Raw genomic sequence first — 262,609 nt, forward strand, 5'->3', positions numbered from 1 at the left:
GAACCAGAAAATATAAGGTCCAATTTTACACTAAATCTTTAAAATACAATTACATGCAACAAACATATTATTCTAAACAGTAAAAGCTCAAAGGGGCATCATGAGAGGAGAAGGCGGAAGATGTGTGCGTCAAATTATCTTCAACTTCTTAACAGAAAAGTTCATTAAACCATGTTTATAACATGTGCCTTATTAGTGAGAAAAATTAAACACAAAAAGCCTAATGAGCGAAAACCTCGGTTTCACATTTGCACTGTGATAGATTTCACATAACATTTCGCTTCAGGCCAACAGTCTATACATTATCCCACTGAATGAGCTGATGGCAACGGCCTAATAATTCTGACTGAGAAGGAGTCATTAAAATGATATATTTGGCAACAAAACACGACTTTCTTAGGGTTCGTAATAAATCTGGCCTAAACATAATCCCTCACAAAAGATCCTAATGTACATCCAGTTTAGAAATAATAACCTGTAATGGAAGGTCAATTCGTGACACCATCTGTGACTCATTTTGAGGAAAACATGAGGGTTTAATGACATCATCATCCGACACACATAGTGATTATTGTGATAGTGATATGACAGCTGTTACACACGAAACATTAAAAGTGATAATTTGTCGTATTCTAGTCTAGAGAACCATTTTCCATCAGAAAAAGCTCTTCTGCATTAGAAAGGTTGTGTGGACGTTAAAGGTTCTTTATGGAACATTTTATGGACCTTTATTTTCAAGTATATACTGTAGATCTCAGTTGTTACTGTATACCACTCTGCACACTAATGCATACACACACTACAAGTATGTACTTGATCAAGGTTAAGTACCGTACATCAGGGTTATTAAGATCGGCTCATGTTTTATATGTGTATTTATATATCATCCTTCATGTTAAATTACGTAGGTTGAAAATGAATCACAGCTGCTGCTGTTAATCTAAAAGAGTTTTCTGTGGACATGAATCGGCCAACATCAAAGTTGAAGAAGTATGAGTGAGACGCTTGTAAAATTCTGAATGATATTTATTATATCTTCATAGATAAATAGAACAGCCTATTATCTGCAGATGCTGACGGACGATCAGGCAATATGTGTGTTTGTCGTAAAAACAACAACAAAAGATCTAAACGTAGTATTATGAATCAGCTGAATATAATGATAATAACACAGATAATAATATTTGATCATTCGATTTCCTTTACATATCAGCGGTCGTTGTGCTTTGATATGATGCTGACAAATATGTCGCTGCAAGACAAAAGTCAAATAAACAATCAACAGCTCACGTTCATGAGCAGAATTCAAATGATGACAGAAAACAGCAGTCGAACCAGACGACTGAACCACCCACGCACACACCCACGCACACACACACATGCACACACACACACACGCACACACACACCTTCATCCAAACACATGTATGTGTGCACAGATAAATCTAAACACATGTGCACATACACACCTTCACAGACCCCAAAACACACATACGTGCAAACATCTTTACACAAAGAATGTGTTAATGTGCATGCACACAACATATAAACTTTCACACAATTTCACACAAATGAACACACACACAAATACACATACATGCAAACATCTTCACCCAAACACACACAAATGAATGTGCACACACACAAAACAAATAAACTTTCACACAATCATACACAAATGAACACACACATATGTCCAAACATCTTCACCCAAACACACACAAATGAATGCACACACACAGAACAAATAAAGTTTCACACAATCATACACAAATGAACACACACATACGTGCAAATATCTTCACCCAAACACACACAAATGAATGCACACACACAGAACAAATAAAGTTTCACACAATCATACACAAATGAACACCCACATACGTGCAAACATCTTCATCCAAACACACACAAATGAATGTGGCACACACACACAACAAATAAAGTTTCACACAATCATTCACAAATGTACACCCACATACGTGCAAACATCTTCACCCAAACACACACAAATGAATGTGCACACACACAAAACAAATAAACTTTCACACAATCATTCACAAATGTACACCCACATACGTGCAAACATCTTCACCCAAACACACACAAATGAATGTGCACACACACAAAACAAATAAACTTTCACACAATCATACACAACTGAACACACACATACATGCAAATATCTTCACCCAAACACACACAAATGAATGTGCACACACACACAACAAATAAACTTTAACAAAATCATACACAAATGAACACACACATAGGTGCAAATATCTTCACCCACACACACACAAATGAATGTGCACACACACAACAAATAAACTTTCACACAATCATAAACAAATGAACACGCACATACGTGCAAACATCTTCACCCAAACACACACAAATGAATGTGCACACACACACAACAAATAAACTTTCACACAATCATTCACAAATGTACACCCACATACGTGCAAACATCTTCACCCAAACACACACACATGAATGTGCACACACACACAACAAATAAACTTTCACACAATCATACACAACTGAACACACCCACACACACACACACACACACACATATGTACGTGCAAACATCTTCACCCAAACACACACAAATGAATGTGCGCGCATACACAACAAATAAACTTTCAAACAATTACACATAAATGAAGGTGCGCACACACACCTGTTTAGTATACCTTTGTTTGGAAACACACTCAGTACACACTTAACAAATCTGTCTCTCAGATGTATCATTCAATGTCAATAAAATCTATTTCAACATTCTAAGAACATAAATGAGATTTGTAAACATTCGCACATCCTTCTACATCAGATACATTTTTACAATTTAGATGCTGCTCATATGTTGATATTATGCAAGTCCAAGTTTGTCTCCAAATAAAACAACCAAGAGAGAAAACTGAAGAGCTTATTCTCGTTGTGTTTCAACTGTATTTTCTTCTAAAGACTCTTCATATATGGTGTTGTTGTCTCATCATGTTACAGTCATTTAGAGAAATTGTATCCACACACGCAAACTCAATTATGGCGTCTTCTTAAGCCTGTTTATAATGGTGGCAAACTGGCGATATTAATAATAATGATGATGAAATGTTGATCAAAATAAAACCATGCACAGGACGATCAGCATGCATTTACAGGATGAAATCAGAACGGCTGAATCTGAACTCTCCATTCAGAAGATTTACATTCTCATGAGATACTGAATGAGTGAGACTATCATGAGGCTACATACAGTGAGTTAAGCGCTATATTTATCTACTGATCTACGTAAGCCGCTGATCTGAGAACAGTTTAGAACAGTCGCTATGTACACAAAGGCATCAGGGTCCAGCTGTGAGAGGCTGATTCGATGTCCGAGTCACGATACAAGAAAGTCCTCGTCAGAAGATCCACCGTCACGAGGCTTCCGGGAGTTTTGAGGCAGTATTTCCTTTGCAGGTTCCGCGAAAAAGTTTGGCACATTTTCATGTGAATATATACGCAGAATTGGTTACGTGTTTTTCTTCCCGTGTTGTTCGGTTCCGCGTGTTTTGTAATGGTCGTGATGGGTCTGTGATGCTCTGATGTTCTGATCTCCATCACACGGACGCTCTTGTGTTTCTCAACAGGTGAAGTCTTCGAAGTTACCCTGACCGGGATGATGAGGTAGCATGTTGCCTGTGTAAGTCGATGGGGTACGAAGGTTGTCACAGGGAGCCTGAAAAAAAGGATAAATAGATCTAGATCTATAGATATAGATGTATAGATTGAGATCAATGGATAGACAGACGAACATAAATGATGGATATATGTACTGCATGTATAAATACAGAATTGATATACTGTAGATGTATAGATATAGACACATAGATAGATACAGATGTATAGATATAGATGTATAGATGTATACAAATCAACTGTATGTATATATATATAGATGTATAGAGATTTTAGACGGAAATAGAAATATCAATATAGAATTATGGATACGGCCATATATACAAGAATGGATATTGATGGATACGGATATATAGATAAATACATATGTTAAGATTTAGATGTATAGATAGAGATAAATGATATAGAATTATGGATATAGAAATAGACACAAAGATAGATAGAGATGTATAGGTATTGACATATAGATTGAGATTGATAGATAGACAGACAAATATAAAATTGTGTGTAAACTGTGTATATATATATAAATACAAACTTATATAGATATATAGGATATAGATAGATACAGATGTATAGATATAGACGTATACAAATAGATAGAGATTGATGATACAGAATTATAGTTGTATATCAATAGATGTTTAGATAGATAAATAGATGTTTAAGGATAGATACTGATGTATAGATTTGGAGGCATTTATAAGGACAGATAGATGGATGTATATCTATTTTGGAATAAAAAAACAAATACATACGCGCAATTTTATGTTTGTCTACAAAACTCATTTTAAGTAAACACAATCAGATCAAAATGTTTGTTATTCAAGAGAAACATTTCACTGGAGTGACTTTTAAAGAGTAGTGTTTACACACAGTAATATTAGGTTTTAGTGCATATACACAGACAGTGGTGTGATAGTTACTAACGTGATGCTTTACATCGTCCAGGCTGAGAACAGCTCCTCTCTCGTTGTTATTGGCCCTCTGCTTTTTGTTCTTGCAGCGACAAAATTTAAACTTGATCACCTGAGAAGAGACAAAACAAAGCCACATCTGAGACAAACCCCTAAACATGGTTGTTTTTTCAACTCAAGTTAAAACACACACTGTGAATGAACATTTCTCAACCTGACTGTGTGAAACAAGCAGAGACAGACAGAAACAATACATTATAACAGAGCGGGGAATTTTCTCCAGTTAGTCCCACGGGAGGCGCTCAACTCGTGCTTCAGGATGATACATGGCTTGTTATTGTCTAACAGCTGTCATGTTTAAGTCAACCGGCTAACAAACACACGAGCTGAAACTGACAGTATTTCTGCTTCGCTTCTGTTGCTGGATCTGACAGTTTGATCCATCTGTGTGTCCTCATCTCACCCAACGCACAACTTCCATTTATCAACATTACACTGAATCGATGCAGCTATTTATATTTTCCCATAAACATGGATTTCTGGGAAAAGACATTCAGACCTGTAAACCACGTTTTCCTGGAAGTGTTTGGTTTGGAGAGATGAATCAATATAAGAGCGTGTTCACACTGCACCGTATAAAACAGACGTCACTTCACTTCTGCTTGTATAATACACACATGTTATGAAACAGACACTAATAAGGCATCTATGTATCTGTGTATATATATATATATATATATATATATATATGTGTATATCTATGTATATGTGTGAACAGGGCAGAGGTGTTTGTGTGGACTCAGGACTTCTTTTAACATTCATTAAAGGAGCGGTTATGAATAAAAGAGACAGTCCACTAGCAGCTGAAGAAAACAGATAAGACAAAACAGTTCTCGCTGTCTCAGCGTTCTGCTCCAGTTATACATCACACATTCATAAAATGAACACACTGATAGTTTCTTCTGCAGACTGCTGATATTTCACAGACTCCCTATATTCTCATCACACCCAACGACTTAATACTAGAGATGTAGAGGAAAAAAAGGTATCCACCGATACAGATTATTCAGAGTGATATATGCTGATGCTAATACTGATTCTGGAGATAGAATTATATTTCTTATCTTTCTTAATGTTATTAAATCATATAAAGAAAATTGATTGAAGATCTTCCGATATATCGGCATTGGGCAATAAAAGCAGTTTTTGATCAAGGCCGATATATCCTGTCAATCAAAAGAGGACAAGAAAATACAAGGAATTTGTGCTCTGTATATACTGTAGAAAATCACCAGTTTGATGTTCAATATTAATTATAATTATATTAATAACATTTAGAAAGTTAGGAAATATTCATTCAATCATCAGAATCGAAAATGTATCCACCGATACCGATTATTCAGAGTAATATCTGCTGATATTTATACTGATTCTGGAGACAATTTATATATCTTAAATTTCATAATGTTCATATAAAGAAAATTTATCAGAGATGCACCGATATATCGGCCCAATAATCGGTAACGCTCAATAAAAGCAGTTTTTGATCATGGCCGATATATCCTGTCAATCAAAATTGGACAAGATAATACAATGAATTTGTGCTCTGTATATAGAAAATGTTAAGAAACATCATCAGCTTAATGTTCAAAGTTAATAGTCATTATATTAATAAAAATCAGAAAGTTAAGTAACATTCATTCAACCTTCAGAATCGATAACGACAGATTATAATCACCTATCGGTGTAGACATTTTGTATCGGTGCATCCATACTATTATTATTGATCATCAAACTGGTGATGTTTCTTAACATTTTCTATGTACACAGCACAAATTCATTGTATTGTAAAATCACTTATCAACCGATACCAATTGTTGGCCGATATATCGGTGCACATCTAGTTAAAACAGAAGAAAACATAAAAATGTACTAAACAATATGTGTAATTTCACTTTATTCTCAAGAAGATTATCTGCAAAAGCAGATTCTGTTTGGTACTAAACACACACAAAAAACACTTTTCAAGATTCTACAACGCCTGTACGAACTTATATGCAAATATCGAAAGTACCAAATATTGTCAAAAAGCCGAAAGCTACTGCAATAAAACTTCATAATTCATATTGGCTGGAGGAGAATGAGGCGTATGGATGAGAAATAAAGATGTTAATGACTGATGCCCGCGCACACAAATCATCACTTTCTAACGCCTGAAGCTTCTCATCTAAACAAACCCAATCGAGTCACACACAACTGCTGTTATCCCACAGTCCTGAAACACAATGTTCTCAATCAACACGTCATTTGATTTCTTTCACTTTAGGGTATTCATATATCAGAAGAAATCAAACCCTGAGCGAAGCTTTGAAGGGTGATAATACATTTACACTGGGAGAATTCCAGAATACTGATCTGAGATCTGAAGATCTTACCTCATACAGATAGTCAAAGAGCTCCAGTACGGTGAGGATACTCGCACCAATGAACAATCCCATCTGTCCACCGATGTCACCTGAAACAAACCATACGAAGAACAAATGACTCGAAAGGATTCAGCAGCAAATCGGTCTGGATTTGAACAGTTCAGTTCACTCACCCAGAAGACCGGCCAACTCGTACGCTGCCTTCTGCTCGATGGTCTCGTAGTTCAGAGCCTCAAAGAAGATGTCCAGAACCAAGATGTTGTCTCTAAAGGACAGAAGAAAGATGAGTGAATGTTTGGTGTGAATCTCTTAAGTTCTGCATCATGTAGTTAACGTATTAAAATCACAATCTAAGACATTCATCATACAGGTATGGTTTCAGTAAGGAATAATTATCTCTCTTTATTGTGTACAGATGGAGTGTGAAAGTCGCGGTTTTGTCCTGGATGAATGTATGATTAAGAGTGTGATGAAGCTGAAGATGACATCAGCGGTTATTTCACGTGCGTGCAAACACAGGAATAATGTTTCTCTAAACGACTAGTGATGAAAGACTGATGTCAAGTGAATGAGAAAACAGTATCTATCTCCTGTGAAACTCGTATCTGCTTTAGAAACACGGCTAGAAACACAAGCCGGGTGTGATTCACTTCCATATTTAAGAATCTTTTCGCATAAAACAATAGAAAATCAGTCAATGAGGTAAGAAAAATGGACAAATTCAAAGAGAAAACAGGACTATTCTTCTTATGACGGATGGTTTTTCTTTTTCTTTTTTTATGTAAGAATAACATCACTTAACGTTTTTCAGAAAACAAGACTCAATATTAACATTTTGCATGATTTACAAACGTTTTGATATTTGTACAGGAAAGCTAGAGAAAACTACTCAGAAATGCTTTTTTTTGGTTTTGTTTTGCTATGTAAATGTTCAATGATCTTGTAAACAGTCAGCAGTTATACACAAACACTCTTTGCTCTTTCTTGTTTAAGTGTGAAACTCAATGAGGCTGTTGTTGTTGTAGATATTTTCTGACATACTCCGTGTTTGTCAGTTCAGTGATGTGTTGCGAGCTTGTGGTGTTGGTTGAGGTTTGAGGGCAGATGAAAGATCAGCTTCATTACTGTTGAGCTGTTAAACAACTGAAGTGAAACAAGCATCACCAAACACACAAACACAAACTCCACCTCGCTGTTGATGTTAAAGTGGAGATGGTGTTCTAGTGGGTTAAACCACTGAACTGGTAATCAAAAGGTTGCTGATTTGATCCCAGCAGCCACCACCAGTGTGTCCTTGAGCAAGACACTTTACTCCATGTTGCTCCAGGTGGATAGTCCCTGTAATAAGTGCACTGTAAATCGCTTTGGATAAAAGCGTCTGCCAAATGACTAAATGTAAATGTTAAAGAACATCAGAACATCCAAATCATTCAGTCCTCACCAAATGTCACGTGACAAGTTCTTATTGATAACAACAACACAGCTAAAACCCAATGTTACATCAATATTAACATTTAACAATGGAAAAACATCACCTCTGAAAGAACTTTTCTTTTTGGCTGACGTCATAACGCCCCAAAACTGTAAAATTATTCGAACTATTGGCTAGATTAAATATGGACAAACCCAACTGTTGGTTTAATCGCATCTAAAAAATGTCCATATTTGAGACAACAATGGGTTGTAACCACTCACCCTAGGCTCATTTTAACCCAACGGTTGGGACTGTCCAAATCTCCAACCTAATTTCCTTTAAGCCCCAGTAGATTCCCACTTTTCTCATTAAATATCTTGTTTCTCTCACACAGTAGAGCAATACTAAACTAAATCAAGTTGTGACAGTGTTTCACACAATCTTTAAACAAGCCCAAAACCCTTAAGGGGGTGTATGGAGTCCAATGTGAATTCAACGTGGGCCGAGAAGCCAAAACCAAGTATCCAATCAACTTGCTTGTTGCACTTGCTCATGACACTATATCCAACATTTACGTTTGTGATCCCGGCCACAAAACCAGTCAGAAGTAGTAATAATAGCCAAAAATACACTGTATGGGTCAAAATGATCAATTTTCCCTTTATGCCAAAAATCAAAAGGATATTAAGTAAAGATCATGTTCAATTAAGATATTTGGTCAATTCCACCGCAAATATAAAAAAACGTTCTTTTAAGTCTGACTCCTAACCCAAAATCACGAACAAAAATAGTCGGTAATGTACAAATCTCAATTTACAAAACTTGACCCTTATGTCAGGCTTTGTGTTCCACGTTCACATTTAGCGACAAAAGAAAACAGGCAAACATTGAGTCAGATACTCACGCGATGTACTGCTCGGTTTTGTTGTACTTCTTTGCCAGATATTTAGCGGAGGCTTTGCTGGGGATCTTGACGAAAGAAAGCTCTTTGCTGTATCGAGTGCTGTTACAGGGCGTTTCGCACACGCAGTACGTGTTGTCTCTCTCCACCAGAAAATCTACAGACCACCAAAAACACTTTAATAACGTTCTGAAGTGAAGACAATAGCACAGTTCAGCCAATCAAAATGCATTTCAATTTCACATAATTCATTGGTGTGCATGCTTATATAGATTTCGCAACATTTAGCGTTCATAACGCAAACACGGCATTGGGTGAATTAACCCTTTCGGGTGAAAACCGTCTGTGTGAGGAAGTGAAATGAACAGTGAGGTGGAGCAGCAGATGATGATGAAATGTTTCGCGGGGTCATAAATCAAGCTGTCCCATCATGACCTGAGGTTCAGACGTGTGGAATGAGGAGCGGATGAGATGGAGAGGAATGATGGGAGTTTTCTCTCACCTAGAGCCGGATCGGCGCACTCTTTATACTGCTCCGGTGTGCAGTACGGAGCGTCTCCTGAAGAGAGAGACGAACAGAAAAACATCTCTGTGACTTCACTTCTAACGGTATAGAACGCTTCAAAATAAAAATTTGGCTTGCTTTCTTAATTGACACTATTTTCATCACAATCACAATTTTATTCCCAATCCTCATGACCGTTCAGATGTTTAGCTTGAACTTTTAATACCGTTATGTTCATTTCCATCAACCGTCAGTCTCATTCCTGTAATGCATTACATTAACTGTAGGCATTGTTACATGATTTGGACTGAACATTTCATTAATAGGACATTGTGTCTGGACAAGAGGATTTTTTATTGCATTACTCTAATGAGATTCAAGTGAACGAAACATCCTCGAACGTAAAAGGGTCCTCAAAACTCATTACGGTAATGAGAAATGAGCTTCATTGTCATTAGAATAATGCCACAAGGCCACAAATCTCAATGCTGCGCTTTTATTCACATGTTGCAGGTTCACGCATGAAGAGAAGACCTGGTTTGTAAAACAGAAGGTGTGAGCGAGCGAGTGAGGAACACAATGTTCTATGTTTTGGTGAGAGAGAACGGACAGCGTCTGTCCGGTAATTAAAGTGTGTGTCTGTCCATCACGATGCTCTAATCTGCTCTCAACCTCCTTATAAAAACTAACAAGCTCTTTAAATTCATTACATTCATTCAGCACTGCAGAGAGAGAGAGAGAGAGAGAGACTGCATTCATCTACACATTAAGAATTTTCTTACTCTTATTGTTCTTCATAATGTTACAATTTAATTTTTATATTTAAAAATTGTATTATATTTATATTACATTTTGATTATTTTGTTTATATTTTATTTTACTCCAATAGCACATTATAGTTTGTTGTTATTGTGATTGGCAATATTATAACTAAACACAACCATGCTAATAAAAACTAACATTAAATTGAATGAGAGAGAGCGAGAGAGACTTTCTCAATGGTTGTAATTCATTTTCTCTGTCGTGTTAATGCTGTCGTGTTAATGCCAATGCAAAATTGACTTTTGTGATGCCAATAAAGGTTTTTGAATTTAATGACTATTATTAAACTGATTTACTTACTTATACTCCTGTTGCTCCTGGTGCAAATATGACTCAAGACACTGATGTCACGATTTTTGTGTGCGGCACATTTCTTTTTTCATTTATTTAAAACAAATGTATGATAGAAAAAGCTCTTAAATATAAACAATTTAAGACTTAACCCCTTTTCAGATGGGACTAGTCTTGTAAACCAGGGGTTTTCCAACGGGGGTCTGAGGACCCCCAGGGGGGCTTAAAGATTTTTTATCTTTTAAGCAAAATGTATCGCGATTCATTTAAAGGTGCGATGAAGTGGTATTGTTAAACGTTTTCTACTGTTATATGTGGTCTACTTATGATGTTCAGGTAGTTTTTACATCCAAAAACATCAAAATCAATTAGTAATAGGCTTTCTACACAGGTTTTGAGGCCAGCCCTGCAAACGCTCGGTTTTAATGGGCGTGCCGCATTAAAGAAACTTGGAAGTAAACACCCACTGCTTTGATTGGATAACAGTTTGCGTAGTTGAAGCCTTCTGTGAATTTGGTTAGAGACGTAACGTTAGGTTACACATTAGCACCATTCACAGTTTTCACACGGCATCAGTATTATCTGGAGACCTCCTGTGATTCATAAATCCCCACATCAGAATTTCATCTGACGCATTCGCACGGGAAGATTTTACTCAAATCGACTGACTTATTTCCCAGATCTGATGAAGGCTTTGCGTATAGTTTGTATAGCCTATAGTTGTATTGCGTTTAATGATATATGACCGTACCTTTCAGCATTTGAGACCAGTGATCGCGAACCAGAATGATCACCGTCTCATATGTTACGAGAGTTTCCATGATAAACAAACAAACGGGAAACTCCAGGTAACTTATGGATATCACCAAGCACCCAAAATAATACCAAAACACTTCAAAACAGTCTCCATTATTCACAAACTGTGGATAAAACCTTGAAAAATGATATATGAGCTCACCAAATCACATAGATGGCGATTCGCACGGGCTTAAGATCACAGACAACCTCTGCAATTAACACAAATGACTAGAGGTCCCCAGGTAATACTCATCTCGTGAGAATAGTTTTCAGGACACATCAAGCGATCTCTAACTAAGCAATAGTGACGCATAGTACAACTTTTTTTACTCACATAAGATTGCTGCACCATTCCTATCGGCACTGCTTTTTACTTTTAAACTCTCCATAAATTCAGTGTCGACCTGTGCCTTGTTCACGAAGGAATCTTTGGAGAAATTAAACTAAGAAACGCTCCTTGTTTTTCCCACATGAGCTGGAACATCTTTTAAAATAAACTTTAACGCCGCATTACTTATGTCGGAATCTGAAGGAAGGTTTAATATTTAGCAAACTTTAACGGCATTTTTGTTTATTGCTCGCTCTATCTGGTTCGGGGCAAGAGAAGTAGTCATTGATATTTTTCTGTGTTCAACATATCAATGTTGTCATAGATATGTGCATTCCAGAACCTGGCGCTCACAAGGCCTGGTGTCAATAACAGATGTAATCTCAGTAACAAGGGCGTTTTTAGTTCTGACACATACAGGATGTTCGCATGAATACTATTCCCTCTTACATAACAAAAGCACGGGTTAAAAATGTGATTTTAATTAATTGCATCTTTAACATCACAACCTACTTGTATCATCACATATTACACGTGATTTTTACCCGCTCCCGGTGAATCGTCCGTGTAAACATATTTAATATAAGAAATATGTTTAATTCTTATGTCAAAAAGCCATCTTAAAAAGCCATGTTAAATAATCGACAACACACCACAGAAGTAGAAACCTCAAGCATGAATGCATCTCATGAGAGAAACACAAGAGCCCAGAAGCAGCTCACATTAGAGATTATAACTGTGAAGTGTGCGTGTGTGTGTGTACCGGGCATGTGCACCATGCGGCAGTTGCAGTTCTCCACCAGATAACGCGTCTCGCAGTCAATGCGGCAGGCCGTAATGCTGTACGAGCTGTAGAAATCTGAATCCATAGCTGATGATTTACAGTCGCCCCACGGCGGAGGAAGAAACGTCAACTACAACACAAACACACACAGTGAATAAACAGTGATATATTTCACATTCTCTCATGCATCAATTCATGCGTGCGTGTGTGTGTGTGTGTGTGTGCGTATCGCCCACACACACACAGTCTGTGTATGAATTTGGAGAATCAAAGAAATCTCTCGTCTTTAGATGTAGTCTCCCTTGAGCTGAAGACACATCACTATCAGCATCGCACAAACATCACATAACACTATAACACATCACATAAATGTCAACTGTGACTTTCAATGTATCCCACAATGCCACTGATAAACTTTAATAACCCTTAAAGAAATATAGCCGCATCAGAATCAATACACCCCAAAAAATGACTCTGTCATGATATCAGATCCACTTTGAGTGTGAAATATAACCAGAGCATCATTCTCTCATCAAACTCAAAATAAATGTTAAATAAATCTTTTCAACTTTTATGTTCTGTATAAGAATGTCACGCGGGTTCCTTTAGTATCCAAAGAACTGCCAACATAGGCGACCTGAAAATACGTCTCTTGTAGACAGCTCACTTGACTTTGTACAAAACCAACCGCGAGTATTTGTTTTCCCAGTTGAGTCTCACAAAAACACATTTAGATCATATTTTAGCCAATTTTTGAACAAAAATATGAAATATAGTTTAAATAAAGTACTATTAAGATGTATTGCTTCTAATTTTGCATCAGTCTCATTATTCTCATTGTTGCAATGGAATGTTTTTGTTTTGGTTCACATTTTGACTTATAGAAATGAGCACAGTCTGTGAAAAGTCTGTATGCCAAAACATAACCATATATTTTTTTACATCCACTTTAATTTTTTCCCGTAAAATTAGGTTTTCCCTGTTTTCTTGTATATCTGAAGTTTTTCTGTAATTTTTACCGTATTTCAAAAATACATAAAAAATCTGTAAAAAACAGTTAATTACGTACAATTAAATTGCCCTGTTTTCTTGTAAATCTGCAGTTTTTCTGTAGTTTTTAAGTTTTTTTTACAGTATTTAAAAAATAAATGAAAAATCTGTAAAAAAACGTATACATTATATAAAATTAAAGTTTTTACATTGTACATGGAAAATCTGTAAAAAATAACAGGAACTGTCTGTAAAATTACGTTTTTACAATGTACATAGATTGTATGTAATTCATACTTTACAATTTAAACAATTTATTATTTATTCTACATGACACTAGTGAGAATTTTCCACATTAGACTCATGACAATGTCAAAATTATCTTTTTGATTTTGGGTGATATACGATCTGATTTCATTTGCTGAGTCGTTTATGTTTTGTGTGTATAGTATTTTAAGTAATAATCATTTTGTGCACATCACATCACATTATGATCATTTCTTTATAGTTTTGCATGCAGTGTGTGGTTGGTTGGGTGGATGGGTGTGTACCCTCTGTTCCTGACAGGACACGAACGTCTGGAATCCGGGAGCCACACCGAATCCCAGCTGATCGATGAAGGGCGGCTCGTCCTGCGTGTGGAGCTGAACTTTAATCCCGGCCTCGAATGACGTTTCGTCTGCAGAGACAAAAACACGGATGCTCATTACAGGTCGCTATGGTTTTAATGGTATTCTGTTCTCTGAATACAGCTCAGGTCATCAAACTCTTAAAAAGTAAAGGTGCTTAAAAGGTTTTTCACAGCGATGAAATAGAAGAACCTTTTTTAAGAGTGCATGAGATCTTTCCACCTAAAAGTTAACTTTCCGAGTCTGAAACTCTGTTGAATAAATGTGTCATATTTGACAGAGAGAAGCGGCTGTTATCCTGAAGCTCTCTCTCTTTCTGGACGACTGAGCAAACACGCTCGAGTGCATTAACACAGATTTCAGTCTGTATTTGACATCAGCCCGGCATCATTTTAACACCTTAAATCACAACACATTACTGTCCTGACACGCTGCCAGACGCGACACTCTTCCACTGCACGCTCGACTCTCAACGGAGCCCAAATGAAACCCCAAAACCCCATTGTATGAACACAAAACCAGCGAGACATTTCTCAAAATATCGCCTTTTGTGTTCCACTGAAGAACGATTCAGGTGTAAGTTTTATCTGTGGTTGAAGACGGACGGGACACAACGAGCTCATAAATAAATCTGCTATACGAGTTTATGAGCAGATCATCACCGGTTCAGAGAAAGATTGAGGTCACAGTTTGACAGCATCATTCATCATCATCATCTCGCCAACAGTCTGAGGATTTAATGCACTTCATGACAAACTGCGCTGTGACCTGATTTCAATTGTAAGAATGACAGGAATAAATTCTCGAGGTGTCTTCATGTGCATCCGACAGGTGCACACATAGAAATGGAGACTTATCACTGGTCAAATATAAGATGCGTTTTATTTATAAAAATAAAAATGTTAATCGTTTTTATATGGCTGTGTCTCGAATTTATTTGATCACTATTCCAAGCACACGCCCCAGTGAAGCAGACACTTCTTATCTGAGGCTAAACACATCACCTGCACATCTCTTCAGGAAAACACAGCGGCTGTTGAAATGAGACGGGTGCGCCGGGGTCTCTCGTTCAATTACAGACCTGTGACATGTCACGTGATGCGGTCTGCAGCTGTAATGCGCTCGTCTATCTGTCTGCATCTCACAACTAATTGAACTTTACAGGAAAGGTCAGCGTGTTTCTCCTCGCAGCATCTCGACCTTCAAAACAGCCGGCCTTGACTGCTGATGTTGCTTACGGCGCTCTTGCGTATGTTTGTGTGTTTTTTTTAATCTGGAGTGTTAATATCTTGGATGGGATATTCTCATTTCTTGGCCCTTAACTGCATTTATGGAAGAGGGAGGAATGTAAAGGAATTTGGCAACTGTTGCATAGCAAACTTTTCAAAAAGTTATTTTCGAATGCATTTTTTTGCAGTGGTCTCATTAAACAAACAAAATAACAGAGTCGCTTGGAAATTAATAAGATCCTTTTTATTCAAATTAAACAACTAAAACAAAATTCATAAAAATTACAAAAGGCAAATTGGAATCACTACAAACTAAAACTGAAAAAAGAAAAATGTAAATAAATTATAATAAAAATGCAATTTGAATCAGAGAAAAAATCTATAAAAAATTATTGAGAAAAAAATGGATCCATGAAAACTAACGAAAAAAAATCTATAAAAATCATAAATATACATTTTAGAAAGATGAAAAAAAAACTTAATTGTGAAAAAATCGAATGGATATAGGGTAATGTAATTTTTGTTTATATCTCTGTAAAGCTTAAAGTGAACAAAACATACTGGAAAAAAAAAAGAAAGAAAAATAAACAATTGAAAAAAACTAAAGAAAAAAAAAACTAGAAAAATGAGAAAATAGAACCCAGAAAAAGATTGACTGTGAAAAAAAAGAATTTGGGGTAAAAAATGGATTTCATAGTGTCATATAAATAATTTGTTTATATTTCTGTAAAGATTAAAGTGAATAAAACATTCACAGATTATATGTCACATCTATATTTTAATCATTAATGAAAAGTAAACTTATAAAGGTAAATAAAAACAACAATTGAGCGTGTTATGTGTGTTGACGCTTGTAAGAGCATCATGTTGTGATTATCTGGATTTGCATGTAATCCGTCACGGCGGTGAGCTGTACATCATTATAAATGTTAATATCTCACTCTCAGTGACTTCAGTTTACCCTGTTTAATATTATTCAGACTAAAAGCCAATTTAACAACCAGAAATTGACATTAAACTGTACTCATAAGCAGCTTACATCCTCAGGGTTTTATGTAAATGTGCGCAGACGGATGGGTGGACGGGAATCATTTCATCACATTTCTCTTGAGAATGGTCTCGGCAGGAAAGTAAAACCACAGATGTTATGTGTGAAGATCTCAGCTGGTCGTTCAAACGCTCGGTTTAATCGCGCAGGAGGAATTTGAGCTCGCAGTATGCATGAGGAGAACCATCGGCGATTGTTTTTCGCAATTTAACCTTCAAATCTTAGAGGTTTTTAACAACTCTTGGTGTGAAGAAGCTGATCAGAAATATCGGAGAATATACTGAGGTCTCATATACTCAGACTTCATCGAAGATGAGTCAATAGAGAAACAATGGAGAGGTTAGTGAGACTCACCGGTCTCGCCCCACACGGGCAGGTACTCGTCCTGTTGGATGTCCAGCATCAACTCCAGGCCGTTCCCCATCCCGCCCTTCATAGTGATCAACAGATCCCGGCCGTCTTGACCGGAGTTAAATGTGTAGCATTTTCCATAGCGGGTGAAGATCTGTCGAAACAAGAACAGATACGATTCATGTCTTGTCACGAAAATATTAAATACAGTTTTGCATCTCAGTCCCAAGTCACGATTTTCATCACATCTGAAAAATCTAATCTGAGTTATTTATGTTATTTATAAGGTACGCAGACCTCTGGCATAAATCATGACACAAAGATTATTCTGAATGAAATCTTGTTTTTTCCAGGGTTTGATGAATAAGCGCACGTGTGAACGACTCATCTCATTTCTCTTAATTGAATCTGATCTAATGGAGGTGTAATCAGATCACAGACAGCAGGAGAGAGATGCGTACCGCCGCTCCGGAACACGATTACCATCACGGACAAATGAGAAACTTCAGACCGGAGGAAATGAAACGGGACAACTCTTCACTGAGCTTGTAAGGCGATAAGAAAACGGCAGATCTCCAGAGAATCAAAGCTTACAGAAAACAGACACGTCTCACAGATTTCTCGAAAAACTCATTTCTCTCTGAGATATCTGTGATGGTTTTAGGCTCGTGTGCTGTAAAAACACACAGACGAGTGGAATACATTAACATGCAGAGCTTATATGAACACGATTCATATATCTGTACATGACTTAATGTCAACAAACACTTCTGTGCATGTGAAATATGTCAACAAATAGCGTGACCAGTAAGAGCAGCGTGTTACATAAAAACAACAAAAACAGTATTGGAAAAATATAACAAAAAACTATACATATAGTATAAATACAATATTACTTGTAACAAATAAATTAAATAACATATATAAAACATATAATAAGAAATAGAAATAAATAATTCTCATAATTATTTATAAAATGTAAAAAAAATTGTATAAAAATTTAATTACAGTATTAATAAAACCTGCTTATAAAACATAAGTATATAAAATAATTTCTTATAGAAAATTTAAGAAGAATTAAAGAATCATCAATAAAACAATATTAAATTAAAATACATTATTTGTATTATTTATATATTATAATTATCATTCCTATTAACTATTTATATATAAATAATAGTATTTATAAAATATTATTTATCGAAACAAACTTGCTAATAAATATGCTAATAACAATTACAGAAAATATTTGTTGAGATTTCATATAAAATAATTTATAAAAACCTGCTTATATCAAAGAATAACTTTGTTTTAATTTAAACAATTACTTGTAGAAACCAAGAAAACATACTTACATGAAATAAAATAATAATTCTCATTTATATATATTTTTTCTATATAAACATATTATACATATTTTTTATATATTGATAACATTAATTATTTATTAAAAAAAGTTATTAACAGGATTACTTATAAAACATATATGAAATAATTACTTTAAGAAATTAAATAATTAAAACAATTATATTTAAAACAAATTAATTATAGAATTAAAACAAAAATATTGAATATAAAAACTTAAAAACAGAAGACAAACCAACAACATCATTTTAATGCAACATCCTTATTTCTTGCATCTATTAAATGTAGATTTATCTTACTGTTTAATACAGGTTTGGTTTAAAATGATTTCTGTGATTAAAAACCTAGTTTAAAATATTTCTATTAAATCTTGAGCTATATGTTGAATCCGGTCAGAAGGCTGAACATATTGAGCCATAATATATTCAGCCATACGCAACCTGAAATCCTCCAGAGATCTGCTCCTGATGAGATAACAACATGTAAAACATCCAGCAAACAGAATCAAGGTTGTTGCCAAGACGTGAGCGAGTTGCTGTGGTAACGGTGGTGAATGGGAAAGCGTTTGGTTCGGGTTCGGTTGACCTTGTGTGGCAGGAGAGTCGACAGAAGCAGAAGCGCTGTAGAGACTTCATCTCACAATGAACGAAGACATTAAACTACTGTGTGAATCACGGAGAAAGAACAAACCTTCAGAAAACATTCACAAAAACCAATCACAAACTGTCGGGGACACGCCGCATGCGTCTGAATATATTCTGTTATATTCAAGTATGGAATTGAATCATTGTTTACGTCCTCATGAGAAAAAAAACCAAGATGACATCTCAAATATTTCTTCTTGACATTTATAAGTATAAATGGAGAGCAAACAGTAACTTCTGAGCATGAACATCTCCTCTGTGTCTGAATGATATTTGTGTCAATTGTAAAATAGATTTCAATGCTTGATTTTTGTCTAAGGAATGTATTGGAAGACATCTCAAGTCGTGATGAGCTAGAGAAACATCTCCAGCAGGACAAACTCGATCAATAATTCATTATTCATTTCTGCCTTTTTGTAATGGTACTTAATGACAAATGAAGCCACTTGAAAAGTTTGTGAGGGAGCCCAGTCTAAAAGCTCTTTACAGTCCCAGCGGGTCTTCATCGGTTTTCGCATCTGATCACAGAGAAGCGTGTCGACTCATTCTCAATGCAAATCATGATCACATACGCTTAAAAACTGAACGAATGCTCTTGTAGACGGAAAGATCAAAATACAGCTGTGATTTACAGTCTGCAATGTGATAGAGTTGTGCTTTTAGTATTTTAACGTCCGTCTCGAATTTAACCAGTCCAAAAAAGGGAAGTCATGATATCATGTGTAAATGGTTATCATAAGCGAAACAATACACCATACCGGTATTATTGCAATATCTTTAAAAAAAAAATGAATTGCACTGTATACTGCTGTAGTGAGGCAGAAAGAGAGAGAGTTGTAACCAATGTAGCTCTTATGGCAAAAGTTTAAACAAGTGTTGAATTATTTACATATATGTAAAATTAACACGGTCTCGATAATTGTAGTATTTGATGTCACGGTTATCGCTAAAGACGGTGACACCCCTAGTAAAAATAAATCTTCCTTCATGTTACATTTACCAATATTGAGTCGGTTTTAGGGCTGTGTGATATAAACGAAAAATGCGATAGCATGCTAAATAAAACTATATTCGATATGATATTTATTTTCTTAAAATCTATTTAAATTGTTAAAGAATATATAGAAAAAATGATTTAAGCTTGGGGCTGCACGGAATTAACGAAAAATGTGATTTACAATAATTTGCTAAATAATTTGATTTATAAAATAATGGTTCACGTTTGCAAAATATATATTAAAAAAATAAAAAATGATTTAACCAACATACATATTTGACATTATTTCTGGTTATTGATCATCTTCCACAAAAGTCTCTCTGCAATCTGCATCAACCTAAACTTTATAGTCTATAGACCACTTTGCAGGATCTGAACACTGGTCCAGAAGCACTTCCGGTTTCAGTTGTATTTTTTTAAATCTGACATATACCATAAAATTGAAACTTTAAGATATGCATTAAACTATTTGATTCGGTTAAAAACATTCTGTCAGTTACGTTTTGTTCAACCATTGTGTAGTGTTAAAAAACTGAAACAGGAAGTTATTTTAGACCGGCTTGGGATCGGCTTTGTTTACATCTTCCAAAGTGATCTATACGTAACTTTTTGAATTTTTATAATAATTCAGTTCTTGCAAAATATTGCTATATAATACTGGAATATGCACATCTGTGATATAAATTTTTTTGATTTTTGCGGCAGAAAAGTGTCCTGTGTGCCGGAATGAAAGTAAAGAAAAAAGATTTTGGAGATTGCATGGTTTGATTCTATCTCGCTGTTTTTGTGACCTGAAACACCAGAACCAAGTCTGCATCTCCGCAAAAGCAATTCACTGTTTACATTTGCATCAGAGACAGAAGTAAAGACGACACGTCACTTTTAACTTTCGCTTTAATGTGGGAGTTTGCATATCTCCGGTGTCCCCCGAGCGTGACTGATATACCCATCAGTACCCATCAAGATCAAGACGATGACAGACGGCCCTTCTGATATGAATTATTCACTGAGATCTGAACGACGACCGGCTGAGGGCCGTCCGGGTACTAACACAAACTCCGCGCGGACGAAGCTGTATGTTAAAACTGTCACAGAGCTTCATAACTCACTCTTCGGTTTGGAAAACAAAATTAAATGTATGTCTCTCTTGAGAAAAAGAGTCTGTCAGTAGAGTTTGAGAAGAGATCTCAACAATGTGTCAAACTGAGCTCAGATTTGCAAGGTCTGCAATCAAAAGTGAAGATCTCAATATGAACTCAAACATTTCTCATCAAATTTAATGAAATCCAGATTATTTTACCTCTACAATCTACATTCATTTTACACCTCCATGCTCTACATGTTTACACAATTAGGCCATGTTCACACTTGACTTCTTTTCTGACATTGCTAGTGTCTGTCTTACATGGAATAAACTGTGTTTTCAAAAAACTCCAGAGCGCTGTTTTAAAACGCCAGCACCAGCTTTTTCTGCAGCTCAGAGCATCTTTTGAGGTTGAAAAAAAGTTGAAAAATTCTCAAAAAAAACAAAACAAGTCAAGCACCTTTCTCAGCTAACCAATGACAGAGAGCTGTCATTTTCATTACAAAATGCAAGGAACGTGATTGGTCGAGAAGGCTCAAGCTTGAAAAAAAATACGAAGCGTACGACGGAGGAACGTTTTTTATAAATGTAAATTTAATTTTCACTTTCAATAACTTTTGATTGCATTTCTAGCGAGAAATTAGTATTGTAGTTTTTAAATATGTATTTGGTTATTGCAAAGGCGCTCTCTGTTTATAATTCAAATAGAAAGTTATCTTTGAACATTAAGGGATGCTCTTTGTAACCACAATGCCATAGTCATCTTTTTCTTGTCAAGAGAGAACTCAAATGTGAACACAGCCTTACACACTTGATTATGTTTTTCTTTTAAAATATGCAAATCATCTGTATAAAGTCAGCTAATGAAGTCAGATGTTATTTCTTACTGAAGCGAATTTGTGTTTTTTGTTTGGGGGTTTGGCGGTCCCGGTGTGACAGTGATCGATACCGGCACAAAGACAGGCCACATGATGTTCCTCAAAAATCAATAACTCTTCCTCCATTGGCTGCCCGTCGGCCACATCGACAGCAGACTCTGTGATGAGATAACACGGTCAATTTAAGAGCTACGGTTGTGCTAAAGAGGGTCAAGATTTCTCTGTCAGGGGTCTCTGGTGGACAGAGTCTTGTCAATCTCTCTCTCTGGTGGGTCTCAGCATCAGGACCAGTAAGATCCTCATCGATTATCAATATGATCCAGTACTGCAGTGAGATTTGGGAACGTACACTGATATACACAAATGCACACACACACACACACACACACATTTAAACAAGTACACACCTAAACACTAACACACACACACACAAAAAAACACAAACAAGTAGACATATACAAAATACACACACATACAAAATATCTTTAAACAAGTACACACAAACAAACAAGTGCACACATACACAAATATTTCTGTTTCCCAGCACCCACAGAAAATACACCCTTTGAATGAATAAAATAAAGAAAATATTTAAATATTTGTATGCAAGCTAAATACAAAAACAGCAGTGAGAATTTAATTTTGTAATTGGTTGATTTCAGATAAATATCAAGTCGAAGGAACTAAATGGGAGAGGAGATACATGTATATACAATTTAGTAATAATGTTCACAATGATGCATCACAGTGATCTCTTGCTTCAAATCCTAAACCCACCCAAGAATAAAATCCCCGAAGTAACTCTGCTTAAACCACATGTGTGATGCTGCCACACCACCCTTCTTCTCCCATAACATCTCACCAACTCCATCAACAATCACAACGAGCCACATGTGAAATGATACACATGCCCACGACTCAAGAAGCCGATATCTCTGACTGCAGTTAACTCCACACGCGTCCCATACCGACCACAGCGCTCGCTGAAGCACAGCTCATGAAAATGAATCTCCTGCTAGAGACTGAAGAAAAGCAGAGAGTCGGAGAGCCGGGAGGCTGATAAATACAGACTTCTTCAAGCTCCACTGACGCCTCAGTGCTGAGAGTAAAAACACACGTGCGCGCTGTTTCCATCACATACAAACAGAACAGGGAAAGAAAACCACATTTCAACATATGAGCGACAAACACATCAGTGCTGCCGGCAATGAAATCACAGAATAAAAAACAGATATATTCATAGGCACTGCCCTCTTAAAACGACAGATCATAATTTTAACACAGAAAGCAACGCACCGCGTGCATTAAGCACCGAGCCAAATGGCTGTACACGCAAGGAGACTGCAGATGGGCTCGCAGAGGGCCTCGAGACACAATATATCATGATTGATATCCCTGGAGTCACATCATTGAGTGCCCTGTAAGACACCGTATTTGTTTACCGCATGACAAACGTAATTACACAAATAAAATGACCTTACAAACAACCAACAGAACGCTGTTCTCAATATGTTTGACTCTGAGGAACCCCAACTGTTCTCGACAATACTCCAAGGCCCCATTGCACACATTTAAAATTAAAATGAGAATTTAAGATTAAAAATCCATATAAAAATGGAAAAATAGTAAGAAATTTCTTGTATTTTGGTAAAATGTGTTTCAATGCTGATTTGGCCTAATTTTAAATGATTAGTCATCTTGAGGCCCCCCTTGGAAGTCAGCTGGGCCCCCCATGTGGCCATATCTATTATAAAAGCGTTCAGTTTCTAGCAGAGACCAATTGATTCGTTTTATAAGATGCCAGTTTAAAGTCACAAGGGGCAGGGATTACTTTTATGCTGAATGTTTTAGCGTCTTTGACTTTTATTAATTTGACTTTTATTAATTTAACCAAATTTCTTCATAAATATCTTCTTGCAAAAGCAATGCCACCGACATCTTGGAAGTACTGGGGGACTGGAGGTAAATTAACAGCAATTTCATTTTTGGGTAAACTAACGAATTAAGGAATAAAAAATACAATTAAAAAGACAATATCCCCTTTTAATTAAATAGACTGAAAAGCCACAAATACTGGATGCAATATTCTCATGCATGTTTTAAAAAACAGTATGACCTATAAGTAACGGCAACAAAAACAGAATAAAATGCAAAAAATATCAGAAATGCAACATAACAGAAGAAATGAGCATATTGTAAAAACTGGCCCGCATCCTATTTATACTTGTGGAATGTGGTGCTCAAAGAGTAGTTGAAGACCCTTGTACTAGAACATACACTCTTAAAAAGTGCTTTAAAGGTTATTACATGCCATAGAGAACCCTTAAAGAACCCTTAACATTTTCACAAAAGGTTCTTTGAGGTAAAAGAAAAAGATGGTTCTTTAAAGAACCCTTGGCTGAATGGTTCTTTGTTGAACCAAAATGTTTCTTCTGTCATAGCCAGAGACCATTATTTTTAAGAGTGTACCTTGAATACTTTCATTTTTAATATTTAGTATTTTAGTGTTCATGTCTAGGAGAAAAAACTGAGACATAATATAGAACCAACTGATTTTTCTTTCATGGGGAACTCATAAAATTTGAAATTCCTATTCATAATTCAAATACATACTTCATCAAGACTCAAACCCATGACCTTTGGGGTGCTGACACAATAGGCCTACACTAAATCTTCAATTAATAAAATGATTTCTTACCCAAATGAATCATGCTTTTGTATTTGTTTACTACACTTTTACTTCAATACCACCAGGTTCATTATCGTAAAGAACTCGAACCCTACTCGACGCGTCGCTGTCCACACACTTACGGTGCTGAAGTTGCGCGGTCCGCACATCTGGCCTTGAAAGCGGCAGTAAATCAGCATCTCCTCCAGCTGATGCCCCAGACGGTCCAGTAACTGCCTCATAGATGGCTGAGACTCACGCGGAGGGGGCAGAAAGTGGTTAAAGTCCAGTACGCGCGATAACGGCGACCAGAGCGACGCGTTCCCGCTCCCCGCGAGCGCCTCCCGGACACCGGCGACCACCTGCCGGTTCTTCCCGAGGATCCCGAGCCACGTGCCAGCGCTGAAGATGTCCGGCTTCTGCATGCGTCGCGGCAGGACGAGGTTCTGGTTGCAGATGGTGACGGCGGGGAACACGAGGCGCTTGGCGTAAACCATATGCGCTTTCGTGTACACCGGCGACGAGAGCAGGTACCGGACCCGGTTCGAGGACCAGGTGAAGAGGAGCGCCAACGCCGTTAGAAACGCAAGCAGCCACGCGACCCTGCGCGGGTACGAGCCGACGAGGAAGACGTGCCTGAGTCCGTGGAACGTCGTGTGCTTCAAAAAGAGCTTTCCCGCTTCTTTTAAAGAACCCTCCGCGCACGGGGTCGCTTTCGGCGCGCACATTTTGGAGAGCGTCGGACACCGCGTTAGCTCCCGAGGACGCCCGTTAACGCGCGCGTGGGTGAATACGCATCGCGCAAGTGTGCTCCTGTGGGCGTTTTACGCGCGGGTTCATCGAAATTGACTGAAATGTGAAGCTGTCGTGAAAACGACGGAAATATAGCTGTCTCGTGTTTGTCCTCTCAGGCAATGTCCCAAAACGCAAGGTTTTGCGGGACGCGTCATTTCACTCCGTTTTGCCCTCCCGTATCATTCAGGTCAATCTGTTGCGCGCTTCAGAAAGTTCCGTCTTCTCACGTGCTGTGGAAGAGATTCTCCGGCGAGTGCGCGCAACCTTCTGGTACCCGTGCGCGCTCTCCTCCTCTGTGCGCGAGCTCATCCCTCTGCTGTCTTTCACTCATCTTTCAATGTAAAACTCAATAATAACTCCTTTTTATCACTACTTCATACTGAAACTCCCTTATGTGTTTTGTTTTAGTGACTTTCCTACGGTTTCAAAATGTGACAATTTATGATTAAGAATAAGCACCGCGTCATGTATCAACGTTAGACTTTATATTAAACATCTTATTCGGCATTATTCGTTAGTAGTCGATCATTTTAAAAAGATAGGTGTACAATCTGACCACACAAGTGAAAACGGAGTTTGTTTATGAGCTCTCAGTGAATAGCGCGCGTCTATTATGCCTGTAGACGAGTGTCATCAGCGCACGTGACGTCAGCACACGTTCATTCTGACCTTTACACTGAAACGAAGTACAAACACTTCACAGTGATTTTAAGTGCTTCATTTAGTCCGGTAATTACACATCCTCTCTCTCTCTCTCTCTCTCTCTCTCTCTGCCTCATATAAGTGGACATATTCTGAAGCTTATTAGTCAGGTAAAGCGGTCATGAGGCCCGCCCGTCACACCCTATTTACCTTTAATAATGTGCTTTTTTAAGTCTGGCAAGGATGAAACCTCACAACGGATTCCATTAAATCTGTAAATAAGAGGACAGCACTGACCTATTTAAAACATCTGACAAGAAAGAAGATTTGTTCAGACCCCTCCGATAGAAGTCCCCAAATGAGTTGTTTTAAAGTACATCATTAACCCTGAGCACACAAAAAGCGAAGCTAAATCTTACCCATGTGTTTTTTGGTCACGGTTAAAGCTCACGAGAAGTGACAGTGTACGCACGAGTCTGTCGTTCTCTTGGTTTCCCGCCCACATGCTGAACAGTGACTGAAGCTCATACAGCACCCGCCAGCGACATCATGAAAGAGAAAGTGACTCTAGTGCGGTCTGGAGACATCTGTGAGATCATCTCACGCTGAGAGACATCAGCTGATAATTACCATCCACCAAAAAACACAGCCGAACATCAATTCATCACCAGAAACACGGCTGAATTAAGCATGACACTGTTCATCTGTTAATGTCGTCTTTAACCAAGAATACAGAAGCTGCTGGAACGTTTCATGAAATGAGATGAACGTGAACCAAGTTCCTGCAATCTTATAAATGGATTTGTGTGTGTATAGTCATACTAAAATAACAGAAAACTATTGGGGCATTAAGAAAAATAGAAGCGAGACCTTTTGTTCTCTCTCCCTTTCATGACTTTCTATCTGAAATTATTCTTTTCAAAGGTTTTGGTGTACGTTTCTTTTATCAAGGCAACGTTACATAAAAAGGATTGCTTTCATTATAGATGTTCCGGCTCTATTCATGCGTGTGTCCTCATCATCTTCGACTCAATGTTACGACTGGGATAATATAAAGTGTTTTATCGCATACATGAAACTGATACGGTTAAATTTAATATCGATCAAAGGCTCTGTACTGTATGTGTTGAGTAATTCTTCTCTTTGGTCAGCGAGGTTGAGAAAGTTAAACCTCATACAGAATCGTGACTCACTCGATGGAAAAAATCTGTAGCCTAAAATATCCTGATGTGTTCTGGAGTGATTTCGGACAAAGGAACAACAACGCAGTGCCTTTCATTCAGACGGCAAGGACACACATCAGAGCTTATTGATTTGTTAGTGCACCTCAAGCTTTTTCTTTAAAGTAATCATAAATCCAACAGGAATAAGTGTTTTACACATGTTCAAGTGACTATTAATATGCACTTGTAATCTTTAATCAGAAACATCAAGCTAATTCTCTCCCTCTCAACCACAACTCTTCACCACACGACGTCAGAGACAAAAGAGAGGTAGGACCATACTCACTGTCCAATGGCCAGGTGTTATTTAGCCCTCCCCTCCAGGCCCAATTTACAAAGCAATCAAAAAGGGATGGGCAAAATAAAGCCCCGCCCAACTTTTATTTTCTAATTGCAGAAGCCGTTTCACTTGGATATACGTCACGATACGGAAAAAAAGTCAATCGCAACTTCCGTTTTATGGTGAGTTTAAATAAATGTATGGAGAAATAGGAAATGCTATGAAATAAACTTTTAAATAGCGTCCATTAGGATCATCTGAACATGAAATAGTGAAGTGAATGTCAGCACGTCTCCTGAAGAGCTCATGAAGTGAGTAGCACTCGACTTTAATTGGTTCAAAACCATCTAGATTCGCAGAAACACTGCCATTATGAATACTCATGTGCTCTTTCACGGCTCGAATAAAAACTTCCACAGAAGAACAAATGGAGCTTGTAAAATACGTTTTCCCTTTTTTTCTTGTAAATTTGCGGTCTTTTTCTGTAATTTGACAGTAGTAACTCACTTCAGTTTTCACAAATTTACTGTGAGATTATTTTTTTACTGACATTTTAGGGAAACAGGAGCGCCAGAAATATGCCGTAAAATAAAAAAGAAGTCAGCATAAAATTACATGTTTTTTCAGTTGTTTTTTTTGCACATTTGCAGTGCTTTACTGTAATCTGAAGTTTTTACCGTATTTAAAAAATATGTAGAAAAACCTGTGAAAAAACTGTAAAATTCTTTAAAAAAAGGTCTTTACAGTGAGTTTCTCCTAAAAGCAAAACACAAAGAAGTCGATTGTTGACATGCAATTAAAGTACAGAATTAGAAATGAACATAAAAAATACACTTGAGATCATTTGGTTTCCAGAAAACGAATCAAGAAATGTTCATAATATATGTCATACATGTGGGATTTCTAGGATCTTCACTACAAGTCTATTTTTGCTTTCTAATTCATATCACTGCTCTCCATGAAAGACTTTAAGAATCTACAGATTTTCATTCGCCGTTCTTGTAATGCAGTGCAGTGGCATTGACTGCATTGTGCATACTAAACCTACAGATCAGCACCCCAACTAGTGTACTTTGTAGTCATTTGGACGGCTGCCTAAATCATCCTGCGCACCGCTGCCAAATGTCTTGTGAAACCTGCAGCTGTGCCGAGAGAGAGAGAGAGAGAGAGAGAGAGAGAGATGAGGTACTGTAGATTTAATGACAGACGGATATCACACAAGTGTTCAGTGTGTAGTATGTATAGTGTATTCAATCAAACAGTTGATGTTATGATATTTTGGCCAGAGATGGTGTGTGTGTTTGGCTTCTGTATGGTCATTAATGTGATTCTTACTGACCCAAGTCATAATAAAACACCTCCAGGTCGCTGCACACCATAAACTATATTGTTGGGTAACATTAACTTAGTTAAAATAACCCAAGATTTTTAAAGGTCCAATGTGTAATTTTTTGGGGAGGGTCTATTGACAGAAAAAATATAATATACATAACTTTGTGTTCAGAGGTGTATAAAGACATTACATATAGAACCGATATGTTTATATTACATTAGAATGAGCTATTTCTATCATACAATGCAGAATTCTCAATGTTGATTCTATACGGTAGTCCTAAACGGACAAACTGCTCCACAGAATGCATTTCGTAAATACGTTATCTCCTTCGATAAAGAAGCGAAAACGCTAAGACATCTTTGTTCTGTGTCAGCAACCGTACTCCTTTGAAAAGGAGAGGGGAGGCGTTGGTTGCAATTCGCAACCTCACCACTAGATGCCGCTAAAATTCATACACTGGACCTAGCGTATTGTATTCTGGTCTCTAGATGTGACTGAGTTCAGAAACATTCAAATGCAAGTTTTTTTTATTTGAACGAATTCCCATCAATCTTCATAAAAGCAGGTGGAGATCAAAGTCTCGCCCTGAGACACAATATTCTCATCCGCTGCGAGTCGTCTGAAATTTAAACAGAATTGAGTTCGACGCTTCTTCTCTTCAGGTGTCCCATGAGGAGTTATTATTATTTAAGATTCCTTTCATCTCAGAAATAAAAACTAGCCTTTGATTCCGGCTCAAAGAAACAAACGCAGTTATTGAAGTTTATTTATTTTCAAAGACTAAAATGTTATTTGTGATGTATTCCTGATTTAAAAAACCTGACGACAAAAGTTCAACTTTGATGTAGAAACAAAAACGACGATCGTCAAAAAGAACTGAGCAAATTTCAGGAAATTCCATCATAGCACCTGAACTGGAAGACAGCCAACATGTCAAACATTAAACACTGTCAATAAAAGATTTTTGAGCGTACACTTATAAAATATAAAGTTTGGACTGAATTATTTGCCAATATTTAAGTTGAAATAAAAACATTTTCATCAAGTCAATCCTGTAATTTCTAAAGTGAAGATACATTTTTTTTACCGAATGCATTTTGTCTCGAGTAACTAACTACAGAAACTAAAAATCCACTAATTAAGAAAAAGATTTGCATACCACAAAGTCCATGAACCCGAACCTGAAATGCTTTACTTTTCCTCCCAGCGGTGTGAATTGTCGGTTGTTAATGCTCGACTAGACAGACCTCATTCTCTCTCTCTCTCTCTCTCTCTCTCTCTCTCTCTCTGTGTGTGTGTGTAACTGATAACAGAGGTTGTCAGACACACATGTCGAGCAAGAGTAATGAGACAGGACATGTCAACCTCACCCGACAGGAGAAACCAGAAAATGAGAAGACTTGACCTTATATAAAGTATGTGTGTATACGTGTGTGATACTCCAAACTCCAGCCAACAGCCTTGAATATTATTTTAACCTTAAAACTAATCAACAAATACCAGATAATCTTAAAAATAAAGGTTTCAAAAAGGTCTTAAAGGGATACTTCACCCAGAAAATTTAATTCTGTCATTATTTACTCACCTTCCAGTTGTTGCAAATCTGTATAAATGTCTTTGTTCTGGTGAATACAGAGAAAGATATTTGGAAGTATGCTTATAACCAGACAGATTTTACATTGACATTATGAAAAAAAAAATGGTAACCAAAAGTGGCTCAGAACTGTTGTCCTTCAAAATGTCTTCTTTTGTGTTCAACAGAACAAAAAAATGATAAAGTAATTTTCCCACTATGGGAGTCAACGGGGGTCAAATTCTGTCTGTTCTGCATTCTTCCAAATATCCTTCTGTGTGTACATCAGAACAAAGACCTTCATACAGATTTGTCACAGGTCGAAGGTGAGTAAATGATGACAGAATTGTTTCCCTTTGAACATCTTTATTTCTTATAGTGTCCAGTTTAAATTTCCATTTGCTCTTCATTTCTATCTTGGATCTTCAGTGAGAAACAATTGATCTTTAATTTCTTCTTATTTGATTTCCTCTGTGATTTATTTCCTGTCTAATAGCGCAGCACTAACCACAGACGTTCATCTCTCCATCTACTGAATATATCACTTCATATTCCTTTAATACAACCGTAAGCTTCACATTTCTAAACCCTTAAATATAAAGGTGCTAAGGTTTTTCACAGTGATGCCATGTAGAACCAAAGCCTCTTTAAAGAACCATCTCTTTCTTGATTATTTATAATTCAAAGAACCTTTTTTTGACACAATGCAGAGAAAGGTTCTCCAGATGTTAAAGGTTCTTCTATGTCAACGAAGAACCCTTTTAAAGTACCTTTTTTAAGAGTTTAGTTCAAACTTTCCAGAACTCTTGAGCACCTCTAACTATCGACTCGCAATTTCAAACAAATTGTGATCACGTAACAAAATCAAAACTTTTATAACATCATGTGTAGATGAAGAAGTTCAGGGTCTGAGAACCCATCCGAGGTCTGAGCTTCACTTTTAACATGCGTTTCTGTTCTCTCCAGTAGATTTGAGCTGTAGATGTGACGTGTGTCGCAGTTAAAGCAGGTTTGATGTCACGAACACATTTAAGCACTCACTATGACATGATCTACAGGCTTTCAGGAGCTTAAAGACATCTAGAGGAGACTCTGAGAGAACAGATTCATTCCGGACTCAAGGACATGCTAACAGATGCATGTCGGTTAATTGTCTTTGGAATAATGCCACGCATGCATCACTGAAACAAGTCTGCTGCCTTAATAGACGGCTATGAAAACACAGAGTGAATGAACGCTCGGACTCAGAGACTCGTGGGAGGGTTAAACGCTCATCTGTTCTCCACATCGGGTTTCATGTGGAGGTCTGTGGCATCTTTCATCATGTTGCCCTTGGCGATGGACATCATCCGCACACCTCAAGCTTTACAGTAGCAAACAATGCAGTAGGCATTTATAAAATAACTTGCATCTCTTCTGTAGATGACACCGTATGTGTGGGTGTTTTACTTTGACTGAGCCACATTGTAAAAAATAGTCTGATGATACACAAAACTCACAATTAATTGACTTGCTTCTTAAGAAGATATTTTGAAGAACGCGATAATCAAACAACATTGAACATCATTGCATGGAGACAAAGCCACTACATTTCTCAAAATAGCTTCTTTTGTGTTTCACTGAAAGAGTCATGTATAGGTTCACAACCACATGAGGGAAAATAAATGACAGATTTTTACATTTGGGTCAATATAACAAAATAAAGGTTTTGAGTATCGAGTAAATTCTGCCTGTGTGAATCCCTCTGTGTTGTGGCGCCCCCTAGTGTTCACACTACAAAAGTAACAGACTGAATTTAACAGAATCACGTGACTCTCCGAAATCAATATTTTAATAAAATGTAAAAAGGAACCGCTGCTGGACATCTGGAATTTCTTTGTGGAGACAAAGTGTAGGATTGTGTTTTTTGTTGGCAGTTTAAAGCAAACCATGACTTGGAAATTGATCATTTTTTGAGCGTTTGGACCCGGAAACGCTATACAGTTTGGCCTTCCATATATGGTCCTGCGATACGTCAGGCTTAAAGTACTCTTGAACCGGAAGTTGAGATAGTTTGTATTTCCGCGTTCGGACATATTTCTGAGTGAAAAGGAATTTCAAAGGAGATAATGCGAGTTTTTCACTGCGATTTGATTGGATGTATAAAAACAGCTCTAGCATTTTTAAATGAAACTGCGAGCAGACTGACAGCTGAAGGGGAGGAGTTAACGGATGCTCCGCCCAGCCGTCTGATTAAGATGGATACTCATTTCAGGGCGGAAGTGCATTTTCAGATTTTAACTGAAGATTATGAGGTTACATGAATTTTAAAAAGAAAATGAGCCACATAAGCTATTTACTATAAACGCTGCAATATTGCATGAAAAAAGAAGAACTGTCTTTTTAAATTTCACTGGGACTTTAACAAAAATGTATTGAAGTGGGTTATAATACTACGGCTTATATCAGCAGAACACCTGAGATGTTTATTAAAAAATATACAGAGTCAAATTAATTCTTTGTCATTTTAAATTATGCATAAGTACAAGTCATCACAGTTAAAGAACAGAGGACGAGAGAGAGAGAGAGAGAGAGAGAGGTGCTATATAAATCACAGCCTTGTTAATATTACATGAGGTTCTGTCAACAGCTTCCGACTCTTTAAACCTGATCTTCAAGGTCACATTAAACACATCATCACACTCTCACAGATAAAACGATCCTGTTTTTTTCGAGGGGTTGCCAGGGTGTTGCTATGCAGATGCTGAGGTAGAATAAAAGAGCAAGAATAAAATCAAAATCATGCAGAACTTTGCACAAACATGAAGAAATCTTTTAAGGCTGCATACTTTAATCTGACCCAACATTACAAGGCTTTTCACGACATGACGGTGATATCGACCCGGAGGAAGACGAGAAACACGAGTCTTTGCTTTGACGGTGAAAAAGGATCGGGGTTTACTGGAGGTTCAGGAAGTGACCGCTGCTTCTATTCTGCCCCAGAAAATCAATCTGTCCGTGTGTTTGGCACATCCACATGAAACTCTGCGCTTTTAAAAATCTCCACTGTGGATCGACGGACAATCCTGATCCACATGTTTCTCCGGATTATTCGTTGAGGTTGATAATAAAGAGCACAGAGACTCACACATTTAAATCTCCACAAGCATTTGTATAAATATACTGAAGGGCTATGAAGCGATACTTTGGCAAATATATTCTCGGCCTTTAGAGGAAAGCAGAACATAATTCACTCAAGTTTATAAGAGTCTGACTCACAACACCGGCGAGAAAACCTTGAGATCAGCAACAAACTAAACGTCTCTATCGCAGGCGGCCAGCGCTTGTTTCATAAGCGAGAAAGAGCCGACTGGAACACTGAAGATTTTCAACATCACCAAATGAGAACAGACACAAAACTGTGGTTTTATTTTCAGAGGTACAATGATAAATAACTGTGATAAACTGATCCTCAAAATAACACACAATGCTGGTTTTGATTTGCAATGCTGAACATTAAGAATAAATGACTTCTGATTGGTGTTAGATAAAGAGAGAAGAACGCTTCATCATCTGTGATGCCTCAGAAACACCTTGTTTATATAGTCCATGACCCTCACAATAACACCACAACAACGATAAGTGATCTCCACAATATCCCCTCTATCTACCAAACCTCACTTTTCTCCAGTCTTCTCCAACTCCAACCGTATAATCTCATCTTTCTCCACACAGTCTCTCTTTTTCTCTTTGTTCCCCACACAACCTCACCTCTCTCTCTCTCTCTCTCTCTCTCCAATGATCTCAACACAATCTTCCTTGTCTACACTAAATCTCACTCTCAAACAATCTCAACTCTTTCTTCACATAATCTCACATTTCTCCACACAATCTTAACTTTCTCCAATGTTCTCCATACAATTCACCTCTCTCCAATGTTCTACTCAACACAATTTTACCATTTCTCAACACAATCTCACTATTTCTCAACACAATCTTACATCTCTTCAATAATCTCTACACAATCTCAACTCTCCAATGTTCGCCGAACAATCTCACCATTTCTCAACACAATCTCACCTCTTTTCAATATTCTCTACACAATCTCACCACTTCTCAAACAATCTCACCATTTCTCAACACAATCTCACCTCTTTTCAATATTCTCTACACAATCTCACCACTTCTCAAACAATCTCACCATTTCTCAACACAATCTCACCTCTTTTCAATATTCTCTACACAATCTCACCCTTTCTCAACACAATCTCACTATTTCTCAACACAATCTTACATCTCTTCAATAATCGCTACACAATCTCACCTCTCCAATGTTCGCCGAACAATCTCACCATTTCTCAACACAATCTCACCTCTTTTTAATACTCTCTACACAATCTCACCCTTTCTCAACACAATCTCGCCTCTCTCCAAACAATCTCACCTCTCTCTCCATTAAAGATTAAATATTTCTTAAAACAATCTCATCCTCAACACAATCTCACCATTTCTCAGCACAATTTTACATCTCTTCAATAATCGCTACACAATCTCACCTCTCCGATGTTCGCCGAACAATCTCACCATTTCTCAACACAATCTCACCTCTTCTCAATATTCTCTACACAATCTCACCCTTTCTCAACACAATCTCGCCTCTCTTCCACGATCTCCAAACAATCTCAACTTTCTCAACACAATCTCACCTCTCTCCATTGTTCAGGCCCACAGTCCTTCCCTGAAAACTTGCACTCGAGCAGCATGTCTTCCATGCGGTGACGTGTGCGGTTGTAGAACTCCGCCAGGCTGAATCGAGAGCCCTGTCGGTCGGGTTCCGGTGCCAGAGGTATCCCAGGGGCCATGTTGTCCTCGTACCCCAGCAGAGGACCCATGAAGAGCAGGTCGCTGTAACTGAGCTGCGAGCGGCGGATCATATTATAATTACATAGCGTGATGGCAGGGTAGGTCATGTTTTTAGCGTTGCGCTCATCCAGCATGGTGACGTGATCGTACTGGAGATAATAGATGACCCGATCGACCACCTGTACGACAAACATGGAGACGGCCATCAGGAAGACAACCGCCCACAACCCCTGTCTGACACTGAACTTATTGTCCGCCGCAAAGATGTGGTTGGCACCGTGGACAGAGCAGCCGTCCAAAAACGTGGGTAGACTGATATCGGGCACCTCCTCGTCTTCAACCCCGTCGCATGGGTCCAGCTCGTCGGGGTCCTCTGTGTATCGCCCATTATCTCCATCCTTTGACCACACCACCCGCTTGTAGTGGTCGTCGAAGCTGTCTTTGCGCGAGCCGTGGGCCGACTCGTCGTCAGTGCTGAAGGAGATGGTGCATGTGATCCGTACCATGACTGAAGGGTAAATCCAGAAGCCAAGTAGACAGAGTTGAAACTAATGCGATTTTGACTCCACAGAGGTCAGAATCCAAATCTTCAGCCTACCCACGATGTGAATAGAGTCGGAGGAACATCCTCATCTTAACATCAGGACATCTGCAGGATGTAATGTACCCCCGGCCCCTGAACTCCCTCCCATAGATAGGGAATACTCCCCGAGCACAGCCTCCATCTGATGTCAGCACCGGATCAACTTTCAGCGCCCGGCCTGAAATAATTGACCGGGTTTTAATTATGTCACAGGACACCGGCAACAATCCAGGCCATTTGTGTAAAAAGATTTAAACTTCAAGACCGAAGAAGGTCGTGGGATTTTTACTGACTGATAAGCAGCATTTACACCCGGTGTGTCTCAATAAAAAGTAAACAGCAAACGCAAAAAAATAAGCACAGATATCTGCTCATCAACAAACACACGAGGGAGTTTAAAACCAGGTTGTGATATGAAGACGGTTGCATGTTTAGTTCTGGTTTATTAAAGAAAATGTTAGATTTAAGTAAGTTTGTGTTTAAAACCAGCTAAAATAATCTGCCAATGGGGAAAGAAAAACCAACTTGAATTAAGTTTTAATTTTTCTTACTTTCCCAATGTTTATTTTTCTTAACATTTTGGCATATATCGCTTGAGATAAATGATTAAGTTGATGTTTAAATCAAGAAGAAAAATCTAAGAATCTTGAGAATCTAAAGCTGAGAAAGTGCAGTGTTGAGCTGAACTTCATGTTGATCTCAGATGAAAACTATACTAAGCTTGTTTAAATGTGCTGTAAGTGAAGTTTTCTTTCTGTACAGTAGGTTTAGATTTGAGACACACTGTCACCAATAGTGATCTATAATGTCTGCTCTGTTCATTGATGTCATTGACAGCTCTGATGGGTTTCATCTTCGGTTCTCTGATCGGAGAAAAATTGATCCCGTTTTACAGACTTCTACAGAAATGTGTGTGGGTGTGAGATGAACTCTGAGGTTTGGCTGATCTGTGTTTTGTGAGAACAGTTACGAAATCAAATGATGTAGAACAGATGAGTAGCCTACATGGAGTAAGTCTCTCTCTCGACATTCTCTCTCTCGCCCTCTCTCTTTCTCTATCTCTCTCTCCATCTCTCTCTCTCTCTCTCTCTCTCTCTCTATCTCTCTCTCTCTCTTCTCTCTCTCTCACCCTTCTCTCTATCTCTCTCACCCTTCTCTCTATCTCTCTCGCCCTTTTCTCTCTCTCTCTCTCTCTCTCTCTCTCTCTCTCTCTCTCTCTCTCTTTCACCCTTCTCTCTCTTTTTATCTCCCTCTCTCTCTCTCAACCTTCTCTCTCTCTCTATCTCTCTCGCCCTTTTCTCTCTCTCTATATCTCTCTCTCACCCTTCTCTCTCTCTCTCTCTCTCTCTCTCCCTCGCCCTTCTCTCTCTATCTATCTCTCTCTCTCACCCTTTTTTCTCTCTCTCTCTATCTCTCTCTCTCGCCCTTCTCTCTCTCTTTATCTCTCTCTCTCTCTCTCAGCACACTCTGCAAAAATGCATTTCTTACTATTTGTGTCTTATTTTCCAGTACATATATCTTATTCTTAAATCAAGAGCAAAACAACTTATTAATAACTTAATTTTTATTCTTATTATCTGAAAAAAAATTACAACACATTTTTAAAATAAAAAAATCATGAAATAAAAATAAACATAAAAAATACCATGTATTCTAATCCATATGTATGATAGATTTTATATTTCCGTTTATTTTTCTTTAAAGCTGCTTTGAGACAATGCAACATTGTAAAACAAACACTTCTAAAATAAACCTGAATTAAACCATTTAGAAAAAAAAATGTTTTTCATTTGTATTTACTGGCCACCATCAACCAGCAAACTTAAGCTTCAGATTGAAATGAAAACACTTTTTTGTGTGATTAGCAGCACGTCTTATTTAACAAATATCAACACTTTTTAAATCTTATTCAGCTGTGAATAATTCAACTATAATCCTCATTGTTTGTGTGTCCAGCAGATGGCAGTGTTGTCCAGCGTATCTGTGTGTCTCAGTGATATGTTTCTCTGTGTGATGATTTCACAGCACTTGAAATGCAATCACTCTGATTGCCTGAAGCCCAGCAGCGGGAAATGAATTCTCAACACCTATATGTTTCTCAGGTTACGCTCAACGGGATTCTCCACGGTACATTCAATTTCCCTTCACTCCTGTGAGAAAGTGTGAAAGCAAACAGTGTTTCTAAAGACGAGTGAACTAAAAGAATGCCATCACTTATCTGAAGCAAGAACTCATGCCTTGAAATTCCACAGTATCATTCAGACCACCCTAGCAACCACACTGCGTCCCTCAAATGGCCTTAGCAACCCCACATTATCACCCAGAGTGCCTAAGTATCCGCACAGCATCACTCACAACATGTGCAACATCAAAGCAACACCCATAATGCTTTAGGCAACAATGAAGCATCACTCAGAACGCCTTAGCAACCACACAGAATCAATCAGGAGGCATGTGCAACCACACAGCAACACCCAGAATTCTTTGTTGTAGACAAGACCAGCTCATTCGAGTCCGAAGTCTGACCGAGTCTGAGTCAAGACAGAGTCCAGAGAAGGTCGAGTGCAGGTCAAGACCGGGTACAGAGAGGGTTGAGTCCGAGTCAAGACCCAGTCCAGAGAGGGTCGAGTCTGAGTCAAGACCGAGTCCAGAGAGGGTCGAGTCTGAGTCAAGACCGAGTCCAGAGAGGGTCGAGTCTGAGTCAAGACCAAGTCCAAAGAGGGTCGAGTCTGAGTCAAGACCAAGTCCAGAGAGGGTCGAGTGCGAGTCCTAGGACAAGACCTATAGAAATGTTCAAGAATATGTTAAATGTTTGGTGGAAACAATAAATCTGCCACAGAGCTCATTGAGTGCATTAAATATACCATGACATATAAACTGTGTTTTATTTACTTAGACCGATATTAGTTTAAAAATATTATTAGTTGAGGGTAAAAAAGGCCACATAGTATGTCATTTGTATGTGTTGTTAATGTATTTTATTACAATTAGGACTTCCCCCTGACCAAAGAAATGTCGCATGTCGAATTTTCACATGGAAATAAATTTAAATGACACTCTGAGTTGAATGATTTGAAAACAGTAAGATAATGTAGCAAAGAAAACATTAAAATAATGATAATCGCATCAGTTTTGTACACACAATAATCAGCATTAATGTGATCAGTGTTTGCTTTAGTTGGGCTCTTGGACCTTGCCTTTTGTTAAATCAATTCGCCTGGGTTGTATATTAGTGTTTTAAAAACACTTGTGCATTGAGAAAGACAGAGATGCTTTTACAAAAGTTGGGGTTGTTCTCATGGAAATTGTCAGGCTGTCATAAAATGTTGTAGTTTTAAGCTGTATTTATCAACACTCGTCATAAAAACCCTCAACAATTGTGAAAATTGCTAAATAATTCAGATAAACAGATCAACTGCAATCACACCCAGCATGCATTGCAGCATGAAGCTTTCTTTTGTTGATTGTCATTGTTGAGTTTCATATGCAGATTCTTGATGTCGTTGTGTGTTAAAGTGGTTTAGCAGATTGGGAATATGTAAATTCCTAAAACAATCACAGTATATCAAACTACTGATCCACAGAGCTGACACATTAATAAAACAAACACAATTATTAACAGTGATCCAAACAACTTCAAAATGTATAAATTACCATTCAGAAGTTATCATCTCTTTACCGCAACTAATGTATTGGAACACACAGTTATGGCTGAAGGAAACCTTATTTAACTTTCAAATTTAAGAGCTCAACTAAAGCTAAAAAAGATCACAATAATGGTGCAGGTACAAAAGTGATACTGATTCAATGCAATGAACTTTGACAAATCATACATTTTTAACCTTGATTCAATGGTTGCTTGCTATATTACTGCAAATCATCAAATCATCTTCAAATTATTCAACTCAGTTTGTTTCAAAGTGTCTCAATTAATATATTTCAATGTGATATTGAAACTAGTCTGATTAACTTGAAATTTCTATTTCAAGTTATGAGACGCCACGAAAAGCCATAGAAACAACTTTCATTTTTGGCCCCTAAAGGGACGTATTTTCTATGTATTAAATATTTTTGATGGGACTCGAGTGGACTCGGGCATAATGCAATTCCGAACGAGTCGAGACCGAGTCAAAATGCACACAAGTCCATGACAAGACCAAGACCATAAAAACAGGGTCTCGAGACCGAGTTCAAGACCGAGTCCGAGTCTTGAGACTTCAATAGCAACACTCAAAACACCTAAGTAACCACATAGTACCACCCAGACCACCTTAGCAAACACAATTCTCAACATAAAAAACTTTAAGTATGCCATGCATTTTACATCTCATGTGATGCGATACAGTGCAGATGTGAGTGATGTCATCAACAGACACCAGAGGGCAGTAGAGACGCTGTTGCGCTGCGGCTGTCCCTCTAGGGCGGGTACCTCATTGAAAGCAGGAGGAGATGGACCATCATTTCTACTCATGACCCTCTCAACCAACAGCTATGATAGACCTGTCGTTACCATGGATACTGCCAGTCGAGTGAGAACGCGCACAGACCCATTACACACATACACACACGTATGTAATTTGATTGAAGTACTGCTGTGAGATATGACATCCACTAACATCTGACCAGGCCTGCTGGGCACTAAACACATTATTTAACAGGAGGAGGTGTGTGAATGTTTATGAACGCTGAATTAATGAAGCCGGCTGTTGTCCAGTGGCACTGATCCAGAGTCAGACACCAGACCAGAGATGAATGAACGACGCATCACAATCACACAACTCAGTACTGTAACATTACAAGCTAAGTTTGCACTTAAGTAAATGTTAAGTGAAATGTACTTTTATTTTTGTTAATTGTTTTAAAAATAGCAGATTATTCAGTTAAATCAATTTTATATTAAATTTGTATTTATTAGTTTTTCTATGCAATTCTATTCTAATAATATATTATATAAAGCTGCAAAATATTGAAGAAACACATAATTTGCAACTTCCTAAATAATTTGATATGCATATGTGACACTTTAAAAATTAACATTCGTAAAATAAATGTAATTCATATCCAAACATTACACATTAAATATTTTCATTTTTTTTATTTTATATTTAGTTAATTTTATTTATTAAGCTAAATAACTAATCAATTTTTCTTATTTTTTACAATGTTCCACATTTACATTGTGTACTTTCTCTTGAATTCGAACCTCTGTCCTCTGTTGCTACACAAACACTTTCAGTAATAATAGAAATGTGACTCTATATTTCATATTTTACTCTGTTTCAATATAATCACTTTGATTCAGGGATGTTTATAAACTGGGCGGGGCCATGGTCGCCCCCTAGTGGTCATCTTGAACTCTCTCCACTAAAGCTGCTGTGTTTAACATTCTTTAACACCGTCAGGTCAAGCAACCCATGGCTTTGGATGACCCCAGACTGTCTGAGGGCCTGACCTCAATAGAGTTGCGTTACAATGACACATTCCACTTATAATATTTTTCATTTTTACATTTTAGGCATTTGGCAGATGCTTTTATCCAAAGTGACTTACATTGCTTTATCCTATACATTTCACATAGGTATTTGCAATCCCCTGGGATCGAACCAACAACCTAACGCAATGCTCTTACCACTGAGCTACAGGAAAGCTATAATATAAACATCACAGAAGTTTTGAGTGTCTATTGCATTGCAAAGCAAACACAAACAGAGTTGAGGAGTGCAGAGACGATGTGATTATAAAAACATCTGCGGTAGGAGCCGCAGGGGACCCGTGTCGCTTTAAATGTGCTGCTTCGATGGCGTGGCACGCTCGTGATATGAACCTGTGCATTGAGGTTAGACATGCATCTTCTCAGACTGTCTGCCTCGGAAATCATAACAACAGCACAGTGTGAATAAAAAAACGAACGCTTACGTTTGCTCAACGTTGATTCAACGTTTTTTCAACGTTATTGATTATTCAATGTTACAATATAACACAAAAATGACTGTTATCAGAACATGATATATAATCACATATAATTTATCAGTTGCTTGTCCAGAAAGATTAAATGTAGCCGGTTAAAATTCCCTCTCATCTGGTGCAGCTCTCTCAAAGCGGCGGTAACACTGACAGCGTTTTGTATTTAAAGCTCTATCTATCAAACTCAAGCTCACTCGCAAACGCTTTCAAAGAAAAAGTGTGCTTGTCTACATCAATACAGAGTGTTTGTGTGCTGTCTGTGAAGAACATGCGGAGCGATTTCAGCTGACAAACAGGCCGGCGTCGTGATGGATTAAACAGAAATAACGTCGGTTAGTGTCGCGTCTTTCCTCACGTGCGCTGAAATCGATATCTTAATGGGGGATTTGTGTGATACAGGTGATGCTAGAAAGGATTGCTCATTGAAGTCTAAATGATGTGTTGCTATGCGGTTGACAAAGCGTTGCTTGGTGGTTGCTGAAGCGTTTTATGAGAAATCACACCATTTGAACATCACTCACGTTCGCAGGAAAAACGCTTTCTGGATCTTAAAGACATAGTTCACCTAAAAATAAAAATTCAAACATCGTTTATCAACTCTCATGTAGTTGTAAACCTGTATGCGAGTCTTTCTTCAGTGGAACACAAAAGAGGACATTTAGAGTAATGTCTTCATGCAATGTAAGTCAATGGTTGAACATTCTTCAAAATATCTCCTTTTGTTTTCTGCAGAAGAAAGAAAGTCATATAGGGTTTGACATGACCTTTACGACCTTCCGTAGCTATATGTGTGTAACGTCAGATGGATGAATTCGTTATTTCTGATCAGCTTTAAAAGCTCTTATGTAATGCAGAGATAGCAAAAATCTTCTCTCTTCTAACACTGGGCACATAAAAATCTCAAGAGCCCCACTACAAATGCTGAAATGTTGTGATGTAGTTAATGGAGATGATGACAGCGGATCTGTCCTGTGTTCTGCTTCTTCCAATGCAAATGAACATTTCAATGACATCGTTCTATCAAACCATATGATAATGGACAAGTCTGACGTCTGGACTCACGAGGGAAACTAAAAGCGCACGGCTTCCTGTTAAAAACATCAAAACATGTCAAAAACCAACCTCTTATTCAACACATTTCTAATCTGTATTGTATTACGAGTAATCCCTCAAATTGTATCAATTCTTTTTGTAACGCAGTGTGTTATTCGTCCCTGCGGCGAGCGGTTCAAAGTCAAACTCAATTCGTCGTACTCCACATCACAGTCACATCAGACTAATTCATCCCAGCACGACACCTGCGGGATTAACACACGACAAGCGGCGCGTTTATGATGGGATGTGCCAATTTCCCTGGAGAGTTTGTAAACATCATTCGTGGCAAATGAGCGATTAGCAGTTCAAACTTCATCAGCTCTCAACGGTAAGCAAACACACACGCTACTGAAAAAATGACATCATTACTAATCAATAAAATATATGATACGCTTCATTAAAACACAAAGAAATATCACACCGGATTCAATTCAGCTGCCTATCTGAATGACATTATAAGCCCGTGTACACACTTGACTTCTTTTTAGAGCTTCTAGTTTCGTCCAAAAACGCTTTTTTAAACGCCATCTCCGGCGTCTTTTTCTGCAGCTCAGAGCGTCTTCTGAGGTTGAAAAAAGTTTAACTTTTCTGAAAAGCCCACCCTACATCAAGCTCCTATTTCTCAGCTAACCAATGACCAAGACCTGTCGTTTCCACAACAACATGCGAGGAACATAGTTGGTCGAGAAAGCTCCAGCTCGAAAAAAAAAGGCGTCCGAAACGCCCGTCAAAACTTCTGATTGCATTTCTAGTGAGAAATTAGTATTGTAGTTTTTAAATATGTGATTAGTTATAGACGCTCTCTGTTTATAATTCAAATAGACTTCCGTTGAAGACGCCATGAAGTCATGGTGTTCGGCTGCTGTTTGTAACCAAAACAGCGTCTTGGTCAACTTTTGTTTCTCAAAAAAGAAGTTAAGTGTGAACACAAGCTAAGATTGCATAAAAGCACGTTAACTGTACTTATCAAAACGACTAATGTCAAGGTAAACAATGTCAAAAATGTTGAAAATTATTAGGTTTTAAAGATCATTACAAATTTAGACGAATAGCGGCGTTTTAAAATCAACAATGTAACAATGGGTTTTAACTAGTGGTGGGCCGTTAACGGCGTTAACGCAGTGAGACTATTATCGCGCGTTAAAAAAAATGTTGCCGTTAATCTATTCTCAAAGTTGGGTTGGCAGCTGGGTCTATACTACGCAAGCTATGACTTTCACCTTGATATTTTAGCGCGGATGTATACCAGCTTAACTGCACTGTACGGGGCGAGAACGAGATTTTTCAACTCGCGGAAGCAGAAGCCGCCTCATCATCTCATAACCAGAACTTCATTCGCGCGATTCGCGCAGCAAGTAGGTCTATTGGCTCTTTGCATTAACACATAAATCACTCGCGCTTGACACGCCATTCGCGTTTGGTCTGAACACAACATAACGTTACTGTGAAATTACAGCATCAAACGTGACGTGCTAACATGGATGCAGCTATGAAGCCGCCGGGTTTGCTTCAGGGAATATTAATTTTTAAGAAGCTTCCCAATAGAAACATCGACAAGACTAAGGTTGTTTGCACCTTGTGCAATGCGGAATTGGTTTTAAAAAAACACTTTCTCTCAACAGGTACTGGTCTAGCTTTAGTTGAAACCAGTAACTTTGTATTGAGATCTAATGTATTATGGCTCCTGTATGACATATCGCTTGTTGCTCCCTCACTCTTTGTAAGTCGCCACCTGGCTTGAGAAACCCGTTCTCAAAGACTTACTTTTAGTCATTATTTGGGTAGCACACATATTCTGAATGCCTTCGGCAGAATTCAAATGAGCCATTTTAATCTAGATTAATCTTGGAATTAATCTAGATTAATCTAGATTAAAAAAATTAATCTATGCCCACCACTAGTTTTAACGATCATTGCAAATTTAGACAAATAGCGAAGTTTTAACCACGACTATATAACAGTAACAATAGATAAGAATGATAATGTTATGAGCAGGTGATAAAACATAGACAGCCAATCAAAACCCGGGTGAAACTTGCGCATGAAACTTAAAAAAAAGCATTTTATTGTCTGTTTTAGTTTAAACGTGAATTCATTATCGTTTGCATTTGTAAATCACGAGCTTTGTTTTCTGTCCTTCTGTTGTTATTGAAAAACAAACTCAGAACGCTGAGACGTCAACCAGCTCTTGTTTGGAAACTGTCTTTAGGACACGTACACAAACAGCGGGTCGTGAACTTCAAATAAATCTCAATGATTTCCAATAGGGCACGGAGAAAGGGCGAGAGAAACGAGAAGGACGCCGCGGGAAGCGTTCGATGAGCCTCGCTGAACACAGCTTAAACTTTCGTCTGTTGGCCTTTGGCTGTGTGGACGAGGATGAAGCCCATTAAGAAGGGCAGAACCGCACCGACACTTATTATGCTCTAGTCTCCTAGCTTCAAAAGGCTCTTATCTCACGGGCTCGAGACGATAAACCCGCAGCACCTGAATGTCCTGCTTCATTTTACTCTTATCAGTCAAATGACCTCAATCCATTCGCCTCGCTCAGACCCGGCGCTTTTATACCCGCTGAGGGCACATAACGCTTCAAGAGACGTATTCTACCTGCTGGAGCGCATTTGTGTTTCTCCTAAAGTTAAATTAAGACGTAACTCGCGCCTAAAACTTCATTTATCTTTAATTTATCTTAATTTGTTTTTTAGCCCCTTTTGACCTCTACAGTAATGCAAATGAGCTCGGTTACGATTGGCTTACACCTATGTTTGAGAAAGGACACTCTAATCTTGTGACGGTATTTTAAGAGGTGTTTAATTTCGTATAAATCAGTTATTGCATTTAAAATTAAATGAAATATTATTCATATTTTTAATTAGACCTTATTGTTGCATCAGCAATAAGCTAGAACTGAAATAAAAAAGTTTGATTAAAAATAAATAGCTTAATAAAAAATTATAAGAAAATAACGAAGAGACAATTTTTTAAAATGTTACAAAAAACTAAAATTCAACTTATTTTAAATATTAATAACACTAGACCAAAGTTAAACCTAAAATAACATGATTTGCTTTTCTCGAAGTTAGATTTATTAATGTTTTTTTTCTAAAAACTATTTGCTTTAGTAGGGTTTTCATCGTATAGATTTACATGCATTAGACACTTCATGAAATGCTTGCAATTCACATGAAAACAGGTTGGAAATGACTTACAATTCAACTTTATCAGGCTGCTAAATATCGATCCTGTGCTAATGTATGACCACACGAGCAAAATATTTACATGTTTTAACAAATGTATAGGAACAAATAAACAACACAAAACCCATCAGAGGTTCACATCTCACTACTTTCAACATCTATGATGTTCTGAAGATTTGCTTTAAACATTGATCTGAATCAGTCTGTCTATGTAACGCCTCGTTCTTTAACACCGGCTCAGCATCAACGATGCCAACTCTACATGCCAACTAAATTATTTCACATGTACCTCCATCATGTCAATCATAGCCTGCTGGAGGCGGGGCAGCTGGTGTGCCCCTCCCCTCCTGAAGAGGTCTCTGTATAAGAGTCTCTCTGAGAGATTTACTCGCTCTGCACGCTTCAGAAGGACTGTTTGTCAAAGCGGTTTGGTATCTGAAGCGAGCGTTCAGAAGAACTGAGACCAGCTGTGATGCTAATGTCTCTGACTCTACAGGGGAGCTGTAATGACACCACACAACCATCTCAACAGTGTGTGTATACTGTAAAACATCAACATTTTTCATCTTGTAATGTGGGACAGTCGTCTTTTCCAGTACAAATTTCTAAAATATTCTTAAATCAAATATATAATATAATACATTAATATATCTAGAAAAGTAAAAAAAAAAAATGTCTTTGAGAAGAAAAATGACTTGATATCAAGTCTAGTTCAGAAAAAATATTCATATTTAAGATAAAAACAAGAAAAACTCTAAAGTAAGAATATAACTCTTAAGTAAGTATCATTTGCAAATATATATTTTTAACAAAACTCAATTTTGTTCACGAAGCCTGACTTGATATCTTTTATTACTGAACTAAATGTATTTTTAAATTGACACTTTATAGATAAACAATTTGGTGCAAAAAAGACAAAAATGCTAAGGTGAAAAAACCATAAGAAATGTATTAATAAATTTTACCAGATAAAAAGCAAGCGAAAAAAATCATGCCAAAATAAAAGTTTTCTTAATACTTAATTTTAAATCACCAATCCAGTTGACAAACAAGACTTTTCTTAAAAAAACAAAAGGCATTTCGGTCTTGTAAGAAATGCTGAATATTAAGTTTGATCTCTCGCAAGATTGAGCGTGAAGTTTTCTTTTTCAACTTTAGTTGAATAACTCAATGAACTACAGTAAAAGTTTGACCTATCCAACAGCTAAAAACTAAAAAAAGTTCACCTTAAAGCAAAATAAATTTAATCAGATTCACCAGCACCTGCGCTTAATGTGAACAACTGATCCATTACAACACACACACACACACACAACATCATCATCACATCAACCCTCAGGCAAAATATTTACACACTTCATTCACCAGCAACCCCATCTCGCCCCGTCCCACCTGTCATTCTATTTGTCTTGTCACATAATAAGACATTTGCTGGAGGCGAGAGGCGCTAACCGCATTACAGCGAGTCGAGAGGCTTCATTCACATGCAGCCGCAAATTAATTTGCCTCATTTGCTAATGTGTTCCTCCTCCAGACATCAGCAAGACGCCGCTAGACGCAGAATACTGTGCGTTCGAGCTTCAGGCGTCTCAACTGCATGTACGAAACGATAAACTGTTACGATTTCAGAAATAAATCACGGCAATTTGTTAGTGTATGCATTAAAGTGAAAGTATAGAAAGACTGCTGATGTGTTGCAGCGTTCAGAGTGAAATCTCAGCAGTCTTGTATAGCTACCGATTAACCCACTTTTTCCAGCGCGTGCTGAACAGGCAAGAAAATGTGGAGTAACGTACTATAAAACTATTTATCAACACGCTTTTAATTATAGCACGGGAAAACATCTTACAAACTCGCAGTGAGCGACGACGAAACACCTTCTTATACAGTTAATCCGACTGGTGTTTACATTCTGTTTTGGAAAAATGACCCTGATATTATAAATACATCTGGATGACGTCTATTTGATGTCGGCATTTAGATCTGCAAGCCGTCTCCTGTCAGATGTTCTGCAAAACAATGGACTATATACAATGGGGGCCTTACAACAAAACAGTTTGAGAACCACTGGTCTAGAAGACGTCTGTAAGATGTGTATGATTTAAAATGGATGTAAAACTGCTCTTTCTAAGATTTTTATTAGATGTTTTTACACAGCAGATGTTTTACAGATCCTTAACAGACATCTTACAAACGTACCTGTGCTAGCTGGGCGTAGGTCCATACCCTGATAGCAAACATATATCCGCAAAACATCTCTGAGACGTCTGCTGTCAGATGTCATATAGACGTCTAGAAGATGTCTGTAAGATGTGTATGATTTAGAATGGATGTACAGCAGCTCTTTCTAAGATATTTATCAGATGTTTCTACACACCATATTTTTCCAGACCTTTAGTTCTATCTGGGTATCCTTATGTAAATCTGAAATTTGACATTTTTGCTTTGGCTAAAACATACTTACAATCTTACAGTCAGTGTTGGGTGTAACTAGTTAATGTAATTTAATTACTTTTCCCATGAAAAAGTAAAGTAAGGAATTATTCTTATTTTTTCCGTAATTTAATGACAGTTACTTCTGATGTAATTCAAGTAAATACTGTGTGTAATATATGTGTGTGCAATAGTGGAATTGACGTATTAATGTACGTATTAATGTAACTTTCTCACATTGGTAAACTTAAGTCAGTTAATAATAAGAGATTATGTAGTTTTATATTATTTATTTGAAAGAATTAAGAGCCGTTAGATGTCTATCCTTGAATCACTTAACTAATCAAGGTTGATTCAGAATATAAAAAGTTATTAGTAATAAGTATTAAAATACTTTTTGGAGAGAGTCATTTAATTACAATATTGAATATGTAATCAGTAACTAGTAATCAATTACTTTTTTAGAGTAACTTACCCAACACTGCTTACAGTGCATTCAAGATACATATTTTTTCACATTTCTATGACAACTACAGGAGAACCTATTATGTATTAACGGTAGTAGTTCTTAACAGCTGACTTTCAATAAAAACATTATAACCTATGTTATAACCCCTGGTTGCGTCTTATATGCTTCCTTGTGTTTGAGTGTGTGTTGCAGGAATGGAGGCTATTCACTGGTTAATGGGTTGCTGCTTCTTATTGGTATGGCTGTTTCTTTATAATTAAATATAAAAATTGCGTCGCTATAGTCGTTTGTCTAATATTGAAAGTGCAGGACTTCCTATTGTTTTTTTGTGAACGTTGATTAAAGCGCGTCAATCTCCACCCAAGGGAGACGTATTGGCACTGAAGTATTTATTGATGGATATGGGGTGTCATTTCTAATGATGTAAAATCATGATTTTTCGTTTTAAATATGCTTCATAAATTTTGACACTTTCATCAAGCGTTTTAATCACTCTCTGCATTCACTGTTACCCAAAGAAAAACCAGCAAGCATCACTTTGTCTAGATCCAAATATTTTACTCGGTTTCAGATTGGATCACGTGCATGACAGGACTGATAATGATGAACATTATCGTTTATGTTTCTCATCATCCCTGCAGACATCTGCTTTTCTTACAGCTCTAAATGAGACTGAATGTAGAGATAAGTACACATTCTCACAACCACTCTTTAGAGAAAACTGCAATTAACCTTGTCAAAATATTCAACAGAGACAGAGGCTAAAGAAACGTCCATTAAGAGCTGTAAGAGATCAGATCAATGAGGAGTGGTTTACTTTAAAATAATAACAGAGAACTACAGGAAAACTCTGTGTTATTTTAAAGACTCCTATGGCGGTAAAGTCAACTTCCACCGGTTGTGAAAGTCTATAAAGATAAAGAGATCAGGGCTGAAGGATGCGTTTCCCACAGTCAAACAATAGCCCTGGATTACGTTTCCCATGAGCCTCTGCTGTACAGAATGAGAGTCAACCCTACAAGACATTTCAAGACAGATGAGATGGTGAAATGGGATCTGAAATAGTTTGCAGGAGCTCGTTCACACAGGAGATGTTGTTCAAGAGATCCCGGTATGAAATGTATAGATGCAGATGAGTCAACATTTCAGTTGCTGTCGTCATTTAGAAGAAAAATGATTGAGTTTTCTAAAAATCCACAACATTGCACGGCCTCTGGTTGTGAAAATGACGAAATTCAAATGTCTGAAGTCTTTTAAGTGAAGTAAAGTAAAGGCCCTTTTTGAAAAACAAACCAAATAAAATAAGAAACGTTTCCCTAGCAAAAATATGAACTGTGCTAACCATATATTGGGGAACTAAGATTATTAACAGAAAAATAAATAAAACAATGAAAAAGAATAAACTTAACAAAACAATAAACTAAATTATAAATGATCATAATTTTAATGTAAATAAATAAAATAAATGTTATTTTCTAAACTACAAATTCAACATATACACTCACCTAAAGGATTATTAGGAACACCTGCTCAATTTCTCATTAATGCAATTATGGTGTTGGTGTAATGGTGTGGGGGATGTTTTCTTGGCACACTTTAGGCCCCTTAGTGCCAATTGGGCATCGTTTAAATGCCACGGCCTACCTGAGCATTGTTTCTGACCATGTCCATCCCTTTATGACCACCATGTAACCATCCTCTGATGGCTACTTCCAGCAGGATAATGCACCATGTCACAAAGCTCAAATCATTTCAAATTGGTTTCTTGAACATGACAATGAGTTCACTGTACTAAAATGGCCCCCACAGTCACCAGATCTCGACTCAATAGAGCATCTTTGGGATGTGGTGGAACGGGAGCTTCGTGCATCCCACAAATCTCCATCAACTGCAAGATGCTATCCTATCAATATGGGCCAACATTTCTAAAGAATGCTTTCAGCACCTTGTTGAATCAATGCCACGTAGAATTAAGACAGTTCTGAAGGCGAAAGGGGGTCAAACACAGTATTAGTATGGTGTTCCTAATAATCCTTTAGGTGAGTGTATACCTCTTTTTAAAATTTAAAACAATAAAAATAAATAAATGCAATCATACAATTTAATACAAATAAATATAAACAAATTATTATTTTATATACCATTTCTAAAATAAAAACAATAAAAATATATACATTTAATTATATAATTTAATACAAACAAATTTAAATAAAACAGTGTTTTTTTTCTATATACTGTTCCTATTTTTTTATTTATTTTATAAATATAATCATACATTTTAATATAAATAAATATAAATAAAACAAATATGAATTTGTTTAATGAAAGTATTACTATAATTGATAAAAAAGACAATGAATAATGAATAACTCTTTTTTTAATAAACAATATGATGACAAAAAAATCACAAAAATGAAGAAAAAACAACCTTTAACAGGCCTGGCTTTATATATTTATACTCAAGATTACAGATGTTTAAAGTACGGTCACCTTCTAACGTTGTGTTAGCTAAAACCTTCTCGCTTTATTGTGTAATTTCAATTCTAATGTTTGCCTCTACACAACAGAACATACAATTTAATATTCATGCTCTTGTGTGTTCACAGACCGGTTCAATATGGCAGATGACTTACTGCACGTATACAGTAGCGACCTATAGAAACCGATGCTAATGAGGCATCAATGTATACATGTATGAAATATGACGTTGTGCGGTGTAGTGTGTTAGTATTTGCTGTTGTGTTGTTGTGCAGTGTGTGACGAGGTTAAAGCATCGGTGGTAATTGATATTCCTCAGGGAGAGATGTGATGCAGCCATAAGAGAGCGGCAAAAAACAACACCAGGAAAACCAAATGGATTACTCAACGTCAGTAATGACCATAAACACATAAATCACCCGCGGCCGGCGATAGAGCCGCACACAATAATTCATCAGCACTATGAGGGAAAACGGCGTACTAATGCTAACGCTAGAGAGCCCGCTACGATACCAGCAATTATCAGCTTTTACCAAGAGAACAAACCCCGTGTGCTCTTTACATCCACAGAGAGACGCGTACATTAACACCAATAAACCTGATTTAATACATGTGTTACTGCCAACTTTAAAAACACAAAGACTGACTTCAACAAATGAGTCTGAAGTTAGTGTTGAAACAAAACTTTGTGCTCCGAATTAGTAAAACAAAATCTTTCATAGCGCTGAATTTCATCACTTGTTCATTCAAACCTGTATGACTTTCAATCTTCGGAACACAAAAGAAGATATTTTGAAGAATGTTGATAATCAAACAACACTGATCTCCATTGACTTGTATGAACACAAAACCACTCAGACATTTCTCAAAATATCTTGTGCTGAAGAAAGACTCATGTGGGAGAATTTGGATTTTTGTGTGTACCGTCCCTTTAAGAAAAAGCTATTTTTTCCAGTTTGATTCCAGAGCATCTTGGTCAAGTCACAGAGTTCATGTTTCTATACAAAAGCTCTTTGCTTAAAAATATTTCAACATATTGCTTATCCGTTCCTCCACATCAAAATCAAAACACAGAGAGGCCTCCGGGTATAAATTGTCGCGTCAGTTTGGTGGCCCGGCCGCATCTATAATCTCTCTCGAGCATCGATACAGTTTCCCGAGTGTCTGGATGAACATCTGCCGTCAGATCCGAGAGAGCCAAGTCTTATCGCCGTAAACACAACAAACTGAAATACAGAATAATGATCTCACGACTGGACAAAAAACTCAAACATTTGGGTTTAAAACCAACGTTTACCTTTAACCGGATTGGACTTGACCTGTTGGAGAGAGAGCGGGTCGCTCTGGGGCGTCTGTGTCTGGAACGATGGGAAGGCGGGTGTTTGTTTCACCTCACCATGTCTCTTTGATTAGATTGTGTGTTTGAATGCTAGTCTCGGGGCGGTTGTGTCTTAATAGAAACTGAGTTTCAGACAGATCATTATTTAACAAACAAGAACATGATGTTGGGGTTTAAGCTCTGATGTTTTCTTTTCGCCGACTATTAAAACGCAGAAAATTACCCACAAATTGCAACAACCAAACTGTTTTCCACATTGACTCTGACATTCACATTGACCAAATATTGCGCAATCTAACTTTTTCAAATAAAAGGCGAATCTTCAGGAAATGGTGTTTGGTGTGATGTGTTTGTGATGGCATCAATCCGTCTGTGCCCACGGCACAAATTCACCCATCAAATAATAACAGTGACAAATGAGCTTTTCTCGCGTGGTGATGAGATAAAAAGCAGCAGCAGCCGGTGGGTCGCGGAGGCCGAGATTAACCCACCGCTTCCTGCGAGGAACATTATGCACACATTGTTTGTGTTATTGTTTGGTGTAAATGTGTGATATTAGCCAGCGGTGGGATTCGGCTCAATATCTACTCGAGTGTTAACGTGTCTCCTGACGGCCTCTGTGAAGACATCGCAAACTTATTTGCGCACTTAAACCTTTCAGCGCTTCAAATCACGTTTAGAATTCAAAAGAGAGCGGAGATGTTCGGATGCCTCGGGAGAGCTCAAGTGGGATATCGTGTCTGTCGAAAAACAATTACCGCTGAAGTTAGACGTTCAGATTTTCTGATGAAAGATAAGAAAGTGTTTGTCCAGCAAAACTAACAGACAACACTGAAGGAGATACTTAGTTTGTCTAAATAAGTAGCTAAACTACAAGTTACAAACCAAACGGCATTCAATATATCAAGTGTGATAATATATCTTAAAGCTACAATGATACCTATTTCTTCTCTATCGCCATCTATGCTAAAAACTAATACAATTACAGGTTACTACTATTACTTATCTTTTCGTGTCTTGATGTCAAATTATGATAGACTGATATTTCAGAAAATCATTTTCAACCTATGTTTTATGTACTTGATCATTTATTTTAAAGAACCTACGACTTAAAGTATGGCATTGAACCACGACAAATACATTTAAACTGGACATAATAATTAATGAGAAATATGTAACAGTTAAAAAACATATAATAGTTTGAAAACATTTGGAGGAATTAACCAAAAGAATAACCTTTTTTTTAAATATAAAAAGTCAGAATAAAAATATTATTAGTTCATATAAAAGTGCAAACATTTTTTAGATATTATTGAATGATAAAAGTTGACATAAAATAGCAAAAACATTGTTTAAAATATAAGTTATGTAATATATAAATAATAGCTCAGAATAAAAAATTATGGTTCACATAAAATAAAAAAACGTATTAAAAATATGTAATTGTTAAAAATAGAGAGATAAGATAAAGCAATAAAGAACATTGTTAATTCTGATTGGTCAGAAAAATGATGGAGGGACTATAGGGTAACATTCAGGTGAAGGGTGTCAGCCATCCAAACGTGAGCGCAGCTGCCAGTAATCGCACCCCCCTCAGGACGGAAGAAATCATTACCTTTACCTTCACGTCTTGTTAAAGTGAGTTCACAACTCATTTGCGTGCGCAGCCGTGCGAGAACGATGCGTTTCAACAGGAAACTCTCAACAGGAGAGCGAGAAGCAGCGAACGGGCATCTGTAGCTCTAGAGGAGACTCAGAACAGATGGCTCTCCAGGCAGGTAAAACAGAAGGTTTTCAAGAAAACGTGTGCATGTCCAACTCCCGCTTCCCGTCGCACCCTCCCACCGCTCCAGGGAATAACGGCTTTCAAACCCAAAATTTCCCTCGTCAACACAGAAAGCCCGAAACGGTCCTCTGCGTCCACCTTCTGTACGGCCCGCGTCCCCTAATGCTTTCTTCTCATCAAAACACTCACACGCTTATCCCAGCAAACGCATTGCTCACGGGAAGAGACGGCCTCCCGGGGGACCCCCGGCGGTCCAGGTATCGGCTCAGGTGGTAGACAAAACATCCCGTGCCTCTTCAAAAGTGGGACACGCCTCAGCGGGCCGCTGCCGGGGAAGTGTGAGAACACGAGATGGGAAATAACAAGAGGAAAGTGCAATCTGTAGGGATGAAAGTCTGAAAGTAAGATATGGAGGAGAGAATGTAATGAGAGGTGAGAACTAAAGCACACAGCTCAGGTGTTTCACCGACAGCTGGGAGTTGTACGTTATGACCTCATCAGAAGCTGTGATCACATGACCGGATGGTCAGAGCAGGTGCGATGTTCTGAAACACTTTGTTTGAATCACACACTAATTTTTTTCACATTTTCCACTTATTTCGAGAAACTGAAACCGAGACAAACACATTCGAGAACTCCATTCAAACATGGCGGCACGTTAAAATCCCACTTATCACGTTGTGAATGACATCAGGGTGAGTAAACAACTAGTACATCTAAGTCATTTTTAAGTGAACTACTCCTTTAGTTCAAGAATAAGTTCAGGAGTCGTCCGTCTGCAGAGTAAACAGGAACATTAGTGTGTGTTCGGTCCAGGCGTCTTGCCAGATACGCCTTAACTTAAAACACTGTGTGTGTGTGTGCCGCAGGCCTCATTGTGTTGTTCTGAATCCCGACTGTGCTTAGGAACAAGCTCTCATTGAAGGATACGTGCTGCGTGTGTGTTGGGGAAAACATCCTGACGGCTGCGGGAGTGCAGGGACACGCTGGAGTTCAGGCATGTGGCCGCTGCTCCGGGGGAAGTATGTGTTTGTGTGTATTTCACGCTTGAGCATTCCTCTCTATCTCTACGTCCTCTATCTCACCGTCTCGCTGTGAGACGTTTGTTTAGCGCGTTTCGGGACACTCAGAGGAGCGAGCGCTGTCAGGGCTCATTACGGTGGGACGGGTGTGCTGTGGACCCTCAGGGGTCTCTACAGTAACTCTGAACAGCAGATGCCCACCGTCGCTCTCACCGGTGCAGAGGGGATGCTTGACATCACTGTGATGCGCAGGTCAAGCAGGACAGATTGGAGATGACACCGCGGCTAACAGATGCCACGCTAAAGAAACATCATCATGCTACGCAATCGTGGACAAATGACGGTTATAAAATATATAAAAATGGCAAATATATACATTTATAAAATATGTCAAATTTACTGTGATATTGTAATCCTTTTTACTTGTTTTAAAGACAGATAACGATAACTTTTGCTGTTTATTTGTTTTTTTAACAAACACATTTACAAAGTGCAAAGATTTGACATGAACATTGTTATAGAATATAAAAAAGCAGATAAATGTATAATTTAAATTTATTTTAAAGTTGCGCTTTGTAACGTATCGCTCTCTATCGCCTCTCTGTTTAAAAGAAAATAAAGACCCACATATTACTTTTCCCGTGTTAAAAGTCATATTTTAATAACTGAATATTTATTTTTACGTGTTTAAGGTCAGATTTTAATAACAGGTTTTTGTTCATTATAAACAAAAAAAAAATCAGCTTTATTATTGGAATACAACCACAAAAATGTAAAAAAATTGATGAAACATAACTATTTACCCAGTACTCGTATGTTATTGATTTTTGATTTGGTGATAAACAGACACTGACAACAGAGATTAAGTGTTGTAAACAGTACACTTTAAAGTGGCACATTAATGGATTGCAGTAAACACTACCATTAATACCATTAAACGTACACCCAATAAAGTTCAGACTCTCTAATTGACTCCCCAGCGTGCATACGAGATTTTTAGTAGCTTAAAAAACGAGCAAGCTGAACGCTACTGAACCAAAAGTCTCTGCAGCAAACACACATAAACTCTTTAAACACCTTCACAATTACAGCCCGGCACAAAGCTAAAGGTTAGACTGAAAAACAGCTCTGTTAGTAACTTCAAAGAGCTCATCCGAGCGGCCCGCGGCTCTACGGTGGGACAGTGTATATGTCATTCTAATGGAAAAATACACACCGAAGCCCTGAAAGAGCTGCACACTGCTGTGCGAGTTTCAGAGAGTCATTAAAGAGACTCACGGCTGTTTAGACAAACTCTAATAGCCTTTATTAATATTGCACAGGTCATCCACGCTGGCTCTCCACAGTTTACCTACAAAATCTGTTAATATTTTATAAAGATTTTGCCATAAAAATATATATATATATACCACGAGACGGGAATCGAACTCTGGTTGCACACATGTCGGAGCTCTGCCCACTAGGCAATCGACTCCGGAAAAAAAAAGTAATGATGAATAGTTAAAGGAATCATATAAAGTAAAATTCTCAACTGTGAAAGGTTATCCCATTTCTTTGGCAATTTTTATCTTTGCAGTTTTTATAATTGAAATGTTGACCATTCCAAGATGGCAAACGGGTTGCAAATGTGGCATCTAGGAGTTCAAACGAGCATTTCCCAAATCCATAAAAAGCACAGCTTTCAAAGGCTCCTCCTCGAGCCAAAGGCTTTAAAAATATACCGTACCTCTCCACACACACTTCACACCCCATCCAACATATAAATACCCCCGATTCACTTCAACGCATCATCTCCTCACCGCTCGTCCCATTAGACGGCCTTCTGGTTAATGTCAATGTGTTTGCACTCTGACAAATGCGCCTCAATTACGGCGGTGATGTCGACTGTAATGCATCATATGTCCAGACATCGCCGGGACGCGTAACTCAATAAAGCAGCGGGAGGTGATAAACGACAGAGGTCACGCGTGCGTCTCTAGAATAGAGTCTGAGATGAAGACTGTACCAGCGCTCAGAGTTTACCTCATATTCATCACACACAGCCAGCAGGCAGCCGCTTTATCCGGTTATTTCCCACTAACTAACCGCCATTAGTCTCCGCCGCTGGAGTTCACATCTTTGCATCGACAAATATCTGCGGGGCGCTAGCGCGAGGCCGTCAGCCGCTCGAATTGCATAATCTGGTGAGCTCGAGGGAACGAGAGGAGCTGGTGAAGATGATACGAGCGATGACGTTTGCGGTAATTCACGCCAAGCGTGGGCGCAACCTGAATGAAATCGTTCTCCTTTGGCTTCAAATTTGCAACTCACTCCATCTGCAGGCGTTTAATATTCTGCCCTGAAAACACCTGGGCTCATGATCAATACCGCAACAAATGAATTCGATTCAACACAACGATTATTCTGGGATGTGAAAGCTAGCCAGATGTCTCATTTGTGAGGTCGTTTATTTACATGAGCGACGATCGGCGCTTTGTCATGACATCACGGGAAATTAACGATTGTTTACCGAAGGGCTTGCTGTAGAGACAGAGAATTTTAATTCGAGTACGAACACCAAAATATATCAAAACAGACCCTGAAGCTAACAGACATTGACCGAATGGTTCAAATGTCTCGGTTTAATTCTGTAAAATGATTTTACGGCATTTGTGTTGGGCACAGAAATCTATTTAGATCATTCTATTTGAATTATAAGAAATGATGAGAGTCAATTACATGAATGAAATGTTTACATTGGGCTAAAATTGTGGATTATGTTATACGTATCCTAAACATGATCAGTACAACAACACAATCCAGCTCTCAATCTTAATTTAATTTAATACAGATTTATTTCTATACCACTTTCTACAGTTTTGCAATGTTGCACAGCAGCTTTACATGCATACAAAATGAATACAGACAGAACAGAATTATCCTCTATAATATGATATAAATACATAATATCAGCGGTTCTGTCTCTTTAAGAAGCTCAACCGATAATGACTGAGAATGTGTTTGTGTTTGCTAGTGATTTTTACTGAAAGCATTTGCTGCTATTCTCAGCCCACTGATGTTAAACAGAAAAGACCTTTAGGTAAACGTGCTGTTTACAAGCTGTCGACGGCTGAATGCCTAACACACGCTGCTCAACATGATTTCACTCGTACGCCTGAACGACAGTTTGTGTAGGAACAGAGTTGACGCTCACGTTCAACCCCGGAGCGTGTTTGTGTAATGTGCTAAACCGAGTGTTGACTTGTTAAACACCTAACCGAGCTAACGGTGTATTAATCACTTTCTCCTTTACAGTAGAAGTGCAGTTAGTCAGTGTTAGCAGGTAAGGTAATATTTATGCCATTCTGTAATAAAGAAGTAATAAATAATAAAGGAAAAACAGATATTAAACAGAACTTTATATTTTTTACTCTTTATATTGCATAATGAGATTGAGTAAATAATGACGAAATTATTAGTTTAATTTAGTTAAAAGTTGAGATACAATTTTTTTTACAATAAATGGCTCTACAAATGGCGTTAAATATATGATCAAAAACATAGTTTTATCATAATTATTAATTAATTCGATTTTATTTTATTCTTTTTTAATTATTTGAAGCTGCATTTCATAACTTTTGGTTAACATAAATCGGTTCATGAACGAGGACATACAAATCTCTTCAAATCACATCGGCTCACAATGTGTTATAATTTAAGCAGTTGTGGATTTTATTTTATTTTACTATAACACAAATAACTTAAATACGTGAAGTAACCTCCAATTTCCGTTTCAAACACAGATGGCGACAGAGAGTTAAGTTACAGTCACTTGAATATGTGAAGTAACCTGCAATTTCCATTTCAAACACAGATGGCGACAGAGAGGCAAGTTACAGATTGATGTCGACATGCACCGACTACAAATACGCAAACCTTGCCTCTGTTATTTGTCACTCCCGCAGGGCTGTCAAAAGCCCTCGTGACAAGAAATAACAAACTAGCGCGTATAGAAGAGATTAGCATGCTATCACAGACAATATTTCACTACTGTCAGGCGAAGGTATCGCACGCTCTCATCTCGCTTTCCAACATCAGCGATGCAAATGCCGTCTCTCAGGTGAACGCTAACAGGAGACGCTGGACATTTGACTCTCACACAATCTCTCCAGTGATGTCGTCTGATGTCTAATTGAGAAATCGTTGATTCGGTTCATCGCTGCTGCTCGTGTTAACAGCGGCGGTCAGTGAGAACCTCTGGACTGGAATGAACTGGAACGTATAATTTTTTATTATCAGGAATGAATTTAACATTCATGTGCTCGCTCGGTCTATACGGTGTCGACTCATCTTGAATTACCCACTTCGTCCTGATGTCTACAGCTCTGAGCCGGAGGGCCTCGAGTCTTTACTCAACATTTGATCTAGCATCACATCTGACATGACATGACCTCCGGCGACGGGTTCAACACTAGACAGAGTCTGTATGGATTTAGTATTAATGACCTCTCTACAGTTCTGTTTACTAGCACATAATACTCGCTACAGGTGTTTGAAAGGTTACGGTGTGTGTTTATGAAGAGATGTTAACTCTGAGACATGTGATCAATGTAAGGGATCTGTGTGATGTCACATGAAGAAATGAAGTGGAGTTTTGAGTTTGAACTTCACGCTGCGAACGCTCTTGATCCGACTCAATAATTACAGCCGAGAGCGTCGAGTGTTTTACTCGCAGAGAAATTAAATCAGAGCTCAAGCAGTTTCATTATTATGATTCAACATGTCTCACATCACATCTGTCAGGAAGTGTACTTTTAAATTCATACAAAAATTACATATCAAACGACTCAACGTGATGTAAAATGTGTTTCAAAACTCATCAGAACTACACTCGACAACGAAATAAAGTGAAAGGATACACACATACACATGTTGTTTTTAGACACACACCAACACGGAGAGATAGACAAACACACACAACCACACACACATACACACACACACACAGACAGATTAATAGAGGAAGACAGAGAAAGAAACAGACAAAAACCAACAAATAAATAAGTAAAATAATAATAAAAAAGACACAAAGCGACACACTCGCATATATACACACATACACAAACCGACATACACAAAACCAAACAAAGACACATAGAACCACAAACAAATAGACACATGCACACAAAAAGACAGACACAGATGCAGAGGAACATACACACTCAGACAGTGACACACACATAAAGAGAGAAACAGACAAACACACAAACACAATCAGACACACATAGACTGGTGCACAAACACATACACACAAATAGAGTAACACACATGCACGCACGCACGCACACAGACAGACTAACACACACAAGCACGCACACGCACACACACACAAACAGAAAAACACACAGAGACACACGCACACAAACAGAAGAACACACAGAGACACAGGCACAAACAGAAAAAAAACACTAAGACAAACACACACAAACAGAAGAACACACAGAGACACAGGCACAAACAGAAAAACACACAGAGACACACGCACAGACAGAAAAAAACACTAAGACAAACACACACAAACAGAAGAACACACAGAGACACAGGCACAAACAGAAACAAAACACAGAGACAAACACACACAAACAGAAGAACACACAGAGACACACGCACAGACAGAAAAAAAACACTAAGACAAACACACACAAACAGAAGAACACACTGAGACACAGGCACAAACAGAAAAACACACAGAGACACACACACAGACAGAAAAAAAACACTAAGACAAACACACACAAACAGAAGAACACACAGAGACACAGGCACAAACAGAAAAACACACAGAGACACACGCACAGACAGAAAAAAAAACACAGAAACAAACACACACAAACTGAAAAAAATCACAGAGACACACAAACAAACAGAAAACACAAAGAGACACACGCACAAACCACAAACAGTTACACGGACTAAGACAAACACAATAAAAAACAGAAACACACACTCACACACACAAAATGATACATATATTGGTACAATATGAAAAGTGAATAATGTCACAATGAAACTGCTGTAATAAATGTCTCCATCGCTTTCAAGCTCTTAACTGAGAGTAAAATCATCACTGCAACAACAGGCCGACTTAAAAATCTCCATTAAATCTTCATCTTGAAGCACTATAGGAAAATCTCTCTGTATATAAATCACACTTTGGTGACTAGTGGATGTTTAATCATGTCATCATCAGGTCTCTCTCTCTCTCTCTCTCTCTCTGAAGGTGTTGGGGTTGAACGGGGCAGTGAGCAATTAAAAGTGAGATTGAGGCTAATGAAGAAAACCTCTGGTGAATTCACAACACAAGCTTCTCCTTAATCCAACTTTCATTGGCTCGCTGAACGCTGCAGAAAACGGACGTTCAGATAACGTTAGCAAAAGAAACGATAATTCCCGGCCGGGTCATTATCCCAGGCGTCCCGTGGCATGCTGGGATATCAGATGAGGAGCTGCCGGACGGACTGAAGCGTGAAAGCCTGAGATAAGCTAGCGACACATGCTCTGAACGGGCTGATGGTAATTACCGGACACATTTGATCAGCCTGTCATCCAGCCGCTGAATAAATTGGGCCCAATGGACAAACTCAGACATGAGAGACGCAAGTATGGAGACCAGATCTAATGTAGACTGACAGCTCTGATGAATGATGGTTTGAATTATCATACCTAAATAAAATCTCCTTTAAAACTGATATCTCACTGATAATGACTTCTAGAAAGTCATGAGAATAAATGAAGACCAATTGGAATCATTGATGAGAGAGAAACTAGAAGTCTTGTGAGTTTTACATGTGATCTTAAAGATGTCACACACACCACAGTACAGCACATCACTCATACACACATACACATACATACAGGACCCCCCACACAAACACACAATACATCCCACACGCACACAAAAACACACTGGTTTGTACAGATATCTTCATGAGGACATACATTGACGCAATGCAATCTCTAGCCTTGTACCCTAACCATCAGAACTGAGTACCTGACTCACCCTAAACCTAATTATAACCTAAACCCTAAAACCAGGTCTTGACCCTCAAACAGATCTTTAAAGGGGTCACGGAAAGTGAGGACCGGCCTCACTTTACTCTCTTAGTCCTCACTCTGCTGGTCTAAAACTCAAACTGGTCCTCGTAAAGATAGATGTACAAGTGCACTGGCACACACACAATACATCACACATGCACCTACACACGCACACACACACAATACATCCCACAAGCACGTACACACACACAACACATTACAATCAAGTCCGACACATACATCACAACAGGAAATCTCACACCCTGAACACAAACACAAAAATCGCACACAACATAAATCAAATCCCACAAGCACACACACACAAATACATCACATCGCTAATCACAAATACATCAAATTACACTCACACAGTACATTACAAACACAACAAATCACACAAAAACATCACAACTGCGCATCAAACACACGGAACACATTACACAAATACATCAAATAACACTCACACAACACACTACAAACACAACAAATCACACACACACAACATACACAAACAAATAGCACATTGCACACAAATCACAACACAAACATACATTAAAACACACACTGAATACATCACACACATACATCAGATCGTGCACACACGTCAATTTACACACATACAGTACATCAGATCACACACACATCAACATATACCATAACAAACACACAATATATCCCACACGCGTACACACACAATATATCCCTCATGCACGCACACACACACACACACACGCACACACACACACACACACACACACACACACACACACAGATATGCATACACACAAATTCACAAACATATGAACAGACATGCACACACACACGCACACACACACACACACACACGCTAGAGTTATTAACTGATAATTCAGTGAAACTCTCTGAGGTAAAGTTGACACCTAATGAAACACAACATAGAAGCCTATTGTAATTATAACCATCAACATCTGAACAATGAAAGTTTTCCTGTCTGGGCCTCTGTAAGCAAACAAACAAATGACAGAAAAACATCACAAAATATTACGCATCAACACAAACAAACATCTGCTAATAATCCACAATCTCATCACAGTATAAGAGTAAACACTGGCTGTCAGAGTCTGACACTCATTTCAGTGATGTGATTGTCATCGACTGCTGTGTTTCTCACATCGATCGGCAGCGTTTAACAATGGAGACCAACATGAAACTCTATTCTCGCCTCATAGCCTTAATCACATCTTTTGTAATTTCACAATGTTCTTTTGTGTTTCGGTGATTGCAACTAAACAGCGTGATTTTATTCTGCTGTAGCGTGTTTCCTGAAGGACAGGACTGGAAAAACAAGACGTGCGAAAGAAGATTTGAAGAGAGTGAAAAAATCATTAAGAAACTGAACTAAAGAGAAATGAGTTCGGTCCGGACTGACATAAGCTCTTAATCGACTGTTGTGCGGCCCGGCGAGATCCGTGAGGCCGTCACCGCGTCCCGTCTGACAGTGAGATTAGAAAGCGTACAGGCGGTAATGACTCGCTCCAGTATAATTACAGTAACGTCTTCACTTCTTATTTGCAGCGGTGCGTAATGAAGACATTTTCAATCGCTTTCGGAGCCACAGATAAAAGTGGTTCCGCATCTCTCACTTTTTCACTATATACCGTTAGAAAAGGACAATCTGAGCAGGGATTAAACATTATCTTTATCTTTCTATCTATAAACTAATCAGCATGTTTAATATTCAACATATCTATCAAAGGAAAAGTAATTTCGCAACAACAAACAAATCTTAGATGAAAAATAAACTATTCCTATTATATTTCTATTATATATTACGTCGTGTTTAACACGGTAATGTCTCAAACGTTTTTTTTATTACACCGTGGTTGTTTAAAATTACATGTATTAGCAAAAGCTGATAGGAAATATGGGAAATAAAAAGTTTCTTTGAAAAGATTAATAGCTAGTTGCATTGGGAACTGAAATCCGTGAATGGGAATTTTTACATGTATTTAAAATATTTTGAGATTTTTTTTATCCAAAGATTACGTCCTTAAAGATTTCTTCCATAAACGAATCTGTTTTATTTCACTATAAGCTGATGGTTTCATCAGACATACTGTACATGTCTGGCCTAAAGTTAACTTCTGGTCTGTGTTTGATTATAAAATAACAACTTATTTTAGATTACATTTTTATTCATATTAATATTTTATATTAGTTGTAATAAATTAATTTAAAACCACTCAGCGGTTATTGTTTTTTTGCCAAGGTCGGCTGGAAGATAAGTTTGGGCTACATAAAGTTTGTTTATGTTGTTAATGCTTAAACAGTTTATAATAAAAGAGACATTTACTTATACACAAATAAACGCTTATGAGTGCTACGTGTTTGTGTTGTGTATATGTTCTTTTTTGGTCTAAAATGAATCACGTGAGAGCAGAAGTCATGAAACTCTGAACGTCTGCAGCTGCGGTCGCAGGAAAACTGCACATAAACACTGTGATGTTCTTCTGTTAAGATTCACTCAAACATCCTTTATCAGCTTGATACAATTTTACACTGCTTCCCAACCCATTTCCCTCACTGACTTGCAGTTATTTATTGCGACGGCTGCGGGATTCTCGGGCGTGTTATCTGTACACGTTAGGAAAGTCTGTTCACTTTTAATGAGCTCCTTCTGTGTCTGTTGACTTCTCTGCCTCGGGCCCTTCAATGCTGACCTGATGCCATTTCTCTCCTCCTCCACCTCCCTCTCTCTATCTCTCTTTCAATCACTATGTCCCTCGCTCGCTCAGAGATTTGTCTCATGGAGGAGAAGAGTGTGAGTCAGCAAAGGGTGAAAGAAGGGAACGAAAAGACAAGAGAAGCTCATCCTGACAGAGGCCATCTGAAGAACTTCTGCACCGCTGTTCTCTGACCTTTATAACACAAGAACAAAACAAACAGACAAGCACTCACACAACTAAACAAAGAACAAAAGAGCAAAAGAGAGAGGAAGAAACATAGAGGAAGAAAGAACACAAAGAAGCAACCGGCGGGATTTTGTATTGTTTGCTTAAATGCTATTTTTAATTGTTTATTTAACAGAGGAAGACAGAGAGAGAAAGAGAAAGAAAGAAAGAAAGAAAGGAAGGAAGACAAATAGAAAGGAAGGAAGGAAGGAAGGAAGAGAGAGAGAGAGAGAGAGAGAGAGAAAGAAAGAAAGAAAGAAAGAAAGAAAGAAAGAAAGAAAGAAAGAAAGGAAGACAGAGAAAGAGAGAGGGAGAGAGAAGCGAAAGAAAGAAAGACAGAGAGAGAGAGAGAGAGAGAGAGAGAGAGAGAGAGAAAGAAAGAAAGAAAGAAAGGAAGACAAATAGAAAGGAAGGAAGGAAGGAAGGAAGGAAGAAAGAAAAAGAGAGAGAGAGAGAGAGAGAGAGAGAGAGAAAGAAAGAAAGAAAGAAAGAAAGAAAGAAAGGAAGAAGGAAGAAGGAAGGAAGGAAGAAAGAAAGGAAGAAAGGAAGAAAGGAAAGAAATAAAGGAAGGAATACAAATAGAACGAAAGGAAGAAAGAAAGAAAGAATGAAAGAAAGAAAGAAAGAAAGAAAGAAAGAGAAAGTAACAAAGGAGGACCGAGAGAGAAAGAACGAATGGAAGGAAGACAAATAGAAAGAAAGGAAGACAGAGAGAGAGAGAAAGGAAGGAAGACAAATAGAAAGAAAGAAAGGAAGACAGAGAGAGAGAGAAAGGAAGGAAGACAAATAGAAAGAAAGAAAGGAAGACAGAGAGAGAGAGAAAGGAAGGAAGACAAATAGAAAAAAAAGAAGACAGAGGGAGAGAGAAAGGAAGGAAGACAAATAGAAAGAAAGGAAGGAAGACAGAGAGAGAAAGGAAGGAAGACAAATAGAAAGAAAGGAAGACAGAGGGAGAGAGAAAGGAAGGAAGAAAAAATAGAAAGGAAGGAAGACAGACAGATAGAGAGAAAGGAAGACAGAGAGAGAGAGAGAAAGGAAGGAAGACAAATAGAAAGGAAGGAAGACAGATAGAGAGAAAGGAAGACAGAGGGAGAGAGAAAGGAAGGAAGACAAATAGAAAGAAAGGAACACAGAGAGAGAGAGAAAGGAAGGAAGGAAGGAAGGAAGACAGAGAGAGAGAGAAAGGAAGGAAGACAAATAGAAAGAAAGGAAGACAGAGAGAGAGAAGAAGAAAGGAAGGAAAGACAGAGAGAGAAATAAAGAAAGAATAAAGAACGAACGAACAAACGAGCGAAAGAAAGAAAGAACGGTGTCATTACTATAATGGTCAGAAGCACATGAGAGTGTAATACTGTAGTAATGTTGTTGTAATGTTGTGAGAGTGTTGTCTGGAGATCTTCAGTGTTAATGGACATCAGATGAGTGTGATGATGGACAGAGTTCATATCAGACCCATCATCTCTGACACCTGATGACAATCATGAGCTTTTAAAACATCTCACATCACCAACACGTCCACCACGACCGTCACATGTCCCGACTCCTCACAACTATGGAAATTATAACATCCATAAATCTCCTGAAGAGTTGAAAACAGATTGATGTGACACAGAATGACAGAAATAGCCATCAGCCGGTGGTATCACCTCCATCACGCTGCATATGTTCTGTGATGAATGAATCCATCTGTTCTCATCACGACGGGTGGTGACGAAGAAATTAACATCATTAACCATCGCTGGTCTTTCCCTGACTCTACGTCATCTCTCTCAGAAATATCAAAGCGAAGTAAACCTTCCCATCATCCCACACGTCTCTGAACTCTTCTGCCTCCATTAACAGTTTCTTTACATCACGTCTCGTGTTCTTACCGTGTGTCGGTCTATCAGGGCGAGTGTGAACGATTGCTCTGGGTTATACACGCTGTGTTCAGGTCAGCATCTTGTTATCGCTTTAACACACCTGCACACACACACATTCTAGGCTCGAACGGATGTGTGTGTGTGTGTGTGTGATAAGGGAAACCTGGTACATTTGAGAATTAAGAAGCGCTCGGACCATTTATTCATCCGTTCATGAAGTTTCTCTCTGAGTCTGAAGCTCAGATCATCAGGGAACCGCTCAGGTGTAGCGGCACCGGGAGCCACACAGAAATGTGTCCATCTGCACCTGACATATGAAATGAAAAATGTTTCCCATCAATCCCACTCTCTCTCACACACACTCACACCACAGAGCAAATATGGTACATCTACCAGAACATTATTTTGTCATCTTTCAAGAGTACACTAAAATATAGATCTTTTTGAAGCAAGCCACTTGAAAAATACTGTAGAACTATTTACTATGGTAAACTTCAGTCAATTGTAGTATACTGCACTGTAGTGTACTTCTTTACTGTGTAGTATTAACTATAGTAAACTACAATAAATTGTAGTATAATGTACTGTTTTGTACTTATTTAATGTTTAGTATGTACTATGGTCAAATTCAGTGAATTGTAGTGTATTTCTTTACTGTGTATTATTTACTATGGTAAACTTCAGTCTATTGTAGTAAACTGTACTGTAGTGTATTTCGCTACTTGTCAGTATTTACTATGGTAAAATTCAGAAGATTGCAGTATACTGCACTGTACTTCTTTACTGTGTATGTTTACTATAGTACACTTCAGTAAATTGTAGTATACTGCACTGTACTTCTTTGCTGTGTAGTATTCACTATAGCAAACTACAATAAATTGTAGTATACTGTACTGTGGTGTACTTATTCAATTTGTAGTATGTTACATAGTAAACTTCAGTAAATTGTAGTATACTTCACTATAGTGTACTTCTTTACTCTGCAGTATTTACTTTAGTAAACTACAATATATTGTAGGACACTGTACTGTGGCATTATTATTAAATTTGTAGTATGTACTATAGTTAACTTCAGTAAATTGTGGTATACTGCACTGTAGTGTACTTCTTTACTATGTAGTATTAACTATAGTACACTACAATAAATTGTAGTATAATGCACTGTAGTTTACTTATTTTTTTGTATTATTTACTATAGTAAACTGTAGTATACTGTAGTACATAACATTAACTAGTAAACTTTGTTATTATATACTATAGTATGCTGTACTATTTACTACATGATCAACTGTGCTAGATACTGTAGTGTACTTTATTATTTACTATAGTAAACTACAGGAAATTGTAGTATATAGTACCGTAGCATGCTTAAGTATTTACCATTTAGTATTGACTATTTAGTATTTAGTCTAGTATACTGTAGTACATTTCGTTAATGCATACTATATTATGCTGTGGTATTTACTAAAATGTAGTAAAACTAAATACTGTAGTATACTTTAATATTTATTAAAACTACTGTAAACTGTAAATAATGTATTGTAATATACTGCAGTGTTTGCAATAGTAAAATTAAAAAACAGTTAGTTTACTATAGTAAATATAGTATACTTAAGTATTGTTTCATTTAAGCAATATGAACTAAATCACATCAGGCTCATATTATTTTTATTTATGAATAAATTCTTTCTTTAAATGAGGTAGAGTACTTCTGATTTTAAAATGTAAAGATATTCATTTCAACATCTAGAGAATGATGATGAGAGAGATGAGAGGCAGAAGGTTTTTCAAGACTTGTGTCACACAAGCAGTGCACGTCCGTGTCAAACCGCATTAAGCAGAAAATTAAATGGCCACTTTTGCATTGCATTTCATCAGCCGCCTGGTTAGAAATGAGCATGGTGTGAGCGGAGGGAGATTCTGAGTATCCCTGTGCCACATCTAAAGATGAATCAACATCACAGACAGTAACTGTATCAGAGTTTGTGTGTAAATCTCTAACGCTGAACTTTCAGTAATAACAACATCGATTCCAGTGAATCACACAGCTTGTTGTGGAAAGATGTTATATTACTACTCTTAGCAGTCAGACTTACTGCATGATTTCTGCCTGCTGGATGATAAAAGCGACGAACAATCCCACAGACATACACTGAACCACACAGCCTTAAATATAACACACACTAGTGGACAGACTTTTTTGACTTCTATCAGTGAGCAACCGACCAAAACACCCGAGCAAAAACATATATCAAAGATTAAAAAAACACATTTCACCTTGGAAACCACACAGCAGCATCCTTACAACCATTCTTTAAAGTAACAATACGGGGTTTTAGGAGAATCTATTGACAGAAATGCAATATAATATACAAAACTACTTCTTCAGAGGTGTATAAAGACCTTACGTAATGAACCGTTATGTTTGTAATACCTTAGAATACACACTGATCCGAATCAAAGCAACCTCCTCGGGGATGATTTTAAGACGATCTTTCTCTCCAACAACTCTCTGCTGGAAGGTATCTCCATAGATATCTGGAGTATATCTGCTAAAAGTCTTAGTGCCGCGGGTCCTTACACGTCTCTGCTGGAAAGTCTTTATAATATTAACAGAGGTCCTTGCTCCTGCACATTTTTTCTTCTTTTTATACTTAAAACCCACAGACCTTTTATTTCATGTAATAAATAAGACATCTCTCTTTCTACAGTCTTTCTAATGCCCGTATGATCTTTTCCCTGCGGCAACATGAGAACGACATCTTTTTGTACTTTGGAGGCCACCGTCGTGTTTGGACAGAGCGATTTGTTGCAAATGCTATAATACAACGCTATTGGCCGCAGTAAATCAGAAACTGTGCCTTTAAGCGTAGAAACCACACAACAATACCTCTTAACAACCAATCATAACAATTTAGAAACCAAGCAGCAACCAAAAAAGTGTGCATCAATGCCGTGGCAACCCCTTATTAAACCTTAGAAACCACTTAGCGACGCACTGGCAACCATTCATTACCTCTTAAGAAGCACACAGCAAAACCCTGATTCAATGATTCAACTGTTTGTAATTGTGTTCATGTGGGTTGTCAAACATAGAAGGCATTGCTTTCGTTTCTTCATGCAGTACTGATGGATATAAAGAGAGAGACACAGAGGAGGGATGAAGACAAACCGAACGAGAATCATTCATGTTATCCTGCCTGTGATCCCTGTGTGTGAGTGTTTCTGCTCATCTCCATTTATCCCAGCAGCCTCCAGACACACTGACATCCCCTGACGCTCGTCCATCGCTCAACATCCTCTCCTCAACACTCCAGAAGAAGAACTGAACATAACGCTGTAAGAAGAGTTAATGCTGAGAACAGAGACACCAGACACTTCAGTGTGTGAGAGAACAGAGAAACCTCTGATCACCAATGTCATCTCAATACAATATCATTCATTCATTCAACCACAAAATAATCAGCTTTTACTATGGTAACAGCACAGATTTTAACATTTGGTGGTTCAAATACCCATGTGTGATCTCTCTTCAGATTTGTAATGCATTTGTTAAGACTGACATTTTTTGATGTTTAGACTCTATCAACAAGGGTTCTGTAAAATATAAGCAGATGGTTCAATATAATCATAACAAATTCATTCTCTGAGCATTTTTATGTCATGTCCATAACGCTGGAATTGCCCTCAAGTTAAATACGGTTTCCATGCTGATTAAAGTCTGTGAATACGCTCTGGCAGTTGCTGTCTGATAGCACGACACTCAAGATGCTAATATAACAACAAAATATGAGAAGGTGTCTTCGTCTAGACCTCTATTCCCAACCGGAGATCAGAGCGCTCACCGTCTCATCCCCAACACATTCCACAATATTTAAAAAGCAATAAAGCACGCCACAATCCTTCTGCCCAAAGTAATTGTACAGGGATCCCGCAGCGCACACGTACAGCCGAGTAAAAATAGCTGGAAGCTGAAAATGAAGATGCATCTGTAGCGGATAAGAGATGTGCGGCGAGCGGAGAGGTTTTCATGGCTTGGGTAATCTGCTTTCGAGAATGTGAGGTTATTGAACAAAGCTTGGACTTCTCAAGCCTGTGAAAGAGGTCGTGGATATTTCTCTTGTTGGCGAAATGAAAAAGAACTTTGCCGGGGGTTCAGATGACTTTTTGAATAGATTATGCGCTCTAGTTTCACTTCAAATAACTGCGAATATCACATAGAAATATACAGAGGATTTTTAAAAATGCGAAAATGAGCAAATAACTTTCTTGGATTTAATTTTTTAAGTTGTTCACAAAGTTAACATAACATAAAAAAATGAATTGCGTTTTATTAGCATAAACGTTTTTCGGATGTTAGTATTAACGTTAAGAATATCTATAGACTAGTGCATTCCAAAATTTGCGATTTGACAAAATTTGCGATCAGTAAACATAAACATTCAATACGTATAATCTTTTTCTTTGAAAGATAGGAATCTGTATGACAACATTCTGTACTTACAACCAGATTCCAGACAGTGCAGTAAACTAAACGCTATTGGTTATTCTGAAAAAGGGGGAGGAGCCACTCAAATACGTCAACAAAACTTTCAAGGTGCTTTAGTAAATCTATGGCGAAAAATTATTGCCTTCGTAATCGATCCTTTAACCTTTAAACATTATTAAATATTTTTATATTACTATATTCTGTGCAATGTAGTTAATGGGGCTAAACAAATTTTAATTCAAACATAAGTCTTAAAGGGATAAATACAAATGTTTTCGTAAAGTCAAATCTTTCTAAATGTGATTCTGATGTCACATCAGGCCTGTATTCTTTACCGTGGTATCCTCTCATGGTAAAGCTCATAGTTATAAGAACCCTAAAGCAAGTAAAGCAATTACACTACACACAGCTGTGCACAGATGGGTCGGGTGTGAAATCTCTCTCAAAACTCTGCACCGGTCCTCTCTTACTGATCTTTTATGTTTTAATCTAAAAAAATCCCCTGCACCTCATTTTTCCTCCCAATTATTTTCTCCCTCTGTTTAATCTTTGCTTCTCTCCTCTGGGACGCTGCGTTTGACAGGCGGGAGGGAATGCACCCTGGAAACAGATGACGCAGCCGTGCGCGCTCGTCTGTTGCAATTTATCGCACTTTCATATGGGTTTGTCCCTAAAGACACACACACACCCGAGAGAAATCCGATGGACTCGCTCGCTAATACAAAGTCATACAGATCTACAGAGAGCAGAACTAAAGAGCTGAACATATGGATGTTTCACATCATCCAAAAGCGACTACACCTGTGCTCTTGTGTACAGAACAGATACATCTTGCACGTAAGGTGGGTTACATGATCTTCACAAAAATAAAAGATTTCACCGTGAAGCCAGAGGAGGAGGGCGGCGAAGCGAAGCGAGGGGCCATCGCCCTCAGGTAGCCTACGAAAAGAGGCACATCCATCAGCACTCGAATCCAGTTTGAGGAAATTCGACAATCTGAAGTATTAGTTCATATTTTATGTATCATAACAATAAGTAGTGAGGACTATAAAATAATATTATGTTAGACTTGAGCGTTTGATGAAGCATTAGCAGTGATAGCGGCAAGTAAACACGGTCACTTTTGTTGCAGATTTGAGATGTTCAATACAGAAGCAAAAATATTTTACTTTGATAATTCATTCGGAAATGCGTTTGAGTAAACATGACTGTAACAAGGTTCAATAAAATGAAGGAAGGAGGTGGGAACCGACGAACATTTAAACCACTTTAATCAAAATAAATAAAAAATAACACGGAAGTAAAAGACCGGCAGCCACCTCACGGTCGACTGCCGGCCACAAGAACATAAATACGAACTTAAAACATATGTCCGGGCCCGGTCCTCTCATCAGCAGTCCCGTAGCTCATCCTCTTATGCTCCCGATTTCCTCCGTGAGATATGCGGGATCGGTGTGCGCACAGCTGATTCCATCTATCACTCACGCCACCGGCCCCGCCTCACGGCTCCCGTCCCGCCTTCCTCGCCACATTGACTCTATTACAGAGTTTTTTGACCAGATAGAGGGGTTCAAACGGACCAATCCCAGTCTGCGTTGAGTTGAGGCGTTGTTAAATTTTTGGAGATGGCGTCAAGTTACGGCGTAGGTCTTACGCAGGACTATAACTTATGCTTTAGGGTGACAACCGTCTCGCTTTATGTTACACCGCACAGCATTTTCACCCCTTGTCCCACACGTCGCATATTGGGAAATCTCCCGCATTTTCATCAGTTGGTTTTTAGTCGTCACATTAAGAAACTAGTTCTTTAACACCAAACCTGGATGAGAAGGTGGTTTGAGCCATTGTTTAATTAAATATTTAGTGCACACACATTTACTACATGTATGAGAAGTAGGCAGTGATCAGTCATCAAGAGTCTGCGACGTCTGTCGGCAAATCGAGTGGCGATCCTCCCATGTCAACTTGCCTTTGGTTTATAGGGTGGTGGCCAGTCACCCTAGTTAGACTGGGCTCTTTTGTGTTATAGGCGTTTGGGTTGAATAGGTGCATGTATGCGTTTGCACGGAACGTTTGTATACTTTAACCACCACTGAGGATAGTGGGGGTCTCGAGTCACTGGCACTGTTACTTTGGAGGTCGCAGCATGAAAAGTTTGGGAAGCTGTTCTATATGTCATATGATAGGAAACATCTCTGAGACGTATTGCAGATGTAAATGCAGACGCAAAATAAATAATGTCAGAGATGCATGTCTGCTATCAGGGTCGACACCACCCTGAACAACTTAGCAACCAAATAAAGCAACCCGGCAACAACTCAGAACAACCCATCAACAACCCAGCAATGCTCTAACATTAATTCCTCACCACGCAGAAGCAATGCTGCAGGAAACACCACATTTTCATTCCTCAAACTATAAGTTTTATAAATGTTTTTGAACCGTCTTTACATCCTGGTGTATTTTCGAGTATTATATTCTTCATTATAACTCCAAAGTACAGAAACTGCATTTACAGTCAACTGTGGTGTTTCCCTCAAATATCAGGCGCTAAAATAGCATCGACGTGCTCGGTTGTGCTCGTAATGAACGCTGCTGGTGAAAGGTCAGCTAACACGTTTCTTCCCGAAGAGACGAGTCAACCGACGCGAACCCATTACAATAACACCACAGAGAGAACGATTCCGCCTCAGACTACTGATTCAAACCCTCTCTCTTTTCCTCTTTTTATCAGCGTGTTAATGGCGTTTGACGGATGGAGAGAGATTCTCTTCATCTTTCCCGTGAGCAGGGGGAGTTCAGAGAGCTCAGTTCAAAGCGAGCGGCCCGCGCATGCTAACAATGTTAAAGGCCCTCGTAAATCTGGAAAAGTGCTGCGGTCAGCGTTTCCCACTGGTTATGTGAACTCCACCACGATTGAATGACTTCAAAGCTGCACGAGTAACTGAACGGAGATGTTATTCCTGTCCCGGAGCGGCGGAGGGGGTCCGGCGCATCCCGCCGACAGATATCTGTTATCGCAGCGGGATAAAACTCAAGCATCACGGACACATCACTCAAACGTCTATCAAACCAGAAACGCTCTCTAGAGACCAGACAAAAGAGAGACTCATCCCAGGACAAAACGCCTGCGCAGAATATTTCAATAGTGCAATTACTTAAACAGCTCTCAGATCAATAACCCTGAAAAGGGTTTACCGTCAGTAGAAGACGTTTGGATGATGATGATGAGGTTATTCCTTCTGTGATCTGACATCACATTTGTACACAAAGACATTACAAAAATAAGCTCAATAGTCTGGGCTGTATGATATCACTTCCTGAAAGCTTTAAGATATTATTGGGTCACGCAGGACGTATGAAGTTACGCTGACCACTCAGAAATGTTTTATTTAATATCGATTTCAATTTACAGGTAACAACTATAACTGTTCATATTAAATATTTATAGATTCAAGTGATTTATGTTGTTCAGTGTTGGTTCAATTCATTTAAATTGGTTTCATCCTCAACATTGTGTTTAGCATTAACCAAAATGCTGAAAACATGACACTTTTTTTCACAAATTCAACAAAACAAAACATAAACAGTTTAGGGAATTTAATGATTCTGACTTCCCAGATCTGAATTTATTTTGTCTTAACAAAAAACATTAAACGGTAATATAATTAGAAACAATCCAAATGAATCTAAACAATAAGGTTGTATAGGTTAACATCAGTGAATGCATTAGGTTACATGGACTAACAATGAACAATATCGCTTTTCAAAACAATATTAATGTTAGTTAACCTGAATTAAATTATTCATGTTAGTTCATGAGGCATAAACAAAACAAAACATAATTTCTTACACAATTTTTTTATATTTTTAACTAGCCAGGTTACGTTTTTAAGTTTAACAATGATCTTATAGAATACATTTTACAAAATGAAGTAATAAATGCATGAACAATAAATATCTGTAATTAATAAATATCTGCATAACGTTACGTTTCGTTACGTTTCGATACGATACGTAGTTTAGTTTAGTTTAGTTTCTCACTTCACCTTTTTCCAGAATCACAAAATTTTGCGAAAGGTAAAAAAATAGGTAAAAAGTAAAAATGTAAAGGTATTTTTTCTGGAAAAAGGTGATTTTAAAACACAAATAATTACATCAGTTTTAGTCACATAATACAGATGAATCTCCTGAAATAATTGTCCTTCACTCTTGTTTCTAAGGTTATATAAACACAATGTCATTTAATTGGTAGAAGATCTCACAGTATCCTTACAGGCAGTAACTTTAACTTTCTCACTTTTTCAAACTTATGTAACCCAGAAGCAATCTGGACAACAATCATCCTCCCGGCTGAAAAACACAACAACAGCTATTATGAAAAAGACTGAATTTCACAGAGAAATGACATCTGAAATAACACAGACACAGAGTCAGAGGAGAGCTTTCGAGTCCACTAATGTTATATCTGCACAAACAAATAAATGGTGTGCAAAAGACAATCCCGTCAACACAAACCCTCCTCAGACAGCATTATCTGCGGAGTGTCATGGGTCAATTCAATTACTGACAGATGAGATGAAGAATGGAACTTGTGATGAAACCTCTCGGTCACATCATCATCATCAGATCATGTCTGAGTTTAATAGGGTTTTCATCAGGGCTGTTAAGAATCAAATATATCTGTTAATATCAGGACATACACCATTGAGTCTCAGACAAATGCACTTTCCTCAATGGATCAATTTACAGAGAAATCAGACATTTGTCTTCTATCAGTGACTTCTATCATCTTCTAAGTTTTTCCCCATAACACACCTGCCAGCAACATAACAAACACCCGAGATATCCAGCTAACCTAGCAACATTTTACAAACCACAAAGAAACACACATAAACATGTGGATAGAAACAAAGCAGCAACTTTCACGCAGACAGAAATACCAAAACCCTGTTAACTAAAAATATGAAAACACTTCTGTTAATTGAAAATTAAATAAAGCATATGCCTAACTATTACTTAACATAAACGCATACATAAACTAAAAGAACATTAAAATGTTACCTTAGCATTAAACTGTAATAAGGTTATATTAAAAACTGAATATAATAAAAATGATGACAAAAAACCTGAAACTAAAAGTGGAATAGAAGTTTAACCTACAGTATATAACACTATAACAAATACATGTAAATAAATGAATAATAAAAAGCACATTGACACAAAAATGTAACTAAAATGAACATTAAAACTAAAACTTTAAAAATACAAACTAATTCCAAATATTAATGAAACAAAACAAAAAACAGTTAACTACATTACTTGAAGAAATAATTATTTTCTTCTTATTATGATAATGCTTATCATCATCATAATAATCATAATATTATTATTAATAAAACAAATGAATATTGAATGAATAAATAAATAAATAAATACAAATATACAAGTAAATAACAACAGCTATTATATTTATTATTATCCATTTGTAAAGCATTTTTTTGTTTTTATTTTAACCTTTTTGTGAAAATCTATGGGGTGTGCTGACACAGATGCACAGGACTGCTGCTGGATGCTTTAAGTTCAATTGAACATGATTGAACGGGGAAGCTGGATTTTTCTGCCAGCAGTTAGTGTGCCCTTGAAAAACGATCCAGAAAATTCATCTGAACTGGACAATTGATCGACAGAGTCAATGTGATTACGGCTTTAGCCAGATCTAAAATTTTCTACAATTGACTGAGACATTGAATCTCTGTTTTCGGCCTTAAACAGCGAGCGAGCGTCCCTCTCTCTACTGGAAACGGACTGTTTGACTATTTCACCAGCGTCCCCAAGAGATCCACTTCTTTAGCTCGGATCGCTTTTTTTCCGTTTTTCCTGCCGTTGCTTTGCACATTCACAGGCGATTAAGTGAGTAATTACACCCCGTACGTCCCAGTAAAGTCATGTGTGAAATTTAATTTCATCCCCTGAACATAAATCACAAACACAAGACTATCACAGCCGATAAAAAAGTCATGTAATTCAATTAACAACAATAATGCACTCCTCGCAATTCGCATAATGCACCGCATTCAGTATCCCTGCAGAAAACCTTCCTCTTTCCAATAAAAAACAAGCAGGAGACTTTTTTCTGGTGTAAATCAGTCACACATGGTTTGATCTGATGGTCGCTGATGTAGTTTGACCTCAGAGTTCATGTTGTCTGAATATTTAATACTGTTCAGAAAGTCTTCAGGATAGAGAACGGATCCGCAGACTCGTCCACTTTCAATCCCTGCAGATATTTTAACTCCAGACAAAACATGACATCTGAATTGACCTCGCTCATATCCTGAATGATTCATCCCCGCGTGTTATTCTCAAGAATATAAATGCGCTCATAAACTTTCATCAAAACAACAACTTTCTTCACCTCATAAGACACTTTTCTACCAGCGGAACACATGGTAAAGATCCAATAATAAACCAAAGCCTACATTTAATACTTTATGGCATTAAGTAATCCAAATCTATACTTTATTTAGTTTATAACAGAGGTTACGCACAACTTAATGTAATATATTTCAGTCTGAAATTGTATGACTGAGACGAAGACAACATCTTATTAGTATTGTTCTGGCGTGTCTCGTCTCTCCTGTCTCACTGTGGTTTTACATCGACAGCATTTCAAATTCAAACCCTCATTGACCCCGAAAACCAACCAAAAACCTCCCCAAACATAGACTCTGAAACTGGTTCATGTGTGATCAGGTGGACACGGGGAACGGAGGTGGGTGCTAAATGAGAAACCAAAGGACCTCGACCCTCCGGATGCCAATCAGGGCCCGGTGCATGAATATCAAAGCAGCCGCTTGATGGACAACTAAGACACGAGAGGCTCTCGGGCTGTAATGAGGTCGCAGGAAAAGACTGATGGGCTGGATATTATTACGGACGCATCTCGCACACGATCAAGCGCCGAAGGTCTCCGGCTCTCTGATTTAAGAGGGCAAAGCTGCGGGCTTAGCGGGGAGCCGCCGCCTCTAATTTATGTAGTCCCGCATGCTTTATCTTCTCGCAAGCGCTCATCAACTGCACGCCGGCCAAACTTTCTAAATCCCTCTATCCATATTAAAAAGGGAATTGGGGGTGCGAATATGAACATGGTAAATACGTTTCCGAGGTCTGATTAATGAACGCCGGCACCTCGGGGCCGGAGCGTCTCTGTCTTTATGCCCGTCTGGCCCCGTCTGACACAAAAGGACATTGTGAGGATGGCGGCGAGCAGCTCTGGAGATGGTATCGAGCGCTCGCTTCTATGCGTGTAATTATCAGTCAGAAGTGATAATGAAAGTCATAGGGAGGGGAACTAGAGTGCGAATTCTCAACTCATCACGACTTTGACTGGTGTGAAGTCGACTGTATTCATACGGTCAAGTCAGCAGGTGTAAGATCGCAAGCGTAGCATGAACTTTACATTTTATTACGAAAAGTTTAGGGAATTTAATGATTCTGACTTCCTAGAACTGAATTTATTTTGTCTATATACTAAACCAAAATATTAAACTGTAATATAATTAGAAACAATCCAAATGAAACTAAACAATAAGGTTGAATAGGTTAACATCAGTAAATGCATTAGCTAACATGAACTTACAATGAACAATGTCGTTTTTCAAAACAGAATTAATGTTAGTTAACGTGAATTTAATTATTCACGTTAGTTCATGAGGTATAAACTAATGTTAGAACGTTTGATTGTGGTTGTATTAAAGCTTAAATTAACATGAACTAAGAGGAATTAATGCAGGAAAAACATGTTGGCGAATGCATTAACAAATACAACCTTATTGTCAAGTGTTACTAAAATCGGTTCTTGAACCCTAAAACCATGTTCACACCAAGATAGAAAACAACCCAAACCAACATAATGACACACTTATCATAAACTCGCACGCTGCAGTTTCGCTTTTGAAAAATTCCAAACTCTTTAAACTTTGATTGCAAATGTTTTAACGTATAACAGGTGAAAAAAATCGTTCAAAACGATATTGCTTTTTTGTAAGAGTTGTTGCGTGAACTTCAATGATCTCATAAATATTAAAAAAAACGTAATAGTTATATGCGTTTAGTTATAAAATACCAAATTTGCCGTTTATTTACTGGGGTCCACCTGTCTAAGAGTTCGTAAAGCACATAATACCGAAAAGCGGCTCCTGATGACATGTTGACGTTTCGTGAAGTGACTCGCTCGATATTTTCATAAATTTGAAAGTCATTTTTAATAATATTAGCCATAATGTGCAGCCTCTGCACACTGTCGCAATCTTCTTCTTATAGTATTTGGTGGCGGACGGCATACCAGTGTCTGGTACGTTTAGCGCCACCTACAGAAAGGGAGTGTTAAGGCTGTACAGTATGGCTAGTATTATTAAAAATGACGTTCAAATTTATGAAAATATCGAGCGAGTCACTTCACGAAAGGTCAACATGTCGCCAGGAACTGCTTTTTGGAATTATGTGTTTAGAAACTCTTCGACAGGTGGACCCCATAGACTCCCATTATATGATTTACCAAACAATCTTCTTTATGGTTCTACTCAAGAAAAAATGTCACCTACATCAAGGATGGCCCGAGGGTGAGTAAATAAACAGCAAATTGGAGTTTTTGGGTGAACTATCCCTTTAACTCCTGCTACGTGGTTAGAAAAGAGTCCTTACACAAGCAAAAACAAAGAAAAATATCACAGAAACTGCTCTGGTGTTCCTGTCAAGTGCAGAGACGACTACAAAGCCATACAGAATAAAACAGATGATGAGGCTGCAGATCTGCTGCCACTACACACCGACCCAGTTCTCGTCTCGTCAATGAAGATTTTTAACATCAAAAGCCTTCAGAAGAAGCGGATCTGTACGGAAAACACTACAAAAAAATACACAGCATCATTTGCGGTAATGATACACAAAACCCGATGGAAGCTGAGACCATGATGAGTTTCAGATAGTGTGTTAAACCTCAACACAAGAGTTAACTATGACTGCTCTGTGTTCAAGTATATATAGCATAAAGTATATGAAGTATATACACAAAAAATATTTAACATTAACCTATATTAAATATAAAGACTAAAAATATAGCAATGAAGTACGAAAGGTCTCTTAATCAACATACACAACTGACGCTGGTCTATAAGCTCTCCTCATTCACAAACACAGGCTTCAATTAAAAAACGAATCCATGTGTTGAGACTACAGACAGTCAGGGGTTAATCCTCAACTCGCCAGTCCTTCATAATGATATATTTAGCCACGAGACGTGTATTGAAGAGCGATCTTATAAAACTGCCCTGTAAGCATCAGATGCGCGCCGGACCCATTAAGCCATTAATTCTTAAAGCACGATTCCTCACTGTTTACACAAATCAATAATCAAATCTGTCATCCTTTAGATCAGCTGTGGCGAGGACGATATCGAGCTCTCGCGTGGCCGAAGCTCAATCTCAGATCATTAGCGGTTACATTCATTGGAAGCGCTCTTGTTTTGCCGGCACGCGGCCGGTGTTTAATTGCATTCTATAGCGCACTTGCTGGAGAGAGAGTCAGGTGTCCCGAGAGCGCTCTGAGGAAGTGCTATCGACTCGTCCGCAGGGTCCGCTGGATTACTCCCACACTCGATATCTTGGGCAGCTGTCTGTGTATTAATAGCTCTCGGGTGTATCGGGCTTTACCTGCGGCTTGTCACAAAACACAATTAAGCCCACAAACTAATCTGCCGATACGGGCGCGAGCTAACGGATGACACCCGTATCTGTGAAGACGTGACGGGTGTCACGGCAGTGAGTGACAGGTATGCCGGTGGTTTTGGGTTTGTGGAGTACAGTCGCAGTTTTCCATCAATGCTAATGTGACAGCTTTTAAATGCCTTTTAAGTATTAGGAAGTGCAAACTCATGGCTTCTCCGAGCCTGACTTCTAAAGCCTGTTTTATACCATCAGAATTTTATCTTGAGTTTCCAGAGAGAAATTACACTGTGGTGAATGATTTTTGGACACATTTGGTCGTCTACTGCACGCATAATAAAGGCTCATTCAAAAATCCACCGTTTAATTTCCACACTTCAAAAAAACAACGAAAGCAAATTCTGGGAAAACAATATTTGGGGTGCACGCTTGGGTTTCTTGGAGGCAACAACGTAACAATAACGTAACAAGAACGTAAATGATGTGCAAGTGTTTGCTCATGTCAGGAGAGTGAAAACTACAGTAAGAAATACTGTATTAGAATCGTCTCTCAGTTGAACTTAATACTTAACGAAATGTCAATAGTTAAGGCTAATATAATACAACTGGATAATACAGCATAAGGTATACTAATAAAGTTCCATTTGAATCCTATTTTTGTTTAATAACGTTGATTATAAAGCTTCCGTGTGAAACAAAGTGATTCTTGAAAGTTACAACCAACAGATAACCATTACACAACCAATCAGAAACTGCCCGACACTGTTTTTAGCAACTCAGAAAAGCGTTTAAAAGGTGAAAGACCTGACAATGATAGTTTTGAAAAATATTGACTTTAGAGAACATCACACACACGGAAAAAAAAAACATTCACTGAAATCTACAAACCTGACTACCCAGATTGCATTGCTAACCGAGAGAGACATATAAACCGTTTGAAATTCTGAGTAAAAAATCGCTAGCGTGAAAGCCCATAAAAGTGTATTAAGATCGGCATCTTGTTTCAAGATGGCCGGGACACAAAGTTCCTCAAACGTTGGTCTGAAGAGTCTTTATCTGTGTGAGAAACAATCCAATGTGCAGTATCTCTACCTTTCTCTGAATTATTTCATTCTGATTATAAATGAAAAGAAAACGCACAACAAATGCTTCGCAGCGTCTCACTGGTTTCTTTGTCATTTGTTAAACTTCAGCACTTTCTATTATAATGAATTATGAATGATAAATCATATAAACTTTTAACCCCTTAAGACCAAAAGAAAATTTATTTTTACGATGACGTTGCGCAACGGCACATTTACTTCATGTTTTTGATAAAGTTCAATCTGTAACTATTTGGTAAAAAATCGGTAATTGAATTTGATGTAAACTGTGTTTAAAGGTTCTGTGTGTAAGTTTCAGAGGCCACTATTGGCGATGTAGGAAATTGCAACAAATAACCGTTTCTATTTCTAATAAAAAACATGACAAATACATTTTGTTATTGTTCTTCCTCTTCCTCTGCTAATCCTTCTATGTAGTGGTTTTGCAAGCTGCCTCCAAAACACAGCCGAAGAAGAAGAACATAGTCCCGTGCATCCTTCCTTTTACGAGGCGGTCAGTTTGTCCATGTAGTGCTACTATAGAAACATGGCTGTGCAATTTGATAAATTACATGTAAGGGTGTGCCCGCGGTGTATATACATAAAATGACTCATTGTAAGGTAATATAAACATTTCGCTACATTTTGTAAGGTATTTCTTCACCATTTACAACATAGTTTTGAATTATACATTACATTTTGGTAAATAAATCATTCAAAATGCTACACACTGTACCTTTAAAGCAATCCGGACGTTTCAAACAGAGATGGCGCCAGAGAGGCAAGTTACAAATGACGCTATAATATATAGTTTATATATGTTTACAGCAAATCAGTATGGCTCGGATTTGAGTTTCTGTATTGTGTCTAAACTCTTTCCCATGATTCTCTGAGGCAACGTGAGAACGATAAAACTCCAAAATAGCGTTTACTGTACAGCTGATGGGAACTTTGTCGCATTACAAAAAGTGATAAAAGACATTTGTTACAAAACAATCACTTTTAATGACATCTTCATTTATGAGCGTAAGCAGAAACGTCCCAAGAAGTCATTAAACATCATTTGGTACTTACTGTACGAGTTCACGTTCAGGCTAATAGTAATTTTGCTTTATTGTGAGCGACGAAGGACGAAGAGGTGAACGAACGATTCAAGCTTTAGATTCTGAGCAACAGAAGATACAGTTTTTTAAAAAGCTTGATTGAAAGCGGATTGTAGTTAAAATTTCTATCACACTTGATCTATATTTCGGTGAACGGCTCCACGTTTAAGGGAACGTTTTGTTCCGTCTGCTTTCTTTGATGTGAACACATTTAATTATTATTATTTGATCTAAGAACACGTCTAATCTCAGAGTACAAGACTGGAACCCTGAACTCTGGACGAATATTTGAAATGTTATTTCTCTTGGAGTGACGGCCGTCTGTTGTATATTTCACAGCAGGTGCGGTTGCATTATTTGCATTTTTGCAGGAAATGAAGGTGTGAAGTCGGGCGGTTCGGCTGGCAGCGCGGCTGCCTGCTGGATCTGAATCAACCGCAGTCAAGGACATCGCTGGAGTCTGTCGTGTGCTTTTGTATTTCTAAAAGAACAGAAGATTTCAGGCTCATTCATTTCGTTCCTCAAAAGAGCTGGAGGTGAAGGACAGCACGGATGTCAACGCAAAATATAAAAAATCTTATTCAAAATAATAGTTCAACACAAACTAAGATTTTAAATCTGTATGTGACTCTTTTTCAGTGGAACACAAAAGAAGATATTTTGAGAAATGTCTCAATGGTTTTCTGTTCATCCAACAGAAGTCAATGGTTGTTTGATTATCACATTCTTCAAAATATCTTCTTTTGTGTTCTGCAAAAGCAAGACAGTCCTACTAGCCCTTTAAATTGACCAAACACTCATTCTGTCTTTAAAAATCACAACCACGAGACTTTCCGAAGCCTCTGTGTACAGAATCGATCAGCTGCCAAAGCTTCATCAACAAAGAATAAGCCCACAGATCTGTTATGGATTCATTTAGAGATCATGAATATTTTTGCATGTGATTTTCTGAGCTGCACATCTCATACAGATAATGAAATTGAAGGCAACAGAAGGATAATATATATATCAGATATACGAGCGTACGGCGATATGTGTGCACGATTTAACACAGCGACAGGCATCAGCGTGGCTGAAAATATGGCCCGGTGTAAAGCCGGCACTCTTGTACACCGCAGGCCGCATTACTCACATTAAATATGCACATCATGTAGCAGTTTAGAGGAGACGTATTTATGGGGCACGACGACGGCGGAACGTGCCGACAGGAATAAAAGATGTTTAGAAACGGGGAAGAACGCGATGACAATCCGGACGTCTCCGCTAATAATCTGATGAACGAGTCGGATCAAAGATGCTGTTCGTGAAAGGCTTCATTACGTCTCATTTCTAAAGACCTGCTCAAATGTTTCAATGTTTTACAAAACACTAAATTAGTCTTTGTATTACGACAACATAAACACAGATGATTCTGATATCAAAAATCAAGAAGTGAATACAAACAATAACCTACAATATCCAGGGCCCTATGCAATCCGTTCTATTTTTTCCCCAAATATTTTTTTTACGTTTTTATTCTTCTGGATTCTGTGTTTTCTTTCTTTTACTGTACAATAGTAAGTAATGTAAAATATTTGCCAACATGAAATAATACAGTAAACTATAGTATTCACTTATAATCTATATTAAAAAACCTATAGTGGAACCATGCAAAGAAAAATCTGTAATTGGGAATTTAGTTAACTATGTCAATAAACCATCTTACTAGTACATTTTTCTACGTTCTTTTATTTACAGGTCTGCTTAATTGAAGTATTATTCTTAATAAATTAAGAAATGAATAACTTATTGAAGTTAACCAGAATTTTATTTTGACAGGTCACCACAAAGGTTGTTGAAGCTGCGATTCACATTTCGTGTCTAAAACTGCACAGAAAACGTGAACCACACTGCTTTCTCAACTCAACTGACCCCGCCGCTGCAATCTAAAGTATGAACTATTTTCATCTCGGTACGCCGCCAACGCTCCTAGAAAAATGTGACTCCGTATTCGAGTCTAACTGCATCGCTCCCTATTTGCGAAATTTGCCTATAACGAACTTGTGCACGCAAAAGATGCGAAATGTGAATCGCCCCTTAGAGTAGCTTCAATGCAGTTGAAAATGTCACGCGAGCACTACGCCTGCAGTACACGGAATCTAACCACTTTTAATACAGACAATTTACGCAGATTGTTTAAACCACATTTGAATACATCGAACGTTATTCTTAGCACAATTTGCATTTTGTCGGCAGTTCAGCGCTAGTTTCTGGTTAAGACGTCATACATTTGCCAGATTCTGTGCCATTCCGTGTTTAACAGCAAATTCAGTTTTTAAGCCTGGATTCCGCGATTCCGTATGTGTTTTCTGCATCGTGGGAATCGTAGTGCCCCCAAATATTCAAATTTGTAAAGTCAAAGTGAAATAATGGTCACAACTTAAATTATACAAATATGCTGAGATACTTTTAAGAATATTTAGTTGAATAAAACAGCTGGGTGAGACTCAAGCTAATTCATATGTTTTCATTGGACAGAGAAAAAAAAAGACATTATATTAATGTTTAACAAAACTTTAAATGAAAAAAATGAAATACATTTAAAAAAGCTGTTTAAGAGGCAAAGGAATTTTGAAGAACGATAACAAAGATTCTGAATAAAGAACAAATGGGCCTTTTTGATTCCATGTAGACTTCTAAAAAATGCAAATATAAAAATGTGAAACTTAGTTTTTTCCAAAAGCACCAGAAGTGAGTTTTGTGTGTTATGTGAAGTGGGTTGAGATGCTCATATAACAGTTTTCCACCCACCAGCTCCAGCAGACACACCAGCACACATCCAGACACACTTACAAAAACCCAAGAAACCAAACACTAAAATCATATGAATTTAACCTATATACATGAGCTATAAATCCATTATATATCCTCCCAAAAGATAAAAAAATGACCAGATAAACTCATAAAACAAACAAAGAGTCACAATGTGCAGAAATAGGGATTTTGATACTTGTGTGTGGAAAACTCACCATCATGCCATGAAAGTGTTGTGGGTGGTTGCTAAGGAAATTGCTTCGAGTTACCAGGATGTTCTGGATGGTTGCTATGGGTGGATGTGCACTGATCCAAGAAAAATAAAACACGCGTCTCTTTCAAGTCTCCTGGATTTTGCCAATGTCCTTTCATGTCTCATGCCAGCTTCTGTTTTAACATTACACAACATTACACCAAAACCAAAAACAACACACAACCACAAAGTCTCACAGACGCACGCAAACCAACACATATACGCACACACAACCACAAACTAAAACACACACACAAACAAACCAGCACACACAACGACAAACTAACCCACAAAGCAACGCACATACACGCAAATCAGCATACGCACAAACCTGCACTCAAACAACCACAAACTAACACACACATGATAACAAGCCCACTCAGACACAAACTTACAAACACAAACCAACGCACACACAACCACAAACTAACTGACACATACACAAACCACAAACACACAATTACAAACTAACAAACACACACAATCTAACACACACTAACTAGCGCACACACACATGATGACAACCGCACACAAACACAAACTAACAAATACACATAAACTCACACACTTGTAATCAGCGCACTCATAACCACAAACTAAAACACACACACAAACTAACACACACACGATAACCAGCGCACACAACCACAAAACTAAAACAGACACACAAACTAACACACACACGATAACCAACACACACACACACACACAAACAAACCAGCACACACAACGACAAACTAACCCACAAGCAACGCACATACACGCAAATCAACATACGCACAAACCTGAACTCACACAACCACAAACTAACACAACCACAAACTAACACACAAACTAACACACACATGATATCAAGCCCAGACACAAACTTACATACAGAAAACCAACGCACACACAACCACAAATTAACTGACACATACACAAACCACAAACACACAATTACAAACTAACAAACACACATAAACTCACACACTTGTTACCAGCGCACACATAACCACAAACTAAAACACACACACAAACTAACACACACGATAACCAGCGCACACAACCACAAACTAAAACAGACACACAAACTAACACACACACGATAACCAGCGCACAGACAACCACAAACTAAAACACAAACTTACACACACACACACACACGATAACCAGCGCACACAAACTAAAACACACAAAGCAATGCACACATGCAAATCAGCACACGCACTCTATGCAGCGCACACACAACCACAAATGAACTGACAAATACACAAACCACAAACACACAATTACAAACTAACAAACACACATAAACTCACACACTAATTGTAACCAGCGCACAAATAACCACAAACTAAAACACACACACAAACTAACACACACGATAACCAGCGCACACAACCACAAACTAAAACAGACACACAAACTAACACACACGCGATAACCAGCGCACAGACAACCACAAACTAAAACACAAACTAACACACACACACACGATAACCAGCGCACACAAACTAAAACGCACAAAGCAATGCACACATGCAAATCAGCACACGCACTCTATGCAGTGCACACACAACCACAAACTAACACACACACACAAACTAACACACACACACGATAACAAGCGCACACAAACTAACATACACAAACCAGCGCACATACAACTGGAAACTAACACACACACAAAGCAACGCACATCTGAATCAGCATTGAAGAGATGTCCTGTGAGATGCATTCACTCAGAGATGATGAGAAACACGTTCAGTGTGTCATAACTGATATTTACACTCACATTAACAGAGTCCTATAGGGCTACGAGTCGTACGGCTGACCCGTTCGGAGCGTTAAACTACTCAAAACTCACTTAACTGTTCATAATGAATGTCTACTTTAACATCTCTATCCAACCACTCATCATATTATAAAAACCTCTGATTCGTCAACGTCTACACTGGAATATCATTGAAACATTTCAATAGGTTATTTAAGAAAGCACAAACCGATAGAGAACCACAAGAGTTTGAAGTAGCAGTGCGTACATGGTTTATACAGATATAGTTTATTCTCGTCGTGTTGTACTCATGTTTGCATCTCAGATAATACTCGCTCCTGCATTCCCCCCATTGTTTTGTTTTTAGGTTTCCTGCTGATTTCTCACTTGCGAGATTACAGAAATAAAGCTGTCACGCCATCATCATCTGCTTTCTGAAGATAAACAAACACAAATATTGTTATGCGCTGATCTGTGTGCGTGATGAGTAATACAGGAGAAACAAAGCAAAAGTGGTTTTATTTCAGAGAGCAGTTGAATGTCGCCCACACTCACGCAGAGATGAGTAACCTCAGCAAACAACATCTATAGTGACTGTCAGGACAACTTCTACACAACACGCCCGACGTTACAAAGTGATCAATGCTGGCCATCATGCATCTGAGCAAAACCAACAGAAAATGTAAAAACTTTATACTCACGTTATGATTTTATATACACTATATATATCATTCAATAAACACTATATATAAATGATACATGCTCTATACAGTAAACTACACAATATATACAGAACACTACGATTCATATATACATTACACTGCACACTAAACACTATATTAACTACACTATATAAATTATATACCTCACACACTACATACAGTAGACTAAAATCTCTTTGGATACTCCACACTACAGTATATACTGTAGATAATACACACTGTATGATTTATACTGCATACTACACATCTTATATACACAAGACACTATACATGAATGCTAGATGCTATATACAGTAAACTACACAACATATATACTACACTGCAATTCATATATACATTACACTCTATATAATGCACAGTACACACTATATAAACTACACTTTACAGACTATTTACCTCAAACGCTACATACTGTACACTACAATATTATGTTTACTTGTTTTATAATATACAGTATATACACTACATACAGTACTCTACAATCTATATGTACATTTCATTACACACTATATAAGCTACACTGTATACTTATCATATTATTCACTACACACTATATAATGTAATATAATCTAGCACACTGCACACACTATAAACACAACACATACTTTACATTACACAGAATAAAAACTACACTATATACGCTACATGTTGTTCAATACAAACTATACTATAAATACTGTTGGCTACAAACTATACTATACATACATCAAACATTATATTAATTACACTATACACACCACATACGGTTTACGATACACCATATAAACTCCACTATACATACTTTACACACAATATACTGTAAACTACACTATAAATACAATACACACCATATAAACTACAATCTATATCAATATATACTATATCAATTACACTACATGCAATAACCCCGAATACACAAATCTACACACTATGTAAATTACACTATATATACACAACACACTATTCTGTATACTAAACACTATAAACATACATCATATATTATATACAGTACACCACACTCTACAAAATATATACGCATCACACTAAAGTTCACTATATAAACTACACTACACAGACTACACCATCTATACACACTATATAAACAATATACCTTACACACAATGTACACTACACAGACTACATATAAAACATGAAATTCAAAAGCATTTCCCACACTATTCATCTGCTCAATCCATTTCATTATCAAAGTAAAAATATATAGGCCTGTCGAGGCAATATTGAGAAAGCAGTTCGACTGCCTTAAGAGAGAGATAAAATCATGGCAGATTCTTTAGTACTGCCGAAAACAAGTGTTGAAAGAAGCATTTGATGATTGTGGATTACTTCAGGGTCAAAAACACTCTTATTAGCTTATTAGTGACTCTGAATCTGCTCATTTAGTCTGAACCGAACGAACTAAACAGACTATTTACTGCACAGAGTAATGAAGCTCTGAAGCCGTTGAGGAGGGAGGGGAGAGAAGGATTTACTCCTGAGATAACAGCAGCTCAGCGCTTTCTCAGCCCGCCACATTACACTTTCACTTCTCCCGGCGGCCAGCGACAGTAAATAAAGTCATTCACACACAAACACACAAAACACTGCGCTCTCAGCGCTCCACAACTCATTCCTCAAGCTTTTCCCTCTCCCTCCACTCACAAATATACAAACTTAACAATTTATGTGAGGAAAAATGATTGCAGGACAATTGACAAATTTCTTTACCGTAATAAATCCAGGAGTCTCTAATAACATATTTACACATTTCTCTTATTTCGCACCAGTAACTCAAGCAATTAAATGAAAACAGATATAATGAAGTCTGAAAGGAAACAGCTGTCGGTCATTCACGAGAAACGCAACGCTTCAGGTACAGATGTAGCGTGTCTCATTTGTTTCTATCTGTCAGGCAGAGAAAGACAAGTGAAGAAGCTGACAGCCTTCACAATCACAACACACCGGCTGTCTCAGCTGAAACTCAACCGCAGCTCTGTTAGCAGCTCACTTTAATAACACAGTCTCTCTCGTTCCCCGACACACAGCTATTAAACGTTCCTTTCGCTATTATCTCTTCTGATATTTCTAACGCTGTGGCATCCCAATGTACGGTGCATAAGAGAGCGCTGTCATTGTTGAGCATCCCTCGGTGCCGCCATGGCAACCGAGGTACTATGGCAACCACGTCCGGTCCCTAATTAGTAGCCTGGTGTCTGTTGAGGGTGGAGAAGAGCCAGTGGTCCACGGCAAACTGTGAATCAGGAATATGAGCGAGCGAAATGTTTTTAATGTGTGCACTGTGCAGTAATTCATACGAAGTGTGGTGGCTAATGGAGAGCGCAAGCTGCACATCGGAGCTTGAGCACCACTGAAATACAACTTCAAAGATGTTTTCTCTAGATTTTCTTGGTCGAAAATAAACAAATCGGTCGCAAAATCAAGAATATTAACTTTCAGTCTCTCTTGACCTTACCACAGTTTACAAGAGTAAGCATTAAAATGATGATTTTTGTTCTGTCAGGTAGGATTTGATACAAAAATTTTATATCATTCAACTTATGTATAAATTTTGCAGTAAAGTAACCTGCAATTCCATACAAAAAGTACGTAATAAGTTCATAAAGTATCCTGCAATTCTGTACGAAAAGTACATAATAAGTACGTGAAGTAACCTGCAATTCAGTATGAAAAGTACGTAATGAGTACGTAAAGAAACCTTCAATCCAGTACGACAAGTTTGTAGTAAATACGTAAAGTAACCTGCAATTCAGTACGAAAAGTACGTAATGATTACGTAAAGTAACCTGCAATTAAGTACAAAAGTTTATAATAAGTACATAAAGTGACCTGCAGCTCAGTACAAAAAGTATGTGATAAGTACATAAAGTAACCTGCAATTCCATAGGAAAAGTACGTAATAAGTTCATAAAGTCTCCTGCAATTCTGTACGAAAAGTACATATTAAGTACGTAAAGTAACCTGCAATTCCATACAAAATATACGTAATAACTTCATAAAGTAATCTGCAATTCCATACAAAATATACGTAATAACTTCATAAAGTAACCTGCAATTCAGTAGGAAAAGTACGTAATGAGTACGTAAAGAAACCTTCAATCCAGTACGACAAGTTTGTAGTAAATACGTAAAGTAACCTGCAATTCAGTACGAAAACTTTGTAGTAAATACGTAAAGAAACCTGCAATTCAGAAAGAAATGTATGTAGTAAGTGCATAAAGTGACCTGCAGCTCAGTACAAAAAGTATGTGATAAGTACATAAAGTAACCTGCAATTCCATAGGAAAAGTACGTAATAAGTTCATAAAGTCTCCTGCAATTCTGTACGAAAAGTACATATTAAGTACGTAAAGTAACCTGCAATTCCATACAAAATATACGTAATAACTTCATAAAGTAACCTGCAATTCAGTATGAAAAGTACGTAATGAGTACGTAAAGAAACCTTCAATCCAGTACGACAAGTTTGTAGTAAATACGTAAAGTAACCTGCAATTCAGTACGAAAAGTACGTAATGATTACGTAAAGTAACCTGCAATTAAGTACAAAAGTTTATAATAAGTACATAAAGTGACCTGCAGCTCAGTACAAAAAGTATGTGATAAGTACATAAAGTAACCTGCAATTCCATAGGAAAAGTACGTAATAAGTTCATAAAGTCTCCTGCAATTCTGTACGAAAAGTACATATTAAGTACGTAAAGTAACCTGCAATTCCATACAAAATATACGTAATAACTTCATAAAGTAACCTGCAATTCAGTAGGAAAAGTACGTAATGAGTACGTAAAGAAACCTTCAATCCAGTACGACAAGTTTGTACTAAATATGTAAAGTAACCTGCAATTCAGTACGAAAACTTTGTAGTAAATACGTAAAGAAACCTGCAATTCAGAAAGAAATGTATGTAGTAAGTGCATAAAGTGACCTGCAGCTAAGAACAAAAAGTATGTAATAAGAATGTAAAGTAACCTGCAATTCAGTAAGAATAGTACGTAATGATTACGTAAAGTAACCTGAAATTAAGAACGAAAGGTTTGTAATAAGTACATAAAGTGACCTGCGGCTCAGTACAAAAAGTATGTAATGAGTACGTAAGGTAACCTGCAATTCAGTATGAAAAGTACGTAATAAGTAGGTAGGTGACACAATGGGACAAATTCACATTATTATCGATTGTGCCTGCATAATGGACCACTTTATCTCCGACCAGAGTTTATTAGCTCATACTCAGAATACAAGTGTCCAATAAAATCTTGTTAGCCTGCTGGATCGTATAAAGTAACGTGCGATTTAGTACAAAAAGTAGGTAACGTAACCTGAAATAAAGTCTAATTAAGTATGTAAAGTAACCTGCAATTAACCTAAAAAATTATAAATCGCTGATTGTAACAAAATTATTAAAGTATTTTGTTCATAAAATTTGAATTATAACATAAAAAAAATAAACTCATGTAAATCGCTTTTTTCATTTGTTTCTGCTGTCTTACATTTTTAAGTACACTCAAATAGTCAACTATCTGAAATTAGTTTATGAACAATTAATATGATATTTATAAAACATAAACTGCCCCGTGCAATTCTTTGTGTAAGATAAACAAATCTCAAAGTCAGTTACTCTAGATCTGAAGGTGATGTGCTTTTTTTTAATGTCAATAGCGACTGGTTGGACCTGGTTGAGCGAGCTCTATTCTCAAGGCCTGAGGAAGTCTGAAATCTCATGTGAGGGTTTCATAACAGTGGGTGGGCCGGAGTTTGGTCCTGTAGGATGGCAGAGGGCCGATCCATTAGCAGAACTGTGAGCCAGAATCAGTGCGCTGTAACCTACACATGCAGCGATTCGAAGCCATCGGACAAGTGTAGATGAAAGTGCTGTACGTGAAGATCACTTCTTCAACCCTTCACAACACAAAGAGGTTTGCATGGAGTCCATTTAACTCGCTTCTGTTCCTTTTCTTTTAAGAAGCATCACGGAGAGACAGCGAATCACACGTCAACACAGGAGCTGTTACTCAATCATTTCGCTAGCATGCAGCCTTGAGACCTTCATCCAAGAGCATTTAAATACTGCCTGAAACACTTGAATAAAAGGTATTCTTCCTTCCCACTTTCTCAAAAACGTCTGATAAGCAAAGTTTGATTTCTTGATAAGCTCAAATGCTCGACAGAACAGACAAAAATTACACAACATGCACCAAAAAGAGGCAACAACTTTAAAACTGACATCAAAAATCTCATAGTTTTTACCAAAACAAACTATTAAACATTTCTGTTTATTAAAAATCAAATATACAAAAATGAAAAGTTGCCTAACAAATAAAATGGAATAAGAGTAAAATATTTAATATAATTATTATTAATTAAAAAATAAATTAAAAGAAAAACAAAATGAGAAAGTAAAATCGATATATATTTGCATAAATAAAAAATAGACAAAGACAAAAACAACGAAAGCTAAAGGTTAATTTTTTTTAATTTTAACTACAAAAACCATTGTTTATTTGTGCATTGTGTATATTTTTTGTATATATAAATACAAAAAACAAACATGTATATATTAAGGACATGTGTAATATAAAAAGTTATATTTATACTTAATTTAAATTAAATGTTACATATGTTTATGTAAATATATGTTATTTATATATATTATAACAAATAAATACAAAAATACATTTATTTTGGAATCTGACAGCACTTTAAATAATGAAACAAATGGAAAATAATTGTGTTAGTTTATCAATTCTAATATTTGTGTTTACACAACAGCACGTAACATTTGATATTCACACATGTGTATGACACAAAGTCTTACTTTTCATGTCAAAAACTAACACTTTAATTGACAAACAATAACAAAGCTGATGTACAGGTGCACAAATATTTGTGTTAGAAAACATCCTGAAGACCTCAGGGGTGAACGGTTTTGATTGACAGCACATTAAGTTTTCTGACACATTACTGCTGCTGGGCCAAACATTATTACTGTTTATCATTCAAGCGATGCTCTCCGTCTCTCTCTCTCACCCCTGAGCAACGCCAACTTCCTCCTGATTTCACTGAACTTCCTGTCTCTGGAAAGCCGTATGATCTCTTTTAAAGTGCTCATAATTGATTCTTTATGGGATAAGCTGCTCGAGATCGTTTCATATTTCAATAAAGCATGAGGGTTATGGGAATAAGTCTGAGGTTTGAGGGGCAGTAACCAGCGAAGTCATTATTTAAGGAATTAAACGGATTCTTCAGATCTTCACAAGGCCGTCGGCTCCCACAGACACAAAGACAAACCCGGATTCTCCATCCGTAATTAAAACAGCATTTGTAAAGCATGGGAGAGTGTGGAGGAGGGATTTGGCAAACGGAGACCCAGTTTATCTCCATCCCGCTGGGAAAAAGCACCTCAAAGCGGTCAACTGAAACTGTGACATCACCATATGGACCCAATCAAAGGTCTGAAACGAGTGACATCTGGAGGGAAACCACACCGGCACGGCTACGCTCTGTTATATCTGTTGGCTCGCCAGAAATAACCTACAAACCAAATGCTGACACCTCCCACCAGCAGAGGGTTCAGAGGAAACAAATCATTATGGTTAAGTATGCAATGAAATCATTTAATGATTCTTTCAGACAATTACGCGTTAATGAAACGCATCACGTCACATTGATTTCCAATGCTGTCATAGAAAAACATTGACTCGGCATCACGAGTCAATACCGTAAGACAAAGATGCACTTTCTGCAAGAAAAAACACATAACTGAGATCTCTTTAACGTCTCACTTGTTTCACAAGATAGCGAACATTTTATAAAATATTTTATTTTATTTAAACAGAATAAAAAAAGCATTAAAAAACTATTTAATTTGTAGCCTTATCATAATTCATATCTTGTGGTCAAAAGTTAGATCTCCACAGGAACTCAAATATGCCTCGTCCAATTCTGTTTAACCAACTAATGCCGTGAATTTTTTTTATATCTAAATTCATTTAAATGTATAGTTTTATAAAATGAATGATAGTATAACTTTTGAAATCAGGATTTGTAGCTTTCTGTCTAAATATGACCTCAAAAAACCCTCATGAAATCCCTCCGAGACCAAATTATACCTTGAAAATAAATAAATAAAATTAAAGCTTAATATATCAACGAATTTAAAATCATACATTTATAATTTTAAATTTAATATTTAAAAAAATGACCTTTTTTAGAGTTTTAACCTCAATGTCTATAGTTAGATATCTCAATATGAACTCAAAATAGTCTCATCAAATCCTTCCCAGACCAAACGATGCTATTGAAATGAATTAATATAATAAAGGCATAATGTATACTTTATAGCTTAATCAGTTCAAACTATATATATATATATAAAAAGATTTGCTATATATTTAAATTAAGGCTGTAAAACGATTAATCGCGATTAATCGATCCAGAATAAAACTGTTTTTGCATAATACATGTCTGTATGCTGTGCATATACATTTTGTATTTATAAACCCATAACCATACACATTCATGTAAATATATATATATATATATATATATATATATTTAGGAAATATTTAGATGTATTTATTCATATTAACCAATAATTGAAATTATAAATAAAGGTATATTAATAATTATTTTTTAATTTAATATTTTTCTTAAATATATGCATGAACATGTGTGTTTATAAATACAAATTAATATTTACAGTCCACAGACATATATTATGTAAACACAAACTTTTTTTCTGGATGCGAATAATTGTGATTAATCGCTTGACTGCCGTAATTTCAATGCTAAAAGTTGGAGTTTGAAATATGAACTTGTCTCATCAAATCCTTCCTGGACCAAATGACGCTGTAAAATATTCATATATATATATATATATATATATATATATATATATATATATATATATATATATATATATACAGTACATTTCAAAAGTTAAAGATCTCCAAAATGTCTCTAAATCTTCCATAACCAAATGATACAATAAAAACAAAATAAATACAATAAAAATGTATAGCTAAACACCTCAATTTACAGCTCCTCAAATCTATTAAAGATCAATCTGCAAGCAATAAGATCTCAAGGCATCTCGCCGTGTTGTACACAAGCGTCTCTTCTCTCTACTCGACCGGAAACCTCAGACCTCACCGAGCATCTGTATGTAAAACATCAGAGTCTGTCGTCCCCTAACAAGCGTGCTCTTCATTAGCTCTACATTTATTATTCACCAGCCGGGATGTAATTGATCACTACAGTAATGGAGTATTGATTGATTTGGCCTGCGAGGGGTTGTGGGAATCATAAAGACGGCCGCTCGGGTCTCGCATGAGTCCTGAATGATAATGAGAAACACCAGAGGGATTTACACACCCGTGACTTCACTCTCTGAGCCGATATGAACTTAAAGTGAGTTTGGGCCTTTTGATTTTATAGAGGAGGGATAAACTGATTAACACGCTCCGCTTTACAGAGCACACACGGGCTGAAGCGTACAGAGATTAGCTGAGGATTCTGGGTAAAATATCAAGAGCGGTTTACACAAAGCCAAATGACTTATTTTGAAATAAGCATTCAAACTACAGTTAAGAGTAAGTCACACAATAACTTAAGTGTAAACAAATTTTGTTACATTCCAACGTTAAATACTGTATGGTTTATATAACAAAAAACAAATTAACTCACTTAATACAAACAATTGAGCTATGTAGCATAACATACCAAAATTATTCAAATGTATTGCAAATATGATTTTTAATAGCATTGGCAGATTTATTTTTAGGTACTGCAACAGTAAATTCCGTGTTTAATTGCTTGAATTTTTTTTTTAAAGATTAACTTCTACAAACTTAAGAATTAACACAGTTTAGCAATTAGCAATTTAGCAATTCCTCGCTTATCAAATTTGTCTTCTTTTTGAGCCACATTGTGAGATTAACTTGTATTATTACTGATAGTTTTTCTATTAAAAATATAAATTCTTAAGATTTATCTTGAGTTTCATCTTTACGCAAAGTTTTTGCGTTTTTTTGCTTTAAGCTATTTAACGATAGTTTTTTTCTTAAAAATGTAAATTCTTAAGATTTAGCTTGATATCCATCTTTACAAAAGCCTTTTATATTTATTTGCTCTAAGCTTTTTAACGCTATTTTTTTCTTAAAAATATAAATTCTTAAGATTTATCTTGAGTTTCATCTTTACGCAAAGTTTTTGCGTTTTTTTGCTTTAAGCTATTTAACGATAGTTTTTTTCTTAAAAATGTAAATTCTTAAGATTTAGCTTGATATCCATCTTTACAAAAGCCTTTTATATTTATTTGCTCTAAGCTTTTTAACGCTAGTTTTTTCTTAAAAATGTGAATTCTTAAGATTTATCTTGCGATCCATATTTTTACGAAGCCTTTTTTACGTTTTTTTTTTTGTTTTAGGCTTTTTAACGATAGTTTTTCTTAAAAATATAAATTCTTAAGATTTATCTTGAGATCCGTCTTTACGAAAAGTTTTTTTCTTGTCATCTAATTTAAGAATCATTTTTTCTTACAAACATTTTGCGAAACACAATATTGTCTCGTGGCAATAAGAAAACGTCTCCTGTCGAGAGCACCTGATCTACAGTCATCATCAGGTCTATTCGAGCAGATTTGATTGATTCAGCCCCATCATCAATGTTCTTCTACTCCTGTGGAGAGAGAGCGGAAGAGAGGAATGGATCGACTGGCTCAATAAAACCGATCTCAGGCGTTTGGAAAATCCGACGAGACTCTGGACAAGTGAGGGGGTTAAACCATTCACACTAACACGCGTCCTTAAACAACCAGACCACATTAAAAACAAAACAAAATCAAGAGAGAGCGGTTAAAAACATCATGTTTGACTAATGAAACAATTCAACAGGTGGCTAAACACTTAAAATAACGAGATGCTGTATAAATGATGCGGAGGATCTGTTGTCTGGCAACAAGAAACCATTTGGTGCTATTTTCAGCTCTGTATGAAAAACCTTGTGAGCTGCCTTGATAGTCAACACTTTATAATAGAAAAGTCTCCAAAGGTTGTTTTCATCAAAGATACTTTCATTTACTCAAATACGCGCAGCATACAGATATTTTTCAATCCCAGAATGCTTTGCGATCATCTCAAAGACTGTTTTATGTGCCTTTTCATCCATCTATAGCAGAGTCATGTGTCTTCATTACCGGCCTTTATTTCCACATTTAACTCTATTGAGTTTTTATAAGCTTGGCTGAGTTTTAATATGAATCTGAGCTGTCTGTCGATACGTTCATTAATTATAAGTAATGATAATTAGGTCTTGTTTGAATCCAGACGTTGTTATCATAAAGACACAAATGAGCTACCAATCGACCACTGAAGTTCATTCTCACCTGAGAGAATTTTGACTTCATCAGGAAAATAACAGTATGTGATCGTATGTGTTAGCAGCGGGTTACGGCCTCGGTGAGCAGCACGGGTCGAGTCAGCACAACACGCCATCAACATCTGACCTGCCGGCAAACACGTCATTTTCTTTGTGACACCGCAGAGATGAAAGATCACCTCCTGACAACTGCTGCATACAGATGAGGAAGATGGCTGACGAAGAGCGAGACCTGAAGAAACAGTTTTTACAAGCAACATAATGCACGAGAAATCATGGAATGTCATGTCTGGATGTCTCAAAAGCACAACATATAATTCTTGCAAAGTATGAGGATAAATATTATTTCATATTGAAAATATGTGGGATTATTTTGCGCATCAGGAAATCACCGGACGATTATGAAAACTCATATCTTCGCGCTATGCAAAGCATAACATCTATTCACTCAGCCGTGCATTAAAATGTAAATGCGGGCCGATCTCAAATGCTGTTTATTGGGAAGTAATCGGCTTTCCTCGAACTCACAAAAAAGCAGACAGTCTTTTTCTCGCAGACGAGCGCTCGCGGGGAGGCTAATCGCCCTCGGAAAACTTCCCTTAACTTCAATCACGACGAGAAGAGCCAATATGTTCACGGTGCTTTAGTTTCCTCACGTCAGAGAGAGAAATCACAGGTGTGATGAAAGACAGGACTGAGAACGAGCGCTGAGGTCTGATGAGTCGCCTGTCAATCACATCACGTATTCATGAGATACGGCAAACATCAGTCAGAATGCCACATCTGAAGAGGCGCCACACAAAAGAGAGAGAAAGGAAGTACAGCCTTTGAGCGAGACTAAAAACAGTGTTCAGAATCAAGACTACTGTTCATCTGGAGGCTATAACACGACAACATCTAGATTTTTACTTTTTTACCTTTGACAGCAGTGGTGGGTGTGTGAAGTGGTTGCCAGGGTGTTGCTATGTGATCACAAGGGTTGCTTAGGTGTTGCTGTTGGATTTCTACAATGTTTTGGGTGTTGCTATGTGACTGTGTTGCTATGCTATTTTTACAAGGGTGTCGGGATGATTGAAAGGCTATAGCTAGGTGATCTCTACAATGTTGATTGCTAGGGTGTCTGTGGATCACCAGGGTGTTGCCATGCGACTTCTACAATGTTTTGGATGATTGCCAGATTGTTGCTATGTGATTTCTAGTGTGTTCTGGATGATTGACAGGTTCTTGCTATGTGATTTCTACAATGTTTTGGGTGACGGCTAGAGCTTGTGAACACTAGAGTGTCTGGGGATCACCAGGGTGTTGCTTTGTTATTTTCACAATGTTTTGGGTGATTGCTAGGGTGTTGCTATGTGACCGAGTTGCTATGCTATTTTGACAAAGGTGTTTGAGATGATAGACAGGTTGTTGCTATGTGATCTCTACAATGTTATTGGTGATTGATAGGGTTTCTGGGGATCACTAGGGTGTTGCTATGTTACTTCTACAATGTTTTGGATGATTGCCAGGGCGTTGCAATGTGATTGCTAGTGCGTTCTGGGTGATTGACGGGTTGTTGTTATGTGATCTATACAATGTTATTGGTGATTGATAGGGTGTCTGGGGATCACTAGGGTGTTGCTATGTTACTTCTACAATGTTTTGGATGATTGCCAGGGCGTTGCAATGTGATTGCTAGTGTGTTCTGGGTGATTGACAGGTTGTTGCTATGTGATCTATACAATGTTATGGTGATTGTTAGTGAGTCTGGGGATCAATAGGATGTTGCTATGCGACTTCTTTAATGTTTTAGATGATTGCCAGGGTGTTGCTATGTGATTTCTAGGGTATTCTGAGTGATTCCAATTCAGTCTGGGTGATTCCAGCTCAATTGTAGCATATTTTGCAACACAAGCATATTTTGATTAGATGCGCCACAAGTCCAATATATAAATGAAATATAGATAATAAATAAAATAAATACTAAATGCATTTGATATAAATGACACATGTTTAAAATAGTTTGATGATTTAAAAAAGTTATATCAAGTAACTGTTATGTCCTTAGTAAGAAACAATGAGGAGGCATACGGACATAAAGAATACTTTATTTTAAACAAAGCAAGTAGCAGAATAGTATAGCGCATGTAGTTGCAGGCGTAACACTTCTCACTCTCCGTCTCCTATTCCCACATACCCATAGAAGCAACCTCTACTGCCACCTACAGGTCAACATGCACATAAGAACACAACATATTCCCTCATTACTTAAAGCAAACTGTCTACACAGTTTTTAACGAACAACAACACGAAAATCCAATACAAAGTTACTACTGTACTAAGTATACACTTTTTTATAACACAATTACTTGCAATTAGACTAGGAAAAATAAAGCATTATAAGAATTATTAGAATGTAGCATTCACATGAAAATCTATATAAGATGACTTAGGAATTATTCAAACTTTATAGACATATAATGAAAGATGACTATGTAACGTAACCTTCCATCCAACGAGGAGGTCGGCTTACACGGGTAGAAACCCTTTGAAAAACTTCAGGAGCTTGAGACTCTGGAGGAGGAAGAAACTGAAAGGACAAGTCCACAGCATCTGTGTCAGTAGCCTCCAGAACAGGTGCAACAGTACGAGCCAGATGAGAAGCATGCCATTTCTTCCCGTTGGATAACAGGTAAGTACACACCCCCAATTTACGCACAATTTGGAGAGGATCACTAAATTTCGGATGTGCTTTCGGAACATGAGTTGGGATGCGCACACGCACCCAATCCCCCACTTTAAAATCAGGAGCACGAGCTACACGTTTAGAATCAGTGTATGCTTTCATTTTCTGTTGTTTCAAAGAGACTCGCTGAAAAAGCGCAGGAGCATCCATCTGCAGCAGGGGAGGAGGAAGAACATTAAGACGCGTTCGCATCTTTCGTCCATGAAGCAACTCAAACGGGGATAACCCCGTAGCAGAATGAGGTGTAGCACGATACACTTGGAGAAATTCCATGACTGTAGGTTTCCACGGCTTAGTTTCGAGAACAGCAGACTGAATGCAGCTTTTCAACACTCGATGAAACCGTTCCACAGCTCCATTCGCAGCTGGGTGGTACAAAGAAGTACGTACGTGGTGAATGTCTCTCTCTTTCAGAAATTTAGAAAAATCGGCAGAGGTGAACTGAGTCCCCTTATCTGACACGACAGTACGTGGATTGCCATATCTGCTAAACACGGATGACAAGAAGGCGATAACATTCTGAGTAGTGACGGAAGCGGTGAAAGCAACTTCAGGCCACTTACTGTGATAGTCAACCAATGTGAGAGCATAACGACAGTCTCCCACAGCGGTTTCAAATGGGCCCACCACATCAATCGCAATCTTGTCCCACGGAACAGACGGAAAAGGTACTGGCTGCAACGGCGCAGCTGAGGTGTTTGCAATTTTGTCAGAGGACAAACACAGTTGACAGGTCTGGATGTGCTCTTTAACTAGGCAATCAATGCCCGGCCACCAGTACAGTTCACGAAGCCGTTGTTTGGTACGCACAATTCCCTGATGACCTGCGTGAGCTAACTTAACCAATGTGTGCCGTAGCGCGACAGGAACAATAAGGCGCTGTCCCCTGAACACATAATCCTGCTGTACAGTTATTTCGTTGCGTAGATGAAAGTATGGACGTAGAAGAATATCCACAGAAGTTGAAGAAGAAGGCCACCCGCGAGCTATTTGAGCACGTAATGCACTCAGTTCCGAGCATGCTGCGGAGGCAGAAGCAACCTCAGCAGGCGACAAAGCTGACATCTCCGAAGAAAGAAAAGCCACAAACTCTGGTTCAGCATCGAAGTTGTCGTCAGCTGATGCAGGCAAAGGCAGACGAGAAAGACAGTCAGCCGTATTGTTTTGAGCTCCAGGCCGATAAACAACATCATAGTTAAAGCACATCAACCGCGCTGCCCAGCGCGCAATACGCATTCCGGCGCGATCAGTTCCTTTGGATGAGAAAAGCACAGTTAAAGCCTGGTGATCCGTGCGCAGAAGGAATTTACGACCCCACAAGTACGTTCGCCACTTTTCAACGGCCCAAACACAAGCAAGTGCTTCCCTTTCAATGGTCGAGTACTTGCGTTCAGTCAATGACAATGTCCGGGACGCAAAAGCAACAATGCGCTCTGTTTTATCCTCGTGAACCTGAGCGAGAACAGCTCCTAGGCCATAGGCAGAGGCATCCGTAGATAATACCGTAGGCAGATCTGGGTCGAATAATGCGAGAGCAGGGCTGTGGACAAGCAATTTCTTTACAGCCTCAAAGCATTTCTGCGCCTCCTCTGACCAGGCGAAATCGGAGCCCTGTCTGATGCAAGCCCGCAGAGGCTCCACGAACGTGGCGAAATTAGGAATGAATTTACTATACCAGGATAGTAGACCAAGGAAAGAGCGGAGTTGTGTTGCATCTTTTGGTGCAGGAGCATGAAGAATGGCAGAAAGATGATCCTCATCAGGTTGAATTCCTTGCGCATTCACAGTATGACCAAGGAACCGCAGACTGGATTTGTTGAACTGACACTTCGATTGATTCAATTTCAGTCCGGCATCCTGCAAGCGTTGAACAACAGCTTTGAGTGTGTGGTCATGTTCGTTTTGTGTACGTCCCCAGACAATGATATCGTCAAGGTAATTGGCAACATTCGGAAGTCCTTGTAAAACTGTTCCCAACATTTTTTGGAAGGCAGAGGGTGCTGAAGCGAGGCCATATGGTACACGGCAAAATCTGAAAAGTCCTTCGTGAGTAATAAAGGCGGTCAGATCTCGGCTGTCGTCATGCAATGGCAACTGAAAATAGGCACTCTCCAAATCGATAGTGGAAAATACACTCGCTCCCCGTAACAAAGACAATAGTTCATCAATGTGAGGTAGAGGGTAACTATCCGTAACCACAGCCTTATTGGGCTCTCGCAAATCCACACACATACGAATGGCACCCGATTTTTTCTGTACCACTACTATAGGGGAGACCCAGGGCGAAGCATCCACACTCTCGATAACGCCTGACTCAAGAAGCCGTTGGATTTCCTCACTGACGGCATCTCTAACAGAAAGAGGTAAGCGGCGGAGTTTTTGGCGCACAGGGGCAACAGCTGATGAAATCTTAACTCTGTGCACAAAGCCTTTTGCACAACCGACATCTGCTGAAGGCGTCAAAGCAGACAATCGCAGAACAGGAGTAGAAATCTGGTTGGGCAGCACAGAATTGCCTTCGAAACGGAGATGTAAGCCTTTAATAAGATCCATACCAAGCAAAGCAGTACCCGACTCAACCACAAAGAACGACGTAGAGCAGGTGATGTCATCCTTAGAGACAGTGACAGGTAAACATCCAAGTACAGGAATCGGATCAGAAGAGTACGTCACCAGTTTCAATGACGGAGGCAGAAGGGCGTCTTTCTTGAAGTGAGTTTCATACAAAATTTTCGGTAAGGTAGAAACAGACGATCCAGTATCAACAGTAAGCTCGACAGGCACGGAAGTAGTCGCGGTCGTAATGACAGCACTGCACCGAATTTTATCCGTCAACGAATCATGCATATAAAGAATCTGCACTTCAGGCAAGTCAATTTCACACACTGAGCGAGCTTGTCCCGAACGACACACCCGTGAATAATGTCCCATCTTTTGACAGTGATTACACTGTGCTGATGCAGCAGGACAACTACGGTCGTTCGCGAGGTGTTTCGTAGACCCACATCGATAACACTCACGTGCCGACGAACCAGGTGCAGAAGATGACGGCTTTGAAGGACGCGCTGTAGACGGCGGTTTTGGAGGCGGTCTACGGCGATGACGCACAGCTGCAGACGGAGACTTGGCATGTATCACTTGCACAGGTACTGAACGATGACTCGATAACACTTTGGCTTGTTCACCAGCAGCTTCTGTTTGAGAAGCAATCGTAATGGCTTTTTCAAGAGTCAAGTCCGTTTCTAATAGCAACCTCTCACGAATCCGATGACTGTACACATTCTCCACTAGCTGATCACGCAACATGTCATCCAGCGTAGCTGCAAAGTCACAAGTAACCGCTAAGTCCCGTAGAGCTGCTACGTACTGAATAATGGATTCTCCCGGTGCTTGAACTCGTTTCCTGAAAACATGGCGCTCAGCCACGATGTTCCGTCGAGGAGTAAAGTGCAGTTTCAAGGCCGCAATCGCGTCTTCCACAGAATCACCTTGATTCGGCAAAGTATAAAACAATCGCTGGCCTTCAGTCCCCAAACAATGTAGAAGCAATGCTCGCCTGCGTGCAACCGGCCATCCATCTCCAGAAGCATCAACCACCAGCAAATAATTCTGGAACATCCGGAGCCACGTGTCAAAAGGGATAGCTGGATCTCCAGGACATGGCAAAAACGGCGTGGGAAACGAAGAAACAGAAGCCATCCTCATCACAAAAAAATCCTCGTCGCCAATTTGTTATGTCCTTAGTAAGAAACAATGAGGAGGCATACGGACATAAAGAATACTTTATTTTAAACAAAGCAAGTAGCAGAATAGTATAGCGCATGTAGTTGCAGGCGTAACACTTCTCACTCTCCGTCTCCTATTCCCACATACCCATAGAAGCAACCTCTACTGCCACCTACAGGTCAACATGCACATAAGAACACAACAGTAACGTGTTTAAGTTGATGATTCACGTTCAGAAGTTTGCTCGAATCTCTCACAGTAGCTCGAGCCATGGCAAATCTTATCATACAACGCTCAGTTTTTGCATTCGAGGGTCCATTGCAACACAGAAGCTCACAGTAACACCCACACTCATATCAAAACTGAGTGAAGCCAGAAAGACCCACTCGTTCATTCACACATCCAGCAAACGCATACAAAAAATACTGAACTCCTTCACATTTATCTCATGATGAGAGGAACACATTTATCAAATATATGAACTACAGAAGTTTGGTGATTACCACGTTCACATTTAACAAGCTAACATACATAATGCGATAAAGACAATCCGGATTAAATCTCGCTTGCTTTAAAGAATTGAAGATAAAAATCAATTATAACGGCAAAATAAAAATAACTTTCCAAAATAAGGTCAACGAGAGATATACAATAAAACACAGCTAAACCCAAAAAAGTTAATGTTCTTTGAAACTTAAAAGCAACTTTCTGTGGCCATTCTTCAGAGATTTAAACGTTTAAAAGTCTATATCACAGAGTCCGTGAAGGGCAGAGTTTGGACAGAAGGGGAAGATTTATGTTTATAATAAACGACAAACACCGGCCTCAATAGACTCAGGTGAGTTTTTAGGTCATGGTGTTCTCCTGCTACAGGAACTTAAACGGCTCTTCTGCTGTTGTTTGACTTCATAATTACAGTAATTAAAGTACACTATAGTGATTTCATCCATGAAGACCAAAGTACCGTCCCGAGACACACGACACAACAATATAATGAAAATCTCACCCCTAGAGCCGTTCACACCATGAAGGATAACTATAAAGAGAAGATAACAACTGCTATATTCACGTCCACACAAACGTACAATAACGTTATGTTTTTTTAAACCCGCACAAATCTTTGGATTTTAAATAGTTGTCAATGTTTTACCATGAAAAATTGCTCTGAAAGCAATCCCAACGATATTGCTTTTCTGCATTGCAATAGTGACAGACATCTGGGAGACGTCTTTTTGATTTTCCTGTTTACATCTGCAAGACGAATTTTTCTGATTGTCTACTTAACTGAAATACATCTCTGAGACGTCTGCTGTCATATGTCGTATATAAATCTAAAAGATGTTTGTGATTTAGAATCTAGGTAAAACTTCTCTAAGACGTTTATCAGTGTTTTTACACAGCAGATGTTTTCCAGATCTTTAGAAGATGTCTGACAGACGTACCTGTGCTATCTGAGACTATTGTCTTCGATTTTAAATACATTTTCTTTATCTTAATAATTACAATGATCGTTCTTAGTGTAAACAGACCTTTATAAAGTGGAAAATAATTGACATGTTCAACTTCAAAGCACACACATTGGGAAACAGGTTGCATTTCACATCTTGTATACTTTGCATACATTGAGTGTGTGCTTGAGGTTATGACAGTATCTGCTGCAGTCTGTGTAAGAATTCGATTACAAACACACACACACAGGACGGTCATGTAGGGGCAATTTTGTTGCTTCATTGGTCATCTGCGTCCGTTCATACGGCATTAGCTCTCTCTGCTGAGCTGTTCAACATCAGCACAAACCCAGCGTAACATCAGCACAACGGCTGCAGAACATGTGTGCGCACTGCACAGGGATCATACACACCCCTGAAACAGCTGAGCTTTATCTGCCCACCAGGACCTGACTGAAAACAGCCAAAACAACGCTTCATTATAACACATCTAACCAAACGCTTAGAGATCTCCAGAGAACTACAGGAACTACACAACTCATGTGTGTTAAAGATGAAGCGAATCGATAATAAAAATAATAAAACAATATTGTACTTTTAAATACATTCGTTATAAAATAATATTATTATTTATTACACGGCTCATTTGAATGCTTGATTCTGATTGGCCAGTCTTGACATTCCAAGAGATGTTATTTTCAAATAACATCCGCTCAAAACTAATAACACCCTGTAACCCGGATGCTTCAAATCATTTTGAGAAGGGAAGTTTAATATTACACAAAAATGAATTATAAGTATTTTACCAACATATATGACATTATATTTACAAATGGTTAAACCAATTTGCCTGTTTGTGATGTTTGAACGTCGTTTCTTACTTGTAAACCGAAACTAAACGGCTTTTCCTCACAGAAGGTTGGCATTCGGTAAAAACGAGCTAATAAAATATTTCAAATTCACATTTTATGTCCAGTTTTTTTCTCATGTAGCCATGTAATAAGCGGGATAATGTACAAGCAGCCTGCTGTTATCGCCAAATAAGCACCTTCAGTGTGATACACTGTCGGGGCTTATTTCTGCGATAACAACCGGCTGCCTGTACATTATAACTTGCATATAGTAGGAGAAGGTGATGATAACAATTGTCAAGAATGATACACATATAGCGTAAGAATGTAAAGATATATATTTACCCTTTACGTCATAAACAATAACTAGAAAGAAATTGGTAAGTGTGCTTGTTGCACAAAAACCTGTATGCACATTCATATTGATTCGTATCATCTTTTAAGTTCAGCTCAAATACACAGACCATTGCCAACATTATATATGTTTATACCAATACTCGACAATAGACCAAATGTACTTTACTATAGTACGTAAGGTGCTTAAAAATAATGTGTGAATATAACCTTTTTATCTCTCTATGGATGTAATCAACCAGATACTGAGAGCTGGCGGATACACAGGTTCCAAGTACCGTTATCTTTGGGAAATAAAGGAATGTCTTCAATGAAGCTCTTCACTGTATTATCTGAGGATCAGATCAATGTGACCCCAACTGTAAAAATAATCTTCTCTCAGCGCCGACAGTGGCGACAAACGCTCGCATACTCCACCGATTCAACAATTGTGCAAACTCAATGTGTGACCTGAGGGTGATGAGCGCTTCTCGCTTGAACAAGATGTTGATAATACTTCTTTTGTTGCATGAACAAAAAATGAACAAAGATAAAATGGCTAACATCTATGGCTTATCAAACTGCACGGCAACTGACGTCACTGCAGCATTTTCCCATAACTCCATTCTCCAGCAAATCAGATTCCTGCTCTCGGGATCAAGGACACCTGTGGATGAAGTTTTCTTACCACTTTGAAATCCTCTGCGCTGCATTCCACTCCTCTGTAGTAACAGGACAGCAGCATTTCTTTGATGTCGTGACCCGTGCGGTCGTAGAACTCACGCATGTTAAATGGCCGGGCCTTGAAGCTGGAGAAGTCCGCCCTTTCCTTCAGAGTCTTGAGGACGCTTTCCTCCACCAGGTGTGTGTCCCGGATCTCATACCTGAACAAAACACAACACAGCACACATACAGAATTTAACTTCTGTCCAAAACTACACTTGAAAATGATGCTATTAATTCATCTTTTTATTTTTTAAATATGATTCAGAAAAAAACATTTTGGTATAAAATATTTTGTATATGGTCTTTTCTATCTTTCTTGCATGCATTTGACCTCTTATTATTTGCTTTTATTTAATTTATTATACATTATTTACGCTCTTAAATAGTTAAAAATCTTTTTTATATTAACGTTAATATCATATTCAACGTTCTTCAAATCAACCCATCTGAAAAACAATAAAGAACATTTTTTAAATCCAATTACAATAATATCGCTCGCAATAGTTACTATGCAAATTAGTAACTAATATACAATACTTTCCCATATTGTATCATAATACAAACAGAAAGAGCGAGAGAAAGGAAGAAAGAAAGAACAAAAGACAGAAAGAAAGAAAGAAAGAAAGAAAGGAAGAATGAATGAAAGAAAAAAAGAAAAAAGAAAGAAAGAAAGAAAGAAAGAAAGAAAGAACGAACAAACAAAAGAAAGAAAGAACCAAAGAAAGAACGAAATAAAGAAAAAAATTAAGAAAGAAGGAATGAACGAACAAAAGAACAGAAAGAAAGAACGAACAAACAAAAGAAAGAAAGAACCAAAGAAAGAACAAAAGAAAGAACAAAAGAAAGAAAGAACAAACAAAAGAATGAATGAAAGAAAGAAAGAAAGTCAGAAAGAAAGACAGACAGAAAGAAAAAAGGAAAGAAAGAAAGAAAGAAGGAAAGAAAGAAAGAAAGACAGAAAGAAAGAAAGAAAGAAAGAAAGAAAGAAAGAAGGAATGAACAAACAAAAGAACAAAAAGAAATAAATAAAGAAATAAATAAAGAAATAAGGAATGAACAAACAAAAGAACAAAAAGAAAGAAAGAAAGAAACAGAGAAAGAAAGATCCAAAGAAAGAAAGAAAGAAAGAAGGAATGAACAAACAAAAGAACAAAAAGAAAGAAAGAAAGAAAGAAAGAAAGAAAGAAAGACAGACAGAAAGAAAGAAAGAAAGAAAGAAAGAAAGAAAGAGAGAAAGAAAGAAAAAAGGAAAGAAAGAAAGAAAGAAAGAAAGAAGGAAGGAAAGAAAGAAAGAAAGAAAGAAGGAAGGAAAGAACGAACAAACAAAATAAAGAAAGAACCAAAGAAAGAACGAAATAAAGAACAAAAGAAAGAAAGAAGGAATGAACGAACAAAAGAAAAAAAATATAGAAAGAACAAACAAAAGAATGAAAGAAAGAAAGAAAGACAGACAGACAGAAAGAAAGAAAGAAAGAAAGAAAGAGAGAAGGAAAGAAAAAAGGAAAGAAAGAAAGAAAGAAGGAAGGAAGGAAAGAAAGAAAGAAAGAAAGAAAGAACGAACAAACAAACAAAAGAAAGAAAGAACCAAAGAAAGAACGAAATAAAGAATAAAAGAAAGAAAGAAGGAATGAACGAACAAAAGAAAAAAAAGAAAGAAAGAACAAACAAAAGAATGAAAGAAAGAAAGAAAGAAAGACAGACAGACAGACAGAAAGAGAGAAGGAACGAAAAAAGGAGAGAAAGAAAGAAGGAAAGAAAGACAGACAGAAAGAAAGAAAGAAAGAAAGAAAGAAAGAAAGAAAGAAAGAAGGAAGGAAAGAAAGAAAGAAAGAAAGAAAGAAAGAAAGAAAGAAATTGATGTTATGTTTATGAACACTGTGTTCTATATGATGCTGTTGCTATGGTTTCACATTGAAGTTAAACATCTTAAACCTAAAACAAATAGACATTTAAACTTTATTCTGTTAGAATAAAGAACTCAAACTATATCTTGAAACTCTCTATATCTTGTCATAGCTCATTATGTCCCAATAAAACTGCTTGTACTATATTGCTTTTAATTCTTCATCACTGATGTAAGTTGCAGTGGATAAAAGCGTCTGCTCAATGTTTAAAAGGATAGTTCACCCAAAATCACAGCAGAATTTTTATTTTTGCCTGAACTATCCCTTTAAACATACTTGTAAAAAAACTGTGGGTTAAGTAACACATTCCAGTCCTTGTACCAGGTGGTCCGTTGTACCTCATTCCCACCATCACAGAGAAAACAAGATTAACATGAAATGACAGAAGTTTGAGGAAGAACCAACAGAGATTAAACAAAACCTTACCATGAGATAAATAATAAGAACTGTATTCACAACTAAATCTGCAGGCATTCCTGCTGGTATTTTTTTGGGTACTTCACCACGGTTATATCATCATATCCTTGTAATACTTTTGCAACACATTGTAAAGTGTAGCGATAATATTTTGCTTCACAGTTTCATGGTTAACATCACAAACTGCAAACATCATAAAGATTCAATTAGCCCGTGTTGTTTTCTAAAAGCCCGCCGGCCGTAAAAATGAAAGAAGAGAGAGAAGACAAGCGAATAGCTTTCCGAAATCTAAAGCGAGATTTCTACATTTCACCCGTGCTGATTCACACTTAACCTCACAATTAACCAGCAATTAAACCAGCGTGTCACATCATCCCTCATACACATCACCACACCTGTCTCACTAACAGCATCAAATGAATTATGGTACACATGCTAGTGGTCGTCAGAAAAAGAATGAAATGCACGGCTCTCAAAAACACCAGGAACAACCAGACCGGCAAAATGATCATAACATGGTGATGGCAGAAGAAGCCACACAGCAACACAACAGAACACAGCGTCTTGAGAAGAACGATCTGTTGAGAACTCAGCGTCATTAATCATCACAAGTGAGAAAATAACTTCAATTAACTGCAGAAATCTCCTGGCCTGAAGAAGATCTTATTATCTGAGATTGTACAAGTGGCTTGTTCATCTTCTCCAGCGTGAATTATTTCACGTTTAATTTAAATGCGACGCGTCATTACTCAAGTCAACGAGAAACACTGTACGCAACCTGTTTTACATCACCAACACGCCGTTTCAGAGAGAAACAGAATATGAAATAAATACACTTCGCTTATAGTGGATTCGTTTGATAGGTGGCTGGAAAATAAGATCAGCCAAGATCTTAAAGGGGTCATATGGCGCAAACACGTGTATCTTTTGTGTGTTATAAGTTTCCCATGCATGTATTAGAAACGTAAAACTGCAAAAATGTAGTGTAACCACACCCCCACAAATCTACGTCAGTTGGTGCTATGATTTGACAAAGACCGCCCAAATGTTTACGCAAGAAAGGTGGGCATACCTGTCAGTACAATTGAAGAGGAACCTTCTGTTCCATATATGGAAAAAGGCGTTACATTTCTGTCACAAGCTTGCAGTATTCGACCAATCACTACACACTGGTTAACTGGCCAATCATAACACACCTCGCTTTCAGAGTGATGAGCTTTGAGAAAAATCTGCACATTTCAGAGAGGCGGGGCAAAGAGGAGATACAAACATGCATGGTGTGTGAAAAATAAAGCGTTTTTGAACCTTAGCTCCTGTATACACATCGCATTACATTTAAAGCAAACGATAATATTAGTTTTACCCCTGTCATAGCACCCCTTTAAAAAAATGATATATACATTTATACACAAACAAACTTTTCTTTGGATAGGAGGGACCCATTCCAAGATCCCCCCCAAAAAAACCCGGACAGAATCTCTAAATCCAAACATAGAAATGAAAAGTTGATTTTTCATTATAACATTTAAGTGAAACTTGCTGTTTTGTTGTAATAAAATGCGATTCAAGTGCTCTAATCCTTAACATAGAAGAGGAGTAGTTTAACACTGATTAAGTTAAAAACACGTGTTAAAAACATAAACAAGTTTTATAGCAAAAATCATCTAAAGCTACATACAACTATGTCAAAATGATGCTATTTAAACGTAAACAATGGTGTTAAATTGTATATTCAATTTTATTGTTTTGTACAATTGCATTTCATTACTATACTCAATTAGTCATGATGAGTACCAACATTTAATTTAGCCATTTAATAAAAAAATCTAGAAAAATGTACTTGCACCATTAATTTTTATTGATTTTAAACCAAACAAAATGGCTCAATGTGCTCTAAGGTAAAGTCTTTGCTTGCTAGTGTTACTCAATAATAAGAAATATGTTAAAAAACATCTTCCAAGTAAGATATTCTTAGACAGACAGTTGGTACCTTCCAGAACCAAACGTATTTATAGGTCATGACACTTGAAAGGGTTAAGGAAAGGTTAACATGGTTTTTATTTCTCAAGATATCTTCTTGTTCCTCATCCTCTAATGACAGAAGAAGCCTCATATTCTCTTCCGGCTCTGAGGAAGACGACATGCGGATCATAGCTCAAGGTTAACTGGATTTAAAGCACAACCCCTAAAGCCACTCCTCACTACTTTAATCTGGAGGAAGAGAATCATTTCCGGCGCTAAGCGAGCACGCGTCCATATCTGGCACGGAGCTGAGATTCCTGATTTATTCACCTTTAGAGAATATTGAATTTCCACCGCCGGCCTGTTACAGGCTCTTATTAAACGCCTGCTGGGAGCAGTTACCTCGCCGCTCGCGGCGAACGCAGGAGAGCAAAGAACACAGTTATTCTGAACTCAATGTCTGACTGACGGATATCAGACTGAAATGTGAATGATCAACATAACGACGGTTTACCAGCCGGTCTGACATTATAATCACATTACTGCATTGCTATTTTAACTACCTTAATACTAACATTTTACCCGATAAATCAAATTAAAAAACATTAAAGGAACAGTAACGAAAATAATCTGTAACTTAGGAAAACTATACATTTAAAAATAATGCAAAAAATATATAAATTTAGGTACACATAATAAAGGTTTAAATGTAAAAAAAAGAAAAGAAAATCAATTGACATTTTTTTAATAGTTATTAAGAAATAACAAAAGTGTTGAAAAATTGTTTTACCCTAACCTTGTTCACAACAGTACGCTTATCAAAATGCTTTATAAGTTTAGCCTTCAGGCTCAATTTAGTGAGAAACGTCATTTTGACGTCATTTACAGAAGAAAACAAACTGCGATTTCATGTTTCAAACAGAGATGGCGATAGTGAGGCAAAAATTACAGTTTGCTGCCTTAAAAATCAAACATCTATTTCCATGGCTCATGTTGTTCCAAACAAGAATCCTACGCTTAAATACTTCAAAAGTAAAAAACATATTCTGTAGTCCGTTCAACTTTTAAATGAACAGCCTTGAGCACTTAACACTAAAACTAGTCCTCCAATCTCACGCTTGTTTTGACATCAAAACATTCAAACATTTCATAACACACAACAGAAGAAATTATGTTTTATACCACTGACATCACACACGCCAAATACGTCTGAAGACAACATGTTCAAATGTAGTTGAGCAGAAATGAGATTTCAGAGCTGGAGAGGACAAAGAAAGAGTTTCTGTGAATACGCACCGCTTCCCATCAGTTATCTTTCCATCCACCTCAATGACACTTTGATTCATGTATCCATCTACACCCATGTGCCTCTTAAACTTTAGGTCTTTTAGACTCACAGACCCTAAGGACTCTATTGAGTCAATCAGTATGGTGCCCGGTCTCGGCCCCTGCGATCACGTCTGAACTGTATGTGCATGTGTGTATGGATTTAATATTGCCCGTAGTAATCGCCGTGACAGTGGGTAAGTGGTCCTGGGAAAGACAAAATTGGATTACGCTCCATAAGCACTTTAATTTTCTGGAGATGTTATAACACATGACAGACCGCCTCTCTCTCTCTCTCTCTCTCTCTCTCTCTCTCTGGAAGTGACCGTAACTAATAAATACTGGTCTCTCCTTTCATACAGGCTTTTCCGATTACAGCAAGCGTGATTAAACTTTACAGCACAACAAACACAACACCGTTAGCGCGCTTTAACTCCGAGTGCCTGTGAAGACCAAAAACGTTTCCAGAGGATTTAACTTAAGCGTCGGGATCGTGCATTCTGGTGTTGTTATTCACGCAAACAGTTTGTTTTACATAAACCCAAGAGCTGATTTCAGTCCCATTATATAGTTTGGCTGCGCATGAAATCAATGATGGGACTAACTTAACATCTGTGCAAGAACAAATCCACTGGTTTCAATATGCTGACATTTATTTGAGTTCTAAAACAGGAGAAAATACTTTGCACAACGTGGAGACGGAACACGTGCTACACAAATGCATCGCACATGTTGTCCAATCAGTCCTCTGATTTAGCTGAATGATCTTAAAAACTCTGACTAAACTGTAAATAGTTATAATTTTGTAAATTACTAAACTGCTTTAAAAGTGCTTTGCATATTTTTTACATACAATTCCAGGTTACATGGTTTTAATTAAAATGACATCAACCAGTGAAATCGTACTCAACAGCTTAAAACATAAATCATTACGAAGCTTATCGTTGTGAATCATAGCAAGATGATTTCAACACTGTTTTGATGTATTTGCTCAAAATCAGATTTTTGTTCGTTTCTAACGAAAAGCAACTTTAAAATACAAAATGTAAATGTAACAAGCAGAGCCGGACGAGGGCTGTGAGGGAACGGCATCAGGCCGGTGATGCGAGTGATAACAAGTGTCGGCTGCGCGTTGCACCGGTCTTGCATCTCTCACGGAGGAGCTTCGGAACCATAAAGAGAGGAGTGACAGCAGTGAAGGACGAGAGAGAACCATTTTATGTTACGTTCTATTATTTTTATGTGGCCGGCAGTCGACCGTGAGGGAGCTATCGGCACATAACTTTCATTTCATTGTTTGTTTGTTTATTTTATTAAAGTTTGGTTGAATATTCGCCAGTTCCCGCCTCCTCCTAAGGTAAATTACAATAATAAAGTACGACTTAGTAGCTTGACAAAGTATATATTTAAACTAGCTTCACAAAAACACAGCAAATAAAGTCCAAAGTCACATAACTGTAACCCACAACTATGATAAGAAAGGTTTCGTAGACGCGGCGAACCAAAGCATAACTGTGTTATGTTCTCCTCGTTTTAAATCCGCTGTTCCAGCCTGTGAAGTGACTCAAAGCCTCATAGGACCACATCCCTTACGCAGAGCTGTAAAATGACCGAGGACCGCTGAGCGAGACGGGCCGCGTGTATCAACAGAGAAACAGTGAGCTTTCACAAACAGCGCTAATTACACGAGAATAAATCCCTGTATATCACATGGCTTATGAGACACCAGTTAATTGCTTCCGCTTGTCATCACTCCAATTTCTCTGAAGTCCCCGCGGCTCCTGGCCGCTACGCCCCGTCTGTGCAACGTCCTTAGAGCTGTGACTCGCCTCTCACCGCATGGCAACAGCGCAATATTAACTGCAGTCCAAATGCCACCACAATACTAATCACATATTTCTGCAGCTTACAGTATGGCCAACTTATTCCACCCTAGGGGATATTTACATTATGTGATGTTTTCCATCTTTACATTTTTTTTGGCAATAAAATGGTCTACTGAGTCAAATGGAATGCAAAAGCTTTGAAGCTTGTTATCTCAAAACTGCTAAGAATGCAGATAGAAGCTTATAATTCCAAGGCAACGGTATGCATGTACACTATACACAGTATGCAAAGCGTGCAGTACACCATTACACAATTGAGCATTATAAAATACTCTATCCCAGAATGCATTTCGCTCATCTGGACTGTGTTTGTCCAGCATGACAAATGAACCTGAAGTAATTACGGCTGTGATTTATAACATCTGTCTTGAGTGCCAATAGCTTTTACACACAAAACAAGCGTATTTATTTAAACTCGCTCAATTTAATCAGGTGAACGCCGCACACAACCAGCACACAACCATTTCAAACGTTTGAAATTGCAAACATCAATTACATCAAGTACATTAACGTATACTAGCATATAGCGATGTGTCTATCGCAACGGTTTAAGGTAACATTTTAATATTTGCATATGTATATATATATATTTAGAAATACTGTTAAGCAAACATGTTTGGATAATGATGTTACTGCATAGCTGTGAGTAAGAAGCACTTTGAAAGAGAAGAGGAAAAACTATTTATATGTATGTCAATAAAAAAAACGCTGAAGCGAATTCTTTAGATTGTTTGCGGTGAGTTATGGAAAGCCACTGTCCGACATCTTCGGTCGTCCTGGAGAGAGCCGTTGTGAATATCCCGCAGCTGTCTGTAACTGGAGAACACTATAAAGGGTAGGGAGAGAGGGTTCTGGCGCTGGAAAACTGAGACATTCGTGACATTCTAATATGTTCCAGCGGTTCTCTCTCTGAGCTACAGGCAAAACAAAACACCGGATCGATTGGCCAAATATATCCAGCATGAGGGAATTTCTTTTTTGCAAACGCTGAAGCAGGATTATGGGCACGGATGTGTGTTTGTGAGGATGATTCAGGTGGACGGGGGTGTGGGTATACGTTTAAATCACGCAGAACTCTGGCAAAAAAGCAAAGCCGTAGGAATCAAACAGACCAAAGCGAATCCTCTACAGACTCATACCGATGGAGAAGAATGAAGTGTGCATCTGTTTCAAAACCTGTTGAGAAGAACTTAAGGAGTTACGAACACGACGTGACCAAAGAAGCTGTCAGGTCTTCAAAACATTGAACTATCCGAGATACCTCAAGATCAAGATATGACACAACCGACAGCAAAAAATATCAGTTGCTACCAAACAAAAAGAAATAAATGTATCTTTGAATGAGAACTCAATACTTCAAACACATGCTTGACATCTCTACTGATCTCATTTCTGGGTGTGATATCTTTTAAAGTGAATGTTATTTTTGAAGATGAGTCAGAAGAGATCAGAGATTACCCAGAAGCATTCAGTAATGTCCTCGTGTTTACTCTGTCAGTAAATATAGAGTAATGCTACACGTCTGTAACTCGGCTAGCATTTATTGGGCTCTTTTGACATGCGCTGGTAAGCAACCACCCACAACACGACCACAACAGACTTGCAACCACATCCAGAACATCTTAGGAACCTCTTAGCAACGTTCTGGCAACCTTGTAACAACGCATAATGTTTAGGAAGAAAACTGTTATATAAAAATTGGGAAGTAGTAAACTCTCATTAGATACATGTTGACTTTGTTGTTAGGTGGGTGAGCTAGTAATGAAAACCTTGAGTACAGGGTCTCTTTGATCCCCATGGCGATTGCTTTTCACATTTAATATATATCTGCGACTCTTCTTCTGCTCAGTTTGTCTAATAGGATTTCTCCTAAGGAATTTTAGGAGCAACCTCAGAGCAATGAGACGTCCCCCTGAGTGCACAGGACACAAACCACTGGGTCTATCAGAGGTATATTTAAAGCATTCACACTAAAAAAAAACTCGGACCACATCAGGAAATAAAAGATCATGCAGAGGACCAACACAGGAATCTGTTAAACCCACATTTTCCTTCCACACCTCAAAGCTTCACTCCACCCATAACTGAACTCAAGACCTCAACCAGACATCTGAAGTGAAGATTTGAACAAAACCCTGACTGTACATTTGTAGTTATTCAAAAGGTTATTGAAAACAAACTAACTTTGTATAGCCAGTAGAGATGCTGATGGGTTCAATGAGAGAACACGGTGTCATTCCTGCAAGAAGAAGTCAAACTTCTTTCGCTCTGACAGCTTTGGTGTTGCCATGAGCACAACACATGGTGTTATCAGTTACACACCGAATCAATAACGATTCACTTCAACAGCTTCTCAACACCTGAGGCCATCAAATCATTTCTCATTTAATGACAAGTCAACAATTCACTGAAGCCCGGTGACTGGAGATTTTACTTTCAAATTAAACTTTGTGATAGCCTTCAAGTTCTTACACACAACGACAAGACTTAACATTTAGTCAATTTGTCAAACAATTTTATCCAAACCAAGTGGTACATCACCATAAAGAATAAGCAACAAAAAGTATCAAATCAAATAATGTTAATACACCCTTATTTCAAGATTGTGACGATTTCATTTCACAGTGTCTGAAATGTTAGCTCGGCCACATTTAAGTATACTCAAAAAAAATGTCAAGTGTCAATAAATGGAAAATGTTTTATGTACTATTTTTGGCATTTTACCTAACAATGCCAATTTAAAATTGTCAATATAGAAAAAAACAGGTATAACCAACCAATCTTATCAAACTACCAAATGCTTTCAAAAGTTCAAGTAAGACTTTGTAAACTTGAAAGCAGTTTTCCTCACGGCGGCCACTTCAACGCTACAGCTGTATTACATACACACATCTCTGTTTTATACATTATTTAACCAATTTCCTTTATTTAATCATTTGCCTGATGCATTTATTTTCATACTTCCCTGAAACTCTGTGGTAAAAGAATGGCGCTAACAAGGCGAAGATCGTGGGTTCGATCCCCGGCACATACTTAGAAAAAAAAATTATAGGGTAATGCAATGTAAGTCGCTTATCCAACGCGTCTGCCAAATGCATACATGTAAATGTAATACACCCTTTAATATTTTGCAAGGGAAAACAAACATAACTATTTACCTGTCAATAAAAACTCGCTTAAAAATAATTAATTTCAGCGTCAACCGCGTTTCCAGAATATATTTTTTAAAAGTCTCACCTCTCCAGTTATCTCATAATGAAAGTAACTCCAACACTTTATACTATACATGTATTTTTAAAACATTCTCTCTCAGACTATATCGATTTAACGTGTCTCGCGCGTGTTTACCTCACCTGCGATTTAGCAGCGCGAGCAGCTCGCCTGCGTGATACAGGTCGTTGCGGCTCACGCTGTCGAAGCGGAAAGAGTTCAGGTTGCAGAAGGTCACGGCGGGGAACGTCATCTTATGTGCCGTGACCTCGTCCAGCTTCGTGACGTGGGGGTACTGGAAGTAAAACTTGATGCGGTCCACGCACACCATCACCAGAAACGAAAACGAGCCCAGGAAAAACAAGATCCAAATGAAGCGTTTAACGCACTGGCGTTCGTAACTGAACACGTGCGAGATGCCGTGAAGGGTCGAGCGGCTGGCGAACACCTCGATGGGTGCCGGACGCTGGCAGTCCAGGTTATCGTCGGATTCGGTTTTGAGATCCATGGTTCGCGAGGGTCTTCTTTAAAGTAGTCGGTGAGGAACGTTTAGATGGTTAGTTGATCTTTACAGATGAACCTGAAGGCAAATGATGAAGATCGGAAACAAGGGTTTAAATATCCCATCAAAGTCAAGAGCACAAGTGTCAACACAGCTTTCCAGTAGGATCCACCCACTGCCAAAAAATTACAATTGTTTAGTTGTTACTCCACAGAGATACTTTTACCCGAGCTGTCCCACCCCAGGTACTCTAACTGGTGTAACCTAATAGTTTGGTAAATTCACTGCCTTAAAATCCAAATGTTGATCTTAGATGTTGCAATATAAAACAATTTTAGACAATAAAGTCAAAATCAATTTTACAATCTAGTAGAGTTTTAAAAACGATATCGAGTATTCGCGAATTCCGAGCGATTATTCGACCGCATGAAGTCCTCGTGATCTTAACTCAAATAAATCTATAGTTGCAAGCGTCGGTATCTTCACTTCCTAGTCGGTATTTTCACAAAAATAATCTCCTCGTGTAACTGATGTCATAGATTTCAACGCGTCCCAGTCGGCTGGCACACGCGCACGAAACGCATCGCTTGCGAATGTCTTCACATCGTCCGCTGGATACACAGCAGCGGAAAGAACGCAGAAGCGTGCGCGGTGTCAGTCCCGGGCAGATCGGGTTTCGGGTTGTGGTGATGATGGTAGCACAGATGATCTCTGGATGTTGGCATCACCCTCAATGCGTGTCCGGCTCTCTTAAAGTCTCGTTTTGGTTGCTTTATAGTCCTCTTGCGTCAGGTCCTGCGCGCGCTGGGGATGCAGACACGCGTGTCATGAGGAATCACGGACTGCACACTGCGACTGTCTCACCATCACTCTCTCTACAGACCTATAGACCATTTCTCTAAAGAGAGAGAGAGAGGCACAGAGGGAGGGGGACTTGATCTGTTGGAGCCTTTTTGTATGTTTCACTTTACGCTTTTTTCCTATATTATATCTTTTGTAGGAAATTATAAATCATTATTTCTTGCTGTATTGTTATATTTTATTTTAAATGTTCTTAAAAAAATTACAACGTTGTTTTTCTACATTATAGAAAACGCAGTTTTTATAATAGGCCTAATTTTGTAGTATATTATTGGATTTGTGGTTGTTCTCATTTCCATACTTCACATTTTATGGTTACTTTATTTATTCACATTTTGCCATTTTATGGTATTTTTCTATATTATAGAAGATAATATATTTTTTTCTGTAATACATTTATTACACAAATATTATTTTAATGTCTATTTTGATTTTAAGCTTTATTATAACTTTTTATTTAATTTTTACCTTCTTTATAGCATTAACTTACATTCAATTATGTGTCAAATCAAAACGTGTTAAAAATGTTCAAATAAACTGATAAAGAGAAAAAAAAGATAAAAAAGTAACTTACATATTATTGATGTTAATCTTATTTAATGACAAAAGTTCATTTATGATGTTTGCCAAAGCAAATAAGCAATTATTTGTCATGACAATAAAGACTTATTTGTCATGTCAATAAAGACTATTAAAGCCCATCTATTGAAAAGATTTACTTCTCCTGCTAATGTGCACTTATCAAATCAAAGTGCTCCTCGTTTACTTTGTGTATCTGTTTGGACAGACGTGCTGACCAGGAGGTGCTGGAGTGATAAATGAGTTAGTAGAAGGACTGATGAGTATTATTAAAGAACCTCACAGCCCAGGGGTGCAAGACAATCCACCCATGAAATTACACTGAATGCATTCTAATTCCCGGCCGTGACAGTATCGGCTAACGCTGGGTGTCGCTGTCACAGATCTGATCAATAGAAGAGGTGATGTCGCCCACAGCTGATTATCAACCTTCAGGAACACACTCTCCGGTGTGGGTCTGTTAATGGACTGCACAAACTTGTGCTAAATTCATTACGAGCTGAGATAGAGAACGGCCTGCGCAGGTAACCTGTGACCTGGACCTCCGAAATGCTCTGAATATGATCTGGATGATTATTGATCCATCATGAGGATGTAGAATATGAAACCAGACTCCTGAAGTGAGCTTAAGGGTTATTCCTATGGGCCGCTGATAAAATGGTTATATAGAGCTGTATATTCTTATCTGCCATCCATAGGCGTATGTGTGTTTTAAAGCGGTCGCCAGGCTTCCGGTTTGGTGATGTATAGGGTTAAAAAGTATGTGGTCTCCAAAATACTTCTATAAATAAATGCTTATATGTGAGGTCATAAGATATAGAAGTGGAGAAGCTGTATATGAAGTATAAGACATACGCAGAAACAGATTGAGGAAACACCAATAACACTATTTATCAACACAATCTCATGAGGCAACATAAAATAATGAAGTACTCATCCATTGTTGTGAGAACAAAGACATCTGTTAGACCGCTAACATGTGCGGTGTGAAACAGGCCTGTGCTTTGGCTCAAAAACAAAACAAACATAGAAAGTAAATAAGCAAAGCTGCTTCAAATTAACAAGACATCGACATTCAACACTTCAAAAAACACTTAATTCTCGTACTCCATTAAAAACCTCATATTTTAGAAAATACAATGTAATATCTTAGGCCATTTTGCTTTTCAAGTATACTGAAATAACAAATTATAGGATTAACATAATTTCTTATACGAATTTGCATAATATTTGCACATAGATTTTATTAAATCAAACTTCTTAGATGGATTTACAAAAAAATTAAGTTAATCCAACTATTTGTTCCTGTACAGGAATACATTAAAAAAATACAAAGGAATTAATTTTTTGTTGTTGAAAATAGACAAATATTTTCTGTACGACACACTTAAAATAAGAGCATGGGTCTGAACAGACTTCAAAAAGTTTGTTTAGAGCTAAAATTATCGTTTGTCTCTCTACCGCCATCTCTGTTTAAAACATAAAATTGCATTTATCTAAGTTACCAAAAAAACTTAGCATAAATTAAATGGTGCAAACCAAAAGCTCAAATTATAAATTAGCATTATTACCTACAGTTGTAACACTTATGTCCTTGCACAATATATAATTTATTTTCAAAATTTATTTTAAAAGTTACAGATTGCAGCTTTACAAAGCGTTTTAGAGTGAATAGTTTTCTCAGATCTGCAGACCATCTGCTTCAGTTTTACAGAAGCTCCTCGTGCCGCTCCGCTCTGTTCGCTCCATAATGTTCATCCACAGATGTACAGCGCAACAGATTTAATTGCTGGCGGACGGAAATGCAGGTAATGAAGGCGACAGAATGCAGAGAGAAAAATGAATCCATCAACAGCATCCTGGGACAGTTTACAGGAAGCTTTCTATACGAAGGAACGTGAAGATAATAAGTGCGAGAGAGAACGCAAATGCGTTGTCAGGAAGGATATAGATTATTAAAAGTTTGTTTCTTTAGAATTTATGATTTCCAAATGCAAAGGTGTTATAGAGCAATTACCAGTGAGAAGACAAAGTGACGACATGAAGAGATCGAGCACTTAATCTAATGCAGGAGAAGAACATCACAAGAGGTTTGATGAGAAAGTTTATTTGGAAGTACAATGGCAGTAATGAACATGGATGTTAGCGCTGTGGCTTAGCGGAAACTCTTGAATTCTTGGTTTAAAGTTCACTTTGCTCTCTCTATATCAATCAAATTGCACAAAAATCCTGCAAAAGATCTCATGTTGAAACAAAAACACTATTCAAAGATGTTAGCAAGCATAAGCAATCACGGCTTCATTACAAAAGAATAAACACACGCTCTAGCCCCATATGGAAACATTTCAGGGTTCGAGGAAACAAAAGGCGGTTGACCCCCCTGCGCCGTAAACTCGCGCTCTTACAAACCACGAGACGCCGAGCATGTCCAAAAACTGTCTTCTTGGCAGTGCGGTGTTGTTGCCTTGGCCGGCCCTTGAGGAATGGACAGATGGACGATTAGCTATAATGAGGTCCTGCAGGGATCAGAGCGACACTGAGCTGAGACAAGCGGCACGCTGAAGAACATCCAAGGACAACGTTGTCTTTGTGTAAGTGGAAGTCATTTGATATCTGATGGCTTGAGGGGAAACACGCAAGCGTGGGTTGTCCACAAGGTTTTGGATCACGATCATCTCAACACAACGGCTTTAATCGTGACGGCATGCTAGCGTACTAACTGTGCATTATGAAATGTTTTCTGTACATTGTATCCCATAATGCAATGCACTTAATTTCCTTTTCAAGTGTTTATCAACACAATCTCATAGCCATTTGAAACCATGTAACAAAATGGTTAACTTGTATGAATTCGAACAATGTGAACGGTACAAAAATTTACTTTTGTTAGCAAATCGCAATAATGAATCCCCACCCCTAATCGAATCGTACTTAAACGAATAAATTCATATGAAGCAATTTAGTAAGAATTAGTTATATTACCATTATATCATCTCATGTGAATCTTATGCGTATGTTGTACGATTTTAGTTCAGCTTTTTACCGGTCTTAAGGGTCAACTTTTTGAAATTGAGATTTTACATCATCTGAAAGGTGAAGAAATAAGCTTTCTATAGATGTATGGTTTGCAAGGATAGGACCCTATCAGGCAGAACAACAACTGTTTGCAAAGCTTGAATCTGAGGGTGCAAAAAAACAACATTTTGAGAAAATCAATGTAGCAATTCATACACTCACAAAAATAAAGTTTCATACATTTACAGTGGGAAAGTTATAAAATATATTCAGGGAACATTATCTTTACTTTATATCCTAATGATTTTTTGCATAAAATAAAAAAATATGGTAATTTATACCAATACCTTGTATTTTTGGCTATTACTAAACATTTTCCCATGCTACTTATGACTGGTTTTGTTGTCCAGGGTCACATATTGTGTTTTTTGACACTTCACATCATACGAAATGCATAGGAAACAACATGGCACACTACGTTGATGGTTACTGTACTGTTTCACACATTGCAATTTTAGAAATGACGCATCGTATATTTGTAAACAAGAATACATTTATACATGAAACACAGCAATTCAATTAAGCCACACTGAATAAAAGAAACATTTCAATAGACTAAAAAAGTGTAACATGAAATTAATGATCCAAGACAATTTGGCTGTTTAAGGGAACTTGTGTCGCTTAATGTTCATCTTGGAGTTCTTGACTCTTTTTACTGCTGTGTTTGATATCTGTGAAGTTGAAACATTCGACACTTTCCTCTGTCAGCGAGTCACATCAGATGAATGTTCTTCTGTAGGTTAACATGTATAATTCACCATGAGGAACATTAGCGAGGACGTGTTTGAAATAAAGCCGACAGCTCTGATAACTGAAGGATCGAGCCGTTTAAAAACTGATTCATGTCATCCAAAGTCTAATATCACAGACTGTGTGGGAATAATCTAGAGCTTTACACGTCTGTCGTCCCTCTGTAGATCTAGAGAAACATCATATTAGTGTTTAAATTAAACCCCCTGAGTACATTAATATAGTCTGATGTATATTCACTTTTTGCTTCTCGTGAGTTTAAAGATTAATGAGCTCAATGTTGAAGGTACTTTAATGAAATTGCGTTAACTCTCTCATTATTGTCTTCAGGTGAAGCTCTCTTTCAATTTGCAACTGTTCAAGCGAGTCATTTCTGAAAGGTGTCTTTCAACTAATATTTTATGATGAACAATGAGGCAGTTCATTTCTGAAGATTCACTGTTGTGTTATTTCTTATCAAAAGTGCTTGTTTTGATCATTATGGGTGAAATCCGTTAAAATGAAATAAACAAACTCTGCCCCCGAAACTTGTTTATACTGCAGAAACTAAAGACAAAGCAATAAAATACTACAACAGCAACCTTCTGTCTTTGACTTCAGCTCTCTGAAATTGAAATGGTTAGAGTCTGTTTTATGTTCTCTCAGGAAACACCAATCTGTCCTGAATACATTTAGCTCATATTTTAATAGACTATTTGAGGCTTTAAATTGAGGAAATTCTTCTACTTTAATAACAATTAAAGGAGGTGCAGAACCTCAAACTTCTTAAGGTTGAATTTCCATTTACATTTTTTGGGACATGTATAAATGTTTTATAAGAATCTGAACCTTTTTTGGTAAATTAACTGTTTGTAAAAAAAACATGAAATGAACAAAAGTTAAATAGACAAATTTTATAAACAAATAAGTATAGGTAGAGTTTGGCTGCTTTGTTTGCTCTAACATGAAAAATCCCACATCATTAATATCTCCAAGACGTTAATGAGACATTTACCGAAATCCAGATTATTTGACCTCTACAATCTAAATTCACTTACGATACATTCACCCTTGGCTTTGAACGGATGCCGTAATGCGTTGCCGAAATGAATTGTGGGAACGTCGGCCAGTCAGCCAATCAGATCGCCCTAGGCAAGCGCTAGCCATTTGCATTCATGCAAGACCGGAAAAGAAGGAGAACCTTTAACAGCTGAAGAACCTTTCCGTTTCACAAAAGGTTTTTGTGGCGAAAAAAGGTTCTTCAGATTATAAAAGAGCAAGTAAGAGATGATTCTTCAAAGAAAAGTGGTTCTTCTATGGCATCCTGTATTTCACATGAGCAACAACTGAGACTAAGTTGATACTTGACAGAGAACTCCATCAAATCTCTTGCGCAACAATACTTTCCTCTGGTTATGAACACCTCTGGATGTTGTGCTTTCACTGGATGATCAAATGGTTTTCGTTTATCTTTGAGCTGCACGGCTCAGATTCAGACCTGAAGCAGGATCAATACAGCACACAGTGATCTGTACTCACCTCACCTGTTCAATACTCACGATGATAACAGCAGAAACCGTTCATTAGTTTAACTCGGTAACTCTGAAACCTGGAGACGCTTCAGCCAAATGTCACTGTTTAAACCTGATTGACACGATGCACAATGGATCCGAGAAACAAAGGTTTCCTGAATGTCAAGATTATGGAGGAGAATACACGAGGCTTTCTCATCCCCGGCCGGACGCTGAAAGCACGACAGCTATTAGCAGATTTGAGCCGTCCGTATTAATTGGTTTTCTTAATTAACAACATTCCCGGGCATTAATATTCACAGCAAACGCTCCTCATTCGGCTCCATAATTCAGCTGTGCATTCACAGCACGTCTGAACGGAAAATTAAACGTTGAACTGACAGAAACCGGATTTCCTGTCTGCTGTTTTTATGATTAATATTTGCAGTTTTCTTATTAGCCGAGCCTATAGATACAATAGGTAGGTTATTAAAACACTGATAAACAAACAAAACACTACCGAACTTAACTGACAAACACATTTAAGTGCTTTGTGTTCGCTTAAAATTGGAAACATTGAAAATAATTAGAGTTTGAAATGATTTAGTGCTCTTATCGACCGGTTTGACAGCTTCAATCTGACATGCGAACGTAAAGCAGGGCTGAATAATTACCTCATTTCTACCTCACTGTCAGGAAGTCATTCATTTTTTGTTTCTGCTGGAACTAAAGAGCAACCCAGAGTCAGGTTTTATTTCTCAGGAGATTTGATGGAGTTCTCGTTAAATTATCAACTGAGTCTCAGATGTTTCTTCCTAAATTGCTCGGGAGAAATAAGAGGAATATGGAGGTGTAAAATGAACAGTGTTGGGCAAGTTGCTCTTAAAAAGTAATTAATTATGAGTTACGTATTAAATTGTGTAATTAGATTAATCTCTCCAAAAAGTATTAAATTACTGATTACTAATTACTTTCTAGATCTTATAACAAACCTTGATTACTTAAGTGATTCAAGGATAAACATGAAGCTCTTTCAATTCATTCAAATAAATAATATAAAACTACATAAAGTACTCTAATTAACTGACCAAAGTATTACAAAAGTGAGAATTATACATTAAAGGTGCAGTTTGTAACAAATTTTACAAGTCTAGTGTAATATATTTTGTTCAGCTGAGTACTTCAAATATGTCAAATGTTTCCAACTACTTGTAAATTGTGAGAAAATCTCCATTCTTAACAGTGACAGGGGGCTGTGCAGTCGCCTGTCAATGGCGTCACATCCGTGTTACCCTTTGTTACCGCCTTTACTACCATAGAAACCGCATGACAACAGTGTCGTGGACAAATGTGGATTGAGTGTCTGGCGTCTTGCAAGCCACTGACTTGTTTCGAGCAGTCACTTATTTATGGACCACAATTATATAGGCAACAAGTATAAAAATTTACGTCACCCGCTAACGTGATTTCTAGTGAACGTCTGATTGATGGCCATCAGCGGTGGAGTTGAAGACAACAGATCCCATCATGCCACGCTCTTCACAGCGTCATCAAGCTACGCCATTGTTGTTGTTTTGATCATGCGCTCTCTAGTGGCGGATTTAACAAACTGCACCTTTAAAGCACAAATTTTAAAGTTAGACTTTGTGTCTATTGCACACACATATTACACAGTATTAAGTTTATATTCTGTACATCAGAAGTAACTGTAATTCAATTACAGAAAACATTAAAGTAATCCATTACTTTATTTTTTCAAGGTAAAAGTAATTCAATTAAATTAAATACAAAGTAATTACTTACACCCCAAACTGAAAATAAATGTAGATTGTGGGGTTTAAAATAATTTGATTTGAGCAAATGTGACACGAAATGTTTGAGTTCATATTGATATCTTCAATAATATTGATGTTTGATTCCAGACTTGACAAATGTGAGCTCAGTTTGAGTCATCGTTGACATCTCTTCTAAAAATGACAGAAACATGTGAGATTTCTGACTCTTTTACCTAAGAGAAACATTCTGAGACATAAATTAGACTTCAGCAACGAGTCATTGATTTCTTTGAGAATAACTGAGATAATAAAGAGTTTAAAGAGGATCTCTCCAAAGCGACATCAGCATGCATCGGGGCTCTTGCGAGGCGACATCACCAAACCCGAAATAAATGATGATGTAAAATATCACCAGTGCTGTTGAGGATGGGACACAAATCAGACCGCAGTCCTTCTCTGCCGGTGACACATACTGACACTGATAGATCAGACCAGAGAAACGCTCTTAATTACCTTTTAGCTCTGTGCTGAAGAGAGAGAGAGAGAAAGAGCGAGAGATTCAGGGGCGGCCTCGGACAGAGATGAATGCTGGAGACTTCCCACCATCAATCAGAACACGGACCCTCTGAGGACCATCTCTCACTTCCCAGAGGAGACGAGAAAGCTTATGTGCTTCCAATATCAGAGAGAAAACAATGAGATGAAAGAGAGACGAAGAGTGTGAGACGGTAAGAGGAGAAAGTGACTGAACACACACACAAGCAGTCAGTTATTGATTGTTTCCATTGTGGTATCATTGCAATTAAAGATTGCAAATTGGCCTGCGGATCAATTTCACGTGTGTCAAGATACATCAAGACATAACACATATCACACACACATAAGCTGACACACAAACACACGATTTTGTGAACACTAAACATGCATAACACATCGAATTCCTGTTTTAACATTCACAGTAGATTTTCACAAAGCAAGTGTTGGACCTCTACAGATGCGACGTGTCTCGCAGGACCTGCAGATGCTGATGTGAAACTCAGTGTCGAGCACGTCCACTCAGAGACCTTTCACCTGCATGTGTGCAACTGCATCACATCACACACAGGGGTCACAGCGAGTGTAAAGTGTGCATAGTCAAACCTCAAGAGAACACACCAGACACTGAGGCGCTATCAGCCATGACAAAAACCCAGATGAGGAGTTGAGTTTCCTCTTATCTGATGAAGAGCTGGGGCACGCCACACTATACTGTCACCATCACCACAGCAGCAGAGAGAGAGACAGGGAAAGAGAGAGACAGAGCTTGCAATGCCAATGAGGCTATTTGAATCAGAGACAAGCAAGCAAAGAGAGAGAGAGAGAGAGAGAGAGAGAGAGAGAGAGAGAGAGGGAGAGAGAAACAAGCAAGGACAGACATTGAATCTGAATCAGAGAAAGACAGACAGATAGACAGACAGGCAGAAGGCCAGATAAAGGAAACAGAGAAAGAGAGACAGGCAGTGAAAGGCCAAGAGAGAGAGACAGGCAAGGACAGACACTGAAGCTTAATCAGAGAGAGAAACACAAACAGATAATCAGACTGACCGGCACATAGACAGACAAGCAGAGAGAGAGACATGTAGTGAAAAAGACAGGCAAAGACAGACAGATATTCAGATAGAGAGGGACAGGCAAAGACATATGCAGAAGGTCAGGCAGAGACACAGGTAGACAGAGAGACAGGCCGAGAAAGAAAGACAGAGAGATAGGCAGATGGAAAGTTAGGGAGAGACAGACAGACAGGCAAAGAAAGACAGACATGCAAAGAGAAAGACAGAGAGAGAGAGAGAGAGAGAGAGAGAGACAGGCAAGGGCAGATGTTGAACCTGAGTCAGAGAAAGACAGACAGACGAAGAGACAAAGAAAGAGACACGGGCAAAGAAAGACACTGAATCTTAATCAGAGAGAGAATGACAAACAGATAGGCAGAAAGTCAGACAGACAGGCAGGTGGACAGACAGGCATGTAGACAGACAAGCAGATAGAGAGGCAGACAGACAAGCAGAGAGAGACAGGCAGCGAAAAATACAAAAGGGAGAAAAAGGCAGATATGAAAAGACAGACAGATATGCAGAAAGTCAGGCAGAGAGACAGGTAGAAAGAGAAAGAAAGAGAGACAGGCACAGAAAGAAAGATGGAGAGACAGGCAGATTGAAAGGTAAAGAGACAACGAGAGAGACAGACAGATCGGAAGACAGAGAGATAGGTAGAAAGAGAGAGACAGACAGACAGAAAAGCAGAGAGAGAGAGAGGGAGTGAGAGAGAGAGACAGGCAGATAGGGAAAGACAGACAGATCGTAAGACAGAGAGATAGGTAGAAAGAGAGAGACAGACAGACAGACAGAAAAGCAGAGAGGGAGAGAGGGAGTGAGAGAGAGAGACAGGCAGATAGGGAAAGACAGACAGTTTGGAAGCCAGAGAGATAGGTAGGAAGAGAGAGACAGACAGACAAGTAGAGATAGAGAGACAGACATACAGAGAAGCAGAGAGAGAGAGACAGACAGACATGCGGAGAGAGAAAGAGAGAGAGAGAGACAGGCAGAGGGGGAAAGACAGACAGATCGGGAGACAGAGAGATAGGGAGCAGGAGAGACAGACAGACAAGTAGAGATAGAGAGACAGACAGACAGACCGTGAAAGACCTGAAATGAAAGAGATAGACAGATAAATAGACATTAAGTCAGACTGTAACTCCTGCTTGATTGACAGGTGGAAGAGTGTTTCTGACTGTGCCATACCCCTGATGTTTTTAAAGGGTGAGACAGCAACAGCTGTGATTTCTCATCACATTCATTTCAGTGATATCTTAATAAATCTTTCCAGCAGCCGTAATCTGTGAAAATAATAAAAGTATACTGACTAAAAACTATCATTTAAACTTATTTTATAGCACTATTATTACTTTATTAAAGATCCGTGTACTGAACTATTCTGCGCTTCTGAAAGCTTTAAATGTGGTGTGAGTCTTTTATTCTCCTCTACATGAAGATCTGGTGAGGTTTAAACCTCGTCCGTGAGAACTCAAATCCCCTCATTAGATTTGGACAGTGTCGAGAACAAACATCTTTAATTAAAACACTCTCAGTTTGATCGGACTGGAGAGGCGTGAGAGAAGGAGAAAGCGGGAGAGATGGTGGACGCTGTGACCCCGAAGGCCCGATGCGAGCGTCACTTCAGCTCAATTACCGCTCGGCTTCACTATCAGACTAATGGAGTCTGATAAGAGTAAAAGACACACTTTAATGACTTCTGCTTTAATGAGCGATTCAGACTCGCTATTGTCTTCAGGTCTTTTGTTTGAAGGAAAAAGCGGCGTGAGAGAAGATTTCATGAGTTTGGGACTAAACGCTGAGCTGGGAAACATCTACTCGGACCTGCAGCCAATGTCAAAGCCAATGTCAAACGATACGTGAACCATAATTTAACTTTAGGAACAGTTTTTTATTTGATTCATAGTAAAACCATAGTAAACACAGATTAACTATGGTCTCACAAAAATAACTATAGCTAAATCATGATATTTGGGGTAAATCTAAGGTAGCATTATACAAAAAAAACATGATTAATGCACTTTTTACTATAATAAATCCAGGGTTTCCTACATTACACAAATCTGTCACCTCATAACCCAGCTAATATTTTGGCAAGCTATTTTTCATCTACAAGAAATAAAATACGCTCCATACAAAGCTTGTCTTTTAGCCTGACCAGCTTAAAATGCCTCCAAAAATTTACAGACTAAAATATGATTGATCACATAAAGAATTTATAAAGAGCAATACTCAGTGTGTTGTGTGTCGGCGCCCTCTAGTGTACAGACAAGGAACTCCACTCCTCTTTCATTTGTCTAAACAAAACACTAGTTGGTTTATTCCAAATACATTTTTAAATAAGAATTCTCTCATTATTTATTTGCCTTTTATGTGTTTGTGAATCTGTATGTGAGTCTTAATTCAGTGGAACACGAAAGAAGCTATTTTGAGAAATGTCTCAGTTGTTTTGTGGTCATACAATGGAAGGAAGTCAATGGGGTTCATTGTTGTTCAATTATATTAACACTGTTCAAAATATCTTCTTTTGTGTTCTGAAGAAGAAAGAAAGTCAAACAGGTCTGAAATGACACGATGGGACACGCACTTAAGTATCCCTAACATTGGGAACAATCCACACAAATGCAGATTAAGCATTGAGAAAAGGTGTTTCCGAGTGTTTAACCTGCATCAGCCCTGATAAAACTTGTGGAAACGCCAAATCTTAATCTTATCATGTGAAGGCAGCAGTTGTTGCATCGGCCATGTGATGTCAAAACTGAGCTTTAACCTCCATAACACCCCACAAAGCAACTCCATACAATTCATAAAATTGTGAATTACTTTTGTCATGAATATTGCATCCTCACTCTTATCAGTTATTAATTGTGTGTCAAGCAACAAAAAAAGTCAAATATTGAAAACTAAAGGGCTATTGATAAAACTAAACAGAAGTATATTTAAATAATTATAGTTATTAAATTATGCTTAATACTTCAAATATTAGAAACAAATTCAAGTATTATTGGGTACAATATACACTTGGTTGACATACTGTTGTATGGTATTCTATATTTAATCTAAAACCGTTTTAAACTGCATTTTAACAATTATTTTATAACTACTGTAGTATTTAGGAGTTCGTATTAATTTAGTGACTTTATGAAATAGGAACATATGAATAAATGGACGAAATAAAGGAAATCATTACAAGCACCTATAGCTAAATACTTAAAATGTGAGTTCAAATTTTATTGGTATTTATAAACAAAATAAGCAATTCTTAAACTTAAAAATATTCATCTAACTGACACATTTCACTGTTCTCCCGGTAGCTTGTGTCATACTGTACAAACAAACATGTGATATGAAGCTGATGTGTGTCGGCCTTGACTGTTGTGATACGTGTGTGAATTCACACACCTGTGAGGATCAGACGTCTGCAGGTATATATAAGGACGATGAAACTGCACAGAACTCAGTGAATCCACTGCAATCATGCTGAAGTTCTTGTTATTGAGTGCTCTCGCTGCTCTGGGTAAGACTTCATTCACTTTCTATTGAGAAAAACACATCATTAATCAAGTTAAATTGTATATAGAATACATACAATTGCGGCTTTTCATAGTGTGTCAGTGCGTCACATGGTTGTGTGTTTTTGTGTCCAGCTCTGGCCGAGCCCAGATACATCGAGGAGACCCCCGAGTCAAGGGTTGTCGGAGGAGAAGTGGCTCAACCCAACGCCTGGCCCTGGCAGGTACATCATAATTTACCACATAGAAATTGAAATACTCTATCTATTTGAGTCTCAGGCACTTATACGTATTCACTGAGCTACTGATGATGAAATATTGAATCCGACCATATATAAAGATATACATCATGTATAGTATGGCATAAATTGTTATTTGCATAAATGAAATAATTTTTGTTGTGACGTACTTACTAAAGAGCATCCCAGTATATCCTCCTTAGACATAACGTACAACAACATAGGAGACTTACAAGAATAAAAATAACTATTAAAAATAAAATGACGAACCTTTTTTGGTAAAAAAGTCACATTCTCTCGGAATTCCCACTTCAACCCAGAAATAATGTATTGAACGTTGATTTTGTAATGTTAGCAGATACTTGTAACATAATGTTTTAATGTTGCTTTGCACTTCAAAGGCGGAGTGGGATGTGTTTTAATAAATGTGATCTAAAGCATCTCAGACGCGTATATTTGTATTAATCGAGGTTCTGACATGAGTTGTGTCATCATGATTGTTTAATCAAACTCTTGTGTGTGTTTTCAGATCTCTCTTCAGTATCTGTCCGGTGGAAGTTATTATCACACCTGCGGCGGAACTCTGATCAGACAGAGATGGGTGATGACCGCTGCTCACTGCGTGGACACGTAATACACATGTTTATTTTTGTATTTCTTCTTAAGGACACCTTACAGACTTCTTTAAATAAACAGCTTGCTAAATACTTTAACCCAAATACTAACCATGACAGAAAACTTCTTCTTCAAATAACAATTAATTGATATAAAAATAACAACGTTGTGACAACTTGCCCCACCTTTAGACATCATAGCATCATATTGAACGCCTGATTGTAATGAAACATGCTTCCTGTGCAGACAGAGAACATGGCGTGTGGTTCTGGGCGATCACAACATCAACACCAATGAGGGTCGTGAGCAGTACATGACTGTCAGTCAGGTGTACGTCCACCCCAACTGGAACAGCAACAGTGTGGCTTCTGGGTGTGTAACCATGACAACAAACACAGCTCACACATGATGGACTCTCATGCGTGTCATCAGACTGTGATGTGTGTGTATCTTTCAGATATGACATCGCTCTTCTGCGTCTGACCTCTGATGCCACTCTCAACTCATACGTGAAGCTGGCTACTCTTCCTCCATCAGGACAGATCCTGCCCAACAACAACCCCTGTTACATCACCGGCTGGGGCCGCACATCCAGTCAGTAATCACAAATACACAGATTATGATGATTTAGTGTCGTAAAGTGTTCTGATAGGAGATGTTGTTCGTCTTTAGCTGGTGGTTCCCTCTCTGCTGCCCTGAAACAGGCCTATCTGCCCAGTGTGGATTTTCAGACGTGTTCTCGCAGTGACTGGTGGGGAAGCACAGTGAAGAACACCATGGTTTGTGCTGGAGGTGGAAGGGACTCTGGATGTAACGTAAGAACATCACACCACACCTGTCAGGAGGATTTAAAGACATATTTTCCATGTGATCGTTTTGCTAACATTCCCATAAAGTCATGAAAAGTTTTTTAAACATTCAACTTATAATGGAAGAATAAGTGTTTTTCTTATGTTGATGTTTCTTGTGTTTCTCAGGGTGACTCCGGCGGTCCTCTGAACTGTCTGGTCGGTGGAAGTTATTCAGTTCACGGTGTGACCAGCTTCGTGTCGTCTTTGGGGTGTAACACCAACCAGAAACCAACAGTCTTCACTCGTGTGTCTGCTTACATCAGCTGGATTCAGGGTGTAAGTGTTGCTCCATTACATCATCATCATGTAACTCATAATCATTCATTAGAAGAACACATACACAACAGACACAAATAACACGTTTTAATAAGCTGTAAACATGATCATATTCGTTGCATCTTCATATCTTCTAATAATGATTTCCTTTCTTCATTTTAGATCATCGGATAAAGTGGATCAGAGATGGAAGACAAACATCCTCCATTTTACCCATGATGCATTTCTGCCTCTGTAATGAGACAATAAACAACAAACGTCTTATCTTCATCTGGTTTTGAATCATTTTATACGTTGTGTTCACATCTCGTTCAGTTTGTTCACTTTAAACAAATTCAGTGGGTCATTTAATAATGAACAAGTATAATGGAATTCAGTTTCTCAAGGACAGATTCAAATTAACTTCAGTCGGGTTGTGGTGACATGTCTGTTGTGTGCAGAGCTACTCATAAAGTGTGTTTGAAACCGTGCATTCTGCTCTCATATGATCACAGAACATTAATTAGTCAAGAAAGAACTATTAAGACTACAATTACACAATATCAACAACATCAGGTTATATATCAGGTGACCCGCGCCTGCTGCCCTCTCTCCTCCCCATCACTTCCTGTCTGTCTCCACTGTACTCTTAAAAATGAAAATATTTTTTTCACAGTAAGTACTAATAAATGCATTTCCAGATTTTTCAGATATTTCACATCCAAGTGGTTGAGGAGGACAACCATTGGATAAAGGAAATATGCGACTTCAGTTTATACAGCTGTATTAATGGAAAAGTTCACCTCAAAATAACTTTATACTCACCCTCATGATGTTCAACATGTTTTGAGACCTCCCGGCGACTTTGGAACACACATAAAGATATTTTAGATGACATCCGAGAGATTTCCAGGCCTCCTGATAGATATAATATTTATTGCTGTTGTCAAGGTCCAGAAAAGTATCAATTCGTCCATCCGCTCATAGTGACTCAATAAATCTTTTTTATATCACCATTAACTTGTTACGAGTAAAAATGTAAATTCCTGATATCAAGAATTCATATTTCACTAGTTGAAATGCTCATTCTTGATATCTGTAAATGAATTTTAATGCATTTGGTATTTGTGATATCAGGAAATAGATTTCAGATATCAATACATCTGAGAGTAATTGTAGATGACTAGAATGGCTTTCTTACAAGTAACAATCAGATTACTGAAATCAGGAATTAACATTGTCACTAGTGAAAATTGAATTATTGATATCAGAAATTGGCATTTTTACATGTAGTAATTCAACTCTTGATATCAAGAATAGACATTATCACTAGTGACGGCACAATTATTGATATCAAAAATTATGTTCTTTACTAGTAGGAATTTTTGACATGTAAGAAATTAATTATTGATATCTGAAATTGAATTTGAATGTAAGACTTTTGTGAAATTTAACTAGTAAAAATGCAACTACAGATATCAAGAATAACGTTTTTTACTAGTAGAAATTCTATTCTTGATGTCAAGAATTACAATTTTCACTAGTAAAAATGTAATAGTTGATATCAAAAATTCATAAATGATTAAAAGCGTAATCGGCTTGCCATAGCATCAGTACAGTGTAAGCTTCTCATGTAAAAACTCATGGGCATCTTTATACAACACGAGCTGTGCAGACACGCGTCTCCTTTATGCAGTTATACAGTTATATAAAATAATGTTTCAATGCATTCTTTGGCACCTTTAAGCAGGACATTTTATTTCCCGGCAAGGACATATATGTAATACGGCCCAGTTTAACAGGGTTGAGCAATTTGTTTGGTTGGTTGGCAGTTGATAATCACGTGATGGTAATGATGGTCAAAATGATGTTTTATTTTGAGGCAATGCATCCGAAATCCTTGATGGGGAAATGGCAGAGTACCCACTGAAATTCAGAAGATGTCAGTGGAATTCGGTGTACAACTTCATAATAATGGCACAGACTGTTTGAGAAACACGCAATAACCTTAAAAATTGTTTATTTTTAATGCGTATTGATCTGGGAGAAAAACTGTCTATCATCAGGGACATCAGCTCAAGAGCAGGTCGACCACTCCAGCTGTGTGATTCGGTTATTTGGGTTGCGACATGGTTAAAATCTAGAGGTTGTGCATTTATGATAGATCAATTGATGAAAATTGATGTCTGTGTAAGAACCATTAATTATGGAATTCTTACTCTGTACACTGGGTGATCAAAAAGATCTTTAAATGTTTAGAGGAAATGGATGCTTTGATGCAACAAGTACATCAGTTGTTATGGAAGTGTTCCTGGTTCCAGTTGATCTAACTAATGCAGCCTAAACCCATTAACTCCTGTGTTTCATGAGGCTTCGAGGAAATATAAAATATTCAATAATTATATGTTTATTGTCTATAATTATAAATATATATATATTATATATTTATTTGATTTAAGTCAAATAAAATAAGTCACTGTGACAACAAATGTGCAATCAATAGTTATTTATTGAGAGCTTTTTTCTACGAAATAACACGTCGTTAAAAAAATTGAAGATCTTTAAGATCCATAACAATCCTAAAAATCAATGCATATAGACATTTGAACAGGTCAAGCAACAGTAAACATATGTGTGCAAATAAACCTTTTTCTCACATATTGTAAGAATCTACACTTTTGCAAAGACTGGACAGAATCTTAACTTGAATAACAAATTGGGATATTACCAGACTGCTGTTACACATTAAACCTGCATACCAAGTACGCTAGTCCATGGCCAAATGCTAATTTGAATGTAATTTAAACTAACAAAACACATCCCTTACAGAAAAGACTCCAGAACTCTTGTTCTAAATAAAGCATATAAAATGTACATGCAGCCAATATACTGTGATGTAAACATGAACATTTGTAGACATTTGAATGGTAACAATCAATCTACTGTACATGCTCCAGCAGTTTGGTTAACAAGACAGATTAATTCCTATAAAAAACATCAAACAGTACATTTCACACATTTCAAGTGTGCAGCTTGGTTTTCAATGACTGTACTTTAGGAGAAAGTCCATCGAGATCCAGAAACAGTTTGTTGTCTCTAGTTGGAACATTATTACTGATTGTAACGAGTAAGGCGGGACGAGAGCTGTGAAGGAACGACACGGGCCCGGTGACGCGAGTGAGAACGAGTGCTGAGCATTGCACCGGTCTCACATCTCTCACGGAGGAGATCGGAAGCATAAAATGACGAGTGACAGGAGTGTACGACGAGAGAGGACCAGGCCTGGACATTATGTTTGGTTTAATTATGATTGTGTTGCATTTTACTTTTGTTTGGGTGTTCGTTTATTTTATTAAAAGTTGTATAATGTTCGCTGGTTCCCGCCTCCTTCTCCTGTTCCTTGAACTTTGCTACACTGATTATTAGGACTTTTTTTCACATTGCTAGACTGTCTGCATTTGCAAATGTAACCATTGGTTTTTAGTTGTCTCATCTTTTGGCAGGGCAAACAAAGATGTCTTTCTATTCGCAACGAAACACACAGCGTCTCCACGACATGGCTGCGGCTGTGACGATACAATTTGATTTACTTCCATTTAGATTTGGCCGATCTTAGTCAGGTCATACCACGAAATGATGTAGATTAGAGGGGGTGTGGTTACACAAGGCGTTTCAAGCAGGTCTGGGTGAGAGTTCGCTTTTAGATAAAATGCATCTTTTGTTCCGACACTTAAATATTTGCAATTTTATGTGTCTAATACATGCATGTGCAACTTATAACACACCAAACTGATCCAAACTACATTACAAGACAACTGCCAATCATCCCAGTTTAATCAGTTTAATGGCAGTAATTCTACGGAATGCCTCCTTTACCTGTAAAGACAAAATACTGCTTTTGTTAAATAATCTCTTTATATGAACACCAAAGACAACCTTCAGTTCAGTTCAGTCATACTAAAAAGTTTGATTAATTTACTGTACCCCAATGTGGACTGAAGACAAAAATGAATTGTGTTTAGTCCCGTCAAAGTGATCTGGAACAAGTATAACACACTGGACAGGATCCACATGAGAGATATAATCTGCTATTAAGGAAACATAATAAGAAGTAATTACTAAACTGTAAAATACTATCTATAAACCAAATATTCATATTTGAATTCACATCACTGAAACAAACAAGGCAAAACAAACGAATCTGTGTGTTTTACGTTATTTGCAGCACACAGAATGAGATAACACATAGTTCTACAAAAGTGATAAAACGAAACCTCAATCTATAATGACATGTTCAAATCCAACGCACTTTTTTGAACATCAGACGTGAAAAGAGATTATAACCGGCATTATAAGCATCGTGCCTCGCGCTACTCGCGTCTGGTGTACATGTGGTCTTGTATGACTGTCGAATTACTCGTCAAGTTTCTTCATTTAAGAATGCACAACCATACAAAACAACAACAGTTATCAAACAAAAAACTGAGTCCTGTGCTCTGTGATCGTCTTTATATATACTATACCTTCTGATGTCTCATCCTCACAGGTGTGTGAATTCACACACATACCACAACTGTCAATCAAGTATACCACAACTGTCGATCAGGTCACATCACAACAGTCAAGGCCGACACACATCAGATTAATATCACTTGTCTGAACAGTATGAGCTACCACTGAAAAAGATTTAAATTAGATTAGATTACACTTTATTGTTATTTAATTATGCAGATATTAAACGCTAATAAAATGTAGTTAGCATTTGAACTATTTCTTTGGAAGCACATCATCTGTGCTCTTGCTACTTTGGAAAATCTAGTAGTATTAAAATATACTGTGTGTCAAAATGTTAATTGGTCTATGATCCCCTGTCAAAGGTCTGTCAACCTGTCAATCAAATGGTTCATTTATGGCCTCTCAATCTTGTTGATATTTATGTTTTATGATTGTTACAGTACCTACCTACACACCATCCCACACACCCTTATCAAAACTGTGCTTTCAGCCTGACTGATCTTCTACTGTAGACTAGATTGAGTGAAAGATGGTTGTGTTTGTTAATAAGAGAGTTTTTGGAATGAGGAAGTTTTTTTAAGGTGGAGAGATCTAACAATTGTATAGGCTTAAGACAATGAACAAAAAAGGTTTCGGTTTCCATTTTGACAGATTTTCTGGAGATTCCTGTGATCTGGTGTGAAGGAAGATTTCTAATGTTTTTGTTAATGACTCTTTTAAGCTTTTTGGCCTTAAAAATCAAACAAATCTGGTTAAGGGTTGAACTTTTAAAACGAGGAATTAGAAAAAACCTAGTAAATATCTTCATCTCCAATTTGTTGAGCTCTACACCCACTGTTACATATAATACATGTTTAGTTTTAGGTGATATCTCAAGATCTACAAGAAATATAGGACTATCCCCTAGTTCAGTTCCAACTCATTTCTAAATTCAAGATCGATTACCGTATTCTTGAAACAGTGTAGAATAGTCAAATAACTTCTTTGCATCCTGTTGAGTACAGACTGTATCACTATGGTGGGGTTTTAAATGTAGTTAACAAAATGTGCATGCAGTCCCTATGAGATAAATATAAGGTTTCAATGCTGTAGCTCACTTGTATTTTTTACTAAACAATACATTTTACTAAACAAAGCATCTATTTACAGCTTGATTTAGGGTTATTTTAGTCCTTGTAAGGAGGAAAGGAAAGTTGTTTAAAGTTTCAATCAGAAAACCTGTTTGCTTGGAATTTGCTTCACCTATATAAAAACTGATAAATGTTATTTGGTTACAAGAAACCTGAACGACTGGCTCAACCTTTGTTCGCGTGTGTCAACACAATACTTTTTACATTGTCCATGAAAGTCTGATTATGTAATGTTCAATATTTATTGACTGCACTGGTTAAGGAATTCAGAAATTCATTGAGCTTATTAAAAGTGGTAAAGTAAGAGAATAATGCCAGAAATACTTATTTTACATTAATTAACATGACAAAGTTGAAATGAGAAACTTTACATGAAATAAAAACTAATCCGTAGCCTCACCATGTCTGTGTTGTAACTTTCTGTATGTCAGAAAATAAAAAAGATGTCCTACATTTACTGGCTAGGAGTTGAAATGCCGACCCTCGGTTTCATTGCTAGGTTTAGTAAAACATGTAATGAAGGTATACAAACGTAACTGACGCGTAAGTGTAAAGCCTATCAACTTTGTACAGCTGACTAAACGCAAATGTTGAAACTAAACAAAAGAAGAACAGCTTAAGACATGTAGAAATGTTCTTGACATTCACATGGTGTGAATACACATGTGTAGTAAAACAGGTATGTTTTTATGTCAAAAGTATTCAGCGAAACTGTTGATAGTGAGAGATCCACGTTGTGTATTTGAGGTGACCGGATTAGGATTAAATCACATATTTTTTTCCTAAAGCATACCTATTTAAGGGGGAAAACATGGTAACACAAAAGCTTTATTCATCCTATAGTAATGAGCTATTTATCAACGGATTTGTTTACTGACGCACTGGTTTATAGAGATGTTGTTGCACTGTTAAGTAACATGTACGATTTGGATTGGGTAATGCACATGGATTTACCACTGGTTGATACAGGTCTACACCACTGAAAAACATAAGGGAAAGGTCAATGAAAATGCTACTGTAATGCATGTTTGCCAGTTCGTGTAGAGCATTCAAGAAAAGAAGATGAAAAGACCAAAAAAATTGTTTAAATAACCTGGTCTAAATAAAACAGGTGAGGGGGATGAACAAATAAACAATCAATAATAAGACGAAAGGGAAACATGAGGTTCTGTCATGATCCTGCCACTAGAACAAAAGAAACATGACAAGATGGGACAGAATCATGACACCCAGGTGATTATGCACACTTTGTTCAGGTTAAGATTAGATGTGAAGCAAACCGTTAAAAGCATTTAGTTTAACACTTACAAATAAATGCCCTTAAAATGATGTAAAACGGAAACACTTACTGTTTAGTATTCTTGGGTTTCTTTGCTATCAGATGTACAACACAAAATAATGGTATGTAGCAAAACAGCTAAAACGAAACTGTTACTATAGTCTCAGTCTGTTGCAGGCCCATGTGTTAAGCTGTAAAAAATGGATGTGCGTGTTTGAGTCCCCCCAAAATTCTTCAACCTATTACCATAAATACATCCTTAGGTACAACTCTTTTAACAGAAGCTACATTTAAACCCCATCATAGCGAAACAGTCTGTACTCAACAGGATGCGATTAAATTATTTGACGATTCTACACTTTTTCAAGAATACGGTAATCAATCTTGAATTTCGAAATGAGTGCTAAACAATTGTATTTTGACCTAGGGTAAGAAGTGAACTAGGAGATAGTAATATCCTTCTTTTAGATCTTGAGATTTCATCTGAAACTAAACATTTCTTATATAAAACAGTTTGTGTAGAGCTAAATAAATTGGAGATGAAGATATTTAACCCTAAACCAGATATGTTTGACTTTTAATGCCAAAATGATTAAAAGAGTTAAATGATTAACACAAACATTTAAGCTTTTCTTTCACAAGATCACAGGAATCTCCAGAAAATCATTCAGAATGGAAACCCAAACCTTTTATGTTCATTGTCTTAAGACTATACAATTGTCAGAACTTAACACCTTGAAAAAACTTCCTCATTCCTCCATGAATAACTTCCCCATTCCAAAAACTCCCCCATTCCTTCATGGAAAGACCTCCCCATTCCTCAATGAAAGAACCTCCCCATTAAAAAAACTTCCCATTCCTTCATGGAAAGACCTCCCCATTCCTCCATGAAAGAACCTCCCCATTCCTCCATGAAAGAACCTCCCCATTCCTCCATGAAAGAACCTCCCCATTCCTCCATGAAAGAACCTCCCCATTCCTCCATGAAAGAACCTCCCCATTCCTCCATGAAAGAACCTCCCCATTCCAAAAACTTCCCATTCCTTCATGGAAAGACCTCCCCATTCCTCCATGAAAGAACCTCTACATTCCTTCATGGAAAGACCTCCCCAGTCCTTCATGGAAAGACCTCCCCATTCCTCCATGAAAGAACCTCCACATTCCTTCATGGAAAGACCTCCCCATTCCTCCATGAAAGTACCTCACCATTCCAAAAACTTCCCCATTCCTTCATGGAAAGACCTCCCAATTCCTTCATGGAAAAACTTCCTCATTCCTCCAGGAAGAACATATCAGGGCATGTCATTGAATCATAAGGTAGTTTATGGCAAAATGATAAATATGTTGACCCAAACACAACAGTCTTTAAAGTGTTAAACCTGGAACCAGCTCACTCTTAGAAGAAACAGCACATAAACATTTTACTTTATCTCTCGTGAATTTAAACACAACAGTCTTTCACTCAATCTAGTCTACAATAGAAGATCAGTCAGGCTGAAAGCACAGTTTTGATAAGGGTGTGAAGGGTGATGTGTAGGTAGGTACTGTTGGAAGGGGCACCAGAAGACCCCCACCAAATAGTCATAAAACATAAATGTCAACAAGATCGACAGGCCATAAATGAACCATTTGATTGACAGGTTGACAGACCTTTGACAGGGGGGTCATAGACCAACAACATTTTAATAGAAAGTATATGTTAATACTTCTAGATTTTCCAAAGTAGCAAGAGCACAGATCATATGCTTCCAAAGAAAGAGTTCAAATGCTAACTACATTTTATTAGCGCTTCATATCTGCATAATTAAATAATAATAAAGTGGAATCTAATCTAATTTAAATCTTTTTCAGTGGTAGCTCATACTGTTCAAACAAGTGATATTAATCTGATGTGTGTCGGCCTTGACTCTTGTTATGTGATCTGATCGACAGTTGTGGTGTTACTTGATTGACAGTTGTGGTTTGACCTAATTGAGAGTTGTGGTATACTTGATTGACAGTTGTTGTATGTGTGTGAGTTCACACACCTGTGAGGATGAGACATCAGAAGGTATAGTGTATATATAAAGACGATGAAAGAGCACAGGACTAAGTGAATCCACTGCAATCATGTTGAGGTTCATTTTGTTGAGTGTTCTGGCCGCTCTGGGTAAGACTCCATTAACTTTCTATTGAGAAAATAAAGACATTGTTTCATCATTTTGTCAAGACATTAGCAATGCAATATACAAATATAACAATTTTTACTGCATGACTGTGTGTTATTTGGTTGTGTGTTTTGGTGTTCAGCTCTTGCTGAACTCAAATACATTGAGCAGATCCCTCGAACAAGGGTTGTGGGAGGAGAGATGTCTCAACCCAACGCGTGGCCCTGGCAGGTACATCATAACTTACCTTAAAGAAATGAAAATACTCTTTGCTCGCTTGTACCAAGAGGAGGTGCAGCACAGAACCTAAATGATGCACAGCAAAGGCAACTCTTTCATGCAATTTATTAGACTTTACATTTTTTAAATAATAGTGTACAATTGTAGATCATATTCTCTGAACCCAACAATATTAAAAGTAATAGCATGACATTAATTTCAGTGGTGTAAAGTATTGGAGTAAATTTAATTTGTTACTGCACTTAAGTATCTTTCTGGTTACTTTGTAGTTGTACTGAGTATTAAAGATAGTAGCAACTTTCACTCTCTACTTGACTACGTTTTGAAACAAGTATATGTAACAGTTAATTATGGCTATAGTAGAAGTAATATTGCCATTTACAGGACATTGAAGGAACTATATCTTTTGGATTTGCACTTACTTACTTAACTTGTCAACATGGCTTCTTTATGTGAATACAAGTGCGTTATCAGGTAGATGTCAATGGAAAACGGTTTATATGTGAAATAAGGACATGACCACAGCTGGCGATGAGGCCACAGCCAGCTTGTCCAGTGCTCAAAGGCTTTGACTTTTTAATCTTACTTTACATTATTTTATTTATCCATTATACTGAAGAGATCTTTTTGAGGTGTTCAGTCTTATTATGATTTAAGAAAGTAAATTTGATCGCTCTCCTAACGAATCCACTATTTCTTGTGTTTCGATGACATGTCTCTTAGGTGTTGAGGTCTAGTGCTTCTTTGAGCCTACATTTACATTTATACATTTGGGAGATGCTTTTTATCCAAAGTGTCTTACAATGCCTTATACTATACAATATTTATTTTATTTATTTTATAAGTCTATGCAATCCCTGGGATCGATCCTATGGCGTTTATAACGTAAATGAGTAAAAGTAAAACTTGAGTATGAGTAAAATACTCAAGTACGGTTCAAATCAGATACTCAAAGACTTTTATTGAAGAAGTTTTTTTATGAATTGGTCACTTGTAACTTGTAATGGAGTAATTTTTGCTGAAAGGTATCTGTACTTTTACTTAAGAATGGTTTTCAGGTTCCCTTTACACTTCTGATGAATCCTTTTTTGCATCAATTTTAATGCAGCGCTGAACGAGTTTTTGTTGTTTTGGTTGTGATGAATGAATATATAAGGCACTTCAGTATCCTCCTTTGAAATAAAAGGCTTCGGCAGAAAACTCAAACTAATCTTGACGGGGAGGAATGATGGAATTTCACTTCTTTATAGTTAGTTAGCGAGTCGGAAGAATCAAAGTCGCAACAATCAAAGTTCAAAGAAAGTTGCGAAAGATCTGGAAAACATATGTTGCATAAGAACATTTGATAAACATCTTAGAAAGAGCAGTTTTAGATCCATTCTAAATCATACACATCTTACAGACATCTTCTAGATGTCTATATGACGTCAGATAGCAAATGTCTCTGAGACGTACTGCAGAAAGCGTGCATTGCAGATGTTAATGCACACGTCCAATAGAATAGATCAAGTTAATGGTTTCTTGTCATTTCTCACTCATAACAAAAAAAGAACGATGCCTCAAAGCTGCTATGCGACAAGATGCACAGTAAACAAGTTAAAAAACACAGAACTCCATTTTTTATAAGATGTCAACCCAAAATGACTAAATGCGCTCTTTTATCTTGAAATCGCCATTTCAAGCCAACTCCTCACAGCCAATGAGTGCTACGCATTCTCCCTAGAGAACTAAACACCAATGGGTGCTTTCAATATAGATCCTCAACAAGTAGTCGTGGGGATGAGCATTATTGTAAATTAAAAACATTAAATGTAGTAAACATTCAGCAGAAGTTTTGTCATCACTTTTGACTTTACTAAACTCTTGTGTGTGTTTTCAGATCTCTCTTAAGGTTCTGTCTGATGGAACTTATAATCACATCTGCGGCGGAACTCTGATCAGAAAGAGATGGGTGATGACTGCTGCTCACTGCGTGGACACGTAATACACACTCTCTCCCTCACACACACACACACACACACATATACACGCATGTTTGCACAGCTATCTTCTATCTATCGTCCTCGTAAAGAAAGATGTACAAGTACACACTCACTAAAGTTACCAGACATCCCTATTTTCAGTTTCCATCACTCATCTAGTTATTCCCACACATACGTTGGTGAGAGTATGCAGCGATTTAAACAAACTATAATATTTATCTAAGCAATAGCAATTAAACTGACAAAAGCATACAGGTCCATTCACAAAAGCAAAAAAGATAAAAAGTTATTTTAAGAGTTTGATTACTAGTTGTAATGACAAAATGAAAATGTTAAATACAATTAGAAATGTTAAAAATGGTAACTACAGTATAATTTCTCAAATATTTTCATATTTGTTATATTTGTGTAGTGTTAATGCGATTCTGTTTGGATCATTTACAAGGGTTAGTATTTACTATTTTCCATAGTGTTTTGGTAATCTATTAAAAGCAGTTGTGGTGTGTTTGGTCCATACAAAAACTAATAGTTATAGGTGCAACTGAAAAATAGTAAAACATAAAAAAATGTTTTGTCCCCGTTTTTTTATTGATTGAATATAACAAATGAGATTTCAGATACATTTTGTCAATTTAACTAGGAAATGTATTATTTAAAATTGCTTGGACCACTGCACTGTGGCAAGTTGCCCCACAGGCAGAGAGTATAGCATCATATTGCACGTGTGCTTGTAATGAAACATGTCACGTGTTTCCTGTTCAGACAGAGAACCTGGCGTGTTGTTCTGGGCGATCACATCCTCAGCACCAATGAGGGTCGTGAACAGTACAAGAGCGTCAGTCAAGTTTACGTCTACCCCAAATGGAACAGAAACGACCCTTCCGCTGGGTGTGTAATATGACAACAAACACCACATCACACCTTTACAAACAGTTGTCAAAACTAGATGTCACATGGGCCGCTATACGTACGTCATCCGACATGTTTGGAACGGTGAAAGGCCGGTCCGTGTTTCCAAGTGTGTGGCTTTCCAGTGGAATTGGGTGTAACTGCTGCTCTGGTTTGTTTTATCCACAGGTTAGGAGGGGAAGAATTTTGTCATATAGCTGTCAATCTAAGGATGATTTTGTTTATGACTGTTAAGTTTGGTTATTTGCACTAGGGACGTTAGCCTCGGGAGGAAGGATTTTTGTTTCATAGATCTGGCAACCCTTCCAAGCCGGTGATAACACTCAAGAGCAAACTAACTGTGTATGATTATGAAAACATATTTGTTGTTGTTTAAACTCCAACGTTATATTTCCTACGGCAACACATGACAACGACGAAAGGGTATCCAATTGTTCGGGAATTAGTGTTGCATCCGTTCCAAGATGGCAGATGTGTCTATGTGCCTGGAGAGCTTGAATGCGGCATCTAGTTATTGATATCTTTGTGTACAAAAGTCACGTGTGTCTCATCTGACTGTGAAGTGTCACGTGTGTCTGTTTATGTTTCAGATATGACATCGCTCTTCTGCATCTGTCCGCTGATGTTACCCTCAACTCATACGTGAAGCTGGCTTCTCTGCCTCCATCATGGCAGATCATGCGCAAAAACAACCCGTGTTATATCACCGGCTGGGGCAAACCATCCAGTCAGTCATCACAAACACACAGATTATGATGATTTAGTGTCGTAAAGTGTACTGATAGATGATGTTGTTTGTCTTTAGATGATGATGACCTCTCTGCTGTGCTGAAACAGGCCTATCTGCCCAATGTGAATTTTCAGACGTGTTCTAGCAGTGGCTGGTGGGGAAGCACAGTGAAGAACACCATGGTTTGTGCTGGAGGTGGAAAGGACTCTGGATGTAACGTAAGAACATCACACCACATCTGTCAGGGGGATCTGAAGTCAGGGACGTGCACAAGGGGGTTGCTCAGGTTGCCCGGGGAACTGCCCATATGCCCTTCTCGACTCACGTTGCCCTTCCGAGGTGGAAAAAAATAAAAAAATAAATCGTACAATGGATGCAGAATTTCACGTAGGCCTAGTTAAAAAAAACAACGCAAAGCCTCATTCACTTCCATATTCGGTCACCGAAAATGAAAGTCAGTAGTGGAGGTGCAAACTCTGTTTACATGGCTGCAGCGCTGCACGCGACCGGCACCTGAGCTGAGACTGCATGAGCGGTCCTAGAAGGAGATTGTCGCGGTTGTCTTGTGAGACGACTCAACGTTGTCAGAAAAGGTGAGTTTGTGATGTGTAACAAACGAACGATCATCATCATCAAGCTTTGTGAAATGATATAAAATCTTCATAAATCCACGCTGAGTTTGCCACGTTTAGCCTAAATAATAAGACAGATGTAGGCTACTATTATTTTTTTGCTGATAGTTAGTTTCTCACATTTCATTTTAGCAAGAATGAATGATGGAAGTAATGCATCACATTAATCATTTTATCCAAAAAGGTTAAATGCCTAAATGCTATCACTATTTTGGGAATTGTTTGAAGCCAAGATGCCCACTGAAAAGAGGCGGATTCAGGAGAGGGAGAGAAAATTCAGGGAGGCAGCAAAGAGCAGCACATCTATACGACGGCGTTTTAGTACCACGTAAAAAAAAAAAGATTTCGAGAATAAAGTCGAAATGTTACAAGATTAAAGTCGAAAGGTTACGAGATCTGGTTGCAAAAAGCTTATAAAAGCCACAATCCTTAAGGATTTATAAAAAATTTACAAATGTGAACTAAAGAGGTTTTAAAAATGACTGCTGGTGTTTGCAAGGCCTTCCGAACGAACTCACTGGTTCAGATGACGTGCTTAAACACAACTTAAACTCTAAAAATACAACATTCACGTAAACAAAATACATTTTAAGACTAGTTTATTCTACTAACATTTCGACTTTAATCTCGTAACATTTCGACTTTATTCTCGAAAACTTTTTTTTTTTTTACGTGACACTAAAACGCCGTCGTAGCACATCACTGCAGGGTTGGCTGCGAAAAAGCCAACCAGCAGGTGAGACAGAGACTTTGCACTGTGATTAAGATGACATGACACTGTGTAGGCGAATTGATTAATTAATCAGAGTATTTCTCAGTCCTTCATATAGCCCGGGAGTTTATTTTCAGTTTTTTGGGGGGGGTGCCCTTTTTTCAGGTCAGAGCAACTGCCCCTCAAAATTCCTGTGCACGTCACTGTCTGAAGATATAGTTCAATCAAATATTAAACATGTATCATTTACACAATTCAACAAACAAAATTTGTATAGACGTTTTGCTAACATTCCTATAACGTTATGGAAACGTTCCTTCTACATTTTTTTTACGTTCAACTAATAATGTAGAATGAAAGTTTGAAGTGTTTTTCTTATGTTGATGTTTCTTGTGTTTCTCAGGGTGACTCCGGTGGTCCTCTGAACTGTCTGGTCGGTGGAAATTATTCAGTTCACGGTGTGACCAGCTTCGTTTCTTCGGGCTGTAACACCATCTGGAAGCCAACAGTATTCACTCGTGTGTCTGCTTACATCAGCTGGATTCAGGATGTAAGTGTGTTTCCATTACATCATCATCTAACTATAATCATAACCTGTCCGCATAAACACAATTTACATGTGTTTTAATCAACTTTATTTTGTAATATGGTGTGCTGACAGTAAAACTGTAAGTTATTAAGTCATTTGTGGTGTGGTCATAATGTTTCCTGAGAGATGAAGTCAAAGACGAACACCCTCCACTTTACACACAATTCTCTTCTGTAATCACTTAAAACACAATAAACTTTACATCAGCAAACAACAATTTATCTTCAGCTGGTTTTTAATCATTTTATATATTGTGTGATTGTTCTCATTAAGTTAACATTTTTAAAGTTTCATTTTGGATCTCATCTCATTCTATTTAATAGGGAACAGATGTTTTCACATTCTTTTTTACTCATCATATTGCATCATTACAATTGACCTAAATAATAGAAATAACAAAACAATTCCTTCGTGAACAGATTCCGACTTCCTTTAGATTGAGTGTTTGTTGAGTGCTCTGTTTCGGTGTGGAAACTGTAATCCAGTACAATTTTCCTACAAGAGTCCTAGAGGAATGGATACGATAAAAATTCAGTACAAATTCCTTATAGGAATCCTTTGGGATTTTTTGAAAAGGGCATTCTGCTCCTCAAACTTTATTCACATGTATCAGCGACACAAAGAACCACAAAATTAATTTCCCATTTTCTTCATTTATTAATAATGACATTGTATAAAAGGTGAACATCAGTGCTGAAACCTTTTTTATAATAAGTGCAAGAAGTCATGTTATTTAAAGACTTAATGACGCTTTTTATATCTGTACTGAGAGTGAATTCACATTTCCTATTTTACATTCAGATCTGATCAGGGAGCAGATTTATGAGAGTAACAAGTAACAAAAATGTTTAAGTGTAATTTCCTATTGTAGCAAATAATAATGTAAAAGAAACACTAAAATACTCTTAAAGAGCACGTTTCCCGCAATCCCATTTTTCAACCTTTAGTTAGTATGTAATGTTGTTGTAAGAGCATTAATAATACCTGTGAAATGATAAGGCTCAAAGTTCAGTGCAAGGCGAGATATTGTCTTTAACAGAAATCGTTTTTCAAGGACTACAGAAACGGCTGGAATCGGACTACAGACCTCTACTTCCCGGGTATATGATGTCACTATTCTGAGTGCTTTTTATAACCTCTGCCCAGAGGAATACTTTAAAAAGGGGGTGGGCCTTCCTTAGAAAGTGGAAGAGACGCTGGAGTAGTGTTTGGATATCAGAGATCATAAACATTTGACTGAGATGCGCGCTAAACTACTTTCACTTTCATCACAGTCTTACAGCTGGTAATAAGAGTTCAGCTACACGCATTGTAAGATAACCAACAGTCAAATAAAAGATTTCATGACTTTAACATCGGCTGTGAAAGCTGTTCTGTGTAAAACACTGTAGAGTGTGTGCGCTTACCTCTTAAACACTTAAATGAAACGCTCATTGAAGTCCTGCTTGTTTTTGTGCCTGGTCAATCTGCTTGTTTTTAGCACTGACCAATCACAACAGCCTGAGAAGCGGAAGCTAAACAAGAAAGACCTCGTCAGCTTTACCAATCAGAACGCCTCTAAAGGAGGGACTTTATATATACCAGAAGAAATCGAGTGGTTTTGTAAGAAGTAGGACAACGATGAACAATAGACTTGAAATATGTCAGGATAATGGGGTTGAACGGTAAAGTGCAGAGAATAGAAAATATAATATAGGTGACTGATGAATGGCACAATGCTCTGTGTTTCAAATAAGGTGTCTACTTAAAACAAAATTTTGAAAAGATTGATATTAAGCTATGCAATAACAGAGGCAACAAAAACTCATAAGCAGACAGAGTACACTAATGCCAAAGTCTCTTGAAAGGGTTTTTTAGTGAAATTTACATTCCTCTGCGGTTGTGAGAAGTTCAGCCTTGAACACGAAGCTCTGTGTGATGTGATGATCATCCCATATCCCATCAACAATGAGAGTCAAACTGATAATATGCTTTGCAGTGAGTAACTGGTATAAAATATAAAGATAAACACATTCTGATCATTGATCAGTGTGAACGGCAAATAAATGAAAGTTTGTTTCCCTTTTTATAAACGAAACATTGTAACTTAAGCTTTATAAGCTTTTCTCACTGGTGCTGAACAGCACACATAGAGTTTATTCTCATGTAAACAGTACAAAAGTTTTGTTACTGTAGATGTGGATGACGTAACAGATGTTGCACACTTGTGATGTTGAGCATCTATTCAGCTGGCATGTTAACATTTGCTGCTTCATTTCCTCTGCTTCTTGCGGCGTCTGTCAGATATCACAGATGAAATGAAAAGAGAGAAGATCATGATTAGCTGCCAAATCAAACATGTAGAAATTTTTCATGCATGTGTCACGTCACATATCTTCAGTCATATCTTCATGTCAGAGAGCAAAGGTTGTTGCGTCAAGACAAGGCTTTTATTTATAAAAACTGACTAGACTAACTAACGTATAAGTCATCTTAAATATTTAAACAAATGGTCATCAATAACCCAAATGATTTTCACCTGTTGCATTTACAATTCCACATTGGTCAAGTTAAGAAAATAAATAAATAAATATGAAAAAATGAGCAGACACTTAAGTCGTGGTTGTGTGTTTCTAATATCTGTTTCTGTGCTTAAGAATATAACCCAAACATGTTATTCGTCTGAGGTGCTTAAACTATCGCACAGTAGAACTCTTATTCCATAAATCATTATGTTTGATCCACTGAGACTAAGAAGCTGTGAATGAACACCATTGAACCGTTTCTAATGATCTGTAACAACATTTAACTACTAAACTAACAACCGCACATGAAAGCAAACAGAAAACATGAATCAGACTACAGTAATATTATACTGTCAGTAACACTGACATCATGTGATCTCATACATTAAAAAATCTATTTATTAAAGCAAAAAAGACACATCTCAAGTCTGGGAGATCATGAAATGTAATAGAGACATTGAGACGTAACGTGAGTGTGTGTGCATGGGCCGGTATGAACTTTTCACGATATAATAACCTTAATAAAAAAATGCCACGGTTTGGCGGTATAACGGTATTGGTATTACAACATTACAATGTGTTATGTCCAATTGTCTGACTATTAAAAAAACTCATTTTCAACTCGATAAAATACATTTCATTTTGAACCAACATATAAAAGGGTGTAAGGTAAAAATAAAGCCAAAAAATTACAATATTCGTTCAACGTGTAATAATTTTTTATTTTTTTTCTGTAAATACACCTTATACCTTAGAAACGGTATTACAGATTTTTCTTGTTGTTTTGAAACTTTTTTAAACCTCGATATAACTTGAAACCGGTATTCGGCCCATGCCTATGTACAAGTGAACAGATTCTGACAGCACTGTGTCACTTTTAGGCCCAGTTTCAGAGACAAGGCTTATATAATTGAAGAAATATATTTGGAAGAATGCTCATAACCAGACAGGTTTGCCTCCCATTGACTACCATAGTAGGAAAAAATACAATGGAAGTCTAAAGTCCCCAGAACTGTTTGCTGTGCTACATTCTTCAAAATATTTTCTTTCATGTTCATCAGAACAAAGACATTTATACAGATGTGGAACAACTCAAAGGTGAGTGAATGATGACAGAATTTTCATTTTTGGGTGAAGTATCCCTTTAAGCCTTGTCTGTGAAACCGTCACAGCGTTTTTAAACAACTGCAAAGATCACATTTTTATTTCGTCAAAACTTATCCTGATGATTGTGTGTATAATGAGAGAAAAATATGACAGAGCACGGTGTATGTGAAACAAAGATAATTGTGAACAACTTCTTCAACACAACTTCATAAACACTGAGATTTAAAATCAATACTTGAATCATTGAAATTAATACACAAATACTCACCAGATGTTGTAACCCTAAATTCCTTGTATGTGGTCTTTCCGCTGCGGTAAATCTCTACTTGATAAACTCCATTGTGTTCAGTTGTGGTGCTTCTGATGGTGAGATCTCCAGTCTTGTTGTTCATCTCCAGTCTTTCTCTGAATCTTCCATTAGGGAAGTAATGATATGAAGGCTCATTGATCCCTCCAGTGATTCGAACTATACGATTGTCTTCAGGTCCAAATCTCCACAGGATCTCATCATCGGCCTGTATGTCAGTGACACCAGTGCATAAAGTAACAGGATCTCTCAAATGTGGAAACATGTCCTTTGCTTCATTCAGTAACAGCAGCAGCACACAGAAGAAAAACACAGAAAAACCATATCATCAGCTCAAGTGAATGTGCTTTTCGAAGCTTTGAACCAATTACTTAACAAAATGATTCAGGTTTAAAAAGCGTTCGAAACACTACGTGTCGGTGCTACCTGCTGGTGAAAATGTTGTAAAAGCATTGAGATCTCAAGCCAAACTCAATTATACACATTATACCAAATATACGGAATCTAACTTTAAATAACAACTACTCATGATTTGGTATCATTTGAAATGTCATGCACCCAGTGAGTCTTGCCCTGTTCTCGAATTTAAGGGGGGCTGGGGGGATCCAGGACCACCCAAAAGGCATTAGGGACCCCATAAGAAGTAAAAAATAGACTTAGGGGGGTCCCTCAGATGTTTTTATTTGAGTAAAAATGATAATGACAAATGTGATTAAATTCATGTAATTGATATGGCGGAAAAATGTTTTTCTGTAACGGTATCAGTCAAAACTTACCTATTGAGTACCTTCGGCAACAGTAAATTATTAAAGCAGCAGCAGCAACAAACAGAAGAGTAATAATTGATATAGCCAAAGTATCTGAATCCTCTGAAGATGAACCTGTAATGATAATGTAAAGATAGAGAGACAGTGAAGCTAATATTAAATACAACAATTAAAATAATACAAAATGAAATACTTATTATTGAATACTTAATTAATACTTATCTATTAAATAATGATATGTCAATTTTATCACAGAAAAAACTTACAATTATGCATGCAATGAAACTATAAGTATATATCTGCCCAACCAGAATATGTGATTGCGCATCTAAATCATTAACACAGCTGTTACTATAGGAGAATAGGGATACTCACCGCTGACATATACACTGAATGTCTTGAACAATGTATTTTTGCTGTTACTGCTGATCTTCAGTTTATATAGTCCATAGTCCGAGAATCTGAAGTTACTGATGGTGAGAGATCCAGTCTGATCATCCAACTTAAGTCTGCCACTCAGTCTCTCATCATCATATATTGAGCTCTTATTGTCTTCTTTATCATATTTAGCTAGAAGAACACCCTCATCTCCAAACCTCCACACTATCAGATCATCTCCGTGTGTTTGAACATCGGTGTGTAGAGTGACTGAATTGCCCACTTTCAACACCGACTTCATTTCACATGTGCCAGCATCCAGAACACGAGGAGATTCTACAAAGTTTCAAAGACAAACATATCAAACAGTGTTAGTTGCACTGTAATCTAAAGTTGCTCGAACAAATGCCTGTCGCCATCTATCGTGGTGATTTTTATCAAACAATACTGACTAGAAAAACTACATCTGGAACTTTAGACCCCCTCAGTACTGTACACAATTTGGGTGAAGAAAAATCTATTTGTGCATTGTAAATTTAACGTAGTTTTCCTCTATTTTGCCCAGCATTACTTTAGTCATAATCAGATTGAAGTGTTTTACGCCTCCCTTGCGCTACATAAGCGAAACTGTGACCGTTGAGTGCGCGGAGTGTCCACAGTTCCACACTTCATATTTTCGGTCGAAAAAGTTCATCATCCTGGTACTTAAAGTGGACTTCTTTTTTGAGGATTTTTAATGTCAACGCACTACTCACACTACTACAAAATGGCGTAGAAATGTGAATAATTGTGCGATGTGGGACGCAGCTTATGTCATTTGTGCCATGTCAATGTATGTATATTAATACACTCTATACACTCATAGAGACTGAAGGGGCCTTGCCAGGAGCTCTGATCAAAACTTTTCCAGTGCCATACACCCCCCACACCTGCATGTTCAGACTTAATGTGTTTGCTCACCACTAACAAGGACTCTGAATGTCTTGTATGTTGTTCCAGTAGTGCGGACGATATTTGCCTTATAGATTCCAGAGTGTTTGATTCTCATGTTCTTTACGGTGAGATCTCCAACCTTAGGGTCTGATATGTGCAATTTGTCTCTGAATCTCCCCTCAACATATGAGATATTATTTTTTCTCATTTCAACCAGAAGATCAGTAGAGGCTTCATCAGCAAACGTCCAGACTATCCTGTCAACCGTCTTTATATCAGTGAGATCAGTGTGTAGAGTGACAGAATCTCCCTCCATCACTGGAAAAGTCTTCACTTCACCGGTCACCGCATCAAACAAACCTGAAGAACACAAACACAGAAAATCCCAAATTATACCTGCTACACTTTTATATTTCACTTACAAATAGCGGATTATCTGCATTTCTGACAACAGTGGTAGATAATAAAGCTCTAAAAATAAAAGTGTTTCATTGCAATACTCGTATGATGAACAGTTTTAAATAACAATTAATTAAAAAGCTCAACCCTAGGAAATATTATCTGCTGGAAACGTATATAATGATACATCTTTTTTTATACATAATAATTATACTTATAATCTGTTTTTCTCGAGGCTATACCAGCAAAGATAACAAAGTAAAAAAAATATTCAGAAAGATTTCTTTTTGGCAACTACTTTTTGTTTGGAGTGTAGAATTTTACAAAAGTACATCATGTGTATGACAATTCAAATTTTTGATCGACAAAAGGCTTTGAAACATTGCCTATATGTTTGTTTTACTTTTTGTATTTGTCTTAGTTTGTAAAAATAACATTCATTTCAAAGGAAACACGTGATTATGGACCAGAATGAAAAAACATAGTTATGTTTACATCCAATATTTCCATATTTTCTGTGTGTGTGAAATCTAGTGCTGTAAACATTAGCAAGTATGTTTTGGGAGGCCTTACCCCTCTGAAATGTGCAATACAGTATTGCATCGATAGGACTTTTGTCTGTATTTCTGAAAAGTGTGCTTCTGTGCATATTGGAGCAAAATCCTAATACAAATCCAATGATTCTCAACACATTTAGTTATATAATATCAATGTCCTTGTCTGTGGCGTTGTAAAGGTGGGGCAGATCTTGCCAAAGGCTATCTTTTTGAATATTTAAAACGTTTCATTTCACAAATAATATGAGTATAATCATGTGACTTTTAATATGTTCTTGCGACTCATGATACACTATCGCAATATGACACATTCTTAGTTATATTAAATGCATCATGGAAGCACTCGTTCTTTTGAGCTTCCAAACACTACCTTATCGTGCTAACTGTTTCATCAAATGTCATTTATTCACTGAAAGGTGGTTTGTTAAATGAACATCTAAATTCTAATAATAAACTTTGACTGTCCTCAACGTATGTGCAAACTTTAATCAATACAGTGTTGGCCTTTGTCATGGTGTAGGCCTGAAGTGAGACTTTCCTTTGTGATGTGCACATAAATACAGTGAATCAACACTAATGTTGTTATACTTTTGCAGATGATCCTATGTTAAAACAATCTGGGGCCCCTATCAGAGACCACTTTCTGTTTTCTGAATTTACCGTTTATATGGTGTGTTTAGGTAAAGTGATAACTTTGTTTTATTTTGTGAACTAATATATTTCTCCCAAATTTCAAAAAAAATATTGTTTCTATTTTCAGAAAACGAAAACTGGAGTAACAGGTCAACATAACAGAAAAGATGCTCTGTATTTTGTCAGACCTCAAATACTGCAAAGAAGACAAACTTTTTAGCAAAGTAACAGTCATATTTCTGCATGTATTTAGGCAAAGTTCAAAGTGTATTTTTCGTCTCTTAATAAAAAAATTATTTTTAGCAGTGCAATGACTTTAATTCTCTTTAGGCATTATTGCGAATGCAGATGCATACGTTTTTGTCTATTATTTTGACTTCTCCGTTATCCCCAATAGGTCAGTAAGAGGGCGGGCTTTAGACACTGAGACCAATCACAAAGCAGCCTAGTGTGTGAATGAACCAATCAGAAGTAAGGTAGTCAAAATCTCATGGGTGTCGAAATTCAACACCTGAATGCAAATGTGAAAGTGAAATGAAAATGATACACTTACCGCACATCAGTAATAAAAACATGCTTTTAAAAGTGATCTTCATTCTGCTGTTGTTTCCATTAACAAATTCAAAAGAAATGTTTAGATATAATCTAAATCTCGGTGTGTTGTCTGTGTGCTGCACTCAATCCATGATGTCGTCGAGCAAACTAACAAACTTACGTAAACAGTCATAGTCACTGACTGCACTATTCCGCAATTATGTCCTTGATTATTTATGTCCGATAGAAAGAAACAGTAACTTTACGTGTCAACCCAAAAGTCAGCTTCACTTCCGCCTAGTAATGGCAGCTTACGAATCAAAACCTTCTACTCTTATGTGACAGCTTCGGAGTTTAAAGTCACGTGCTTTCAGCAAACGATCTCAACAAGATGCGGATACCTGGTTTCCTTAATATGTGGTTCATTTTAGTGTGTAGATTTATAAAACATCAAATAGTTTTTGTAGTCATCGATGGTCAGTTATCATCCTAATTAATTTCCGGGCATGAAATCAACAAATTGTACTGTAAACACAAACAATGCGGATTATTGGCAAAACAATAATTTGGCTTTTAGATAGGCTACATAAAAAACTGTAAGATAAGCAGAGTGAGTGTTTGACGTATATGATGTGTTATCATAACATCACCTTATTCATTTGATATGTGATAGAGATGATGTTCAACATACAATGTGTGTGCTTCACACTGCATCTTCTGGACATTTTGAGTAAAGAATACATTTTGATGTTATTTAATAATTGTTAAGCCCTCAAAACGACACATATTTACAAAATGCACAAAGTATACACCATTGTCATTTCTATTTTATTCTTATCTAGACCAGTGGTTCTCAAATAGGAGTACATGTACCTCCAGGGGTACTGCAGGGGGTACGTTAGAGAAACTGATATTTAGGGAGAAATAATGAAAATCAATAAATTATGATTATAGTATTTTATATGAAATTAGGACTACACCAAGATGCATAAACATAAATGCATTAATACATTTAGATATAATACCTGTTTGACTCTCATTTCACTGTATTTTAAACAAAAATGATGTTATCTGGTCAAGGGGTAATCAGCTTGAAAAAATCATAAAAAGGGGTACTTAAAGCCAAAAGAAATTGAGAACCACTGATCTAGACCAAAGGACACATATGAGGTTTTAGTGTGGTTTTGTATAATCTACTTGTTCAGCAGTAGGTGGCGCCAGCACGCTATAAAGAGTCCATTGATTCAAAGCTTCGTTTCTCCATCACTACTTCCGCCACCTGCTGGACCAAATGAGAAGCTTCATTCAACAGCTTTTAAATAAAGTTATGCTAATTTAAATAATTTAAATGACATTATCCTGCTTTAAATTAATAATGTAATTACGTAACACATTATTTTAATAAGTAAGTTATGCTTTTACAGAATCCCTTTTGAGAAAGAAAAAAATTGAGAATTTTGTGCCATAAATGTGCTTCTGCAGCCAGTGAGGAGAAAGAAATGACAGCCATCAATGTAAACTCACAGTTGCTGTGAACATGTAAACATTGGGTGTATAAATCTTTATATTTTTAGTAAGATTTTAAGATCGCACAATAAGCATTCCTGGGAATCTATTGAGATGTACATATAAAACAAACCATCTGAAAACAATTCATATCAACGCCACAATTCTCTTCTGCCTCTTAAATGAGACACATTACAATAAACTTCTTCAGACTGAAACAAAAACATCTTCAGCTGTTTTTGAATCCTTTTATGTGTTATCACTGCAGTTCAAATGCACCATAGTCATTACCCGCCAGCCCTGAGAATCAGACCGGTAACCTTTTGGTCACAAGTCAGACTCTCTAACCATTAGGCCACAAACATTCAAACCGTTAATGCGCGCTAAGTGTTTAATGGTTTGCAATGAGGATCCAGGTGAAGACAGCGCTGGACGGGAAACAAAAGACTTTACTACTGCAAATACAAAGTAAAACACCCACGATGGGGAAACAGACGAGAACAAGACTATCAAAACATAAACCAAAACCTCCCACAAGGGGGATAAAACAGACGAGCAGGGTAACTAACTAAACTACATAAAACTTAGACAGGACTAACACTAAATACACACAAGACCAGGCAAAAGCAATAAACGTGGCACTTACTAACGTGTGAAACAATGAGTAACACAAAAAGAACCAGCACAAGACAGCAAACACGAGGGCATTAAACAGGGAGACTAACAAAGGATAGTTAACAGAGGGCAGGTGCATGGAATCAACAATGATGGAAAGCTAAAGAGGGAAAGAGAGGGGCGGGGCTATGGACGAGACCGGAGAGAACGCATAGTAAGTTGTGACAGACAATAATATGTTTCTCTCCACACAACATGAGGCTCTGTCATGATCCTGCCACCAGGCCAAGAAAGACAAGACATGATGAGGCAGAATCATGACAAAGTGCCCCTGGTTCCGTATGGCACACCATTACAACACATTACCAAAATCAACGCATCCATAGACGCCAACCCGTTGGCTAAGGCTGTTATAGCCCCACTGGCTCCATTAATGCAAGCTCAGTGCCCCGGTCCCCTATGGTATAACAATACAACATACATTACCAGCTCTTGCTGTTCCAGAATGTGCAGTTAGCTTGCGCTTTATTTAATAACCCGTAACAAAAAAATTAGTACAACACAATAATTACACATCATTTGAGATATCACTTCGCATAAAAAACACATAATCTAGCAGCTCTCGACTGGATTTCCACTGAAACTGGTGGTCTCATGGTTGCATGGTTCCAGTTGAAACAGGTTTGATGTAGACAGCAGGTGGCGCTCTTGTGTGTGTGTGCCCAACAGTCTGATGTTGTGTTGTGACCAGCGGGGTGGCCAAGAGGAAAAATAAAATTACTAAATGAATTCAAAACATCAATGGTATAAACTCTTACTGTAAACATGGGCTTGGGAGGAATCGAAGCGGGGGAAATGGACAATTACAATAATATAATATAAAACCATTACAAAGTTAAACACCTTAATAAATTTAAGAGTCCTAGCCCTACTATATTTATAAGGCATGAAGATGTTTAAAATGCTCTTGAATGTATATGGTTTTTGTCAGATTTATGTTATAATAATGTATATTATGAATACAAAATGTACAATTTTTATCTCTGAATATGATGTCAATATGTAATGATGTGAAGGGGCAAAGGGATTAATATGTGTCGTCATACGCTTTGTTCCTTGCCGTACTATTAAAGAATAAAGATGTTCTTCAAGATTACTGAACGCAGGCTGGAGGACGGAGAAGCAAGGAAATGAGGAAGAATTCATGTGAATATTAAGCATCTTGGTGTTCATATGAGACCAATGGACATTAAACGTACAGGTTTTAAAAAAGTATATTTTCCTCTAGTCATTGTGCATTTATTATTCTTATCCACACTATTATAGGCTTTCACTGAATGTAGGCGTGTTCACTGGTGGTGTTTAGCTGCAGTTTCACTAAAGCACGTCACTACAGAGCAGCACTTCTCTCTTCGGCTCATGTTTTGTGTTGCTCATGTTTTATGATGATCATGAATCCTCTTTAGAGTTGTTGGTGTCAGGACCAGATTATCCGTGGTGTTGTGTTTTAATGTAAATTATTGACAGTTATTTGAAACTGCCGGAGAAGATGTTTCATGTGATTTTACTCTGTTGGTGCTCATGGAATCTGATGGGTAAGTGATGTGTGTTTTTCTAACTTTACTGGTGTTTTTCAAATCAGTCAATATGAGACTGAAACTGTGAGATATATCAGTGGATCTGTTTATTCATCTGTTTATTCATCACATCATCTTGGTTTTGTGTTGAAAGATTTTTAAATATCATAAAAATGATATTTCTCCAACTCCAGTCATGTATTCTCTATACTGTTACTGTTAGAGCAGAGAAAAGTTTGCATCATGTTAAATAATAGAAACGATATAAATATCTGCCTGCAAGACGACCACATAATGAACAGACTTATAATTCTTCTTGTTTTATTTTCAGTGGTGTTTGGTTTGGAGTCTGTGTCAGTGACTGAAGGAGAGTCTGTTACTCTCTACATGAATATCACTGAACAACAGAGGAAAGAAGGAATCTTGTGGAAGTTTGGACCTAATAAATCTCGCATAGCTGAAATCAAGAGAGACAATAATGCAATAAACTTAAATAAGTATTTCACTGATGGGAGATTTAACAACAGACTGAAGCTGGATCAAACTGGATCTCTCACCATCACAAACATCACATTTACACACTCTGGACTTTATCAAATAAACACCGACAAACAATATGAGCTGCTCAAGATATTCAACACTACTGTATATAGTGAGTACTGAATTTATCCTCTTTTATATAGAGTATATATATGAGTTAAATTTAGTTATCATTATCATTCACAATATTATTGAATAACCAATGATTTTAACATTGTAATGACAAACAGATTCATTTTTACCCGTTCTTTCATGCATTCTTAAGAAATTACTTTATCTAAATGCATGAGTTCCATTTCAAATATAAGTATACTACTTGTGTATTTTATGTTTTCAGCTCGTCTGCCTGTTCCTTTCATCTCCAGAGACTCTTCTCAATGTTCTTCATCATCAAATTGTTCTGTGTTGTGTTCAGTGATGAATGTGTCACATGTGGGTCTCTCCTGGTTCAAAGGAAAGAGTTTATTGTCCAGCATCAGTGTGTCTGATCTCAACATCAGACTCTCTCTACCTCTGGAGGTGGAATATCAAGACAACAACACATACAGATGTGTCATCAACAATCCCATCACAAACCTCACACAACATCTCAACATCAATCATGTCTGTCACAAGTGTTCAGGTGAGTCACATGTGATGTTTGTGTTTATTTACTGAGCTTATTTAGAAACATTTCAAACATTTTTTAATTGTTTTCTGAAGCTAGTCACATATATTACACCTCTTCACATTTGTTAGATATTATATTAAACTTGCAAAGAATATGAATCTTATTTACATCTACCATAAGTTTGTTGAGTGATCACAGAACAACTAACACATTTTACGTAAAAAATTGTGAGGAATTGTAATTTCAGTGTTATTGTTGCAGGTTCCAACATCTGCAAGTGTGGCTTTACTGAAGCTGTGATCCGATTGGTCGTCTCTGGTCTGGTGGGCATGGCTGTTGTTGCTGTAATGGTTTTTGACGTCAGATCCAGAGGAGATGAACAGAAGAGGAGATCAGACACTCAGTTATATGACAGATGAATCTATTTAGCTAGTTTAGAGTCTCAGTCTTTTGAATCTGAAAAATCATTTCAAATATGAAGAAAGGAACTGAAATAAAAGTGCTTTCTTCTCTTTCATTTAAGTTGAAGGTTTTTCTATTTACAACTCTTATTCCTTTCTCAAAGTCTCTTATTAAAAACATTAAGTCAACTGTATTTAAGGAAATGTTATATTAATCTTAACCTGCAACTGTGTAAACTAAAATAAAACATTCTTTAAATTTTGTTACAATATTTGCTTCTTTTCAATGAACCAGCACATATTATTTACACTGATGTGATTATTCAGTGTTACTTTAGTTTTTGCTTACATTCTTAATAGGATAAAAATATCGCCATTATTTAAAGATATCTGTTCTTTTGACCACATGTTGCATGTCAGACTGAAATCTGTATTGTGTGTAACCTTCCTAAACTGTCTGTTCTACATGAACCTCAAACCACAGGTTCACAGGGCTTATTGCTTTAATGAAACTGTTATTCCATATACCTACCAAGATTTATAAAGCAAATTTGTAATAAAAAAATATAATGAATTTGAAAATGAAACCACGCCCACTTATTGATTTATTGTGTGGTGCACAGCAACTGGGAATGATTTGATGAATGTAATTTTCACCACTGAGATGGAAAAACAATAACAAAGGAGTAGCTTGATAAAAATGTGAAGGAGCAAGGAATGATGGGAGTTGTAGTGTTCAGCTTCACTGCTGATGGAGACTCACAAGTCATTTTCATGGATTTGCAAAAAGTTGTATAACTGACTACACAACACTGCTCTTGAATCATTCTTGGTTCTTTCACCAGTTGAGATTGGCAACATCAAACACACTTGTTTTGTACAGAAACCGAGGATAGACGTGATGCCATTGAAAGACATCGCTCTTCATGCAGTTATACTGATCATAACTGACAATTTTTCTGTTAACTATAAAAATTATTTCCTGCCGTTTTAATTTTTTTATTTACAATCAACTAGCTTGACAAGTTATTTTAGCTTTTCAACAGTTTCAAAATATCAAAATAATTGAGTCATTTAAGTGATGTGTGTTTTTCTGACTTCACTGAAACTTTGTGATATTTCAGTGGATCTGTTTATTCATCTCATCATCTTGGTTTTGTGTTGAAACATTTTTAAATATCGTCAAATTATGTTCCTCCAACTTCAGTCATTTATTCTCTATACCTGTTACATGGGGTCACATAATGAACAGACTTATAATTCTTCTTGTTTTATTTTCAGTGGTGTTTGGTTTGGAGTCTGTGTCAGTGACTGAAGGAGAGTCTGTTACTCTCTACATGAATATCACCGAACAACAGAGTAAAGACGGAATCTTGTGGAAGTTTGGACCCACATATAGTTGTCATCCCAGTCCACCATGTTTGAGTGTCACACTACTCTATTGAAGTGGCCAGTGTAACGGAGGCCAGCTAGTGAAGAGCTGTGCAGTGTGCAAACCTCACTCACTGACCTCAAGAGTCGCACTAGTGACAGACGCTAGACACTGCGGTCTTTAGCATCCTCATTCGAGCACCCGACTCCCATGCCGGACCGACCCGTTTCGAGGACCACTTAGAGCAGTGCGAGTAGATCTGGCTACACCAGCAACATGGCGGCTGCTTTCCCTTGAGGTCACCAACAAAATGGTCACCTCCTCTAAGGCCTTTGACATCATGGCTACTTTGCCATCACTACTTCTCCTGAGGAGGAGAGGGAGAAAGGTTTCTATTCTAGTTTGGGACATATTGTATATTTTTAAACCGTATATGCAAAATATACCACCATATTTGTGTGAGAAAGGTCACAAATAAATATATTTGAATTAAAAAAGGAAATCCTCTACATTTGAGGTAGAACTCTGTCCCCAAGAAATTCACACACGTTCCCCTAACTTTAAGTTCTTATTGAATGGCCAAAGAAAGTTTTATAAAGATGTATATTCAGTGGCTGTCCCTGATTATTACAAACTTTAAAGTATCTTCTCATCTTTAAACAACATTAAACTCATGGTGATAAAGTCACAGTTAGTTAAACATGAAACTGTCTGGACGTCTGCATGATAAACAAATTCAGTGTGAAAGACAACGACAGCAGAGCATTGAAGAGCAAACTGAACACGACCACAAACCCCTGAAGACCAAAATAAATATGAGAACTTGAGTTCTGTCAGTTCTTCTTTTCATTTTCCACACACATCTTCTGCTGATCTTTATCTCACAGTTGTTCCTCTTCATCTTCAACCTCACTCCCTAACCTCAAGAGATGCTCTAGTGACAGACACCAGAGACTGTGGTCTTTAGTCTCCTCATTAGAGCGCCTGTCTCTCATCAGGACCGATGCTGGCTCGAGGCCCGCGAATAGAACCGGTTGCACATGAGCTTATATGATAGACAGATATCTTGTGTTATGCACTAAGTAAAGTGTTCTCAGTTATTAACAGGTGGTGTTTTTCTGGCCCAGGTCACAACAGCAATTCAATTCTGATAATGACAAATAATATTGTGAGCTATACATGAGATCAAGTTTATATAAAAGAGTCTCAAAACACGGATGAGATTTGATCTTATTTTGCACACGCATCGCCAATTAAAATAAACTTAAAATAAGAGGAAGCAGAGAAGATAGAGGAACTATGTTTGTGGTGAATGGGTTGAGCGTCTGCTGCTAAGAAACGAGCTCATGGAAACGTGTGCTGTCAGCATCTCAAAGTACAAGAGATGCTCTCAGATCATTTCTGCTGATATGAATGTGTTAATGTGTGAGAGATCATAGGTGAGAAACAGCACATCATATGAAAAATAACATCATAAAAAGTTTAATTTGATTTCACTTGTTTTATATTATACCTGGATTTGACAGGTTTAGTATTCGAATCACACATTATATCACATTATTGTATTTTTGTTCATTAGAACGCAGGCTTTTTATATCTGTTTGGTACAGACAGAGCTCTGTGTGCTCTTTATAGACGTCTGTAAGAGACAGGGCCTGTTTCATTCAACTTAAAGCACAACAAAACTGACATACTGAAATTATTATTGTAGTCAAAAATAAAATATTACATTTGAAATAAAAGCATGCATACCTGTGTTAGACTGGTCCCTCGAAAAACATAAAAGGCCTCAAATGTTCCTTTTTGTTTTTATAAGCTGGGATCAGTCCTCAACCTCCAATACCACCTATAGTAGTTGTGTTTGGATCTTTATGAGGGTCTGTGATCTATAACCAGCTCAAGACTGTTCAGTGCTGTAGAAAACTCATCTGACGTGATGTGGGAAGTTCTGCTATTGACATTATTAATATATAAAACTCATTAAATACTGACTTTTTAAAGAAACTAAATGCAGTTTGTCTTATCTTCCTCTTTTTTTTGTTTTATGGCGGGTAGAACCGACATACTTCTTGTTGGATATCATAAAGTTCACGTCCTGTATGACCTGTATCCCATTTATGTTGCCATTCCTTATTGGCTTATGCTTTAATTACTGCTTTTGCTTCATATTTATCAAATGAGATATTAATCATCTCCTCCTTTTCAAAAGCCTTCTTTGCTAATCCATCAATCTTTTCATTTCCCTCAACCCCCCTATGAAATGGAATCCATATATAAGAGCAGTTTGTCCTCATGGAGCTCCAGGTTTAACCCTGCAGTGATGTCTGTAGCGCCATCTAGTGGTTAAAAAAGAGAGGAAAATATAATCTTACCTCATGAAAAACAACTTGATGGGAGAATGAAGAATGGATCACTCACCATCAAGATCAGAATTTTCACACATTTACATATCAGTGTATCATGCTCTATGATTTCTTAATGATTCAGATTTAGTGTTTATCAGCATATAGATGCTGAACACGTTTTTATAAAAAAATATTTAGTTCCTCTTTCCTTTTTTTTCTCCTCGTTTCTTTTTTTTAATCGCTTGACTCTACTATAATATTTTTTCTAATGTGCATTTGATAGAAATAATAATTTATTTCTGTTTTAAGAATGTTGGGAAAACAAAAGCAAACACTTCAGTAAAATGATTATTGTTTCTATCCTTTTGTTTCAGTGTAAATGAGCCAGTGGCTTTATTTCAGTTGTTGTTCTGTCAAATGACCACTAGATGGCAGCATAAGCTTATGTTTATTTTCTCTTTAGTCACGTGCTTAAGGAAGACGAACTGTGATTGGATAACTGAGTTTTATGTACAAGTTTCTCAAGTAAAACGGCTGTTTTAGCGGTCAATTTTTATTAAAATACAACACAAGTGCATGTGAATAAATGACGTAAGTAAAACAGTTATTGACATAGTCTGGTTATATAAATCAAACAGAGAGTGTCATGTGTATTATGGGATCTAAGATCTAAAAAGTGAGTAGCACTTGAAAACACACCTAGAACACAGTAGGTGGCGGTAATGCGCCTTAACGTTGAATTTTCAGCTGCAATAAAACAAGAAGAAGAAGAACGACGTGACTTATTCGCTCATGTTTGGTGAGTTCGTCTTTAGTTTTATTTATTTAAATATAACTCTTAATTCTAATGGTGTCGAGATGAAGACTCATTAAGCTTTTTAGCCAAGTGGTTCACAAAAGAATTAATTTCTCAAAGGCTTAATTTGCTCACGATACCATCTGGTGGCCAAAGAGTGTAAAACAAGCAGATGCAGAACAGATGTGCCTGATGTGGTCTGTAATGCACTGTATTTTGCCCAGTTAAAGCTTAGAAATAACGGTGAAGAAAAAAATAATTTCCACATAGATTAATCTATTTATATTAATATTTTAGTAAAGACTTATAATTTAAAGGGGCTATCAAATGTGTAAAAATAAATTATTTGGTCATAATAATATTCGCAATATTATTATTCCGAATCTGGAAAGTGTTTTACTGGGCAGAGGGTATTTTACCCACAATGCATTTCTGCCTCTGTAATGATACAATAAACATCATATCTTCATCTGGCTTTGATTCATTTTATATATTGTGTTCAAAAATTCAGTTTGTTCTCTTCAGTGGGTCTTCAATTTGCCCAAAAAACAGTCCAAATGATTTGCTGCATCTGGGTTACCATGTGTTATTAATTTTGAGTGGATGTTATCTGGAAATAACGAAAATGCAAATGCTGCGACCGGACAAATCCGAATGAAGCATTCCATCAAGTGTTCCCTGGTTTAGTTTCAACATTTTGGATCACTGGATAAAATAACACACACATCACCCACACACACATTTTACCCACAATACTCTTCTGCCTCTCTAATGAGACGAAGCACAAACATAACATATCTTTAGCTGTTTTTTTAATCATTTTATACTGTATATTGTGTCTGTTCAAATTTAGTGTAACTATCTAATGTTTCATTAGGGATCTCAGACTATTTAATAGGAAACTATGTTTGCACCCTGATCTTTTTTATTTTACTGACATTGTATCATATCTTTTCGGTGTACGTATTAGAAACAACAGAGAAAACTTGGATTCCTCCTTGTACTGATTTAGATGAATGTCTGTTATTTGGGTGACATTGCTGAGTTTGATGTCTGTGTTTGAAAACAGTTTATGAACCGACAAAAAGAACCACAAATATGAATTGACATTTTATTATTTTATTTATAATGATAATGAAATGCATTGTATATTTAGTAAAGCTCAAAACTAGCAGGCGTGTACAGTTAAAACATGCATTCAGAAAACCAAACAAGGAACAATTCAGGCACAAAAGATATTTATGTTTATGTGTCACTAATTCAGATGACACTTATCTGAAGTCACTAAGTAACTTAAAATCACATGAATACAATCAGAAGAGATTCATTCAAAGCAAAACATGATACAAATATTACCGTATCACATCTTATACTAGAGTACAAAGCTAAAGGTCAAGTATCAGAGCAGAATTTTTTGCATAACAAGGCAAGATATTTAAGTGCTTTATAAACTCTTGTTATATCTGTACGGTGTCTGAATTCATATTTACAATTTTACATTCAGATCTGATCAGCAACAGAGTTTCATTTTAAAATAACAGAATATAAGAGTAAGAAAAATATTAAAGCCTAATTTACTACTGTAGCAATTAATAATATATGATTGAATGATTGTTTCTTGAACTTTAAAATCTTCAAAACAAGGAAAAAAGGCTGTCATGTGATCTCAGCTTTTCTTTTCTGAACACAGATTAACATCAACATGAACTTGTTTTTGGTGTTAGTTCTTATATAATATGTATATAAAAACCATATAATGTACGTATATGTATAATCTGTATAAAATAAAATACAGATTGAAAGGTTAGAGAGAGACTGCAGGTGTTCACACAGATCTTCATGTGTATCTGATATTTCTCATCATCAGATATTACATCCAATACTGTCTGCGGTCACAAAATAACAAACATATGAGAGTCACACTGATAATATGCTATGAAATGAGTAACAGATAGAAAATATAAAAACATTCTGATCATTTATTCGTGACGGATCATGAAAACAGTGACGTAGTTTTGTAACTGTAGATCAGAGGTTCTCAATCCTGGTCCTCGCGCCCATTTCAAACTGGAATTATGGCAGAATATCAGTGATGTTTACTTCGCAGGGCTCTTACGGGTGTATTGAACAAACCTCTGAAGCGGTAGGAGAAGCATAACATAACATATATTCAGAGCGGGGGGGGGGCGCGAGGACCAGGATTGAGAACCGCTCCTGTAGATGAAGATGATGTAACAGCTGCTACACACTTGTGATGTTGAGCATCTATTCAGTTGGCCGGCAGCAGAATTTGCATCATTCACGACAGAAGAATATCATTTGGTGATTCATTTCCTCTGTCATCATTTGGTGATTCTCTTCGTCTGTTTTTTGGAGTTTCTGTCAGAAATCACAGATGAAATGAAAAGAGAGGAGATCAAGATTAATTGAGCAACACACATATCACATGACTACTTTTTGCATTATGCATAGAGCACTTTTCTAAATTAAAGTAAATTATCTTTTAAAATTTGTTGTGAATGAACATTATTATATTTATGCACTTTCCAGAATACATAAATTCACATGTGTAAGACATGTTCAAACAGCAGGTGTTCTGACTTTCAAATATAAGCACTAAAATTTAATAAAATATAAACGTTACGATTAAAATAGCATATACTTTAGCTTTTTAATTATATTAAACATTTAATAAAGTTTCAATACTTTTGCACAAAACTGTCTTGTTGTAAATTAGCTGTCAAATCTAATTAAAAACAGTTTAATCAAACATGTAGAAATGTTTTATGCATGTGTCACGTCCTGTAAGTAAAGACGCAGCACATATCTTCAGTCAGATGTAGGTTTATATTCTGAAGTATTGGTTGTTGTGTCATGATACAAAAGCTTTAAAGCTGATACATCAGCACTCCACTTAATAAACACTGAGATTTAAAATCAATACTTGAATCATTAAAATGAATAAACAATTACTCACCAGCTGTGTTAATCGTGAATTTCTTGTATCTCGTTTCCCCATTTATGTAGGTCAGTACTTCGTAAACTCCAATGTCTCCCTGTCTGATGTTTGTGATGGTGAGATCTCCAGTCTTGTTGTTCATCTTCACTCTGTCTCTGAATCTCTCATCAGGGTAATGAGGCTCATCGGTCCCTCCAGTGATTCGAACTATACGAGTGTTTTCAGGTCCAAATGTCCACACTATCTCATCATTGGTCTTTATGTCAGTGACACCAGTCTCTAGAGTAACAGAACCTCCCAAACGTACAGTTTTGTCCCTTCCTTCATTCATAACATCAGCACATCGAAGAGAAGAACACAGAAAACATCCCATCAGCTCAAATGAATGTCCATTCAGATGATTTTACACAATATTTAATAAAGATATTCTGTCTTCTGACACAGAGACACGTTTATTGACTAAAGAAAACCAGAAATAGATCACAAGCTCCTTTTCTTTGTTACTAAATCTACTGCTTAAATTCACTTTTTAATTCCTGTGATCCTGTGGCTGAGTTGCTAGAGCACTAAACTTACAATGCAAATGTTGTGCGTTTAAGTCCCAGAGAACACATACGATGATAAAAGTGTACATATAAACAATTCACTGAGGAATATGGAATAAAAATAGAGAAGCATATCTGCATAAAGCCTCTATTAAGTTTCCACAACAGTTTGGCATGAATGAACACATTCTATTAATATAAAATACATTAGTTGATGAACAAGCACTGTCACTATCACATATATGTGAGCTACTTACCCATGACAATAACATTATAATGAATGAATGATGGTCCTGTTCTGCTGTTGATCTTCAGTTTATACAGTCCAGAGTGTCTGGTTTTGATGTCCTGATCGTGAGAGATCCAGTCTGACTGATCAGATTCAGTTTGTCTTTGAATCTCTCATCCATAACATTATCATATGTACAGAATGTGTTTTTCTTTTTATTGAATCTGGCTATGATCTCTTTATCTCCAAAGATCCACTCTCCCTCATCAGCTGTCTGTATGTCTTTAGGATCAGGAGGTAGAGTGAGATAATCTCCCTGGAACACTTCAACTGTGAGTGCTACACAACACACACAAGACAGAAACACAAGAGAGAAACACAGACATTATTCAAATGAACATCTCCTTAATAATCTCTGTTAATAATCACTTCATAATGTAAATCATCATTAAACATGACATAACATAAACAAACAAGGCATAATCCTCATTGATATTCATTTGTAAACATTTCACTTTTCACATATTGTAGTTTTTAAACCTCATCCATCCTCTTTACCAGTGGTTCTCAAACCGTGGTACTCGAGGAGACCCCTGCTGGTATGTGACACACGACAGAGAATTAAGGTAACAACCTTTGTATTGTTTTCAGCAGTTGTGTACCTCAGTGTCATTTGGTGTTTCAACCCTTTATCACAAGACATCCTCAGCCAAGGTCCACCACAGGGTGATCAAACCTGGGTGTGTGTCGCATTGTTATGTGGTCATTTGGTAGCCCATATTGTGTCCGTTATTTATTTCATTTCAACTTAGTAAGACAAACTGCCACATAAACCACCCACATAAAATACTGTAGTATAGAATACATGGGTATAGAGAAGTTCATGATTGTGCTATGGTCCTGTGGCTGAAAAACAAGTCCTATTGTAGTAACTATAGTGCTGCTAGGCAATGTACCGGTTCAGACATGTTTTGTCTGTAAAGCGGGAGCGGTGCAGTTATTAAGTCTTAAGAGCTTATATGATGATCTTGCAGGGCTCCGTGATCTTGTTTATATTTGTTTAAAGCACAAATTGAAGCCCACAGCACAGAGAAGTGAGAGTCACATGATGACAGTGACAATCATTGACAAGGACGATGGGTGAGGCAAAAGGCAAGAGGATGTTTGCTCATAAGGGTTTATGTTTAATATGAGCAACAAAATTTATTGTGGTGGTATTTTCAATTAAAAATAATAACGAAGCACAAACTAAGCATCCGGTTTAAAGTAAGCAGAAGAGTTACAAAGCAGGTGAATACTTGAGAGAGTCGGATCCTGCTTGGCTGCTGTTTGTCATAGCTCCACAATTTAAGTTTGAACATTAAAAGTGTGACCGTTGCATTTCTTTAACACTGATATATCATTTCACATGGCTTTGTTGCTCTCTGGGAAAATATAAAATATGACATCTTTCCAGTCTCTGTCTTTAAAAGAACAGGAGCTACAACAGAGCTTTAAAGGGAGAGATGATGTGTAAATGTACAGCAGGTGAGAAATACAATTTATAAATCATCTAAAAATATTTTCAAGACTAAATGAACATAACAGGGACTCTTTAAACTACTTAAGCACAATACAGATATTTGATTTCCTATTGTTGTATTAGCTGAAGATCAAACTCACAATGTAGTTTAGATATCCTATGACGATGGTAAATCACACCAGCAAAAGCAGCAGCAGCAGCAGCAGCAGCAATAACCACTAGGACACTAACAGCTATTCCTGCTTTAGCACCTTTAGATAGACCTGTAATAACAGAGACTCTAGATCACATTAAACACACACACACATTCTTGTCATGACGGCTGAAGACATGAGACATATCTGCATTATCCATCCATTCATTTTCTACCGCTTATCCGAACTACCTCGGGTCACGGGGAGCCTGCGCCTATCTCAGGAGTCATCGGGCATCAAGGCAGGATACACCCTGGATGGAGTGCCAACCCATCGCAGGGCACACACACTCACTCATTCACTCACGCACTCACACCCTACGGACAATTTTTTATCTGCATTATATCACAAATAAATTAAAGATCTTTGGATTTTCTCTTTACTTTAAAATGAATTATTATTTTGTGTTTCATATTTTTATGAAACATAACATTACAAAAACCCAGACAATTGTCTTTAAAACTTTAAAACTGCGCAGCTTGAAGAGTCGCATGAACAGAGATGCGTCTAAAAAAGGGGCTCAGTGGGCACCTCATGCTGCACAGGAGATGTTTCTGACTTTATACTGCGCAGCTCATGCTGCACAGGAGATGTTTCTGACTTTAAAATGCGCAGCTCATGCTGCACAGGAGATGTTTCGGACTTTATACGGCGCAGCTCATGCTGCACAGGAGATGTTTCGGACTTTATACGGCGCAGCTCATGCTGCACAGGAGATGTTTCGGACTTTATACGGCGCAGCTCATGCTGCACAGGAGATGTTTCTGACTTTATACTGCGCAGCTCAGGCTGCACAGGAGATGTTTCTGACTTTAAAATGCGCAGCTCATGCTGCACAGGAGATGTTTCGGACTTTATACGGCGCAGCTCATGCTGCACAGGAGATGTTTCGGACTTTATACGGCGCAGCTCATGCTGCACAGGAGATGTTTCTGACTTTATACTGCGCAGCTCAGGCTGCACAGGAGATGTTTCTGACTTTAAAATGCGCAGCTCATGCTGCACAGGAGATGTTTCGGACTTTATACGGCGCAGCTCATGCTGCACAGGAGATGTTTCTGACTTTATACTGCGCAGCTCAGGCTGCGCAGGAGATGTTTCTGACTTTATACTGCGCAGCTCATGCTGCACAGGAGATGTTTCTGACTTTATACTGCGCAGCTCAGGCTGCACAGGAGATGTTTCTGACTTTAAAATGCGCAGCTCATGCTGCACAGGAGATGTTTCGGACTTTATACGGCGCAGCTCATGCTGCACAGGAGATGTTTCGGACTTTATACGGCGCAGCTCAGGCTGCACAGGAGACGTTTCTGACTTTATACTGCGCAGCTCATGCTGCACAGGAGACGTTTCTGACTTTATACTGCGCAGCTCAGGCTGCGCAGGAGATGTTTCTGACTTTATACTGCGCAGCTCATGCTGCACAGGAGATGTTTCTGACTTTATACTGCGCAGCTCAGGCTGCGCAGGAGATGTTTCTGACTTTATACTGCGCAGCTCAGGCTGCACAGGAGATGTTTCTGACTTTATACTGCGCAGCTCATGCTGCACAGGAGATGTTTCTGACTTTATACTGCGCAGCTCAGGCTGCGCAGGAGATGTTTCTGACTTTATACTGCGCAGCTCATGCTGCACAGGAGATGTTTCTGACTTTATACTGCGCAGCTCAGGCTGCACAGGAGATGTTTCTGACTTTATAGTGCGCAGCTCAGTCTGCACAGGAGATGTTTCTGACTTTATAGTGCGCAGCTCAGGCTGCACAGGAGATGTTTCTGACTTTATACTGCGCAGCTCATGCTGCACAGGAGATGTTTCTGACTTTAAAATGCGCAGCTCATGCTGCACAGGAGATGTTTCGGACTTTATACGGCGCAGCTCATGCTGCACAGGAGATGTTTCTGACTTTATACTGCGCAGCTCAGGCTGCACAGGAGATGTTTCTGACTTTATACTGCGCAGCTCAGGCTGCACAGGAGATGTTTCTGACTTTATATAGTGCGCAGCTCAGGCTGCACAGGAGATGTTTCTGACTTTATACTGCGCAGCTCATGCTGCACAGGAGACGTTTCTGACTTTATACTGCGCAGCTCATGCTGCACAGGAGACGTTTCTGACTTTATACTGCGCAGCTCAGGCTGCACAGGAGACGTTTCTGACTTTATACTGCGCAGCTCATGCTGCACAGGAGACGTTTCTGACTTTATACTGCGCAGCTCATGCTGCACAGGAGACGTTTCTGACTTTATACTGCGCAGCTCATGCTGCACAGGAGACGTTTCTGACTTTATACTGCGCAGCTCATGCTGCACAGGAGACGTTTCTGACTTTATAGTGCGCAGCTCAGGCTGCACAGGAGACGTTTCTGACTTTATACTGCGCAGCTCATGCTGCACAGGAGACGTTTCTGACTTTATACTGCGCAGCTCATGCTGCACAGGAGACGTTTCTGACTTTATAGTGCGCAGCTCATGCTGCACAGGAGACGTTTCTGACTTTATAGTGCGCAGCTCAGGCTGCACAGGAGACGTTTCTGACTTTATACTGCGCAGCTCAGGCTGCACAGGAGACTTTTCTGACTTTATACTGCGCAGCTCATGCTGCACAGGAGACGTTTCTGACTTTATACTGCGCAGCTCAGGCTGCACAGGAGACGTTTCTGACTTTATACTGCGCAGCTCAGGCTGCACAGGAGACGTTTCTGACTTTATACTGCGCAGCTCATGCTGCACAGGAGACGTTTCTGACTTTATACTGCGCAGCTCATGCTGCACAGGAGACGTTTCTGACTTTATACTGCGCAGCTCATGCTGCACAGGAGACGTTTCTGACTTTATACTGCGCAGCTCATGCTGCACAGGAGACGTTTCTGACTTTATAGTGCGCAGCTCAGGCTGCACAGGAGACGTTTCTGACTTTATACTGCGCAGCTCAGGCTGCACAGGAGACGTTTCTGACTTTATACTGCGCAGCTCATGCTGCACAGGAGACGTTTCTGACTTTATACTGCGCAGCTCATGCTGCACAGGAGACGTTTCTGACTTTATAGTGCGCAGCTCATGCTGCACAGGAGACGTTTCTGACTTTATAGTGCGCAGCTCAGGCTGCACAGGAGACGTTTCTGACTTTATACTGCGCAGCTCAGGCTGCACAGGAGACTTTTCTGACTTTATACTGCGCAGCTCATGCTGCACAGGAGACGTTTCTGACTTTATACTGCGCAGCTCATGCTGCACAGGAGACTTTTCTGACTTTATAGTGCGCAGCTCAGGCTGCACAGGAGACGTTTCTGACTTTATACTGCGCAGCTCAGGCTGCACAGGAGACTTTTCTGACTTTATACTGCGCAGCTCATGCTGCACAGGAGACGTTTCTGACTTTATACTGCGCAGCTCAGGCTGCACAGGAGACGTTTCTGACTTTATACTGCGCAGCTCATGCTGCACAGGAGACGTTTCTGACTTTATACTGCGCAGCTCATGCTGCACAGGAGACGTTTCTGACTTTATACTGCGCAGCTCATGCTGCACAGGAGACGTTTCTGACTTTATACTGCGCAGCTCATGCTGCACAGGAGACGTTTCTGACTTTATACTGCGCAGCTCATGCTGCACAGGAGACGTTTCTGACTTTATACTGCGCAGCTCATGCTGCACAGGAGACGTTTCTGACTTTATACTGCGCAGCTCAGGCTGCACAGGAGACGTTTCTGACTTTATACTGCGCAGCTCATGCTGCACAGGAGATGTTTCTGACTTTATACTGCGCAGCTCAGGCTGCACAGCGAGACACATCTGACGTTAAAACGGAAGTGTAACCGTACAGCACGCAAGAGACATCACAGACCAACAAATCGATAATACAATTCATTGACAGCTATTTTCATTATTGATTATTATCAATTTGATCGATTAGTTGTTGCAGCCCTACATTAAACACGCACACACATATTCCTGTTATAACTGATATCAGCAAGTAATAATGTGTTCAGAGAAAATGTGTCTAGGTATATAATCCAAATGATGTAAGTAAGTCTAGAATTTGGAGAATGTATAATTTTCTTTAGTCAATGAATGTTTTAAATTTCGATGAAACTCTAATAACCTCTTTAATCTCAAATGGAAGCAGTGTAACAGGAAAATTAGATTCTCATCATATGATGTGAATTATTCTCACAGGTGATAGATGTTTCAATGATAGAGTTGACAAAGCCTTACCATCACTGACAGAAACAATGAATGTCTTGAATGTCTGTTTGCTGTTGCTGCTGATCTTCAGTTTATAAAGTCCAGAATCTGAAGATCTGACATCACTGATGGTGAGAGATCCAGTCTGATTATTAACTTGTAGTCTGTCCTTGGATCCCCCATCATAGTATATTGGGCTTTTGTTGTCTTCTTTATCATGTTTAGCTATGAGAACACCTTCATCTCCAAACCTCCACACTATCATATCACCTCTCTGTGTTTGAACACCAGTGTCTAGAGTGACTGAATCTCCCTTTGTCGTCAGCACCGTCTCCTCATCTGTACCAGCGCTGACATCAAGTGAAGATTCTAAGTTTCACAAAAAGAGAATAAATGATAGATGGTGTTAGTGGCACTAAAGGCAAAAGTGTTCCAGTCTGTTAGTTTTACTTTTTATTATTGCAATATAAGCTAAACTTTACACATTTATAAAAGTTGTTTAAAATAATAGAGTATAAAACAAATTGATTTGACTTAAGGATAAAACGTTAATTTTGGTCCAAAACAATGACTGAACAAGTACATTTGTATGAGGGTCAATGACGTGACATGTATTTTTTATGTCCAAATTCATTATTTTCCTAAAAAGAATTTGAATAAATACATGTCATATATCAAATGGATCTACAATATGTCCTTTATAAGAAACCCTTTTCATTTTATTGAAATTCAATAGATTTTTTGAGTTTTGGTGTTTGAAAGACCAAAAATGTCAGGTGGTCCGACCGTCCGAACATACAAACAGAGAACAAAACTGAGAAATAAATGTTAATTTTCTCAATAAAATTCTTAATAAAATATTTTGGCATGATTTTATGTTGAATTTCTTATATATGAGGGGAAAAATACTCAGTTCTAAATACATTAAATGTATATTATTTTATATTAATATATGGTCGCACCACCTGACATTTTCTTATTTGTCATTGACCCATGAATTACAGTCAAAGCTAAATTGATTCAGACACATTTAAGAGTTAAACTGGGTCAGAACAAATTCATTTTGATATTGTCATCCATCCATTACATCTGACAGCTATTTAACACTAGTACAAAATTAGATAAAAACCATTAAGTGCAACCAAAAACCAAACAATGCTTCATTTTGTTCAGTCTTTGCAGTAAAAAGTTTGCATTAGCAGTAAAAGAAGAAAAACTAAAGCAAACACGGTCAGGTCAAAGCTCAGAATCATTAATGGTTCCAAATATTTTACAGATCGTTGAGTATAATGTCACACTTTACTTTATTTTTCTATCCTCACTAACATAAATGAACTACAGTGTCCTGCAACGACTAGTAAAATAATATCAAAAATGATATCTAGTGTCTGAATCATTTTTGGTTTGACTTTATATTCTGTAGAAGCTATTAAAACATACTTGATCGAAATGTAAACATTGCCCTTCCTTTATTCATTTTCATATGTTAAAGGGTTAGTTCAACAAAGAATGAAAATGAATTAATGAATCATTATTAATAACCCTCAACTCATTCTACAAACACAAGACATTCGTTCATCATCCAAACACAAATGAAGATAGTTTTGATGAGAGCTTTGTGATTCCCCCATAGACAGCAACACAACGTACAGTCAAAGCACAGAAAGTTAAAGGCATTGTTACAATAGTCCATGTAACTCCAGTGGTAGAACCTTAAATTGAGAAAGCGATGAGAATACTTTTTGTCCCCAATAAAACAAAAATAAAGACTTTATTCAATAATTTCCTGACGTCATCATCATATACGATCCAGGAGAGCACGTGATGCATACGCATGGTGCTCTGGTGAACACACATTGGACACTGACGTGAAAGAGGAAATTGTTGAATAAAGTAATTAATGAGAGAATTTGTATCCTTTGGTAAACTTTTACACAACCATTTAACAAATACAGATGCAAAACTGCTGAACTGAAATATTGTTTACACAACATTACACCTAAAATCACTTGGACTTTGAATCTCTTATATCTTCTTAATTTGAACAAACAGAAGCAACATTTAAAAAAAAACATCTTACCATTGACTGTAACACTGAAGTTAACTGTTGTCTCACCATGGCTTTTTACGATCACTGCTTTATAAACTCCAGCGTGCTTGATTCTCGTGTTCTTGATGGTGAGATCTCCAGTCTGAATATTCAGGTCCAGTCTGCCTATGAAACCCTCAAGAGGTTCATATTTTATCTTCTTCTTGATAATCTCAGCTATAAGGCGTCTGTTTTCAAGTCCAAACCTCCACTGAACTTCTTCATCTTGTTGTATATCAGTAACGTTAATGTGTAGAGTGACAGAATCTCCCTCCATCACTGACACTGACTTCACTTCATTAGTATCACCAAACACAACTGCAAACACAAACACAGATTTTAGAGATTCATTCTCTAGGAACGTTACTGTAATGCAAGTAAACAGATCTAACCTTTACACAACTCAAGAAATATGAAATGCTTGTCTAATAATATTAATAAATTATCCTTTATTTTACTTGAGGAAAAGTTTAAACATACTTGACTTTGATGTAATTGAATAAAGTAGATTGTGACATCTTACATGAGGCTTTGAGTTACAAGTAAGTATTTATTTCATATAAATTGGATATCGGCAATCGTCCTAAAAATTAGAGCTATAAATTTCGGTCAATATCACCCAGTCCTAAATTGAGCTTAAATCGGGCTGGCTAGTGCTATTATCAAATCGTTGGAATTATCCTTCATGTGTAGCTTGTTCTTGTGCTACGAAATCTGAAAGCAGTGCGAGTTTGATAGGTCGCTTATAACGTGCATTTGAAAAAGCAACATCTGTGATGCATCCTCATTGTAAATATGCTTTATCATTTACATTTAGTCATTTAGCAGACGCTTTTATCCAAAGCAACTTACAGGTGGGGTAAGCAATGGAAGCAATTGGGACAGCATAAAGACAAAAAAAAAAGTGCTAGTCTCATATAACCTAACACAGTATACAGAGCTTAGATTTTTTTAATGATTTATTTTATAAAGAGTGGAGAAGAAGTCAGAACTGATCAGTCAGGTGTTGACGGAAGAATCTGCAGATCTTGTAGCAGCTGGCAGATCATTCCACATAGGGAATCATCATGAAAATATTGAGAATTCGCTCATAAGATTTTGAACGTTCTATTGAAGTGGCAGCTAAGATCAAGCCACTTCTTTTAGGACTACAGACCTAAGATAAAGACAAGTTATTTTACATTTCAGAAAAAAATAAAGCAATGATAGTTTCATGAACAGAAACAGACAAGAATAAAGTACTTATTGTTATCTTAAACTTTTGTGAGAGTACAAAGATGAGAAAGGTCGATTAAGTGATTAAGTTTAGTTATATTTTAGTATGTATACTTATTTTCAGTCACAGTGTTATTTGGGCAAGAGAAGATTCTGTAATTTAATGCAGGTTGTAGAACTGTGTTTAGGGAAATTGTAATGTTCAATAATTTATGTAATGATAATAAAAAAATATGAAAAAATGTGTATTGAAGAAAAGTTCAGGTTTTTTTATATACTGTCAATTATAGTTGAGGATATAAATCAGAATCGGCAAAAATCTGAATCGCCAGGTTTCACTTATAATAAAATCGGAAATCGGAAAAGAAAATTGCAATCGATGCATCTCTAAAATGAACATAAAATTCTGTAGCAGCTGTTCTGTAACCCTTTCTCGTCTTCGAAATATCTGACATGTGTCCAAATATCAGCTTTTTAAAACTGCAAGTGAATTTTTTAGAATCGGTCACTGCTCACCATCGGCCATCTCTCTTACTGTGTTTATATGCACATCTGACATATGTGCCGTTTACTTCCGAAGGTCAAAGGCCATTTGTATTAATATGTTAAAATAACTTGAATTTTTACTTTACTATTAACAGAAACAACAATGTGTGCCGTTATTTTATTTACAATCAATTATTTAATTATATGCATCAATTAGGGTTGTTCCGATTGACAATACTATCATGTATAGACGATACTCAAGATATGTCGGCGATTGCGGATTCCTCACGACAGTTGGCTGTTTGCTAATATATGTTGAAAATGAATATGACAAACGCACATTGCGCATTTCTTCGTGCAAAAGAGCTTGCAATGTACGCAGCTTTTCCTCACACCAGAGAGAGTTTATAATGTGGAGGGGTGCACGAGAAAACTTCTAATGTGAGCGGCTCTTACTTTTCCATGGAGGAATTGCTATGCGGCTGAGGGTTTAAAACCAGTGCACGACTTGTTCCCATTTGGCAATCAAGTAATGTCAGCGCAAGTGGGCATCAATGACACATTTGGAAGAATGATATTAACTTACAGCAAGTTTATTTACATTAGTTTAAAAGGTTGCGATGGGAAGTAACAAGGTTGCCAACTGCACTGAACTTACACTCTGATAGAATTCTAATTTCAGTCCCACATGAGCATTTTCTTGTCCAAAAATCCAGCTTGTCATAGAGAAATGCCTTAATTGCCCCGACCCTTGATACTGTCGTGTATCGGCGATCCAATGACCTGACTATAGAGAATGTCGCCGAACACTAGCATCAATCCAGAATCGTTTTATGTCCGCATCTTGAAAACGACTATTTTTTAACGTTAACTAAAAATGAAATGTATGAAACGTTAATATTACTGTAGTGTATTTCGGGGAAACTATGAGTTCTGATCACAGTAAAAGACGTATAATTAATGATGATTAACTATACCTATTTTATACACTTTATCGGAGTCAGCAGACCTAATAATAGCGACAAAACTAGATTCACTCGTCCAGCGAGTGATCAGCAGATCGGATATCAAATCTAAGAAATATTACTTTCCTGGCCTTGGAAACATAACTCTCTTACTGTAGTACAGTACCCAGGGGTGCCGCCAGAAATTCTGGGCCCTATGGAAACCAAAATTTCTGGGCCCCCTACAAATAGGAAAATAAAAAGGGGGTCTGCTCTTCTGGGCCCTAAATCAGCCTGGGCCCTTAGAATCGTCCTAACCTTCCACCCCTTTACGGCGCCCATGACATTACCGCCTCAGATATTATAACGAAATCAAGCAGTTTAAGTGCCGTCAATATGCGATAAACAAACACAGCAACAGTTCAATTGTAGATAACAAATGCGGGTTTATTGACTAGACTAAAGGGAAAACAAACCGACTGACTTACAAAATAACAAATGCTAACAAACAAAACATGAAACATAAATGCAGTAAAGAAGGTAAGAAATAGACAAAGTAAAGAGTGGCAGTTTTACAAACAGCTATTCAGATCTGCATGAACCATCGAAGACAATCTTCTTGTAAAAAGGGGTTAAAGCTTAAACCCAGCTATTTATGATATATTTGGATACTTGCATTGGTTCCCTGAGTGTGCTGGGACAAGTTCTGTGCGCGTTGAAAAGGTTCTTTGAGTCCTGATGGTTTCAAAGCAATCGGGTGAGTCCGTCTACTTCTTTCTTGGAGCCGGATTGGCTGACGAAGGTTGGACGAAGTTAGCCAATGTAGACTGCCGGAGGAAACTGTCTCCAAAGGGAAGAGACAGGTCTCGATGACGTGCCGGGCAGGAGCGCGAGGACACGAGATGAGCGTCGATTGCTCCGTGTACGGATGTCTTAAGTTTGGGGGGGGTTCACTCCCCTCCAAGGTGAGCGATCCAATGTTTATTGATCCAATTCCGCTTATTAGCTCATTTGCATGTAGGATCACTTAGGAGTTTGGTGCTGTAAACTTTTAGAATGACATAAAAGGAGTATTGTATACAACCCATTACTCTGCTATACATAATCTTTCAAGGAATGAAGAGGGAAACATTTAGATATAAAACATGGATTATGAGTACATTGACCTGAAGTTTGTACAAGAATGAAAATATAAGCAGAATACAACTAAACACACGTGCTTTTGAGGTTATAGGCGAGGCCGAATAACATGGGGACAAACATACAATGTGGAGATGTAGGTTTAAACCCGTTTTAAACTATTCTTTTGTAGAACAAAGAGAGAGACTTTCAAGACTTGGCTGACCATTTGCCCTCATTCCTGTTAACACATCTGGTGTCCATGTTAGTGACAACGACCGCATCCTCCCTGTTGGAATTTCTTTGAAGTCTAAGGTTGGGTGTTAGAATCAATCCTGATCAAATGGAGGATGCTTAAGAGAGGGCAGTTGGATCAGACTTGCTGGATCCGGCTAGAGTTCTATTGAGGTTGTGGTATTTTTCGACCACAAATGGTCACCTTTGATCCGGCCGAGATCCTACATTACTGTCATCTGGTAAGATAACTGTTTTTTATTTACATTTATTCACGAAGGACAGTAGTTAAAATACATTTACATTTGAAACTAGTTCGTGAAATTTCAGCCAGGAGGCGCAAACTCTCCCATTCAGTACTTAACTATATGTACTGTGAAATTCAATGTGATAAATTCATTCTTACATGACAGGAGGCAACACATTAAAGATTAAAATAAGAGTTATTCACATTTACAATATAAAAAAGCAGTATATGCAGTGAATTGAACCAAATGCAGGACATAAGAACAAACGTGTTATCACAGAGGTTCATATAAAGATCTTTTTTTTCTGCCAGTCTAAAGCGACTGCATATGCCTGATATTTATAAGAACACACTATAATAATAATAATCTTTTCTGCCCTTATACTAGCAAACTGTTGAACCTGTTTGATTGTTTTTAAAAAGTTCCATAACCACAGTTTAATACGTCCCTTTTTGTGGCTAAGCTTTTATAATAAATGTATAAAAATAAATCTTTATTTAAGGATAATCTCTTTCCACCACAGCGTAAACGTAGTGAAGTTCAATATTACATTTTATAATAACATTAATCAGTCAATAATAACATTATTTTATAAAGTCAATATTGGCGGTTTTACCATTAAAGCATGTAACTGATGTCTGTTACATTTCATGTGAATCCATAAGCATTTTGGCCATAAGCACTGTAACTTATGCTACTTTAAGCACTGTAACTTTATGTCACTCCTAAGCAGCGCAGCAAAAATAGACATGTGCTTCCACGTGCTGCAGTATGAATGTTCTAACCTGTTCTAACAATAAGTTTCCTTTTCTATGATTTCTGTAAGATAAAAAGCAGGTGCTGATAACACGCTGGTTACAGGAGCAGTGAACAACAGACTATCTTCTCCATTGCTCATCTGACATACCTCTGAACATGACGTACAATGAACTAACCAATCAGAGAGCTTGTAACAGGTCTCTCTCCATAGCTAATTTGCATTGTTTAACCTCGTTTTAGCAATTCAAGGCCCCAGGGTGTCAGAGAAATGGTAAATAGAGAGGCTAAAAGGAAAAGCTAAATGACTAAACTAATCAAATATCAAAAAAGGAAAGGCAGCGGGAAATACAAATGCAAATGTTAAAAGATATAGTCTTTTAAATGACGGATTAAACTTGTATTCCTAGTTTGATTTGATAATCCAATTATTTGTTCCTCTTTTTAAATCGCATTTTCAAAAACATCTTGAAATTCCACTCTTTATAAAGGAATTCTTTAATGCACTTATAAATGAAGTATTTGTCTTTTATGTGTTTTTTAAATCGCTTCTTAATTTGAAGTATTTATTGATGGATTAATATTTAATTTATTTATTATTTTAACAATCACGCTTTTTTGCCCATTAAAACAATAAATGTCTTTATCATTTCGCCTACTTATATATGAATAAAAAAATTAAGTTAAAAACAAAAGGATTAATGCCTATTTTTACTGTAGAATTAGTTATTAAAGGGGTCATATGGCGGAAATACGCGTTTTTCTTTGTCTTTGGTGTGTTATAAGTTGCCCATGCATGTATTAGACACCTGTCACGGATTGCAAGGGAAGACAAGGCAGGAGAATCCAATTGCAGGCAGACAAGGCGGATGAGGGGTTAACAAGACTTTAATGATAAACAAAAAACACGAACAAAACAAAGACCCACGATGGGGTAAAACCAAACAAACAGAAAACAGGTTGAAGACTAACTGACTATAAACTGAATTTAACAACACTGGACAAGAACTAAACAAAAACACTTACTAAGACTAGACATCAGATGTAAAAACAGGGACAAGGATATTCAACGTAATTTTCAGATACTGGACAAGGAACAGGTGCTGGGGATTGAGGACTAATGGAAAGGGTAACAAGGAAACGAGATGGCGGGAAACACTGACGAGACACGAGAAAGAGCATGCCAAGCAAAAATATTAACAAAGCATGTCTTTCTCACACAAAACCCTAAGGCTATGCCATGACCTCGATTACATTTCTCATTGGTTAATGGAACTGCCAATCTGCTGTAAACAAGGCAGACTTCATCACAGCTATTGACAAACATTCTGGTCTTTCTCTTTTAGCACTTACTGAAACCTGGATCAAACCAGAGGACAATGCCACACCGGTTGCCCTCTCCAATAATTACACTTTCTCCCACAGCCCACGCATATCAGGGAGGGGTGGAGGAAGCGGTCTACTTATTCCTAACGAGTGGATATTCAAACACCTGGCACCCTTATGCAACAACACCACCTTTGAGTCTCATGCTGTTACTGTCATCCACCCTGTTAAAATCTATCGTCCCCCAGGGCACCTTGGCCTTTTCTTGGAGGAGTTGGATGTGCTTCTATCATCTTTCCCCGAGGATGGTACTCCTCTGGTGGTACTTGGAGACTTCAACATCCACCTGGAAAAACCACAGGCTGCCGACTTCAACAACATGTCTGCGTCGTTTGACCTCACAGAGGTCTCCCTCCCGCTTATCCTCTGCAGTCTCCACTCTCCCTTCCCCTAAACAGCTCTCTCTCCTCGATGCTAACACCGCCACCAACTCCCTTTGCTCCACACTAACCTCCTGCTTAGACATCTCATGCCCTCTTACATCTATAGGTCATCTCGTCCATCTCCCTCTGACCCCTGGTTATCTGATGTTCTCGCACTGATTACGTTCAATCATTTGAAATGATGGCGGCTTCAGCTCCAGGACATGCGGACAATCAGGCGTTATACCAAACAGTCACACCGCATTCAAAACTGTGGGAATATTTGAAGCAGAGACCAAATAAAACGGTGCTCTGAACACTGTGTAAAACTGAAATGGCATACCACAGAAGCCAACGTCTATGCATGAATATCCAAAGTCTAAAAAAAACATCCCAGGGCTCTCCGACCTCAAAATAATGAGACGGCACCATAAGTATATGAACTATTACAGTAAGTTATATCACAACACTATAATACAGGTCATATATTGTGCTCAATATGGGCTGCGTTTATACAGATTTATGTTTCATATGAGTAACCCCGCAACAGTTACGTTTCTAGAATCTGTTGTAGCTCTTTTGCATATAACTCTAAATATCAATTTCTGGGCAGTATGTTGAAACCGTGAATAAAGAGTATAGAAAATATCAATAAACAGCATAAAGAAAGTCAATCTGTTACTGACACATTGTGAGCTCAGCTGACATGCTAAATTCAGATGTCACTTCTTGTCACATATTCAATAGATTGCGTTTCTTTTAAAGTAAAAGTTAACATGACAGGTGAAGACAATAACATATAATGAGTCCGGTCAATGGTTATGGGTAATGTAGTGTGATATGGCAGTCCATGTGATGAGGGGTGTACCCTCTAGTGGATTGGAAAGGGGACTACACTGACTGTGACAGATAAGTTACCTGAATTCATTTAATTTACATTTGGCAGACGCTTTTATTCAAAGAGACTTACATTGCATTGTTATTATACATATGATTCTGACTATGTGCAATCTTTAAAGATCAGATTTGACCTTTATGTGATTTATTCTATTTTTCTAGCCACTTTATATTTATGGTTATACATTTTCATTTCTAAAATTTTGAAATAAAATGTTGTCAGGATTCACAGTCAGGATTGTGAATAAATTAAAATAGAAATGTATTCAATATATTTATATATAATTTTACCTATAAAACGATATATAGTATTAAAAAAAGAACCGTAATTGCACTACAATTGTAGGCTTTAACAAGAAGATTGACAGTTATGTTGCTATGTGGTTGCGAGGCTTTTTATGTATTTTAAACTGCTAGGGAGTTTTTATATATTATTTATATTATATTTTTTTAACACTCCTATCCCACCTCATGCGTCACAACAATATCAGGACCATTCAATGTGGATTGAATTTACAGGTCTACAAAATGGCCTATATGTACTATTGTACACAGAACAGGTTTCCGGACTTCTTAGTTATGAGGCACCAAGGCTACAAAAATATTTTTATTACATGTGTTGGTTTTGTAGTAAAATAAACGGAAAAAATAAGCGCCCAAAAAAACATCTTATGGGCACATGACGAAATGTGCATATGTAGGATACATTAAAGATTAGTATAACACAAGCCTTTCACAGACACATAGTCATTGTGTCAATGATATATCGACATTGAGTATGTGACAGGTCTAATATTGGGTGAGAGAAGGTTTATGATCAATCTACTGGTATGTTCTCGCAGTGACTTTCTTATAGACAGAGTCTCAAGAACTAAAAAAAACAATAAATAAGTAACTTTGGACCTGTTATTTAGAAATAAAACACTAATACATAGCATGTACTTTAAAAGGCCTGGGTTAAAGCCTCCAAGGTTCTTTTTTTTACTATACATCGTTTTATGGGTAAAATTATATATAAATATATTGAATTTTCTAATTGCATTTGTATTTTAATTCATTGTCAAACGACAGACTGAAACCACGTTCGCCATAGATCGCTTTTAATTTGCGCAGTATATGCGAATATAACAAAACCGAGTGAAAAAAAAGATGAACCTAAAAAATATAAGTTAATTTAAATGGAACTGGAAATGACCCAGGACAAACCCTGAATTTCTTCACATGCATTACATCAAATGTTTCCACAGCTATGTAATAAACAATTAATACAAATATGACCTTCATGTTTTTAAACAGCCTAGATATGAAGACTCCAGATGCGCCTCTAAGTGCCATGTCAAGTTTTCATTTTTATCAGGCTCATGTGTACATTAACGTTACGTTTTTTTTCACATGAATGGTAATAAAGAATAGCATGTTCATTGCTATTAAAGTGAAAGTACTGAACTGAAATAAAGAAGAATATACCAGACGACACTCTTAATATGCATATTGTTAAAATCAAAACCGAAAGTGATTTTTAAATACTCAAACTTACCGCACCAAAGTGTTACAATTATACAATTGTTCTTCATTTTGTGGTTCGTTTTTCTAAATGTCGTAAAAATCTTCATGCGAGGTTACGGGAGGTAAATCTTCTCGTTGTTGTTAGGAGCCGCTCCTACTACCATTTACAAACAACTACCGTAACTTACGAAGAATAAAAAATGAACATTTAAACCGACTGTGATTTGCTCAGGAATTTACTTATATACTAAAAAAACTGGTTCTGTACATTTCCACTGGAATACGTAAACAAAGAGCAGAGAACGAAGGATGCGTCTGTCTTGTATGGTCGAATCGCTAACAAACCTTCTGGTGTTAAAATAGCGGATACTTTCAAGAGGCGCATTGCCTCCACCTGCTGTTCCCGAATGTGCTGTTAGGTTGCGCTTAATTTAATAACAAATATATTAAAATTAGTACAACACAATAATTATAAATCATTTGAGATATCACTTCACATAAAAAAACACATAATTTAGCAGCCTTCGACCGGAATTCCACTGAAACTATGGGTCTCATGGTCTCAGTCCAGTTGAAAGAGGTTTGATGTAGACAGCAGGGGGCGCTCTGTGTGTGATCAGCAGTCTAAGTCCAGCATGTCGGCCAGGGTCCAGTAACCAAAGGAGTTTTTTCCCGGGGGTTAAATGTGGAATACATTTATTCTAAGTTGTCATTCACAAGATAAGATTAGGAACAATCTGTATTTATGATAACAACATTGGTTTTCAATAAGAAATTGTGTGTAGGAAGTAGGGCAGCAGAATTTGAAGAAAAAAACGAATTGTGATTTTTCTCACCAAAATTGCGATTTAAAATGCGATTTGACTAGTATTTAAAAAAAAGAGCTAGGTTTTGTTGTGTTGGTTTTAACAGCATGCATCAAAGAAAGACCAAGCAAAATCACAAACTATCTCATCTACGCTCATCTTTTCCAAATGACGTTTTTTGCTAATTCAAAAGCATGTACAGTAGAGATGCGCGGATAAGCTAAAATGTGCTTCAAATAAACTATCCACCCGCCAACCGCATAATTTTCTCTGATATATATACCCGATCCTCACTTTAATTACACAGTAAATTGTTAGCACTTTCTTTATCTGTAAATGCTTAAATCTAATCTTTCGATTTAGCACACACATGATGTACCATATAAGAGATACTAGTCCTATGGCTTTCATATACATACAGTGTCTCACAGTCGTTGCATATTACATATCCAGTCCTTGATTCTTCGCTAAAACGCTCCCACACGGTACTTTTCTTTCTTCCCTTTTGTTATGTTTTTAATTCTCCCTTTTTAAATTTCTCTCTGATCTGTTTTGCCTCCATTTCTGCTTAAAGAAATAGACCTTCCTCTACCGCCGCCACGCGCACATTTCTTTTAAATTACTGCAAATTAGCGCCTGATTAAAAATGCATTTAAAACACATTCGTAGTTTTTGAAAAATTGTGTTAATATTGTATATGATATCATCCAACCGCGACCCACCCGCGATTAATCTGAATGTATTTTTTTATTACTCGACCCGCGGATCATCCGCAGCGCCCGCGGATTTAATCGCCATCCGCGCATCACTAAAGTGTTAAAATGCTCCCTATTGGTTAGACGTAAAATTGCAGAAGCAAACTGTCAAATACTACATTTATCACATTTAAAGCCCTTTTCATCGAAATAATCGCAGTTTTTGCGATTTGAACACCGCACCCGATTAATCGTGCAGGCCTAGTAGGAGGGCATATTTCGATTTTTTATATAAAGGCTGGGGTCGTTGGGCTAGTTTTTGGCGCAGTTTATAGGAAATATAAAAATCCTTCAGATAGCTTTATAAGCTGTTGGAGAAAAATAGAATTTCATACAAATTAATACAAAACATCAATAGTTTAAATTCTTTCTTTAAAAAGGAGATGAAGAAAGTGAAATTGGATACTTTCGCTGAATATAAAACTAACGTTCCCTTTAATGAAATATCATATGTTATATGTCATATATTAAAACATTGAATATACACTAAGTTAAGAGTCACAATATATGGCATAATGATAGTTAGGGACGGGTAAGGGTGCCTTTGACTGCACTTAATGTAGGCGTGTTCACTGGTGTTTATAAGCTGCAGTTTCACTAAAGCATGTCACTGCATTTCTCTCTTTAGCTCATCTATCCTGATGAACTCTCTTTAGAGTATCTGATGTTTTAATGTAAATTATTGACAATTATTTGAAACTGCTGGAGAAAATGTTTCATGTTATTTTACTCTGTTGGTGCTCATGGAGTCTGATGGGTAAGTGATGTGTGTTTTTCTAACTTCACTGGTGTTTGTAAATCAGTCAATATGAGACTGAATCTATGAGATATATCATTGGATCTGTTTATTCATCTCATCATCTCGGTTTTGTGTTAAAACATTTATAAATATCATCAAAATATGTTCCTCCAACTTCAGTCATTTATTCTCTATACCTACTGTTACTGTTACAACAGAGAATATATTTGCATCATGTTAAATAATAGAAACTCTACAAGCATGAGTTTACAGTATATAAATGTCTGTCACATAATGAAAAGACTTATAATTCTTCTTGTTTTATTTTCAGTGGTGTTTGGTTTGGAGTCTGTGTCAGTGACTGAAGGAGAGTCTGTTACTCTCTACATGAATATCACTGAACAACAGAGGAAAGAAGGAATCTTGTGGAAGTTTAGATCTAATAAATCTCACATAGCTGAAATTGAGAGAGACAATAATGTAATAAACTTAAATAAGTTTAAACCTGATGGGAGATTTAACAACAGACTGAAGCTGGATCAAACTGGATCTCTCACCATCACAAACATCACATTTACACACTCTGGACTTTATCAAATAAACACCAAAACAAACGATAAGATACTCAAGAAATACAACATTGCTGTCTATAGTGAGTACAGAATGTATCATCTTATATAAAATCAGCATTATTATTCACAATATTGTGGAATAACTGATTGTTATAACAAAATTCATTTTCACACATTCACAAATGTTTCACTAATGCATGAAATGCATTTACAGTCGTGGCCCAAAGTATTGGCAGTGACATAAATGCTGCATTTTTCTGCTTAAGCTGTTGAGATGTTCATTCTGATTCTATAAAGATTGTAATGCAGAGTGATCCGATGCATTTTAAATAATTTCAGAAAAAAGCAACTCCCTTGATGTCAATCCCATGTAGAGCAACTGTGGTTAATCCTCAAAAAGCAAGCAGAAGCCCAACAATTGTGATCATCTCAGAGCACTAATAAGGCAAGAAATGTTCATCCTTCAATGCGGATTTGGCCCAGAAACAGATATCCAGCATGCAAGAGCCAATTACAGAGGTTATGAAAAACAAGGGCCAACACTGTTAATATTGACTCTTTGCATATACAATTTTTTTGCTAATAAATGCCTTTAAATCTTAAAATATGCTAACATAAGATATCAACTATACTAAAGAAACATGAGGAAAAATAATCTACAGATACATAAACACAAAACGTTGCAAAACTCAAAATTTATGTCACTGCCAATACTTTTGGCCACGACTGTAATTCCATTAAAATATGAGAAGCTAATTTTTTTAAATGTTTTTTTTCAGCTCGTCTGCCTTTTCCTGTCATATCTAGAGACACTTCTCAATGTTCTTCATCATCAAATTGTTCTGTGTTGTGTTCAGTGATGAATGTGTCACATGATGTGAGTCTCTCCTGGTACAAAGGAAAGAGTTTATTGTCCAGCATCAGTGCGTCTGATCTCAACATCAGTCTCTCTCTACCTCTGGAGGTGGAATATCAAGACAACAACACATACAGCTGTGTCATCAACAATCCCATCACAAACCTCACACAACATCTCAACATCACTCAACTCTGTCAGCCATGTTTAGGTCAGTCACGTGATGTTTGTCTTTATTTACTGAAACCTTTCTTACAGGTTTTTTAATTATTCTTTGAAACTAGTCACATATATAACACCTTCACATTTGTCAGAAATTATATTAAACATGAAAAGAATATGAATCTTATTTACATCTACCATAAGTTTGTTGAGTGATTACAGAACAACTAACACATTCTATGTGAAAAATTGTAAGGAATCATAATTTCAGTTTTATTGTTGCAGTTTTCAACATCTGCAAGTGTGGCTTTACTGAAGCTGTGGTCCGATTGGTCGTCTCTGCTCTGGTGGGCGTGGCTGTTATTGCTATAATCCTTTCTGACATCAGATCCAGAGGAGATGAACAGAAGAGGAGATCAGACACTCAGTTAAATGCAGATGAATCTATTGAGCTAGTTTAGAGTCTCAGTGTTTTGAAACTGAAAAATCATTTCAAATATGAAGAAAGGAACTGAAATAAAAGTGCTTTCTTCTCTTTCATTTGAGTTGAAGGTTTTTCTATTTACAACTCTTATTCCTTTCTCAAAGTCTCTTATTAAAAACATTCAGAAAACTTTTATTTGAGGAAATGTAATATTAATCTTAACCTGCAACTGTGTAAACTAAAATAAAACATTCTTTAAATTTTGTTACAATTATTGCTTGTTTTCAATGCAACAGCACATATTATTTACACTGATGTGATTATTCAGTGTTACTTTAGTTTTTGCTTACATTCTTAATAGGATAAAACAATTGCCATTATTTAAAGATATCTGTTCTTTTGACCACATGTTGCAGGTCAGACTGAAATCTGTATTGTGTGTAACCTTCCTAAGCTGTCTGTTCTACATGTACTGCAAACCAAAGGGTCACAGGGCTTCTTACATTTATGAAACTGTTATTCCATATACAAAACAAGTTTTATAAAGCAAATTTGTAATGAAAAAATCTATAATGAATTTGATATTTAAACCACACCCACTCATTGATTTGTTGTGTGGTGGACCACAGCAACTGGGAATGATTTTAGCTTCTGTATATTAACGTATTCTATAGCTCGGCACTTTAGTAAGAGTGACACGAGTGTATGTTTATTGCTCAATAACATCCCACAGAAAATATTTTAAAGTGTTACAAAGCATAAACATTCACTGTAATGGTGTCATGAATAGAAAAATAAAGCTAATTTTCACCACTAAGGTGGCAAAACCATAACAAAGGAGTAGCTTGATAATTTTTCAGTACACCATAAAAATTATTTGCTGCCTTAATTTTTTTATTTACAATCAACTAGGTATGTTATTTTAGCTTTTTACATCACTTCAACATATCAAAATAAGTGAAGCCCTTTCAACTCTTTCTTTTTATTTAAACTTTTAAATATTTAAAATGCTCCGCCTAGTGGAACCAAAAGTCTCCAGTTATGTCGAATCAAAAGAGCACTTCATTCACAGTGTAGAGTTTCACTAAAGCTTGTCACTACAGAGCAGCACTTCTCTCCTCATCTATCGTAAAAAATCCTCATTAGAGTTGTTGGTGTCAGGACCAGATTATCTGTTGTTTTGTGTTTTAATGTAAATTATTGACAATTATTTGAAACTGCTGGAGAAAATGTTTCATGTTATTTTACTCTGTTGGTGCTCATGGAGTCTGATGGGTAAGTGATGTGTGTTTTCTAACTTCACTGGTGTTTGTAAATCAGTCAATATGAGACTGATACTGTGAGATATATTATTGGATCTGTTTATTCATCTCATCATCTCGGTTTTGTGTTAAAACATTTATAAATATCATCAAAATATGTTCCTCCAAATTCAGTCATTTATTCTCTATACCTACTGTTACTGTTACAACAGAGAATATATTTGCATCATGTTAAATAATAGAAACTCTACAAGCATGAGTTTACAGTATATAAATATCTGTCACATAATGAACAGACTTATAATTCTTCTTGTTTTATTTTTAGTGGTGTTTGGTTTGGAGTCTGTGTCAGTGACTGAAGGAGAGTCTGTTACTCTCTACATGAATATCACTGAACAACAGAGGAAAGAAGGAATCTTGTGGAAGTTTGGAGCTAATAAATCTCACATAGCTGAAATTGAGAGAGACAATAATGTAATAAACTTAAATAAGTTTAAACCTGATGGGAGATTTAACAACAGACTGAAGCTGGATCAAACTGGATCTCTCACCATCACAAACATCACATTTACACACTCTGGACTTTATCAAATAAACACCAAAACAAACGATAAGATACTCAAGAAATACAACATTACTGTCTATAGTGAGTACTGAATGTATCATCTTATATAAAATCAGCATTATTATTCACATTATTATGGAATAACCAATGAGTTTAACTTCATGACAAACAAATTCATTCTTCCTCGTTCTTTTCCATTTTTATTATCCAAGAACAAATGTTCTTTTATTTTAAAAACAACTTTTGACTGTATCATTTATTCCTTCTTATTTCTCTATATGCTGGCTTATGCATCTTAAATGTTGTATCTTAAAATTTGTAATACTGGCACTTCTCATGATTGTTGTCTTCTTAGGACAAATTGACAAAACTGTTTTCCTCAACTGTAAATGGGTTTTTAAAATAACGTCTGCCAAATGTAAATGTTTTTCTAATAAAGTAATTCTATTTTAAATCAAATAAGATTATTTTTATATTACTTTTCAGCTCGTCTTCCTGTTCCTGTCATCACAAACTCTTCTTCATCTTCATTCTCAAATTGTTCAGTGTTGTGTTCAGTGATGAATGTGTCACATTTGAGTCTCTCCTGGTACAAAGGAAAGAGTTTATTGACCAGCATCAGTGTGTCTGAACACAGTAACATCAACATCTCTCTTCATCTGGAGTGTCTGGATGATTCTTACACATGTGTAATGAACAATCCCATCACAAACCAGACTCAACACCTCAACACTGATGTCTGTCACAAGTGTTCAGGTACATCAGCTGCGATTATTAGTGTTTATTCACCAGATCTAAGATCAGATCTACTGTACATACTCAATTACAGTAAACTCTTTATCAGGTTCTTCATCAGACGCTATCGCAGACGCAGATTATACATTACCTCTCTCATGTGCTGCTGGATCTTTGATGATTGTAACTGCACTTCTGATCTTCTGCATCTGCAGGAAACATAGAAAAACAAATCAAGAAGGCAAGTTTACATTACAGCTGATACTTATAAAGACAATATGATTTTGTCCAAAATCTAGAAGAAAGTGTCAATAATTCTGAAACATAATTTTTTTCTTCTGTCATTATTGTTCAAGCAGATCAGGCCGGTGAAGAGGAGATTACATACGCAGATCCGACATTTTATAAAAGACAAACACATAAACAGGTGAGATCATTCACTGTAGGTGACTGTGTGTGTCTCTGTATCACCAACAACTATCTGGCGGTCTAAAAACATCTCGTGTTCTATCTCTCCTTTGCTTACTCCAGTTCTAAATTGAGTGATATATTAGCTGTAGATGGTTTAATATGTGTGTCTACAATGATTTATGATCTACTGTTCTTAAAAAGCTCTAGACATGTTTTATTTATCTTTTTGACATGTAACTATTTTATAACAATAATGGTAGATAACCATTATTTTGGACTTTGAAAATCCAAAAAGTAATACACATATTTTAGCTTGAGGAAGCATCAATTGGTGTATTGAGAAGAACCCCTAGAACCAAAAGATACAATACATAATAAAGGACACGACAAAATAAGATGGCTGACAAAAAGGTATGACATGTTATTAATTACGCGTTAAAATATAATACCAGACCAATTGGATTACATTCACAAGCTGATATCTGTGTGACATCAAATCTATAGACACACATTATAATGTTAAAGTTTAATGTTTGAAAGACAGCGCAAAACCGATCGAAACTTTACGTGTAATCCAACAGGAATCAAACTGCAGGCCACAAAACAATTCAAAACTAAGGCTCACGCAACAGTCACAATGGCCCAAAACCAGACCATGAAACAGAGCAAACACAGGGGTGTAGTGCTGCGTTCCAGACGACCATGATTTCAGATATTAATTTATTAAACATCCAACCTCAGTGCCGACAATCACGAGTCACAGCACATTAAAGAGAATTTAATGCATTCAAACAATTTTCATTTTTTGAGTTCATTAGGAAAACTCATGTGGTTTCTTATCATTTTGTGCTTTGAAAACACTTTCATTTACTTTCAAGTTTTTACATTGTCACATACTGTAGCCTTGCACTTATCTCACTGGAAGCATGTTGGGCGTGACGTCGAATGACACATTTCGCCAGTGGCTTAACTTTGTTTTGAAAAATGGTGGGGACAAAGACGACAAACAATATTTTAATAAATTGTTTCTGTAATAACTCATTGGGAATATTCATGGGAGTCACAAGCGTGAAAAATGTAGGTGACCTCCTCTAGAAAACAGTTTGAAAAACTGCGCTGTTTTATCGACAGCTTCAGTGGTGTAACGTTAGTGCGAAAGATGCATGAGAAATAATATTGACACTGCCGTGAACTCACTATTCAAAATTTTCACATCACATATCAGATCTGCTTCCATTTGTTTTTGTACGATATCAGATTTTTATCAATAGATCATTTAAAGCATGTTGTGCTTTATTATATGTAAGGATGGCTGAGCTGTACTTAATTCAACTTATTAATTTATGATCAAATAAAAACTACTGAAACAAATGTTTTTTCCCCATGTAAAAAATTTGGTGTTTGACACTGCAGATTACCTGTCAGTGGGTCAAGGATTGAGACGTTTGGGAACCCCCTGCTAATAAGGACAAACATTCAAGTGTACAGGGCAAACAGATCTTATTTTGACTTATTTACAGAATCATATTTTGACTTATTAATACCGGCATTGCCAGATAGGCTACAAATATACAACGAAGTTTCTATGTTTTGTTTTGACCTCGTTAAAAAATACAAAGTTGTGACTTTTTCCATATATTGGAGTTTCGATCAAGTATCAAAATGTAATTAATCTTGCAATATAGAATAGGAACTGGGTGTCGAGAACAATAAGGATGAATATATAGCACCAAAGTGCTATGCAAAGTGCTTGAGCAGCCATTTTCAAGTATTTTCATCATTTTATTAAAAATAAATACCTTTGCAATCTATTATGTGATGGGGAAAAAGTTCAGCAACCAGCAGTCCCGCACCTACAACGACATGAAGAATGATATATATGCTTTACGCTCTACACCACTGGAGCAGTCAACCTTCTTGTTCCTCTCTTACATTTTGTCTATTCCAATCTGAAACTGATGGGTGGAGTTTATATAAATAGAATCTGTATTTTTTATTTCTTCCAATAAGTAGTGGGGACAAAATTGACTTTGGCAAAAGTGGTGGGGACATGTCCCACCCGTACACCCGCAAAATATGCCTATACATCTCGTTGGGGTTGATGGTTATGCCCCGAGTTCAGAAGTCAGATAACCGACTTTGTTTGGAGTTCCAGACGTTTACTTCTGGGATTAAGTTTGGGAAAATAAAGTTGTCTGGAACGCAGCATAAATAGACAGGATGAACTCATTAGGGTAACGAGACACAGTTGAACACAATCAGGGCACGGTAACAATATGGAGGACATACATACCAATACCATTATATCTTATGATTCTGCTGATATAACACTGTTAAATTGTTTCACAGAAAATCAAAGTGAAAATCAGTTATAGATATTTCTGATAAGTTGTTTAAGTGTTATTGTTAGTGTTAGTGTGAGTGAGAGAGTGAGAGAGAGAGTGAGAGAGAGAGAGAGAGAGAGAGGTAAGTAGAAGAAGAAAGTCTGCTATATTTAATTGTGCTTCTTGTTCATTTTAAATTGTCATAATTTTAAATCATATTTTCATAGACATATAATTTATATAACCATGTTAACACGTGTTTGTGTGTTTCTATCTGTCAGAGATGTGCTGTGGAGGAGGATGTGGTGTATGCAGGTGTCATGAGAAGATGATCAAACAAACTCTCTGTTGTTGGACATTCAGATTACAGTGAATATCTGCCATTCATACAACAATAATAATTTTGACATTTTAGTCACCCTTTTGTTGTTCAAACCTCTTATCTTAAAAGACACTTTGTTTTTTGGGGGTTTTCTAGTTACAATATAAGTAAATACATCAATGACCCCCTTTCTCAAACTTCGAAAGGACAACTGAGGCTGGAAAAAAGGGGCGAGTTTGGGGGGACTGAGTCCATTGAGTAAATTTAAAGGGGGCTGGAGTTCTAGATGAGAATATTGAAGGATTCCATCTTTATTCCACATAAAATGCTATGCAAATGTCACATTTTGACATTTCTTCTTGATTATACAGTGAGAGTGAACTTTTATAATAAAAATGGGTTGTTTTTGTCACTCATGCTTAGTCCATCGCTGAAAATTTGGATTTTGGTCTTTTTTGGAGACAGAAATACTTAAATCATAAAGAAAATCCAAACTATTAAATGCATGGATAAATATTTACAGAATGACAAAGAATAACCAAGATACATTAATAAAAAATATATGAATAATGTGGGGCAGGTGATTCTAAAATCTAGACTGTTGTTATTTTTATTTTAAATTGTTTTTTAAACCACAGACTTTACATTTAACATTATACCATTCTTAAGATAAATCTCACATCAAATCTGTACTATGTTTTTATCTGCTGTTAGTCAGGAAATGTAAATGTCAAACAGTACAATTAGCTCAATAGTGTCAATCAGTGTAGCAAGAATAAAGGCATATACAGTATTTGGGTTATTACATGTTTTTGAACCATATGTTTTATAAAACGCTAGGGCTGTTCAATGACCGAAACCATCTGCTGTCTGATAAAATTTTACTGCTTCCTTGTTTTAGTTTAATTTAATTTATCAGATATTGGTCTATGTAGGAGAACTACGAGAAATATATTATAATAATCCAACTGTGAAACTCTCGTCGCTCGACCCTACCCGAAACTCACTGATAGGCATCGCAAGATATTTCACAACGTTTCCAGCATTCATAAACAATGGGGAGAGAGACAGGAGTCAAGTACGACCTCGCCATCAGTGCCGGGCTCAAATACAAGTGATTGAGCAGTGAGCACAGAAACACATCTTTTCAGCAGAGTTATTAAAATCAGAAAAAATGTATTTCTTTGATTCCTTTCAGTTCTTTTAAAGGGTAAGTTCACCCAAAAATCAACTTTGTGTGAGTTTTTACTTACTTTCATGAAGATAAATTTGTTAAGAGAACTTCCGACATCTTCTGAGCACAAATTAAGATATTTATGTGACAGCCGAGAGATTTCCAGGCCTCCTCATAGACATCATGGTGTCAGTTTTTGCAAAGGTCCAGAAAATTACCAAGACATCCCTAAATTGGTCCATCCACGCTATTGAATTTTTTAAAAGCGACGAGAATGCTTAATATGTGAAAAACAAACCAAAATACAGACTTTAATCGATATATTCTCCTCTTTCTTGTCAGTGTATGGCGCATGTTCAGAAGAGCACTTCTTCTTCGCCCCATGCCGCTTTCGGGACACAAACCTAATATGCATGCGTCAAATCGATCTCATCCAAAAAGATGACGAAGAAGAAGTGCTCTCGTGAACGTGCATGTTTGGCACTGATCAAACCTTACAATGCATGCATGATGATATTTTCTGTGCCACCTCAAAGTAACTACAGCCCTATGAAAAATTCCTGGCTCCGCCACAGACTCCCGTGTATCACTGTGGACTCATTCTAAGAACCCCAAAGATGTGCACTACCTTATGTCTCCAGGTCAACCATGCTGTGAACGTCACGAATGGCAAACAAAGTCGGTTATCCGACCTCTGAACTCGGGGGAGATCGATCAACCCCGACCTCAGCGAGACGGGTCATTTGACATCAAGGACAAGATGGTGGCTTGCTGTTGGAAAGGTTTGTATGAACCATAAACAAACTATTTTAACAACACGTAATAAGTATGAACATGAACACTGATTATGGACAAATGCCCATGTTTGGATAGCTACCAAATAACGATAACCAAGAATGCCATCACGTGGTGAACATGCGAATGTGACGCATGGTTAACTGGATTGTATTGAGGTCGGATTTCAGATATTTTACGTCATAATATGCGAAACCCGAGTTGTCTCGAACGCAGCATTAGAGGAGGTTTTAGAAGTGCGTTCAACTTCATGAAGTCATCGAGGGAAGTTTATATTGACACAGCCTCAGTCCCTCGATTTTAACAGAGGGAGCTACTTCATATGTACACTTCAAGCACTTCTATATCCCATAATTCAACTTGATTGTGACGTCACATCAGATCGCTTAGCTGTAGTAAATGCATCTTTTTTTACGTTTGCATGTGGACGAGCAGCCAAACCACATAAAAAATCTGTGGTTTTGAAATTACCCGTGTTCGTGTGGACACCATAGTTGTCTTCACCTGTGTGTGGTTAGCTCTGATAAATGTCCCAATATACCTTTTTTGTTTCTTAACATGTTGGGCATCCCGGTCTACCAGGCTTGAGTGTCATAATACGGCTCTCACTAAATCCTTGGCTTGTTGGTTTTGATTAAATCTTTGGTGTTTCAAGTCTTACGAAACCTTTACCCTAACCCACACCCTAACCCTGACCTTACTGTAACCATCTAAAATACCTCTGATTGTAAAAATTGACGAAAAAACACGTTTGGGTGATGATATCAGATTCGAAACACCAAGGATCTAGTGAGCGCTGTCATAATACTCTATTGAAGGAATAAAAGCAGTGTTGCCAACTCTTTTTAATGGAAAGTAGTTAAAGCCTGCCCGAAAAGTCGCTAAATGTCACCAGATGATGTCACATGCTAATTTGCATATCAGCGACGTCATCACGTAGTATCTGACAAGTAAAGCGCTTCAGGTCTGCTTCATATCTCTACTCTCTGAGCTGTCGTATATAGTATTATATTAAAACAATTCACCCAAATGAACAATCAATAGCTTCTCAGTTCTATAAGAAATAATTTTTGTGTTTCTGTTGACAGACTTCAAAAACTATGTAATAGTTTAAAAACAAAACACCACCAACACACTTACAACAACACACCACCAGTTTTTTCCATTGAACAGCTAAAATCCTTCGGTGTTTTTGTTTAGACATCCATAGTCTTGGCGTTCATGTTTCATAATCATAAATGCTCAAACAAGGTCAATAAGTGATTAGTTATTGGAAAAACGGTTTGTATATGCAAACTGATAATCTCATTCACGCGTCAGTGTCATCTTCAGCTGCTTCTCTCTGGGGGGTGTTCACACTGTACAGAGTAGACAGAGAGGCTGTGCGGCGCTGGCAAGGCAAAAACTCGATCTGCCGTGGGAGCAGAAGTGAAGCAGAATAATATGCAGAAAGTTGCTAGATTTGTTGCTAGTCGCTTTTTGAAAAATAAGTCGCTAAATAAAGCGACAAAGTCGCCAAGTTGGCAACACGGAGTACAAGGGCCTCATCCTTCAAGTGGCCAACAACATGGCGACTACTTTCCCTTGAGGTCAACAACAAAATGGCCGCCTCCTCTAAGGCCTTTGACATCATGGCTAATTTGCCATCACTACTCCTCCTGAGGAGAAGAGGGAGAAGTGTTTCTCATCGTTGGGGACATATTGTAAGAAAGGCCATATATTCATGGGAATATATCACAATGTGCATCTTTGGCGCATTGACGCGCTCTAATACAGTTTGGCACCGCGCGGTTATATGTTGATCTGCTTATATACTGCTTTGCTTACACAGTCAGTCCTGGAGGGCCTGTGTCCTGCAAAGTTTAGCTTCAACCCTAATCAAACACACCTGAACAGCTTATCAAGGTCTCACAAAGCAGACTAGAATCTTCCATAACAGGTCAGTTGAGCCAAGTTGGTGGAAGTGGACTCGAGCTCTGCAGGACTGTGGCCCTCCAGGCCCGACATTGGACACCCCTGGAGTACACAGTCAAGTGTTGCACCTGCAGTATAATCAGTCACGCTTTGTACACGTGACACTGCCTAGCGGTAGTTTGTACACCTGTACTGGTAAGTTAGTGATGTTTAATTAATGCTGTCACGTTTCATGTTGTATATGAATACCGTTCATACAAAGACTAACTGTAATACATGCTATTATGTGTTTGTTTCAGAACCACACACTTACGAATATCCATGTAAATAACTCCAATTGAATATAAATGGAAACTCTATGCCGTGCCTACTGCAACTGTCAAGTCAACATTTCTAAATCTGTCTTACGGTCTAGTTATTGTGTTCTAACTGACACCCTGGAGTGATGGTTGTAGTGGAGTAGGCGAGATGAGAACGTGAATCGAGGCCGGTGAGTGAGCGTTAATGAGCGCTAGCTGTGCGCGCACCGGTCTCGTATCACGGAGGAGATCAGGAGCATAAGGGAACGAGCGACCGGACCGTCGAAGAGAGAGGACCAGCCCTGGGTTTTAGTTGTGGTTTTTGTTTATGTATTGTTTTATTCGCCGGCAGTCGGACGTGAGGGGCCGCCGGCTGTCTTTTTACTTTGTTATCATTTTGATTAAATGTGTAAATGTTTGCCGGTTCCCGTCTCCTTCCATTTAATTGAACCTTATTACAATTGTCTTACAAAACAGTTACAGATGCAGATAGAAAATACAGTCCTTCTTAGTCTCAGCAACACATATTGTATATTTTACCTTAAATGCAAATTATACCACCATATGTATGTGAGAAAGGTCACACATAAAAATATATGAAATTAAAAATGTAAATCCTCTACATTTGGGTAAGAACTCTGTCCCCCATGAAAGTCACACATGTTCCAAAACTTTTAAGTTCCAAGGATGTACAGGACTATTAATTGAATGGCCAAAAACAACTTGAACCGTCCAGAATCCCAAATTCAATGTTTTTCATAAAAATTATAAATGTTTACAGTATATTCAGTGGCTGTCCCTGATCATTACAAACTTTAAAGCATCTTATCAACTTTAAACGACATTAAACTCATGGTGTTAAAGTCACAGTTGAACATGAAACTGGTTGGATGTCACATTTAGTGTGAAATAAGACTCCAGCAGAGCTGTGAAAGCTAAACTGACCACGACCACAAACTCCCGAAGACCAAAATAAATATGAGAATAATTTTCCACACACATCTTCTGTTGAACTTTAACTCATAGCTGTTCTTCTTCCTCTTAACGGCGGCCACTGAAACTCATGAGATTCCTCTTCCTTCAGACGTTCTTTATCCTTTGATTAAAGTTTCTTTAACCGTGAAAAACAGATTCAGGTCTGTGGTTTAGTGGTTTATATCTCACTGAAACTTGCAAACCACCTCAGTCACCTGCTGTCAGCCCAACACCTCCACATAAACAAACCTTAGGTCAGATAAAAATAAACTAATAAAGAAGAAGCAGAGAAGAAAGATGAACTATGTTTGTGGTCAGTGTTCTCAGTGTGTGTTTGCTAAGAAATGAGCTCATGGAAAACTGAGGCCTTTAGCATCTCAAAGTGACAAGAGATGCTATCAGATCATTTCTATTATTGTTATTGTGTCAGAGGTGAGAAACAACACATCATATGAAAAAAACATCATAAAACATCATAAAAAGTTTAATATCATATCACTTGTTTGTATATTATACGTAGATTTGACAGGCCTATATATTTACATTTACACGTTATGTCACAATATTGCATTTTTGTTCATTAGAACGCAGGCTTTTTATATCTGCTTGGTAAGAGACAGGCCCAGTCTCATTCAACTTGAAGTACAACAAAACTGACATACTGAAATTATTATTGTAGCCAAAACTCGTTGTTAGACTGAAAACATGAAATACATTAAAGGACTCACATGTTCATTTTTGTTTTTATGAGCTGGGACCCATTATCAGTGATCAGAAGCGACTAGTCAAGGATCAGTCTCCAATCCCACCTATAGGTGTCATGGTTCCACTACCATGTCATGTTTTATTCTTGTCTCAAGTGGAGCCATGGCATTGCCTGATGGCTTTATTTGGGAAAGACATGGTTCTTTCTCGTGTCTCGTCATTGTTCCCTACATCTCGTCCCTCGTCAGCCTCTCCTTAGTGCTAATCCCCAGCACCTGTTCCTCGTTATGATCCTGTGTTTGTTCCCTATAAAGAGTCCTCATGTTTCATTGTCTTGTTGCTCGTGCATTGTACTTGTCCCTGTACTTGTTGATGTTCCTGTTTGCATACCTTGTTCCTGTTTCCCTGTAAGTAGTAAGTGTCAGTTTAGTGCTTGTTCCCAGTGTTTGTTTTCTTAGTTTTAGTTTAGTAAGTAAGTGTCCTTGTTTATTGTTAAAGTAAATATATCCCTGTATTGTTTCCCCCCATCGTGGGTTATTGTTTTGCCTGTTTGTTTAGTCTTGTATATTGTTTAATAAAGTCTGTTACCACCTTTACCGTCTGTGTCTGCCTGCAATTGGGTTCCCACGCCATGTCTCACCTTGAGATTCATGACATATAGAGATGGGAATTGATAAGAATTTAACGATTCCGATTCCATTATCGATATTGCTTATCGATCCGATTCCTTATCGATTCTCATTGTGTGAGGGAATAAGTACAAATTAGTTTGTGTATTAACTCGCTTTAATATCTAATAAGAACACAGCACATACTCAAGAGTATACACAAATTCTGTGCAGCAACCTCAGAACAAACCTAAAAGTAGGCTACACAGTAAAGTCCAGGGACCTATAGAATTTTTCACATTCATCATTGGTCCAGACAAAAAAATAAAATAAAACCGCAGTTTAAGTGCCATAAAAACTAAAAACACCGACTAAACAGTCAAGGAAGAGCTTGTGACAATGGAGATTATTATTCATATAGTAAAAGTTTACACAATGAAATGGCGCTCACATGAACTAAATAGAGAAGTTCCCTTCGGCATTAATAGCAGATGACGTCTCATTAGCTCCGTTGCTTGACTCACTTGTTGTTGCTGTGTCGCTATAGTAGTAATGTATCAAACACAAGACAGTCCTGCAAATGAATTGCGTGCTGTGCTGCCAAATGTTTCTGCATATTGGAGGTAGTTCCTCCCTTTGCCGAAATTAAACTTTTACAGTTGTTGCCATTGACGTCTTTTCTAGTGAAATATAACCACGCTTTAGATCGCTTCTGACTAGACATGTTTGCTGCGTAACCAAAACAACGCAGCGCGTGTGTGAGGTCATGATGACACATTTGCAACGAGCGGAACCGATAAGCGGAATCGTTAAGCAGGTACCCTAACGGTTCCAAGGAATCGATTCACTGGGCACCGGTTCTAAAAAAGAACCGGTTCTCGGTTCCCATCCCTACCCACCTATAGTAGTGTTTTCATCTTTATGAGGGTCTGTGATCCATGACCAGCTCAAGACTGTTCAGTGCTGTAGAAAACTCATCGACCTTTTTTTATCTTTCACCTCATGACTGGCCTTTTAAAGGCCTTGTTGTGTTTGCAGGAACTTACCGTCTTTATGCACATCTGCTCGTGACACTATTGATATTTAAAACGATTAATTAATGACTTTTTAAACTGCAGTTTGTCCTCATGGGCCTCAAAGTTTTGGCCTTCCAGTGATGTCTGTAGCTCCACCTAGTGGTTAAACGTGTAAAAACCACTAACTTGGCAATATAACGCTGAAGTTCTTCTGGTGTTATTTAGTCTTTTACTCTCATTAGTGTAATTTCAGCTGTAGCTGTACTCACATACTCAGAGTGAACTGACTTGTCTTAATATGATCTTTAAAAGCTGTTGTTGTTTGTTTTTCAGGTGTTTTTTATTGAATCCGTGTCAGTGACTGAAGGAGATTCTGTGTCTCTGTCTATTAATCTGACTGAAGAACAGAGAAGAAACACAATCATCTGGAGATTTGGGCCTTAAGAAGTTACTTAAAATTTTAAAGAGTAGCCTTTAAATTCATACTCTGAACTAACAAAACAACATAACAACCCAGAGATTTGACCTTTTTTATGCAGTCTTTAACATAAAACAATTAAAAAGCAGAGACTAAGGAGGAACTATGTTTGTGGTTAATGTGTTGAGCGTCTGTTTGCTGAGAAATGAGCTCATTTAAAACTGAGGCCTTCAGCATCTCAAAGTGACAAGAGACGCTGATAGATCACTTCTGCTGATATACACGTGTTAATGTGTCAGAGATCAGAGGTGAGAAACATCACATCATATGAAAAATACAACGTTTCATATCATATCACTTATATATCATTAGTGGATTTGACATCACAACCCAGGCCTGGTAAATATTTACATTACAAATTATATCACTTTATTGTATTTTTGTTCATTAGAACGCAGGCTTTTTATATCTGCTTGGTACAGACAGGGCTCTGTGTGCTCTTTATAGACGTCTGTAAGAGACAGGGCCTGTTTCATTCAACATAAAGTACAAAACTTCCATCCATCCATCCATTTTCTACCGCTTATCCGAACTACCTCGGGTCACGGGGAGCCTGTGCCTATCTCAGGAGTCATTGGGCATCAAGGCAGGATACACCCTGGATGGAGTGCCAACCCATCGCAGGGCACACACACTCACTCATTCACTCACGCACTCACACCCTACGGACAATTTTTCCAGAGATGCCAATCAACCTACCATGCATGTCTTTGGACCAGGGGAGGAAACCGGAGTACCCGGAGGAAACCCCAGAGGCACGAGGAGAACATGCAAACTCCACACACACAAGTCGGAAGCGGGAATCGAACCCCCAACCCTGGAGGTGTGAGGCGAACGTGCTAACCACTAAGCCACCGTGCCCCCTAGACAAACCTTAAATAATATATTTAAATTAAAAGCATGAAGCCCTGTGCACTGGTAACATTAAAGGACTCACAAGTCATCTTAATTTTTGTTTTTATGAACTATGAGATGCATCATCAGTGCTGCTCCCCTCGATCAGAAGCAATCAGTCCTATACTAGGACACCTATAGTAGTTGTGTTTGGATCTTTATGAGGGTCTGTGATGCATAACCAGCTCAAGACTGTTCAGTGCTGTAGAAACTCATGTGGAGTGATGTGAGAAGTTCTGGTCACTGTCAGAGTCTGTATGAGGAGGCCTGACCTTTATCTCTCAAGCTTTCACAACATGACTGGCCTTTAAAAGGCACTGTTGTGTTTGCATGAATTTACAGTCTTGCTCATGACATTATTTTATACATAAAACGGATTAATTAAGGATTTTTTTAAAGAAAACAAATGCAGTTTGTCCTCATAGGACTTAAAGTTATGGCCTTGCAGCGATGTCTGTAGCTCCTCCTAGTGGTCAAACGTGTAAAAAGAGTCCAACGCTGGACTTCTGGTGTAAACCGGCTGGTTTAAAGAGCTGCATTACCGCCCCCTGCCGGACAAGTGATGCTATCGATTCTCTCTTAAATTGCCTTGTTTAGACAGATTAAAAAACACTCTCATTTGTTCTTTCTGAGGAATTCATTCTGTTCAACTCTATGAAGAGTTTGTCTGGCAAACAATGTAATTATTTGTTCTCTCTTTCTGATATTTAAATGGGAAAAAAAATAGTCTTGTGAAGGTGGCAGTGAATATTATTGGTGTAGATCACACTGGTCTTTTCTGTAAGTATATTTTTAAGAAGGTTCAGATTATTTTGCATTACCACCTCAATTTTAAGTTTTGCTGTTAGACCGTCATTACAGAAAAAAGCTTGACAGAAGGAACTAAAGCAAAGTTATTACTTGGTTTATGTATTTGCATTATATGTCAGTCCAGCTGTAAGTGGTTTAATGTGGACAGCACATTAACAATAACCTTTACATTGACCTTTTGTTTCAGTGTGAATGAGCCAGTGGCTTTATTTCAGTTGTTGTTTTGTAAAATGACCACTAGATGGCAGCATAAGCTTATGTTTATTTTCTTTTTAGTCACATGTTTAAGGAAGACGAACTGTGATTGGATAACTGAGTTTTATGTACAAGCTACACAATTAAAACGGCTAACTTGTTAAACTGGTCAAGAAAAGTCTCGTGTTTTTATTAAAATTTAACAAAGCAGTGCTTGAAATGGTCTGGTCATATATATGAAACAGTGAGTGTCATGAGTATTATGGGATGTAAGATCTAATAAGGGAGTATCACTTGAAAACACACCAAGAACACAGCAGGTGGCGGTAATGCACCTTATGCCAGCTGCCATAAAACTTTAAGAAGAAGAACGACGTGACGTCATTTCCGCTGTTTTCGCTCATGTTTGGTGAGTTCGTCTTTAGTTTTATTTATTTAGATTTAACGCTTAATTCTAATGGGGTCGAGATGAAGACTCATGAAGCTTTTCAGCCAAGTGGTTTATAAAAGAGTTAATTTCTCGAGGCTTCATTTGCTCACAATACCATCTGGTGGCCAAAGAGTGTAAAACAAGCAGATGCAGAACAGATGTGCCTGATGTGGTCTGTAATACACTGTATTTTAAGTCAGTTAAAGCTTAGAAAATAGACGAATCTATTTATATGAATATTTTCTGGGGATATATAACAATAGTCCAACATAACTGTTTAATAAACGTATTAAAATGAATGGGGCATTCAAAAGTGTGTAAATCAATTATTTGTTCATAATCATAATTTGAGTTTAACTGGGCAGAGGGCAGTAAATGTGGTTTATATTTCTGTCAAAATGTCGCGGCAAGACTCGAACCGCTTACTGAACCACTCATGAGGAAGCGAGGCTTCACACGTCATATATGACGTCATTGGTCTAAAGCGACATAGGCCTCGATACGATACACGCTTCACTGAAAGCTTCCAGACTCCTCGACACACGCTCAGAAGACCCGGCACAGAACGTATAACCCAAATATTAACCATAATAGAAAACTTCCGCTTTTTTATAATTAAATAGTATAATAGAAATATAATAATGTTGTGACAACTTGCCCCACCTTTAGACACCATAGCATCATATTGAACGCCCGATTGTAATGAATGATGTCACTTGACTCCTGTGCAGACAGAGAACATTGTGTGTTGTTCTTGAAATGAGTCAAAACACAATAAACTTTACATCAGCAAACATCAATTTATCTCCTGCTGGTTTTTAATCATTTTATATATTGTGTGTTTGTTTTCATTTAATCAAAATGTTGAATGTTTCATTTGGGATCTCACCTCATGCTATTTAATAGAGAACAGATGTTTTTGCACATTTTTATTTTATTCATCATGTTGTATGATTACAATTGACCTAAATAATAGAAATAACAGAAAACTTGTGTTCCTTCATGAACAGATTCAGATGAACTTCTGTTAGATTGTGGTGACATTACTGAGTGTTTGTTGTGTGTTGGTTTTGGTGTGGAAACTGTGATCCAGCACAAGTTTCTTATAAGAATCCTTGTTTAGGTCATTCAGTTCACAGTATATTTCACACTGAATTCATATTTATGAGCCAACACAAAGAAGAACAAATTCAATAGACATTTAATCATTTATTAGTAATGATATTGATGTACATTGTATATTTAGTAAAGCTGAACTCAAAACTAGCATGCGTTTACTGTTAAAACAGCCATTTAGAAAACCTAATAAGGCACAATTCAGACACAAAACATTCCCAATACCTTTGGTTACATGAATTCATTCAGATGACGCTCATCTGAAGTTACTTGAAATGAGATTAATACTGAAGAGAAGAAATTCATCCAAAGCAGAACACGATTCAAATATGACAATGTTACATATTATACTAGAATACAAAAATAAAGCTTAAACATCAGTGCAGAAAGCTCTTTTGTGTAATAAAAAGAGTGATTTAAGTGCTTTATGAATTTTTTTACATCTGTACTGAGAGTCTGAATTCACATTTTTTATTTTACATTCAGATCATACCAGAAAACAGATTGTCAAAATATATGAGTAGCAAAACATATTTTGTAATTTAAAATGTAATTAAAAGACTAAAGAAATAACTACAATATGAAAAACATAACAGACATCACAACTTAACATAAAATACACACTGAACTTTAAGAATGTTCTTCACTATATTAAAGACAGATTGTCATGTGAATATCATCATGAACTTGTTTTTGGTGTTAGTTATATAAATGTGTATAAAAGAGACAGTAAATATGAGATTTCTCATCATCAGATATTAAAATAATACTGTCTACAATCACACAATATCAAACTTATGAGAGTCAAACTGAAAATATGTTATGCAGTGAGTAACAGATATAAAATATAAAAATATATCAAAAGAATCTGATCGGTGATCAGTTTGAAAAACAAATAAATGAAAGTTTGTTTGGCTGTTTATGAAGAACTGGAAACTTTTGCTGTAAAAAGCTTTTATCACATGAGCTCAAGAGAGGACGGCTCAGAAATTTGTTACTGTAGATGTTGATGATGTAACGTGATGTGGAGCATCTATCAGCTGATCAAACTCTAGCTTTATTCTTCATCAAAGGCATCTCAACTGTTGCGTATTCAGTTTCTGAAAACAAATCACAGAGAGATCAAAAGTGTCAAGATTAATAAAAATTGTGCCATTAAGAGTATGTTAAAAACAATGATGGAGTAGAAAACGGCCCAGCTATTCATAAACAACGTGATTTTCCATCCCGCGGAGCTACTTTTCCACTGTTTTACTATTTAGAGTGCTAGACGGGTGTCTTTAAACATCCCGCACATCTCTCACACCACACGTATAGCAATTGCACATTACATTATTTTGAATACATTCACAGGCAAACCTCTTTAAAAACACTCATCTCTCATGTGTAATTGTAACCGGTCTTACTCGCACTGCTGCTGCTACGAGCGGGCCTTGAACCGGCGATTGGTCCAGCATGGGAGACGGGCATTCTAACGATAACTCGCACAACTTTGTCAGCATAAAACATGATGTGTTTGTGTAGTTTTTTCCCCTCACACATCTTATTGCAACGTATAACATGCTCGGTGTTTGTGGTTTTATGACTAAAAACGTGCTTCCATATTGTACACATTGTAAGAAATGAATGACCGTACACCTCTGGTTGCACTATGCAAAAGCATACAGAGATAACAAGCTCTTGACTAAACCTGTTAAGAAACAGAAAGAATCATTTTGGTCCAAACACTTAATAGCACATTTGGCTTTAATAAATAAATATATCTACATTTGTTTAAATCCATTGCTTGCAATGCTGACAATTAACTCAAGTGCTAAAATTAACATGCAAACATGAATGAAAGGACCTTCCAAAACATGTTAGTGAAGATTATGGGGGAAACGACATATGGATCACATAGGGCACATTTGTGATAGTATTTTTGAAATACAGTCTCTCATTGTGAAAGATCTGTATCGTCACATTGGCTGTTTATACCTCAACTATAAAAAAACAATATTTGGACACATTTTTTTCGACGACTCCTAATGAAAAGACTTAACTACTTTAGTCATTTCTGTGAGTACAAACCTTAATGCTACAGTATTATTAATGATATACTAGAGATATTTAGAGAGAATTGTGTGCTTGTAATTTTATAGCAATTTCATCCTTTACTATTTGAACATCACAATTTGAACACCTACAATTGGGTGTAGGAATAAATGAACAGGATGAAAGCACATTATAAAACAGTTCTGAAATTGTGATTGTCAGTCAAAGAGGTTCAGTTTACCTGTTTCTGGCTTCATCCGTCTCCCTGCAGAAGGCTGCAGATCTTTTCCAGAAGTCTTATCTGTTTGAACAAGAATCACACACGAATATAATTGTCAAACATTTAGAAATTCAGTCAGCTTTTGAATTCAAGCATTACATTTCAGAGGGTCAGTTGTTTTCATGCTGATATAAGATGAAAGATAATTATTATTTCTGAAGAACGGATGGTCCAACTAGGATTTTTGCAGCTGATATCGAGGACCGATTTCTTGTCATCGTGATTGGCCGATACCAATCCCCACGCTTCAAGCTTAAATAACTGATATGCAAGCTTTCTGGTCACTTTTAGCAAAATAATAAATATTTTGATATAATCATATAAGGGCATTTAAAAGTAATCAAAAGCAAGCATTTCATTTCAGAGCATCAGTTGTTTTCAGTGAATGCTGATATAAGATGAAAGTGAATTATTCTATTTGAAGTCTTGAGTTACTCACCACGAGCAACACTGAATTTCATGTTTGACATCTCTCCTCTACCGTTGATGTGCCTTAGTGTATAAACTCCAAAGTCTGAGTCAGTGACGCCAGTGATGGTTAGAGATCCAGACTCAACTTCCAGGTTCAGTCGCTCATTATATTTGGTGTTACATGCGACCTGTCCATGAATTCTAGTGACCACAGTAATTTCATCCTTGAAGATCCACTTTACATAATCCCTTCCCAGCACACCTTCAGTTTTTAGATGAACCTTTCCTCCTACTTCAGCAAACACTGTTCCAGCAGCAAACATGCATGAAAACAATCAGAAAACATGGATCAGACAGAGACAAGTGATATTATACTGTCAGTAACAGATCAGACCTGAGCTCTTTTATATATCAAATGTGTTCATAAAATCTTTTGAAATCGAGAAAATGTATTTGGAATAAAGATCAGGTTAACAGTTTTTAGTAATTAAGTTTAATGTTCCCTGAATAAATAAATCACATTTTAAAGGGGTGATGAATTGAAAAATACAAGGTGTGACTTACAAGAGGTCTTTACACTAAACTATTAAAAAATCCTGCAAGTTTCCAAAATCAAAACTTTTTTGCTTTCAATATAAGCTGTTTTACCTCTTTAATATTTAGTTGACTAAAACTAGACTGAAACTAAATAGCATTTTTGTCAAAAGACTATGACAAAGACCATGTTTCTCAAGCAGTGTTACTTTTGACACAGTAATAGAAACGCCTCTGAGAATGACAAGAGTTGTGCAGTTTCTTGCGTTGCATTCACATCTGTACTGCCTTCATACAACTGTTCGCTTTATTTAACTGCAGATACTCAGCAGGACAGAATTTTCACAGAGACTAAGGTGAGCTTATGAAAAAAAAAACATTATGAAAGTCAAAATATTAATTTTGTTGACAAGGTTTTGTTTGGTATATGAAAAAAAAAAACATTATGGAAGTCAAAATATTGATTTTGTTTTCAAGGTTTTGTTTGGTGTAAATCCTCTCTATCTTGTCAATGCATCACATACTTCATAAGCGTCTATGTGTGTTTGTATACATAATAGAAACACATCCACTCACCAGGTAAAGCAACAATGAAATTCATGTGTCTGGTTCCATTCTTCTTACGGATATCTACTCTATAATCTCCAGTGATGTTAAATGTGATGTCCTCAATGGTGAGATTTCCAGTTGTTTTGTCCATCTTCAGTTTGTTTTTGAATCTCTCATCATCAAGGTCATAACACATGGCCTTAGAGGTCCCTCCAATGAACTGAGCTATACGGCTTTGATAAATTCCAAATCTCCACACAATCTTATCATCCATCTCTATTCCAGTAACACCGGTGTGCAGAGTGACAGACTTTCCTCCAAGTTCTGGTGTGATCTCTTCATTTGTAACAGCTACACATCGAAGAGAAAAACACAGATCAACATCCCATCAGATTAAGTGAATTTGAACATTAAAGGTTTGTTATCAAAACACAAACGTTTTGATAATCAGATTATCAAACAAATTGTCATGAAACATTGAAAGCTGCACAAAGCGACACATTCCTTGATCTCAAGAGCTGCGGCTTTAACCTTCTTATAACTCATATGAGTGACAGATGACCAGTTTAACTCAATGTTATGGGTAAGTTCAGGTAGGACCAGTAACAAAATCTACAAAATCACAGACTGCAAGTGTCTGAATGTCATTCTCTTTGTTTTACTCATACTACAGGATTTTTTTAATTCATTACTATTTACCTTGAAGAGTTCAATTCATTTATATCAATATTATCATGTTTTTTATTTATTTATTCATGTATTAAAGCTTTTAATACTATATGCTTCTATGATAATAAACAGAGGTGGACAGTTTTCAAGAAGGCCTATCTGTATTTTATTAAAATTATAGCAACATCAAAACACCCATAGCTACATTTTTTGAGGTCCAAATGGCATTCAGACAAAAGGCCTACAAGACCTTCAGCAGTACAGAATCTTACCTGACTCCAAAAGCCTGGCAAATTTCATCACATCTATTAAAACAAGAATGACACAATTGAAACGGTAAGATCATTTAAATCATAAACATTGAAACAAGTTGTTTCCAACATCATGGTCTACACCGGATGGTGCGTTACACAACGTGATTAGTGTTGTCCTTTGTTTTCTATAAAGCTGCTTTGCAACAATGTAAATTGTTAAAGTAAATTTTACAAAATTGCAGAAAAACACAATTATTAGGCCTCTGATAACTATTAGTCAACAGTGTAACCTTTCTGATGCACAACTGACAGTGACTTTATACTGTAGCTCCAGTTATGTCTCTTGAGAGATATTGAGCTCCAATGCTCTTTACACAGTTACAGGATACTTGAAAACCATTTAATTATTCCTTATTATCAAATAAACTTGAGCAACTTACCTATGACATTTACACGGTATTGTAAGATTGATGTTTTTCCCCCAGTGGTGATGTTGACTTTATACATTCCCTCGTTGCTTATTTCGATGTCTCTGATGGTAAGATCTCCATTTATATTGTTCAGTCTCAATCTGTCTTCTAATCTGAATATGTCTTTTTCTCCAGTCCCTCCAGTTATGATCACTTTATCTGTATCTCCCGTTGTATATATCCACTGTATCTCCGTGTCATTTTCAAGTTCATATATTCCAGTTGTTAGAGTGACAGATTCCCCCTCAATCACTGACATTATTTCCTCTGTCAGTGAAGCACACAGAAGACAATCAGAGGATTCAGTTATTTTATTACACTGCTTAATTGAATGTTTGATTCTGATTGGCCAGTCGCAACATTCCAAGGGTTGTTATTTTCAAACAAGAACCGCTCAAAACTAATAACAACCTATAACCCGGATGCTGCGAATCATTTTGAGAGGAAATGTTTAATATTACACAAACATTTGCTATAAATAGGTCTTTTAATAACATATATCACATTGAATTGACAAATGATTTAACCAATTTGTGTCTGTCTGTGCCTGTTTGTGACGTTTGAACGTTTCTTACTTTAAAACCGAAAGTAAACAAGTCGGAACATCTGCATTCCGTAAAAATGATCTAATAAAATATTTCAAATCCGCATTTTATGTTTTTTTCTCATGTGGCAAGCAGCCGTGTAATAAGCGGGATAATGAACAAGAAGCCAGCTGTTATGGCAAAATATGCCGCTTCAGTGTGATACAAGACAATCTGCTTCATGTCCTGATCATACTGTCTGGGCTCATTTCTGCAATAACAACCGGCTGCCTGAACATTATCCGTTACTTAACTCATGAATGCTTCAATATAACTGAAAACATTATTCTCATGTGTTGTGATATTCTTCACTGCTCTTTAATAGATCTTCAAAACACACAATTTAAACCCACTCAACATGCTACTTCATGTTAAATACAAATAATGTTTCGCCTGAAATTAAAGTGGTGTAATAAAATATCACTTCTTATACATGTTTGACTTTTCATGGATAGAAAAAACAACCGTTACTCACCGGTGATGACTTTGAACAGACAGTATGATGTTTCTTTACTGCTGGTGATCTTGACTTTATAGAATCCACTCACATCTTCCTTGACAATCTTGATGGTGAGAGATCCATTCTCATTGTTTAGCTCTAGTCTGTCTTTGAATCTGTCATAATCACCATCATTTTCAGAGATGTTGTTGCCCTTAGTTATTATAACTTCATCATTAAACATCCACTTGATCTCATCATCGCTGTGGATCTTATTGTAAGGGTGTAAAGTGACAGAACTTTCATACGCCACCAGTTTCTCTTCTGTCTCAGCAGCACACAGGAGAAAAACACAAGACATTGATTTAGAAACTGTAACAAACATTTCATTTACACTTTCTGCTGAGTCATGTGTGAATGTAAATATAATAAACACATTTATATTGATCAATGTTCATTTATACATTTTTACCTCATGTCCTCCTCTTTTGGTATATTAACTGTTAGAACACATAGACAGCCCTTTTCTCATTAATATTACATCAAATGAATGTTTCTGAAGATCAACTTCCATTTTGTCATGGAGAGGCTGGAATGAAGAAATGTCTTCTTATGCGTCTTATGTTTACTTAATTCTGGTTTAATGTTGTTTAAATGTCACATATATGTGTAATAATATTGAAATTGTTGTTTATTTTGACCAGTTAAGGTTGATGGTGGTTGTTTGATAGATAAGAATGATGAAGCTCTCCGTAAAAAAATCACATCAAATAAAATTTGTCGGTATAACTTGTTTGTATTGTTTGTTTATATTCCAAGACTTTGAATAAATGTGTCTGACTTTAATGATAGAAATAGACAAAACACTCAGCAGTTGTACATTTGGCTTCATGAAATGAATGAATTTCAGAAGTTTGTGTCAAATAGAACATAATGAAAATAAACTTAAGCTTCTTACCATGGACAAGAACATTGAATTGACGGAGTGATGGTCCTCCACAGGTGATGCACTGAAGGAATGATTTCACTTTACTGCTCCTGCTAATCTTTACTTTATACAATCCAGTCTCTTCTTTTCTCATGTTTCTGATGATGAGAGATCCAGTCCTAACATTCACCTTCAGTTTGTATTTGAACATCACATTATCTCTGAATTCCATCTCGTAATCTTTAATGTCAGCCACAATCACAGTCTCTTTAAAGCTCAACTCTATCACATCACCTGACTCAAGATCAGTAACAAAAGTGTCTAGATAGACAGAATCTCCCTCCTTCACTTCCAGCTTCTCTGTAACAGCAGCACAAACAAGAGAGAAACACAAGAGAGAGACATTATATTATACTAGAAAACTGATAACATCAAATTCTGATAACATCACAGGTTTAAAGATTTTGGAAGAGCATTATAAACAACACCAACATCACCAAGGTCTGATGAAATGTATGTCCTGAATAAACTGTAAGTTGTATGTTAAATTGGTCAATTTAATGTGACTAAAGTAAATTTATGTGAATTTATGTGTGAATCATCTCATCTCCTCTCCGCTTGAAATGTTTTATTTACATTAAATATGTTTTAGAGTGGGGGCACGGTGGCTTAGTGGTTAGCACGTTCGCCTCACACCTCCAGAGTTGGGGGTTCGATTCCCGCTTCCGACTTGTGTGTGTGTAGTTTGCATGTTCTCCCCGTGCCTCGGGGGTTTCCTGCGGGTACTCCGGTTTCCTCCCCTGGTCCAAAGACATGCATGGTAGGTTGATTGGCATCTCTGGAAAAATTGTCCGTAGGGTGTGAGTGTGTGAGTGAATGAGTGAGTGTGTGTGCCCTGCGATGGGTTGGCACTCCATCCAGGGTGTATCCTGCCTTGATGCCCGATGACTCCTGAGATAGGCACAGGCTCCCCCTGACCCGAGGTAGTTCGGATAAGCGGTAGAAAATGGATGGATGGATGGATGTTTTAGAGTTCTTCCATTTATTTTAAGAGGACTCCTTAAAATAGCACTCCTCGCTGTCATTTAAACATTAAAACATTCAAAAAATTTTAAAAGCAGCACATGCTCTAGAAATATATCTGATATTATGTACACTTATATTTAATCTACTTATTGTTTAACTTTAAGACGTCACTTAAGTGCTGAACTATATTAATAAAAGTGAAATATTTCATCAAATGTGTGTTTAAAAAAGAGAATACTGAGTTTAAAATGATTCCGGCTGTTTATTGTTAAGCTTTAATCACACCAATAAAAGAGTGTGTACGCACGGCCCGTAGTGAACAATGTGATGGTGAGACAGCGGTTATAAGACATGGCTTTGAGTTTGTTTGATGGTGCGAACAATCTCCCATCAAGTTTGTTTTTAATAGATCACAACCTTTGATTCAGACTGCGTCTGACTGCGTCTAAACGTCTTTGTTTTTTGCTTCCTTCTTTGTTGCTTGATGAACAAACTTTCACTGCTCTTCAGGGATTAAATTATATATATTTATATCAATATTATATTTAATACAGTGACAACTATAAAGTATTTACATTATTTAATTTATGCACCTGTTAAACATTATTATTAGACCAACCTAAAACACCTGAAAGGCACTGATTATTGTGATTATTTGTATGTTTGCTTTATTACATTTATCTGTGCTATTGTACATACTTTGATTACTTGATCTTATTTTATGAATGACCGATTGTCTTAAACAATATTTAAAAATGTTTAGTTATAAGCTATTTTTATGGTATCATACCCTTTTTTATTAAGATTACATAAAATTCTAATTGTTTCCATTAAAACCATTACAAAAATATTTTTTGTAGTGTGTTTTGGATATTATTCAAATAGGAGTCACTGTTGTCACTGTAACAGCCAGATTACATTGCACCAATAGAATCCAGATACCAGTGTACACTATTATACTTGAGTTGACACAGGGTGCGTGGGTTTGTTGAGCTTCATCCATATTGCTAGATGTGCTTGTGGAGTACAAAGTGTGGAGCCAGACAAGAGTAAAATGAGCGTAACAAAACTGTGTGCACCGAAAAATTTGTGCACTGATTTTTTGGGGGTGGTACATTTTCTTTCCGTTTACAAAAAAGTTAGTTGATGTGTGAACTTGAAAATGTTGGGTAAAAACTAAAGCTGTTTTAAGTTATAAATGAATTGATTAATTTAAGTAAACATTAACACCTAATTTTGTAACATTTACACTGATTACTCAAGTATTTATAACAACAAAATGTTGTTAACAAAATGTTATAACAACAAAATGTTGTAGAATTTATTAAAGTTCTAAACTCTTTCCTCACCAAAGACACATCATCACAGCAATCAGTGTTTTTACTGTTATACAGCAGGTGCCGCTGTAACACACCTTTGGAAAAAGTACAGAACCTCTGAACCTTGAAGGTATATGTTTTTATCTGTTTTTAATGATTGTTTTGAGTGTAATCTGGGTGGAGTCTATGACCATAAAGAGTTTATTATCTCAGCTGTTTAATCAAAGTGATGCAGTTTTGAATAAACCTACACACATTTAAGGAGTGCTAAAAGAAGAACAAATGAAGATAGAAGATAAGTTTTTTTTGTTTGAAAGCCGAGACTCTGTTCTTTCATTTGATATATTGTTTGTCCATAAATGAATTACAGAAAATGTACTGTGAGCCATCAAAATTTAGTGTAAATGTAAAAAACGCAACATTGCGTTGTTAACACAATGCTCTTACCATTGAGCTACAGGAAAGATTCGCTTTGATTAAGCATTTAATAAATATGTTTTGATACATTTGAGTGAATTAAATTGCAACTTAAAGAGCATTAAAATATCTATTTAAATTATATATTGAAACTGATGAAGGAACAAAGTAATTTAAATTATATTATTGAATTTTCATTTTCCACCTGATGTTGCACATATGATTGTTTTAAATCTATATATAAATGTATATATGAATTGACATTTTACATACTGCATTGCGATTTTTGCGTATGCTTTTCAAATGAAAATTCGCTACCAATATGTGTCATGTTCATATTGTTCATGGCTTTGCTTTTTATACAGTTATATTAATAATGAGCTTTATTAATAAAATTGTGTTTTTCAATTAACATGTTTTGTATTTTGCTTTGGTACCGAAATTGGAACTGAAAAAAGTAGAATTTTACTGGTATTGGTACCAACTGATGAAGGTTTGGAACAGTCACGACACTACTACAGTATGAACAGTCTACCAGAACTTGTGGAAAAAGAAAGTTCAAATGTTGACTAACAGAATAAAATATTACACACTCGAACTACTTTATTACAATAAACATGATTTGCTATTGTGTATCAGCAGGAGATTAAACTCACCCGTTTGATTCTTTAGTTCAGACACCCTGCGGCGTGACCAAATCACAGCAGCAACAGCAACAACAGACAGCAGGACACCAACAACTATTCCTGCTATAGAACCTCCAGATAAACCTTGTTCTGTAATGACAGAGAGAGAGAGAGACTCTAGATCACATTAAACATTATGCCTTTGGTATGCCTTAGAATAAAGCAAAGAAGCTGTGGAGTGAGATGAATTATTGCTTATTCTACAAAGATATTCACATTTGTTGTTACCCTTCGAAATAATAAAATATCATTGGATTATTGTGATATTTCAAACTAAAGAGTTTCTTTAATTGGTATCAGACATGTAGCCAATTTACTGAATGTAGTCATTCAGTCTATTTAAACAGAAAAGTAGACACTGTGATGTTTGGTATCCTTGTGTGCACCACACTGAACATGACCAGAGAAAGCAAAGGAAAGAGTCGTCTGAGGAGCTCAGAAAGAAAATTAAAGACAAGCATGGTGAAGGCTACAAGACCATCTTCAAGCAGCTTGATGTTCCTGTGACAACATTGCAAATATTATTAAGAAGTTAAAGGTCCATGTGCGCGGCCACGAGAGGAAAATCCACCCCAGATTGAACAGAAGGATAGTGCCAATGGTAGAAAAAGAAACAAGGATAACTGTCAAGAGATACAAGCTGAACAATGAACGCTTTTTGAGCAATGAAAGAAGACCCAGGAATACTCCACTTTTGAAAGAAAAACATTAAAGCCAGACTGTAGTTTGCTAAAATTCATATTGACAAGTCACAATCCTTCTGGGAGAATATCCTGTGGACAGATGAGACCAGCTCTATGTTAACAGATCAAGAAAATCAAGCTTTCAAAGAAGTGAACATAACACCATACCTACAGTGAAACATGAAGGAGTCTCTGTTATGTTTTGGGGCTGCTTTACTGCATCTTGAATCTGTGCAGGACTCAATGAAATCTCAAGACTATCAAGGCATTCTGGAGCGAAACGTACCGCCCAGTTTCAGAAAGCTCAGTCGCAGGTCATGGGTCGTCCAACAGGATAATGACCCAAAACACACAGATAAACAGCTAAAATAACCCAAGAATGGATAAGAACAAAACATTGACTATTCTGAAGTGACCTGCTATGAGTCCTGACCTGAATCCTATTGAACATCTATGGAAAGAGCTTGAACGTGGCTTGCGCAAATACATCGCGTTATTCGCCCGTAGTTGGACGCTTGTACATTTTGAGTGTACTCGCTTTATTCGCAAGAGAAATTCGCTTCATATATATATGTATTCTTGTCATGGGAGAGGCTCCTGCCAGGCGGATCTAGTCTCGTTGTGAAATGGCATACATGGATTTTGTTGTGAGGGTAGCTGCACTTTATGTGCTATGGAAGGCTGTAAAACAATTTTGTTCTCCATAGTTTTTTCAGATTTCTCCCTCCGCTCACTACACCGTAATCACGTCACTACTAGAGCAAGCTCCTAAATGGTTACCACGGCAGAAATTTTCCCCAAAGTTCTGATTTTTCAACTTTTTCAACGTGCCGCCTCATTCGGGGGAATCACCCCCCAAAGTCTATCACGTCTTTGCATTGACATAAAATGTAAGTCACTCACGCTTAACGCTTCATGAGCATTAAGCGTGAGACAGCTGGAGCAGTTTGCTCAGGAAGAGCCGGTCAAACTACCTGTTAACAGGTGCAGAAGTCTCATTGAGAGCTACAGAAAACCTTTGTTTGCAGTGATCACCTCTAAAAGTTGTGCAACAAAACATTAGGTTAGGGGTCCCATCATTTTTGTCCATGACATTTTCATTTCTTTTATTTACAATATTTGATAAATCACATTTGTCAGTTTCAAGTTATTTCAGAGAAAATTGTGCATTTGTTTTTTGAAGAGGGGTACCAACAAATTTGAGCACGTCTGTATATGTGTTTGTGGTTCATTATGATATAATGAAAACATCAACAATAAAACTGTAAAATTAGAAACTTGTTTATTTAACAAAACATTTATTGAAAAGACGGATGAGATATATCCGCATTATAAAACTTATTAAATTAAAGATCTTTGGTATTTCTCCTTACTTAAAAATATGAACATCAAAATAAGAATTAATTTTAATGAAAACATAACATAAATAAAAAAAGGACAAACGTCTCTAAAACTGCGCAGCTCAGAAAGATGTGCTGCACCGAGAGACGTGTATGACTTCAAGACTATTTTCATTATTGATTATTATCAATTTGATCGATTAGTTGTTGCAGCCCTACATTTAACACACACACATATTCCTGTTATAACTGAAAAATGTGCTGCGGTATTTAATCCATATGATTTAAGCAAGTCTAGAATTTGGAGAATGTACACTTGTTTTAGTTAATGTTTTAATATTCAATGAAACTTTAATAACCTCTTTAATCTTAAATGGAAGCAGTGTAACAGGAAAATTAGATTCTCATCATATGATCTGAATTATTCTCACAGTTGATAGACGTTTCAATGGGAGAGTTGAGATGGACTTACCAATGACAGACACATCACTGACAGAAACAATGAATCTCTTGTATGATGTCTGTTCGCTGTTGCTGCTGATCTTCAGTTGATAAAGTCCAGAATCTGAAGGTGTGACATCACTGATGGTGAGAGATCCAGTCTGATTATTAACTTGAAGTCTGTCCTTGGACCCCCGATCATAGTATATTGGGCTTTTGTTGTCTTCTTTATCATGTTTGGCTATGAGAACACCTTCATCTCCAAACCTCCACAGTATCATATCACCTCTCTCTGTTTGACCATCAGTGTGTAGAGTGACTGAATCTCCCTTTGTCGTCAGCACCGTCTTCTCATCTGTACCAGCGCTGACATCAAGTGGAGATTCTAAGTTTCACAAAAAGAGATTCATCTTAAAATGATAGATGGTGTTAGTAGCACTAAAGGCTCTGTTACAGGCTAATAGTTTTGCGTTTTATTATTGCAATATAAGCTACACTTTCACATTTATAAAAGTTTTTTAAATAATAGATCTATAAAAACAAATTTGACTTAGATAAAAAGTTAGTTTTGGTCCAAAACAATGTATGAACAAGAACATTTGTATGAATTACAGTCAAAATTAAATTGATTCAGACACCTTTAAGAGATAAACTGTGTCGGAAAAAAAATAATCTTGATAATGTCATCCATCTGTCAGATTGTCTCATTAATGACTTCAAGTTAACATCTGACAGCTATTTAACACAAGTACACAATAAGATAAAACCAATTTAGTGCAACCAATAACCAAACAATGCTTCATTGTGTTCAGTCTGTGCTGTAAAAAGTTTGCATTAGCAGTAAAAGAAGAAACACTTCAGCAAACATGGACGGGTCAAAGCTTCAGAATCATTTTTGGTCCCAAGTATTTGGCAATCTTACAGACAGTTCACTGAATGAAGTTTTCTTGAATATAATTTCACACTTCACTTTATTTTTCTATCCTCACTTACATAAATGAACTAGAGTGTCCTGCAACCACAAGAAAAATAATATCAAAAATGATATCTAGTGTCTGAATCATTTTTGGTTTGACTGTATATTCTGTAGAAGCTATTAAAACATACTTGATCAAAATGTAAACATTGCCCTTCCTTTATTCATTTTCATATGTTAAAGGGTTAGTTCAACAAAGAATGAAAATGAATTAATGAATCATTATTAATAACCCTCAACTCATTCTACAAACACAAGACATCCGTTCATCATCCAAACACAAATTAAGATAGTTTTGATGAGAGCTTTGTGATTCCCCCATAGACAGCAACACAACGTACAGTCAAATAATAAAGTTAAAGGCATTGTTACAATAGAACATGTAACTCCAGTGGTAGAACCTTCAATTGAGAAAGCAATGAGAATACTTTTTGTCCCCAAATGAAATACTTTATTCAATAATTTCCTGACTTCATCTTCAAATGCACATCCAGGAGAGGATGTGATGTATACAATGTGTGCTCTTGTGAACATACATTGGACACTGACGTGAAAGAGGAAATTATTGAATAAAGTCTTAATTTTGGTGTCTACGTTATTAATGAGAGAATTTGTATCCTTTGGTGAACTTTCGTGAACTTCTACACAACCATTGAACCAAACTGATTACCACGACTCTTTCACTAAAAAACACTGCCGAATTGAACTATTGTTTACACAACACTACATCTAAAATCACTTGGATTTTGAATCTCTGATTCTTCTTAATTTGATCAACAAAAGCAACATTTAAAAAAACATCTTACCATTGACTGTTACACTGAACATAACTGATGTCTCTGTCTTTCTTGAGATCTCTGCTTTATAAAGTCCAGTGTGCTTGATTCTCATGTTCTTGATGGTGAGATCTCCAGTCTGAAGATTCATGTCCAGTCTGCCTCTGAAACTTTCAACAGGTTCTTCATAGTTTATCTTCTTCTCATCAATCCAAGCTATTAGAAGGTTGGGGTCGGGGTCTTCAGGATCAAACCTCCACAGTATTTTTTCATCTTGTTTTATGTCAGTGAGACTGATGTGTAGAGTGACAGAATCTCCCTCCATCACTGACTTCACTTCACTAGCATCACCAAACACAACTGCAAACACAAACACAGATTTTAAAGATTCATTCTATAGGAACATAACTGTCATGTTGGTAAACAGATCTAACCAGTACACAACTCAAGAAATATGAAATGCTAGTCTAGTAAATTGAATAAATGTTCCTTTATTTTAATTGAGTAAAAGTATAAACACATTTGACTTTTAATTTAGTTGAATAAATTAGATTGTGTTACAAGTACACATTTATTTTCATATACCGGAATATATATCAGATATTGCCAATCATCCTAAAAATCCCAAGATATAAATTTTGGTGAATATAACCCAGCCATAAATTGAGCTTAAAACGAGGTGGCAAGTGCAATATTCAAATTGCTGCGATGATGTTTCATGTGCAGCTTGTCCGTGAAGCCTAGTTCTGTGATCAGTAGGAAATGGTGCTCAGTCTGAAAGCAGTACGAGTTTGAGTTGCTTATAACGTGCATTTGAAAAAGCAACATCTGTGATACATCAATCTTATAAATATACTTTATCATCATGAAAATATCTGAAGAGTTATGAAGAACAAAGATGCCGTTTAGAGAGGTCGGGTGTTTCTCAAACACAAGGACACTAGAATTGCTGCATCCTGCCTTGAGCAGTCCATGCGAGGTTAATCCTTTGAATCCTCCTCAACATTAAACGATAGAGTGAGACGCTCAGGTAAGAGTAGGGTTGTCACGGTACCATAAACATGTTTTAGGATTAGAGGTGCTCCGATTGATAGGTCGCCGATCATAATCAGCCGATAATCACTTTGGGAAGTATGATCGGCGGTCTCTAAAAGGCCGATCCAGAAAAACCGATAAGATGACGCAAAATTGACGAGACATTTATTTTACGCGCTATGACAATGGCTTCACCGGTCTGGCAATTCTACAAGGTGTGTGAAATAGACAAGTATCAATCTGATACATGTGTACTATAGGAATTCCACGATGCGGGAAGCACCCAAAACATTTTTACACCAGCAAATTCTTTAGACGTTTGAGGGTTAGTCACGTAAAGAAGTGCGAGTAGTTTTCAAAGTTAGCCTCGCGCAGAGTGAGCGGGATAGTTCAGCAGCTCGAGCGCCTCTCAGCTGCAGAGATCCCGTCAACAGAATTTTTTTTTTTTCTACCAGTGTTGGAAAAATCTGAAGTTAATCTGTCATTTTGACGGACTACAATATAGGCGATTTGTAATTCCCCTTTTTATCATTTCGTGTCATTAGAACGTGATCGTGAATGAATGTGATTGTGAGCGGAAGGAGGTAGTCATAGACTATCGCGAAGGGACGTGTGTTTCCTATTCATGATCTTACTCTCAAATATCTGCTCAGTTTTGCTCAACGCGCATGTGGTCAACAGAGACTCGAGGCGCATATGCATCCGTCACTCCCCGCATACACACAGGCGCGCTGTGGTGCCGTCTTTACAGAGTTTTTACCTCATAAAACAGCGTCTTTTGGATAAATAATAGCTTTCAGTGGGTGGAAAAATGTCTCTCACTGCGTTTTCTCTGTTCAGTGGACCAGCACATATATGAACATATATGGCACAAAAAAAAAATTGTCTTATGGGTAAATTTTTCGAAATTAAGATTTTTACATGATTTGAAAGCTGAATAATATAAAGCTTTATATTGATGTATAAGTTGTCATGATATGATCAGATCTGGCGGAGATATACCCGTTCACAACTCTGGAATCTGAGGGGGGAAAATATTCAAAATATTGAGAAAATTGCCTTTGAAGTGGTTAATAAAAGGCACTGTTAATGGCACTCCACTCACAAAAATAAAGTTTTGATATATTTAGCATATTGAATTTACAAAATATCTTCATGGAACCTCATTTGGAGGTGGTTTTATTTTAAAAGTTTCGATGAGAAGCAAAAACATGGCAATCTGTAGGGAATGTTATGAATCCGTTATATCAAAATGTGGGAGCACATCAAATATCTTCCACCACTTACAAAGTTACCCTAAAGTGCAGTACGATGAGTGTTTACAACTTTGTGCTACAACTTCGGCCACGAAGACCACGCAACTCAAAACATCTGTCCCGAAACAAAGCTCCCTGGAAGCTTCTTTTACCCGAAGTGTGCCTTACGAAAAGAAAAGTTGAAAGTGGTGCGATATAACTAAGGCGGTAGCTCACGTTGCTAAAGACATGGTTCCCATTGCAACAGTGGAACAAGAATGTTTTAAAACGCTGTTTAAAACCATTGACCCAAGATACCAGTTACCCAGTCGCAAGTACTTTGCAACAGAAGCTCTGCCGCAAATGTACAGTGAGGTCAGACGGAAGCTTTCACAGCGGCTTGCAAAAGTGTCTCATTTCGCGCTAACAACCGATTTATGGTCAAGCAGGACATGCGCGCTAAATATGATAATGACAGTTCATTTTATTGAAGATTGGGAAATAAAAACTGTGTGTTATTTGCATAGCAGCACACTACAGCTGTATACTGTGTTAAGCAGGAGGAAAAAACCTGTACTGTTTTTTATTTATCAAATATTTTAAATAATTTAAAATATGTTGTGAAGCTGTTTATTTGTAAACATGCAGGGAAAACCCTGTATTTGCATTTTACCTTGCTGACAAACTGTTCAAATGAAGGTTTAATAAAGACTTTGATTTTCAAGTAACCATTTATTCCTTTTGGTAAAAAATACCAGATATGTACCGTATTACGCTATTCCATTCCATTCCATTTTCCACCGCTTTATCCGAACTACCTCGGGTCACGGGGAGCCTGTGCCTATCTCAGGAGTCATCGGGCATCAAGGCAGGATACACCCTGGATGGAGTGCCAACCCATTGCAGGGCACACACACTCACTCATTCACTCACGCACTCACACCCTACGGTCAATTTTTCCAGAGATGCCAATCAACCTACCATGCATGTCTTTGGACCAGGGGAGGAAACCGGAGTACCCGGTTGAAACCCCCGAGGCACAGGGAGAACATGCAAACTCCACACACACAAGTCAGAAGCGGGAATCGAACCCCCAACCCTGGAGGTGTGAGGCGAACGTGCTAACCACTAAGAATCCTCAGAATCTACGAGAGAACCCCTGCACGGTGATGAGCGGCGTACACGGCGATCTCCGCAATGTCTCGCTCCCGCTTCTCAGGGAACCGAGGTTACGAAAGTAACCGGAGACGTTCCCTTTCGAGAACGGTCACTTCGACATTGCGGAGAACCGCATATAGAACGTTAGTACAATCCCGCCTTGAGAGCTTGCAAAATCAGCCAGACAAACTGGGTTAAAACACACAAGCATGGGAAGCATACAATTTTAACCATTCGCGAGGTCACCCTAAGCATCAACAGCTGATTGGCTTAAACCGGCCAATGAACTGCTAAATCACTGAACAGGCCAATGCACTGGTAGATCGGGCTCCTGCCAAATTTGCATATCCAAACCCAACAAATGCAGACTTAGACTTTGGCACATAATCCGATTTCGGCCGGAGAGTGACGTTGCAGTCGCCGGCTCCAAAACGAATGAAATCAGCGCCGACTGAGAGCGCCTGTAAATCCCCTATGCTCTTAGCCGAAGCAAGGGCAAGAAGGAGAACTGTTTTTAGAGTGAGCTCTCTTATGGAAGCCGCGTCCAAAGGCTCGAATGGGGGAGAAGAGAGAGCCTTCAACACCAGCGCTAAGTCCCAAGGCGGCACCGAAGGGGATCGCGGGGGAAAAAGTCTCCTTGCTCCTCGAGGAATCTGACCACCAGCATGTGCCTTCCAATCGATTGCCCATCAACCGGGGAACGAAGCGAGGCAATAGCAGCCACATAAACCTTCAGCGTTGACGGGTCGATACTGTTACTACTGCACCATTTAACAAACACCCCCTATTTGAGAGCCTATAAACGTCTGTTGGAAGGTGCACGCCACTCCGAATAATGTCAATTACACGATGAGGAAGTGCATTTAAAACCCCCGAAGCGGCCAGGCATGAAGGATCCACAGCTGCGGGCTGGGGTGAAATATTGTGCCAATCGCTTGGGACAACAGGTCTCTCCTGAGGGGAATTCGCCATGGTGCTGCCGTTAACAATTCGCTTAGGTCCGGAAAACTCGGTTGATTCGGCCAAAACGGAGCAACGAGGATCACCGTCGCCATCTCTTCTTTGATTTTGCACAGCACCAGGGGCAAAATCTTCACCATATCTGAATATATAGAGAAATAATGTTTTGACTCGCCCAGGCAGTGATTAAAGTTTTTACTTGTGGCCCTGCCACAAAAAATAAAATAGTTGTTATCGGGTTTTTTTTACCCATCCTGTTATCTTGTATTCTAATTAGCAAACTTATATGACACCAAACTTCAGTGGCCTAACTTTGTTGTGAAAAGTGGTGGGGACAGCGATGACAAAAATACTTTAATTAAATGTTCCTGTAATAACTCGTTGGGAATATTTATCAAATTTAGTGAGCGGACCATTTGCTATAATCTGCTTTTTGACTCCAGCTCTCACAGTATTTGGTTCCCAAACGGTCATTTGGGGAAGGTCACTTAACTGTTGCAGTGCACTACACCAAAAAACTGTTTATTCCTATAAATAAAAATGTCACTTGTTCATTGGTTTACCCGTTTTCGTGCTTGGTTTTTGTGTCTTTCACACTAGCTATTAGAGCTGCACGATTAATCGTTAAAAGATCCTCTGATCTCGTTTCGAACACCAGACGATCTCAGCAGTCAGGTGATTATGATGTTGCGAGGGGAGGCAGAAATATCAATAACAATGGAGGACAAAATCACCGTTGCTTTATGTGGATACCTGGAGCTGTACGATACATCTTACTTTTATCAAAACTGAAATAAAAAGGATCTTGCTTGGAAGAAAGTGAGTGAGGAGGTCGGACAATCTGGCAAGTTGTCAAAAACGATCTTTACACAATTTAAGCAATTTATATATACGGGAGTGGAGCCGGCTGGCAGAAGCCCCTCCCATGACGCAAATTCGCGTCTGCAATGAAGTGAATTTGACGCGCGAATGAAGCGAATTTGACGCGCGTACATTGTTCTGATTATGCTTCACATCTTAACTGGACATGTTTGAAACGAAACTACCGATTGTAGTTTGTAGCGCGGACAAATCTGAGTGCGCGCTTATATCCGTCATTATGGTAAATACGTCATCAGAGCGGTTATTACTCTATTAACGCCAATAGAGAAGCTGCTATTAGAGCTTTTCGTCAAGTTGCCCATCATTTCATGTTTTCAGGTTATTTTTAACTGTTTACAGGTGAGCATACTGCGTTGTTATGTTTATCAGCAGTGTCTTTCTGTAAAGACCCCTTCAAGCGGTCTGTAGATATCAGGCAAATGTATAAAATAAAAATGTTTCACCTTATGAATTTGTTTTACTGAGAAATATTTCATATACAAGTTACTTCAATGCATTTGTACTTTTTGGACGTTAAACTTTTGCATTTAAAGTAAAAAAATGAAAAAACACTTTAGTTTACTTATGGAATTTGTGGTTAAACATTTCTCACAATAGTTAACTGTAGGTTAACCATGATGTAATAACTTTGAAGCAAAGTCCTACATATTACATATCTAAATTAGGGATGGGCATTTCTGATCATATTTCATTTCGAGTAATCCACAGGTTTGAGAAACGAGTACTCGATTAATCGGGGGTGGAGCTTAAGCAAGGGGCGTCATAGCGACAATTAACTATTTTAATTAAAGCCCTGTTAAAAACGTTGTTGATAAAACAATTAAACATGACAGGATTAAAAAAATACTTAAATTAACACAGATTATTAAACATCACCATCAATAGTGGTTAACACAGTAAACATTTAAAAGAAATAACAGCGTGAGGTGAAGCTGAAGCGCTTTTTCTTCATGACGCATTGTATATAAAATTTATCACATAGCCTAGATACACAATATGTAAATGTTATATTACAAATTGTATTTATCTACACAAAATGCATGTGAGCTTGAACTAAGTGCCAACCAGAAAGTAGTGGATGCGCTTCTCCCGTTACAGGGCGCTTTTGTGTCTTTCCTCAAAACCTCGCGTCTCTAATACTGGATTTTGAATTTTCCATTCATTTATGTAATGACAGGTTAGCGTCATATACGATTCAGCGGTTAGCGAGGTCCACGAGTCCGTAGTTATAGCCACCCGCGCTGGCTTCGACAGAGTGTCTTTTAGTGAACAAGCGCATTTTTCGTTTAGAGCATCAATCCTTGCAGTGACCTTTTTGCGCTATGGGACAGTATAGTGGGGCTCAACGTAATTCATTAAACGTTTAAAACCTTCACCTTCAACAAAACTAATAGGCAGCAAGTCTTCTGCTGTCATTTCTGCTATTAGCTGCGTCATTTTCTCTGCCCTGCCTTTGTCGCATTTCTGTTTGATGGTGAAATCTCTTATGCTCGTCTGACTGCTGGTAGTGGCATCGGCATCATCTGCTTTTTTGTGTTTATGTGCAAGATGGTAACGCATCGAACTCGTTGTGGAGTTGTAGACCAGTGTGGCGCTGCACATCTTACACTTGACTGTTTTTTCGTCAAGTTTTCAAAGTGTTGCCAGACATCGCTGCGCGCTTTAGACGCCACTTTCGCTCTTGAATATTAGGGACTTTAAGCAACAGCTGCGGATGGAACGGCATTCAGTCATTGAATTGCACCTGCATAACAGCGCTTGTCTGTGGCGTTGTACTGTAACTGTATACAATTGGTGAATAGAGAGTTTGTCGTGACAAATCAGGCAGATAAAGGTTATATGTATATGCATGTGATCTGGTATTTTTAACAGCACATCATTCTATTATTAGTCTTTTATTGTAACCTGTGTTATTGTAATATGTTAAAAAACCCTAATGCTTACGATTTTCCGTTTGTTGTGTGTACTGTTGGAAATAACACTTCAGGAGAGCTGACATTCGATTTGATTTTAGCGTCGGGCGGTTTCACCAACTACTTCCGGTCGCCGTAGCCTACAAGCCGTTCCATCCGCAGCCGTTGCTTAAAGTACCTACTAAAGATCTAAACCGAAAGTGATTTTTAAAAACTCAAACTTACCGCACCCAAGTGTTACAATTATGAAAATGTTCTTCATTTTACAGTTCGTTTTTATAAATGTCGTTGAAAATCTTCATGCGAGGTTACAGACTTAAATCTTCTCGGGTGTGTCTCGTTGTTGTTTTGGAGTCGCACCTAACACTGCTAACAAACAGCTACTGTAACCTACTGAGACCAAAAACGGAACATTTAAACCTACTATGATTTACTAAAGAATTTACTTTATATACTCAAAATACAAAACTGTCGTTCTACATCTAGATACGTTAACAAATAACAGAGAACGACGGAAAAGGCGTCTGTCTTGTTTAGTCGGACTAGCAAACCTTCATGTGTTTTCCTAGAGTAAAATGGCGGTTGCTTTCAAGAGGCGCATTACCGCCCCCTGCTGTTCCCGAATGTGCGGTTAGCTTGCGCTTTAATTAATAATAAATAACTAAAAATGTAAACAATACAATAATTAAAAATACTTTGAAATAACACTTCACATTAAAAAACATCTATTAGCAGCCCTCAACTGGATTTCCACTGAAACTAGGGTCTCATTGGTCTCAGTCCAGTTGATAGAGATTTGATGTAGACAGCAGGGGGCGCTCTGTGTGTGTGAGTCCAGCATGGCGGCCAGGGTGCAGTTAACAGGGTTGTTTTGATTCCGGGGGAAAATGTGGAATGAATTTGTTCACCAGCAGTCATTCATAAGGTAAGATTAGGAACACACTGTGTTTATGATTACCACATGCAGTGGTTGTGCATAAGAAAGTGTGTGTTATGCATAACATATACAATACTGAAAAATATGTATTCACAGAATAGGACGGCATATTTAGATATTTGGTATAAAGGCTGAGGTCGTTGGGTTAGTTTTTGGCGCAGTTGTAGGAAATATAAAAACACTACAGATAGCTGTTTAAGCTGTTGGAGGTACATAGAATTACAATCAAATGTATACAAAAAATCAATAGTATAAACTGAGTGTAAACATAGGCTTAGGAGGAATCGAAGAAAGTTAAATTTAATACGTTTGCTGAATATTCAACGAACATTACCTTCGATTAAATACAAGAGGCATTAATTTTAATCATAAAAATATAAAAACATTGTATATACATTAAATTAAGACTCATAATATAAGACATAATGATGGTTAGGGTAAGGGTACCTTTGACTGCACTGAATGTAGGTGTGTTCACTGGTGTTTATAATCTGAAGTTTCACTAAAGCGCACCACTACAGAGCAGCACTTCTCTCTTTAGCTCTTCTATCATGATGAACCCACTTTAGAATATCTGATGTCAGGACCTGTTTATCTGTTGTGTTTTAATGTAAAGTATTGACAGTTATTTTAAACTGCTGGAGAAAATGTTTTATGTGATTTTACTCTGTTGGTGCTCGTGGAGTCTGATGGGTAAGTGATTGTTGATTCTAACTTTAGCGGTGTATGTAAATCAGTCAATATGAGGCTGAAACTGTGAGATTTATCAGTGGATCTTTTTTTAGCTCATCATCTTGGTTTTGTGTTGAATTCTGTTCTTCCAATGAAGATGTTTGAATCTTGTTAAATAAAATAAACTTTACATACATGTGTTTATATAAATATCTGTCACATAATGAACAGACTTATAATTCTTCTTGTTTTATCTTCAGCAGTGTTTGGTTTGGAGTCTGTGTCAGTGACTGAAGGAGAGTCTGTTACTCTCTACATGAATATCACTGAACGACAGAGGAAAGAAGGAATCTCCTGGAAGTTTGGAGCTAATATAAATATAGATAAAAGTCTCATAGCTGAAATCAAGAGTGGGAATAATGAAATAAAGTTACATAAAGATAGACCTGATGAGAGATTTAACAACAGACTGAAGCTGGATCAAACTGGATCTCTCACCATCACAAACACCACAATCACACACTCTGGACTTTATCAAATAACAACCAGCAAAAACAAGACGCTACTCAACAAGACATTCAACATTACTGTCTATAGTGAGTACTGAATTTATCCTGTTCTAAATATATATATGTTAAATGTATCGTCATTATTATTCACAATATTATAGAATAACCAGATTTATGGAATTGATATATTATGGAACTATGCATTTTTATTTTTCAAGAACATTTGTTTCTCGAATGCAGTTTAATTAAGTTTTTTTCTACATTTTCAAGCTCGTCTGCCTGTTCCTGTCATCACTAGTGTCTCTTCACAAAACTCTTCATTATCTTTAGTGTCAAATTGTTCTGTGTTGTGTTCAGTGATGAATGTGTCACATGTGAGTCTCTCCTGGTACAAAAGAAACCGTTTATTGTCAAGCATCATTGTGTCTGATCACAGTAACATCAACATCTCTCTTCATCTGGAGTGTCTGGATGATTCTTACACATGTGTGCTGAACAATCACATCACAAACCAGACTCAACATCTCAACACTGATGTCTGTCATAAGTGTTCAGGTGAGTCACCTACAGTAGTGTTGCGAGGGGGGGGCTTCATGTTTTGTCCCCCATCTTTTTGAGGATTAACCAAAAACATTTCACTTCACAAATAAAGAAAATACATTATTATGTATTCTAATATATTTGGTGATGCAAGTCATGGTAGATTAAAATTCATTTTCACTGTTCCATTGAACGCAGCTTTGAAACGCTTGTTGTGTCATGCATTTTGATCAGTACCGGATCCAACTAGGGGGGTCGGTGGTGGTGATGGTTATGGTGATTGGCCTAGATGGAAAAGTCTGGGAAAGAAGCTAGCATTTGCGGCTGATGGCACTTTTTAGAATGTAGACACAAACTTATTTGCACTTTAACACCATTTTTTCCTGTTAGTTTGTGAACCATGAGTTTGTTGAGGAAACAATGAGGGTCTGTTTAAAAGATTGTTATGATTCATCTGTAATTCAGTGTTATTGTTGCAGGTGTCTTAGAAGACAACTTCTGCACTTGTGGTTTAACTGAAGCTGTGATCCGATTGGTCATCTCTGCACTGGTAGGTGTGGCTACTGTTGCTGCTCTGGTTTATGATATCAAATCCAGAGGAGATGAACAGAAGAAGATGAGATCAGACACTCAAAGTAAATGACAGATGAATATGTAGATCTAGTTTTGGGCCCACAGTGTTTTAAATATGAAATAGCAAACCTAATTTTATAGTCTATTTTACATTTTTTGTTTATTTACAAGTCATATTCCTTTTTCAAATCTATTGTGTCTGTTGTGACTGCCAGTCAGTCACACCAGCATTGGCAGGCAATGTTGTTTGACTCATGTAACCCATAAACAATGTCTGTTTCCGTTCTTCTGGCTTACAATTAATTAATTTTAGCACACATATAATTGATTTCTTCAATGGTACACAGACACAAAAACCATAAGGTCTTTTACATATTCCTTTTCTCCTTGATTCCACATGCACATATTTTCTTTACCAATGCACACTTCACGGTCAAAAACTGGTATGCTCATTCCCCACACCTGACTTTCATTTCCTGTAACCATTTACAGATCTTTTGGCCATCCAGTGTCCATAGTAAGAATAGCATGGAATGAATGGCTCTTACAGTGTCGTTTTCATTATTTTATAAAATGTCATGTTAAAGTTAATAACTCTTTTCTTTTACAACTTGGCACTGGATAAACTATAACAAAACATTATTTTTTATCGCAGTAGAATAAAAAGTCACTGTCACCATTTCTGCCTGTTCACTTTTACGGGACTACATTTACCAGAATTCTGTGTATGCTGTCAGCCATCTTGATTGTCATCCCCTCCTGATCATCATACACCTTTTAGTTGGACTGTATAAATACTCACCCACGCCACATGCTCACAGTTGGGCCTGATGTTGTTGTGTTATTATTTTGTACTTACCTGTTGTTTGAGTAAGAATTTACTGTGGATTATACTTACCGATGTTTACTCACCTGATGCCTTACTGCGGTGTCACTCCTCTTTTCCAGATTTTATTAAACCTTTTGTATTTGCATCTTCGCCTTTGTCTAGCCTGGTCAGTGTCTAACAGTCACATTCAAGCAATGCTCTCCCACATAGTTTTGCTACAAAGATTGGTAGTTCTCTTGGGCATATAAGGAGCAGAAACAGAGGGTGTTAATAAACAAAAATTGCGCCAGCACATACTTTCTCTGATGTGTTACTTTAAAATCCAAGTGAAACACCTTGAAACGCGCAGCTTTATTTGATGTGTTGACATCATTTCAAGTGAAAATGCAGAGAGGGAACGAGTTACCCGCCTAAATGGCAGACGACCTACGTAGAGCGGATAGGGTTGGGTCCCATTCATATTTTTACCGGTATCAAGTTTCAGGTACCTGACTATGGAGGACCAGGAGAGTCATGTGTAAAGTAATAAAGCATTTCATTGTTTAATAACTAATTCTTCAATAAAAATAGGCATTAATCCATTTATTTCTAATTCCATTTTTTAATGGGCAATAAAAAGCGTGATTGTAAAAATAATTATTAAATTAAATATTAATCCATCAATAAAAACTTCAATTTAAAAAGGGACTTTTAAAAATCAACATAAAACACGAAATAAATACACCATTTTAAAGCGCATTAATGAATTCCTTTATAAATAGTGGAATTTCAAAATCTATTTCAAAATGCGATTTAAAAAGAAGAATAAATAATTGGATTTACAAATTAAACTAGAAATAAAAGTTTTAATCCGTCGTTTAAAAGACTATTTCTTTTAGCATTTGCATTTCCATTTCCCCTCTGCATTTCCTTATTCGATTTGCTATTCGATTTGCCAAATCATTTAGCTTTTCCATTTAGTCTCTCTATTTACCATTTCCGTGACACTCTGGGGCCTTGCATGCTCAAACAAGGTAAAACAATGCAAATTAGCCGCGGTGAGACAGATGTAACAAGCTCTCTGATTGGCTAGTTCATTTTACGTCATGTTCAGAGGTGTGTCAGATGAGCAATGGAGAAGAGAGAAGAGTCTGTTGTTCACTACACGTGTAACCAGCGCGTTATCAGCGCCTGCTTATTCTCTAACACAAATCATAGAAAATGAAACTTATTGTTAGAACAGGTTAAAACATTCATACTGCACGTGGAAGCAGCAGTGCTGCGCTCATTTTGGCGCCGAGTCTATTTATGATGCGATGCTTACGCGGAGTTAACGTGACATAAGTTACGGTGCTTATGGCCCAAATACTTATAGATTCACGCGAAATGTAACAGTTTTACCATTAAAGCATGTAACTGATGTCAGCTGTGTTTTAATCCGCCAATATCTACTCTTTATGAAACCGCAAACACACACCATATGCATATAGTAGATGCAGTGCCGGTGTTACAAATTTTCTGTTACCCGTGATATTTTGTGACCGCAGTAGGCGCTGTTGTCACTGTCGACAATTCTCTACGCAAAGAGCGTAAATTCGGGCGAGGATGCCCTTTTGCTCGTGCGCAGCTTTTTAATCTTGGGCAATAACGCGCTTTCTTCTCGTGCACGTTACTGTGAGCGGGCTTTTCGGAAAGTCTGTTAAGAGTGATGACGTGACGTGAGTGGCTGAACACGCAGATTGAACTGTACAAATCAGGATCATTTAATTCCTCTACTGATTGTGTTTGGAATTATTGTGATTGCCATGATAGTTGTTTTATAGCCAACATGTAGGTGTGTGTATATATATATATATATATATATATATATATATACATATATAAAAAGTGAATACACACACACATATATATATATATATGTGCGTATTACCCTTTACCCAAATAATAGAACAGCAATCACGACAATCTAAACGTTGTCCATTTAAGAAACATGGACATAAATGAGCTTTGTGTTATACATAAATACATAAATACATGCATTATAGGCTATAAAATGTACATAAGAACATAATATTATAAAATGATATGTTTATAATGTACAGAGTAACCTTAGTACAGCAGCTCATCATATTTCACTATGCACAGTAACAGGCTAAAAAAATCTTTTAGCTTCCCCTGTTTTACACAGAATAGCCTTATTGTTCTTCATATTCACTCTTTTGACATGTAATGCCTTCTGTGTCTTATCCTGAAGAGAATTTAGCTGTGATGAGAACAGACTGTGGAACAGCAGGTCACCATATATCACGATGCTTACTAACGGCCTAAAATAATCCGTTACCTTCCCCTGTTTTACACAGAATAGCCTTATTGTTCTTCATATTCACTCTTTTGACATGTAATGCCTTCTGTGTCTTATCCTGAAGAACATTTAGCTGTGATGAGAATAGTGACTGCGGTACAGCAGGTCACCATATCTCACGATGCACAGTAAAGGCCTAAAATAATCTGTTACCTTCCCCTGTTTTACAATAGAAGAGCTATCTACTTTCGTATCATTGGTAGGTAATGTTAATAAACACCTGAGAGAAAAGTACACTAGTGGGCATGGCTATAGGCTTTTCAAATATTCATTATCCCCATAACTTTCTGAAATGAGTGACAAAACATATTGACCTTTTTCATGATATTCTATTTTTTAAGCTTTATTTTTTATTAAATACTAAATAATTATTTTTTAATATTCTTCCCATCTCCCCATATCGCACATGCCAATCATGTGAGGACTCCGTTAGCTAGTTTGCACCAACTGGAAAGCAGATTAACGTGATCGGATCCCTGATATTATATCTGTGCAAAATGGATGGTAACATGCAGCTGGGACTGAAGAACTATCTTTTAAAAGGGGAATATACCAAAGATGCTGATAAACAGCAGTGTTACATTTTTAAAAGAAGAGCTAACTACATTCGTATCATTGGTAGGTAATGTTAATAAACACCTGAGAGAAAAGTACACTAGTGGGCATGGCTATAGGCTTTTCAAATATTCATTATCCCCACTATAAATATAGTCTTACTACAGTATCTGTTAAGCATGGTATTTGTGTTTAATTTGTTATAAATCAGCAAAAGCATCGATCGCTATTATTTGAAATTTTTCACCCATGTTGTACATATTTATTATGCATGCATGGCAACAGTTCATGGAAGGACGTTGATAGCATTTATAACAGATTTAAAATAACTTAAACACAAATTCAAAAATATTTTTTAACTAAATTATTACAGTATTGTATTTTTAGTTATGTAACATTTGAAGGTATAAAGTATTCATTTTGTGATGATTTAATCACATGTCTCAAATGTATATAAAACATACTGTCATACACTAAATCGACAACATCTTTAACAATAAATTATTATCAATTACAATGAAGTTAACGAAAGCAAACACAGAACGTTCCCTCTAATATTGGTTCCCATTTGGTTATTTTTGGGGAACCAAAAAAGAACGTGTAAAAAACTTTCCATACAGAAATGGGATAAAGGGAAAGCTAAAAAATAGAATATAATAAAAAAGGTCAATATGTTTTGTCACTCATTTCAGAAAGTTAACCCGTATATTATAAAACAGGGGAAGGTAACGGATTATTTTAGGCCGTTAGTAAGCATCGTGATATATGGTGACCTGCTGTTCCACAGTCACTGTTCTCATCACAGCTAAATTCTCTTCAGGATAAGACACAGAAGGCATTACATGTCAAAAGAGTGAATATGAAGAACAATAAGGATATTCGTGTAAAACAGGGGAAGCAAAAAGATTTTTTTAGCCTGTTACCGTGCATAGTGAAATATGGTGAGCTGCTCTACTACAAGGTTACTCTGTACATTATAAACATATCATTTTATAATATTATGTTCTTATGTACATTTTATAGCCTATAATGCATGTATTTATGTATTTATGTATAACACAAAGCTAATTTATGTCCATGTTTCTTAAATGGACAACGTTTAGATTGTCGTGATTGCTGTTCCATTATTTGGGTAAAGGGTAATACGCACATATATATATATGTGTGTGTGTATTCACTTTTTATATATGTATATATATATATATATATATATATATATATATATATATATATATATATACACACACCTACATGTTGGCTATAAAACAACTACCATGGCAATCACAATAATTCCAAACACAATCAGTAGAGGAATTAAATGATCCTGATTTGTACAGTTCAATCTGCGTGTTCAGCCACTCACGTCACGTCATCACTCTTAACAGACTTTCCGAAAAGCCCGCTCACAGTAACGTGCACGAGAAGAAAGCGCGTTATTGCCCAAGATTAAAAAGCTGCGCACGAGCAAAAGGGCATCCTCGCCCGAATTTACGCTCTTTGCGTAGAGAATTGTCGACAGTGACAACAGCGCCTACTGCGGTCACAAAATATCACGGGTAACAGAAAATTTGTAACACCGGCACTGCATCTACTATATGCATATGGTGTGTGTTTGCGGTTTCATAAAGAGTAGATATTGGCGGATTAAAACACAGCTGACATCAGTTACATGCTTTAATGGTAAAACTGTTACATTTCGCGTGAATCTATAAGTATTTGGGCCATAAGCACCGTAACTTATGTCACGTTAACTCCGCGTAAGCATCGCATCATAAATAGACTCGGCGCCAAAATGAGCGCAGCACTGCTGCTTCCACGTGCAGTATGAATGTTTTAACCTGTTCTAACAATAAGTTTCATTTTCTATGATTTGTGTTAGAGAATAAGCAGGCGCTGATAACGCGCGGGTTACACGTGTAGTGAACAACAGACTCTTCTCTCTTCTCCATTGCTCATCTGACACACCTCTGAACATGACGTAAAATGAACTAGCCAATCAGAGAGCTTGTTACATCTGTCTCACCGCGGCTAATTTGCATTGTTTTACCTTGTTTGAGCATGCAAGGCCCCAGAGTGTCACGGAAATGGTAAATAGAGAGACTAAATGGAAAAGCTAAATGATTTGGCAAATCGAATAGCAAATCGAATAAGGAAATGCAGAGGGGAAATGGAAATGCAAATGCTAAAAGAAATAGTCTTTTAAATGACGGATTAAAACTTTTATTTCTAGTTTAATTTGTAAATCCAATTATTTATTCTTCTTTTTAAATCGCATTTTGAAATAGATTTTGAAATTCCACTATTTATAAAGGAATTCATTAATGCGCTTTAAAATGGTGTATTTATTTCGTGTTTTATGTTGATTTTTAAAAGTCCCTTTTTAAATTGAAGTTTTTATTGATGGATTAATATTTAATTTAATAATTATTTTTACAATCACGCTTTTTATTGCCCATTAAAAAATGAAATTAGAAATAAATGGATTAATGCCTATTTTTATTGAAGAATTAGTTATTAAACAATGACATGCTTTATTACTTTACACATGACTCTCCTGGTCCTGGTCCTCCATCCCTTTAACAATAAATGCAATCACTGCCCTATGACATTCACTGACTTTCAGGCGAGGCAGTGATGCAGACTTCTAAAAGCAACGCGGGTTATCTCACATTTTGAAACACAGAAAAGTGTATTCTGTATCATCGGCCACTAACAAGAAAAAATATACATTGTAAATCCAAAAGGTGTTGTGAATAGATAGGTAAAAGGCACAACATTTAATTTTCACCACTTGAGGTGTCAAAAAAACAACAAAGGAGTAGCTAGTGACAATGTGAAGGAGCATGGAATGATGAGAGCTGCTGATGGAAAACAATCTGACAAGACTCACAAATCATGTTCATGCATAACAAAGTTAAAACTAAGTTAAATAACTGATGTCGGGCTGTTAAATTCTTAGAAAATTATGCACACACGAAGGTGGTAATGTTACACATTAGGGTGTGCTTTAGGGCTCTGTATTGGCAAGTGCCTCACGATACATATCTCGATGCATGGGTCAGGAAACCCCTGCTTTATCTGCTCTATAAACACGGCAGATAAACATCCGTCAATGCACAATAAACAACAATGAACAAGTGTCACTATTAGTAAGTGGAATATTTTTGTCAAGTGTCTGAGTGGTTCGAAAGGCATTTATTTTTTCTAATTCATTACTTTTGGACATATTTTTTAAACCAAAGTGCACAAGTTCCCAACAGCTCTTAAAGCTAGTTGCATTCTTATTTTTTCTGCTATGCTAGCTCCCGCTTATGAGACAATGGGCGTATGATGTGTAAAGTCACCATGAAATCAATCAGGAAAACTCTAAGTGTTTTACACAGTGTTGCAGTGATTATCGTAAATGATTTATCCGTAAACACCTTTATTTTTTCAAAATTCATTTGTCTTTAAAATCTTTAATCAGAAACATTAAGCTCCTCTCTGCCTTTAAACAACAGCTCTTCAACACATGATGTCAACAAGAAAAAAGAGGTAGGACTACACTCAATGTCCAATGGCCTGGCATTTTTAGCCCTCCCCTCCATGCCCAATTTACAACAAACCAATCAAAAAGGGAAGGGCAAAATAATGCCCCGCTCTACATTATTTTCTAATTTCTGAAGCAGTTTCACTCAAACATACATCACAATATGGAAAGAACTCAATCGCAACTTCTGTTTCATGGTGACTTTAAATTATGATTTAAAAAATGTATTGATTGTGGAGGTTGGAATATCGATAAACTTTTGTTAAAAAATATTGTTATCTAAAATATAATTAGTTGTATTGATATTTTCACACAGCCCTAGTGTGCCATACATTTTGGAAAAATGTATTTGCCCGTTGTAAATTATTCTGCTTTTACCACAGTTAGCATACCAGAAGACACTGTTCCGATGTATTCTCTGAACAAGTAATTAGTATTTTTCCCGGAATGCTCTCGTAGGACCAATTTCTTATGCATGTCATCTCAAGCTGTTTGCTAAGTAATTACAAAGCATTTCAGAGTGACTAACATGGGCTTGAATCTGAATTTGCACTTAACAGAGAGAGAGAGAGAGAGAGAGAGCACATGCACATGTGTTTGTTTAAGACATGCAAGTATCTATATTTGGTATTCAAGAGCCCTGTGATAGTATAATGAAAGTGTTGTGCAGTTTGATCAGAGCTTTACTAGACTGATTCATGCCTTTCACCAACTGAGAAGTCAAGTAAGGGTTGAAGACATAGGAGAAAAGTTGTGTGCACATTTTGTTATAAACATTTTAATATATAAAGTTTAAATGTAATCATTTTTATCAAGCAAGTAGAAATGCAGTATATAGAGCTCATGTTTGCTTTAATCTGCTGTTTAATCAGGAAATCTTTCACACACTTGGTAATCAAAACAAAATTTATTCAAAAAGATTAACAATTAAAACTTTGGGTCAAGTTTATTCAATATTGATACTTTATTAGCTTTTTAATATAATATTTTGGATCTGAGGGTGTCCTTAACTTTTCAACAAAATGTTGTCAGGACCACATCCACAACCTTACATGAACAATTTTGCGTGTATATTTATAAAAGCTCCACCTAGTGGAACCAAAAATCCCCAGTAACGTTGAATCAAAAGAACATTTCATTCACAGCACAGAGCAGCACTTCTCTCTTCAGCTCATGTTTGATGATGAATCTTCTTTAGAGTTCAGGACCTGTTTATCTGTTGTGCTTTAATGTAAATTATTGACAGTTATTTTAAACTGCTGGAGAAGATGTTTCATGTGATTTTACTCTGTTGGTGCTCATGGAGTCTGATGGGTAAGTGATGTGTGTTTTTATAACTTCACTGGTGTATGTAAATCAGTCAATATGAGGCTGAAACTGTGAGATTTATCAGTGGATCTTTTTTTAGCTCATCATCTTGGTTTTGTGTTGAATTCTGTTCTTCCAATGAAGATGTTTGAATCTTGTTAAATAAAATAAACTTTACATACATGTGTTTATATAAATATCTGTCACATAATGAACAGACTTATAATTCTTCTTGTTTTATCTTCAGCGGTGTTTGGTTTGGAGTCTGTGTCAGTGACTGAAGGAGAGTCTGTTACTCTCTACATGAGTATCACTGAACAACAGAGGAAAGAAGGAATCTCCTGGAAGTTTGGAGCTAATATAAATATAGATAAAAGTCTCATAGCTGAAATCAAGAGTGGGAATAATGAAATAAAGTTACATAAAGATAGACCTGATGAGAGATTTAACAACAGACTGAAGCTGGATCAAACTGGATCTCTCACCATCACAAACACCACAATCACACACTCTGGACTTTATCAAATAACAACCAGCAAAAACAAGACGCTACTCAACAAGACATTCAACATTACTGTCTATAGTGAGTACTGAATTTATCCTCTTCTATAAAGTTGTGTTCAAAATGATTCAACCCCCACTGAAATTGATTGTTTTGGTCGGTTTGACATTGATTATGATCATTCAGTCATCCTGCTTACAATTAAATCAAAGAGGCACGTGTAGGTCAGACAAATATAACATAACATTTATAATGAAATAACCACAAATGTCTTTTCTGAGCTCACATCATTATCAGTTTTATTCAACCCCCAAGTGACATTCAATCTTAGTACAACATCCTTTTACAGTTATAACAGCTTTTAAACGTGAAGCATAGCTTGACACAAGTGTCTTGCAGCGATCTACGGGTATCTTCGCCCATTCATCATGGGCAAAAGCCTCCAGTTCAGTCAACTTTCTTAGGCTTGCGCACTGGAACTGCTTTCTTTAAGTCCCATCAGAGGTTCTCAATCGGATTTAAGTCTGGTGACTGCGATGGCCACTTCAAAATGTTCCAGCCTTTAATCTGCAACCATCCTCTAGTGGACTTGGAGGTATGCTTGGGATCATGTGTCCTGTCCAACGTCTTCCAAGCCTCAGGTTTGTGACGGACTGCATCACATTGTCATCCAATATCTCCTGGTACTGAAGAGAATTCATGGTACCTTGCACACGCTGAAGCTTCCCAGTACCTGCAGAAGCAAAACAGCCCCAAAGCATGATTGACCCCCTGCCATGCTTCACAGTAGGCAAGGTGTTCTTTTCTTCATAAGCCTTGTTCTTCCTCCTCCAAACATAGCGTTGATCCATGGGCCCAAACAGTTCTAATTTTGTTTCATCAGTCCACAGAACACTATCCCAAAACTTCTGTGGTTTGACCACATGACTTTTGGCATACTGCAGTCGACTCTTCTTATTCTTTGGGGACAGCAAGGGGGTGCGCCTGGGAGTTCTGGCATGGAGGCCTTCATTACGCAGGGTGCGCCGTATTGTCTGAGCAGAAACTTCAGTACACACATCTGACAAATCTTTTCTCAGTTCCTCAGCAGTCACACGGGGACTTTTCTCCACTCTACGCTTCAGGTAGCGCAGAGCAGTCGAAGTCAGCATCTTCTTTCTGCCACGACCAGGTAGCGTTTCAACAGTGCCCTTTGCCTTGAATTTGCGAATGATGCTTCCTATGGTGTCTCTTGGTATGTTTAACATCTTTGCAAGCCATTGCCCTTCCTGTGAAGAGTAATCACCTGTTCTCTTGTCTTCCTGGACCATTCTCTTGACCTCACCATGTTTGTAACCACACCAGTAAATGTCTAGAAGGAGCTGAGTATCACAGTCATTTTAAAGCTGCCTAATTGGTGCTTATTATGCTTTACTCATGCTCCCTGATATCCACAGGTGTTTTCAATACCTGATTGAAAACACTTCATTGAACCTCTGTTCTTCAGAGTGGTAGTCTTTAAGGGGTTGAATAATTATGTCAATGAAGAATTCACAAAAGAAACATTTACTACTGTATTACAAAACTAATTGATTTCATTTTAGTTGCATATGGTTCTTTAAGAAGTCCTTGTAGGATTTCATTCTGAATACAATTACAAATGTACACTTAATTCCCTAAAACCATTTAAAGCATTGGGGGTTGAATAATTTTGAACACAACTGTATATATGTATATGTGTTACATTTAATCATCATCATTATTCACAATATTATGGAACAACCACATTTTGGGAATTTATATATTATGGAATTATGCATTTCTATTTTACAAGAAGATTTGTTTCTACATTTGTTTGTTTCTTTTTTCTACATTTTCAGCTCTTCTGTCTGTTCCTGTCATCTCCAGAGACTCTTCTAAATGTTCTTCATCATCAAACTGTTCTGTGTTGTGTTCAGTGATGAATGTGTCACATGTGAGTCTCTCCTGGTACAAAGGAAACCGTTTATTGTCCAGCATCAGTGCGTCTGATCTCAACATCAGACTCTCTCTACCTCTGGAGGTGGAATATCAAGACAACAACACATACAAATGTGTCATCAACAATCCCATCACAAACCTCACACAACATCTACACATCACTCACATCTGCCAGCCGTGTTCAGGTGAGTCTGATGTGATTATAAGTGTTTATTCATTGATCTAAGATCAGATCTTATGTACACACTCAATTACAGTAAACTCTTCATCAGGTTCATTATCAGAAGATTATATAATCCCTCTCTCTTGTGCTGCTGGATCTCTGATGATTGTAACTGCACTTCTGATCTTCTGCATCTGCAGAAAACATAGAAAAACAAATCAAGAAGGCAAGTCTGCATTATAGCAGAAACTTATAAAACAATTTGATTGAAGACTGTTAATAATTCTGAAACATTTTTCTGTCTTCTGTCATTATTGTTAAAGCAGATCCGTCCAGTGAAGAGGAGATCACTTACGCAGATCCAACATTTTATAAAAAACAAACACATAAACAGGTGAGATCATTCAGTGTGTGTGACTGTGTGTGTCTCTGTAGCTCAAATAACTGTCTGTATTGAAAAAAAAGTTAGTTCACAAAGTTAGTTGTTTTTCATTCTCTCCCTGGTTAACTCCTGCTTTAATCCTCCTAGCAAGGCCTTGTAAACTAAAGGTACTGTTAAGAATGTTGACTAAATGTTTATATGCTCTCTTACTTGTAAATCGCTTTGGATAAAAGCATCTAGCAAATGAATAAATGTAAATTGAGAAATAGATTAACTGAAGATGGTTTAATCTGTGTGTCTACAATGATTTATGATCTGCTGTTCTTAAACAGCTCTAGACATGTTTTTTTTTTGAAACTTTGGACGTCCAAAAACTTAAACACATATCTTAGCTTAAGGAATCATCAATTTGAGAGCACTTGAGAAGCACCCCTCCTTAAGATACAATACACAATAAAGGACACGAAAAATAAGATGGCTGAAAAACAGGTCTGAAGTGTAACACATGTTTTCAATTACACATTAAACTATAATACCAGACCAATTGGATTGCATTAACAAGCTGATATCTGTGTGACATAAAATCTATAGACATACACTATAAAGTTTATAGTTTGAACGACAGAATTATCTAGCAGCACAAAACCAATCTAAACTTTACTATACGTGTAAACTGAGCAAAAACAGGGCACAAATCAATGCAGAACTAACACAAAAACAGTCACAAAGGCAAAAAACAGACCATGAAACAGAGCAATCAAAGGGGTTTAGTTCTGCATTCCAGACGACTCGGATTTCGCAGATTATTTTGTTAAATATCCAACCTCCTACCTCAGTGCGTTCCAGACAATCACGAGTCACAGCACATTAAAGAGCATTTAATGCATTCAAACGATATTCATAATTTGAGTTCATTAGGAAAACATATGTGGTTTCATATTATTTTGTGTTGTGAAAATACTTGAAAGCATTTTGACATACTGTAGCCTTGCACTAATATCACACGAACGACGCGTCTCGCTGAGGTTGGGGTTGGGCTTGATGTATGTGCCCCGAGTTTAAAAGCCAGATAACAAAATGGAGGACACACATACCATTACCATGGTGCTTTAAGATTATGCTGATACACATTTATAAATTATGTAACCATTTTAACACGTGTTTGTGTTTCTATCTGTCAGAGATGTGCTGTGGAGGAGGATGTGGTGTATGCAGGTGTCATGAGAAGATGATCAAACAAGCTCTCTGTTATTGGACATTCAGATTACAGTAAATATCTCATATTCATACAACAATAATAATATTGAAATTTTTAATCACCCTTCTGGGGTTTAAACCTTTTATCTTAACAAAAACAATTTAAGTGTTGTTTTGGCCTTACTAGTTGCAATAAGAGTAAATACATCAATGACCTCCCTTCTCAAATTTCAGGGGGCTGGTGTTCCAGTTCAGAATAATAAAAGGATTCCATCTTTATTCCACATAACAGCCCCAAAATTCAATGCAAATTCATATTTTGACAATTCTTCTGAGATATTATAGTGAGAGTGATACTTTTATAATAAAAATGGTTTGTTTTTGTCACTCATGCTGAGTCCATGGCTGAATTCTTTTATTTTGATCAATCTTTTTTGGAGAAAAAAAATACTTAAATCATAAAGAAAATCCAAACTATTAAATGCATGGATAAATATTTACAGAATGACAAAGAATAACTGAGATGCATTAATTAAAAAATATATGAATAATGTGGGGGCAGGTGATTCTAAAATCTAGACTGTTGTTATTTTTATTTTAAATTGATTTTTAAGCCACAGACTTTTTACATTTTACATTTAACCATTCTTAAGATAAGTCGTACATCAAATCTGTACTGTGTTTTTATCTGCTGTTAGTCAGGAAATGTAAATGACAAACAGTACAATTAGCTCAATAGTATCAATCAGTGTAGCAACAATAAAGGCATATACAGTATTTGGGTTATTACATGTTTTTGAACCATCTGTTTTATAAAAAGCTAGGGCTGTTCAATGACCGAAACCATCTGCTGTCTGATAAAATTTTACTGCTTCCTTTTTTTGTTGCTTCAGAATACTTAGAATTGAAAAGTAATCAGTTTTTACTGCTTTAAGGTTTAGAAATGTGAGTGTTATGTAACTCGTTACTTTCGGTTTCAAGGTAAGAAACGATGTTCAAATGCCACTAACAGGCAATTTAGTTTTAATCATTTATAAAAAATAATGTCATATATGTTATTACATGTGTTGTGTTATATGTCTTGAAAGTGTTGTTGTTGTAAATAAATTATATTCTATAATGTGTTGAGGTTATTAGCAATTTATTGAATGTATAAAAGAGCATTTTAGTTGCACAAAATCCAGATCTCCATATCCTATATGGTGCATCTTTCTATATTGCACAATTAAAAACACACATATTCTTTGGCTTCATTTCTCACGTAAATAACAGATATTTGCTTGTCTGATCCAGAATTAGGTCGTCGCTTCATATTTCTCACTGTTTTTGTGGTTCTGTTCTGTACTTTGTTATTCCTCGTTGCCACTTTTTTGGGAAGGGTACCTAGCAGTACCAATAGTACTGGATCCTAATGGGTGGATCTAGTCTCACAGCAGGATGCTGATTGGTTTACAGAGAATCGTCACTTGCACATACTACATAAGAAACCAAAGAGTAAAGATACCAAGAGGCAAAAATCAATAGAATGTTCCTTTGCAACACCTGCGCCCTGAGGTTCTGCCATTTTGGGCCATTTCTGCTGTGGCGATGGCAATATCAGCTGCTTTGTTTAAAAATAAAACATTTAAGCTGAAATTCAACCTGAATGATGATAAAACATGATGATAAAAGCCTTGGGTCGCTAGACACCTTGTAAGACATCAATCATTTTCGCCCCATAATGCCAGCTGCGCTGAACGGAGACGTAAGCACCCGGAGCGACAATGACGAAAAAAAAAAAAAAAAGAGATTTCCAGTCCTCCTCAAAGAAATCATGTGTCAGTTTTTGCCAAGGTCCAGAAAAGTACCAAAGACATCGCTAAATCGGTCCATCCGCGCATTTTTTTCTTGCACTACTCGCATCTGCACAGTTTTGTTTTATGCACTTTATCTGCCATTTGCCTATTGTCACTTTATCTCTTTTTTATTTTTTTATTGTTCTACAATGTCCTCATTTGTATATCCATATAGTTTGTATGTACATATGGTTAAACCGTATTTATCTATATTTCAACGTCTACTGTCAGTGTTTAATGTTAATTGTATGCACCAAGGGTCTGAGAGTAACGTAATTTCGATTCTCTGTATGTATGTACTGTACATGTGGAAGAATTGACAATAAAGCACACTTGACTTGACTTGGGGATAGTGGCTCAGTTTACTTTTTTAAGCCTCGAGAATGCTAAATATGTTAAAAAAATAAAATAGAGTTACAGACTTTAATCGATATATTCTCCTCTGTCTTTTCAGTGTTTGGCGCGTGTTCACAAGAGCACTTCTTCTTCACCCCATGCGGCGTACGGAACACAAACCTATTATGCATGCGTCAAAGTGCTCTCATCAAAGAAGAAGTGCTCTCGTGAACGTGCATGTTTGGCACTGATCAAACCTTACAATGCGTGCATGATGATATTTTCTGTGCCACCTCAAAGTAACTAATGGCCTACACGCGGCCAGCCCTATGAAAAACTCCTGGCTCCGCCACAGACTACCTTATGTCACCTGGTGTGGACTTATGCTGTGAACGTCTTGAACGGCAAACAAAGTCAGTTATCCGACCTCTGAACTCGGGGCACGCGTCATTTAACGTCAAGGAAAATGGGGCTAGCTGTTCGAAAGGCTTCTATGAACCATAAACAAACTATTTTAACAACACGTAATATGTATTAACATGAACACTGATTATGAATGCCCATGTTTGAATAGCTACCAGTTGAAGTTTCTTGAGGTTCCTGAATAACGAGATTAAGAATAAAATTGTTAGCAAGACATCAATAGTAAAATCCACCGAACCTTAAGTGAAGCTTGTAATATCATCATACTCTAGTGGACCTTCATTGTGTGGAGACGAGTCATTGAGAAAAGCCTTGATTGATCTTGACTTAGTGACAGCCTCAATGTGCCACTACATGGTGATGAAGGCCACTATTTACCATAAGTGAAGGGGGCCTCTGTAGACCATAACATTAACGTGGCCTCCATAGACCGTACCATTAAGATGGAGGCCTCGATAGTCCATGACTATGATGAAGGCCTTGATAGACCGTAACATTAACGAAGCCTTTATAGTCCATGATGTGGTGATGAAAGCCTCAATAGGCCGTAACATTGAAACAAGCCTCGATAGGCTACAACATGGAGACGGGGGCCTCGATAGACCGTAACAGTACTGTGGCCTCGATAGGCCATGTAGAGACAGTCCTTCTGACGAGCCTCGACAGGCCGCGACATTGAGACAGAGGCCTCGATAGGCCATGACATTGAGACAGAGGCCTCGATAGCCTATGACATTGAGACAGAGGCCTCGATAGGCCATGACATTGAAACAGAGGCCTTGATATGCCATGACCATGAAACAGAGGCCTCGATAGGCCATGACATTGAGACAGAGGCCTCGATAGGCCATGACATTGAGACAGAGGCCTCGATAGACCATGACATTGAGACAGAGGCCTGGATAGGCTGCAACATTGAGATGGAGGCCTTGCCAGGCCACAACATTTACACAGTGCCTCGAAACGCCACAACATTGAGACTGAGACCTTGATAGGCCGCACATTTACACAGGGCCTCGATAGGCCACAACATTGAGACGAAGGCCTCGATTGGCCACAACATTTACACGGGGCCTCGATAGGCCAAACATTGAGACTGAGGCCTCGAATGGCCGAAACATGAATACAGAGGCCACGATAGGGAGACATAAGCCTTGATAGGCGCTATTTGAAAACATGATCGAATGGTAATGGATGGGAATCAATACGCTACCACCAGTATATATATATGTATATGTAACCGGAACGAACCGCAACGCTCCAAACGGGCCTCAAACCTTTTTAAACCGTAGATGCAAAATATACCATCATATTTAAGTTCACAAATAAATATATATGAAAAAAAATCCCCCACGTTCCCCCAACTTTCAGTTCTTATGATATACAGGATTATTTATTGAATGGCCAGAGAAAACAACTCGAACCGTCCGGAATCCCAAGTTCCTGATCATCGTATCTTCTCAACTTTAAACAACTTTAAACAACATCAAACTCATGTTGTTAAAGTCACGGTTAAACATGAAACTGTCTGGACTTCAGCATGATAAACACATTCAGTGTGAAAGAAGACTCCAGCAGAGCTAAACTGACCACGACCACAAACCCCCGAAGACCAAAATAAATATGAGAACTTGAGTTCTGTCAGTTCTGCTTTTTATTTTCCACACACATCTTCAGTTAATCTTTATCTCATAGCTGTTCATCTTCCTCTTAACGGCGGCCACTGAAACTCATGAGATTCCTCTTCCTTCAGACGTTCTTTATCCTTTTATTAAAGTTTCTTTAACTGTGAAAAACAGATTCAGGTCTGTGGTTTAGTGGTTTATATCTCACTAAAAACCTGCAAACCACCTCAGTCACCTGCTGTCAGTACAACACCTCCACATAAACAAACCTTACGGTCAGTTATTTCTTCGACACATGCATGGGCTTATATGATAGACAGTTATCTTGTGTTATGCACTAAGTAAAGTGTTCTCAGATATTAACAGGTGGTGTTTTTCTGGCCTAGGTCACAACAGCCCACATTCAATTCTGATAATGACAAATATGATTGTGAGATATACATCAGATCAAGATTATTTAAAAATTTGAGTCTCAAAACACATAGATGATATTTGATCTTATTTTGCACACGCATCATTTATATGCAGTCTTTAAATAAAAGAAACTTAAAAAAAAAGAAAGAAGCAGAGAAGAAAGAGGAACTATGTTTGTGGTCAGTGTTCTCAGTTTTTTTTATTGAGAAACGAGCTCATGGAAAACTGAGGCCGTCAGCATCTCAAAGTGACAAGATGATAGATCATTTCTGCTGATATGAATGTGTTAATGTAAGAGAGATCATAGGTGTCAAACAGCACACCATATGAAAAATAACATCATAAAAAGCTATATATCATATCACTTGTTTTATATTATACTTGTATTTGACAGGCCTATATATTTACATTTACACATTATATCACAATATTGTATTTTTGTTCATTAGAACGCAGGCTTTTTGCTCTGCTTGGTACAGACAGAGCTCTGTGTGCTCTTTATAGACGTCTGTAAGAGACAGGGCCTGTTTCATTCAACATAAAGTACAACAAAACTGACCTACTTCAAATATTTTTGTAGCCAAAACTCGGTGTTAGACTAGTAACATGAAATACATTAAAGGACTCACATGTTCATTTTTGTTTTATGAGCTGGGACCCATCATCAGTGATCAGAAGCGACTAGTCAAGGATCAGTCTCCAATACCACCTATAGTAGTGTTTTCATCTTTATGAGGGTCTGTGATGCATAACCAGCTCAAGACTGTTCAGTGCTGTAGAAAACTCATGTGGAGTGATGTGGGAAGTTTGTCCTGGTCACTGTCAGAGGCTGTATGAGGAGGCCTGACCTTTATCTCTCAAGCTTTCACAACATGACTGGCCTTTTAAAGGCACTGTTGTGTTTCCAGGAACTTACCCTCTTTAGCAAATGCACATCTGGTCGTGACACCATTGATATATAAACAGGTTAATAAATGACTTTTTAACTGTTTTAACAGTTTCTCCCAATAGGGCTATGGCCTTCCAGTGATGTCTGTAGCTCCACCTAGTGGTTAAACGTATAAAAACCACCAACTTGGCCAGGCAAAGCTAGACTTACTATAGCTGAAATGAATGTTCAATACTAAACAGTGGAAAGAGTTTATTGTCCAGCATCAGTGTATCTGAACACAGTAACATCAACATCTCTCTTCATCTGGAGTGTCTGGATGATTCTTACACATGTGTTCTGAACAATCCCATCACAAACCAAACTCAACATCTCAACATTACTGCTGATTGGCTACAAGGTTGTTTTGGTACTCTGCCTGACTTTGTCTAAACAAGCGTAATCCGGAAACCGGAAACCCCGTCTTTAACATGCATTGCAATTAGACAACAGAAATTAATTATTCTTTCTATCAATTCCACAACGAAAGAATACCGTTGAGTGATTAAAAGAATAAACAAAGAAAAGTTGCAGAAAAGAAAGAGGAACTATATCATGCGTTTTTGGCGTCTCTCTGATGAAAAATAAATCTCTCAACAAACACCATCACCATTTAAATCTCTAATGCTGTGTGTCAAAATAATGGAGAAGCCTATAAATTCATATTCTGAACTAACAGAACAAAATAAAAACCCAGAGAGGAGATTTGATCTTATTTTTGATCTTACGCAGTCTTTAACATAAAATTAAAATAAAAAAGAAGCAGAGAATTAAGAGGAACTATGTTTGTGGTCAGTGTGTGTTTGCTGAGAAATGAGCTCATGGAAAACTGAGACCTTCAGCATCTCAAAGTGACAAGAGATACTGTCAGATAATTTCTACTGATATGAATGTGTTAATGTGTCAGAGGTGAGAAACAACACATCATATGAAAAAAAACATCATAAAACAAAAAAGTTTAATATCGTATCACTTGTTTTACATCATAAGTGGATTAGTATATATTCACATTACACATTATGTCTCAATATTGTATGTTTATTCATTAGAACGCAGGCGTTCTATGTCTGCTTGGTACAGACAGGGCTCTGTGTGCTCTTTATAGACGTCTGTAAGAGACAGGGCCTGTTTCATTCAATTTAAAGTACAACAAAACTGACATTCTGCAATTATTATTGTAGACAAAACTTAAATAATACATTTAAATTAAAAGCATGCAGCCCGGGGTTAGACTGGTAACATGAAATACATAAAAAGGACTCAAATGTTCCTTTTTGTTTTTATGAACTCTAAGCATCATCAGTGATCAGAATCGACCAGTCAAGGATCAGTCCTGTTTCTCAAAAAACACCTATAGTAGTTGTGATGGGATCTTTATGAGGATCTGTGATCCATAACCAGCTCAAGACTGTTCAGTGCTGTAGAAAACTCATGTGGAGTGATGTGAGAAGTTCTGGTCACTGTCAGTCTGTATGAGGAGGCCTGACCTTTATCTCTCAAGCTTTCACAACATGACTGGCCTTTAAAAGGCACTGTTGTGTTTGCAGGAACTTGTTTTTTGGCAACTGCAAGTCTGCCCATGAGTCATGACATTATTAATATATAAATTATTTATAGATGAATTACTTGTTAAACTGCAGTTTGTCCTCATGGGACTCAAAGTTATGGCCTTGCAGTGATGTCTGTAGCTCACTCTAGTGGTTAAACGTGTAAAAACCACGAACTTTGCCAGGCACGCTGGACGTCTGGTGTTAAAATGGCGGCTGGTTTAGAGATCTGCATTACCGCCCCCTGCCGGACAAGTGATGCTAACCATTCTCTCTTAAATTACCTTGTTCAGACAGATGAGAAAAACAGTCTCTTTGTTTTTTTTCTGAGGATACCAAGATCATTTTGTCCAACTCTATGATGAGTTTGTCTGCCAAACTATTTATTGAAGCTATTTGATAAATAGCTTTCTTGTAGCTCAGTGGTGAGAGCATTTGTGGGTTTGATCCAAGGGGATTGTACATACCTATGTATAAATGTATAGGACAATGCAATATAAGTCGCTTTGGATAAAAGCGTCTGTCAAATGCATAAAAGTAAATAATTTGTTCACTCCTTCTGTATTGTGGGATGATATTTTAGTGTGAAAAATAAAAATCAGTCCTGTGAAGGTGGCAGTGAATATTATTGGTGTAGATCACACTGGTCTTTTCTGTAAGTATATTTTTAAGAAGGTTCAGATTATTCTCTGTATCACCACCTCAATTTCAAGTTTTGCTGTTAGGCCGTCATTACAGAAAACCACCCAGACAGAAACTAAAGCTCAGATGTATATAATATAAATACATAATATAATTTTTTTATAATTTTAAATTGAATTCAATCTTATAGGTATTACATGAATGTGGTTTATGTACTTGCACTAGATGTCAGTCCAGCTGTAAGTGGTTCAATGTGGACAGCAGGGGGCGCTCACACAGGATACTGTGATGAGATGACAATATGAAAACAATGAAACTGACATGAGATCTGTCATGAGAACTGATCACGAGAAATTATTCAAATGCACATTGTTTTTTATAATACACTCAAGTTATAAAGAAACAGAGAGAAGTAGCATAGAAGAAAGAAGAACTACATCATTTTTCATACAAATGTTTTCAGCATCTCTTTGCTGATAAAAGCTGTCCACATAAAAAAGCAGAACCAAGAACTCAAAGAACATTGACAGATCTTTTCTAATGACATATAATAAATTATATGTGTTATTGTGTGGAAAGACGAGTCATAGTAGTCCATCTGAATACTAACTGAAATATGAGAGAATGAGACACTAAAATGTGTTGTTGTAGTCTGAATATCAGATGAATTGTGCCATCACAAGAATAATTTTGAACACTGTGTATGTTATATCTGTTCAATAAAGCTAGAGGGCAGTCTGCTATTCAAACACAAGGGGGCCTAGTTTAAAGATGGAAGCGCATAGTCTAAATTTTGCCACACAGAAGGAAACTCAGGGTGTGTCCGGAAAAAAAGTAAATCCTTAGTGCCTTGAGTTTGATGTCATCGCTTGGCCGTAGTAAGAACTATAACTTCATCTTTTTTTTGTTCTGTTGAACACAAAAGAAGACATTTTGAAGACTGTAGGACTGTAACAGTTCTGGGCCACTTTTGATTACCATTGTACTTTTTCCTACTATGGGAGTCAATGGGGAGTGATATCTGTCTGGTTATAAGCATTCTTTTAAATATCTTTCGCTGTGTTTATCAGAGCAAAGACATTTATACATATTTGGAACAACTCAAAGGTGAGTAAATGTATCCCTTTAAATAACCCAAAAACTATAGGAGACGACTGCTGTCGGCTGTCAGATGTCATATGGACATCTATAAGACGTCTGTATGATGTTTATGGCATAGAATGGATGTACAACAGCTCTTTCTAAGATGTTTTCCAGATTTTTAACAGACATCTTAGAGATGTTCCTGCACTATCTGAGATATATTCATATCTTTTTTAAAAGTATATTTAGAGATATTTAAAGTGACACATCTGATCTGTGAACAGCTTCATGGCTCTGGTTACACGTCCGTACGCCATCTAGTGGTTCAAAATGTAAATACTGAAAACATTTACACATCCGTCATCGAGTTATCAAGCATGCGCTCACTTTTGTGTCCAGAACTATGAATTTATTTTAATACATTATAAATGCAGTTCATAAAGACACTGACCTGAGAACAGCTCTTTTATAATAAACACACTTTATTGCGTAAATGTTTATGAGCACCTGTCTTAATTCTCTGTCTTAACAGTTCATACGTATTTATTATTTTATATAACACAACAATTGAAAAAAGTCAATAGTTATTATTAGTTATTATAATATTATAATATATTATATTATACTACTTGAACTTGATATCTACCTTTCGGTTAGTTAGAAATCAGGAGATGGCGCCATCTTGTGGACATGCATAGACCGACATCAGATTTTTTTCTGACATTATATTGTAAATAAATCTCGTTGTTTTTTACAGCACGGCTTATATCATGCTCATTTATATTATAGTATTTATATGACACTTATTTAAAAGAGAAAACAGTGATCAGACTGGGACTCCTTGTGCATTAAACGCTTTTAATGTGCACCTTCAGCATCAGAGTCGAGTGTTCAGAGAGATCATTGTACTACAGTATAACACATATTATATGTTGTTATTTACGAGTCTCTCAAATACTTTAATTTATTGGTTGTTTTCTTAACAATTTACCCTGTTGTCCCAGAAGTTCGTCTTGAAGAAAAGTACGCGGCGACGCGCAGCACGGTGTGACGTCATCGTCACATTCAGTTTTGATAAGGTAACAGAAAATGTGCCGGTAGTGTAAACTATTCAAAATGTTTGATGAGATCATTTTGGTTTTGGTTTCAACGCGTGTAAAACGATGTGCAGCTTAACTACAACCAAAATGCAACGTTTGCGAACTTATTTGCGTTCTGAGGTCTCGAGACGCGGATATCCGTACACAGATGCTAGTATGCGCCTCCTCCGCCATGTTGCCGTCAAACAAATAAGTTGTCATGACAACTTGCTACCGTAAAAGATGCTTGCAACGCTTGCCCCGCCTCCAAATTCTTCTGATTGGTTCACTGCTTGACATTGATGAGCAGCGCTACATGTAAAAGCTATAAAAAGTGTTTTCCTCTGATCAACATCATCATCTTTGATTCACATTGGTCTGTTATTATGGTGAAGATAATGTCTGCTTATATTTTGTTATATTTCTCCTTGTGGAGTCTGTGTGGTGAGTTATTTTCTGTATTTTTATATTTTCATATCTTTCGATTAGATGTGACTTTATGCATTTATATGAGCTGTTAAGACATCAATCAATAGAATTGATTTGACCATCTCATGGATTATGATCATTTATATCTGCACAAAAATATTTCACTTTAAACATTAAGTATGAATATTTTAAGACCGTTTACATGTCAGGTTTTTCTCTCCATTTGTTTTTGGCCTTTGAGTTTTAGCCCTGAGAGCACATGGATGAAACACGAAAGTGAGAAGAAATGTGTTGAAATGCATGACAGAATTTTTAATTGTTTTTTTGTGCTCAACTTTGGTTTATCTTGGTTTTCTTGTATAGCTGCTTTGATGGAATACAAATTGTGAACGAGCTATAACATTAAAAACATTGAATTAAATGACAGTGAGTCAACAAGACACAACTCATTAGATCGTGCAGGGGTCATGTTCATGACCAATCCTAGTAGAGTCACGCTTTCATCTCCAAGAGAGCGCAGAAATACCAAAGCACCAGAAATATAAGACATCACTACATTAACATATTTAGCAACTTAAGAAACGCAGCACAGATGATTTGGTTCTGTCACAACCTTCTATAGTGATCACACAAACAATCACTTATAGAAAAATGATTGTGTCACTGTTTATTTTCTATCAAATAGCCGACGTTGACATTAACAGCATGATAAATAAAAAATAAAGAATATATGTGTGTGCGTGAGTAATGTCAAACAGAAAAAATGACATGTGCAATTATGCTGTTCAAAGTTTTTGTCTTATCTTTGCTCTGAGTTGCTCTCAGATTGATCCTGAATCACTTTTAAGAGATAAGACTCTACGTGGAAGATTTTAATCTAAATTAAGAGATTTCTTAGAGGATTCTTACAAGCTTTAAGAATACGGGCCCAAATCTTTAACAGACATCTTACAGACGTACCTGCTAGCTTTGAGTGACATCTGTCTAAACGTAACGTCAAAGCACCTGTTGTTGTGTATTTTTCAGGTGTGTTTTGTGAGTTTGTGTCAGTGACTGAAGGAGATTGTGTTACTCTACCCGTGAAACTCACTGAACATCAGAGGAAACAAGGAATCTCCTGGAAGTTTGGAGCTCGAGGATTTCTCATAGCTGAAATCACCAGAGGAAACGGTAAAGTCAAGACATATGAAGATCAAGCTGATGGAAGATTCAGAGACAGACTGAAGCTGGATCAAACTGGATCTCTCACCATCATAAACATCACAGCAAACGACTCTGGACTTTATGAAGTGAGCAACACCAGCACCAACGCCAAACTCAAGACATTCAACATTATACTCTATGTCCACGGTGTGTAGAGAAGAACTGATGAATATTATACAGTATATAATTGACTTTTAATTGATTATTTCATCTCTTCTAACTCATCGATCTGTTCCTGTCATCTCAGGTGAGTCACATCTCTCATCATTCACAGACACCAGTTTCACCTTCCTTCACATAGTTGTGATGTGTTGTGCTGCTGCTATTGGATCTATGATGATTGTAACTGCACTTCTGATCTTCTACATCTGCAGGAAACACACAAACACACAACAACTGGGTAAATGTGACTCACATGTAAAACTCATCCGACAATCGTTGTATTGACAGTTGTGTTGGTTACATGTTTTGTGTCACTGTCGTTGAAACAGATCAGACCCGTGAACAGGAGAGTTACGTGACTTACGCGGAGACGACATTCTGTAAAAGAGAAACTCATGAACCGGTGAGATCATTCACGTCTCATAGATGTTTCTGCTGCTTGTGTTTGAGGGTAAATGTGATATTTTAGATGTATTTAGAAAAACGAAGAACAACATTGTTCATATATAATGTTTTTTTAAAGCATTATGTTTGTGTGTGTGTGTCAGACATCTGCAGTGTACGATGATGTGGTGTATTCAGGAGTCAAGAGATGCTGATCAAACTCTCTGCCAATCAACATTCACATTACAGTTTTAAATGCTTGCGTCCACATGTCACGTCAACATCCTTCAACAACTAAACTATTGTGAACACGAATAGATATGATGGTTAGTTAGACCAACACCAAACCTTTTTCCAGTATAATCCATCTTGGACATTCATGTTGTTTGTATTGTGCTGGTGTCTGTTTAGCGGAAAAAAAATTATGTATTCAAAGTATGCTTCGTGTTTTATATATATTATTTAGACTCCTTTTTAGACTAAAGGTCAGTGTATTTATGGATTAAAGCGTTACACAGGAAACTCTCTGGATCTCAGAAGGACCAACAAAAAACATCAGCGTCAGGTTATATGTGTTTAACATAATGGGTGGTTTCCCAGCTGGGACTAGACCTTAGTTAAATTAGGACAAACAAAGAACACTTGTGCATTTTGAGACAAAATGAAGTCACTTGTGTATTTTAATATTTGCCGGTGAAATTTCAGCTTTGAGAGCTTTAGGAAGGTTAAAACTAAACTTTACATTATATCTCAACATAATCTTTATTTCACATCTCTGTGCATTAGGGGTTCAGTGCTGTATAAACTCATCACTAGATTATCTGTTAGGTCAAGTTTAACTCCGCTGGTTTAGGTCAGGGGTGTGAAATTAGACATGAGACACTGAGGCGTGAAAAACAAACTGTGACCACAAGCCTGAAGACAGAAATAAATGCCTTCCAGGTCGTTTTTCTATAGATCATCCGTTGATCTTTATCTCAC

General features: G+C 37.3%; 10 protein-coding genes across 16 annotated transcripts; 6 read left to right on the forward strand and 4 right to left on the reverse strand.

Annotated features, from left to right (window-relative positions):
• Nucleotides 1–1,049: 1,049 nt before the first annotated feature.
• On the reverse strand, nt 1,050–121,820 carry asic1b (acid-sensing (proton-gated) ion channel 1b). 4 transcript variants are annotated; one of them, XM_056758195.1, is made up of 11 exons: nt 120,631–121,820; nt 109,745–109,940; nt 17,124–17,274; nt 14,415–14,542; nt 12,853–13,003; nt 9,848–9,904; nt 9,349–9,502; nt 7,204–7,295; nt 7,040–7,119; nt 4,618–4,716; nt 1,050–3,727 (listed from the first exon to the last, which is right to left on the reverse strand). In XM_056758195.1, exons 1-11 carry the CDS (start codon nt 120,993–120,995, stop codon nt 3,632–3,634), a joined length of 1,569 nt encoding a protein of 522 aa, XP_056614173.1. In that variant the 5' UTR covers nt 120,996–121,820; the 3' UTR covers nt 1,050–3,631. The 4 variants fall into 4 exon arrangements, with proteins under 4 accessions (XP_056614173.1, XP_056614171.1, XP_056614170.1 ...); XM_056758193.1 differs by lacking the exons at nt 109,745–109,940; nt 120,631–121,820 and adding an exon at nt 35,291–35,975 and having other exon boundaries at nt 4,630–4,716; XM_056758192.1 differs by lacking the exons at nt 109,745–109,940; nt 120,631–121,820 and adding an exon at nt 35,291–35,975.
• Nucleotides 121,821–134,567: 12,747 nt separating this feature from the next.
• LOC130429565 (elastase-1-like) lies at nt 134,568–136,871 on the forward strand. Its single transcript, XM_056758209.1, has 8 exons — nt 134,568–134,625; nt 134,756–134,844; nt 135,389–135,489; nt 135,721–135,846; nt 135,932–136,068; nt 136,147–136,289; nt 136,452–136,601; nt 136,764–136,871. Exons 1-8 carry the CDS (start codon nt 134,586–134,588, stop codon nt 136,773–136,775), a joined length of 798 nt encoding a protein of 265 aa, XP_056614187.1. The 5' UTR covers nt 134,568–134,585; the 3' UTR covers nt 136,776–136,871.
• An 8,742-nt stretch (nt 136,872–145,613) lies between these two features.
• LOC130429854 (elastase-1-like) lies at nt 145,614–153,430 on the forward strand. Its single transcript, XM_056758679.1, has 8 exons — nt 145,614–145,653; nt 145,794–145,882; nt 147,771–147,871; nt 148,636–148,761; nt 149,373–149,509; nt 149,588–149,730; nt 151,260–151,412; nt 153,335–153,430. The coding sequence occupies exons 1-8, from the start codon at nt 145,614–145,616 to the stop codon at nt 153,428–153,430; spliced, it is 885 nt and encodes a 294-aa protein (XP_056614657.1).
• Nucleotides 152,079–159,880, reverse strand: LOC130429560 (uncharacterized). The gene is made up of 6 exons (XM_056758200.1): nt 159,584–159,880; nt 157,469–157,801; nt 156,506–156,844; nt 156,140–156,244; nt 155,325–155,636; nt 152,079–153,721 (listed from the first exon to the last, which is right to left on the reverse strand). Exons 1-6 carry the CDS (start codon nt 159,624–159,626, stop codon nt 153,666–153,668), a joined length of 1,188 nt encoding a protein of 395 aa, XP_056614178.1. The 5' UTR covers nt 159,627–159,880; the 3' UTR covers nt 152,079–153,665.
• Nucleotides 159,881–163,193: 3,313 nt separating this feature from the next.
• On the forward strand, nt 163,194–164,831 carry LOC130429855 (uncharacterized). The gene is made up of 4 exons (XM_056758680.1): nt 163,194–163,280; nt 163,594–163,914; nt 164,140–164,424; nt 164,674–164,831. The coding sequence occupies exons 1-4, from the start codon at nt 163,235–163,237 to the stop codon at nt 164,829–164,831; spliced, it is 810 nt and encodes a 269-aa protein (XP_056614658.1). The 5' UTR covers nt 163,194–163,234.
• Nucleotides 164,832–171,513: 6,682 nt separating this feature from the next.
• On the reverse strand, nt 171,514–190,519 carry LOC130429562 (uncharacterized). Its single transcript, XM_056758206.1, has 7 exons — nt 190,233–190,519; nt 181,040–181,366; nt 178,990–179,328; nt 174,722–174,844; nt 173,088–173,398; nt 172,304–172,606; nt 171,514–171,705 (listed from the first exon to the last, which is right to left on the reverse strand). Exons 1-5 carry the CDS (start codon nt 190,306–190,308, stop codon nt 173,142–173,144), a joined length of 1,122 nt encoding a protein of 373 aa, XP_056614184.1. The 5' UTR covers nt 190,309–190,519; the 3' UTR covers nt 171,514–171,705; nt 172,304–172,606; nt 173,088–173,141.
• Nucleotides 190,520–192,315: 1,796 nt separating this feature from the next.
• On the forward strand, nt 192,316–194,591 carry LOC130429563 (SLAM family member 5-like). The gene is made up of 4 exons (XM_056758207.1): nt 192,316–192,519; nt 192,833–193,153; nt 193,853–194,140; nt 194,377–194,591. Exons 1-4 carry the CDS (start codon nt 192,474–192,476, stop codon nt 194,550–194,552), a joined length of 831 nt encoding a protein of 276 aa, XP_056614185.1. The 5' UTR covers nt 192,316–192,473; the 3' UTR covers nt 194,553–194,591.
• Nucleotides 194,592–211,623: 17,032 nt separating this feature from the next.
• On the reverse strand, nt 211,624–234,406 carry LOC130429463 (uncharacterized). The gene is made up of 12 exons (XM_056758035.1): nt 233,768–234,406; nt 226,390–226,719; nt 224,639–224,992; nt 222,114–222,233; nt 218,726–219,055; nt 217,804–218,091; nt 216,715–217,011; nt 216,293–216,325; nt 215,379–215,702; nt 214,297–214,572; nt 213,819–213,878; nt 211,624–212,643 (listed from the first exon to the last, which is right to left on the reverse strand). Exons 1-12 carry the CDS (start codon nt 233,802–233,804, stop codon nt 212,588–212,590), a joined length of 2,505 nt encoding a protein of 834 aa, XP_056614013.1. The 5' UTR covers nt 233,805–234,406; the 3' UTR covers nt 211,624–212,587.
• A 77-nt stretch (nt 234,407–234,483) lies between these two features.
• LOC130429465 (uncharacterized) lies at nt 234,484–237,751 on the forward strand. Of its 2 annotated transcripts, none has more exons than XM_056758039.1 (4): nt 234,484–235,172; nt 235,412–235,747; nt 235,931–236,215; nt 236,680–237,751. In XM_056758039.1, the coding sequence occupies exons 1-4, from the start codon at nt 235,127–235,129 to the stop codon at nt 236,841–236,843; spliced, it is 831 nt and encodes a 276-aa protein (XP_056614017.1). In that variant the 5' UTR covers nt 234,484–235,126; the 3' UTR covers nt 236,844–237,751. The 2 variants fall into 2 exon arrangements, with proteins under 2 accessions (XP_056614017.1, XP_056614018.1); XM_056758040.1 differs by having other exon boundaries at nt 235,415–235,747.
• A 5,263-nt stretch (nt 237,752–243,014) lies between these two features.
• LOC130429464 (signaling lymphocytic activation molecule-like) lies at nt 243,015–249,929 on the forward strand. Of its 3 annotated transcripts, none has more exons than XM_056758036.1 (7): nt 243,015–245,341; nt 245,583–245,918; nt 247,697–247,981; nt 248,054–248,185; nt 248,286–248,353; nt 249,523–249,610; nt 249,773–249,929. In XM_056758036.1, exons 1-6 carry the CDS (start codon nt 245,296–245,298, stop codon nt 249,571–249,573), a joined length of 918 nt encoding a protein of 305 aa, XP_056614014.1. In that variant the 5' UTR covers nt 243,015–245,295; the 3' UTR covers nt 249,574–249,610; nt 249,773–249,929. The 3 variants fall into 3 exon arrangements, with proteins under 3 accessions (XP_056614014.1, XP_056614015.1, XP_056614016.1); XM_056758037.1 differs by having other exon boundaries at nt 248,069–248,185; XM_056758038.1 differs by having other exon boundaries at nt 248,160–248,185.
• The last annotated feature ends 12,680 nt before the right edge of the window (nt 249,930–262,609 follow it).

The sequence above is a fragment of the Triplophysa dalaica genome, chromosome 10 (assembly GCF_015846415.1).
Source record: "Triplophysa dalaica isolate WHDGS20190420 chromosome 10, ASM1584641v1, whole genome shotgun sequence".
Classification (NCBI taxonomy): domain Eukaryota; kingdom Metazoa; phylum Chordata; class Actinopteri; order Cypriniformes; family Nemacheilidae; genus Triplophysa; species Triplophysa dalaica.

Coding starts and splice junctions, on each gene's coding strand:
- LOC130429464 (XM_056758036.1), top strand. CDS start 245,296: ATGTTTCATGTGATTTTACTCTGTTGGTGCTCATGGAGTCTGATGG. Junction 245,342..245,582: donor GTGCTCATGGAGTCTGATGG/GTAAGTGATGTG, acceptor TTTTATCTTCAG/CGGTGTTTGGTTTGGAGTCT. Junction 248,354..249,522: donor AAAAACAAACACATAAACAG/GTGAGATCATTC, acceptor TCTATCTGTCAG/AGATGTGCTGTGGAGGAGGA.
- LOC130429563 (XM_056758207.1), top strand. CDS start 192,474: ATGTTTCATGTTATTTTACTCTGTTGGTGCTCATGGAGTCTGATGG. Junction 192,520..192,832: donor GTGCTCATGGAGTCTGATGG/GTAAGTGATGTG, acceptor TTTTATTTTCAG/TGGTGTTTGGTTTGGAGTCT. Junction 193,154..193,852: donor ATACAACATTGCTGTCTATA/GTGAGTACAGAA, acceptor GTTTTTTTTCAG/CTCGTCTGCCTTTTCCTGTC.
- LOC130429560 (XM_056758200.1), bottom strand. CDS start 159,626: ATGAAGATCACTTTTAAAAGCATGTTTTTATTACTGATGTGCG. Junction 155,637..156,139: donor TTGCCGAAGGTACTCAATAG/GTAAGTTTTGAC, acceptor TACTGAATGAAG/CAAAGGACATGTTTCCACAT. Junction 153,722..155,324: donor ATTTAGGGTTACAACATCTG/GTGAGTATTTGT, acceptor GATATCTGACAG/ACGCCGCAAGAAGCAGAGGA.
- LOC130429854 (XM_056758679.1), top strand. CDS start 145,614: ATGTTGAGGTTCATTTTGTTGAGTGTTCTGGCCGCTCTGG. Junction 145,654..145,793: donor GAGTGTTCTGGCCGCTCTGG/GTAAGACTCCAT, acceptor TTTGGTGTTCAG/CTCTTGCTGAACTCAAATAC. Junction 149,510..149,587: donor CGGCTGGGGCAAACCATCCA/GTCAGTCATCAC, acceptor GTTTGTCTTTAG/ATGATGATGACCTCTCTGCT.
- LOC130429855 (XM_056758680.1), top strand. CDS start 163,235: ATGTTTCATGTGATTTTACTCTGTTGGTGCTCATGGAATCTGATGG. Junction 163,281..163,593: donor GTGCTCATGGAATCTGATGG/GTAAGTGATGTG, acceptor TTTTATTTTCAG/TGGTGTTTGGTTTGGAGTCT. Junction 163,915..164,139: donor ATTCAACACTACTGTATATA/GTGAGTACTGAA, acceptor TTATGTTTTCAG/CTCGTCTGCCTGTTCCTTTC.
- asic1b (XM_056758192.1), bottom strand. CDS start 35,953: ATGGTACGGATCACATGCACCATCTCCTTCAGCACTGACGACGAGTCG. Junction 7,296..9,348: donor AAAACCGAGCAGTACATCGC/GTGAGTATCTGA, acceptor TCTGTCCTTTAG/AGACAACATCTTGGTTCTGG. Junction 3,728..4,617: donor TGGACGATGTAAAGCATCAC/GTTAGTAACTAT, acceptor CCTTTTTTTCAG/GCTCCCTGTGACAACCTTCG.
- LOC130429562 (XM_056758206.1), bottom strand. CDS start 190,308: ATGAAGATTTTTACGACATTTAGAAAAACGAACCACAAAATGAAGAAC. Junction 181,367..190,232: donor AATTGTAACACTTTGGTGCG/GTAAGTTTGAGT, acceptor TTGTGTTTGCAG/TTGTGTTTGGTGATACTAAT. Junction 173,399..174,721: donor TAGGATATCTAAACTACATT/GTGAGTTTGATC, acceptor TGTGTTGTGTAG/CACTCACAGTTGAAGTGTTC.
- LOC130429565 (XM_056758209.1), top strand. CDS start 134,586: ATGCTGAAGTTCTTGTTATTGAGTGCTCTCGCTGCTCTGG. Junction 134,626..134,755: donor GAGTGCTCTCGCTGCTCTGG/GTAAGACTTCAT, acceptor TTTTGTGTCCAG/CTCTGGCCGAGCCCAGATAC. Junction 136,290..136,451: donor GAAGGGACTCTGGATGTAAC/GTAAGAACATCA, acceptor TGTGTTTCTCAG/GGTGACTCCGGCGGTCCTCT.
- LOC130429463 (XM_056758035.1), bottom strand. CDS start 233,804: ATGAAGAACATTTTCATAATTGTAACACTTGGGTGCG. Junction 217,012..217,803: donor TCTGTTCAAAGTCATCACCG/GTGAGTAACGGT, acceptor CTTCACTGACAG/AGGAAATAATGTCAGTGATT. Junction 213,879..214,296: donor GAAATTCAGTGTTGCTCGTG/GTGAGTAACTCA, acceptor TTGTTCAAACAG/ATAAGACTTCTGGAAAAGAT.
- LOC130429465 (XM_056758039.1), top strand. CDS start 235,127: ATGTTTTATGTGATTTTACTCTGTTGGTGCTCGTGGAGTCTGATGG. Junction 235,173..235,411: donor GTGCTCGTGGAGTCTGATGG/GTAAGTGATTGT, acceptor TTTTATCTTCAG/CAGTGTTTGGTTTGGAGTCT. Junction 236,216..236,679: donor TGTCTGTCATAAGTGTTCAG/GTGAGTCACCTA, acceptor TTATTGTTGCAG/GTGTCTTAGAAGACAACTTC.